The sequence below is a fragment of the Bufo gargarizans genome, chromosome 3 (genome assembly GCF_014858855.1).
Source record: "Bufo gargarizans isolate SCDJY-AF-19 chromosome 3, ASM1485885v1, whole genome shotgun sequence".
NCBI classification, from domain to species: Eukaryota; Metazoa; Chordata; class Amphibia; order Anura; family Bufonidae; genus Bufo; species Bufo gargarizans.
Window position 1 is genome coordinate 204,635,387 of NC_058082.1, and position 285,938 is coordinate 204,921,324.

Here is a 285,938-nt window from a genome sequence, read left to right on the forward strand (position 1 = left end):
GGTTATTGAAGTCAAGCTCACCCTGCCTCCTTCCCGCCCCTTCCCATTTGATTAATGGCCTTTTGGATTCATTCAGGCACAATTTAATCCTGAGATTTCGCGCAAGCGCCATATGATCTTGTTTCAGGCGCCTTTGCATTAATCCCCGCTGTAATGTACTTGGCCTCAGCGAGTCAATGCGCACGCGCAGACTCACATGGGTAAGCACTTCAGAGAACACCACCCTGCAGCATCGTCAGTCACAGGATCAGGAGCGACTGCACATTGACTCGCTGAACTAAGTACACTACAACGGAGATCAATGTGCAGGCATCAGAAAGTCGGTCATATGGCGCATGTGCAAAATCTCAGGATAGAATTCAGAATTCAAAAGGCCATCAATCAAATGCGAAGGGTTGGGAAGAGGCGGGGTGAGCTTGACTTAAAGGGGTTGTCCGAGTTATTTTTTTTGTTCTTTGTATGTTTCAAAATAGGCAAATGTAACAGCTTTACCATGCACTTACTGCATCTGTAGTCGCTCCTTTCTCAGATTTCACTGAGGGTCACATGACCTATGATGTCAGCCTCTCTCCCTGCTCTGATGTTTTGTGCACAACCCTGAGAGATCAGATATGTGACTGCACAAGACATCACTGTGCTGGCCACGCCCCCTGCACTGCCTTCTGCTGCTGTCTGCTCTCTCCCTGGATTCTTAACACCTTCAGCTGCACAGACTCAGGGCTGAAGGCTTTACTGAGTAGCTGCAAGCAGCAAGGAGACAAATGCTGGGCAGTTCTGCAGAGCATTGCAGGTAGGGGGGGAAGATCCTGTGTGTATCAGCAGTGTCATTGTACTGTACAGCTGGGACTTGTAGTCCTACACATACAACATGCTGCTGAGTATCTCAGCAGGCAGACATGTCACTCAGGGCAGCACTTGTATTCACTCCCTTAGCAGTGTCATTATACAGCTGGGACTTGTAGTTCTACACATACAACAAGCTGCTAAGTATCCCAACATGCAGACATGTCACTCAGGGCAGCACTTGTAGTCACTCCCTTAGCAGTGTCATTATACAGCTGGGACTTGTAGTTCTACACATACGACATGCTGCTGAGTATCGCAGCAGGCAGACATGTCACTCAGGGCAGCTCTTGTATCCACTCCCTTAGCAGGGTCATTATACAGCTGGGACTTGTAGTCCTACACATACAACATGCTGCAGAGTCTCCCAGCAGGCAGACATGTCACTCAGGGCAGCTCTTGTATTCAATCCCTTAGCAGTGTCATTATACAGCTGGGGCTTGTAGTCCTACACATACAACATGCTGCAGAGTCTCCCAGCAGGCAGATATGTCACTCAGGGCAGCACTTGTATTTAATCCCTTAGCAATGTCATTATACAGCTGGGACTTGTAGTCCTACACATACAACATGCTGCTAAGTCTCCCAGCACTCAGGGCAGCTCTTGTATTCACTCCCTTAGTAGTGTCATTATACAGCTGGGACTTGTAGTTCTACACATACAACATGCTGCAGAGTCTCCCAGCACTCAGGGCAGCTCTTGTATCCACTCCCTTAGCAGTGTCATTATACAGCTGGGACTTGTAGTCCTACACATACAAGATGCTGCTGAGTCTCCCAGCACTCAGGGCAGCTCTTGCATTCACTCCCTTAGCAGAGCAGGGGGAGGGGCAGAGATTGTTGTTATTGCAGGTAAACAAAGGGCCAGAAGAGAACCAGGGAAATAAAAAAAACTTGCTTAGCTCAGTTATATATCGCTGACCATCAGATTGACAGTGCCATTTTTTTTTCATAACTCAGACAACCCCTTTATTTTAAGTGTGAAAACCACTGCCCCCTTGAATTCAAAAGCGTCATTTGCATACGACCTGCAGGGGAATAAAAGTTGTTTTAGGCCCCCTGCACACAAATGTGTCCTATCCGTTACCGTATTGCGGACCGCAATACACGGGTACCGTTCTGTGGGCATTCCGCATGGCGGATGCGGACCCATTCACTTAATTGGGTCCGCAAATATGGAGATGCGGAATGGGAGCATGGAACGGAACCCTACGGAATGCTTCAGTGGGGTTTCGTCCCGTACTTCTGTTCCGCAAAAAGATAGAGCATGTGTTATCTTTTTGCAGAACGGCCGGATCGCGGACCTATTAAAGTGATCACCTTATGGTGATCATGCGCCTCGGACATCATTAGAAGCCTGACATCATCAGCTTTAGGGAGCATTCACACAACTGTTTTTCTTTCGTGTCTGTTCTGCAATTTTTACGGACAATGCACGGACCCATTCATTTCTATGGGTCCGCAAAAATTACGGAATGCCTTTCATTGTCATCCGTGTGTCCGTTCCTTTTATTTTAGAACATGCCCTATACTTGGCCGCAAATTGCGGTCCGTGGCCCCATGGAAAGTCATTGGGTCCGTAAAAAATGGATAGCACACGAAAGTGCATCCGTATGTCATCCGTTCTTTTGCGGACCCCTGGACTGAAAACATTCTAGGAAACTCCATTTCAGTCCCATTTCCGTTTTTTGCGGACCGTGAAAAACGGATGACACACAGAAGCACCACGTCCGTATTATACGGACTTATGGAACGGAAAGATAACTGAAGACATACGGAACACACGGATCCGTTCTTTGCGGACTGCAAAACCAACACGGTCGTGTGGATGCTCCCTTAAGGTACTGCTGGCAGTTTATGCTACATTTTGGTGCTGGTTCCCTTTAAGTTTGGGCAGTCGACAACTTGCGGTTAGTTCCCAGGTTTGTGGTATCCAAAGTGGGCGACCATGGCGGTTTCTGCGGTATTGATATTCATCTACCACCACGTCTGTGAACCCATCTCCAGTCAACCTACCAAATGCTCCTTTTATAACCAGGATTGCATAATATTTGCATAAATTAAGTGAAGGTGCATTGCACACAGCAGGGGAGCGGGAGGCCCTGTAGTCACAGTTTTGTACCACACATACAAGCGCACGCACTGACTGGAATGTCGCAGCTAGAGGTAACAGTCCGTCCCGCCCCTTATATATAACCACGCCTTCCGCCCCTCAGCCAGGCGTTGGCATCTCCGTCCCGCCCCTTATATATAACCACGCCTCCCGCCCCTCAGCCAGGCGCTGGCATCTTCGTCCCGCCCCTTATATATTACCACGCCTCCCGTCCCTCAGCCAGGCGCTGGCATCTTCGTCCCGCCCCTTATATATAACCACGCCTCCCGCCCCTCAGCCAGGAGCAGTTACACAGGGGAAGGCGCTGGCCTCTGATTGGGCGGAACTTAGCAACCACCGTTTCTATGGTCAACAAATCGGCGCCCCGGCTCCAGAGGGTAGGTGCGTGCAGGTAAGTAGTTTGGGAAAGGAAATGTACAGGTGTACAAAAACCAAAGTCTGTGGCGCTGCACACAATATCAGTGGAGACAGGTCTGCAGAAACGTCTGGAGGTCCTATAGTCCGCAGTCTGCGCTGTAGTGGCTGATTACAGAGAGCACTAGAGCTGGGTTTACTCTCAGAGATCCAGTATGTATGGATTTCTTTTCCTCCCTTATATAGCGCTGACATATTCCGCAGTGCTTTCATCACACTGTCCCCAATGGGGCTCACAATCTAAGTTCCCTGTCATAGAGGATCTCTTATGGTAGGGGCAGGGTGGGACTGGGATCACAAGGCTGGCCTGGCACACAAGCCCCCTTGCCCACATAGAATAACGCCTCCTCCATATTGTGGTGAGATAGCGGCATTACCTATCTTGGTCATCTAACCACAGCATCATCCCAGGAGAGAGAGTAGGAGTGGAACATAAAAAACAACCATTATAACCTATAATACCGCCATATAGTGGTCAGATACCAGAGAATCCAGCACCGAGCAGACACCGTCACAGGCAGGGTACAAGACAGTGAACCTGTCCGCTCTGCCGCCGAGTCTCATTTAGGCATTGAGAAGGATATATTGGCTAAAGCCTCATTCAGTGTGAGGGTTTAGTCAGATGATTGCATTTCCTGCTTTTTGAGACCACGTTACTGTATATTATGTAATTTGAGTCTCATTTAGGCCTCTTGCACACAAACATTTTTTTCTGTTTACGTTCCGTTTTCGTAATCATTCATTTCAATATATCAGCAAAAAAAAGGAAGGTACTCCGTATTCCTTCCGTTTCCGTATTTCTGTTTTTCCATTCCATTCAAAGATAAAACATGTCCTATTGTTGTCCGCATAACAGACAAGGATAGTACTGTTCTATCAGGGGCCAGCTGTTCCGTTCCGCGAAAAACGGAATGCACACGGACGTCATCCTTAATTTTGTGGATCCGTTTTTTGCGGACCGCAAATTACTGAAATACCATACGGTCGTGTGCAAGAGGCCTTAGGCTACAACCACATTCCAGTTGTCTGTTCTGGCATAGGTACAAAAAACGGTATCGCCAGATCCTAATATACCGGGCGCCACTGGCGCCCCACAGGTGACTATAATGAGATCCTATCCAGTTTCCGGTAGGAATGCTACCATTTTGCAGGACAAGATACTTCTGCATGCTGCATGTTGCTCTTTTTTTGCCAACATCTGCTATAGAGGCTTCTGATGGAACTTCGCTGTGTATTTCTTATACAATAATTCGGGAACACCTTTCTTAGAACTCTTCATGGTGCAGTTCCTCTGTTATTCCACCTGGAAATGTATGAATAAAGCAACATGCTGATATAAATATTCCCCTTGCCAAAGGCGATGTCCTTACATGTTCTGATGGTGTCCAGTCATCGCTGAAAGTGTTGCACATCCTATTGACAAGGGAAATGGTGGCACCCAGTTGTCACTTAGGCCCGGGCTACACTGAGGTTTTTTGCAGGATCACACATTCATTTTACCTATCGTGTGGCTTAAAGGGAACCTGTCACCTGGATTTTGGGTATAGAGCTGAGGACATGGGCTGCTAGATGGCCGCTAGCACATCCGCAATACCCAGTCCCCATAGCTCTGTGTGCTTTTATTGTGTATAAAATGCGATTTGATACATATGCAAATTAACCTGAGATGAGTCAGAGCTTGAATATATGACTCTTCTATGGTCACACAAGTAAGATATGACTCTTGTATGTTAATTTGCATATGTATCAAATCATTTTTTTTACACAATAAAAGCACACCGAGCTATGGGGACTGGATATTGCGGATGTGCTATCGGCCATCTAGCAACCCATGTCCTCAGCTCTATACCCAAAATCCCGGTGACAGGTTCCCTTTAATGTATGGCTGAGTACTGGAGCAGTACCACTATTTATATATGATATATTTCCAGGGGGGATAAAAGAAGAATGGCAGAACACAGAATAGATGCCACATAACTGGTGACAGATCCTCTAAATCCAGTACTCACATGTGACATCTATGATTGGGGAGATTTGTGAAAACTGGTGTAAAGTAGAACTGGCTTAGTTTCCCACAGCAACCAATCAGATTCCACCTTTCATTTTTCACAGCCCCTTTGGAAATTAAAAGGTCATCCACAGATCCCCCTACAGTGCCATCCACAGATCCCCCCTCCCCTAAACAGTGCCATCATGGCACTGTTTAGGGGAGGGGGGATCTGTGGATGGCACTGTTTAGGGGGGAGATCTGTGGATGGCACTGTTTAGGGGGGAGATCTGTGGATGGCACTGTTTAGGGGAGGGGGGATCTGTGGATGGCACTGTTTAGGGGAGGGGGGATCTGTGGATGGCACTGTTTAGGGGGGATCTGTGGATGGCACTGTTTAGGGGGGAGATCTGTGGATGGCTCCCTGTATTTAATGCAGAGTGTGTGTGTGTATATAATGCACACACTCTGCATTAAATACAGGGAGTCAGAGTCAGACTCCCATCAATCTGAGTCACCCTCTTGCAGATGTGTGTATATAATGTAGAGTGTGTGCATTATATACACATACACTCTGCATTATAGCTGCATTTCCCACCCTAGTCTTATACTCAAGTCAATAATTTTTCCCATTTTTTAGGGGTAAAATTAGGGGCCTCGGCTTATACTCGGGTCGGCTTATACTCGAGTATATACGGTACATATACTGGATGCAGCATTGACCGATAGCTGTATATACCGCCAGGTTTGTTGTCAGACTAATAATTCAGACCTCAGAACCAGACTCCTCACTCCCAGGCTTCTCTTCAGATCTGGATGCCACCATCACACATCCGATTTTCATGGATGTGTGCTGTGGGTCAGTAAAAAAATCACAGAGATGTGATGTGGACCAAACACGCTCATTGAAGTCTACGGGGTCTGTGAAAATCATGGACATAACATGGATGGCATCCGTGGTGCGTTCTTTTTTCATGGAAGACAGATAGGTAATGCCCTTGAAATTTATTTTCAGCTGAGCAAAGTCCGTGGATTACGGATGACACATGAAGGGTTAAAAACGGATACACATACTATCCACGGAGCCTTCGCGGACATCTACATGGATTACGTACTTTTTTTTACGTACGTAATACTGACACATAAATGTGTATTAAGCCTTAACCCTGGTACTGTCAGTGCAGTAGCTCTTTTGATGAAGTGGAGCCTGAAGTGAGAGGACTAACTATTAGGGCTCATGCACACAAACTTTTTTTGCGTTCCGTATACGGGCCGTATTTTGATTCCATATACGGAACCATTCATTTCAATGGGTCCGCAAAAGATGCGGACAGCACTCTGTGTGCTGTCCACATCCGTTGCTCCGTTCCGTGGCCCCTCAAAAATTATGAGGCATGTCCTATTCTTGTCTGCTTTGCGGACAAGAATAGGCATTTCTACAATGGGCCGCCTGTTCCGTTCCGCTAATTGCGGAAGGCACACAGGCGACTTCCGTGTTTTACGGCTCCGTAGTTTGCGGACCGCAAAAAACGGAACGGTCGTGTGAATGAGGCCTTAGAGAACGACCACACAGCATAGTATAGGTGGTCTGAATTCCTAATGCCCATGTGGTACTGAAGGTGCAGCGCAACCATTAAGAATTCAGACCACCCATACAGTGCAGTCTTCTGTAGTTAAATATCAGGTGCTGTGGCCTAATTGGTGGCATGGTTCGTAACCGCAGCTGGCCTCAACCTGACTGGATCACGACTGCACCGTGTGGTCATACCCTAATTGGCCATTATTAGATAAATCCAAAGATCAGGGCTTTTCAGATATTTTGGCCTTATCAGCTGACACATGGTGGTACTGGTGCCTCACTAGCGAACAAATGCTAATGTGCAGCACCAAATACCTTAGTGGCCCCAGCAATATGAAACAGATACTGCCATGAAGTGCACATAATACCCCCTAGCAGTGTTTACTACCGCAGTGAAGCACAACATTCCCCCCTCTCCCACTGGCAGCAGCATTGTCACTGACAGCAGCATTGTCACTGACAGCGGTCCTGATCAGCTCAGCTAGGGGTTACCCCAAAAAATTTGATCTCCAAGTAATTTACTGACACTGTACAGTAAGTATGGTGCCAGTCGGGCCTCTGGAGATGGACAACTCTTTTGAGAACCAGAACCTACAGAATAACAATTCATATTCACACTACTCCTGATAATAAAATCTTCACAACAAGTATTCTATTAGCAGTTTAGCATGGTCAGTTCTAACAGACTCCTTTTAAAGTATGTTTTTTACACTTTAATGTGGCTGTTTTTTTCTATAGTATTTGCATGCACTAACAAGTAATAGCTATATATGGTGATAGGTGCCATGATTTCACAACATCTTTTAACATCAGTCAATTTTGTGATGAATCAATTAACATCAATTTCTTAAAGGGAGTCTGTCACCACATTTTAGCATGTTAGACCGTTAAAATAGGGTTATGTGATCCAGCCAGAACATAAAAACGGTACCTTTGTGGTAGAAAACGGACTTTTCAATCTGCAGAAAACGAACTTATAAGATTATCTTCTGAGCCCTCTCAAGTGCCCAGGGCGGTCTCTCAATCCTCAGAGCCCCAGGCAGGCACCTCCTAAACGGCTGATAACTCCGCCCTCCGTGCGCCTCTGCCCGCCCGTTTACTCCCCTCCCCTGTCCCTTTCCACTGCGGCTGTGCGGTCCAAATCGTAGCGGGCGCATGCGCAATGCGATGCCCGCTCCTGGCAGGGCATCGCAATACCTATTGCGCATGCGCCCGCTACGATTTGGACCGCACAGCCGCAGTGGAAAGGGACAGGGGAGGGGAGTAAACGGGCGGGCAGAGGCGCACGGAGGGCGGAGTTATCAGCCGTTTAGGAGGTGCCTGCCTGGGGCTCTGAGGATTGAGAGACCGCCCTGGGCACTTGAGAGGGCTCAGAAGATAATCTTATAAGTTCGTTTTCTGCAGATTGAAAAGTCCGTTTTCTACCACAAAGGTACCGTTTTTATGTTCTGGCTGGATCACATAACCCTATTTTAACGGTCTAACATGCTAAAATGTGGTGACAGACTCCCTTTAACTCCAACACTCAGACCTCAGTAATTATTGTTACATATGTCTGCTTTCTTTAGAGGGCATCTGTCAGCAGTTCTGTACCTATGACACTGGCTGACCTGTTTCATGTGCTTTTGGCAGCTGAAGGCGTCTGAGTTGGTCCCATGTTCATAGGTCCCCATATTGCTGAGAAAAATTTTAAAAATGGTAAAATATGCAAATGAAATTCTAGGAGCAACAGGGGAGTTGTCATTAGACCCAGAGGCTCTGCTCTCTGTTGCTGCAACCTCATCACTTTGATTGACAGGGTCAGGCGGTGAAAATGTCATCATGCCTGGCCCTATCAATCAAAGTGCAGAGGGCGTGGCAGTTTAAGAGAGAGCTGAGCCTCTAGGTGTAATAGTAACGCCCCCGTTGCTCCTAGAGGCTCATTTGCATAGATTAAAACATCATTTTTCTCAGCAATGCGGGCACATATGAACATGGGACCAACACAGATGCCTTCAGCTGCCAAGTGCACATGTAACAGGTCAGCCAGTGTCATAGGTACAAATCTGCTGACAGAATCCCTTTAAAAATAATAATGTAAAATTCTTTACTCCATCAGTAAACAATTCTGATAAGATTTGTCAAATGATGAAATGTTTGAGAACATATATGGGCTCATGTAGACGAACGCATTTTATTTGTGTCCGTTCCGTTTTTTTTGCGGACTGTATGCGGAACCATTGACTTCAATGGGTCCGCAAAAAAAACAAAACAGAAGTTACTCCGTGTGCATTCCGTTTCCGTATGTCTGCATTTCCGTTCAGCAAAAAAATAGAACATGTCCTATTATTGTCCGCATTACGGACAAGAACAGTACTGTTCTGTTAGGGGCCAGCTGTTCCGTTCTACAAAATACGGAATGCACATGGACGTCATCTGTATTTTTTGCGGATCCGTTTTTTTTGCGGATCGCAAAATACATACGGTCGTGTGCATGAGCCCTAAGTCTGTATCTGTATTTCAGCTGCCTGGAAAGAAATTGCGCTGAATGCACTTTATTTCTTTATATGTAGATGACGGATGTCCGCAAATATGGAAGCAACAGCGCAAGTTTCATCAGCAGTATGGCTGCAGTCCTATGGGCTCAGTAAGAAGAAACTCACAATGCCCAAAATCCTGGCCCGGCTTGGCTTTCAGCAGAAGGAAGGTTGGACATGAAGTATTACTTCTAGAAAAATAAAATGGACATATGAGCAGTAGTTATGTTCCATTCTGAATGCTGTGTTACTGGAGATACCATACCCAGGTCTACTAGAGTATTGCACCGCCATATTCTCGGTCCACGTCTGATCTGCATTGTTTGTGGGTCACACGCCAACCCATTCATTTCTACAGGACCGCAAAACATGCGGACAGCACATGCATGTCATCCGTGTGCTGTCCGCATCCGTTATAGAACATGTTGTCCATCTTGTGTTTTTACAAGTGGACCCCCAAACAGTGTGGGATGCACACAGACCACATCTGTATTTTAAAAATCCATGATTTGGAGACCACAAAATGGATACGGTCATGTGAGTGTAGCCTAAGAGCTCATACGGAGACTTTATGTATGAATTTTGCCATATGTTGAAGACCACACGGACACTACTTATTGTTTTCAGTGGGCGTCTGGGCTGACCGGGATGTATTTCCATACGTGTCCTTTCTAGATGTCTTTTTTACACAGATACCACGAGAAACCACTGCAGGTGTCTGCTCATGGATTAGCGGCATGAAATAGAGCTAAAAGCCAGAAGTGGGTCCGCCGCATTCAAACTGCAGCAGATTCTGCCATGTGAACTCGGCCTTAAGATGAGTGTCCACATTCCGTTTTTTTTATGCAGCTTTTGAAGCTAAAGCATAAAATCGATCCTAAATGGATTTTGTGGATCGGATGCAAACCAATTCACTTCAATGGGTCCGCGAAAGAAACAGACAACACACCATGTGCTGTCCGCATCATTGTGTGTCCGTTCCACGGCCCACAAAATAACAGACCATGAGGGCAGGACGTTCTGTTCTGCAAAATGCGGAATACACGCAACCAGTATCCATGTTTTGTGGATCCGCAATTTGCGGACTGCAAAAACAGCAATGGCCCTTGGGGTCAAGAGCCCTTGGGGTCCATTCAGATGTCCATAGTGCATTGCGGATCCGCAATACACCCGGCCGGCACCCCCATAGAAATGCCTATTCTTGTCCGCAATTGCGGACAAGAATAGGACATGCTCTATTTTCTCGCAGAGCTGCGGACCGGAAGATCGGGGCTGCGCTCCGTAAATGTGGATGCGGAGAGCACATAGTGTGTTCTCCGCATCCATTCTGTCCCTATAGAGAATGAATGGGTCCGCACCCGTTCTACAGAATTGCAGAACGGATGCGGACCACACTTGCAGACTTCTGAATGGAGCCTTAAGCTGTACCTTTAGATTCATCCACAAATGAAAATCCTTAGTATAGTATTTTAATTGCTTCCTTTATGAGCAAGATGATTATGATCATAAAGCAACAAGGAAGTAGGGATTCCAGATTCCTAAGGCCTCTTTCACACGGGCGAGATTTCCGCACGGGTGCAATGCGTGAGGTGAACGCATTGCACCCGCACTGAATCCGGACCCATTCACTTCTATGGGGCTGTTCACATGAGCAGTGATTTTCACGCATGATTTGTGCGTTGTGTGAAAATCGCAGCATGCTCTATTTTGTGCGTTTTTCACGCAACACAGACCCCATAGAAGTGAATGAAAATCGCAAGCAAGTGCGGATGCGGTGTGATTTTCCCGCACGGTTGCTATGAGACGATCGGGATGGGGACCCAATGATTATTATTTTCCCTTATAACCTGGTTATAAGGGAGAATAATAGCATTCTTTAATACAGAATGCTTAGTAGAAGGTCAATTGATGGTTAAAAAATAAAAAAAAGTATTAACTCACCTCCTCCAATTGATCGCGTAGCTGCCGGTCTCCTGTTCTTTCTTCAGGACCTGTCAAAGACCTGTGGTGACGTCACTGAGCTCATCACATGGTCCAATACCATGGTGTTCCACGTACGTGTTCTGTTCGTGTTCTCCACAGGCAGCACACGTACCCTTTCATTTTAATGTATGTTTCCACACATCCATGTTTTTAGCATGGAAGCATGTTCTATTATGTCAGTGTTCACGGATCCATAACCCCATTATAGTCTATGTTTCATCCATGTTTCACGGATCATCAGAAATAGATGCTTTGAAAATGTATTTTTCAGCTGTGCAGTGTCAGTGAATCATGGATGACACACAGACAGCAAAAAAGCGGACACACGGATCCTTCACGGATGTCTTCACGGAGGCATCACCGAACACCTTTTCACGGATTTGAGAACAGACACGGACGTGTGACGGACTCAGGGGGTCAATTACTAACAGAAATAAGTCTATATTAGGCGTTTTTCTGGCAAAAAATTGTGACACAAAGGTTCTCTGCTCCGCAATCTGCGACTTTTCCCCGCTCACGCTAGGATGCGGACCAAAACTATGTTTGTGTGCATGAGTCCTAAGAATTACACAGGATTCCCACTGTTCTTATGCCGCGTCCAAAGCAGGACAGCTGCGACGTGTGCCAGCAGATGAACATATGTTTACAGCTAGTACCTGCTCAGCATTAGTTTCTCAAATGTGACAACTGAATCTCCCACCATTAGGCTACGACTACGCGGTGCGGTCATGTTGCTGTAGTAGACTCAACTGTCCGCAGCAATAGTTTGCCCTCCTTGCACTCCTACTTATATCATACAGTGTATTATTTTATATATCTGCTCAGGGGAAATCCTGTGTAAGAAATGAGGGCAAGCGTTAGGCTCTGTTCACCCGGTAGATATTGATGGCAAAATTTGGTGTGGATTCCTTGCCAAAAAGCTGCTGTCGGCTACGCGGAATCCCCCTTCCAGTGTTTTGAATAGTAGGCCGTCTGCTGGTCATGTCATTCGTGGCGCAGTCGTGGTTATAAACGGACGCCTACCACTGAAAACAATAGGAGGCGAATTCTGCAAGACCACTGGTGGAATTCATCTGCCAAAAGCTGAGTCCTATGGTGAATTATGTGGCTTTATGCTTGTTGTTATTGTGTGAGGGCATGTTTGAAGAACCCGTCATATAAATGTATTCATTTTTATTTGCGGTTGTTAAACATGAAGGACCTTTTATGAGTCATAGTCATACTACTTTTATGTCCACAGATTATGTAAACAAACTGGGGCGCCCGGTGTCCTCGCGGTACTCTCAAGGTCTTTTCCGACAGTACTCCAGCAATGGTAAAATCTACAACGTAAGTGTGCAGACCATTTCTATTATAACCAATGAAGCGGAGACATGCATAATACATGTCACATATCAATTATTCATTTATCAAGGCTATAGACACATTCTAGCCTTGATAAAGGTAGGCCGCGCGCTCTAGGGTTACCGCCAGCGACTACTAGTATGGGGGAGTCCGCTCTGCCGCACATACGTTTCATCACAAGGCAACTGGCTCGGGATATTTTCAGATTAGATCATGAATTGCATTTCTAAGGGTACGACCACACGTGCAGCTTTTTGTAGGAGTGGATCATGAAGGGAGGAAAAGTATTAAAGGGGTATTCCAGCAGCGGGATCCTGTTGCTGTAAAAATTAAACCATCCCGTGGGGCGCTGCCTCCTGCCGATAAGGGTCCGTATGAATGGGTCCGGATCCGTTCTGCAAAATTGCGGACCCATTCATTTTGAATGGGGACGCGGAACGGAAGTGCGGATGCGGACAGCACAGTGTGCTGTCCACATACGCACTTCCGTTTCGCAGCTCCGCAAAAAATAGATAAGGATAAGGGACTCAGGGTATTTCGTCAACTCCTGCATAATAAAGATCCAAGATATCTGACACTCCCGGAATTACAGGAAAAATTGGGGATATCAAAGGGTCATGAATTGCAGTATATTTAACTCATGCATTTCTGTAAAAACAGATTGCGAGATGTAAGCCGAGAATACACGGCAAATAGCTTTGATGTATTACTTAAAGGGATTCTGTCATCAGATTTGTGCCCTATAAGCTAAACATATGGCCATGTCGGTGCTAATAACATGAATCCTAAACTGCCCTTATTAAACCTGCTTGTGGCTCTATTAGCCCAAAAAACAGGTTTTTATAAGCTGTCACTCGCTTACCTAAGGTGCCCAAGGGGTTTTACATTAATCCATGGTGCCCGCCTGCACCCCTCGCCGTCTGGTGCCCAGCGCCGCCTTCCTCACCTCAGCGCCGCCTCCTCAATCCACCCATCCCTCTGCCAGATCCGACGCCTGCGCACTAGGCTCAGCCTGATGCACCGCGGACTCCTGGCAGCGGCTTCGTTGAGCGAAGGGACGGGTGGATTGAGGAGGCAGCGCTGAGGTGAGGAAGGCGGCGCTGGGCACCAGACGGCGAGGGGTGCAGGCGGGCACCATGGATTAACGTAAAACCCCTTGGGCACCTTAGGTAACCTGTTTTTTGGGCTAATAGAGCCACAAGCAGGTTTAATAAGGGCAGTTTAGGATTCATGTTATTAGCACTGACATGGCCATATGTTTAGCTTATGGGGCACAAATCTGATGACAGAGTCCCTTTAAGCAGTTGGGGACTAGACTAGCGTTGTCAGAAATCTACAGGCACTTGAGGGACAGAGAGAATGATAAAACTTATGCTCAATTATATAAGGGATGGAGACAATTGCTGGGAGAGGGGGATTGGAATGGGGATCATGCATGGTTGGTTGAGAACAAGGAAAGCAGTGGCTTGCGAGGGATGGAGAGAGTCCCAATTTAAGTTGATACATAGGGCAATTTATGCCTTCAATATTCCATCATCAACTAATACTATGACCAGACTGACCAATTGTCCTAAATGTGGTACGCCTAAAGCTGACCTAGACCACTGTATATGGCTCTGCCCAAAGGTCCGATTATACTGGGAATGGGTTTTGTCCTGGATCAAAGACACATGGCAAATAGATCTGCCTTTTGAGCCTGGAGTGTTATTTCATATTTTCCCAGACAGTGTCAGGATCCCTGGGTTAGTGGACGGGGTATTACTTGTAGCTGAGAGAAGTTTACTACGAAATTGGCTGGATTCACGTACGCCGTCTGATGAGGCACTTTCTGCTTATGGACCAGTTAGAGGCAGAGGCACACAAGAATAGAAAGTCTACTAGATTCCTAGATAAATGGAATGTCTTTATGTCCAGACACTTACCTGCAGATGAAGTTAAATCCCTTATGGCAAATCTCCAACATACAGAGTGGTATTTGTTGAGAGATCTGAAAGGAACTTTGGGAAAATTGAAAGTAGGATAGAGACATAAATATATAACAACATCCGCATAGGTATAAATGTCATAGATTGGTGGGTAGTATCCAGATGAAAGAAGTTGGGGGGAGGGGTGGGAAGGATGTTAGAGGGATTATTACAATTGTATTTTCTATTTTTGTCAAATGGATGTCATTTCAGCAGATGTGCAATGTTGATTACTGAACATGTCAAAATTGCATTTTGTATATGACTACTTTCAAATGAAACTTTCAATAAAATGTTGAATATAAAAAATAATAATACGGATGACGTTCGTGTGCTTTCCGTTTTTTGCGGAACGGACAGTTGGCCCCTGATAGAACGGTATTATCCTTGTCCGTTTGCGGACAATAATAGGACATGTTCTATATTTTTTTTAATATTAAGTAGATTTTATTAGCATTTTAATAATACAAACATAAGTCCCCAACACCCACATACGCTCCCCCCACAAACCATCATTATGATGCCCTCCATTTTGCAAAACTTGGCTACACCATCACAACCGCATGATAATTACAAAGGCACATGCCCTTTCCCTACAGCATTCCCCACAGAACTGTGATCTTATAAAGGAATATAACATGTTCTATATGTGAACGGGACGGAAATACGGAAACGGAAGGTATACGGAGTACCTTTGTTTTTGTGGATCCATTGAAATGAATGGTTCCGTGTACAGTCCGTATACGGAACGCAAAAAACAGAACACTAACGGAACAAAAAACGTTTGTGTGCCAGAGGCCGAAGTCAGCAGGAAGTGCAGCACAGCAGAGACCTCCACACCGACAGTACAGCAATGGCAGGGGATTGGAGAAGTGAAGCTGGTTTATTTCTTTACAGCTGAAATTGATCTTTATTTTTTGAGTCCTCGCCTAGTTTTTGGCTTCAAAAACTGTATATAATATGCACATGTGGGAGTACCCCGATACATTCTATGTGGGCAGCACGGTGGCTCAGTGGTTAGCATTGGTGCCTTGCAGCGCTGCGGTCCAGGGTTCAAATCCAACGAAGGAAAACATCAGCGTGGAGTTCGCGTGGGTTTCCTCTGGGTACTCCGGTGTCCTCCCACACTCGAAAGACATACTGATCGGGAACTTAGCTTGTGAGCCCCATTGGGGACAGTGTGATGCCAATGTCTGTAAAGCGCTGCAGAATATGTCAGCGCTATATAAGTGCATAATAAATAAATGTAATAATCTTGTCTGGATCGCTGTATTAATAGCCAGAAAGCGCTGTATTACAGGCCTTATAAAATGATGTGGTTGGGGAGATGTCATGTTTCGGTAGGCTTGTCCCCTATTCTGCGTATAGTCACAAGCAATATCCTTCTCCTAGAGCAGTAGAGGAATACAACTCCATTCACCTGATATAAATATGACTACTATCTTCTTTTCATCCATTAGTTGACAGCTAAAAATGAAGACCTTTTACAGAAGATTGAATCCGTCACAGACGTCATTGCTCTTTACAATCGAAGACTCGAGTGGCTGAAGAGCTCAAGTCGGTCAGTGTTTGGAGTGGTCCAGGAACAATCTGTAGTCCTCGTTCTAGACCTCAGTGCTCCTACCAAAGGACAACACAGATTGTGCCAGGACGTCATAAGTCTCGTCATCAGAGAACAAATTGCGCACATATCCAAGTTCAATCTTATTTGGTAAGTATGTCATTTTTCAATCAAATATCGCATGAAAAATCTTCAGTATATAGAGGGTGAAACTCTGTCTCCTCATGTGAAGGCCTGAAGCCGGTGAGAGAAAAAACATAGATTTCAGACTAGATGCAGTAAATATGTTTGTGTCCCTCTTGATATATTTATAGTCAAATCTCGCCCCAAATAATGTTTGTTAAAGGGGTTAGCCCACAAATTTAAAACAGTTTTTTACTCACTTTACCTGGAGGACTTGCTTCCCTTTCTGTGGGTGGACAGCAGCTCATCAGGCACCTTGATCTCCCAGGATACATTGGGATTAGCTCTTGTTAACCCCTTTCCCTCCCCTGCATAGAAAAAAGTCCCTGACATATAGCCCCAGAGATACATGTGGTATGTAATGCCCCCACAATTTGAAGCCCTTATATGGCTACGGTACATCAATGGAAAAATAAAAAAGTAATCGCTCTTGGAATGCAATGATGAAAAAAAAAAACCACATGTCCACTAAGGGGTTAAAGGGTTTCTGTCAGCAGGAAAATGGGTATGAAGCTGGCTGACATTAGCGATGTACTAATGTCAGCTGAACATAACTACATTAGAGCTATCTCACTATGTGCCGCCGTTATTGAGGAAAAAAAACTTTAATAATATGCTAATTATCCTCTAGGAGGGGGGGGGGGGGCACCTGCTCCTAGAGGCTCCGTTCTCCCACCTCTGGCCACGCCCCGCTACACTTGATTGACAGGGCCAGGCAGCGTTGGTCTCCTACCTCCAGCCTGTCTGCCGTGTAAATCTCGCGCCTGCGCCGTCCTGTTCAGTATTCGGCGCAGTGAGTGAAGCCGGCAGCCGGCGAGCGTCCTTCACTTACTGCCCCTGCGCCAAATACTGAACGGGATGGCGCAGGCGCAAGATTTCCACAGGAGACAGGGTTGGCAAGCGGAGCCCAACGCTGCCTGGCCCTGTCAATCAAGTGTAGCAGGGCGTGGCCAGAGGTGGGAGAACGGAGCCTCTAGGATGAGGAGCAACGCCCCCCCCCTGCTCCTAGAGGCTAGATAGCATATAATAAAAGTTAGTTTTCCTCAATAACAGCGGCAGGCAATGAGATCGCACTATTATAGTTATGCTCAGCTGACATTAGCACATCGCTAATGTCTTCCAGGTTAATAACCATTTTCCTGCTGACAGAAACCCTTTAAAAGCAGCTATTCATTTATATTTTACTGGGGAATAACCCTTTTAACCCTACACAAGCCTTTGGGGACAATACTTCCAGAAGCTTGTGACGATTGCTCGTCTGACCTTGGAATCAGCCTTAATACTTGACAAGTGCTCTGTAATCTGGTATGATATATTGTATATGTATAGGGTTTCAAAAGAGCCAGTGAAGTGGCATCAGAAGGTTATCCGTGTCACTCAGCACGCCATAGAAGAAGCTGTGGAATGGATCGGAAGCCTTGAGCGCTCTCCAGTGGCCAATGTGGATAGCGCAGCTGAAGCGGTGTCGAAAGCCTTGGATGACCAGGTTGTAAAAGAAGCCAAGTGCTACATAATAGCTTATTTTGTCAATGTACGGTGGATAATATATTCTGAGTTTATGCATGACCTCATGTGCGGAGATTGCTAGGCATTATAGACGTATAATAAGCTGTTTGTAGAACTAGTCTATTACAGCACAAAGTCACAAAGAATGCTGCAGATATTCATATTTCTATATTTAAGTGTTCTGTGATTCCTTGTGCTGTAGTATCTGAGGAGTTGTGATGTTTTCTTTAAAAAAATATCTATGACAATGAGAAATAAATCAGACATGTTATGTGGGAGAGCTGCAAAAAGAGCAAGGATTCCTGACGGAGTGAAGCACACAGCACAAACACGTACTTAGGCTACATGCACACGACGTGATGTACATTTTTTTAATGGCCATCACACATCCATTTTAGTCTATGGGGTTATTCACACCGCAGTTTTTTTGACTGTTAGTGAAAAACTGACGTCAAAATATAGAACATATTCTATCTTGTCTGTTTTTCACTTACCGACAGCCCCCATACAATTGCATGGGTCCGTTTTTAATGTCCTTTTCTCAGAAAGGCGTCAGTGAAAAAAACGTCTGTTAAAAATTGACAGTTTATCCATTATTAACGGACGTTTCGTTTCACTGTCGTGTGCGTGAAGCCTAAGTGTTCCCCTGCTAATATTATTTTGGGGAGTGTGAAATGCTCAAGGGGAAATCTAGAGTCACCGAAAGCGGTAACATACCAGTTCAGGGATGGCCAACCTGAGGGTCTCCAGCTGTAGCCAAACTACGACTCCCAGCATGCCCAGACTGCCTACAACTATCAGCCTACAGCAGGGCATGGTTGTAGTTTTACAGCAGCCGGAGAGCCGCAGGTTGGCCATCCCTGTACTAGTTTATAAGGCTAAAAAAACCACATTTGTCCATCCAGTTCGGCCTGTCATCCTGTAAGTCGATCCAGAGGAAGGCAAAAAACCCTGTGAGGTAGAAGCCAATTTTCCTCACTTTATGGGAAAAATTCCTTCCTGACTCCAATCAGGCAATCAGGATAACTCCCTGGATCAACGACCCCTCTCTAGCAGCTATAGCCTGTAATATTATTACACTCCAGAAATACATCCAGGCCCCTCTTGAATTCCTTTATTGTACTCACATCACCACCTCCTCAGGCAGAGAGTTCCATAGTCTCACTGCTCTTACCGTAAAGAATCCTCTTCTATGTTTGTGTACAAACCTTCTTTCCTCCAGACGCAGAGGATGTCCCCTCGTCACAGTCACAGTCCTGGGGATAAATAGCTGATGGGATAGATCTCTGTACTGACCCCTGATATATTTATACATATTAATTAGATCTCCCCTCAGTCGTCTTTTTTCTAAAGTGAATAACCCTAACTTTGATAATCTTTCAGGGTACTGTAGTTGCCCCATTCCAGTTATTTCTTTAGTTGCCCTCCTCTGGACCTTCTCCAGCTCTGCTATGTCTGCCTTGTTCACAGGAGCCCAGAATACAAAGTATCTAAAATTACACAGCATGAGGCGGCGTGAAGAATTTGTGGCATCTATAGTCTATCTAGTCTAAGATGTCTGTATCTAAGACAGTATTAACTCTGCCCAGTATATTCATGCACATTTTAAAACTCTGATCATAGACCCGTACTGCTTTATATGGAGTCTGTACTTTATTCCCCCAGAATCATATTTTTTTCTCACTGATTCATATTAAATTAGTGAGACAAAAAACCTTATGTGTTCCGCCATATAAAATAAGAGGCATGCACAGTTACCCACAGTTATGGGACCATATTGGGGATATGAAAAATTTGCAGACCGCAAAATGGATACGGTCGCCTGAATGAGCCCTAAGTTGGTGTATCCTCTGGTTTAGCGCTTGCTGCTAAGGTGCTTGAAATGCTGATCATAGACAGTTAAACAGCATTTATTCTTCAGACCTTCATGCCCATGGTAGGGTTCAGAAGGTGTTACAGGTTAAAAATTAACATTTTAACATGGCCTCTTTCATCTAATTAGCAATGTGTTTTATATCGCAGGTTGAGGCTATTTACTACTTCACCGTTGCGGATGCACCAGTGGCGAAGATGCAGAAATTGAAGCAAAGCCTAGAAAACAACCCCTGTCCATTGCATGTTGTGTGCTATAATCCACAGGAAACTGAGACTGTAACAACGCTGAGTGAGTTAAGTCGTCAAACATCAGGAAGGTATGTGGTTATAAACTAAAATATTACATATATGGAAGATCATAAAATATACTGTACTACATTAGTTTTCAAATGCATACTATTGTCTAGACCGGGGTGCACAACCAAAGCCAAGAGCCAAGAGACGTCTCGTTCCTATACACTTGAATAGGAACAAGCTGTCCCATTGAAGTGACTGGGATGGCTTGTAATTACACCTTCTCACCACTGAGATGTTGACGGCGAGCAAGTAAACAATGAATGAAAGGCTGCGCTCGCATGGAGCCTTCTCTTCAACCAGCTGATCGGCAGAGGTGCCGGGTGTCGGACCTCCGCTGATCTGATATTGATGACCTACCCTGAGGATAGGTCATCAATATTAAAATCCCAGAAAACCCCTTTAAGCACTATTCTGGTTGTATACCAGAACCATAACAGTAACCTTACCTTCTGTTACAGACAATGGTTGTGGAACCACTGAAGGAACAGGGCCAGGGCAGACGGAACTAGGTCAGGGACACATGCACAGGTTAGGACAGACAGACAAATGGATTATATCTCTACTGCATGCTCCAGTAGGCAGATCTATAGAGATCTTTTACACAGGCAAGAGGTGGAACACATAGCCAAACATATATAGCAGGGCTAATAAGTGCCACACAGCCTAGCACCTGTACACAGAGCAAGAGTGGGTTAACGCCTAGAGTGCCACAGAGTGCTGTGAGTTGCAATGAATAAACCCTAAGACCTTATGCCGAATGCACACGGCCGTGTTCCGCGGCCGAGAGCAGTCCGTGGTATGCCGGGCTGGATTCCTTTTCAGAGCAGGAGCGCACGGCGTCATTGGTTGCTATGACGCCGTGCGCTTCATGTCGCCGCTGCACTACAGTAATACACTATACGTGTGTATTACTGTACAGCAGCGGCTGCATGAAGTGCACGGCGTCATAGCAACCAATGACGCCGTGCGCTCCTGCTCTGAACAGGGATCCAGCCCGGCATACCACGGACCGCTCTCGGCCGCGGAACACGTGCATTTAGCCTTATTCACACGTCAGTGTTTTGGTCCGTGATTTCCATCAGTGATTGTGAGCCAAAACCAGGACAGGAGCCTCCACAGACATAAGATATAAGGGAAAGATCTGCACCTGTTCTGTGTTTTGGACCCGCACTTGGTTTTGGTTCAAAATTACTGATGGAAATCACTGACCAAACACTGACTGTATGAATTAGGCCTCATGCACACGACCGTTGTTCTGGTCCGCATCCAAGCCGCAGTTATTACGGCTCGGGTGCGGACCCATTTACTTCAATAGGGCCGCAAAAGATGCAGACAACACTCTGTGTGCTGTCCGCATCCGTTGCTGCGTTCTGTGGCCCCGCAAAAAGTGGACATGTGTGGTCGCTGGCCTGGTACATGAGTACCTGATTCTCACAGCATTAATTACCGTTAAGAACTCATTATGTACCCAGTTAGCGGCAGAGAGGAGGACTTGGATGGCCCCCAGGGTCATTGGCCCTCCGGGAAATTTCCCTGTAAGGTCTATGGCCAATCCACCCCTGGTTATCAGTAAGTAAAATCTCAGAAAACCCTTTTAATAAAAAGCTCTGATTTTACATTGTGTGAATTGTTTAGGGTTGTTTTCAAAAGATATCTAGATTTTTTACTTCTGTCTCTTTTAGTGATAATGTATTAGAAGCTTGTTTCAACCTATTGTATTATTTCCAACAGGTTCCATGTGTATTTGGAGCAAAATAAAGAGGACATGAAGACAAATCAGTTCAATGGGTATCCAGACATGCCAGAAGCATCCGGAGATCTCCCAGGTAAAGTTTTCCTGGAGGAAACATAACATAAATGTGTTCTGAGAGTGTTATGGCTGACCCTAGCAGCCAGTCAGACCTCTTATATTTCCAAATGTCATAGAAAAACGGTTCTTGCATTTTTCTGTAATTTCTATACTATAAGTAAGTATGTATTAAGCCGAAACACTGGGGGTCATTTCTCAAAGACTGGCTTTCTACCCGGTATTTGATAATTTATGACAAGATGCTGGCCTCATCATATAATAGACGCACCTCCGGCAGTCCAAGTGCCTGGAGTATAAAACCGCTCCACTCCCTGAGTACAGTAGTTTTTTTGCCTGCTTGTAATTTTTTTAGGCGATGCTCTGGCCTCCTTCACACCCCCGCCACTTCCAAGTGGCGAAGACGGCATACAAATGCCTGTGTGACAAAATATTTTTGCACAGGCGTTTAAACAAAAATGTTTTTAAACAAAGTGTGCAAAATGTTTTTAAAAAATTGCACGCTGTATATCATACCATGCACTCCCCTAGACTCACTGTATTCTTTGCTTGTAGAGGATCCCGAATCCCAGAAACAGAGCTTTACTCAGAAGTAAGCCCCCACAATACAATGTGCAGTATGGCTCCACTCACGCACTGTTTTTCTGGCCAAAAAGTGCGTGCTTATGGACTGAAAATGTATATAGGACATGTATTTTTTTTCGAATGATTTGCGTATATTTGCTTTATAACATCAGTATCAAATAAATATCATTTTAGAACTTGACCTGTGGAAGGATGAGCTTTTGATCAGGAATGAACTGGGTGAGGCTCAGGAGAATCTGAGACGACTTGAAGACATATGGAAGACTTTCTACCACTCCGAAGATGGTAAGTCAGGTTTGCACATTTACTTGGTTTATCACAATTCATAGGGAAGTCAATTGCTTGGTCAAGCTTGCTTTACATTTTTAGACCATTTTCCTTTCTTTGTCTTCTGAATGTCCCTTCAAAAAGTTAAGAAAGGATAAAAAAAAAAAACTGTCTTCAAACAAGTACACGTAAGATCTGTTCATTTGTGTATTTCTTTTGCAGGAAAACATACATTTTCCAAGGTTGAAATTCATGTGACTATAAAATAAAAATTAAAAGAGCCTGTCAGCTCTTCTGATGTTTCTGTTCTAGTAAATACTTGTGCAGCCCATGGAAATTCAGTTTGCATTGTGATGTTCCACTGTTATTCCTCTAAGAAATTTATGAATAAATTGACAACTGCTTGTCAAGAAGGTGTCTGATATTATCAGCAGTGATTGGACCATTATAAACTGTGTAGGGACACCCCCCCCCCACTGGAAGCACCTAGCTGTAAGGCCCCTTTCACATGGGCGAGAATTCCGTGCGGGTGCAATGCACGAGGTGAACGCACTGAATCCGGACCCATTCATTCCAGTGGGGCTGTGCACATGAGCAGTGATTTTCACGCATCACTTGTACGTTGTGTGAAAATTGTGGCATGCTCTATATTGTGCGTTTTTCACGCAACGCAGGCCCCATAGAAGTGAATGGGGCTGCGTGAAAATCGCAAGCATCCGCAAGCAAGTGCGGATGCAATGCGATTTTCACGCATGGTTGCTAGGTGACTATTAGGATAGGGACCCAATCTTTATTATTTTCCCTTATAACATGGTTATAAGGGAAAATAATAGAATTCTTAATACAGAATGCTAAGTAAATTAGGGATGGAGGGGTTAAATTATAAAAAAAATTATTAAATTCACCTGATCCACTTGTTCGCTCAGCCCGGCTCGCCTTCTTTCTTCTTCATTGAAGACCTGGGAGGAAAAGGACCTTTGGTGATGTCACTGCGCTCATCACATGGTCCGTCACATGGTCCATCACCATGGTGAGGGACCATGTGATGAGCGCAGTGATGTCACCAAAGGTCCTTGTCCTCCCAGGTCCTGTAAGAAGGACAAATGAAGACCAGCAGGGCTGCGTGAACAAGTGGATGAGGTGAGTTTAATTATAATTTTTTATTTTTTTTTTAACCCCTCCATCCCTAATTTACATAGCATTCTGTATTAAGAATGCTATTATTTTCCCTTATAAACATGTTATAAGGGAAAATATTAAAATCTACACAGCACCGATCCCAAACCCGAACTTCTGTGAAGAAGTCCGGGTTCGGGTCTGGGTACCAAACATGCCGATTTTTCTCACGCATTAAAACGCTGTGCACTCACGTGGAAACATTGCGCATTTTCCCGCAATGCACCCGCATCTTTTCCCGCAACGCCCGTGTGAACCCAGCCCAAAGGTATTTATGATTTACTAGTAGGAATTGCAGAGGTATGGAACAATGCAGAGTTCTAAGAAAATATACTATACTATGAAAAATGCAAGTATTGACTAAAATTGATATGTCCACAATGTTGATATGTCTACTTTAACAAATAGAATAAAACTTTTTACTTAAAGAGGCAGTAACGTTCTCTACTGTGATTGGATCGCACTACAGCCAGGGAGAAGGAGGCGCCCATTGAGAAACGGGGCAGTCTCCTCCTTCCTGTACCGATGATATTCATTTCCATACCAGGCGGGAAAAGTAAAAGGGGGGCACAGCGGGGGAACGGAGCGGCGCCCAGACAAACTAGTAAGCGATATTACATCCCTGCACTATGCCCTACATAACCTGCTAGTTATTTCATAATGTCTGGACCCATGAATGGTCCTATTTAATTCTCTTAAAGGAGAAGCTCTGATGTAAAGGGGTTATCCTATGATTAATGGAAAAAAATGAAAATCAGACATCATATAGTACATGACAATCTCTCTCTAACAAAGTTAGAACCGGCCCTGTACCACACATGGATACAGAGCTCTCCCCATTCATTGCTCAGGGGGGTGTCCTGTCTGCTGCAGCTGGTGGCAGTTAAAGGATGGAGCTGAGCATGTATGTCCATCTCAGTGAGGTGTACAGGTAAATAAGCAAAAGAACAAGCAACAGGTGGAGCTAGACAGATTTTATTGAATAACTCAGTGACTATACTATATTTTTTATCTACATGCTTCTACAATGGCAGTTCAATCCCTTTGCTGTCCTGTGCCCATGGGCAACACCTTCCTGTGTGTGAAATAGGGCTACTGTATATCTGCTCTGTTGCACTACTGCAAGGGTTAGCCTTATCTTGTTCTGATAGCTGCTGTGAGGCTGTGCCCAATTGCTAATCAGCTTCTTCTATATAGCAGTGTTGCTGACCTCACTTCCTTGCCTGGGCAATTTGGTGTCTACAGCTCTTGATAGGTCTCTCTAGCTTGCTAAAGCTTGTAAAGAGCTACAATCTGTTTGTCTGCCTGTATATTGGCTGCTGCCTGTTTCCTAATCCTCTGCCATCTGACCTGCGTCTGTTCTGTATACTGATCCTGTGCTGTCTGCCCTGACCTCTGGACTGTTTCACGGATTTGCACAAACTCTGCCAGCCCTGACCTCTGCCTGTTTCCTGACTTTGTGTATTGCCTGTTCCCTTGGTGCCATGCAACAGTGTCTCTGATCCCCGTGGGTCTGAGGCAGTTTGGCCTCCCCATGGCACTTGCAGAAGCTCATTTGCATGTTTAAAAAGTGTCTTTTTCATGATCTCGACGACGGACACAGAAAAGAAAGGTACCATTGTAATGAGGGTCAAAGAGTCTATAACCTGACCTGAGCGGTCTAAAATGCTCAGATTAGGTGACAGACTCTCTTTATTATTAATATACATAATGCGACTGTTTTAGGGTGGTTTCACACTAGCGTTATGGAGTCCGTTATGGCTTTCCGTTATAACAGGGTTATAACGGAACATAACGGAATCCATAAGACGGAAAGACGGATCCGTTTTGCTGCCCATAGACTTGCATTATGACGGACTGCAAAACGGACGCCTTTAAAAGGCATTCCGTTTGTTCTCAGTCCTAATAGAAGTCTATGGGAATAAAAACGGATCCGTCTGGTTCCTGTTATGCAAGACGGAAAACAAAGTCCTGTCGACAGGACTTTGTTTTCCGTCCCACATAACGGTACCCAGACGGATCCGTTATGTTTTCCCATACACTTCTATTAGGACAGAGCAAAACGGAATGCCTCTTAAAGGCTTCCGTTTTGCATTCCATCCTATGGATTCCGTTATGTTCCATTATAACCCTGTTATAACGGAAAGCCATAACGGACTCCATAACGCTAGTGTGAACCCACCCTTAATAGGAATTACCTAATTGGACCTCGTACTGCATTGTTATGTAATATATATGCAAATCTGAGCGTATGTACTCAGTGCTTTATCTCTATGTTCATAGAAAAGAACCGCATCACTACTGTAGAGGAGACTTCTGAAGACTGTGTTAGCTCAAAGGAATGGCTGAAGAAGTTTGGCCTAAAAGCACAGAAATTGTTGATTTATGATGCCCTTGCTGATTGTGCCTTTCGTCACAGTGATGGAGTAGTTGATATAAAAACCAAACCAGAGGATGAGTCTATACAGACAGATGCGGTATGTACTGGAAAAGTTACAATAATCTGGGCTGGAGTTTTGAGGGTTTACAGTTTTTATAGTTTAAACACAGTGGGGGAGTATAGGATATAAAATATATAGGGGGTCATTTATTATATTGAAATATGCTTTTATTAGGTGTATTTCAAGCAGTTAGTTGCGCCGCAATTTGCAACTTCTCACGGCAGGTCTAAAATTGCATCCGGATGCAAGCTGTTTTTCACTGAAGCCTCATTCGCTTCTATGGAACTAGAGCTGCGAGAAAAATGCAGAATATAGGACATGCTGCGATTTTTCCTGAACGCAGAAATGATGCATGAAAAATTGATTTGATTCACGAATCGCACCCTGACGCAAAACTTGCTCGTGTGAAAGAGGTCTTATGGAAAGACATGCTGAAAAAAACTGCCTACGTTGCGTAATTTTCTGCCACAAAATCTGAAACGTGTGAAGGCACCCTAACGTTTGTGGACTGTTAGGGTGCCTTCACACCAGCAGATTTTGTGGCAGAAAATTCTGCGACTGAAAATCAGTTCTATTCATTTGAATGGGGCAGCAAGCACATGGATTTCTGTAAGCTCCATTAAGGTGAATGGAACAGATTTTCAGTCGCAGAATTTTCTGCCACAAAATCTGCTGGTGTGAAGGCACCCTTAGGCTCCATTCACACGTCTGTGGTGTGTTGCGGATCCGCAACACACCCGACCGGAAACCCTATAGAAATGCCTATTCTTGTCCGCAAGCTGCGGACAAGAATAGGACATGTTCTACCTTTTGCGGAGCTGCGGACCTGAAGATCGGGGACTGCGCTCCGCAAATGCGAATGCTGACACAACACTGTGTGCTGTCCGCATCCATTCCGTCCCCATAGAAAATGAATTGGTCCGCACCCGTTCCGCTAAATTGCGGAACGAATGCGGACCCATTTGCGGACGTGTGAATGGAGCCTTAGGCTACCTGTACATGGGTGCGGCTGTCTTGCAGAAATTCCGCACAGATTTCTGTGGGTTTCCACACCAAGAACTGTGTTACATGCAGTTTTTGGAGCAGATTTGCTGCAGAACTCACCCTTGCATTGAAAAAGGGTTAAATCCGCACAAAAGAACAGCACATAGAATTAACATGCTTAGGAATTCTAAATCCACACAGCAAATCAGTTTCTGCCTGGAATGAAAAAGCAAAGTGTACATGTGATTAGTCTAATCTATACACTTTGCTGATTCTGTACTTTGCTTGTTTTGTTCTGCACTAGAATTTGTGCGGAAAAACTGCACTTAATCTGCAAGGTGTGCATGTAGCCATATTGGTGTGGTAATGCCAAGTATGAGTAAACTTAGTTTTGCATCTGAATATTACAAAGTCTAACTATGATTTGAGAATGTATTTCCAATCTTTTCTATGACCTACAGGAAAACAATATGAAATGGATAAATGCTAAATACTGTGACCGTTTTGTCCATATGCTTTGGGAAGATGGCTCTGTGGTGCATGTGCACATCAGTAAGGAGAAGTGTCGGTGGTATGAGGAGAAAATGAAGACCGCACTAGACAAAATGAATAGAAGGTGATAGGATTTTACACTAGTCACACTGGGCCTTTGTGTGTTTTGTGTATTACCGTATTTTTTACTTTATAAGATGCACCCGATGATAAGATGCACCCCAGGTTTAAAGGGGTTGACCGGGTTCAGAGCTGAACCCGGACATGCCCTTATTTTCACCCCGGCAGCCCCCCTGAGCCTAGCATCGGAGCATCTCATGCTCCGATACGCTCCCGTGCCCTGCTCTAAACCGCGCAGGGCACGGGCTCTTTTGTTTTCAATAACACACTGCCAGGCAGTAACTTCCGCCCGGCAGTGTGTTCGGTGACGTCACCGTCTCTGAGGGGCGGGCTTTAGCTCTGCCCTAGCCGTTTTACTGGCTAGGGGAGAGCTAAATCCCGCCCATCAGTGCCGGTGACGTCACCGGGGTTCCTGTCAGCCCCATGGGGAGCCCCGGTACGTCACCAGAACTCCTAAAAATTTAGCGCAGGGCAAAGGAGAGCATCGGAGCATGAACTGCTCCGATGCTCATGTCAGGGGGGCTGCCGGGGTGAAAATGGAGGTATGTCCAGGTTCAGCTCTGAACCCAGACAACCCCTTTAAGAGGAGGAAAATAAGAAAAAAATAATTTTCATCAGTCCCCCATAAATATCAGGACATCAGATCAGGCTTCCATATAAGGACATCACAGCTGACCCCCTTATCAGGACATCACATCAGCCCTCCATATCAGAACCCCATCAGACCTCAGATCAGCTTACAATGTCAGACCCAAATCAGACCTCAGATCAGCCCACATTGTCAGACCCCCATCAGACCTCAGATCAGCCCTCAATGTTAGACCCTATCAGACCTCAGATCAGATTAAAATAAAAACCTCCTCTTACCTATCCTGCACCGCGGCTCCTCTTCACCTCCGGCAGAAGTTGCACTCCCCTGTCTTCCCGACCTGCGCAGCTCTGTACGCTGTCAGGACAGTGAAGTGCCGGCCCCAGCATGGAAGACCGAGGAGGGTGAGTACTACAAGCGCTTGTGGAGCTTCGCTCCCAACTCCTGACACCTAATTCATACTAGTGAGTGCTTCCATAATGGAAGTGCTTACTAGTATTCGCTTTATAAGACGCATCGGCCATTTCCCCGCACTTTTGGGGGGAAAAGTGCATCTTATAAAGCGAAAAATACAGTATTACTGATTATTTACCAATAGAGACGGTCCGGAAGGATAACATAAGGATGAACCTTGATAATTTAAAGTTTTTAACTATGAGATTTTACTGTTACTAAATATAGGTTGTTTTCCACCTTTCTCAGGATCAGATGGCTCCAGAATGGGAGCAGGGAGCTGTTTGGTACTATCCTTGAAGATCAAGTGTATATTCTCATTGATACATCACATTCCATGAAGGACAAGCTGTTTTTAGTGAAAGAGAAAATATTGCAGCTTATGCAGGTAAAATATTATTCTGCAAAGCAGAAATATTATTGGTGGATTTAATCTACAGAAAAAAATTAGCAGATTTTTTATTTTACTTTTTTTGAAAAATAAACTTATTTTCTCACTCGTATCATTAGAGGACACAGGATCGTGGGTATAGCTGCTACAGGGTAAGGCTAAGCATCCGGGTTGCTCTAGGCCCTCTAACTCCCGTTTTCACTCCTTTCACCTCTTCTCCGGCACACGCCCATCGGCAGGGGCGCCACCGAGGGTTTCCAGTCAGGAGCAGAAGAGAAAACTGTCCTTTAAACCCCTACTGGCTTGCTCCCGCGAGCAAAACCCGCCCGCGCCACTGCCAATAGATAATCTTCAGTATAAAGGGGCCTTTTCGGGTGTTTTTTTTTTTTTTTTCCTTTTCCCAGCCGCCCAGGGACCGAGTTCGGGCCGCCGCCTTTTTTCAGGCATTGCAGTCCCTTCTCACTCGGGGAGTGATCTCTCTTGTTCCACTACCGGAGCAGTTCACAGGTCGTTCCTAAGAGGGATCCGTTCGCCCAGTTCTAGACTTCAAGTTGCTGAACTAGTTTGTCAGGGTCCAGCACTTCAGGATGGAGTCTCTCTGCTCTGTGGTTGCCTCTCTGTAACGGGACGCAGGAGACATTCGGGACGCGTACCTGCACGTTCCCATTGCTCCCGTGCACCAGCGTTTTCTTCGCTTTGCGGTAGAGTCTCACCGCTACCAGTTCTTGGCTCTACTCTTTGGCCTAGTAACAGCACCGCAAGTATTTACGAAAGTGCTCGCTCCTCTCCTTGCCTTTCTCCGTTCCAAGGGCATCACCCTGATCCCCTATCTGGACGGCATCCTCGTCAAGGCTGCGACCTTCGGTCAGAACGAGGACAGTTTACACATCACCCTGGATGCCCTGGCACGTTTTGGCTGGTCAGCTCTGCATCCCAGCAGGTGGATTACTTTCCTCGGCATAATCCTCGACACGACAGCAGCAACAGTCCGCCTCCCCCCGGACAAGTGGTTATCCCATCTTCGGTCCGTTCATCTTCTCCTCTGACGCAGACGTCTATCAAACCGGTTTTGCATGCGTGTGTTGGGAACAATGGTCTCTTCCTTCGAGGCGCTCCCATTTGCACAATTTAACACTCGTCCTTTCCAGCGGGCGTTCTTGTCTTCCTGGGACAAGACATCACCCTTCACCCGCAGGTGCGGTCAGACCTCAGGTGGTGGCTCTCAATTCCAACCCTGGTCTCTGGCAAATCCTTTCTTCCGGTCTTGTGGTCGGTCATCACCACTGATGCCAGCCTCCTCAGATGGGGCGGAATCTTCCCACCTCGGACAGTCCAAGGCAAATGGTCTCTGTTGGAATCCAGACTGCCCATCAACATCCTGGAACTTCGAGCTATCCATTTGTCCCTGCTTCATTGGACTCCTCTCCTGAGGGGACGGCTGGTCTGGATATAGTCAGACAATGCCACAGCAGTGGCATACATCAATTATCAAGGGGGAACCCGCAGTCGGGCGGTGATGGCAGATTCTGCCAAGAGTTTGAAGTGAGCGGAGGAACATGTACTAGCTCTATCGACAGTCTACATTCCAGGAGTGGAAAATTGGATAGCAGACTTCCTCAGGTGAAAGACCGTGGACCCCGGCGAGTGGTCGCTGCACCCAGAGGTGTTCAACTCCATTGGGGCCATCTGGATGTTGATCTGATGGCATCCAGGATCAACCACAAGCTTTCTACCTTCATTTCACGGACAAGAGATTCCCGGGCGTGCGCAGTAGACGCACTGGTAGCCCAATGGGACTGCTTTTCCCTCCTGTAAATCTCCCCTCCTCTCCTACTCCGGGTCATTCGCAGAATCAAGAGGGAGGTCATCCAGACAATTCTCATCGCTCCGGATTGGCCGCACCAAGCCTGTTACACCAATCTTATCCTTCTTCTGGGAGACCCTCCGTGGCTTCTTCTGCGCAGGGATTACCTTCTCTCTCAGGGACCCGTCTTCCACCAGCATTTAGAATCGCTACGTTTGACGGCGTGGCTATTGAGACCGCCATACTGAAGCAGCGGGGTTTCTCCGACTGAGTCATTCACACTATGATTAAGGCCAGGAAGCCAACGTCATCCACGATATCACAGGACTTGGAAATCTTTCCTGTGTTTCTGTGCAGACCGTCGCCTCCCACCGCTCCGTTTTTCCCTTACCACAATTCTGTCCTTTTTGCAAATGGGGCTGGATCTGGGTCTTAGTTCTCTACAGGGGCAGGTGTCAGCGCTTACAATCTTTTTCCTGCGACCTCTGGCGCAAAAGGCCCCAGTTAAGACCTCTCTCCAAGGGGTGGCTCACACTGTCCCTCCTTATCGCCCCCCTTTACCCTCTTGGGATTTGAACCTTGTGCTTGGTTCTCTCCAATCAGCTAATTTCAAGCCTCTTGACCTTCTTTCCTGGAAAGTGGCCTTTCTGGTGGTGGTGACCTCCATTATATGCATGTCGGAATTGGCGGCGCTCTCCTGTAGGGAGCCCTTTCTTTTGCACCAAGAAAGGCGGTGCTTCGCCCTGTGCCTTCCTTACTTCCGAAGGTAGTCTCTGCCTTCCATGTCAACGAGGACATCGTTGTCCCTCGCCTTCACATCCTAGGGAATGGGCCCTCCACCAGCTGGACGTGATTCATGCCCTACGGATTTATCTGCTTCTGAGTCGTTTCGGCGTACCGACTCACTGTTTGTTTTCCTGAGGGTCCTCGCAAGGGTTTGGCAGTCTCCAAAGGACCGATTGCCAGGTGGATCCGCTTGGCCATTGCCGAGGCGTATTGCTACCGGGGCAAGGCTCCGCCCCTCCGTATCACGGCTCATTCGACCAGGGTGGTGGGCGTTTCTTGGGCCCGTTTACACCAGGCTTCCACTTTACAGTTGTGTAAAGCGGCAACCTGGTCTTCCTTGCACGTGTTCACCAAGTTCTACCAGGTGCATACCTTTGCATCTGCAAACGCCGCTGTGGGCCGCAAGGTCTTGCGGGCTACGATGTCTTAGGCTCCCGCAGCTTTGACTTCCATGGGCATGTGGTTTCTCCTTCCCGTGGACTGCTTTGGGATGTCCCACGGTCCCATGTCCCCCAATGAAACGAGCGACAAAACGAGATTTTTGTGGACTCATCTGTAAAATCCTTCTCGCTGAGTTTATTGGGGGACACAGCTCCCACCCTTTGTTCTCTAATTTTGCCACAGGTGACTAGTGGGGTCCTCAATTCTGGGTTCGGACCCACTGGTCATTGTTATGTTATTTCATTTCTGATTTCTTTTCCTCCTATTGCTTGTGCACAAACTGATAGGCTCTCTCCAGGCTGGAGGGGGTATAGCCGGTGGGAGGAGTTAACACTTTTTAGCCTAATGGCGCCTCCTAGCAGCAGCTATACCCACGGTCCTGTGTCCCCCAATGAACTCAGTGAGAGAGATTTTACAGGTGAGTCCACAAAAATCTTGTTATTTACTAAATTTACCATCAGACACAATTGATATTGCTCTGCAGAACAATGCACTATGTTGGACTAGCGTATATTCTAAAGTGTATTAAAGGGGTTGTCCAGGATTAGAGAAAACATGACTGCCCGATTCCAAAAACAGCTCCACACCTGTTAATGGGTTGTTTCTGGGGTCAATGGGGTACTTTATCCTTTTTATTGTCTCTACCTTTTGAGAAATACACATAGAAGAGATTGTTAGTGACACTATCAAGATACGGCTTCAACATTTCTTAAGACCCCTTTACACTGCTCAATTGAGAAGACGATAGTCGGCAAGGAAGCGTTTCTTCCCGACAATCGCCTGCTCTTTTGTGGAGGATACCACTGCTATTACATGCAGTGATCTCCTCCACAGGATGAAGAGGGGTGATCGCTAGTGCCATCCCCATACAGAATCATTGTTTGCAGCAGCAGAGCATGTTTAGATGGCACGATCTGCTGCCGGCAAATTATGATTTTGGTGATCACATAAAATATCATATTACTGGATGAACAAGCATTTTGCTCGTTCATTAAGTGATCGGCAGCACCTTTACAGATTATCACTAATGAGCGTTCCTATAAATGATTGTTAGTGATTATCTGGATGATGTTCGGCCAGTATAAAGGAACCTCAGTCTTCCGATCTGAGCTCTCCATTTGGTTACCATGACATCCTAGAACCTGCTGAAAGTTCCTAGGCCTGGCACAGCTCAGCAAGGCACAGCTCAGCAGGTAGAGCATCAAACTCCCATACACCATAATAGATCAGACCCGCAGAATAAGGATGTCTTGTCATTTTTAGCACACAGTGAAAGCTGTAATATACAAACCCAAAAATTCTTGTCAGAACTTAGTTTTTTTTTTCAGTTTCAATTCACCCCACAAAGAATTTTGTTTCCGGTTTTCGAATACAAGACTTGGTGTCACTAAAAATGGAACGGAAAATTAAAAAAGTTATGGCTATTGGAATGTGGGGAGGAAATAATGAAAATTAACTAAGTCCTTAAAATTAAGGGGTTAAGCTGCCATGCACTGTGTGTTCTGGCACCTTTCTATAATAGCTGACATTTACTTTTTCAGCAGTGTGCACTACAGTAGCTCTTCTGTGGAGTTGGACCAGACAGGCTTGTCCTCACTCTGGCGCTTCCTACCGCAGTGTAGCAGTGATTGGTGGGCATACCCTTTCTTTATCTATGGCCCACTGGTGTCAGATGCTCCACAATTAATAATTGTTGCTATCACGATCGGCGTAACTGTCACATACGTGACACGGAGGGAGGAAAAGAGGGAGGCCCTGCCCTAGTGAGAGGGAAGGTGGTGACCCCTGACTCACCTTGCGGCTGGCGCCTGGCTGCCCTGTCGTCCCTAGACGGGTTCCTCACCCGTACGCCGATCACGTGCCTAAAACCCTGGCTTTCCCTAGGATGAGCCCTAGATAGTGAACAGGGCGGTGGGAACACTAGTCCGCACCACTAGCTCTAAAGGAAAACACCAAGGGGAGGACAGACAATACAAACTAAACATATAATCCCAGGTGGGCAACAACAGGAGACAACAAAAGCCCAACAGGGATCCGGAGGGTAGCACTCTGGAACAACAACCAGATTCTCAGCTCCAGTGGGTCAGCATAGATGTCCAGGCAGGAAGCTCTATAACTGGCAACAAGAGAAGTGTGAGAGGAGAATATAAGGAGTTTGGGAGTGGCAGACAAGAAACAGCTGAGGAGGAGAAGCTACGGATCCCTGAGTGAGACAAAAAGGATAGCAAGGCAAACACAGAAAACAAACACTAAGAAACACTGTGATCTTTAGACATAGAGCGCGCAGCCACCCGCTGCGACTTCCTGACCCCGGGTATAACGGAGTCAGACGTGGCTCTTGACACCCTCGTGACAGTTACCCCCCCTTTCACGAGGGGCCTCCGGACACTCAGGACCAGGTCTCTCCGGATGAGAGACATGGAAAGCCTGAATCAACCTGTTGGCGTTTACCTCTGACGCTGGAACCCACATTCTTTCCTCGGGACCGTAACCCCTCCAATGCACCAGATACTGAAGAGAGCGGCGGACCCGACGAGAATCAACAATTCTGGATATTTGAAACTCCAGATTACCATCCACAACAACAGGAGGAGGTGGCAGCGGTGATGGTTCTAGTGGTGGAACATACTTCTTGAGCAACGACTTATGGAAGACGTTATGGATCTTAAAAGTCTGAGGTAGCTCCAGGCGAAAAGCCACAGGGTTAATGACGGCTACAATTTTATAAGGACCAATGAACCTAGGACCCAGTTTCCAAGAGGGAACCTTCAACTTAATATTCCTAGTAGACAACCACACATAGTCATTCACTCCTAGGTCCGGACCTGGCGACCGTTTCTTATCGGCCATGCATTTGTATTTACCACTCATATTTTTCAAGTTAGCTTGCACCTTCTGCCATACCGATGAAAGCGATGAAGAAAACCGTTCCTCTTCGGGAACCCCAGAAGACCCCCCCTCTTTGAAAGTACAAAATTGGGGATGAAAACCGTATGCACCAAGAAATGGTGACTTGCCAGTGGATTCCTGACGGCGATTATTTATGGCAAACTCGGCTAATGGTAAATATGATGACCACACCTCTTGGTTTTCAGACGCAAAACACCTTAAATATGTTTCTAGGTTTTGGTTGGTACGCTCAGTCTGTCCATTCGACTGAGGATGGAAAGCTGAGGAAAAGGATAAGTGTACCCCTAAACGGGTACAAAAAGCTTTCCAAAACTTAGAAATAAACTGAGTTCCCCGATCCGAAACCACATCGGAAGGGACCCCGTGAAGCTTCACGATTTCACTGATAAACACCTGAGCAAGAGTCTTAGCATTAGGAAGTGCGGGTAGCGCAATAAAGTGTACCATTTTGCTAAACCTGTCTACTACTACCAATATAACTGTTTTACCCGCAGACAAAGGTAAGTCAGTGATGAAATCCATTGATAGATGTGTCCATGGTCTATTGGGGATGAAAAGTGGCAATAAAGACCCTGCTGGACGTGTATGAGAGACTTTCGCGCGTGCACAAGTAGAACAAGTAGACACGAAATCTATTACATCCTGACGCAACCTTGGCCACCAAAAACGACGAGACAATAGCTCCAAGGTTGCTTTACTACCCGGGTGCCCAGCAAGTGCCGAATTATGATGTTCCTTCAATAACTCAAGACGCAGGTTTAACGGTACAAACAATTTCTCTGAGGGGCAAGAGGCCGGGGCGTCCCCCTGGGCCTCTAACACCTTTCCCTCTAGAACAGAGTGTACAGCAGAGACAACCACTCCTCTTTGTAAAATAGGTACCGGATCACTAACATTACCCCCTCCAGGGAAACTACGAGACAATGCGTCTGCCTTGGTATTTTTTGCCCCAGGACGATAGGTGATTACAAAGTTAAATCTGGTAAAGAATAGCGACCACCTAGCTTGTCTAGGGGTGAGACGCTTAGCCGATTCTAGGTACAGAAGGTTTTTGTGATCCGTAATTACCGTGACGGGGTGGATTGCTCCCTCTAAGAAGTGACGCCACTCTTCAAACGCCAGTTTAATCACCAACAGTTCCCTATTTCCAATATCATAGTTCTTTTCTGCTGCAGATAATTTTTTGGAAAAGAAAGCGCAAGGACGCCATTTGCCAGGAGACGGACCCTGAGACAATACAGCCCCCACTCCCACCTCTGACGCATCAACTTCAACAATAAAAGGCTGGGAGACATCAGGTTGAATTAGGACAGGTGCCGAGGTAAATCTCTCTTTTAGAGAGGAAAATGCAATTTTAGCGGCGTCAGACCATTTAGAAAAATCAGTCCCCTTCCTAGTCATGTCAGTAAGGGGTTTAACGATCACTGAATAATTTTTAATAAACTTTCTGTAGAAATTTGCGAAACCCAAAAACCGTTGTAGAGCTTTAAGGTTCTCAGGAAGATCCCAATCTAAAATTGCCTGGACCTTCCCAGGATCCATACGGAAACCTGAAGCAGATAATAGATATCCCAGGAATTGTATTTCCTGAACGGCGAAGACACATTTTTCAATTTTCGCATATAATTTATTCGTCCGTAGGACCTGCAGTACTTGCCTGACATGTACTTCATGTGTTTTCAGATCAGCCGAATAAATTAAGATATCATCTAGGTATATGACTACAAACCTGCCGATGAGATGACTAAAAATATCATTAACGAAATGTTGGAAGACAGCAGGGGCATTGGTCAGACCGAAAGGCATGACTAAATTTTCGTAATGCCCCTCAGGGGTGTTAAAAGCTGTCTTCCACTCATCCCCTTCCTTGATACGAATCAGATTGTAGGCCCCCCTAAGATCAAGTTTGGAGAACCACCTAGCACCCGCAATCTGATTAAAAAGGTCAGGAATGAGAGGAAGAGGGTATGGGTCTCGGACGGTTATCCGGTTTAGCTCACGGAAATCTAGGCAAGGACGCAGGCCCCCATCTTTCTTTTTAACAAAGAAAAACCCTGCAGCCACGGGTGAAGAAGAGGGTCTGATGTGTCCCTTGGCCAGACTCTCGGAGATATAATCTTTCATGGCTTGTCTCTCGGGACCCGAAAGATTATACAACCTGGACTTGGGTAATTTTGCACCGGGAATCAGGTTAACCGGGCAATCATAAGGACGATGAGGTGGTAGCTTCTGACAACCCTTTTCAGAAAAAACGTCCTCAAAGTCCGAAATAAATGTAGGTAGGGAAGCTATGGAGGCGATTAAGCAATTGTTATTTAAGCAATTCTCTCTGCAATGCTCACTCCACTCCAATATCTCCCTGGCCTGCCAATCCACCACTGGATTGTGCGCTACCAACCAGGGAAGACCCAATACCACAGGAGAGGGAAGGCCCTCCAGAACGTAACATGAAAGACGCTCCTTATGGTGGTCCCCTACCCGAAGATGTAAGTTATGGACAACGTGAGTGAGGTTTCTCTGAGACAGAGGAGCAGAGTCAATAGCGAATATGGGAATGGGTCTCTGCAGCGTACAGAGAGACAAACCCATAGTGCGGGCAAAATGGGCATCTATCAAATTTACCCCTGCACCACTGTCTAGAAAAAAACAAATAGACTCCGTCTTAACACCAAAAACAATAACCGCTGGCAACACAAATTGAGATGTTCGTATGGAGGAAACGTATACCCCCCGGCTGACATCCTCCACACAGCCTGGGGTTAGTAGTTTTCCGACGGTCTTTTGTTTTTGGGAAAGGAGGGACAGACATTAATGAAATGACCCTTCCCCCCACAGAAAAAACAAGCCCCCCACCTACGGCGAACCTCAGGAGGACGGACCTGACGAGAAGTTCCTCCTAGCTGCATAGGCTCATCCAAGTCAGTACAGACTAACTGCTGCTTGGGAGAGGTTACCGATTGCTCAGGAATTTTCGATCTCTCCCTAAGACGTCTATCTATCCTGATAGAGAGGGACATAACAGCATCAAGGGAAAGGGGGGTCTCATACAGCGCCAGCGCATCCTTAACCCTTTCAGATAACCCAGAGCAGAACTGACTCCTGAGAGCCGGGTCGTTCCACTGAGTATCCGTAGCCCACCTGCGGAACTCTGAGCAATATTCCTCTGCTGGCCGATCTCCCTGTAGGAGTCTCCGTAACTTCGACTCAGCCAGGGCGACACGGTCAGGGTCATCATATATGAGACCCAAAGCCCCAAAAAATCCCTCCACTGACCGGAGAGCCTGGGAACCAGGGGGTAACGAGAACGCCCAGGATTGCGGGTCCCCCTGAAGCAGGGAAATAACAATCCCCACCCGCTGTTCTTCATTACCTGAGGAGTAAGGGCGCAGCTTAAAATATAATTTGCAGGCCTCACGGAACAACACAAATTTGTCCCTTCCCCCAGAGAATCTGTCAGGAAGAACAACCTTGGGTTCTGTAACAACCTGGTTACCCATAGCAACCGCTGGGCTTACGGTCTGCTGCATTTGCTGCTGCTGTTGGAGGACAGACGCCTTCAATCCTGCCACCTCCAAAGACAGGCCTTGAAGCTGTTTTGCCAAAGCAGCAATAGGATCCATATTGGATTCTAAGTAGAGAAAAAAAAAAATTATATATATATTTTTTTTTTTCTCAAAAAAAAAATAAGGGCCAGTTATAATATCACGATCGGCGTAACTGTCACATACGTGACACGGAGGGAGGAAAAGAGGGAGGCCCTGCCCTAGTGAGAGGGAAGGTGGTGACCCCTGACTCACCCTGCGGCTGGCGCCTGGCTGCCCTGTCGTCCCTAGACGGGTTCCTCACCCGTACGCCGATCACGTGCCTAAAACCCTGGCTTTCCCTAGGATGAGCCCTAGATAGTGAACAGGGCGGTGGGAACACTAGTCCGCACCACTAGCTCTAAAGGAAAACACCAAGGGGAGGACAGACAATACAAACTAAACATATAATCCCAGGTGGGCAACAACAGGAGACAACAAAAGCCCAACAGGGATCCGGAGGGTAGCACTCTGGAACAACAACCAGATTCTCAGCTCCAGTGGGTCAGCATAGATGTCCAGGCAGGAAGCTCTATAACTGGCAACAAGAGAAGTGTGAGAGGAGAATATAAGGAGTTTGGGAGTGGCAGACAAGAAACAGCTGAGGAGGAGAAGCTACGGATCCCTGAGTGAGACAAAAAGGATAGCAAGGCAAACACAGAAAACAAACACTAAGAAACACCGTGATCTTTAGACATAGAGCGCGCAGCCACCCGCTGCGACTTCCTGACCCCGGGTATAACGGAGTCAGACGTGGCTCTTGACACCCTCGTGACAGTTGCACATCTGTGCAGGTCCATGTGCCCAAACGGTTATCTACACCAGCAATGGAGGTGAGGTAGAGTTCCACTATAATCTATGCACGTTTTTAGAGTAGAATTGAATATGAATAAATGTGCGGGGGTTGACCGCTCATTCTCTACCCTGCTCAGCCCACTTTTTCTAAAAGTGGTGATGCTCTAAACCCCCAAAAAGCAGCAACATTTTGTAAAACCATGGTGTGCACCAAACTTCACAACTTTTGATGCCAGTTTTTTGGGCATACGGAGGATGATAAATGTCTCTAATAGTATTAGTGTTCTCTTGAGCAGCAATTTCTATCAAAGCTGAAATCTTTGTTTTTCTTTAAATGATGAATATAAAAGTTGTAGTGGAAGTTTTTAGCCAACTGGTAAAATATGGCTCTTAATACACGACAAGAGAGTTCTACTTAATATCTAGCTTTTGATAAGTAAAGTAACACTGATCTCTACAGGAGCAGCTGAAAGACAAGAAGATGTTTAATTTCGTAAAGTTTGACTGTAAAGTCGAGGCCTGGAAACCAAACCTGGTAGAGGTTAATGAAGAAAACATGAAAGAGGCCTGGTGCTGGATTAAGGAGCTTCAGGTAACATAATCACCTGTATTCACACAATATATACAATATTTCATCTCAAAATGATCATTCTGAACTATAAAAAGGAAAATTTCTTCGGATAACTTCTAGATAAAGATAATGGTGACGTACAGCATCCTGAAGAGGGGTCCGAGTCCTGGCATCCCTGTTAATCAGCTGTGCTCGCCGGAGCTCTGATGAACTCTGTGGGCTCCTAGTAGCTTCACAAGCACAGTGCCGTACATTGTATAGTGGCTGTGCTTGGTATTGCAGCTCAACCCCATTGACTTGAATGGGGCTAAGCTGCAACTAGTGCAACGTCCAATGGCATGGGTCAATGATAGACGGGGTGGACAGTCATGGATTCTGATCTGTCCCTATACCTGGCCCTAGGCTCGGCAACCCTGCCTAGGAACGGAATAGCCGCCCTGATAAGGACGATCCCGTGTTCTGGAACCTCCTAGTGGGTCCTGAATTGACCCTATGGTGTAGGTGAGTCCCTATTCCGGGGCCTACTCTAGGTACACAGAACAAAAAGAAATGAATTACAGTATAAAGAGCAATGGACCACCCACACTCATGGATGCTGCATCTCGTGGGTGGACAAATGCTTGCAAAGATTACGTCATAAAAGGTGCACAGACAACCACATGTGTGATTATCTATGAGTCTACATATCATCAGATAAACAATATCAATGTGTAGCCTTCACACACCATAATTAATGTGTGATGTTCATACACTAAGAATTGCCGTACACATTTGTACATGCCAATGTATAGTTAAGATATATACACACACGCTAGGCACCAGGAGCACTGCCTCCTAAGTTGGTGGCATACAGTCAGGTGCCAAAGTCCAACGCATTTCACCCTAATTGATTGCCGGGTTCCTCAGGGGACATATTTTAGTACAATGCTGTTTTTTGGCATCGGTAAGAGGTAGCGAAGCAGTCAGCAGGGCCCTCAATTATGATGACACAGTTTGACCAGATCATTTACTAGTCTATTAAGTTTAATCATTGAATAGCTTTAAAGGGTCAGATATAACAACCATGTTAGAGAACCTTTGAGAGGCACAAAGTGAGTAAGTCACTCGCCATAGTGGGTATAGAGCATGAGGTACAGACTCCCACAAGGATATACAGGCTCATGCAAACATAAATGGTTCCCACATAGATAATCGGAGTGACGACCTCCTAAGACAATCACATATGTGCGATAACATGTGTGATAGACATAAAGATAGCAAACAAGTAACCAGATACTACTTGCGTGTCCGGATACAGCTAAGGAGGCCCCAGACTGTCCGTGGGGTTAGCAGTATGTCCACTATCACTCCAGCCGTAGCCCGTGTACACACTATTGGGGGCAGAAAAAGTAATCAACATTATAAGCCAGATAAGGCCATAGACACCAACCTGTTACAGGTGAAAAGAACCCCCAATTCTCTGAGGAACTCACGGATAATGGTGCCTCACTGGTCCTGTGTGTGAGGTCGCCATGCAGAGAAACCTATCCTGTTTAAATCGCCCACACTCAGTTAATGGTGGGAGGGGCCGGACATCTACAGCCTATCCCTGTCCAGGCCTTGGTTGGGCGTGGACCTGTGATGTAAAATGCTCAGTAACGCCCATAATGGGTGTGTCTGTCTCACTGAGTAGGTTTCTCTAAAGAGCTTAGACTGAATGCAGCTAGAAATGCTTACAAAACTGCTGCAAATACTGGGGGGCATTTATTAAGGGTCTTACGACTATTTTAGTTGTAAAAATAGTCGCAGGGTCCTTTTTTGATTGGCCGTGCAACAATATTTAGTGGCCTGGCCTTTTTTATGCTATGTTGGCATAAATATTGGTGAAAAACTACTCCAGGGACTGGAGTAGTTTTTACGCCAGGTGCATGGACTAAGTTGATGCGTCTAATTTAGGATGAGGAGTACGCCTCATCATAAACCAGCCAAATCATACAGCAGCGTTGGGAAAATCTGAGACGGGCGTAAAGAGCCAAACTTAGCAAATGACCCCCTCTATGTGTAAATCTATCTTTAGAGCGGATTGATTTGAGGTCGGCTGACATCGCCCTGGATATTTTATTTTACCTTCTACTGGATCATATAGCTTGCTCTGACTGAGATGGAAGGGTTGAGTGTGTCAGTTTAGAAGTGGTTTCACCAACATAGACTTTCACGGCCTAATAACTGGATGGTTTAGGCAATCACCTATTTCTGTATCTCCTAATCAAAGGGGAGCTACCATACAAGCTAGCATTCATTTCACCTGGGTCATTGGAATATGTTCAACAGGCTTTAGGGGTTTATGGCTACACAGTGACATGTGCAACATTTCATGTAATGTATTTCAGTGGTGTCACAATGTAACATGCTACAACTGCAACCCAACAATCGCAAAAAAATCCATCCAAATTGGATTTTTGGTGACTTTCGCTACGTCATTGCAGCATGCAGCGGCATGTACGTCTACATGGCGACACATATCACCATATAGACGTGCCCTAAAGCCTCTGGATGTAAGCAGTGAATGAGTCTATTTACTGACAACAAGCAGAAATCCTATAGTATAAGGAAATAAAATAAAATCTATAAGAAAGTTTGAAAACTTTCAATTATACAATGAAACACAAGCTTTTGCAGAGAATTTATCATTCTTAGTGTGTAACTTTTCTGGTGGGAAATTGTCACATGTTCTAGGACACATCTGTTATGCGCAGAATTCTGCGGCAGTTATCCCCCTATGCCACATTTCTCCACTTTGGTGTTGTATTTTTAAGGACAAGTTTAGTGTTTAGATCTCTTTGATGGCACATTTACTATGTGCGACTTTTGCAAAAATCGCAAAAAGTCGCATCTCCACGCCAAGCAAACCCTGATGTTTTTCCACTGACAGTGGCGAAAACACATCACACTTGCGCCAAATTGAATAAAATCCAGCGTGATTTCATAAATTTGGCACAGCAACACAAACCTAGATAGACTTAAAAGGGTTCTGCAGTTTTTCTTTCTGATGATCTATCTTGTGGCCAAGCCCTCTTCCATTGAATGGAGTTTAGCCGTGCCCAGGCCAGTGATACTAGTAATGACGTCACTGGACCTGTGGTAAACAGAGAGAAGGCCATGGCGCTACTGGAGCGCCACTGCCTTCTCAAACAGCTGATCGGCGGGGGTCCCGGGTGTCGGACCCCAGCCGATCAGATGCTAATGATCTATCCAGAGGATGGATCATCAGAAAGAAAAACTGCAGAACCCCTTTAATAAAACTGACACCAAAATCACCTTTACAATGCAGTAACACTCTTCTAAGTATATTAGTAGTAATTCCTTTTCTTACTAAAGTATGAGATAATGTTGCGATCTATTTCACCTAAAGCAGAATTTCAGTTGATTAGATGGATGTATTTGCTTCAGACATGACAGAGAATACACTTTGCTCATTCACTGATATACAGTCCTGTGCAAAAGTTTTAGGCCGGTATGGAAAAAATGTTCCAAAGTAAGAATGTTTTAAAAAATAAAAGTGTTAATAGTTTTTTTTATTCGTTAACAAAATGCTAAGTGATTGAACAAAAGAGAAATCTAAATCAAATCAATATTTGATAACACTTACATCTTCTAGTTACACTTGCGGATTTTGAGTCTCCACTGCCTGCCCTGACCTCGGCCTGATCCCTCAGTATTCCGTACCGTTGTCTCTTGTCCCCTGTGGATTAGCTGTCAGTTGAACAGAGTCTACTTCAAGAGGTAGTGGTCTTGTGGTTCCCCTGCAGTGAAGCCCAGATCAAAGAGTGAAGACCGGGGGGGCCACTTAGATAACACTCTTGGGAGTAGCCCCAAGCCAGATTTGTTCAAGTGACACAGTGAGTTCACACCCACTGTGTAACAAAGAACAAGGAGTCCTGGAAGTGATCATATGGCCCCCACAGAGCCATGATGGCAATATCATTGAGTCTGTCTGGGATTACATGAAGATATAGAAGAATTTGAGCAAGACTACATCCACAGAAGATCTGTGGCTACTTCTCAAAGATGTTTGGAACAACCTCCCTGCTGAGTTCCTTCAAAAACTGTGTGCAAGTGTACCTAGAAGAAGTGATGCTGTTTTGAAGGCAAAGGGTGGTCACTATAAATATTGATTTGATTTACATTGCTATTTTGTTCTTTGACTGTGCATTTTTGTTAATTAATAAAAAATAAAGTATTTTTAAGGCATTTCTACTTTCAGGCATTTTTCCACATCTGCTTAAAACTGTTACACAATAGTGTACACCAACAGATACCTGATCCTGCATACAGCTAGAATAATAACTATGAAAATATAAACCAGTGTATGTGTTATATCTATTATTCATTCCAAGACTTTTCTAGATTTGTATATGGTGCCAAATTATTTTATTATACTCCATATATTTTCTCCTTTTATAATACACGTATACATGCAGACCCTTTTCCCACGCATATGTACACACAATCGCTATGCATACACATTTTATCCTTTCAGCCTCTCTGAAGGGGTCCATCCGAAACCATAATAAACCAATCTAACCTGACCAATCACATTCTGGCCAAATTTTGATTTCTTGTTAACAAGGAAAGGAGCAGAGTGAAAGGATAACCACCTGCAGGATCAGGCTACACAGGTGTTGATTGTAGTCTGTAACCATGGAGTACCACAGGTACTCTACTGAAGCTAAATTGGTGGGTAATTTTTAATGAAGAACATACTTCATATACTTTTACATACTTCATTATACTTATACTTTATTTTACATACTTTGGAGCAATAAAAATTGTTGCAGTTTGTTCAAAATAATTAATATGCCTGAGAAATACAATTATCTTTATATTATTTTCTGGTTGGTGGACAAAATGTTCAGTTTAATAAGATTGAAAGATGTGACACGTATTTCTTAACTTTTCCATTTAAAGGTTGGCAGTTCAACAAATACCTTGAAGGCTCTCCAGGTTGCCCTCACTGACAGTAATACCCAGGCAGTTTACCTGCTTACTGATGGGAGACCCGATCAGGTACTAACAATGTAGCTAAATGTACCATTATAAATAGTAGATCATAGCGACCAGCTGTGTGTCATGGTCAGTCCAGTAGACAGCCTATTCATTCTGGATCTGTTCTTTAACTTGAAACTTCCTCATGGGTGTATGGACTTCTGGACAATGTGCTGGTTGCTTCCTCAGGTTAGTCTCCATTAGCAATAGATGACTTGGAAATTCCTCCTGGACGATAGGCAGAAGCAAAATCATTCACCAGAGGTCAGGGCTGGTAGAATTCATGCAAGTTGGGTAAACAGGCATGGATAAGGGCAGGCAGTGATCAGATAGTATAGCAAGGAACAATCCAAGTCTTAAGTAAAGGAAAAGACCACCTTAACAAAAACATGGAAGCCAAAAAGACCTTGTTACTGAGACAAAGATGGGATGTCAGAGACAATGTGTAGGGGGAAACTTCTCCAGCTGCATTTCTCTGACTGGGTAGATATTGATATTTAGTTGTTGTCCACTTGCCACTTGCGATAAAGAAGTCTACCATTTCTGGTTCTTCTTCAAATAAACGTCATTTGTCTCACAAACAGCAAAGATTTAAAACAGAGAGGCGCTAGACATTTACAAGGATAGTAAAGGAGATTAAGAGTGGAAAACAGAAATAAGCCTAGGAGACAGAGACTGCCCAACCACAGAGGATGGTCAAGAAAGTCTGGCTTCTTGCCAGAACCAAGGAACTTTTAATCCATTTTGTGGGTATTTGCCACTTGGGCGTTTTGCGTAAAAATTTTGCACATTAGACATATTTCGTACATTAATATCAGGAGTTAAATGCATTATTGACTACAATGGTTTTGTTGTGTATGGTGCTGTCTCTGACCATCCCAACTGCTTTTTCTGAATGAGGCTTCATTTTGCTGCCTCCTTAAAGGGGTTTTCTGAAATTTTTTATTTATTTTTTACTGATAACCTAGCCTCATGATAGGTCATCAGTTTTTGATCGGTGAGGGTTCGACACCTGGGACTCCCGCCGATCAGGTGTTTCGAAAAGACACCGCCGTTCCTGTGAGAGCCGCAGCCTTCTCTCTGCTTTTTCTAGGCCAGTGATGTCACGTTCATTGTTCACGTGGCCTAGGGGCCAGTCTCCTGTCAGTCAGATGGCTCAGTATATTGATCCCAAAAATTAAGAGGCCATGATATCCCCTTCCCAGTTTTACCAGATGCATCAACACTCTTGTTTGTGTGCTGTGTATCATATTGCTGTTCATCTCCGTTAAAGTGCAATTACAAGAACAGGAAGGAGCTGTAGCACTTTTTGTCTCTCATGATTGATGAGGGTCTTTGCCAGGGTCGGACTGGCCCACCAGAGTACCAGAGGCTCCTGCAATGGGCCCAAGCTCTGACAATAATGGACCCCTAGTAAAACAGGACCCATAAGGGCCTATATACACAGAGGGTGGACTCTCAGAATCATTTCCTCTGGTGAGCCCAAGGGACTTCAGTCCAACGCTGGTCTCAGCAGTGGGGCCTGCATGAATCATATATTGATGTTATATCCTAGAGAACCGAACAGACAAGGGATTGTTAAAATGTGGAAACTTTATAGCAGAATAGGAATCTTGTATTATTTATTACCACACTCTAGCACTAACATGGACAGAAATGTTAACCAATAATAATGAATATTTCAATCTTTTACAGCCAACTGAAATAATTCTTGATCAAATTCATTTCCTTAATCATATACCCGTACACACGATTTCCTTTAACTGTGATGACACCGAGGCAAACGCCTTTTTATATGAGCTTTCCAGCAAGTCTGGTGGTCGTTTTCACACTTACGGTAGTCACCTTAAGGATCCTGGTGCTCCTCAGCCTTTTTTGGTAAGTTTCCACATACATATAGAATTCATAGTTAAAGGGGTTGTCGCACTTCAGCAAGTGCAATTATCATGTAATGAAAGTTAATACAAGGCACTTACTAATGTATTGTGATTGTTCATATTGCTTCTTTTGCTGGCTAGATTAATTTTTTATCACATTATTCACTGCTCGCTTCCATGGTTATGACCACCCTGCAGTCCTTCAGCAGTGCCCGTGCTTGCACACTTTAGGAAAAAGTGACGGCCTCTCTGGTGGCCGGGACAGTGGGAGCACACTTTTTATGTTCCCTATCCTCATCAATATCTAATTAGCAGGTGTCCAACCCCTATTAGCAGCTGTTCTGCATTATTGTGTAGAGCAGGGATCACCAACTTGTGGCACTACAACTGCTGTGAAACTACAACTCCCAGCATGCAAACATGCGGTTCTAACTCCCATAGCTGTGAATGGAGCACTCTGGGAGTTGTCGTTTCAGAACATCTGGAGGGCTGGAGGTGGCTGATCCCTGGTGTAGAGGAAGAGCTGGTAATTGCAGTGCTGTTCACATTGAAGTGAATGGTAGCAGCGCTGTCTACCACACAGTGCACAGAGCGGTGCTAGCGTCAACATCTGGCGCCAGAGCTACTTCTCAAACAGCTGATTGGTGGGGGTGCACACATCAAATATTAGGTTATCAATATTAAAATAATGGAATACCTCTTTAATCAAATGAATTGTTGTGAGAACAATGTCCTACCATACAATACCCAACCTGTTATGTTTTCCTTGTTGGTTACTTGCAGGGTATAAATCACATTGTTATATACTTGTTATCTGACATGTTCTGGTTTTCAGAGTGAGGACATACAATTACTTTCAAAGGAGATTGAAGAGGGAAAATCTACACTGAAAAAAATAAAAAAACTCCATACAGAGTGTTTGATGTTAGACTGGTACCATAATGGAGACAGTGATCTTCCGCAAAGGTAACAGTATCTTCATATTGGGTATTATAGCTTGATTATTTAGACTAGTATTTTCACAACTAAAACATGATTATTGCAATGATGCTGCACCAGCTCTGGGATATTCTGGACATTAAACCTCGTTGAACCTCAGGGTTCCATCATGACAGCAAAGTAACATATATAGAGCCTTAAACAGGGAAGGATGACCGAATAAATCAGATGTAAATGTTAGATTATTGTATTGGACTTTGCAGGACATTACAGAAACAAAGCCATACATCCCTGTCAGGGCTGCATTCAGCAGATGAACATAGATCTTCTTCATCGTCATTGCTGCATAGGTCAAGTGTAAGTCCTCCTCGGCTTCTCCAGAGAAAGAAGACACGGCATGCAGGTAATCCCGCTCTGTATCCCGATCTGATGTTGCTGTACAAAAACAGTTCTTTAAATCTGTTTATTAGTGGAGCCAGGGCAGACTCCAGGTTTATGTGGGACTTTGGACTATTGAGTTCACAGTGAACCCCATTATGCCTCAACATCTTCCATCAGGTATACTATACACCACTAATTGCACCAATGACTAATGAACTGTAGATATTTCAGACACCATTTTGTCAAACACTTTAAGACAGGCATCCTCAAACTGCGGCCCTCCAGCTGTTGCAAAACTACAACTCTGAGCATGCCCGGACAGCCTACAGGTATCAGCCTACAGCAGGGCATTGTGGGAGTTGTAGCTTTACAACAGCTGGAGGGCCGCAGTTTGAGGATGCCTGCTTTAAGGAGTTGTGTCCCCATGGGTAATAAGGGTTAGTTATCTGATCAGTGGAGGTCCAACTGCTGCGAACACCACTAACGTCCTGACACGCGGTATGAATGGAACAGCAGGTCATATATGTGTGCTGCTGCTGTTCCATTCATTCTCTAAGGGACTGCCAAAAATAGAGAGTACAGTTCTAGGAGATACATTTGTAACTTGGCACAACCCCTTTAAAAATGCAGTCCCACAAAAAAAAAAATATTCTCTTTCCCATTAGAAGGTACATGATGTCAATTGTAGTAAAGGTAGCTTTCTTACCGGTGACTGCAGTTGTAAGTTATCCACTCACTTCCGGTCCTCTCCTGTGTCATGTGACCAACACTGGTCATGATCCTAGGAATAAATAGAGTACTGACTTCCTGTCTAAACATTAGATGCTGTGTCAGTTGGAGTGCTGGTCACATGACACAGCTAAGGATCAGAAGGGAGGTTATAACTCACAAATACAGTCACTGGTAAGAAGGTTACCTTCACTACAATTCACATCATGTACCTTTATAACAGGTCAGAGAATAAAAAAAATGTTTGGGAGTGCTTCTTTAAGTGGTTCTTTTCCATGACAAAATGGGACTAAACGCTGACCTCCAGTTGCCAGGTTGATGGAAACTGCTGAGCAGGCCTGAACTCCGCTGCTTTTGTAACACCTATTGCAATAACAGAGTTACAGAAGCAGCGCATCAGTTCTTCTAGGTACACTTTCACAGAATTTTTGAAGAAACTTTGTAGGGAGTAAGCTCACTCACAATTGTGCCTAAGAACACTTCCATGACTAAAGAATAGTATCAAGAGCAAGTTATCCCAAAGATCCAGGAGCTATTTGGTGATGAACAGTGCTTTAAAATTTGATGATGGAGCATTATGCCACAAGGCAAAAGTAATAACGAAGGGGCTCGTGAAGAAAACACATTTTGGGTCCCCACTCCCCAGATCTCCATCCCATTGAGAACCTGTGGTCAATCCTAAAAAAGTGGGTGGACAGACAAAAACACTGAAATTATGATAAACTCCAAGCACTTATTAGTCAAGAATGGGTTGCCATCAGTCAAGAAGGGTCAACACTGGAAATATTGAGTCGTTACATAAACTTGATGTATTTGTTGATAAAAGCTTAAAAACGTATGAAATGCTTATAATTGTATTTCAGTATACCATTGAAAAACTTAGCAAAAGAACACTGAATCAGCAAACTGTGAAAAACAAAATGTGTGTCAGTCTCAAAACCTTTCACCACTATTGTATATGTACATATTATAATAGAGAACCTTTTTTCGAATTAAAATGATTTAATTAAGGGGTTCTCAGAGACTTTACTACTGATGACCTGTCCTCTGGATAGGTCATCAGTATCTGATCAGTGGGGGTCTGACACCAGAGACCCCCGCTGATCAGCTGTTTGAGAAGGCTATACCCTACTCTCAGCTTAGTCTAAGTCATGTGAAATCACGTTAATCGTCACATGGCCTAGGCGCAGCTCAGCCCCATTGTAGCAAATTGATGCCAAGCTTTCAAATGGAGAGCGTTGTGCTTGGTGAGGAGACAGAAGGCCATGGTGCTGCTGCGAGTGCCACTGTTTTCTCAAACAGCTGATCCGCCTGGTCCTGGGTGTTGAACCACTACCGATTAGATACTTATAACCCAGTGAAGTCTTGGAAAACCCTTTTAGGCGACTAGTAACATTTTACGTTTTCTTATATTGTCTCCAACTATGTGTATAAAGTATAAACTTCTTTTTTACATTCTCTGTCTTGGGTTCACTAACAGAACATACAAGGTCTAGCCTTCTGAGGGCCCTGAGCCATGGAGTCAGACTATCCGAGAGTATAACAGATTTACATATGCCACCCGAGACTAAAGAGTTGTTTCTCAACATGGACAAGAAAACAGCATCTGTCCTTAAAGGTAATTTTTGCGAAATGAAAGGTAAAATACAGCTTAAGTAGATACATGAAGGTGGCCATACACATTACTTGAGTGTCAAGGGAACTGGATGATTTCTCATTAGGGATTGCCTCAATGATGCCCATAAACAGGGCTTATGAATAAAATTGGTCTTAATTTGGACACCCAACAATACATTATACTTTTGATTACACAGAACAGCAAATTTTTAATTGTTAAATCAAATTCCCTTTTTCTGCACAATATATTCCTCTTGTTACTGAGTATTTTTCTAGTTTTATGAAGTGCCCCATTTATAGTATGAATGGTTTGTCCATATTACCTGCAGTAAAGTAGAATTTTTAGCTATAGCTCACATGGTTGATAGATTCATATACGAACACAGTTTTACGTTTGCATCGCAGAGCTGAAGCTTATAGATGGCAGAAAAGTTCAAGCAAAAGTGAAGAAACTACCTAAAAGGTATGTGTGCACTTTATTGAGCTCCTTTTGTATTCACTTTTTATGTTTTTTTATTTTTTTATTTCAATTGTGTGTACAAGATCCTAAATTAGTGTTCATTGTTGTTAATAATATTTCAGTTCTCTGGACATTTCTTCATCTCGCTGGCTGAAAACCTATGGGCTGGTGCCAAGGAGGCTTACTATAATGGATGCCTTGGCACCAACAACTGTGCCACACTCTGCTAAGTATATTCCAATTCTGGATAAGCATGTTGTTTCTAAAGTATTTGATGAGGTAAGAACACTTGACGTGTGTAGTTTAGGGTGTAAAGTATTCAAGACTAATAATATAATACATATATAAGAGGGGAAGAACACCTTGCGATTTGTACCCTAAGGTGCCAACTCTCAGGGGGCAGTGTTCATGGAGATAACTCCACTTGTGGTCACTACACATATATCATTAAACCTAGCACTTGCTGGAAAAAGTCAGGATATGTTTACACCTGGCAAAATGGTTGCTGATATGTCTGCTACTTAGAATTGGTTACATACATTTGAATGGGCTTGTAATTTTTACTCAGTCATCGCCAGTACCCCCATGTAAATATTAATAAGTGAGGGGTGGACATAGAGGGCAAACTGCAGCAGTAGTTGCTCTTCACATACAGATATATTTCTATGTTATTTAAATATACTGGAACTTCTGTTATCGTATTAATGTATAGAATACAGATTTTCTTTGCACAGATTTTGATGCACGATTGTGGACATTAGATGCTTAAAGTACGTTTCCAAACTTCCACTGAAATCATATATTATATATATATATATATATATATATATATATATATTTAGTGTGTGTGTGTATATATATATATATATATATATATACTGTATGCACACTATATATATACTATGTGACAACAGGGAAGATGTCCAATAATTCTATTTCTTATTTGTAAGCTGGAATTATATTGGCAGAACTATTTAACTGTAGTTGGCCCAAGAAGTATAATTTCATTGTGCTGAAAAGATAAGTCATTATCAGGAATTTGTAGTGATTCATTTAGTTACCACTGAGGGGCAGTGTGGAGCTACTGCTACGATGTTATGTACAGTGGATATAAAAAGTCTACACACCCCTGTTAAAATGTCAGGTTTCTGTGATGTAAAAAAATGAGATAATGATAAATAATTTCAGAACTTTTTCCACTTTTAATGTGACCTAGAAACTGTACAACTCAATAGAAAAACAAACTGAAATCTTTTAGGTGGAGGGAAGAAAACAAAAAAAACTTAAATAATGTGGTTGCATAAGTGTGCACACCCTCTTATAACTGGGGATGTAGCTGTATTCAGAATGAAGCAATCACATTCAAAATAATGTTAAATAGGAGTCAGCATACACCTGCCATCATTTAAAGTGCCCCTGATTAACCCCAAATAAAGTTCAGCTGCTCTAGTTGGTCTTTCCTGAAATTTTCTTAGTCGCATCCCACAGCAAAAGCCATGGTCCACAGAGAGCTTCCAAAACATCAGAGGGATCTCATTGTTAAAATATATCAGTCAGGAGAAGGGTACAAAAGAATTTCCAAGTCATTAGATATACCATGGAACACACTGAAGACAGTCATCATCAAGTGGGGAAAATATGGCACAACAGTGACCTTACCAAGAACTGGACGTCCCTCCGAAATTGATGAAAAGACGAGAAGAAAACTAGTCTGGGAGGCTACCAAGAGGCCTACAGCAACATTAAAGGAGCTGCAGGAATATCTGGCAAGTACTGTCTGTGTGGCACATGTGACAACAATCTCCCATATTCTTTATATGTCTGGGCTATGGGGTAGAGTGGCAAGATGAAAGCCTTTTCTTACAAAGAAAAACATCCAAGCCAGGCTACATTTTGCAAAAACACATCTGAAGTCTCCCAAAAGTATGTGGGAAAAGGTGTTATGGTCTGATGAAACCAAGGTTGAACTTTTTGGCCATAATTCCAAAAGATATGTTTGGTGCAAAAACAACACTGCACATCACCAAAAGAACACCATACCCACAGTGAAGCATGGTGGTGGCAGCATCATGCCAAGGGGCTGTTTTTCTTCAGCTGGAACTGGGGCCCTAGTTAAGCTAGAAGGAATTATGAACAGTTCCAAATACCAGTCAATATTGGCACAAAACCTTCAGGCTTCTGCTAGAAAGCTGAACATGAAGAGGAACTTCATCTTTCAGCATGACAACGACCCAAAGCATACATCCAAATCAACAAAGGAATGGCTTCATCAGAAGAAGATTAAAGTTTTGGAATGGCCCAGCCAGAGCCCAGACCTGAATCCTATTTAAAATCTGTGGGGTGATCTGAAGAGGGCTGTGCACAGGAGATGCCCCCGCAATCTGACAGATTTGGAGAGTTTTTGCAAAGAAGAGTGGGCAAATATTGCCAAGTCAAAATGTACCATGCTGATAGACTCATACCCAAAAAGACTGAGTGCTGTAATAAAATCAAAAGGTGCTTATTTTATTTTTCTATTTTTTCTTCCCTCTACCTAAAAGATTTCAGTTTGTTTTTCAATTGAGTTGTACAGTTTATAGGTCACATTAAAGGTGCAAAAAGTTCTGAAATGATTTATCTTTGTCTCATTTTTTTACATCACAGAAACCTTACATTTTAACAGGGGTGTGTACACTTTTTATATCCACTGTATACTGTAAATTCCCTGTAACATCATGTTTAATTGTGGTGCACAATATACCCATTGCATTGCTAATAGTATTGTGTATAGTTATATTCACTTTTCTTCAGATCATTCATTCAATTTTATGAAACAAAATAACCCCCCAAGAAAAGATAAAAAAAAGTTTTATTTAGTTTGCACATCTATTTTTTGGTATTTTTTTTTTTTTAATGAGTGATTTATTTTCATAATATGTGGTTTATATTTTATTTCAACTGCACAGAGAAAATTAAGGCAACATTAGAGGAAAAATATACTGGTCTTACATATTCCTAAATTCTTTTATACAGACAAGCGTGTTCTTTATTTGTACAGATATAACACTGTAGATCTTTACTTTGCCACAGATATGTATTTTTGTTCCCCCCCCCCCCCACATTATTGCTTACCAGGGCATCATCTTATTGTGTGAAAGATAATGGAATATTATTGTATGTTATGTGTGGTCTAGATCAATGGTCTCCACATGAAGCCTCCAGTACCCCATTTGCTCCTGTTGGTCACTTCAAAGACTGACATGAAGTGAACACGTCATATCTCCGTAATCATGTGTGATCTGTTGTCATTGTGAATGCTCAAGGCCATTCTCTGTCCCCTGTAAGTGGTAATAGGGTTATTAGCTTGCATTCTTCAATTCCATAGGGGAGCTCACTCACATCAGATATGCACCATGGAGTATAGTAATGGTGAGGTCAGCAGGGTAACAGGTTATGTTTGTCTTCATAAGGCTACTTTCACATTAGCGGCAGCCTTCTCCGACAGGATGTTCCGGCGGGTGAACAGCCTGCCGGATCCGTGCTGCCGCTAGTGCATGCATGTCGTAGTTTTATTCTGGCCTCCTCTTGGCATATTTGCCGTGCTACTGCTGGACCCCCTGCAGTACGCGTGCACTAGCGGCAGCACAGATCTGGCAGGCTGTTCACCCGCCGGAACAGCCTGCCGGAGAAGGCTGCCGCTAATGTGAAAGTAGCCTAAGAGTTGAAATTGTGAGTGATAACATTTCAGTGCAGAATCTTAACTTTTTTGCCATATAAGACCCAACTGCCCATAAGACGCATCCAGGTTTTAGAGGAGAAAAATAAGAGAAAAAAATATTTTTCATCAGATGTTACCTCAGAGCCCCAATCAGACCCCCAATCAGACCCCCAATCAGACCCCCAATGTTAATCAGACCTCAGTTCAGAGCCTCAATCAGACCCCCAATGTTAGACCTCAGATCAGACCCCCAATGTTAATAAGACCCCCCAATCAGACCTCAACTCAGGCTCCCAATGTTAATAAGACCCCCAAACAGAACTCAGATCAGACCCCCGTGTAAATCAGACCTCAGATCAGACAAAAAATATATATTTACTCACCTCTCCTGTTCCAGACGCTGCCGCTCCTGAGACTCAGCGTTTTACTGAATCTTTTCCCATAAAATCCACATGAATCTGCTCAGCAAATCCTGCCCTATAACATTTTGCTTGTAGCTTAAATAGCATTTTTATAGTGACAGGTTCCCTTTCACACCATTTGCCGTGAGCCCTGGAGAAGCCAGAGCAGAGGATGGGAGTGGTAGTGGCCCCGATGAAGTGTTGTCACGGTGCCCTCCTTCAGGCTGTTTGTCCCTGGGGATTGGTGCAGTGGAAATGTAGTATTAAAGAATGAGGCCAGAATTAAATATTTAAAAGTCTGTTTTACTAAATGCAATGTAGAACTTCAGGTACATTCAGTAGCAGCTAATTTTAAGTGCAATTTTCTGGCACTAGTAAGTAATATGGAGGCAGGTTATATAGCAGCAGTTCAGAACTGGTATTTTACTGGCCTAGTAGTAGTCTGGGTAATTGGTATTTTAGCCATAGCCCCTCATCTCACAGCAGTGTTAATGCTGGTTGTATCTGTTTACTCAGCTGTTTGTCTTCTCAATGATTTACTTGAGGCTGTTTTATCTTTGATCTCTCTGGAGAACCTCTTTATGAGAAGGAGCTCTGTAGTGTGCTTCCTCTCCATATTGTCTTCTAAGAAACTCTCCCTCCTTGCAGGAAGCAGGACCAGCCCACTCCTACCAAGAGGGGCAGAACAGAGTGATTAGCCCTGTTCCTAGTAGGAATATGGAACTGCAAGATCAGCCTGTCAGAGGAGACCATGTTCCTTGTTCCCCGGTCCAGCTACATGGTTAGCTGTGCTTGAATACCCATATAGGGACTGTGTTTGACCCAGCCTATTTGACCATTCTGTTTGCCTGCCGCCTGCATTGACTACTGGACCTGTCTTACCTTGAGCCTGTCTGATCCACTGTACCACGCTACTATCTGATACTGGCTTCTGACTTCTAGCTTGTCTATGACCATGCTTCAGCTTCTGTCTCTGCAAATCATCATAATCATCATCATCATTTGTTGCCTTTTGTTGTCTTCTCTGCAATACCGCTTCTCACCACCGTGTCTGCTATTGGACTCAGTTCCCACTAACTGCGGTTCTAACCGAAGATTGAGCTATTGGAGCGTTATTTGTTGTCTGACAAAGTTTTATGTGAATCGACTTCAAATGTTTCACCCGAAGCCGATTCGCTCATCCCTATTCATGGTGGCTGTCCTCCCTCTGGTGTTCCCTGGGACCATGCAGCAGTGAATTGACTGTGCAGTGGTGGAGCATTGAAGAAAATGGACATAATGAGGCCTATTTGGTTAAACTGTCCGTTTACTGAGGTCATTTAGGCAGTACATAGACAGCGACACTAGTGGCATTCAGTTCAGACTCTCCAGAGTACATACTTTCAAAGCTGAACATGGGATAACCGTCAGTAAGATTGCTGACTCTGAGTCTCTCTATCAGATCCAAACTACTTTCCAAGTCAACCAACTGGGTGCACAATGCCTCACTATGTACTGCAGTTCCCACAGCAGGGTGTAGATCCTCCAGCAAGTAGCTAATGTTTAGTAAAAATGGTAGAGGCGATATATCATTTTCACCAGCAGCATGGCCTGTTGCTGTATAAATCTGATTGCGCTTACTATCTGTCCTTTGCACAGGTTCATTAAATTGGCCCTCAACAATCTATATATGTTCTTCTTTCTCTCTCAGAAGATAGCAGTAGCAGCTGGGATGCAAGAATGAGGCTTCCTTACAGCAGGTCTCACTTCTGCACAGGCGCATGCAGATACTTCCTCTCTATTAGACAGCTTGAACACAGCTCTCCAAGCTCCTGACCCAGAGTAGAAAAGTCTGCCTCCTGCCACTTAGCAGGGCAAGCTAAACGGTATTCCCATTTCAGCTCTTAGATTATAAACATCACATAAAGTGCATTAACAAAGGACATTAACCCATTAGTAACAAATTAACAATTTTGCAGTAGCCCTCTGGGGTACTGCACTATCTGCAGTACCCCAAACCTGGGGGTATCTGCAAAGTTTGGTTTCTTCTAATAATAAACTGGCGCTCGTTCCCCACCACTATACAATTCCTATGCTTTGCTGTGGTATCGCAGCGGTACCGCCAACTGCTGCAGGTAACGCACTTATATAAATAACTTAATGGATACCGCGCATACACCGCACCTACTCCACCTCTGGTATCACCACTTAAGATCGCTGCAGATTCTCAAACATTATATCCAAGAAAGTATTTACCTTGCTTCCGTTTCTTGATCTATGGCACGTTCCTTTCTCTTTAAATGCAGTGATTAAATCCAGAGTATATTAGATCAGTATCTGTTTCTTGGAGCGTGCCCTGGCCACTCCTCAAGAGCAACAAGTGACGTCACTCTTTGAGCTACGGGTGGCTGTGTATGCCAAACATCCAAAGTTTTTTGGATAGACTGCCATTTTTCATCAGGAATTCTTATGTGTTCTTTGTAGTGCTGATGTGCTATACTGCACACTCAGTTGCTCCAGCATGACCCAGGCATGGCCAGAGGTAACCAACCTTGCCCAATCCTCTCTGGAGCTTATGGTTTGAGCCCCCCCCCCCCCTTCCCCCGTTCCAGAATTTGTCTAGCTGTAGAGAATGAGGTGGTAAGGAGCAGTCTCTGTGTTCCTCTCCTTCATACTCCAGCATCTGGAGCCCTGTCGCCTCCATGAACTGTAGGATAAAAGAGCAAGAACTAAAGGAGGATGATTTGCATGTCTACAGCAAGAGAGATAGACAGCAAGGTAACCCAGCTTATAGAATTCCAGACCCTGTTGCTGCAAAGGGGAAACAAGTTACAACACCCTATGCACCGCAGACTAGTGGACACTGCAGCCACAGTTTCCAGATTGTAGTTGCTAGCCAGAGATTGCAATAAGAGGGACTTTAGCAAGAGAAGGGGTAACTACAGGGCCTAGCTCATGCTTGGACCTCTGGTAGGAATTTGCACTGTGTGCAGATAACTGCTGTATGGACTACAGCTCCTATTGTGCACACAGTAAAGAGAGACTTTTGTTAAGTTCAATCTGACCTGGTCTCTGATTCTCTTCACACCACATGCTGGCCATTGCATTTCCATCATATGTCCTGCCTAGCACCCACATAGACATGAACATTATCGGGCAGGGACCGACCTCAGAGGGCCACTACCACTTCCATCCTCTGCTCTGGCTCCTCAAGGGCGCGCTGCATATCTACAATATGTAGATTAGTCAAGTCAGGCCAAAATGGTCAAGATTAGTTTTTTTGCAGCATTTGACATGATATCTTTTATGTTATATTTATTATTAAAGTCAATAGGTGATAAATTAATAAAAGATTGATGCAGACTAGTGTCAATTTACAATTAAGCATGTCATATTTTCAGTGATCTACATAAATAATATGAATTGCTTCATATTCTAAAACAGCTGCTCATTCCCAATTTGTGACAGGGTTATTTTCTTGGCGACGAAGGAACCCAGCCAGTTCCAATCTCCCTGCCTTCTCATTTCATCTCCCGTTAGCCATATTAAGTTGCTATGGCAGCCCCTCATTAACATCAGGCCAGTGTGTGCGCCCAGGAGCGCCATAGCAGGAGTACATTTCTTGATCCATTTCAGGAGATTAATTCATTATACCCCTCATTAGAATACTCATCTGCGAAACTGCACTGGACATGTTGTTTACAGGTTATTTCTTATTTCATTTTTGTTCATGCCAACAATTATTGACTACGATTTACTGTAAACCGCTTTCAATACTCTTTTTTTTTTTCTAAAACATTATTTGCTTTAATGTAGCATTTGCCCTGCTGTGATATATTTCCATAACAGTGTTTGGTTGCTAGTGACATGATACGATCATAAATGATACTGATTTACATAGCAAGCACAGACCTTTATTTCTTCTTATTAGTTATCCCATGAAAAGCATTACTATGTGATGAAAAGGGCATTTCAAATGAAGACTTACTACAATAAAAATATGTACATTTTTTGTACATTACATTTTCATCTTTGCTAGCTCCCACTGCTGTTTATCCTTGTGGTCCATCTTCTCAATCTAGCCTAACATGCTCACTAGCTTCCCTGCTCCACCACTGCCAGCATATCGATCTCATAGAAAAGCACGTCAAGTGGTCAGACACCTTTCATTCCGACTTAACATAATAGAAATATATTACTATATTAGTGGAAAAGTAAATTTTGGGGACATTACATCCCATGGTGGTCATTTACTATGAATCCTTATGCCAGAACTTGGGGTTAGAAGAGTTGCAATCCCCCGGTTTGAGACATTTAAAACATCATTTCAAATTTAGGGGCAAGTGGGGTTTCTATACTGCCCTTGCCATTTTCCAAAAACGAGGAGCAATGGGGTGGAAGTGTAGAAACCCCACTTGTTCCAGTTTACTGGTGTAAATGACGAATGAAATCTACTCTAGCTATGAGCTAGAGTAGATCTCATTGTAGGCACATTGACACCTGGAGGATGTGCCTAATTTATGTCAAGGCATGTGCCTTTAGGTCTATATATGAGGGACTATTTTCCATGCAGGGGAGGAAAGGTTTAACAAGAATGAATTACCTGGAAGAATCAAATGCTTGATTGTCCCATGTGAGCTGCAGCCTGTCCATAAAAAGGAAAGAAAGTCCTCCAGATAAGCAAGCAAAAAGGTTTTACATTTATATATTGCTAGCCGCAAAAAGATTTTAAAGAATTGTAATTTGTCTTCTAATCTTCACCTAGCAAAAAGGTTGCCTGTTGTCCAGTGAATAGGATAGGTGACATGGAGAATTGGCACATTACCTGGTGTCCATTAGTTAAGTGAAGAATAGGTAGATTACTTGTCTAGTGGTGAGGTGGATGTTACCTGTTGTCCAGTGGTAACAAGGAGAATAGGTAGGCTGTGTTTTGTTCCGTGGTGATGGGGAGAGTAGGTATGTCACCTAATAACCAGTGGTGAAGGAGAACATATGTAGGTCACTACATGATACTTGATGTCCAGTGGTGATGTGTAGAATAGAAAAGTTATCTGGTGTTCTTTGGTGAGGGCAAGAATATGTAGATTACCAGGTGTTTCATAGTGAAGGGGGAGATACATCATGAGGGGAAGTAAATGTAGGTTGCCCAAAAAGTAGGCAGAGCCAATCTTAATGAGAGCATTTTGGGACTTTCCCAGGGTAGTTTTTCAGGATTTAAATGCTGGTAAGTATACAGTGGTACCTCAAGTTACAATATTTATTGGTTCCTGGATGACCATTGTATGTTGAAACCATTGTAACTTGAATAATTGGTTCCAAAGCCCCAAAATGTCATCCAAGATAAGAGAAAATGAAGATTTAAGAAAAATAGGCAGATAACTAAGACAGTAAAACATGTCCTTGCATATAACAGTCAGGAATAGCTGCTAACTAGCAACTAATGCATAAATAAAAAATTTAAAAAACAAACGGGCAGCACAGCAATAAGTTAATGTGCAGGAGTGCCAGCGGCTACAGGGGCCATCCACCAACCTTCTTTTTTTTTATTTTTATTATATCTTTTATTATCTATCGTACAAAAAAACATATACAACATCAGACCATCCAAAAAAGGTCCATATTACAGTAATCAACCTTGTAATAACATTTTTTCCCCAAATACCAACCCCCCCCACCCATTTGGAGAGAGAGAGAGAGAGAGAGAGAGAGAGGAAGAGAGAAAAAAATAAAATAAAATTTATTTTCCTTTTCCTTTCCAAACACCTGGTCCAACCATTTCTTCCATATTTTATCGTTTTTTTCAGCCCTACCATCGTATCTCTCGGACACCTGTTCCAATTTAACCAAACTGAGCACTGCTTCCTGCCACTGTAGGGGGGGTCTTTATTTACCCATTTCCGCAGTAAAAGCAGTCTAGCCTGAAATAGTACTTTGCTCAACACCGATTGTATCTCTTTGTTTAGTTTAAGATGTGCAATGGCCCCCAAAATACAGACTACGGGGTCTTCCAAAACTTGAATACCCCAAAATACTGATGTAATCTCTAGAATCTCTTTCCAATACCTTAAAAGTTTAGGAAATCTCCAAAACCAATGTATAAGATCCGCCTTCTCACGCCTACATTTTGGGCACTTATCCGAGGTTCTAACCCCCATTTTCTTTAACGCCCAGGGGGATCGATGTAACCTATGAACTATAAAAAACTGGGAGATTTTATGTGCGGCCCTTTCCGACACCTTAATATAACTTCTGAGGGCATCATTCTATTTTTCTTCTGTGAAAGATGAGAGCTCTGTTTCCCACTTTCCTCTAGCTAGTATTATAATTCGTTCTTTTTTTGCCTCCATCAAAATCCCATATCTTTTTGCCGTAATTCCGCTTTTTTCTCCGCCGTTAATAAATTTATATATTCTATTTGATTGTTCTTTTCTATATTTATTTAAATTAACTGGTATCTTAACGGTATTTTTAAGCTGGAAATATTTATAGCTATCCTTTTGGGGGATCCCGAACTTCATTGCCAAGGTAGCGAAGTCCTTCAGTTTATCTCCCTCAAATACTTGAGCTAAATATTTTGCTCCCTTTTTAACCCAATCTATATAAGGCCTAATCTTTTGCACTTCCTTTAAATTCATATTTTTCCAAAAAGGTGTGTACTTCAGGTACCCTTTAATATCCAGTGTTTTTTTCACTTCCACCAATATATATTCCATTAAGTTCATTATCCTATTTCCTGTGTGATTTTTTTTTTTTACCCCCTAGTGTTCCTGACTCCAACACCTCCAAGTGATTCGTATACCCAATCCACCCCATTTTTAGTAATTCCTCCCTCCCCACTAATCCTTTTAAACTTCCTTTTATCTGACTATATTGTGTTATTAAATAATAAAAAAACAATTCGGAACTGCTAATCCACCCTCTCTTACTGGGAGCTGAAGCACTTCTCTCCTTAACCTAGGGATATCACCCTTCCAAATAAAATAAATAACTAACGTTCTAATCGATAAAAAGTAAATTCCACGGCACTTCCAAAAATAGTGTAAGTTTATTCACCAAATAAACGCAACGTTTCAATCCTCTCAATGGGACCTTTCTCAAGCAGTGATAACAATATACTGGTGCTCAATACAACTATATATACAGTGCCTTGCAAAAGTATTCACCCCCTTGACTTTTTTCGTATTTTGGTGCCTCACAACCTGGAGTTAACATGGATTGTTTTAGGATTTGCATCATTTCATTTACGGAACATGCCCACAACTTTAAAGATTTTTTTTATTTTTATTTTTTTATTGTGAAGCAAATAGCAAATAGGACAAAATAACTAAAAAAAATCAATGTGCATAACTATCCACCCCCCTAAAGTCAATACTTTTGCGGCAATTACAGCTCCAGGTCTCTTTGGATAAGTCTCTATGAGCTTGCCACATCTTACCACTGGGAATTTTGCCCATTCCTCCTTGCAAAACTGCTCCAGCTCCTTCAAGTTTGATGGTTTGTGCTTGTGAACAGCAATCTTTAAATCTGACCACAGATTTTCTATTGGATTGAGATCTGGGCTTTGACTAGGCCATTCCAACACATTTACATGTTTCCCCTTAAACCACTCAAGTGTTGCTTTAGCAGTGTGTTTGGGGTCATTGTCCTGCTGGAAGGTGAACCTCCGTCCTAGCTTCACATCACGAACAGAGTGGTACAGGTTTTGCCTAATAATATCCCTGTATTTAGCACCATCCATCTTTTCCTCAACTGACCAGTTTCCCAGTCCTATCCCCACAGCATGATGCTGCCACCACCATGTTTCACTGTGGGGATGGTGTTCTTTGGGTGATGTGTTGGGTTTGCACCAGACATAGCGTATTCTTTGATGGCCGAAAAGTTCAATTTTAGTCTCCTCAGACCAGAGCACCTTCCTCCATACATTTTGGTAGTCTCTCACATGCCTTTTCACAAACTCACAACGTGCCTTTTTGTTTTTAGCTGAAAGTAATGGCTTTCTTCTGGCCACTCTGGCATGAAGCCCAACTCTATGGAGCGTACGACTTATTGTCGTCCTATGGACAGATACTCCAGTAATCCTTACTTGTTTGGAGAGTTCCTTGGTCTTCATGGCAGTGTTTGGTTAGTGATGCCTCTTGCTTAGGTGTTGCAGCCTCTGGGGCCTTTCAAAAAAGGTGTGTATATGTAATGACAGATCATGTGACACTTAGATTGCACACAGGTCGACATAATTTGACTAATTATGTGACTTCTGAAGGTAATTGGTTGCACCAGAGCTTTTTATAAGCTTCCTAACAAAGGGGGTGAATACATACGCACATGCCAATTTTCATTTTTCTATTTCTAAACAAGTTTTATTTATATATTTTTCTCATTTCACTTCACCAACTTATACTATTGTGTTCTGATCTATCACATAAAATTCACATTAACAAATCATTGAACAAAAAAGTCAAGGGGGTGAATACTTTTGCAAGGCACTGTACATGCCCACATGATAATTGATTATTAAAGATAATTAGTACAAAAATGTGAATATAAAATACATGATTATACAAATAAAGTGAAAAACATAATTGATAGTGAGTATTAACATGATGGAAAGTTATATGTAAAATTGCAAATAATAAAAACAGATGTGTCCTGTGAAAATAATCTAATAGCTGCAAAAATTCTGTCTTCATTGGCTGGATCTGATGAAAATATTGTATCCTGAGGCCATTGTATCTTGAGAGAGCACTGTATTTAGACCTATTCAGTCAGCCCTTACATACATTAGACAGGGCTGATCTATGATACCAGGAATGGTCAAACTCATGGTCTTCCAGCTGTTTCAAAACTGCAACTCCCAGCATGCCCTGAATGATGTACGCTGTCGGGGCATAATGGAAGTTTTGCAACAGCTGGAGGGACACGGGTTTGACATCCCTGATCTATACCATTCTACTGCGCAGGAAGGTTTCAATTGCTCGGATATAAGAAAAGTAGCAACACAAGGCATATATATATACATTAGAAAACAGTTTCAAGAATTGGACTTTAAAATAAATTAACAGACAAACTAATTAAACTAAGTTATTTTTTGGGGTGTTTTTTCGATGGCTTAAATACCTGATAATTGGTATGCCAAGACTGTCCATATACTTTCAGTGGCACCAGACAAGGGACAAACAATCTTTCTCTTGGAACATTCTTTCATGGAAAGCTTTTTTCATGAAACAGCTAACTGCACCATACACAGTCAAGGACTTGTGACCATCAGATGAAAATTTTGAATATGGCTGACTTCTTTCCAGACGATGGAGTGTAAATTATTAGAAATAGTGATTGTGTGTGTGTATAATATTATATTCTCAATAGTGTGTAATTATACACATTCTCACTTGAGCCTCCTTTGTGTTAATTAGTGCAGGATGGCTCAGTAAGATAACTACTTTATACCTCTAGACTCAATTAACAGAGACAATTAAACGGCATCCTGATGGCTCCACTAAGTGGAAAAAGGTCCACAGAGACTCATGTGTATACATAAATGTTTGTAATATTTTGTCTCAGGTATGTAAGTAAATTCATTTTTTCTACTTAATCACCTTTTTTTATAGATATTCCTTTTAATGCAACCTAATGGGCAACACTGAGCTTTTAGAAGAGGACCCCTGATCTGAAGCTCCATCCATTAACTAGAGTTAAGAGGCATGGATGCCACAAATGTCATCAATGCTCATTTTACACTGATAAAAAAAATTAGCTTTTACAATATTCCTGACAATCAGTTGGAAATGGGTTTATACACCAGCAATTCATACGATTTTTTTTAACTTTACTAGGGCTGAGCTGGCCATGTGACCAATGAACATGATGCCATGTGGTCTAGGCTAAGCTGCAAGCGCTGGTGCCTTCTCAAACAGCTGATAGGTGGAGGTCCTATGTGTGCGACCCTTACCAATCAGATACTGATTATAGGTCATTAGTTAAAAAATCTTTGAAAACCTTTTTAATGCAGCTGTTCTTACAATGTAGTGAGACCCAGACCTCAACTAGTGCTAGACATAGGCACAACAGTTATAAGCAGGCATACAGTAATGCTGGTCAATTCCATCACCAAGCTGCCCTTTACTAGTGCCGGGAGAAGGTGTGCTCGGGTGGGGGTGATCTTACGTTAGTAGTGTGGTGGTCTAAGGCAGTAGGATGATGTTTTTCTGTACTGAACTTTGTTTGGTCCTGCAGGGGGGTGTTGGGACACAACATCACCATCTCTGTTCCCATTGCAGGAGATGACCTTTGAGGTACACTTATCAAACGCTTTACCAGTTTATGTTTTGTAAGGCACTGTGGTATTTGCTTGGTGCTACTGGAGAGGTAATGGAGCATAGTGGTACATGCTATTTGTTTTGTGCTGCTGGATGGTATTTAAATGCAGTTTTTTACATGTTGGAAATGTTTGTGCTGCATAGCAGTATTTTTTTTGCATTGCTAGGAAGGTACAGTGATATGGGTTAGGCATTGCCAGGGTTTAAGTGCCGTTTGAGAAGCAGTGCTTTAACCTATACATTTTATGCTTTTCTATACAGTAGACTGACAAGACGAGCGTCACTTTTGTTGCGCATTTTAACATAAAAGCCTGTGGAATATGTCCCCTGTAGATCTTTGGCATTTTTTTTTATATTTGAGGCAATGCCACCTGTATGGTTGTGGTTTTACTTTATTTTAGTCTGTTAGTAGGCGCTGTTGTGTTTTTTTATTTTGAATGTGGCTCTCAAGATGTAAGGGTTTATTCACATGTTGCTGTCATAGTGAATTTTTTTTTGTAATATGATTGTAAAAACAGGAGATCATTGCAGTGTGTGAATACACTCTTGTGGATTGAGGGTCTCCGTGCTATTGAAGAATTTGTTCCCATGATGTGATCACATCACAGTTGACTTGACCTTACCGAGTGATTGGACCCTGAATGGAGTGCAATATCTAGATCTAACACTTTCTACTATAATTGCATATGATAATATCCTCCTCTGATTTTTTTCAGGTCCTCCCGCTGGCTCACGTAAGTGGAAACAGAAAGCTTATCACATTAATTAATCCCCAAGCTGTGAACCTCTCAGACTACAAGGAAAAGCTGCAGCAAGCAATTAAGTCATATGAAAGGTGCATTTTATAATTAGAATATTTTCTCAACATATAGAACAATTTTTTCCTTATTTTTTTCACAAGACAACTGTGGATACCTTTCCTATGTGTGTGACGGGTCTATGGTTATCCTCACAGCCGGGCAAACTTTGATTTGTATAGATGCTCTGAAAAACTTTGCATAAAAATGTAAAAAAAAATTTCACTTATTTAATGCATCATTTTTTGCTTGCATTGAAAAATGGAGTTTTTTTGTAGCATTTTTTTAAATTGTATATAGATTCCTTAGGCCCTTTAACCCCTTAGGGACACAGCCTTTTTACACCTTAGGACCAGGCCATTTTTTGAAAATCTGACCAGTGTCACTTTAAGTGATGATAACTTTAAAACGCTTTGACTTATCCAGGCCATTCTGAGATTGTTTTTCCGTCACATATTGTACTTCATGACACTGGTAAAATAAAGTTAAAAAAAATATTTTTTTTTGCATAAAAAAATGTCAAATTTACCCAAAATTTGGAAAAATTAGCAAATTTCAAAGTTTCAGTTTCTCTACTTCTGTAATACATAGTAATACCCTTAAAAATTGTGATGACTTTACATTACCCATATGTCTACTTCATGTTTGAATTATTTTGGGAATGATATTTTATTTTTTGGGGATGTTACAAGGCTTAGAAGTTTAGAAGCAAATCTTGAAATTTTTCAGAAATTTACAAAAACCCAATTTTTAGGGACCACTACAGCTCTGAAGTCACTTTGCGAGGCTTACATAATAGAAACCACCCAAAAATGACCCCATTCTATAAACTACACCCCTCAAGGTATTCAAAACTGATTTTACAAACTCCGTTAACCCTTTAGGTGTTGCACAAGAGTTATTGGCAAATGGGGATGAAATTTGGGAATTTCATTTTATTGCCTAATTTTCCATTTTAACCAATTTTTTCCACTAACAAAGCAAGGGTTAACAGCCAAACAAGACTGTATCTTTATTGCCCTGACTCTGCCGTTTACAGAAACACGCCATATGTGGCCGTAAACTACTGTACGGCCACACAGCGGGGCGTAGAGTGAAAGGTGCGCCGTATGGTTTTTGGAAGGCAGGTTTTGCTGGACTGGTTTTTTGACACCATGTCCCATTTGAAGCCCCCTGATGCACCCCTAGAGTAGAAACTCCATAAAAGTGACCCCATCTAAGAAACTACACCCCTCAAGGTATTCAAAACTGATTTTACAAACTTTGTTAACCCTTTAGGTGTTGCACAAGAGTTATTGGCAAATGGGGATGAAATTTGAGAATTTCATTTTTTTGCCTAATTTTCCATTTTAACCCATTTTTTCCACTAACAAAGCAAGGGTTAACAGCCAAACAAGACTGTATCTTTATTGCCCTGACTCTGCCATTTACAGAAACACGCCATATGTGGCCGTAAACTACTGTACGGCCACACAGCGGGGCGTAGAGTGAAAGGTGCGCCGTTTGGTTTTTGGAAGGCATGTTTTGCTGGACAGTTTTTTTGACACCATGTCCCATTTGAAGCCCCCCTGATGCACCCCTAGAGTAGAAACTCCAAAAAAGTGACCCCATCTAAGAAACTACACCCCTCAAGGTATACAAAACTGATTTTACAAACTTTGTTAACCCTTTAGGTGTTGCACAAGATTTAATGGAAAATAGAGATACAATTTCAAAATTTCACTTTTTTGGCAGATTTTCCATTTTAATATTTTTTTTCCAGTTACAAAGCAAGGGTTAACAGCCAAACAAAACTCATTATTCATGGCCCTAATTCTGTAGTTTACAGAAACACCCCATATGTGGTCGTAAACCGCTGTACGGTCACACGGCAGGGCGCAGAAGGAAAGGAATGCCATACGGTTTTTGGAAGGCAGATTTTGCTGGACTGGTTTTTTTGACACCATGTCCCATTTGAAGCCCCCTGATGCACCCCTAGAGTAGAAACTCCAAAAAAGTGACCCCATTTTAGAAACTACGTGATAGGGTGGCAGTTTTGTTGGTACAAGTTTAGGGTACATATGATTTTTGGTTGCTCTATATTACACTTTTTGTGCGGCAAGGTAACAAGAAATAGCTTTTTTGGCACCGTTTTTTTTTTTGTTATTTACACCATTCATCTGACAGGTTAGATCATGTGGTAATTTTATAGAGCAGGTTGTCACGGACGCGGTGATACCCAATATGTATACAATTTTTTTTATTTATGTACGTTTTACACAATAATATTATTTTTAAAACAAAAAAAATGTTTTAGTGTCTCCATAGTCTAAGAGCCATAGTTTTTTAAATTTTTGGGCGATTATCTTATGTAGGGTCTCATTTTTTGTGGGATGAGATGACGGTTTGATTGGCTATTTTGGGGTGCACATGACTTTTTGATTGCTTGCTATTACACTTTTTGTGACGGAAGATGACAAAAAATGGCTTTTTTTACACCGTTTTTATTTTTATTTTTTTACGGTGGTCATCTGAGGGGTTAGGTCATGTGATATTTTTATAGAGCCGGTCAATACGGACGCGGCGATACCTAATATGTATACTTTTTTTTTTATTTATGTAAGTTTTACACAATGATTTCATTTTTGAAACAAAAGAAATCATGTTTTAGTGTTTCCATAGTCTAAGAGCCATAACTTTTTCAGTTTTTGGGCGATTATCATGGGTAGGGTATGATTTTTGCGGGATGAGATAACGGTTTGATTGTTACAATTTTGGCGTAGATGCGACTTTTTTGATCACTTTTATTACCTTTTTTGGGAAGTAAGGTGGGCAAAATTCCAATTTCATCATAGTTTTAAATTTTTTATTTTTATGGCGTTCACCGTTCGGGTAAAGTAACATTACCGTTTTATAGATCAGGTTGTTACGGACGCGGCGATACCAAACATGTGTAGGGAATTTTATTTTTTTCATTTTTAATCAGTGATAAATGTGTTTTTTGATTTTTACTTTATTTTTCACTTTTTTTTTGACCCAGACCCACTTGGTTCTTGAAGATCCAGTGGGTCTGATGTCTGCATAATACAGTACAGTACAATATATATTGTACTGTACTGTATTTTACTTACACTTTGTCTGAACAGATCTATGCTTTCAGCACAGATCTGTTCAGAACCATGGACAGCAGGACGCCTGAGAAGGCGTCCTGTTGCCATGGGAACCTTCCCCGTCTGCTCAGTAGTGGCCAGAACTGCGCAGACGGGGAAGGGTAAGGACGGGGCTTGGGGGGCTCTCTGGGGGCTCTCTCCCTCTCCATTCGGGGGACTGCAAAGGCACAGCAGCCCCCCGATAGGAGAGGGAGGGAGCTCCCTCTTACTGTTAACCTTTTCCATACAGCGGTCCGTACGGACCGCTATATGGAAAGGGTTAAACGGCTGACATCGCATCACCGATGTCAGCCGTTTATACCAGGGTGCCAGCAATGTGCTGGCACCCTGGTATACCCACTAGACGCCAACGATTACGCAATGGGAGGCGGGCGGGGGATCGCGATCCCGCCTACCGCACCGCCCGCCTCCCGCACCGCCCGCAACCCTCCCCCTGCACCTCCCACCGTGCTCGAACAACTCAGGGGTGCAGGGGGGAGGGATACAGGAAACCATTTTTAATCCTAAAGTTTCTGATCCCCGCGGTCAGGGACCGCGGGGATCAGAAACTGCAGAAATCGCAGCAAACCGCAGGTCTGAATTGACCTGCGGTTTGCCGCGATCGCCGACATGGGGGGGTCACGGGACCCCCCCGCGCATTTAGCCTAGGTGCCTGCTCAATGATTTGAGCAGGCGCCGGGTTCCGATCACTGCCAGCCGCACGGCAGTGATCGAAAATGCACAGGGCGTACATGTACGCCCTGTGTCCTTAAGTACCAGGGCACAAGGGCGTACCTGTACGCCCTGTGTCCTTAAGGGGTTAAGGGGGCCACGTTATTTGTCAGTCACCAGGACTATGGGATGAACAACGTCATTCCATTGCTTCATGTCCTGATACAGATGATGGTAAATCTGGCTGGTGAGGGGACTGGAGATGTGGTGCCTTCATCTCACGGCCACATGAGCCTGGAGGAGGAGGACATTGGAGCACAAGCAATGTGTAGCGAAATGGGTGGTTTTTCTACACAGGTGACAGGCGAGGAGGAGCAGGAGGAGCTACAGGGAGATGAGGAAGACGAGGACAGGACCCAGACACACCGTGGCAGTATGCAGTGGAGATGGAGGCATGGAGTCCCTCCGAGTTACTTGCGCAAATGGCCCGCTGCATGCTCATTTGCTTGTGTAGTGATAGCCGAATTGTCACCATTCAGCAGAAGGATGACTTCAGGCTCTCCACCTTGTTGGACCCACACTATAAATAAAAAAATAATGGCTGCACACACATATAAGCAGTAAAGCTGAGAAATGGGGATCATTCTAAATTCAAGTGGTACTATACCTACTATTTGGATCAATGGAAGCTCTTCGCGCACATTTTGATCAAACTTGTGTCGGGCCCATCCACCAGGCGTCAAGGTGGCTTCCGCGGACGGGTCCCTATCACTTATATACCGCCTCTCTTGGACTTATCCAAGTCCACATTATCAGGGCAGTGAAGGAACCAGCTACATTTGTACTTTGTTCAGAAGCCCCAGGCAGATGGGCGTGTGCTCAGTCTAAAAGAGGCGCCACCCTCAGATAAATATTACAAGAAAATTTAGACTGGCATATTCTTATTCATAATCATAGTCATGGGTGCACATCCATAAGGCAAACATAATAAATAAATAAATAATGGCTGCACACACATATAAGCAGTAAAGCTGAGAAATGGGGATCATTCTAAATTCAAGTGGTACTATACCTACTATTTGGATCAATAGAAGCTCTTAGCGCACATTTTGATCAAACTTGTGTTGGGCCCATCCACCAGGCGTCAAGGTGTCTTCCGTGGACGGGTCCCTATCACTAATATACCGCCTCTCTTGGACTTATCCAAGTCCACATTATCAGGGCAGTGAAGGAACCAGCTACATTTGTACTTTGCTCAGAAGCCCCAATTTTCTTGTAATTTTCTTGGACCCACACTATGTCACCTTGCCACTCTGTGGCCTCCTCATGCCGCCGCCACCTCCACACTTCATGACTGGGCCACTATTTAGCCTTTTTGGCTTGACTGACATCATCATTTATTTGACACTTCTTCTGATCTGTCAGTCTGTGTAGCATCTGTAAGGCCTGTATGGTCCCATCAGAATTGTCTTGTGATTTGGTAGCCAAAAACATAAGTGGGTACAAAACACAGAAGACATGCAAATATTCCGTTCATGTTTCATCTCTGTTTTGGATCCACTCCTGTTTTTTTTTTGGCATTAGCAATACTGATGGATTACTGACCATATGCTGACTGAGTGAAGGCGGATGCTCCACAGACAGGATCCATTTTTTTGGGGTTATTGTTCTGACGGATCAGAGGAAGGGCAAAATAATCAGTGACCTCAACACAAACTTACTGCTGACACCCTCTCCACTCTGTCGGGGGGCTCTACTTGTATAAGCGTTTAATGAAACAGGTTCTGTAGACATCTGTGGAATCAGCTGATGACGGTGTAAAAGGAGTGCGCTTCTTCGTGGCGCTAACATCGACCTGTAAAGCTGAGTTCACATTTGAGTTATTTGGTCAGTTTTGGCCCCATGACTGCCCAAATAAGTGAAGTGTGCAGTGATTCTAAGAGCGACGCCTGTCATCTGCATGTCATACTGACTCACATTATTATTTCACTTCCAAAGCAGACTTACTATGCGTGTTACTGCAAGGCACAGTGTTCTATGCCACTATAAAGGCTCTCTGCAGCCAGGAAATAGCAGTTTTTTTAATGAAATTCACCGCAAATATATTCAGATCAAACCAAATTTCTTTCAAAAAAATTGGCGAACCAGCGAATCAAATTTTTGAAAAATGTGCTCATCTCTAGTTACGACCACGCTGCATTCCATCAGTGGTGGTCCTGCTTGCACACTATAGGAAAAAGTACTGGACTATGCACGCGGTCTTGGCCACAAGAGAGGCTGGCGCTTATTCCTATATTGCGCTACCACAGCCACCGCTGCTGGATTACAGGATGGTCGTGACCATGGATATAAACAGTGTATAATGTGATGGAAAAATTAATCCAGCCAGCAAAGGAGGCAATATGGACAATAGTAATACATTAGTAAATGTCCTATATTAACTTTCTCTACATGATAAATGCCATTTACTGAAGTGAGACCCCTTTAAGTCTGTATGGATCCTTTATTAAGGAAACGCATTTCCCCCTTGCCCATCCTTAAAGACTATGGACTCCTTTGGATCATTTTTTTTTCATTGAATTATCATCTATTTCATCTATTATTGGCTAAAATATTTTTTATAATTTTAATAATAAAATGTGAACCCTTTGGCATCTGCAGCTTTCAGGTATTACATTACATAGAAAGCTGCAAATTTCCGTTAACTATGAAATCCATCAGTCAGGTTGTCTGATAGCTTGGTCTGCAGCACACCCTGTTGTTCCTAAGCAATCATCTAAACAAAGTTGATTAATTATGATCATAATTCATCTTAGATGACCATCATAGAGTACATCAGATTTATCACACAACGGCATTCTGCAGCCTGCTATGTACTGTAATGTATGCAAAATATACTCTTAATTGGTCTGTGTGCACGAGCCTTTAAGATGTACATTGAGTTTAGAATTGTGCATGACTAAAGGTAATGAGATATGGTGTGATTTGAAGGTCTCCGTACATAGGGGATGCTATGAGTCCTGGCTAATTTCTGTGTGCCTTGAATCTGCTTGTATCCTGATATTGTGAGACTGATGGAAGATGCTATTTTCTCATATCTTCATGTAGATGATAATTCATAGCTGCGATACGAGATGTGGCCTGATGCTGCCTCATTTGGAATGCAGATCAGATCAGTCATTCGGCCATTCATTTAGCTATCCTTTGAACTGCATAATCTATTTGTTTAACTCATATTATGCTAATCAACTTCACTGTGGATAATCCACCTTTTGTGTCCTTTACCAGGCGCCTTAATCTAATCGTATGGAGGGCTCTATCCCAGGAGGAAAGAGACAAGTAAGTCCTCCCTTAATTTTGATTGCTTGCTCGACTGTAGTAAATTAAAGGTTAATAGTAATTGAATCTATGCGGTTTACAGCTGCTTAAAGGGAATCTGTCACCCTATCTGAGAGACCCTGAGCAAAATGCTGGGTGTCTTACTTGAATTGACCCGGCCGTTTTACTAAAATCAGTATTGAGCAGCTCCAGTGTCGGTCAAGTTCTGGAGGCCCAATATCTATGAGCTCCTGGCCCCTCATGCTCCTAGTCCCCCGCTGCCGATTAACATCCCTCTTCCTACAGCAGTCAGCGGAAAGGGGATGCCTAAGGGCTCATTCGGACAGCCATAGACATTTGCCGGTCGCAAATTGCGGATCCGCAAAGCACGGATAGCGGCCTGTGTACGTTCCACATTTTCCAGACCGCACATGGCTGGCACTGTGATAGAATATGCCTATTCTTCTCCGTAATTGCGGACAAGAATAGTACATGCCCTATCTTTTTTGCGGGGCTGCAGAACGGAAATACGGTTGCCGACATCACACTGTGTGCTGTCCACATAATTTCCGGCTCCATTGAAATGAATGGGTCCGCACCCATTTCGCAAAATTGTGGAACGGATGCTGACCAATTCATATTGTCCCCCTAATACAGATGTTAGCAAAATGGCTGGATCTATTGAAGGAAGTGACCCAGCTTTTTGCTCAGAATCTTTTACCAGTTTATGCTGCGCTCAAAAAACTGGTGACAGATTCTTTGTAAGTAATTTACAGACTTAAAGGTTGTCTCACCTCAGCAAATGGCATTTATCATGTAGAGAAAGGTAATACAAGGCACGTACTAATGTATTGTTATTGTCCATATTGCTTCCTTTGCTGGCTGGATTCATTTTTCCATCACTTTATACACTGCTTGTTTCCATGGTTACAAACAAAGTGGTGGCCAAGCTTGCATACTATAGGAAAAGGCTCCTGTCTCTCTGGTGGACGGGACCATGGGAGTACGCATAGGCCGGGAGTGCTTTTTCCTATGGTGTGCAAGCATGACCGCCACTGATGGACTGCAGGGTGGCCATAACCATGGAAACAAGCAGTGTATAATGTGATGGAAAAATGAATCTAGCAAAGGAGACAATATGGACAATCACAATACATTAGTAAGTTCCTTGTATTAACTTTGTCTACATGATAAATGCCATTTGCTGAAGTGAGACACCCCTTTAAAGCATATATTACAATTATGCAAACATTTCATTCCAATTCCATTGAGTTGTACATGCCTGTGAGAAGTGGCTGGTTTCTTCATATCCATGGGGCCTCTGCTTTGGCACACAGAGTTCCTGCGGTTCTGTACAACAGAGGCATGAACAAGGTACTATATGGGCACTTTCACGTGAATTTGGCTCTGGCATTAGAGGTAACCGCTCCTCAAAAACATACGGTGTCATTTATTAAGACCGCGTTTTAGACACCGGTCTTAATAACCCCTGCTCTAGCGGTGGATCTGCTGAAGTTATGTACAGGCGCTGGCCTCTACATAACTTCAGCGCGTCCACCGCTGGTCTAAACCTACGTCAGCTTCCTTACTGGTGTAGATTTAGAACATTTTCTACGCCCAAAACAGGTGTAGCAAATGATAAATGAGATGGGCCCGGTCGCCTGCCCTCTTCCCCGCCCCACTTTTAGACCTGGCGTGAGCAGGGAAAAATAAAACTGGCGTATATCAGTTCATAAATGACCCCTATAGCTTCTAAGAGAGAGTAACTCCATGATATTACACAAGAAATGATTCCACCGGCCTGACACTAGTCAGGGGACTGAGTTTGCGTCCTTCTAAGTGATGGCTACCACCACCAGCAGTGGACCCCCAGGCAGCAGTAGTGGCTGTACTGCTCTGATAGCAGATGGCCCTAAATCACCAGTGAAAAATTGGGATATCAGCAATTTGGGGCACTTTGGGCCCCCCCTGGAATCTTGGGCCCCAGCCAGCCATCCAAACTGCCCATATGATAATCCGTCAGTAATGAGCAGTCTAAAAAATTGGGGGAGGAGAAGAGGCTCATAAGTGGAGAAAGAGGCATTTTCCTCTAATATGATATATTTGAAAGTTTGCCCTATTCGATGTATGCAGTTTGTTAAAAGCACAGTGCACTGTCAATGTAATTCTTTTGGTTAAAGTTTTAACAGTGACGTTCCAATATCATACTTGGACAATAAAGAAGCCTTCCTACAAGCCTTAGACCGATTAGGATGGCCTGTATCTGCTGAAGATGTAATGTTACTTGAAGAGGAAATACAAGTAGGAAAACAATATCTTCAACAGGCTTTGGATTTGCAGGAGTCCACCAATAATAAACCAGTGACTGAAAAGTCCGATACACAGGTAACACCATTTTGTTCTAAGATATCTTACAGTATAAGGGCTCGTTCACACGAACGTATTTTGCATTCCGTATACGGGCCTTTTTCTGCGTTTCGTATACGGAACCATTCATTTCAATGGGTCTGCAAAAGATGCGGGCAGCACTCTGTGTGCTGTCCGCATCCGTTGCTCCGTTTCGTGGCCCCGCAAAAATTAGGAGTCCTGTCCTATTCTTGTCTGTTTTACGGACAAGAATAGACATTTCTATAATAAGCCTCCTGTTCTATTCCGAAATTGCAGAAGGCACACGGGCGCCATCCGTGTTTTGCGGATCCGCTAATTGCGGACCGCAAAAAACGTCAGTCGTGTGAACGAGTCCTAACAAAGTGAAAATATGAGCAACCAGTGGCTTCTGAGATATAGTATGTCAAATATGTATACAGAGCAAAAAGAAGCCCAAGGCCGCTTTCAGATGAGCGAGTTGTACACTCTGGACTCGCAGCGTGAGTATAATACAGCTCCTGTCCTGAACTCCTCGCACTGCCGGGGTCACATAGCATTATATTGATTTAGGATCAGGGGGAACTAACTCTCCTTAGGGAGAGAGCACCTTAATCAGTGTGAGGAGACTTATAGACCATACATGCTCCTCTGGAATTCTGGGCGGAAAGGGATGCAAATGAGCTCTTAACAAGCTCTGCCTCTAATGCCACCAGATGTAAGGCAGCTATCCTATAAGTCAATGTCCAGCTCTTACAATAAGCCTTAAGACATGACTGATATTAAATAAGCCAGCACCTCATCTGCAGACAGCTGTTTCAGGGTGATTGCCTCTCATCAGTGCAGAGAAGAGAGTACTGGCTTAACTGGGAGGCCTGTGTCCGAGCAAGGGGGGGGACTAACTCTCTTTTGGGAGAGAGCACCTTAATCAGTGTGAGGAGACTTATAGGCTATACATGCTCCTCTGGAATTCTGGCAGGGAAGGGATGCAAATGAGCTTTTAACAAGCTCTGCCTCTAGTTCCCCCTTGACCAAGACACAGGCCTCTCACCCAGTTAAACCAGTACTCTCTGCTCTGCACTGATGAGGGGCAATCACCCTGAAACAGCTGTCTGCAGATGAGGCGCTGGCTTATTTAATATCAGTCATGTCTCAAGTATCAGTCATGTCTCATGTATATATCCAATACATTCCAGAACTGTAAGAGTTACATAGCATCATAAATCCATGTAATGCTCTGAGACCCTGGTAGTGCCAGGAGTTCAGGACGGGGGCTGTATTATACTCGCGCTCCGAGTCCGGAGTGTACAACTCGCTCATCCGAAAGTAGCCTTAGGTTGTTTCACACTAGCGTTAGTGAGATCCGGCAGGATGTTCCAGCAGGGAACAGCCTGATGGGTTTCTCTGGCTCCAGCATTGCCGGAAACGACATGATTGCACCCCCCCCCCCCTGGCCCAATTAACCGCCGGATCTCACTAACGCTAGTGTGAAACTAGCCTTACACTGCCTTTATGGCAATTTGGACTACAGATCCCACCACTTTCAGCAGGATCTGGCAAGAAGCTCAGGTTGATGCAGTCATCCACATAGAGAATGGACATTTTCTACTTGAGACCCATCTGATCCTTCGTTACGTAGATGGCAGAGTTGCCTGGATGAGTTTATGTCTTAATGTTCATTTGGCTGAGTGATGTAAATGGAGGTGTGGGGAGCGATAGGAAAAATCATGACTGATAGGGACACCAGTAAATTCCACTTACTTATAGGACATTAAGGGAATCTACCCTAATACCCTCATAGGTAAAGTTTCGGCCCTATTTTTCCTTACAGCCTTTTCAATTACTGTGTGGCGCTCGCATTTAGAGCACTGGTGCTGATAGAGGGGCACAGGACATTAGAAACTAGTGAATATGCAGTGCTGAGTGCCATATAGTCAATGAAGAGACTGCCCTGAAACACAATGGGGGAGAATTACTAAGCAAAATGCGCCAGAATTCTGGTTCACGTCTCACCAAAAAAACTGGTGTATATGCTTTGCACTACATTTAGTAAGTGTTTTAGACACTTTTAGAGCAATTTTCAGACATGTATGACACAGCGCATGTTGCAATTTTGCGGAACGCAGGGCTGCTGCTTGAGGCGAAAACTGAAATGGCGCCCCAACCCCCATTGCCAATTTCTTAACCTAACCGCTACCCTCCAGCACTACTGTTAAAGACATACTTGGAAAACATTACATACAGAGTTACAGAACATACAGGGTAGTACAGCGCCACATACTGTGCCCATTGTGCTTCCCAATACTATACTGCAGAAACAGATAATCCCCCTTCCGCTGCCCCCCTCTTGACCCTACCTGGTGCTGCCTGAGGCAATCGCCTCACCTCTTCTAGCGGAACGGGTGGGGACCCATTCATTTCAATGGGGCCGCAAATGATGTGGACAGCACACGCTGTTCCGTTCCAAAAATATAAAGCATGTCCTATTCCTGTCCACAGTTGCGTACAAGAATAGGCACTTTCCATATAGCGCCAAATATGTGCGTTCTGCAAAACACTTACGGTTGTGTGACTGTACCCTAAAGGTGCACCAAAGTTATCATCCGGCATCATACAATTGTCCAAAATGTCTTGGTATACTGACGCATTAAGATTTCTCTTTGTGGCTTAGTTGCTGTGGTACAAACATTCATTCCCGATAATCATCCCAATAATAGTCCCTTATAAATCTGTCAGAAGTGATGTCTCAATCCTTTTGTCCCTATTGTGTATGTGCACATTAGGGCAGATTCCCGGGCAGGGGAGCTATAGTGCAGTACTTCCGGAACCGCTGTGATACGGTGGCCATGAGGCTGCCACAGTGATCCCTCTTTAAGATGTTTCATGCCAGTAAGTGAAGAGCGGATGTTGCTGTACACATTTAAGGAAAATTCTGCTTTGTTTCTTTGCAAGGAACACTTGACAGCTTGTCTAGTCATTGATGCAGCTGTATTTCAAGGTCATTGTTCTTATGATAAATGTCTTCTATTTGGGTCCTCTTTGTAGACCTCTATTATTTCAGAACATCTGCCACTTATGTTATTGATGAATGTACTGTGTTTTGTAATATTACATTTTACCTTCCTTTAGAAGCATTTTTCTCATGTGTTACATTGGTCATTACTCATTTAAAGAGGTTTTAGCTTCTTCTTTAGGAGCTGAGCCCCACGGATGTACTGGATGATCCCGTCCCATTGTTTTCAGCATTACTTAGTTTTGCATGATTTCAGTACAGAAGTTAAAGGCCGTCAGCATCATCGGGAGCAAATCTGTTTTACGATTACATTTTACTCATTTTGGGATAAAATAATTTTTTTCAATAGGTCTTTAATAATAATTTCACCCGTTTTTATCCTACAGGGTTACATTTCACTCTATCTGCATATTGTCACTTTCTGTTTTACACTGAGTCCTGTCATTTTGCTGTTCTGATGGCTCATGCCCTTATCTCATAACTCCTGACAGCACATAAACACTTATTATAGCTAAATTCATATAAAACTGATAAGAATTTAGTTTAAAGGGGTTATCCAAGATTTACTTATCCTTTTTATTTAATCTTGCCCCCCCCTTGATGTGAATTGCAACTGTTGCATTGATGACAATTAAAATTTCCCTACCGGGCCAGTGGTGTGCTGCCGGGTCTATTTAGGTTGCGGGCACATCTGGGATCACATGCTGTACATTGTGCACATGATCCTAGCCTCGTTACAACCCACAATGTACATAGGTTGTGCCTGTGCAGTCAGGCAGCCTTGGCAGCACCTGAGGCCTCCTGACTGCCCAGGTGTAACCTGTGTACCTTGTGGGTTGTAACCGGGTTAGGATCATGTGCACAACGTACGGCATGTGATCCTGGAAGTGCATGCAACCTAAATAGACAGAGGAAAGCAGCGCTGGTCTGGTAGGGAAATTGTAATCATTATCAATCCAACAGTTGTAATTCACATCAAGGGGGTGCAAGATGGAGTAAAAAAAAAAATATCTCAGCTAACCTTTAACCTTTAAATGAGTTTTAAAAGAAAAATGATTTTTAGCCTAAAATAAATAAAATGCAGTCATAACAAATTGCCCTGTGTTCATAGATTTTAATGCAGAATTGTGACTATCTCTCCAGTGTAACTGGCACTAGTAATATAGTCTTGTAGATGGCAAGAATGCATATTATAAGATGGAACTGAAAGTCTGTCAAGGAAATCTGGTCTACATAGAGAGGTGGTCTTCTCAGAGGCGGTCTTTTGGAGAGGTTTCACTATAATACTCTATCAATCATATCTATCCAGCAATTACGTACTGTTCATGTGTCATTAGCCTTTTTTGTATATCATTTTACGATTTATTTGTGTCGTAGAATAATCATGACGAGAATGAAAAACAAAAGATGAAGGGGAAGATGAAAAGAACATTTTTGGATCAACTAAAAGGTCAAAAAGTCATTGCAAGATCTGAGATCGATGGATTTTACTATCCAGGTATGCTTTTGTGCTACAGGTTGAGCTCCCAACTTCCCCTGAAAGATAATGTTGGGGGAGAGAAGGATTGGGTGAAGTGAATATTTTCGTCCAATCTTTTTGTTCTCCTGGGAGGTAAGCTGCCACCAGAATGGTCTCTCAGAGGTCTTTTTCCCACTCCCCGCTGAGGGTACAGTACATAGACATTCGGCCACTTGGTATGTGTATGGGAGAGCTGAGAGGATATCAGGAGAGATCGCTGTCGGCCAAACGATTGTGCAGCTGACAACTACTGAATGTGCATGGCCGTCTTTAGACCTGGCTTCATAACAGAAATATTATGGCATCCTGTACAAGAAGTGCGCCTTTCAGTTTCCATGCCCTTGTCTGACTTTATAAGATTGATTTAGGATTCAGATAAAAGTATTGTACCCATGTTCACAGTACACTACGCAATAAGATTTTACCTGTGTTTGAATAAAGTAAGAGCCAAGTTTAGGATCCATATTGGCCAGAACATATATTTCCAGTGCAAGTCAGGAATATTGAGAACTATCACTTGGTTTTTCTGGCAAGCAGCAAAGTGAAATAAATTCAGCATCGTCGGGTCATTTCTCTCACTTATTTTCATTGCAATTTAGGTTTAACTTATTTTAATTCATAATATAATGAAAGTTTTCTTAATTGTAATGAATATGTTTTTCCACACAGGCACCGTTCTGAAAAGTATTAATTCCAGGCGTGCCCTGGTGGATTTCTGGCTAGGAGAAAATGAGGTTGTCCCTGCAAGATTCATAATACAAACTGGAGGAGCACTGCCTTGGCCAACTCTGAAGGTTTTATATTTATTATGTGGTATTATGTTCATTGATAAAATATTTAAAGCGACCCTCCGGTTCAAGAAAAAAATTCACATTAAAGCCTCATGTACATGACCAAAATTACTGTCCAAATCTGATCTGCATTTTGTGGTGGTGGATCGGATGTGGACCCATTCATTTCAATGGGGCGGCAAAAGATGTGGATAGCACACTGTATGCTGTCCGTATCCATATATCTGTTTCACGGCCCTGCAAAAAAGAGAGAGCACGTCCTATTCTTGTCCATTTTGCAGACAAGAATAGGCATTTGTAATATAGGGCGGGACCTGCGAGAGGGAAAAATGCGGGGTGCATACAGCCGGTATCTATGTTTTGCGGATCCGCGATTAGCGGACCGCAAAAATAAATGCTGTTGTTTGTATGAGAACACAGGCTGGTTTCACATTACATTTTTGTCTTACATTTAACTTCCCATACAGTTCCATTGTTAAAAAAAACTGTATATGTTATTGTTAAGACGTTTCTTGCTTATCCAGGCCTGCCCTTGGATCGGCCAGCACTGTTCATGTAAGCATTGCTGGCCAATCCAAGAGCAGCAGGAAGTGTCTTGGGCTACCGAATGCACAGTAGGCATCAAGTAGTCTGACTAGTGGTGTGCCCATCTAGGAAGACAGAAGAGGTCTACAGATGAAAAGATGAAACAGAGGTCATTATGTAAGTGTTCTGCTTGTTCCCAAGTTAATGTGATATATATTTTTTCCCCTTGAACCAGAGGGTCACTTCCTCTTGTATCCTGTTGAAGTATCAGAAATAATGGGAAGTGTAATGTTTTCTTTCTGCATCATCAGTCCAAAACAGTGCAGAACAAAAAACAACATCTGTTGTAGCATACTGGGGCCAAAAATGTTGTATTTGTTCTTTCTTGCAGTGCCTTCAAGTATTGTTGCAGTAATTAAATGCGAACACAAGGTTCTATTTGCAAATATCACACATTTTACCACTCTTGTACATCTTGTGTTTTGCACTGTACATGTGGTGGTGTGGCTTCCTCCATTTGGACTTGTACCCCAGTTACCCTTACGATTTTTTTTTTAAATTAGAGCAGACTATAAATGAATTTATTGACAGTCTAGAAACAAGGAGAGGTGAATCATTTTAGTGTAGGGCCAGAAAATAATGTAGGACCGCGCTGCTTTCTCCACCCTTCAGGAAGCCGATCCTCCCTTGTTTGTTTCACTCGTGTGACTACCGGAGCCGTGCAGTGGACGCTACTGCACAGCAGGAGGCAGCCAACCGGCCACCGAGAAGAAAAAAAGAAACTGGAGGTTTTTGTAGCCAGAAGAGAGGCTGCTCAGAAGTGGAGTGTGCCAGACAAGCGGTCTGAAATCAGGTCCCCATTAATGGAAAGGTCTAACAGGGATCTTCAAAAGAAGTCTGAGCAGGTCAAACCCTTAAAGAAGAAAACGAGTCTTTCATAAAAAGAGGACTGTGGATTGTATAAAGATCGCCATTTTCCTGTGCCCATTATACACCTGTGAAACAAGCAAGGGAGGATCGGCTTTCTGAAGGGTGGAGAAAGCAGCGCGGTCCTACATTATTTTCTGGTTGACTTGTGTGAATAGAACCCACTTCACGTTTGGGACCTGCAGCGCGTTTGTTCACAGGCAATGTATCAGACTTTTTATTTTTGCATTTTAGTGTAGGGTCCTATAAGAGGTCACTTTGTTGTGGTGGATGGGCACATTTATTTTGATTAAAATATTTGCCATGTATCTTATGTTAATGCATGTGAACACAGCTCCTTTTTGTTTTATAGGCCGAGGTGATTAACTTTATTTTGCATTTTGATGTACATGTTCATTATGGTTTTGTTAGCCTTTTAAAGTGACCTTAATGTGTCCTCAGAAAATAACAATTTTTTTAAATCAATTTTTTAGTTCAAAGAATTGTAGTGGTTATTTTTAATTTTCCATCTGTATTTAAAAAAAAATCCTAAAATCCTGCACTTTCTGCACTTGCCTCTAGACCTAATAATAGTCACCACTTCCTGATCTGTCTCCTTATTCATTACAGGCAGGATTAGAATGACAGATATCACCTCGGTAGTATAGATAATTACAGCAGTTTTTCTCATTCACTTAAATGATACAGAGCAGTTGTAGATACACTGCGAAGGAGAGGATGTGCAACTTTGAGGAGGAAGCAGCTCTCGCACAAGTACCCCAACCCATTTCTACAGCTGATCGGCAGGGGTGCCGGGATCAGATCCGTACAGATCTGATATTGATGACTGATCTCGATGACAGGACATTTATATATTAGTCCACTCGGCAACCCCTTTAACACCACTTGAAAAGTTGCTTTATTTCTTAATTCATTTTAGATGCGGTCGGATAATAACAAAATTGCTTACTATGATAGATACAACTTCCCTTTAATAATTAATGTGCAACATGTGATTTCAGGTTGGAGATTGTGTTTTTTCAAAAACTGGGGCAAGAGGAGGAGGAGGCTGCTATGTCCCCGCAGTGGTCATAGCGACACCAAGAAGGGACGCAGCGGACAAACTGTACACCGTTCTGATGTACAACAAGAGAAAGGTACGTGTTCGCACACTCCTCTCTGGATTACACAGCTGCATAATGTACATGACAAAATGTAACCTGCATCATACACAGCTCATTAACCCCTTGGAACGCGTTGCAACATAGCCTGAATCATGTCGGTGGAGTAAAGCTTTTTATACGCAGATAGAGCTCTATTTGATAACTGAAGGGTTAATAAGTCATCATATCTACGGGCACCACAATACAATTTAAAAACCCCTTCACAGGGCTGTACTAGGGGTGTGTTATTAAGGCATGTGTTATGTCACAAGCAGTTCATCTGATCCAGATCACCAACGGGTTTTATGGTAATCTCAGTTTGGGTTAGTTGGCAATGGTGCATTTTTGGCATGTCTTACTTTTGATATAGGAAAGTATATACCCCCTCTGTAGAGCAGCGTGGGGAAAAAAGTATTGTAAAAAATATCATTAAAAAATGCAACATCCATTGGCACTTACATTTTTTCAAATGTCAAACTGTGGATATCTTTGGGGCAAGATCACTAGAAAATGTGGGGAAAAAGCACCACATCCAAAGCATGCTATGCTTTTAAAAGAGGTCATTGTGACAAAAGGGTAAAAAACAAAACAAAAAAACAGCACAGCAAAAGAAATGCACATTTGTGCTGTTTAATAATTCTCAAAAATATCTGGAGCTGGTGATTTTTTAACAAAAAAATTTTTTAAACACCGTTAAAAAAATGATAAAAAAATGCAAAATGTCTAAAAACACCAATTTGTGTGACAATTCTATTTTAACGTGTTTATACTTGAGGTTTATATTCCATTGAATGAAAATGGACTGCTTAAATAGAAATACGGTAATTTCTCATTTATTTATCCACAGCAATCTTCACTTTTATTTCACTGTGTTAATTTGGATGAAGAAGATGACATAATTCTGCACACATTAAACAGAGTTCTGTCTCATTTCAGGAACATTGTTTAAGAAGGGAGCTCATTAAAATCAGTCCATCTCAATTTGCTGTTTCCTGTGGATATATTAGAAAAGCACAGATGATTGATTTTACAATGTGAGTATAATTCTGCACCTTTTTCAGAATTGGAAATATACAACATTTGCCGCACACAGCAGTCCACTTCTTGAGACAGGTGTGGGTCCCAGAGGTGGGACCTGCACCTATGGGACATTTACGGTATATTCGTTTGATATGCCATATATGTCCAAGATAGGAATAACCAATTACATTTTCACCCCTCTAATAATGGGATGGCTCTGCTCGTATTGTCTCGGTCTGCCCGGCAATGCTGACAAGTGAGCTACAGGAAATGTAAAAGTGCCAGGCTATTGGAACTGTTCTAGTGGGCAGTGTGGAAAGTGGAATATATCCACATTTTTTTATTTGGTAGTCACCACTAAAAAGTAAAAAAGAAATGTGTATAATAAAAATCAGATTTAAATAGCATTTTCTGATGATACATTGCCTTTGTCATATTTACAAATTAAAATGAATTGCCAAAATGATTTACAATCTGAAAATGGAAGCTGGCCGCACAAATAAGAAAGCTGTGGGTTAAAGGCTCCTTTTATTTAGTCTTACCTCCTTTCTATAAACATGCAGATTTAAAAGGGTTTTCAGTTCTTAGATATTGATGTCCTATCTTTAGGCTAGGTCATCAATATCAGATTGGAGGGAGTCCGACAAGACGCACCACCATCGATGAGCAGTTTCTAGCAGCCAACGAGCACCAGAAGCTATACAGTAGACGGAGCTTGAAGCAGAAAGTTCTCTCCGCTGTGTAGTGGCCGATACGGCAGCTCAAGTAAATGGGAGCTGAGCTTCATTAGGTTGGCGCTGGAAAGTACACGGCCTCCTGCCCACTGCAGAGTTTTTAGCACTGGTGACTGACCGAAACAGCTGAGGATAGGTCAGCAATATTGAAATATCCCAACACAGCCAAGCTTGCACGTTTGTTCAATAAGGAGATGGGATATGCAGTTGCCAAATGCTTCCGACAGTGGTTTCTCACAGCGCAACAAAGGATTCAGCATGTCCCATACTTGTTTCCCCCACCTCTGTCATTGGGCAACATTAGGAAAAAAATATTTGTATAATTGCCAGAAATGTAAAGTGTATACTCTTCAGCCAATAAAATGGCTTGTATAATTGCCAGAAATGTAAAGTGTATACTCTTCAGCCAATAAAATGGTTAGACAACTCCCATAGATGAAATGCCAGAATGTCAAAACCAGTCACACCTCATCAGTTAAGTAAAATGCAGATGTAGGACATGCTGACATCATTTTGATCTGGTAAACATCTGAACATTTTTGTGTTACTTTATGCAGGCCGTTATGGTGTTCGGTGCTACAATAGGATATATTCTACAGTATATCTTTTTGCAGTATAATGCAGTGGAATGTTGCCTAATTTGTGGGATAAATTTGATGTATGTCTTGTGGCAATGTGACTAGTGCAGTAAAGTTCCGGGGAAGCATGAAAAAGGGGTGTTTGCACCAGGAGCGTGTCACCAAGGGGCCTGGCCTTGGTGGAGTACAGGCCCTAGATATAGGTGGCCACCAAGTTAGTTTGTCGACACCAAGACAGTTAGCTTAGCTGGCTCCAGCTAGTCCGGGGCGGGCTTTTACTGGGAACAGGCAATGTGTTGGGTGGTTGCCTGTTCCCCATGCTCCAGTCCGGGATTTTGGAATATGCCCATGTCCAGGGATGGTCTAAAATCCTGTTGCTGGACGTGGGTGTGGCTTCCAGTCTGGGGAAGGAGACAGAGTCTTTGTGAAACACAGTCCCTGCTGGAGGCTCTGAAAGAGTGGTCTCAGCTGGGCTGGCTGAGGGGGGTCAAGGGGCTAGGTGCTAGCCGGATTGTTGGGGGACGCTGTGACGCTTGGGTGCAAGTGGTCACAAGGCCAGAGTCGGGAGGACTACTGGGCCACACTCCCCTATAAAGGCAGTGGACTTTATACAGTGTGTGAACGGTGCTCTGTACAGCCAGGAGGCTGATGGACATTGGGCTGGGAAAGCTGCATGTTATGACCATGTGTGAACGGTGATTTAGGTAAATTATGTTATGTTAAGTTAGAGCCCAGCCGGGCAGGTGTTTATTTTGTATCATTTTTTTTTTTTTTTTTTGCTGAGGTGCCAAATAAAGTGATTTTTGGACCTGAAACTTGGTGTCTGGCGCAGATACTTGTGTGAATGACCCCCGGAGAAGAGCTAACCCCCCACAGTTTTCAAAGAAAATGTAGGAGTCCTTTGGAGGAATGAGTCCTCAGAACCAGAAAAGAGACCTCTATGGAGAATGTTTGTGGTTAAAAGTTTTGAGACTGACACAAATTTGGGTGGCTAGGGAACAGCAGAGCAGGCCTGTGCATGAGAGCTATGGAAACAGTGTAGCACTATGCTAACCATGTTAGGGAAATAGCATAGCTTTCTGTGCCACACTGTTTCTGTAGCTTCCATGCTTTGCAATGGGAGCCACTGAAATACTGGAGTGGCGGCTCACTCTGCTGTTTCCCAGCCACCTGGTGGTTGGGGCCTAGTCCCATCTCGGCTTAGCAACAGTGAGATTTAACAACCCTGTTAATCACAAAGTCCCAATTTTTTCGTTCACATAGCCATATGAGGACTTGTTTTTTTTCAGGAAAAGTGTGTGTATATATATATATATATAATATTTTTTTATACCTTTTTACAAACATTTTTTTTAAACATTTTTTTTAAACCCCAAGTGGACGCCAACATGCAATCATTCAGTAATGGAATTTTATCCATTGCCGTATACAAAGATCGGATTCGATATACTGTACATAGCACCTGTGTAAAGTACTGTTACATCCCATGTAGTGAAGGGGTTAAAAGAGGGTGTTGCTTGAAATCATTGTCTTCTGTCAACCATGGTTACCTCAAAGGAAACACGTACAGATGACATTGCTTTGCATTAAAAGTGCTTGAGAGGCAAGAACATTGATATTTTTAATGTTGCACCTAAATCAACCATTTATCAGATCATCAAGAACTTCGAGGAGAGAGACTCAGTTGCTATGAAGAAGGCTTCAGAGCACCCAAGCAAGTACAGCAAATTGCAGACCCGTCTCCTGAAGAGGCTTCAGCTACAGCAGGTGTCAGCAACCTCCAGCTGTGGTGAAACTATATCTCCCAGCATGCACTCTTGCTTGGCCTCTCTCTAAACTTCCACACAGGTGGAAAGAGCACGGTGAGAGTTGTAGTTGCACAGCAGCTGGCGTGCCAAAGGTTGCTGGTCCCTGAGTTACAGAATCAGGTCAACACCACTGCATACCTTACTTACGAATAGCAGGAGTCAGATCTGAGTAGATCTGCATGCAGAGTAAGACAAAGGCTTTTGGAGCATGGCTTGGTGTGAAGAAGGGTAGCAAAGAAGCCACTTCTCTCCAAGAAAAACATCAAGGTAAAGTTATTTTCTCTGATGAAAAAATGATTAGAGAAGAAAAAGGTGAGCGCTACGATGAGTCCTGTGTCATGCCAACAGTAAAGCATCCTAAGACCATTCATGTGTTGGCTTGCTTCTCGTCCAGGGGAGAATAGTTTTAGAATGTCCTCCAGAAGATGAACTTTTACCAATGATGCAGGAGCAATTTGGTGATGAAGAATGCTTTTTCCAGCATGAGGGCGCACCATGCCACAAGGCAAAAGTGATAACTAAGTGGCTCGTTGAACAAAACACTGAAATTTTAGGTCCATGGCCAGGAAACTTCCCAGATCTCAATCCCATAGAGAACCTGTGGTCAGTCCTCATAAAACAAACATACAGAAATTGTGATAAACCACAAACACTGATTAGGAAATAATGGGTTGCCATCAGTAAGGATTTGGCTTAGGTGCTGATACCCAGCATGCATTAATAGGGAAGATATTTGAAGACAAGGAAATTCCAGCACTTACGATTTTTGGTAGCTATCTACGCTATACAGGCTCACCAGCCTTTTCCGTGCACGCAGGTGTTTTGGATTGTGGGTGAGTTGGACTTTCTTTGTGCATACTCACATTAATAGGGAAGAGTCTGGAAATATTAAGTCTTTACGTAAACATGATTTTTTTGTCAATAAATTTTTTTAAAAAAAATGTATGAAATGCTTATTATTGTACTTCAGTCTAAAAACACTGAAGCAGCAAACTTTGTAAAAATCAGAAATTTGCATCAGTCTTTTGGCTAACCTGCAGGTTTGCCATAACACCTACTGTGTAGGAAATCTGGGGAAGCCGCATCCCTTATTACGTAGAGTTGTTACGTTATTAGTAATGCATTCTAGAGAGTCCCGTGGTATATTTGAATGGAAAAGGCTGTATCACATGTTTTGAACCACAGGGCACATTGGGTGTGCCTACTCCTACATGAGTCTAGTGTTGCACTTCTGTTTGCCACTTCTGTGGTTCTGTCTTCTGCAGCCAGCATCCTGATTCTGTTTAACCCTGGTCCCTTCCCAGAATCTGGCTCTGAGCTGCTGTCTTCCTCCTGGGACCTTTAGTTATCTGTGCATGCTGATTCCGCTCCCTACAGTAAATGGCCAGTGCACTCCAAAGTCCTCCTGCTTCTACCAATGGCTTTCCACCCCAGGTGTTTTAAGGACCCTTCCCCCAACCACCAGTGCATAAACAATAAGCTCCATAGTTTACCAGTCTCTACTAAGGTGTTCCTCAGTGTAGGCATTTGACCTCTATATGTACCTGTCACGGACGTTCCCGTGGCAGGTACCAGGAGATCGGAGAGACTGGCAACTCGTGGGTTAAATTGACAAGTTCACTGTTTATCTTATTGTGTCTGTATTTTGGTGAATGCCCCACCCTCTTGATTCTGGTGTTGCTTGTTGATAATTTACTTTTCCCATAAGTAGCTGCTTCTCACTCTTGGAGGTGCGGTTTATAGATTTCCTTCCTGCCTTCCAACTAGCTGGTCGGTTGTGCTCTGTGCTGCTTCTGGAGTTGCCAGTTTTCTACTTTCAGATAAGTTGTTTGTTGTCTGTATCAGTTCTGCCATGGATGTTATCGCTGCACTGACCGGACAGCTACAGGGGCAGTCTCCGGAGGTGGATGACCTCTGCACGACGGTCTCACAGATGCAGAGACCACTGTTGGCTGATCCTAGTAGTGGTTACCTGACCTGTCCTGAACCTAAAGTTGCTCTCCTGGATAGATTCTCGGGGGGAGTGATAATTTTAATACCTGTTTTTTGTTTTTTTTTCTGTGGGGGACATTTTGTCAATATATGTCCAAGCATTCAGCGGCAAAAAGAGAAACAAAAAGGGGCGTCTAAATCCCATCTGACAATCGAAGGTGTGAGTGGGGAGTCAGAGAATGTGCATTTGTCCTCTGCTGGTAGTACCCGATTTCTCCTGATTGCCGAGGTGGCGTTAGAGTAAAAAACTGCGGGAATTTAAGTATTTATCGACAGCGGGGCCGGGGTGAACCTGATTGATGCTCAGTTTGTCCGCATGTACGGGTTATCACCAAGTACATTAAAAAAAGACATTCCTGTATTTGCTATTGATTCTGCCCCTCTTACTCAGAGGTGCTTGTCGCAAGTTTTGCATATCAGATTAAGAGTGGGTGACTTTCATCAAGAAGTCATCTCATGTTTTGTCTTGGAAGGTCTCCCTGCACCGATAGTTCTGGGTTTACTGTGGCTTGCCAAGCATAATCCAACTATCCATTGTCAAGCTAGGCAGATTTTGGATTGGGGGACTATTGCATTGATAATTGTCTGAATACATCCTTTTCTGTGGTTACTACTAAGGCTGTACCGTCTTTTAAATCCGAGTTTGCTGATGTGTTTTCTGAGAGTGAATGTCAGGATTTATCTTCCCATCGGGAATATGATTGCCATGTCAATCTTATTCCCGGGGCTAAATTGCCTAAATCTAGGTTGTATAATCTTTCTGAACCTGAAAGGCAGGCCATGAGAGAATATATTGCCGAGAGTTTGAAGAAAGGGCACATAAGACATTCCAAGTCTCCAGTGTCTGCAGAGTTCTTCTTTGTAAAAAAATAAAAGATGGAGGTCTTTGGCCATGTCTGGATTTTCGTGAACTCACGGGAAGACGGGGGAAAGAGAGCAGAACAGCTCAGAGAATCGAGAAGAGGGAAGGGGGGAAAGGTGCAAGTCCGTAGAGAACAAGAAAAACCAAAATTAACCCCGTCGGACCCCACCCGCTGCAGTAAGGCAACTAAAATACCCCCCTCCCCAAAGCAGGGATAGGGGAAGCTGAATAAAGGTACCGGTAACTGGGGAAAAAAGACAGATAAACCTAGATGCCCCAGTAAAGAAACGGGGGAAAAAACACAGACCGAACAAAATAAGGTCAACAAAATATATATATATATATGTACCACACCGTAAATAAAATAAGATATTAGGCTGCTAAACAATAGGTACTTATCTTTGTGGCAGCAGCAAAGAAAGAGGAAGTACTATGGACTGGTGGACATTATATAGGGGACTAAGGTGGGAGGGGATGGTTGCTATGGCAATATATTTTCTTTGCTGCTGTGGCTGTCAGTAAAGAGAGATTACGCAATAGGAGCCTCCGTGTCTTGAAATAAAATCAGATTACTATCCGTGATCCTTACCCTTTTCCTTTGATTCCCGATTTGTTTAACTAGATTATTGGTGCCAAGGTGTTCTCAAAGTTGGACTTAAAGAGGACCTTTCACTAGAATAAAACTTCTAAACTAACTATACAGACATGTAGAGCGGCGCCCAGGGATCCCCCTGCACTTACTGTTATACCCCGTCGGGACTGTTATACCACGTCTCTCAGGCTATGAGCTGAGCGCTGCGATTGGCCAGCGCTACAGCATGGGAGAATGAGGCGCCGGCAGGTTCAACTGGGTGGAGCCTAACTATGAAGATACCGGAGGCTATACCGGGAGAACGGAGCGGAGCCCAGGTATAACAGTAAGTGCAGGGGGATCCCTGGGCGCCGCTCTACATGTCTGTATAGTTAGTTTAGAAGTTTTATTCTAGTGAAAGGTCCTCTTTAATAGGGGAATATAATCTGGTTAGGATCAAGGAAGGGGATGAATGGAATACTCCTGAGGGGCACTTTGAGAACCTGGTCATGCCTTTCGGGTTGACCAATGCCCCGGCAGTCTTCCAACATTTCGTGAATGACCTCTTTCATCACCTGGTGGGGGAGGCTTGTGATCGTGTATTTGGATGACATTCTTATTTATTTTCCTGACATGGAAACTCATCAGAATCATGTGAGACAGGTGTTACAGATTCTAAGGGATAATAAAGTGTTTGCAAAATTAGAGAAATTTGTTTTTGCGGTACACGAGGTGCATTTCTTGGGCTAACTGCTGTCATCTTCGGGTTTTCAAATGGATCCTGAGAGAGTCTGTCCTCTATTAGAAAATCTGAAGGCTCTTATGCGTTTTTTAGGATTCCCCAACTATTACCGAAAATGTATTAAGAATTATTCGACAATAGTAAAACACTTAACGGACATGACTAAGAAAGGGACGGCTATCTCTGTATTGTCTGATTCGGCGTTGCAAGCCTTTTCTGCGATTAAGGAATGCTTCTCTTCTGCTCCCATATTGGTGCAGCCAGATGTGTCACAACCATTTATTGTGGAAGTGGACGCATCCGAGGTGGGGGTAGGAGCAGTTTTGTCACAGAGACCATCACCTGATAAATGGCGATCATGTGTATTTTTATCGAAAAAACTATCCCCCCGCTGAGAAAAATTATGATGTGGGTAACAGAGTTGCTGGCCATTAAATTGGCCTTTGAGAAATGGCGTCATTGGTTGGAAGGGGCGTCACCAGTTTCAATTTCACTGTAACCTATCGTCCTGGGATTAAGAATGTCAAGGCGGACGCCTTGCCACGTAGTTTCCCTGGAGGTGGTGATTTGAGTCCCATACTGTCTAAAAGGGTGGTGAATATCCCCCCTCTACCCTGACCTTGAGGTGAAGGTGTTAGAGGCTCAGGGAGACGTACCGGACTCGGGTCCCTCTGGGAAACTATTTGTGCCACCGGAATTGCGTCACAAGGTGTTGGAGGAACATCATTGTACAGTTCTTACAGGACATTCTGGGAGTAGGTCCACTGCCAACCTCTTATCTCGTAGATTCTGGTGGCCACAGTGGCATAAGTTTGTGAAGGACTATGTGGCAGCCTGTACTACCTGTGCACGTGCCAAGGTGACACATACTCAACCTTCTGGATCTTTACTTCCGTTACCCATTCTGTCCAGACCATGGACTCATGTATCCATGGACTTTATCACTGATCTACCTAACTCTTCAGGAAAGACAGTTATTCTGGTGGTAGTTGATCGCTTTAGTAAAATGGTACAATTTATTGCATTACCAGGCCTACCTAATGCTAAAACCTTTGCACAGATATTTGTTAACATTGTGAAACTTTATGGCATTCCCTCTGACGTGGTCTCAGATCGTGGGACTCAGTTTGTTTCCAGATTCTGGAAGGTGTTCTGTACTTGTCTGGGAATTCAACTGTCCTTTACTTCGGCTTTTCATCCTCGGACAGACTGAGCGCACTAATCAGAGTCTGTAGACTTACTTGAGATATTTTGTATCTGAGAACCAGGAGGAGTGGTCTTTCTTTTTGTCTTTGGCAGAGTTTGTCATAAACAATCGTAGTCAGGAGTCCACTGGTGAGTCGCAATTTTTTGGGGCCTATGGATTTCACCCGCAGTTTGGCACATTTTCTGGTTCTAATACTTCTGGTATCCCTGAGGAATGTTTATTGTCATCGATATGCCGAAAAATTTTTAATAACTTGAAAAATATGGGCAACAAATATAAACGTGTGGCTGACTGGAAATGTATGAATGGTCCGGACCTAAGTGAAAAATTAAGTTGAAGGTACCTTCCTGGAAGTTAGGTCCAAGGTTTATCGGCCCATATAAGATCACGGCCATTATTAATCCTGTAGCTTTTTCGTCTTAAGCGTCTACAGGCCCAGAGAATTCATAATGTGTTCCATAGGTCTTTGTTGAAAAAATATTTGGAACCTTTACAGCCATCTTCCTTGCCACCCGCTCCAGTCATGGTGGACGGTAATTTGGAATTTGAGATCGCGAAAATAGTTGACTTTCGAGTTCTCTGTGGATTCCTTTAATATCTTGTCCACTGGAAAGGTTATGGACCAGAGGAGAGGATGTGGGTGCCGGCATCCGACGTTAATGCCAATCGTTTAGTGAATGCCTTTCATAGATTTCACCCGGATAAGGTCAGTCCTGGGTGCCTGTAGGTCACCCGTAGAAGGGGGGGTACTGTCACGGATGTTCCTGTGGCAGGTACCAGGGGATCGTCAACTCGTGGGTTAAATTGACAAGTTCATTGGGGATCTTACTGTGTCTGTGTTTTGGTGAATGCCACACCCCTTGCTTCAGGTGTTGCTTATTGGTAATTTACTTTTCCCATAAGTAGCTGCTTCTCACTCTCGGAGGTGCAGTTTATAGATTTTCTTCCTGCCTTCTATCTAGCTGGTCGGTTGTACTCTGTGCTGCTTCTGGAGTTGCCAGTTTTCTACTTTCAGATAAGTCTTGTCTTTTCTTATTGTTTTGTGTTTGTTATACTCCCTGTTGTTTGTATCTGGGCCTGAGACAGACTTCCATTCGTCCATCTGGAGAGGAATGGGTTGTCTCTGGTCCTAACCTCATTCCAGGGCCTTATAGGGATATAAGGGCCTAGGTATACGCCATATGAATATTCCTACCTTCAAGGTCTATTCATATTGATAGGTAGTTAGGGCCCGGATTAGGGTTGTTTAGGAGGTGACCTGTTCCTTCCCTAGTTTCCAGGCCCAGTTACTGTTCCCCTTCCCTCCTGTGCTTAGTGTGGCATTTTTCCCTCACACTGATCGTGACAGTACCTGTCTAATGCCTGTCCTGATCTCTTACTTGTCTACCATTGTAGCTCCACTTTGTTAGCCTCAGCCTCTGCCTTTCTGCAGTTGTGAATGAACTCTTAGCCTTTACCTCTGCCTATCTGGAAACTTCTGCTGCTGTTTGCTCCACATGTCTATTGTTGTTAACAGAGACTACTCCCAGGGTAGTGAACTGAGCATTCTCTATGGGAAAGTCCATATCTTCATGCTGGGGTTCTAGATTGTAGAAATCACAATCCCTTAATTAAGGTGCATTTACACATCCCGAGAATCTTCCAGACAATCTGGCCATGTAAATGTGCTGCCGATCCTGTCGTTCATTCAAGCACCATGAATCCTGGCTTCTGGGCAGGAGATCATGCATGCACTGCTTTTTTCAGTGTGGAGGCACGGACAGAAAACCCACGGAAGCACTCAGTAGTGCTTCCATGGGCTTCTGCTCCGTGCCTCTGTTCTGCACCATACCGCATCTCCCAGATTGCAGACCCAATGGGTCCACATCAATGATATGGTGCGCCCACGGCCGGTGCCTGTATACAGGCTGCAGTACGGGCACGGACCGCAGTACGCGCATGGTTGTGTGCATGAGGCCTTAGACTCCCCTCCCTGGTTTATCCCAATGTCCAATCAGTAGCAATCTAGTGGGTTGACCTGCTCTATTAAGGTGCAGACAGGGTGCATCCTCTTGCTGGGCTTCTTCATATTTAGTGGTTGTGTGCTATAATGATGCTGACTGTTATTGCATTGATGCATGAATAATTGTATGGATCTTTATGCATATGAGCTTTACAGTAAATAGCAGACTGCCTGATTGCACATACAACATAATATCTGCTAATAGGTTTGTACTTAGTAACGTAAAAATTGATAGAAATGAATATGCAGGTAGGACCCAAAGCATTTCAGGAGATGAGGTTGGTGTATTTATTTTCTGGAGCTTATGTTCTTCACTACTTAAAGCCAATAATTATTCTTGTGGATAAACAAAAAGGGACTGCCGACAGGTAGTCATTTCATGGAAATCTGCACACATCACTCACAGGATGTTAAACAAGAATTGTAAGGGGAAGAGCATAGTCAGGCCTTATCTGGCTTTTTCTATGGCTTGAAGAAAATGCATATTTCAAGGAGAAAAAGTGAAAAGCTGTGCACTGAAAGCAGAATGACTGTGAAAAGATTATTTTAGATGCCCTGGGCCCTGCCTTCCTCAAAGGCATGCCGTTATTCCCTTGCTGCTGCCTGTATTCATATTGAGGATGTATGTGGATCCTGTTGGGTCTCATCAGCAATGCAGACACCGTCTTACTGTGGCCGGTTAACCTACAGTAAATGCAGTAAACTGTGAAGACGAGAACTGCTTCTTTATGAAATGAATACCATAAAAGAAGCAAAACAGGTCTGCACCGTGTAAATATGAGCCCTGCTGAGCAGATGAGCTATGCCCCACAGACCACAATTCTACTATGACCGCTCATTTATGGCCCTTTTTGTTTTAATTGGATTCAAAACAATCTTTTCGATAGCACTTTTTGTCTCTACTGTATTCACTATAGAGCTCCCACAGCATTGAAGCAATTTATACTTGAAAAGGCAAATACAAATTACCGTATTATTATTATTATTATTATTGTTGTTTAAAGCACCATTAAATCCATGGCGCTATATATCCAGCTGGGGTTACACAAATATAAAAAACACAGTAAACAAGAAACTATTCACAGACTGGTACAGTGAGGTACACAAAAATATACTATATACAGTATATATATATTCTACTTGAGTTGTCTCGTGATTAAATACTTCATTTCCTTGGTAGATTTCGTAATACATGTCCATTTTTTAATTAATATTTAAATAAAATCTTCCTATGTTAGAATATTTCTGTTATGTATTTGTTACAGCACAAACATCTACCTAAAGTGTTGAGTCCAAGGGAGAAGCTGCTATTAGTGCCCTAGTGCCCTGGAGTAAGAGGATCGAGGCAATGCAACTGATCTACTGAGCATGTGTGACCACTGACACTGATCGCATAAGGCTCCATTCACACGTCCGTGGTGTGTTGCGGACCCACAAATTGCGGATCCACAACACACCAGCCCGGCACCCCTATAGAAATGCCTATTCTTGTCCACAGCTGCGGACAAGAATAGGACATGTTCTATCTTTTGCGGAGCTGCGGACCCGAAGATCGGGGCCGCGCTCCGCAATTGCGGATGCAGACAGCACACTGTATGCTGTCCGCATCTATTCCGTCCCCATAGAGAATTAATTGGTCCACACCCGTTCCGCAAAATTGCGGAACGGATGCGGACCCATTTTGCAGACGTGTGAATGGAGCCTTAGATGGAGGTTCTGAGAGGAAGGGAGTGCTATTGCTGCTGTATACATGTCATATCTATACAGGAGACCACGTTTTTACAGTAAATGGTTTGAATACCCAGGATGAACACGCCAAAGCTCACACTTTCTAGTATTTTGACAACGCCTCACATATGAATTTACTAGTATCTATGTAAGACAGAGTCAGTATTTTTGCAATGAGCTACAACTTAGGCTCCATTCAGACTTACGGACATGTGAATGGACCCTAAGGTCCATCCCTTAGGGTCCATTCACACGCCCGTAAGTGTTTTGCGAATCCGCTAATTGCGGATCCTCAAAACACTATAATAGAAAATGCCTATTCTTGTCCGCTATTGCAGACAAGAAACGCATATGTTCTATTTATTTATTTTTTGCGGAGCCGCGAACCGGAAGTTCGGGGCCACGGAAGTGCGGATGCACTCGGACGTCTGAATGGAGCTTAAAGCTGGATGTACACAATAATCATACCTCCGAATTTATGAAAAGCCCTAGGAGGAACAACAGCAGTAGTGCCCATAGCCTAAGCCAGGGTTTAGCAACCTCTGGAACTCCAGCTGTTGTGAAACTACAACTTCCAGAATGCAAATCTGCTTAACTGTTCTCTGAACTTTCATAGAAGGGAAAGCAGCATGCTGGGTGTTGTAGTTTCACAACAGCTGGAGTGCCGAAGGTTGCTGAACCCTGGCCTAGGCAATGCCTCTAACTCCAGTCATTGCCTATTTATACATGCTCAGTCCCCCAGTTCCCTTTAGTAGTCGGCCAGGAGTTATGTCCCCATTACAGCAGAATGCTTCCTTACTGCCCCTTCACAGTAGTGATGCCTTTTTAGTGCCTCACACAGTAGAATACTCCCTTAGTGCCCCTTTAACAGTACTAATTCCCTCTTAGTCCCTCACACAGTAGTTATGCGCCGCCACAAGCCTGTGGTGAAGCAGGGATGTGGTGGCTCCCTGATTCACCATGGTATTCGATTGTATCTGTGTCCTCAGGACACAGATATAGTTGAAATTGGGACTAACTGTCACCGTCCTGGAACCATTGGACAGCTGCCAAAATCTGTGACTGTCCCGCCAAAATCCAGCACTGCCTCGACGAAATATGGACTGTCCCACCAGGTATAGGGTGGTTGGGAGGTAGATATTATTGTCGGACAAACCAACAGATTTTGGAGGGACTGGCCATTCATCTAAAGTGTATGATGGCTTCCCAACTCTCACTGATGGCAAATGTCATGGGATAGAAGAATCAAGCAGTTGGATATCAACATGACTGATCCTCTTCTTCTTAGGGAAGACAGAAGAAGTGTCTGGCAGCAGTTTTCTCCTCATTCGAAACACATGCATGCCCAGCCAACAGCTATCTAAATGGCCTGGTTAGCTTTAAAGGGCTTCTGTCACCCCCCAAAACTCATTTTTCATTTTTGGGCATATTAAAATCCTTATTGGACAACTATTCCCTATATAGGGCTCTTACCTTGTTCTGTGGCTTGGTTTCACTAAAAATCAAGCTTTTAAAATATACAAATGACTTCACTACCAGCAAGTAGGGCGTCTACTTGCTGGTAGCCGCAGCATCCTCCTTTAAAAAAAAACGCTCTGAGAGAAGGACGCTCGCTTCCTCAGTGCGCCTGCGCCGATGATGTCACCTCTAATCCCGAAAGAGAAGACGTCATCGGCGCAGGCGCACTGAGGAAGTGCTGAGGAAGCGAGCGTCCTTCTCTCAGAGCGCCTGCGCCGAATGAAGACACGTAAGGCACAGGCTCGGGATTTGAATTGCAGACAGGGCCAGCCGGAGGAGGAGAGTGCTCCCTGGACCTGTCAATCAACAGGAGGAGGGGGCGTTTTTTTTAAAAGGATGCGGCGGCTACCAGCAAGTAGACGCCCTACTTGCTGGTAGTGAAGTCATTTGCATATTTTAAAAGCTTGATTTATTTATTTATTTATTTTTTTGGTGAAACCAAGCCACAGAACAAGGTAAGAGCCCTATATAGGGAATAGTCGTCCAATAAGGATTTTAATAAATCAAAAATGAAAAATGAGTTTTGGGGGGTGACAGAAGCCCTTTAATGAGTTAATTGTGCAATGATAGTCAACTGTGGGCGATTATAAACAGTTTGCTTGTTATTGTACTGAAGTACGCTGCCATTGAAGACCTCTATGTGAGGAAGTCTGACTTTATGCAACTGGTAACAAAACTACAAAATCAGTAAGCAAAGTTTTATTACTAAAAACTGTCAAGCTGTCCTTAGTTGTGGCGGTGCATGAGTAATACTGATTAAAGGAAATTGCTTGGGGCCCCTGGCAGGCACATATGATGATGCAGTGAAGCGTTTATTAGCATTTTGTATTCTGGTAATCCATTGGTAACGGGTATAGAAGCCACATACAAGACTTGTAGCTATCTGCAATGCACTGTTACATTTTATTAGAAATCAGAGGGAGCCAGTCATGTTGATCAGTTCTGCAAATGTTCCCCAGCCTGTTTACTTCTGGCTGAGATACAGATGGAGCCAATGGCCTCATTAATGACTTCTCCCCAAGGGGGGAAATGGTGCTTGGGGGCACTTCACTGCTGAGACCAGTCATTGGTTGCAGCACATGACTGAAGTAGGCAGGCCAGGGGCTGGTAGATCTCTGGATGGAGCCAGGGTGCCAGAATGAGCAGGTGTAATATTATCACTTAATACCACACATAATCTTGGAAAACTTCTTTAAAGAGGACCTGTCACCGCTCCCGACATGCCTGTTGGAATAGCTTCATGCATCCCCATGTAATAACAGTTCTGGAGCACTTATTCTTATGGCTTTATGTACCTGCACAGACTCGCTTTATCCAATCAGTGCTGCCATTTTCAGACTGTGCAGGTACCCCCCCTCAACTGGTTACTACCCCTCTGTACCCTTACTGCAGACTGCTAGCAATTCATTCATAACTAGCAGTAATAATAGAGGAATGGCACAACATAGAGACATAAGAATAGATGTTCCAGAATTGTTATTACATGGGGGCTGCATACAGCTATTAAACAGGAATGTCAGGAGTGGTGACGGGTTCACTTTAAGGTGGACTTTAAAGGGGTTATCCCATCTTAGACAATGGGGGCATATCACTAGGATATGCCCCCATTCTTTGATAGGGGCGGGTCCCACGGCTGGGACCCGCAGCTACAAGGAGAAAGGAGCAGAGAAAGTTCAGGAGGGCGCACTGCACATGCGCAGCCGCCATCCATTCATTTCTATAGAGCCGCCGAAAATAGGCGAGCGCTGGCTCGGCTATTTCCGTCGGGCCCCATAGAAATAAATGGGAGCGGTGGCCGCGTATGCGCGGTGCGCTCCCATTCACTTCAGTGGTAGAGGCGGGGAGCTGCGCCTGGTGGTGGATGGACCCCAGGAAGCCCGGGGTCCTCCAGCCACAACTCTCCCCGACTCTGTTCTACTTGTAGGTGTGGGACCCGCACTTATCAGACAATGGGGGCATATCCTAGCGATATGCCCCTATTGTCTAAGATGGGATAACCCCTTTAAGGTCCACCTCTACAGTACTTAATATGCAGTAATTTATTTTATTCTTGTCATTCAGCCCAAGTGTTCAACTTGCTAAGCCACTCCTGAAGCCAACCCCACCAAAGGAAGAGAAGAAACATAGATCAGTATCTCGGAGAAGCAGACGGTCAGTGACCCAAGATTTAGTGACCAAAACTCCCAGTGACGGTGACTCCATGGCAAGCACTGATGGCGCAGATCAAGGTAGAGAACACTTAACTTATCGTTAACGTATGGATTCAACCACTGCTAATTTCCTTTCATACTCCATGACATGACAGCCTGAAATCCCATTTATTTCCTATTCATAGACTCTATACACGGTTCTGTTCATTCGTACAAGTACCATGATTGGCTCTGCTTTCTCCTTTCCACATTAGAGTTAAATGTCTCTGAGGCATTCAAAGGATTTTCTAATTTGACAATCATTTTCATTTCCCTCTACTCTGAGGATTTCCAATGTATGCACTGTCAAGTGTTCTCCTGCCTGCAGATGTAAGTGGGTATTGCTCTTTATTTATAAAACTACCATCTCTGTCTGAGCAGTCCCTGACCTTCAAGATGCCCTACGCCAGCTTTGGCTTCTCCACAAGGAGAAACACTACCACCTGAGCCCTACCTCAAAGGCCTTTCACCCAGCCAACCCAGCACCATGCTCTGTACTGCAAAGAATAAAAATGGGTCTATTGTCTTTTTGGAGAAGGCCACTGGTTTGGGTCATTTTCTTAGTCATATTGCAAGGCCTGTTGAAGGGTTGACTATGGCCTAGCTATCTCCAATATGTGAAAGAGACAATTTTATTTCTATTGGAAGAGATCTGCATATGTTTTTTCAAGGGAGCTTTGCCTGGCCTGTAAGAATCCCTACACCAACTCTTCACAAGGAGACCTGAGTCATCTAAAAAGACATATGATTAGCCCTGTGGGGCAACAGAGTTACATTTAAAGTGATGGTCACATCTGTGTGATTGTACTTTGCCATCTACCCCTACATTTGCCTATATTTATACTTGTGCCGCCCACCTCATTCAGTTGCAGAGTGCACTGGATCCCTGTTCTTGTGATTGCTGGGGTTTGCACTGGTCATAACCCCATCCATATACTTTTAAATTTTGGCACAGTCCCTGATCGGAATACCTGTCATATGTGGCAGCCGGAGGTTGCTGGGCATACAGAAGCCAATTGGGCTGTGCTATGCTGTTTCCACAATTCTTATGGAAGTGAATGAGAGCTATGGAAACAATGTAACACATCCCACTCCACTCGCTCATTGGGTATTCCCATCTCAACCATGAATGGCTGGGATGGGAAGAACCCTTTAAGCCCAGGAAAGTTTCAGCTTCTGCTATTTTTGTACTGTCACCCCTGTCAAATTTAGTTCAAGGATATTGGCCCACATATACTAATGGGAGTGCACTTAGATTCTGGCATAAATTGCACTAAAATGTGGTAGAATTTGATGCATCTAGGTTTAGAAAAATGATCTGCGCCTAGCCTATCAAGCGGGTGTGGCTTACAGGAAAGGGGCCTAATATGTGACATTAGCTCCCAGATTGTGCCACAATTCTGGTGAAAAATTTCTGTCTCAACCTAAGCCAACTACTAGCTGTAATAGCAATAGACGAGTGCATCAAATTTATCATCCAACCTGAGCCCCTGTGATAAATCTGGTGCAGGTCTAGACTGTCTGTCTGTTTACTCCATCTATAGGTTTAGAAAATCGGCCCCATTATGTTTATACACAAAGCCGTGAAGCTTCCATGAAACTGAAAATGTCTGCAATTTCACAATATCTATTAAACTATTACTTTTGCATCACATCCATAAAAATGTGTGATTTCAGGAATGGAAAAATGAGTATGCTAGAACTGAGAGAGGGAAAGGACATTATTTTAATTTCATTATCAATTTGGCTTCAAGGGAAGCTGTCCACCAGTTTTCTGCTGCCCTCACTTTTATATGCTAACAGCTCCAGCACACGCCAATGAGTCCTGATATTCATGAGCTCACAGCTCTCCCCGCCCACCTACCTCTGACAGTTTTTTCCAACTGAATCAGCAGCAGGTAACATAGTACATAAGGCCGAAAAAAGACATTTGTCCATCCAGTTCGGCCTGTTATCCTGCAAGTTGATCCAGAGGAAGGCAAAAAAAAAAACCTGTGAGGTAGAAGCCAATTTTCCCCAATTTAGGGGAATAAAAAATTCCTTCCCGACTCCAATCAGGCAATCAGAATAACTCCCTGGATCAACGACCTCTCTCTAGTATCTATAGCTTGTAATATTACGCTCCAGAAACACATCCAGGCCTCTCTTGAATTCAGTTATTGTACTCACCATCACCACCTCCTCAGGCAGAGAGTTCCATAGTCTCACTGCTCTTACCGTAAAGAATCCTCTTCTCTGTTTATGTACAAACCTTCTTTCCTCCAGACACAGAGGATGTCCCCTTGTCACAGTCACCGTCCTGGGAATGAATAGCTGATGGGATAGATCTCTGTACTGACCCCTGATATATTTATACATATTAATTAGATCTCCCCTCAGTCGTCTTTTTTCTAAAGTGAATAACCCTAATTTTGATAATCTAGTTGCCCCATCCCAGTTATTACTTTAGTTGCCCTCCTCTGGACCCTCTCCAGCTCTGCTATGTCTTCCTTGTTTACAGGAGCCCAGAACTGTACACAGTACTCCATGTGTGGTCTGACTAGCGATTTGTAAAGTGGTAGGACTATGTTCTTATCACGGGCATCTATGCCCCTTCTGATGCAACCCATCATCTTATTGGCCTTGGCAGCAGCTGCCTGACACTGTTTTTTGCAGCTTAGTTTGTTGTTTATTAAAATTCCTAGATCCTTTTCTATGTCAGTGAGTGTTTTACCATTTAGTATGTACGGGTGACTTGCATTATTCCTTCCCATGTGCATAACTGGGCAGGGAAAGCCAGGAGCTCATGAATATCAGGACTCATCTTTATCCACTGGAGATGTTCAATACAAGATTTTTAGTAAATTGGATGGGTAAATTAAAGAAAGTGACCCAGCATTTTGATAAGGAGACCTGTCACTAGTTTATGTTGCCCTTAGTTAGGACACCATAAAACTGCAGAACTGTCAGTTTACAAAGTTTTCTAAGGCCGATGGAAAAGGTGACTACTGTACTTCACATAATGCCTCTACATTGCAATAGGAGATGTGTTAGACTAGTTGCACACTAGCGTTCAGAGATCTCTGGATCTGCCGGAATGCCCACTGCTCCCATAAACCCAGCTATATTTGTCCGACAGATTCTCTGCATATTTGCAGGGTTTCGGCAGAATCTCCGCTGATCCCCATTATTGTTAATGGAGCCAGTGGGCACTCAGGTAGTGTCTGGCAATATCGGAGTCGGAGAGCTCCGGCAGGCTGCTTCCCAGTCCGATCTCTGGATGCCAGTGTGAAGCTAGCCATTCTTTATAGGTTTGTTTCATTGCAAAGTCCTTATATATAAAAAATATCCATACTGATTATTTCTATTGTACTTTTTTTTTTTATTGTATTGCATGCCACAGAGGACCGATAAAGGAAGTCATCCTATGTGTACCCTCACCAAAAGGAAGTTATGGGTGATACTTATGTGCTGATAAGAAAGATTCTCTTGTGTTGTCTGAGTGGTTCAGTAAAATGTAGTGAAAACCTGATAGCTGCGATATTCTCAAATTCTTAATTATCAGTCCTATGAAATATTACACGTGACTTTTGTAATATACTGTATCTCTATTCAGTTTGCATTTATTACCCATTGGTCACACCATTTAAATACTTAAAGGGGTTTTCCCAGACCTTAATACTGGTGACCTATCCTCTGGGTGTCGAACCCCGACCGATCAGATACTGATGACCTGTCCAGAAGATAGGTCATCAGTATTAAAGTTATCGGAAAACCCCTTTAACTGTGTTTTTCTTTAGGCTAAAGCTTTTCTTTATACCTGGAGTAATTCCTACCCATTTTTGTTGCTTTACTCACCCCTCTGCAGCTCCGAACTTACTGTGGGTGGCCAGCGGCTGGAGAACCCTGCATAGAAAATGGTCCCTCACAAAAAGCCCCAGTGATTCCACTAATACATAGCACCATGGTATGCCATGCAATATCCTTCTCCACTGTCTGGGCTGTATATACAGTATGTCACAAAAGTGATTACACCCCTCACATTTTTAGAATAAAATATTTACATCTTCATGGGACAGCACTAAAGATATGACACTTTGATACAATGTAAAGTAGTCAGTGTACAGCTTGTATAACAGTCTAAATTTGGTGTACCCTCAAAGTAACTCAACACACAGCCATTAATGTCTAAACCGCTGGCAACAAAAGTGAGTACACCCTTAAGGGAAAATGGCCAAATTGTGCCCAATTAGACATTTTCCCTCCCCAGGGTCATGTGACTCGTTAGTGTTACAATGTTTCAGGTGTGAATGGAGAGCAGGTCACTGGAAGTTCAACATGGCACCTCATGGCAAAGACCTCTCTGAGGATCTGAAAAAAATAATTGTTGCTCTACATAAAGATGTCTTAGGCTATAAGTTGATTGCCAACACCCTGAAACTGAGCTGCAGCACGGTGGCCAAGACCATACAGAGGTTTAACAAGACAGGTTCCAGTCAAAACAGTCCTCACCATGGTTGACCAAAGAAGGTGAGTGCACGTGCTCAACGTCATATCCAGAGGTTGTCTTTTCAAAATAGATGTATGAGTGCTGCCAGCATTGCTGCAGAGATTAAAGAGGTGAGGGGGTCGGCCTGTCAGTGCTCAGACCATATGCCGCACACTACATCAAATTAGTCTTCATGGCTGATGATGCACAAGAAATCCCGCAAACAGTTTGCTGAAGACAATCAAACTAGGTGCATGGATTACTGGAACCATGTCCTGTGGAATGATGAGACCAAAATAAACTTATCTGGTTCAGATGGTGTCAAGCGTCTGTGTTGGCAACTAGATGAGGAGTACAAAGACAAGTGTGTCTTGCCTACAGTCAAGCCTGGTGGTGGGAGTGTATGGTTTGGGGCTGTATGAGTGCTGCCGGCTGTGGGGAGCTACAGTTCATTAAGGGAACAATAAATGCTAACATGTAGTGTTATACATGATCCCTTCCCTTCGGAAACTGGGCGCAGGGAAGTATTCCAACACGATAATGACCCCAAACACACCTCCAAGACCACCACTTCCTTGCTAAAGAAACTGAGGGTAAAGATGCTGGCCTGGCCAAGCATGTACCTAAACCCTGTTGAGCATCTATGGGATATCCTCAAACGGAGGGTGGAGGGGAACAAGGTCTCTAACATCTACCAGCCCCTTGATGTCGTTTTGGAGGAGTGGAAGAGGATTCTAGTGGCAACCTGTGAGGCTCTAGTGAACTACATGCCCAAGAGAGTTAAGGCAGTGCTGGAAACAGTTTGGCCATTTTCACTTAGGGATGTTCTCACTTTTGTTGCCAGCGGTTTAGACATTAATGGCTGTGTGTTGAGTTACTTTGAGGGCTCACCACATTTACACAGTTATACAAGCTGTACACTGACTACTTTACATTGTATCAAAGTGTCATATTTTCAGTGTTGTCCCATGAAAAGACATAATAAAATATTTCCAAAAATGTGAGGGGTGTAACCACTTTTGTGATATACTGTAGCTTTATCTTTTATGAATTTAGAAGTAGGGATTAATGAATGAAAGGTGTCTGGGTCACTTCACCTGCTTCACTATGTAGTACAGCAGAACTAAGTGGAGGAAGAAAGCTGGGACGCATCTTGGTCCATCACCGACAGCAGGGGGTGCTACCAGAGAGGAAAATATATATAAAAACATTACAGTGTTTTTATTGCATGTATATTGCGATAATACTTCATCTGAAATGCCTTATTCATTGCATAGTAATGCTTTTTGTGTGATAACCCCTTTAAGATCACAGTTAGGGAGGCTTTACACTCTACTTTTTTTTTTTGTGCACAATTTGATCAATTTCTAGTACATCTTGTGAAAATTGTGCATTAATGACCCAAAGACATTTTGTCGGGTGAATATAAGCGTTGCCATGCTAAATTTATTCCGAGATGCTAAAATGTGTGCCGTTTCAATTGCCGCTAGTAAACAAGAATCTTTATCAGATGACCTCCCAATGTCATTCTGCGATCAGTAAAGTTCTTCTTCACACCTAATTAAGAATTTGCCACGTCTAATCGTCACAAGAATTGTAGCATGTAAACCCAGCCTTGCTATGACTGTGATTTCATTTCGAGCTTTGCGCATCTCTCTGTCATATAGACACTGAAGCTGCCTCTACTAGAACGGACTAGTGACTCTTTATGAAGTTCCATAGATTTTCTGTTTACGCTCACAATGCAGAATATACAGTAGCCAGGTTCACAAACTGCGCATACTGTTGGGACACAATGCTTATCAAAAAAGGTAAAACAAAAAAAATACCATTTATTCACATTTTCTCCCCATCGATTTTAGCGTTTTGCCACCCTGATCCTCCCTGCCAGGCTGTTTCTCTTGCTGCAGCACTGATGTGCCCGTATACTCCACGTGACTGCTGCAGCCAGTCCGTGGCCTCAGCAGTCATGCACCATATTCTACTTATGCCACTGCTTTGATGCAGTGTTTTCTGGAGTATATGGACTTGTCACTACTGTAGCTAAGAAGATGACATTGAAGTGATAGGGGATGAAATAGGCCAGTGTATGTTTATTTTATGATAAATGCTGCCTTAGCTTAATTTTTGTTAACAACCCCTTAAATTACTAGGCAGGGTTGGACTGGCCCAAGAGACTACCAGAGGATCTTCTTTTGTGGGCCTAGGCTCTGACAATGATAGTTCCCACAGGTCCACCAAAAACACAAACCTTTTAAGAGCTGGATTTAGACCCATAGTTTCATGGCAAAAAACACCACGTGAGCATGCAGATGTTCTGTATACATACAGGGTGGGCTCCTAGACTAATCTCCTCTGCTAGAACCAAGGAACCCCGGTCCGACTGCCATTAGGGACCACACTTATAACTGAATGCTTGACAGATTTTCGATATGGATAGGCATTTTGCTTGTGCCAGGTAAGGAAATACTGTAAAAATGAAATGACCTCTAGTAACATTTTTTTTTTTTTGTAAAACCGAGACATGGAGGAATGGGAGGAGGTATCTGTGTGATTCTGTTCTGCCAAAAACTAATCATTCATGGTTCCACCTGTGTTTCTGCTAGCCCTAGGGTGAGGGTCTGTCAGGATCCATAGACTTGAGATTATTAGTGGGATAAATCTAATGTCTAGGGACAATTTTATCTTCCCCTTTGAGGCTATGCTGCTGAAAATATATAAAGAATTCTACATCTGTCACCCAATTTATTGCCCTCCTTACACATTCTTCTGATCAGACCTTACTTTAGCTGTGAAGGATCTGCCTCTAGGAGCCCACCCCAAACGTTCTACCTATAACAGGAGACTAGGCTCTTTAAATCACATGCCCACCCATTGACTGCCAGATGAAAATGGAAGGTATCGGGAGGAAATTAATACTTGTGTTCTCTCTGCAAGAAAGACTGTTCCAGGAAAATGCAGGAAACCTATGGACTCAACATTGCTACATGGTTTATGTACAATTCAACCATTTCAGATTAACCCTTCCTGCCTCTCTCAATCTTAAAATATAACTAGTTGATGAATTATGAATCTGTGGAATAAATCAGTATTAGAGATCATCTTGTAGTGATAACTTGCTGAATATACAGTCAATCAACTGGTGCTTGGAGACCCTACACCATTCCTACCTTTGTAATAGTAATCTTGGTGTGATATTACTGTTGCTGTTGTTGACTTGCTATGCAAACATTTAAAAAAGGACTCTGGCAAGTTTTATAATGCAGCCTAGGCTAATATTAAAGAATAACGTACAGGCGCATGTGTATGCCTTGTGTATACTTGTTTCAGTTGGTTTCTATGACATCTTGATCCCTCTTCCCTTCTGATGTGATTGCAGTCTCATGTGTAGCCCTGCAGCCTGTATTTCCCAGTATGCATATAGTTTTCCAGAGGCAGAGGGGCAGACTCTATTCCTTAGGCTACTTTCACACTGACGTTTTGGCTTTCCGTTTCTGAGATCCGTTCAGGGCTCTCACAAGCGGTCTAAAACTGATCAGTTTTGCCCTAATGCATTCTGAATGGAAAAGGATCCGATCAGAATGCATCAGTTTGGCTCCGATCAGTCAGCATTCCGCTCTGGAGGTGGACACCAAAACGCTGCCTGCAGCGTTTTGGTGTCCATCTGACAAAACTGAGCCAAACGGATCCATCCTGACACACAATGTAAGTCAATGGTGACGGATCCATTTTCTATGACACAATCTGGCACAATAGAAAACGGTGTTAAAGGGAACCTGTCATGTGGGTATTTGATTATAATCTAACTAATTATATACAATCATTAACTACTAAAAAGTGCCTTAGATGTATTCACTTACTGGTGTGACAGATGGTGACCTCATAATATACCCACAAAGATGCCGCATGCTAATGAGGTGATTTGAGTCCAGCGTGATGTCATTGAGTCCAGCGTTTTTTTAATTCAGAGCTATAGCCACTCCCCTGCCCACCTGCTGCTGATTCATATGGAAAATAACTGTCAATCAGCAGCAGGTAGGCAGGAAGTGTCAGGACTCATAAATATTCATGACTCGTCATTATCAGCTGGAGCTTTCCAATACAAGATGTTGGCAGATTGACCAGGTCAATTAAAGAAAGTGAACCAGCATTTTGCTAAGAGAATCAGTCACTTATTTATGTTGCCCTTAGTTAGGACACCATAAAACTTGTGACAGGTTCCCTTTAAAGATGGATCCGTCTTGGCTATGTTAAAGATAATAGAAACGGATCCATTCTGACCGGATGCAGACGGGTGTATTATCTGAACGGATCCATGACGGATCCGCACCAAACGCGAGTGTGAAAGTAGTCTTAGTTATAAACTTCCCCTGACTAGTACATTGCTCTCCCCTGACTCGTACATTGCTCTCCCCTGCCTCCTGTTTGTAAAGGCCCATTTACACAGGACGATACAGCAGGCAATTGTCAGGAAGGAAGCGTTCCTTCTATGCTATTGCCTGCTCATCAGTGAAGGAGAGTGCTGTATTTACATGCAGAGATCTCCTCCATAGTATGGGTAGGAGCAATCGCTAATGTCATCGCTTGTCCGCATATTGACTCATTGTTTACAACAATTTTTGTGTCCGCACAAACGATCTATTGCCTGATGAATGAGCGTTTTGCTTTTTCATCAGATAATCATTAGCACTTTCGCACTAGCAGATGATCTCTAAGGAGCGTTCCTATGATAGATGATGATGATGTGGTTCACAGGAAGTCAAGCACTAGACTGGTGATCAGACTGGGAATCGCATGACATAGCTGCCCATAAATAAGTGGTTCAAAATGTATAGATGCAACTAAGCTTCAATCAGTCAGTTAACATTATATGCCAAAAAATACTGGAGCGCTTCCTTTAGGCTACTTTCACACTTGCATTTTCAATTCCACTATTGAAATCCGTCATAGGATGAAAACGCTTCAGTTTTGTCCCCATTCATTGTCAATGGGGACAAAACTAAACTGAACAAAACGGAATGCACCAAAATGCATTCTGTTCCGTTTGGTTGCGTTCCCCTCGCGGACAGTGGGTAAGTGGCACCTTGTTCATGTAAATGGTACCTTCTGTAAAGCAAAGACATTTCTAGCAAGAATAAACAGTACCAGCCTTCATAGAATAAAAAATATCCACTGTATACATGTGCTCATATATGTTACATATATGGTAACGTTATTACAAGAATAGGATTTCAAACATAAACATTATAAAACCTACTAATAACACATCAGCTTATGTGTGTGTTTTATTAAAATGTTGTCCAGTTCTCTTTAAAGCCATACTTTTTGTTCTGGATTTAGTATGCCACTATACACAGCAGAAGAAAGGGATTCCAAAGGTTACTTTTGTCATACATTTGGGTAAAGGACATGTTCGTTGTACTGTATATATTGGGAGAATGTCTTGGCATATGTAGAAAAACTGAATGTCGATGCAAGATGTGCTTTACATGTAGCTTTAAACGGCTTGAGGAGGTTTGTATTTAGCCCATTACATATGTTTCTATCATTTTTTGTCTTGATTTAGAAAAAATGATTCTTTGACTAGTTTCAGATGCCAGATGCATTTTACAGCCCCAATACTTGGATCTCCGGGTCCTACTCACCCAAACATAGATAACCATAGAACCCTAAAGTTTGGTAAATTCCTTTCAGCAAACTGCCTGAAGTCCAGATACTGATCATACAATGCAGCTACATTACGCCTATCTGAAAATGGTCTAAGATTTTCTTTGTATTAAAGTGGTATGCCCATCTCAGCCGTTGATGGCATATGGCTAGGATATACCCTCAGTATCAGATAGGTGCGGGTCCCACCTCTGGCTGGCTCAGCTATTTCTCGCAGTCCCATAACAGTGAGCGGAGAGGTGGCTGTGCATGTGCAGCACTCTTTCCATTCACTTGTATGGGACTGCTAGAAATAACTGAGCCGACTCTCGGCTATTTTCAGATCTCCCATATACAACACGCGCTGTGTGCTCTCCTTCACTTCATAGGCCCCTTTCTGCAGATAGGAGCCAGTCCCAGAGGTGGGACTTGTCTGACATTGATGGCATCCTAGCGATATGAGGGTATAATCGTTTAAGACAACAAAATGTTCCAAATTCTTCTGCATTCTGGTTGGAATAAATTGCATCATTCCTACATGAACGTTACATGGCTATGATAATGATAGCATTGTATTGTCAGTATATAGAAGCCTTGCGTGTGCACGCTGGGTACACACCTCTGTGATCCTCAGCTTGGGCACTGCATTACTTTTCTCCATTTTAGAAGCCCATTGTATGCAGAAATCCAGTATTTCCACAGTCGAAGCAGACTACAGACTGATAGCTCTTGTGGTAATATATTCCAATGCAACTCCGACTTCAAGCTCCTTCACATTATTCATGTCATTTAGATAAGGCAAAGAGTCATTATCATCATCAGACGCTGAAGTACTCCTGAATGTCTTCTACAGCTTCTATTGTCACATCTTACAGCTATTATACCATCTGTATTGAACAGTTGTTGGTTCTTGAAGCTATGCATTAATGGAAATGGTTGGAAATAGATTAAGTGCCAGAGTTAGGCTACGTTCACACTCGCGTTTTGGCTGGATCCGTCATGGATCTGCAAAAACGGATCCGTTACAATAATACAACCGCATGCATGGATCCGTTTGTATTATCTGTAACATAGCCAAGACGGATCCGTCATGAGCTCCATCGAAAGCCAATGGGAGTTTTCTATTGTGCCAGATTGTGTCAGAGAAAACGGATCTGTTCCCATTGACTTACATTGTGTGCCAGGACAGATCCGTTTGGCTCAGTTTCGTCAAGCGGACAGCAAAACACTGCAGGCAGCGTTTTGGTGTCCGCCTCCAGAGCAGAGAGGAGACTGATCGGAGGCAAACTGATGCATTCTGAGCGGATCCTTTTCCATTCAGAATGCATTAGGGCAGGCATCCTCAAACTGCGGCCCTCCAGCTGTTGTAAAACTACAACTCCCAGCATGCCCGAAAAGCCTACAGGTATCGGCCTACAGCAGGGCATTGTGGGAGTTGTAGTTTTACAACAGCTGGAGGGCCGCAGTTTGAGGATGCCTGCATTAGGGCAAAACTGATCCGTTTTGGACCGCTTGTGAGAGCCCTGAACGGATCTCACAAACAGAAAGCCAAAACGCCAGTGTGAAAGTAGCCCTACATTATATTCAGAGTAGCTGTTTCTACATAAAATATACAAAATAGTAAAGCATGTAGAGATATTGTAAAATATTTTATTTGAGTATTATGTAGACAAGGGAACTGACAGTGAGAACTGGAGCATATGCAAACACTACAGAAAGGTTTCCGTATGCCGCTCACATGTGACTGCTTACAAGATAGCTGACAGCAAACGCCTATCTCTCCCGTTCCCCCCCCATATGCATTCCTGCTTGGCTTGGCCAAGTATGCATGTTTTCTAAATTTTGAGATGGGAGTAAGCAGCTGCTAGACACTGATGGCCGAGAACAATTATCCAGTCCTTCTCATCTGGGAAGCTCTTCACATTAAATGGTCCTTCTGAAATTGGTGGATCCAGCCAGTGTTACTCAAATATGTATGGCCGGCCTTAAGGTCCATTTACATAGACCAATGTTACAACCAATTATCATAAATGACCCAAACAGAGAGAAAGCTGCTCTTCTGTATGCGGACAAGAGATCAGTACAGGCCGAGCTGCTGCACAGAAACAATGGTTTTTGGTGCCAGCCAAACCTCACGTTTACCCAATGAACAAATATTTGCTCCTTCGTCAGGCAATCACTGGCACCTTTTACACAGGCCAATTATCAGGAACAAGGGTTTCTACAAATGCTCATTCCAGATGATTGGCTAGATTGTCAGTCCATGTAAAAGGACTATTTGCAGATGGATAGGAGGAAACAAGGCATAATATGAGTTTTGCTGGTGAGCCCCTTTCACTAATAAACCTACTATTTGCTTACAGGACCTGGCTCATAAAGATTGGGTATACTTTGCTCACAGTATACCACTGAGTATGTGGCATTAAAGTGAATGTGTTCTATAGAGTCCCAGAGTGTACACCTAACCACTGTATAAATAAAGTGTGTTTTCACACATTGGTTGTTGTGCCACCTTTTTGTGCCAAAGCAGGAAATGGGTTAAATAGAAATGAAAAATATGCAGGAAGAATTTGTACGTCTCCTTCCTGCTGGATCGACTTCTGACTTTAGCTTAAAAAGCTACCACAAAAGCCACCCTAAGGGACATTTCCCACAGGGTAAGGCCACTTTCACGCATCGGTATTTGTAAGCCAAAACTAGGAGTGGGTCCACAAATTTTCCCATTATACTTATTCTCTGTAACTTCCGCTTCTACTTTTGATTTACAAATGTTGATGCAAAATACTGAGCAAATACTGACCATGTGTGAGTTGAGTTGATGGTTGAACAGCAGTTGAACAAGCAATCATCTGGTGAACCTACATTTCACAGATACAGCCATATTCATTTTAGTCCATATATGTTCAATGAAATAGGGAGCTGGACGAAAGAAAGATCTTCATCCACTGAAGATTTTTCTTTGAACTATGAACTTTTGTCCGACTATGGGACAAAAATATCAAAGGGCATCTGTCAGCAGATTTGTGCCTATGAAATGGCTGACCTGTTACATGTGCACTTGGAAGCTGAAGGCATCTGTGTTGGTCCCATTTTCATATGTGCCCATCATTTTTGTTAATGTAATTTTAGAAGGTTTAGAATTTTAGAAGCAATTTTTTTAATTTTTAAGAAAATTCCCAAAGTCAACTTTTTTAAGGACCAGTCCAGTTCTGAAGTCACTTTGTGGGGCTTATATAATAGAACCAACCCATAAATTACCCCATTTTAGAAATGACACCCCTCAAACTATTCAAAACTGGGTTTAGAAATGTTGTTAACCCTTTAGGTATTCCACAGGAATTAAAGCAAAATATAGGTGAAATTTCAAAATGTCACTTTTTTTGGAAGATTATCCATTTTAATCATTTTTTTTCCTGGAACACATCAAGGGTTAACAACAAAACAAACCACAATATTTATTACCCTGATTCATCAATTTACATAAACACCCCATATGTGGTCGTATACTGCTGTTTGGACACACAGCAGGGCACAGAAAGCAAGAAGCGCCATATGGTTTTTGGAGGGCAGATTTTGCTGGAATGGTCTTTGGGCACCATGTTGCATTTGAAGAGGCCCTGAGGTAACCCCACAGTGAAAACCCCCAAAAAGCGACCACATTTTGTAAACTACACCAGCCAAGGATTTTTTGAGGGGTGTAGCGAGCACTTGACTCAGCAGTTTCATTGAATTTTGAATACTTGGGTGTGAAAATTAAAAATTAACTTGCTACCCACTTTCTCCTGAATACAGTAACACCCCAATTGTGGTCGTAAACTGTTATTTGGGGATACGCCAGGGCTTAGAAGGGAGGGAGCGGCATCTGGATTTTCTAACATGGAATTTTCTGTCATGGTTTTTAAGAGCAATACCTTTTTTAATTTTTTGTTGAATGAGCTGCGTGAGGGCTTATTTTGTGCGAGACAAGCTGTATTTTTTTATTGGCACCATTTTGGCGTACATTTGGCTTTCTGGTTGCTTTTTATCTCATTTTTGGGAGGTTAAGTCACAAAAAAAGCTGTTTGGTGTCATTTTTCTATTTGTTTCTTACACCGTTCACTTGATGGGGTAGATCATGTGATATTTTTATAGATCCGGTCATTGCGGACGCAAAGATTCCAAATATATCAATTTTTTTTATTTTTACGTTTTATACAATAAAAACATTTCTAGAAAAAAAATATCATGTTTGTGTTGCCATTTTCTTAGAGCCATATTTTTAGTCATTTTTATGGCTATAGTCTTGTTTTTTGCGGGACGAGGTGCCATTTTTATTGCTACCATTTTGGTGCACATACAACTTTTTTTTTTTTTTGTTTTGTTTTTTACACTGTTCACTTGATGGGGTAGATCATGTGATATTTTTGTAGCCCCAATTGTTACGGACGTGACAATACCAAATATGTTTTTTTTTTTATTAATTTTTTTACATATTACAAAATAAGAGCATTTTTAGAAAAAAAAAATCATGTTTTTGTGTTGCATATTTCATAGAGCCATATATATATTTTTTGGGCTATGATCTTGTGTGGGGGCTCATTTTTTGTGAGATGAGGTGACATTTTTATTGCTACCATTTTGGGGTACATGCAACTTTTGATTAACATTATGTTTTTTGAGAGGTGAGCTGACAAAAAAAATCTGTTTTGGTGCAATGTTTATTTTTGTTGTTTTTTTACGGCGTTCACCTGATGGGGTAGATAATATGATATTATTATAGAGCCAGTCGTTGCAGACACGGTGATACCAAATATGTCTATTTTATTTTCTTCAATTTTTTTAAATAACGGATTTGGGGAGGGATTTTTTTTTTATGTGAAACTTTTTTAATTTTATTTTTACAAACTAAATTTTTTTTTATTTTTTTAATTTTTATTTTACACTTTGTGTCTCCCATAAGGTCATACAAGGCGTCTGGGGGACATTTAACTTATTATTTTTTTTCACTATTGATTTCTCCTGTAACTGGGGCTGACATAGTAGCCCCAGTTACAGGGAAATACGGTACACCCGCCAGAGATTAGCGTGCAGCTGCCATCTCGGAAAGGATGTTCCAGAACGTCCATTCAGAGATAAACCGACCGCCCAAAGACGTTTATAGTCAATTGGCGGTTGGGAAGTGGTTAATAGACAGGGCCAGGCAGTGTAAGGGTCCATTCACACGTCCACAGTGTATTGTGGATCTGCAATACACCTGGCCAGCACCCCCTATAGAAATGCCTATTCTTGTCCGCAAAATAGGACATGTTCTTTTTTTTTTCCGGAGCCGCGGACCTGTAGTTCCTTGAGGCTCATTTATATTAAAACATCATTTTCTCAGCAATGTGAACACATATGAACATGGGACCAACACAGATGCCTTCAGCTGCCAAGTGCACATGTAACAGGTCAGCCAGTGTCATAGGTACAAAACTTCTGACAGATGCCCGTTAAGCCGACTTCTTTTCAGACGATAACGATTGTTGTTAAAGTTCAACAAATGAACATTCATTTTGGTTGAAATCGTCCTCTTTGATCAACTTTAGACTAATATGTACGGCCACCTTAAGTCTGCTGGGCAGTTAAACCACATAAATGGCGTATCCATCATATCTTGGAAGGGAAACTCCAAAAGTAGTAATAGTCTTTGTTTTGAATGTTGGGTAATTATTAAACCGCTTTTTAATATCATAGGGCACAAAGTAAATTAGTTACCTGTTATTGAATAGAGGTTGAAGAACTCCTGGACTGGTTGGTCAGCTCAATAGGTTGCCATCTATATTATGACAGAAAACTTTGCTTGTAGGCAAATCCACTGCTAACACCCCACGTAATGCTAATTTCCTAATCAATTCTAGAAGGAAAATGCTACATGTTGAATGGAAAATCAGTAGTTCACTTGCTTGTGACATCTTTCCATTTGGGAGATGTTCAAGTTGGATCATGGTTGCAGTAGTTTATGTCACCGCAATGCTCAGGTGATGCTGCGTTCCTGTGGGGCACTGGCCTAAAGGTCATTAAATGACTATGAATATGTAATTACATTTTTAGCTGACACTAGTTTAATATGATCTTGTGAGCTGAATGTATTGTTCTTTACACTTTATACCCTCCACTCAACTTCTTTATGACGCTAATAGTAGTTTTCCTACAGAAAGAAATCTTTTAGCTGAACACATCATCAATAAACTGGAGGACCTAGCCTCACAAGTCACCCGATATCAAACTGAGCAAAAAGAGAATCAAAAAGTAAGTGTCTGAATATAGGCCAGGGGACTGCATCATGGTGACTCATAGGATGTTGTTGTTTTTAACCCTTTTTAGAACTTTATTGCATTTACATATTGCAACCATTGAATGAGCTGTTTAAATATGTCCATGCTGTAGTATATTCATTTCATAGTAAACTTAATTGGGAAACTGGTGCCAAAGTGTATAGATATATGGAATAAAAATAGTGGAATTTCTTTGACCTGAAACTGGTTATTGTACATGGTATATACTAGGGCTGTCGAATATAATCGATGCAGCGATGCATCGCGATTCGACCCCCGGCGATTCTGCATCGATGCGGTTGCTTTAAATAATCGATGCATGTTGATGACGTCAGCGTCGCGTCCGCCGTGCAGCCGAGTCGGAAAAAAGTTTTTGGGCGCCTTCTTTCCCGCCTCCCACCTCCCGCTGACGTGTCAGAGGGGGTGGCCACAACATTGAGTGAGCCAGGTCTGACTGAGTGAGGAGGAGCCGGAGGCGTGGTTTCCGCGCATCTCCGGCTCCCAGTCAGACACTCAGAAGCAGGCGGCAGTGCGGACGTGCGGTGGCTGGCGGCGAGGTGAGTTTTGTCACCTATGTAATATCTACCTCCAAAGCGCCTGCCACCTACACAGCATATACACCTACCGCCTGCCACCTACACAGCTCATATTGCCGCTTCTCATACCTTTGCCGCCCGCGCCATGTTTCTTCTTTATTTTTTTCGGTTGTGTCTCTTCTCTTCTTATTCTTCCCCTCCGTCTACAGTGGACGGAACTTTAGGTTCCGGGTCTATGAAAGGCGGTCAAACAGCGGCCCCTAGTGGCCAGTCTGGGAATGTCTACATTTATCTCACACTATTCAGGAGATTGCTCCCAGCAGGAGGTGATCCACACTGACAACTCTCAGCTAAGGGCAGGGATCTGAAACTGCTGGGGTGTCAGATTTACTGACAGTTACTGATCCTGCACCATCAGAGCCCCTTCACACGTGTATCAGACTCAGTCCCTACTGAGAGGATGGTTATTGTGGATACAATGTAGCATACACAGGATCTATCAACCTGAAACCTCCAGGACTAACATACTGATGGTCTCTCAGGTTCTTTCACACTTGCGTTTTTCTTTTCCGGCATAGAGTTCCGTCCTAGGAGCTCAATACCGGAAAAGAACTGACCAGTTTTATCCTAATGCCATCTGAATGGAGAGCAATCCGTTCAGGAGGCATCAGTTCAGTCCCTCTTACGTTTTTTGACCGGAGAGAATACCGCAGCATGCTACAGTTTTCTCTCCTGCCAAAAATCCTGAACACTTGCCGGATCCAGCTTTAAACTTATATTGAAATGTATTAGTGCCAGATCCGGCATTAAAATTGCTGCATTGACGGATCCGTTCTTCCGATCTGTGCAGACCTTTAAATCTGTGAAAAAAATAAACACCGGATCCGTTTTTCCAGATGACACCGGAGAGACAGATCCGGTATTTCAATGCATTTGTCAGACGGATCCGCCTGACAATAGATACAAATAAATATTTTTGTGCAATTTCTGACTGATTGAATTAATTTTTTGATGTAAAATTGAAAAACAAGGGGACTTGGGTAATAATCTTGATGCATCGTGATGCATCGCCGAATCGAATCGAATCGTGGACTTGATAATCGTAATCGCATCGAATCGTGAGACGAGTGAAGATGCGCAGCCCTAGTATATACAGTATATAATGACCATGACGTTCGTAATGTGTATATACACACAGAAATTAAATGTTACCATTTTTATGATTGTTTACTAGGCAATACAGGTATACATTAAAGAACTAAAAGAGCGTGTCTCGCCCGAAGATACAAGTGGCTTACAACAGGAAGAAAAAGACATTGCAAAACATAAAATCAATTTGCTTGAGCAGCTGAAATTGCTGATGCCCATTAAGAACACAGAGAAGGAGAAGGATGGTAAGCATACACTTGTCTTGCTATGTGAGCTGCCTTTTTAACTTTTGTGAATGTCACCATTGATCATGTTGTGGAAGGAAAAGTAGATTTGGAGCAAAAGCTAGAAGCACCGTACTTTGGCACTTCACTGTGTAGGTCAATAGGCACATTACATAGCTTATGCACATTACAACTTATTCACCCATAAGCTGTGATATCTCTTAGTAATTTATCTTCCAGCCTACAGGATGTGTGCAGTTATTAAAGCCCAAACTACTGCATATAAATGCCTTTATAACATTGCTGCAGTTATACCTTTGTGAATAGTTATCAACTTCAGAGGCTCTTCTATGTACAGTATATGTGGATGGGCCTCATGTGACCCCTACTACTATGATGTTGAGGGGAGAAGGTTTTTTGCACCTACCACTGTTTACATGCTCTTCCATCCCACAGCAGCATTGCGGATCAGGAGCATTGGCAATAATGAAAAGGGTTTTCCAAGACTTTTCTACTGATGTCCTATCTTCTGAATGAGTCATCAGTATCTGATCGGTGAGGGTCCAACACCCGGGAACCTCGCCGATCAGCTGTTTGAGAAGGCCCTGGCAGCCTTCTCACTACTCAACCACCACAGCTACATCCATTGTATAGCGCCTGTGCTTGGTATCACAGCATAGCCCCACTCACTTCTATAGGGCTGAGCTGGGCCTTGGCCTGTGATGGCTAACCTCCGGCACTCCAGCTGTGGTAAAACTATGACTCCAAAGATGTAAACTTGCTTGGCTCCACATAAATGAATGGCGCATGATGGGAGTCCTAGTTTCACCACAGCTGGAGTGCCGGAGGTTAGCCATCACTGGCCTAGGCCATTTGACTGATGAACGTGTTGTCACTGGCCTAGGCTAAGCTGCTTCAGCGCTACTGCGAGCACCACTGCCTTCTGAAATAGCTGATCAGCGGGGGACCCCCATCAATTAGATACTGATGACCTATCCACCGGATTGGTCATCAGTAGAAAAGTCTTGGAAAAACCCTTTAAAGCAGAAATGCTAGTAGTAAATGTCATAACTATTTTTAAAGAGAAGTTAAATGATAGTGATACCTCCCCCAGGAGACCACCCATTTGGGGTCCCCATTCCTTTTGGGCAATTTATTTTTTTATACTCCATGGACACTATATCTCTATAAGCAGACTACTCCCCAATCCAACCATAAATCATTTTTAGGAAGTTTTTCAGTGGAAACCCCTTTAATAAGCCAAAACCTTTGACTAGCATGCTGTAAATCATCTGGAATGAGCAGGAGACTTGCCAGAGACATTAGGGGAGAGAAGCTGCCAGTATCATGTTGCATTATTGGCGCTGAAAAAATGGAATGGGAGAAGTATTTCCAGCATCACGAGCATCATAGGAGTAAGATGTAGAAGGAGGGAAGCTGTGCATGATTGCTGAACAAGGAAGCATGCAGACTGCCACTGAGGTGTCAAGATTAGCAGTGAGGGGGAGGATAGAAAGGTGGGCTATGATGGTGACTAGGAATAACAGGGGACCCATGAGAGAGGGAGCCATGCTGGGGATAAAGAATGATGGGGAGCCAGGCTGGGGACTAAAATTCAGATAATTATGCTGGGGACCAAGAATGAAAGGGGAGCCATGCTGGGTGCCAGGAATAAGAAGGGAGCCATGCTGAGGACCAAGAGGGGAACCATGCTGGGGCCCAAGATTTAGAGGAGTCCTGTGCTGGGGACCAGTAATTAAAAATGTACCATGCTGTGGACCAAGAATGATGGGGTTTCTAAAACTGGAAAAGGAAGGGGTCACCATGGGGACTAAGAAAAGAGGGTGGACCACCTACAGTTTATGGACTGGGATGACTTGTGTACAGTACCACACCTGTTTTTAATCATCCTAGTCTTGGCCTGGTTCTACGCGATTTCAAAAAGTTCATATTCTGAACCACTTCTGGCTAACATAGAGATTTGAATTTGTAGGAAAATGTATTGTATATCTTTATAAACCGGTGTGCCAAATTTCAGGCAAGTTAATAGATTTCTTTAAAGGGGTCTCTGGGCATTAAGTCTAATTTGCCCACTGTACTAACCTGTGGAGGGAAGATGTTTTACATAGTACTTACCCTCCCTTGCTCCACGTATAGGCACTGTGTCTGCTGCACTTGCGTGCGAGTGCTACAGGCCCTTTTGCCCAGGTCCCGACCAGATGCATTTGCTTCCTTTCCTGTTCAGCTGCATTATAGTCAGGGCGGAACAGCCCACACAGCGCGCAAGTGAAATCGGAGGAACGGGGAGGGAAAGTACTATGTAAAACATCTTCCCTCCACAGGTTAGTACCGTGCCCTAATTAGACTAAATGCCCAGAGAACCCCTTTAAGTTGAAATTGAAAAATGAAGTGGGACTGGAGGATGAATGTGTGTATCTGAAATCTGGGAATGCAGACTTTTTGAATGACCCTTGTATGGGTAAGGTATGCTACTGCATAGACATAGATTACATTATGAGGAATTACAGGGAAATCATGTTTTAACACTATAAGCATGCGGATTTCATGGAATTAAGGAGCCACAATTATTTGAGCAATAGTTCTGTTGAGTTTTTCATCAAACTGAGAAAGCTGACATAACAGCCAGATGTTGCGTTTGTTCTGCCAGTAAGACGGAGACGCACAACGGATTACAGATAGATTGCATATATTCCTAGAGGAATTAAACATAACTATTAAGCAGTACAACTGACTTTACTGAAAGAAATACACAGTATATAAGACCTGTCTAAGAAGATTCACGCACTTCATCTGTTAAGTCTTCAAGCAAATCCTGTCCTGATAAGAACATTGAGAACTAACTGTACAGTTGGTATAATTGCTTTCCTGGAAATGTCATAAAGATTAAGAGATTCTTTTTTTTACACTGTACAGGGTTAATGAAGGCAGCATTTAAAAAAAACACGGCAGAAGATTTTGTAAAAATTTGCTGTCCGATCTGCAGGCAGCATTCTATGAAGCAGGGGGAGCTGAGCAAATTAATACATAGTTTTGTGGAAAACCATTCAGTATAAAAAGGCTACATGCACACGAATGTTAGTGCTCCGTGCCCGTGCTGTAGACCGCAAATTGCGGTCCATAATGTACGGGCACAGACCGTGGAGCAGCCACATGCGGAACGCGGACCCATTCACTCGAATGGGGTCCACGATCCGCATCCAACGGTCCGCACAGCAAAAAAGTAGTGCACGCGCTACTTTTTGGCAGTGCGGAGGCACGGGCAGAAACACCACGGAAGCACTCCGTGGGGTTCTGATCCGTGCTTCCGTTCCACATCTCTGTGATTTCGGACCCATTCAAGTGAATGGGTCCGCGATCTGTAATGCGGAATTCACACGGCCGGTGCCCGTGTATTGCGGACCCACTTTATGTGGGCCGCAATACGGCAACGGGGCACACGGCCGTGTGCACCATGCATTCACTTGAATGGGTCTGCAATTCCGGAGATGTGGAACGGAGTCAGGGAACACCGGAAGCACTCCACAGTGGTGTTTCTTTCCGTTGTTCCGCACCGCAAATAAATATGACATGTGATATTTTTTTGCGGTGCTGACAGACCACGGACTCATTCAAGTTAAATGGGTCCGGCACGCTGCACGGACCCATGGGGACTGCAATTGCCGCATAAATTGTCATTCATATTCCTGTTCATTCTGATATTAGAAATCCAGCAGGCAGTCTTAACAGTGACATCATTCATTTTTTATTAAAAGGGGTTGTCCGGGTTCAGAGTTGAACGCGGACATATCTCCGTCTTCACTCAGGCAGGCCCTCCGGAGCATGTCATGCTCCAATGCTCTCCTTGGCCATGCTCTGAATCGTGCAGGGCAAAGGCTTTTATTTTTGGGAGATCCGGCCATGTACCAGGCTCTCTATTGGGAAATCAGAAATTAAATTAGTTCTTATTTTGTGCATCAGTTGTGATCAGTTTGTGTCACTTCCATCAGAGATCTGTTATTTTTGAATAGAGAAGCCCGTTTTCACACTTTCACATCAGCTCTTTTTCTGTTCTTCTGCTCCGTTATAGGAGCAGAAGAACGAAAATACAGGGAGTGCAGAATTATTAGGCAAGTTGTATTTTTGAGGATTAATTTTATTATTGAACAACAACCATGTTCTCAATGAACCCAAAAAACTCATTAATATCAAAGCTGAATATTTTTGGAAGTAGTTTTTAGTTTGTTTTTAGTTTTAGCTATTTTAGGGGGATATCTGTGTGTGCAGGTGACTATTACTGTACATAATTATTAGGCAACTTAACAAAAAACAAATATATACCCATTTCAATTATTTATTCTTACCAGTGAAACCAATATAACATCTCAACATTCACAAATATACATTTCTGACATTCAAAAACAAAACAAAAACAAATCAGTGACCAATATAGCCACCTTTCTTTGCAAGGACACTCAAAAGCCTGCCATCCATGGATTCTGTCAGTGTTTTGATCTGTTCACCATCAACATTGCGTGCAGCAGCAACCACAGCCTCCCAGACACTGTTCAGAGAGGTGTACTGTTTTCCCTCCTTGTAAATCTCACATTTGATGATGGACCACAGGTTCTCAATGGGGTTCAGATCAGGTGAACAAGGAGGCCATGTCATTAGATTTTCTTCTTTTATACCCTTTCTTGCCAGCCACGCTGTGGCGTACTTGGACGCGTGTGATGGAGCATTGTCCTGCATGAAAATCATGTTTTTCTTACCTTGCAGACTTCTTCCTGTACCACTGCTTGAAGAAGGTGTCTTCCAGAAACTGGCAGTAGGACTGGGAGTTGAGCTTGACTCCATCCTCAACCCAAAAAGGCCCCACAAGCTCATCTTTGATGATACCAGCCCAAACCAGTACTCCACCTCCACCTTGCTGGCGTCTGAGTCGGACTGGAGCTCTCTGCCCTTTACCAATCCAGCCATCTGGCCCATCAAGACTCACTCTCATTTCATCAGTCCATAAAACCTTAGAAAAATCAGTCTTGAGATATTTCTTGGCCCAGTCTTGACGTTTCAGCTTGTGTGTCTTGTTCAGTGGTGGTCGTCTTTCAGCCTTTCTTACCTTGGCCATGTCTCTGAGTATTGCACACCTTGTGCTTTTGGGCACTCCAGTGATATTGCAGCTCTGAAATATGGCCAAACTGGTGGCAATTGGCATCTTGGCAGCTGCACGCTTGACTTTTCTCAGTTCATGGGCAGTTATTTTGCGCCTTGGTTTTTCCACACGCTTCTTGCGACCCTGTTGACTATTTTGAATGAAACGCTTGATTGTTCGATGATCACGCTTCAGAAGCTTTGCAATTTTAAGAGTGCTGCATCCCTCTGCAAGATATCTCACTATTTTTGACTTTTCTGAGCCTGTCAAGTCCTTCTTTTGACCCATTTTGCCAAAGGAAAGGAAGTTGCCTAATAATTATGCACACCTGATATAGGGTGTTGATGTCATTAGACCACACCCCTTCTCATTACAGAGATGCACATCACCTAATATGCTTAATTGGTAGTAGGCTTTCGAGCCTATACAGCTTGGAGTAAGACAACATGCATAAAGAGGATGATGTGGTCAAAATACTCATTTGCCTAATAATTCTGCACGTAGTGTAACGGACGTGCCGGATCCGGCAAATAACTAGCAGGAACGGAGTCTAACAGATCTTATTGAATATAATGGGATCTGTTAGGTTTCTATTTGGGAGAACTTTTTTAGCGGAGAAAAAAGTCCCGCATGCAGGACCTTTCTCTGCATTATTTTTTACGAACTCTGTGACGGAATCCCCGAACAGAACCTCCAACGAAGATGTGAATCTCTGACAGAAGTGGCACAAACTGATCAGAACTGATGTTCAAAAAACACGGATCAGTTATGTTTCACTTTTAGGTTCTTCTGACGGGTCAGAAGAAGAGAAAGCTGAACACATGTGAACTCAGCCTTATTTGTGCATTACATGAAATCTATTTTCTACAAAATAAAAATGGCATTTTTATTGAACTGGAGATTGTAATTTCAATGAAGTCTCATGCAGCATCCACTACTCTTGTAGCAGCTGCTTTGCCACTTCTCATTTGGCTTTCTTGAGACATCAGGAGATTAGTTTTATCCCCATTACCGGGATTACTCTAAATCTGGCAGTGGAGAAGTAAATATCGCTCTCGATCACGCTGCTGCCATAATTCATATTACATATTACACCTCTATGCGTTTAGCTATCTGTGTATACCACATATGTATACAAGGGTACACTGTATCTCTGTGTTACATGATTAACAACAGAAAAAGAGAAACTCGCCAGTTTAGAATTCATGCTTCCAACTATACATGTGGTTTAGCGATGTCTACATGATGTGACAAGTTTTACAAGGAGCACTGTAAAGTAATAGACTATTAAGATGTATGTTGTGCGCGGCAGGTATTTTTTATACTGTCTCCTAACATAAGCAACATGCAGCCGTATGCTAAGCGTTCTGTGATTAACAGATTGTCCAGTGGATCCCGCAGGATTTGCCTGCAGTTTCAGAAAGTGACTGAAAGATCAAAGATGTCAATGTTCACACTGTGTACAATGTACAGGCCATGTGCCTGGGCAAAAGGCAGTCACACCATGACTACTTGATTTTTCAGCATGAAAAGGGTTTTCTAGCGATGCAAACTCCTTTCCATATTTACAGGCAGGGGATAAAATAAAGACTCACTGTGCCTGGTGCTCCGGTTCCTCAGCTTCCAGTCCCTGCTGGACCAGAAGTGTGTGTGCTGTCTCAGCGGTGATGTACAGGCACGGCATGTGACCGCTACCATTGCTGAGGCTACTGATTGGCCATGAACTGATATCTCTGTGTAGCTCATCGCACTACAGGCCAATGGGCAATGGAAACTGAGAAGAAGGGAGCTCTTGGTCTTGGAGAACCCCTTTAACTCTATTTTGTGTCTATACTTTGATGGAAATAATAGCCATACACTTTGGCAAAATAGATATTAGCCAGTTTTTGTTAGCCCTTGTGACAGTACCTACACCTGCTGCAACCTTATATACAAATATCAGGAGGAGGACTGGAGTTTTGGTGCAGATAATAGTGGGGGATAGCTCGGATAAATGAGACAACCCCTTTAATTTCCAATTTCACACATAATCTAGGGCTAGTTTCATAGGAAGCTACTCTAGCTATAACATTTTTATACCTGGTATATTGTAGGATAAAGGTGGCCAAATACACAGGATGTGCTCCAGTTAACATGGCTGTTAGGTCCGGTCAGATAAGCACTGTATTTTCAGTAGCACAAAGGAAGAATAATAAGTAGTTGTAAGCTACCACTTTTCCCCAGTGGAAACCTATGGATTCTACTGAAATCCTATTACAAACTGAAGGCACTGCTGTCTTTGCTCCCATTAAGATCACTGGGGTTCCGTCAAGCAAATGTTAACTGGATCTCTGTTTTCTGCAGATCTTATCTAAAACACTAAGCAGTCATAATTTTTGTACTAGAATTAAAAGAATTTTCCCTGTTTAGAATTATTCATATACAGTAGCAGTGCTGAGACCATTTAGCGTAGACTAAAGTCTCTGTTCTACAAACTGCAAAATTCCCTTTAAGAATTTCAATTTGTCACAGCTTTTCTGAGGCTCAATTTACGCTACATTTTGCATACTCTTGGAAATTATTCCCACGTTTACCCATAGACTTTAATGTGAAAACCTGTGCCAAAAAGTTGTCCTAGCGTGAGATACGTTGAGACCCCGAGGCCCCACTTGTAATTAAAATTAAGTTGCAGCGTGAGTTTAGCCTAAGAAGACCAAAAGGCCTAAAATGATGATGAGCTAACACATTTCATTGTTTTAGACAGCTAAAACTTATAAGCCTAAAAAAAAATAAAAAAAAGCATAATGTTGAAAGAAACCAGAATTATTCCTGAATAAATGCAAAAAGAATGGCATTAATAGCCAAACAAATAATAAACTTCTACATGTCAAACTACTGTATGTGACTTAATTATGTCTGGTCGTGATAACCGAAATTACCCTGATCCCAAAGCGGTTAAAGGGATCTGCAGACAGTATGTTATAGAGCAGGAGGAGCTGAGCAGATATATATATGTATATATATATATATCTATCTATATCAATCTGCTCAGCTCCTTCTGCTCTAGAATGTGGTGCTTTCAGATTATATTGCATTTTGTGGTGACAGGTCCTCCTTAAGGCTGCAGGATACCACACTTGGCTGCTGTTTGTAATATGAGGAAATGTGCCAGTGACTGTTCAGCAGAACATCACTGAATTGTACATATTGTTCCTGTGTTTGCCATGTGTCGACCCTCAGAAGAGTAGAAAGTGGCACACTTCTCATCATCTAGCAGGAGAAATGACTTCCTTTCATCGCCGCTGATAAGACCACTCATCCAATCACTCACATGTGCTAATGATACAGAGGATAAAGTAGGAAAACAGAAACCTTTGAAATGCCTTCGCCTTCCAAATCTGCATCCTGAGCAGTAATGAGGGACTGTTGCAGTGAAAGCAGACCTGTACTGATGAGGGGACACTACATCTATTGCATCTTCATGTGAAATGTGCCGGCGTCACTGGTCAGTTTCTCTACAGTTGTCGTAGTCCAGAGAGAAGTATTGTTTAGCACCGTAGAACTACATGTTCCTTCACTCTGTATACATGCTGTAGCACGTGTACTCTATATGGTATGGTCCTATTGCTAAATTGCCTGTACATAATAGGTGTAGGGAACACAAAAGGTGAGGCGGGCATCTGGGGCCCAGCGGAAAAAAACACATAGCCATGCAAGCCACAGTGGTTTTCCAATAGATTGCTTAAAATCGATTGTCAATGTATCGCTTTTTGGTAATGACCTCACAGTTTGTGGGTAAACCTGCAAAATCATTTGACCCTTAACAATAATCAATAAACAGATCTTGATCATAAGCAATTTTTGACGATCTATTCGAGAACCATGGGCCCTGAGTGCCCGCTGGCCGCTACATGTGTTCTACTCTCACAAAGACATTAAGTTGACAATAAGTGTAGATTCCCTGTAGAGCAGGAATCAGCAACCCACGGCACTCTTGCTGTGGGGAAACTGCAACTCCCAGCAGGCACATTTGTTTGGCTGATCTTGGAATTCCTATTGAAGTAAATGAAGCATGCAGGGAGTTGTAGTTTCAGCACAGCTGGAGTGCCAGAGGTTACTGAGTCCTGCTTTAGACGGTTAGTTTCCATCTACATCATTTGCATTATATTGCTGCTAGCTTGTTAAGGCAGTTTTCACACTTTGTTTTGCAGCGTCCATTTGCCATATGTGCTAGGAAAGCTCTGAGCACATAAGTCAAATGTATCCATAGGTCCCCATTCACATGACGGAGTCAGAGTGCAAAAGAGTAAAAAAAACATGGAAACATGTGGGCGAGCAAATTCTCCCAAAGTATACCAAAGATAGTCACTACAAAATGCGAAAGTGTGAAAGCTGCCTAGTGTATCATTTTTATGTTGTAAATACATTGCCTGTATATGAAACTAGTTTATATTGTACTCTTACACCTTTGACTATTATACATATGTATTTTTACTTATTCTAGAGGCACCAGTTCTACATAACGATCAATCGCTTCCTCCAGGGAAAAAGGTGCTGTCTATCTGCTCTCACAATGGATGGTATGAAGAAGGTATGATTCGATTGTCAGAATATAGTTGCTAACAAGAATTTAAAGCGGCTCTAGTAAAAAACTAAAACCCACTTTTTAAGGATCAGTTCAGGTCTTAAGTCACTTTGTGGGGCTTACATAGTGGATACCCCCCAAAAATGATCCCATTGTAGAAACTACACCCCTCAAGTTACTTAAAACTGATTTTACAAACTATGTTAACCCTTTAGGTGTACCACTAGAATTGAAAGAAAATGGAGATCACATTTTTAAATTTAACTTTTTGGGCAGATTTTCCATTTTAATCAATTTTTTTCCTTTAACACATTGAGGGTTAACAGCCAAACAAAACTCAATATTTATTTTCCTGATTCTTCGGTTTCCAGAAACACCCCACATATGGTTGTAAACTGATGTAAGGGCGTAGAAGAAAAGGAGCACCATATGGTTTTTGGAAGGAAGATTTTGCTGAACTGGTTTTTAGATGCCATGTCCCATTTGAAGCCCCCCTGATGCACCCTTACAGTAGAAACTCCCAAAAAGTGACCCCATTTTGGAAACTAGGGGATAAGGTGCCAGTTGTATTGGTACTATTTTGGGTTGCATATGATTTTTAATTGCTCTATAGTAAGTTTTTTGTGAGACAAGGTACCCAAAAAATCGCTGTTTTGGCACTGTTTTTATTTAAAAAAATTTACAACATTCATCTGACAGGGTAGATCATGTGCTATTTTTATAGAACAGGTTGTTATGGACACAATGATATCAAATATGTCAACTTTCTTTGTTTGTTTCAGTTTTACATAAAGCATTTTCGAAAAAAAAAATTGTTTTTGTGTCTCCATTTTCTGAATTGTCTTGTACAGGGACTCGTTTTTTGTAGGAAGAGTTGAAGTTTTTATTGGTACCATTTTTGTGTACATATGATTTTTTTTAATCATTCATTATAATACTTTATGGGGCAAGGTGACCAAAATTTGGTTGTTTTAGCACAGTTTTTATTTATTTATTTTTACAGCGTTCACCTGAGGGGTTAGGTGACATGTGACATTTTTATAGAGCAGATCGTTACGGACATGGCGATACCTAATATGTAAACTTTTTCTTATTTATTTAATTTTTACACAATAATAGCATTTTTTTAAACAAAAAAAATGATGTTTTAGTGTCTCCACAGTCTGAGCCATAGCTTTTTTATTTTTTTACCGATCTTAGTTAGGGTCTTAATTTTAGAGCTGGTTGTTACAGACGCGGCGATACCTAATATGTATACTTTTTTTTATTTATTTCATTTTCACACAATAATATCATTTTTTAAACAAAAAAATGTTTTAATGTGTCCATGTTCTGAGAGCTATAGTTTTTATATTTTTTGAGCGATTTTCTTATATAGGGGCTAATTTTTTGCGGGAAGACGTGACTGTTTTGTTGGTACCATTTTGTGGGACATAAGCCTTTTTGATCACTTGGTGTTGCACTTTTTGTGATGTAAGGTGACAAAAATGGCTTTTTTTTTAATTTTTATTTAATTTCTTTTATTGTGTTTATCGGATTGTGTTTATAGAGCCGACCGTCACGGACGTGGCAATACCAAATATGTCTATTTTATTTTAAAAAATATTTTTTTAACATTTTATTTTAATTCTTCACTTGGGGAATTTCTTATTTCTTTTTTACATGTGAAACCTTTTTTTATTTTAACACTTTATTTTTTTATTTTTTTATTTTACACTTTGCGTCCCCCATAAGGTCATATGAGACCTCTGGGGGACATTTAACTTCACTTATCTATTTTTTCCCACTATTGATTTCTCCTGTAACTGGGGGAAATATAGTAGCCCCAGTTACAGGGTAAATACACCCCCCAGAGAGGCTGTACAGCACTATACAACTCTGTACAGCCTCAGTGCAGGGCTGATCGAGATCTGTAGAAGACCCGACAGCTCCTGCACTCTCCCGGCCCTGGCGGTCATAGCGCTTCCTGTTCTGTATACACAGCGCTCGTTGAGCGCTGTGTACACAACGATCTAGAAGGCAGTGACACCTGGGCACTGTCGCTGCCTTCTCTCTGGGTTGCCCTGCTGTCACTGACAGTGGGCAACCCGCTCTGCAGCTGCACAATTAGCATGCAGCTGCCATCTCTGAATGGACGTTCAGAGATAGAGATCCACCTCCCGGACGTTTATTGTCAATGGGCAGACGGGAGGTGGTTAAAGAAGATCTCCCACAAAAAATATATTCTCTGACCTGTTAGAAAGGTACATGATGTAATTTGTAGTGAATGTAATTTTCTTACCAGTGTCTGTATTTGTGAATTATCCCCTCCCGTCTGCTTCTCAGCTGTGTCATGTGACCAGCAATCAGACTCTCCAACTGACACAGCATCTTATGTGTGGACAGGAAGTCAGTTTCTCTATGTATTCCTATGGGAGCCTTAATGTCAGTCTCATAGGAATGACTAGAGAAGTAACTGACTTCCTGTCCCGTGTCAGTTGGAGATCAGAGAGTTGGTCACATGACACAGTTAAGGATTAGAAGGGAGGTTATAACTCACAAATACAGTCACTGATGAGGAGATTACATTCACTACAGATTACATCTGCAACTGACGCCTCCCCCCAGGGCCCTCTATATCGCGTCTCTGGTTTGGTAGGAATGCAGAGTGGTGTAGTGCGGCCTAAATGTCTCGTTGGGGAGTTCCATTCTGTCTAATATAGCTCTGCCAGAAACGCTGCCACCTGCTGATGAACCAGGCATATTTCGTATTTATGTATTTCCGTTATTATGTATGTCAGTTGCATAACAATATTATAGATGCACATTGTGGTGAACCTGGAACAGAATACATAGATGACATTTATGATAGACCATTAAAGACAGTAGCAGGGTGTAGGAGTGGTAACACTACTCTGGGGTGTTACACATCATGCACGTTTCTAATTGGTCAGAGAATACATTTTTTCGCGAGAGTTCTACTTTAATAAGCTGCCACATTAAAGGTTTAGTGTTCTTTTAAGACATTTTGCACCTTACTTTATTAGAGAAATAATATTGCCCCTTGTAAGCAATAATTTCATTAATAATTCTGCATGAGCTAAAGTAATCCAACCTGTCCACCTCATAGAAAAGATTGTGGTTGTTTGACAATGTCTCTTAAGCAACTACACTGGCCAATATGACACCCATGGCTAACTTGGAAAATTAACCCAGTGCCTCCAAAGTATCAGCAACAGTTACCATAGGTAGCCGCCTATACTTACTATCAGTAGTGCTGCTTGCCCAGTGGTCAGCTACCAGTCTGTGTACTGTATACCTTCTGAAAGGAATGACGTGCCCTACTGGAAAGCCAGCTATGGTGTGTACCTTTGTATTAACATTTCATTTCACCATGGAGCTTGATCAGCCATTTTTATTTTGTATATTACATAAAATGACCACCAATGTTGTTACCAGTAGAGGAAAGCATCTGCATCAAGTGTAAAAATGAAGATCACCCCCAACCATGGAAGTTCTGGTTTGATGTGGATGAACAAGCTTTCTGATGTGAGGAATAAGAAGTCAGATAGGCGTTTCATTTATTCTAATTTCTTTTTAGGATTCATTATCCATGACTGTGGAGATCACACGTATTTTGTGGAGAAACCTTCTGGTGAAGTGGTAAGGATACATAGAGATGACCTACTGACTGATACTGAGGACAACAAGAATGAGATAAAGGTAAGTGATAACACTGAAGATAAAGTCACACTGTGTTTGTGATGGACTGTCAGCGTTTATATCATGAAAATGTACCTATGTATTTGCTGTTGTCCCTATAGACTTTAATGTGCAAAAAGTTGGCCATGTGACATATTGTATGTCTAGAAGGAATTAGCACAGATCTTATAGGACCCCTTTGCAAAACTGAAGGGTGCATTAGACAGGCAGATTACCTGCCAGATCATCGCATACGTAGTAACGCTCGTTAGCGATGATCTGGCAGTGTAATACTGCCGCCGATTACCAGATGAACGAACAAATGCTTGTTCATCAGACAATTGGAATCTTTCAACAGGTTTGAAAATCATCACGATCTGCTGCCAGCAAATAATGATTCATTATGGCACTAGCGATCACTCCTATCATACTGAGGAGGAAATCGCTTTATGTAATAGCAGCAGTCTCCTGCGCTGACAAGCAGGCGATTGCCGGTAAGAAACACTTCCTTCCCGACAATCACCAGCATAATCTTTAGTTTCACAGTGCACATCAAGCACTCCCAGGCAACGTGAAACATAAAACACAACTCCTCAGATTACTGACGAATTTACAGGTTTTTTATTTTATTTTTAAAATCCTTTTTTCATTTCTTTTTTATTAAAAATGTAACAAAAGCTTCATGAATATGGTGCCTTTGGGAACATAGTGGGGGACCATAATTTGCGACTTTTTGTGGTTTTCGGCATTTTTCCTAAGTGTCGAGAAAAGCGGCATGGCTAAGCAGAAGAGGGGTGGCTTAGCGCCACCCGACTCATTTACTATAAATTTCTGGCGCACAGCAGGGCAGAGATTTATTAAGAGGCTTCTGCCTAACAAATCAGGCACATCTCACGCCAGTGCAGGGAGATCAAGATAGGCGGATGGATCCGCCAGCCTTGCTATATCTCCCCCAGTATTTCATAATGTATTTACATCAGACAACTAGTATAATACATACATAAATCACCTGCTTTCCTTCACAGAGAACGTTATAAAACTGGCTAACTGCAGCCATGGCTAGGGGGAGCTCAGTACGTAGGAATTTATACATTTACTATTGAAATCAATGTAAACTGTAAAATCTCTATGCACTGAGATCCCCCTAGTGCTGGTGATATGGCTCTGATTCTGGATCTGACCCAATTAGTCAGGGAAGGTTGATGTACTGCTCCGAATGGTATGAAATGATTGGCATACGTACGCCATGAGAGATCACACACAGACTGTCACAGAGAAGTCAATGCTAGATGTTCCGTTTATTCAGATTACATGATTTTTTATAGCAGAAAAAGGGGAACTTTATGACTCGGCTAATTTGATGATCTAATTGTCACATTACTAAGTCCCATGATAACGTATCACATTATCACTCCATACTTTAGCAAAAGTCAGCATTATGTCAGCAATTTCAATATCATAAAGTGATTAGTAAGGGATTATTAAGGGAGCTGGCTGCTGCTTCAGGGGCCATTTTGTTAAGCAAACTGTTAGATATAATACAAGCAAGTATACATTTGATACTAGATATATGATTCCACAACAGTCCCCCCTTGTAGACTTGATTGTAGACTTTCCCTAAACCTAGCGAATCCCCTGGCATACCATTCGTATCCTCTTCACCCACAGTGGCGACAACTTATCCCTTGTGAATAAGTTCCCGATTGAGCGGACTTCTGGTAATACCCTGGGATTCATTTGTCCCTAATTCTCATCATCTCTTGGATCTTCAGGCCTGGGTAGAGGAGCTTCATCAGCGGGAGTTGGAGAAGGCGGGGGTGTCGGGAATGCAGGGATCACATCCACATCTATTGCGGTGCTAGCCATTTGTTCATAGAGAAGTAGTATGGTTTCCTCAGCAGGCTTCTTTCTGTTGGTGATGCGGTTAATGCAGGAAACAACAACTTTGATAAATATGTAGATTACCATCAATATTAGGGCTATCTGTAATATTCCCTGAATTATTCCCATCGTCCATCCACTAATTCCCTTGAACCAGTTACTGGGATTAAGGAATGAGAAAGTGTCAGACCACCATGTTGACTCATCTGCACTGTGAGCCTCTAGCCATTCATCACGTATCTCACTCATCTTTTCCAAACCAGCTTTTACTTGTAGATTACCTTGTGGATCGATATAATGGCAGCATGCAGTACCTACTACCTGACACATACCTCCATCCTTTGCAGTCAAATAGTCTAATACTAAAGTGTGTTGATTAGTGACTATGATGAGCTGATTCTGGACAACATTAGATGTATTCATCAGTTTCATAATTTCCCAAATCTGATCATCCAAGTAGTCGGTAGCCATTACTAGCTTGTCATATGTTTGTGTAAGCATAGGATAGATTAATAGAGTACTAAAGAACTTGTTGGCACCACTCATTTCTACAAGATGGGGTTTTCCATTTGGTCTAGGAATGTTATCTGCGGCTCTTTTATATAAGGTGTGTTTGGGGATAGCATTGACATTTAATTTTCCATGAGGCAGTGTAAAAGTGGCTGGTGTGAGCCTAGCAATTGTACATAAACCTTTGAAATCCGAAGGGAGCCATTTATATGCCCTGTGTCCACATACTAGGTATATATTTTTTGGGACCGAAACCACTGTACTATTGAACAAACGAGTGATTAAGTGGGCTAATATGATACCTTCTGCTAGTTTTTGACCCTTTTCTTGACCCTCTGTGGTTTTACTAGTTATCCCTATTGTCAAGTCCCTTACACTGCGCCGGGCGCAGGCCAGATCACCACTTGCTTCAGCATATATACCAATGCACTGTACTGGACTGTCTGGGTGTTGGAATCATTACAGCCTGATCTGTTATGGGAACTGAAAACCATACCATGGGTTTGTACCTGTAGGCAGTAACAGTGGGTCCAATTTGGGAAGCAGGATACATTGCTCCACATATAGTCATTCCAGGGCATATTGCTATTCTGAGCTGAGGGTCCTGTTCTGTTTATCATTAGCCATGGGGACCCATCCCATGCTGCTACTATTAGGGAAGCTTTTCTGTTGCCATTTTTGGTATCAACCTCATTTATGCTAGAAAGGAAAACAGCTGATCCTGCCAAATCTTTTATCTCTTGGAAGGTTAGGGGCACAGCTAAATAAGGCATAGCTCTAGCATTTACTGGGCCATGTGTACATATCCAACAATCTTTTAGTGAAGAGGTGGTGGTGTCAGAATCACCTTCCTTCAGGCTTTTATACAACACTTGATGATGTTTGACAAACTTATTGTCCCACCCGTCATCATCCATTTCTGCCGGGGGAGGAATGTATGCACTGGTGAGTGTCACCAGTGCTAGCAGATAAAAGAAAATCATTGTGTTATTTCTGAATCTGGCGGGTTCCTTATCCTTTTGCAGTGAGAGGCGTGGATCCAGGTGGGTCTCCCTTCGAGCTTTACAGAAGTTGGAGTGGTCAGTAGTACTTGGTAAGGCCCCTCGAAGCGTGGTTCTAGGGTACTTCTGACGTGTTTCTTGACCACTACCCACTCTCCTGGTTTCAGAGTGTGGCTGCCTTCTAGGGAGTCAGGATCTGGAATGGAAGAAAAGACTTGTACATGGATGTTAGACAACTGTTTGCTCAAAGCTATCACATACTTTGCAACAGATTCATAATGCATTTGCAACTGTTGAGGGAAGTACAGCCCCATCCGGGGTCCCGACCCAAACAATATCTCATGTGGAGTCAGCTTATGGGGAGGTTTGGGAGTGTGTCTGACTGCAAAGAGTGCTATTGGTAAACACTGAACCCAATTGAGCCCTGTCTCCCTAGTCATTTTCAGCATTTTTGACTTTAATACCCCATTCAGTCTCTCGACTTTGCCGCTACTTTGGGGTCTGTAAGGGGTGTGGAATGCCAGGTGTGACCCTACCATCTTCCAGACCTCTTGGGTTAGGTTAGCAGTGAATGCTGGGCCCTGATCACTCTCAATGACCTCAGGTACCCCGTACCTACAGACAGTTTCCTGTATCAATTTTTTAGCAGTAGTTGTTGCTGTCTGATTCCTGACGGGGTAGGCTTCTGGCCACCCAGAGAACATGTCTACCACTACTAACACGTATTGAAACCCTTGGCACATTGGCATCTGGATATGATCAATCTGGATCCTCTGGAAGGGGTATAAGGCTTTTGGGAGACATTTTTTGGGCGTGGGCTCAGTCCTACCTGGATTGCATTGGGCACAGATTAAACATGACTGGACATATTTCACTAGTACAGGAGTGATTCCTGGGGCTACCCATATTTTATCGATGAGTTCTTTCATTATTGTCTTAGATTGATGAGTGGGCCCATGGGCCACAGAGGCTATTACAGGATAGAGTGCTCTAGGCAAGCACACTTTCTTCCCTTGTGTCCAAAGTCCGGATTCTTCTTCCAGGGCTGACTCCTTTAGCCAGGTTTCCTTTTCTGAGCGGGTGGCTTGCTTCTGCATCTGTTTCAGTAGATCCCATGATACTTCTTGTTGCTTGACATCCGGTTGTGCTAACATGATTTTATCTGGCTGTGCTCTTTCCTCTTCCATTGCTGCCTGTTTGGCTGCTTGGTCAGCCAATGCATTTCCTTTGGCTTCTGGTGTGTCAGCACGGGTATGTGCCTTTACTTTGATTACTGCTACTTTGGTGGGCAGGAGTACTGCAGTCATCAAAGCCTCCACTGCTAAAGCATGTTTAATTGGGGTTCCTGCTGCTGTAATGTAATCTCTGGCCTTCCATATTATTCCGAAATCATGAACTACTCCAAAAGCATATCTGGAGTCTGTGTAGATGTTAGCAGTGGAGTCTTTTGCTATGAGGCAGGCCTCAGTAAGGGCTATGAGTTCAGCCTCTTGTGCTGACTGGTCTGGGCGCAATTGCCTTGCACACAGTACTTCATACTCACTAGTAACTGCCATGCCTGTATGGAATTTCCCTTTGTCATCGGCATACCTTGAACCGTCTACAAAGAGTGTCCAGTGTGGGTTTTGCAAAGGAGTATCCTGTATTGATGGTGGAGTTCCTACTTCAGCTTCCATCATTGTAATGCAATCATGTTCTTGTTCTTTGTAAAGAGAGTCGGTTGAGGCCCATAGTTCTTCTTCCTGAAGATCTTCTTCAGCACGTAGATCAATAAAATCTTCAGAATCTCCATCTGCAGTATACTCCCCCCTTGGGAGAGGAAGGAGTGCAGCAGGATTGAGGATGTGGCATCTCTGGATGGTGACATTATCTGGCAGAAGCAGACTACACTGGAGCCTGAGGTGGCGTTGTGCAGTGAGGTGTTTAGGTTGTGTTTGTTGCAGGATAGCTGAGATGTCATGGGGAGCCATGATGGTGAGTGGGTGTCCCAGGACGATGTCAGCGGTAGCGTTCAGGAGAGAACTAGCAGCATGAACGGCCCTGACACAGGAAGGGGTGGCTCTGGCTACAGGGTCTAGACGTTTTGAGAAGTAGCCTAGAGGTCTACTACGACCCCCATGGCTCTGGGTGAGAACTCCAGTGGCATGGCCCTGACGTTCCATGACATAAAGGCGAAAGGGAAGCTGATAGTTAGGGATGCCAAGAGCTGGGGCAGTGACAATGATTTGTTTGAGAGATTGGAATGCTTTTATGGCTTCTGCAGTCATTTGGAAAGGGACAGTAGCAATACGGGGTATGCAATCAAACAGTGGCTGCATCAGAACGGATGCATCAGGGATCCATGGTCTACAGTATGAAATTAGTCCCAGAAAGGTTTGCAGTTGGTGAGGGGTATCTGGCAGTGGGATGTCTGAGACTGCTATCTTTCTGGCATCCGTAAGATGCTTACTGCCTTGTGAGATGCAGTGACCTAGGAAAACAACTTTTGGAAGACACAACTGTAATTTAGAACGTGAGACTCTGCACCCAGCATCCGCCAGGTAGGCAAGAAGTGAGGCAGATGAGTTCAGGCAGACGGGGTGTGAGTCAGCACAGAGGAGTAAATCATCGACATATTGTAAGAGTTCCACCTCTGGGTGATCTGCTTGCCATGGTTGTAAGATGGATGCCATTGCTTTGCTAAAGCAGGAAGGACTATTATGAGCTCCTTGAGGCAACACCGTCCAGGTGTATTGTTTTCCATCATGTGTAAAAGCAAAGAGAAATTGGGAGTCTTCATGTAATGGGACAGAAAAAAGGCATTTGCTAGATCAATGACAGTAAAGATAGCAGCCACAGGAGGAATGCTAGCAAGCAAAGTGTGGGGATTTGGTACAATGGGGGTTTCAAAGACCGTAGCCTCATTAATTGCTCTGAGGTCTTGTACCATGCGATATACAGGAGGCTGTCCCTTCACACTCTTCTTTTTAATTGGGTATAAGGGAGTGTTACATGGTGAGGTGGTAATTTTAATAGCTCCATTTGCAAGAAGAGCCTGTATCTGGAGGGTGATAGCATCTCTCTGGGAAATGGAGAGAGGGTATTGTGCTTTATATGGCAGTAAGTTAGGATTCTTCAAGGTTACAGTGACTGGCGGGACTTTGAGACGCCCAATGTCTTGGGGACCTTTGGTCCAAAGGGTATCAGGGATGAGGTGCAAAATGCTTTGCAGCGAATCCCCTTGTTCATGTGATTCAAGTGACTGGGATTTTAATGCCATTAGGAGGCAGGTTTCTTCTGGACTCAATGCCGTACCTAAAACAACTGTACCATTTTCCTTGAACTGGATGTTGGCCCGTATTTTCTGAAGAAAATCTGAGCCTAATAGGTTATAAGGACATGTCTGGCCTACAACAAATTGTGACATTACTCCAGTGGGCAGATGTAACTGTGGAGATTGGCTTTGGGACTTAGTGGAGGGAGTAATCAAGAGAGGCTTAGTAACAGGGTTGTGCTGGGTGACCCCTTCTAAACCAGAGCAGGGTAAATGCATATCTGTGAGCCAGGACGGGAGTATGGCGGTCTCACATAACACACTGCGGGCTGCACCAGTGTCTACAAGGAATGAGAGTTCCTTCCCTGCCACATCGAGGGTGATTCGAGGGGCGGGGCCTGCAGGAGGGGCAGAGACTGCCATACACGGGGTGTCCCCTCCCAGCAACACTGGTTTGCCAACGTCCTAGTGGGATGGAGCTGGCCATGGAGGAGGAGTTCCTCTTTGGCTCTGATCTGCTGGCCACAGATGTTTGGAGCGACAGTTTCTCTTAATGTGCCCTGGTTTGCCGCACCCATAACAGACACGGGGCGGGGGTCTTTCCTCTCCTCCTTCTCCCGTCATGACTGCCATGACTGATATGCGGGATTTCTTTGTACTACTCTCCAGCCCTTTTGCAACTTGCTCTAAGATTTCCAATGTTAATGATTTCCATTCTGGGCGACAGGTTACAAGAGCTTTGTTCAGATCTGGCCTAAGGCCATCTACAAATGACCGTGCTAGGAGTCTTAGGTGCACAGGTTCATTTGGACTGAATCCCATATCTTTATAGTTTTGTTTAACTCTTTGCACAAACTTTTCTACTGACTCTGCTTTATCCTGTACCATGTCCTGCAGGGTTGTGGACTGCTCTGCTAGTCTGTCTTTCGCCCACTTATATAATTGCTGAATGAAATCACGGCCAGATTCTGAATCACGAGTGTCATAATTTGCTCCAGGGAGTTCTGGTTGGCGTATGTGATCCATTATAAGTGAAGAAAATTCACCAGTTTTATTTTGTACAATACTTTGCAAGTCTGACCAAGTACACCCGTAGGTTTGATATACTTGTGCCAATTTTCTGTAAAAGGGCATAGGGTGAGTATCTGGGTCAGGCATGAGGTTCACTATGGTGAACAACTGCTGGGGGGTAAAGGACACATACTTAGGTGGCCCGACTGGGCGAGTGTTCAAGTATATTTCCCTTAAGGCTTCAAGATTTCCTTGTCCTATGTTATGGATCTCTCTTTGCAGCTCTGTAATTTGGTTTTGGAAAGACTCATTCACTGCTCTTGCTGCACCCTGCTGGCTACTTAGGGTAATATCAGAAAATCGTCCAAGGTGCGGTGGGCTGCGATATCCCGGGGTTTGTGCTGCAGCACCAGGTGCATAGTCCACTGTCTGCTGTGAGTCTTCCCCTGCATCTTCCTTTTGTTTCTCCCCATCCTCATCTTCCTGATCTACAGCACCACTACCTCCTACCATTATATGAGCTGGAGCTATGGGCTGACTGGGTAGCATGTAGGTGCCGTCAGGATTTACAAGTGGGTATATAGTAGTGACTTGTGGCATGACAGAAAGAGCAGGGTTTGGGGAGATTACAAGTCCAGCCTTGGGCGTTGGCTGAGGACAAGATGGCGTCATTGCTGGGACTGGTGAGACGTGCTGGGGGGCTAAAAGAGCATGATTATGTGGGCGTGGAGCACCACAGGCTAAGCACGTATCACGGGGGGCAGGGTTCTGCTGACCACAATGTGTACAAGTCCAACTTCCCCTTTTTCTTTCAGCTGCGCCATTATAGGGCGGTGGCTGTTCCTGTACTAAGACTGGGCCAGGCCGATAGTAATGGAGTCCTGATTTTTCATCAAACATTGCTTCTCCTTTTGTCTGTTCAAATTCTTTGCTACAGTCCAGCCATACCCTAACTGTATCTATCAACTTATCATCATTCAATTTGCCTCTCTTCTCAGTCAACAATGTCTGCCATATAGCAGAACACAATACACCTCCTTTTGCAATATCATAACTCTTTTCTAACTTGCTTAGTCCTTTAACATAACCTTTTCCTCTCCGGTCCGCCACGTACTGTTCAGGTGAACAATAGCCCTTCGGGACACTATTTCGGTTACCCATTTTTTTTCAAAACACCACGTTCTGGAGCCTTCAACACGTTCTGGAGCCTTCACTTACTGTCTCTGATAGTTGGATTAGCACAGACACTGACAAACAAACACCTTGAGCTTGAGATTAACACACCACTGGGTTATCAGCAAGCTGTCTCCTTCCCTTCTACTATTTCTTGGGGTCACACACCGGGGTTACCCCTCAATGTAGGCACTTTAGGAGACTTCTATTGTTCTGTCAGTCTATGCCTCTCCTTTCTCCCAGAGAAACCAACCATACACAAAAAAATAATAAAACACAATACATCAAGCTTATCAATACAATGGGGTTCTTACTTTCATGCCCCTGAGGATGCCTCACTGTCGGTGCACCCCTCCCTAGAACAAATATGGATAGACTAAGCCAAGGGACACAGAATAGGTAAGATGAATATATTTTCTCACCTCTTATTACGGGCCGCGGTCCCGGTGTCCGTTGGCTTGTCTCTCTGGGTCCAGTCTCTGGGGGTACGCCAGCAGGAGGTCCAATCCTCAGGCCCCACGTCGTTTGGCGCCAACTGATATGGCTCTGATTCTGGATCTGACCCAATTAGTCAGGGAAGGTTGATGTACTGCTCCGAATGGTATGAAATGATTGGCATACGTACGCCATGAGAGATCACACACAGACTGTCACAGAGAAGTCAATGCTAGATGTTCCGTTTATTCAGATTACTTGATTTTTTATAGCAGAAAAAGGGGAACTTTATGACTCGGCTAATTTGATGATCTAATTGTCACATTACTAAGTCCCATGATAACGTATCACATTATCACTCCATACTTTAGCAAAAGTCAGCATTATGTCAGCAATTTCAATATCATAAAGTGATTAGTAAGGGATTATTAAGGGAGCTGGCTGCTGCTTCAGGGGCCATTTTGTTAAGCAAACTGTTAGATATAATACAAGCAAGTATACATTTGATACTAGATATATGATTCCACAACACTGGATGATGGAAAATGCTGTGATTTCGTCACAGGAATAGCAATTCCTAGCTGGGTCCCCTCTCCCTGGGCCTCCTAGCATTTGTGGTCTGCCTCTATGGTAGGTAGTCATATATGTTTGTGAAGGTTTTTTCTGAGTTAAATAAAAAGTTAGACACCCCTGTAAATGTACTAAAATAACAATAGAACATATAATAACCCCCATCTCTGCTGACACTCTGGTTCTTCCCGCGGCTGTTTGTTTTCCTGGCTGCAAAAGTGACGTTCTGTGCAGACAGGTCGCAGTTGCAGCCAGTCACTGGCCTCAGCAGTCCCATGAACTGCTGATGCCAATGATTGGGTGCAGTGGTGACCCGTGTGTACAGAACGTCACTGCTGGGTCCAGTAAGATGACATAAGTGGCGGGAAACAAGGGAGGAAAGGGTTAAAGAGGTTTTCCAGGTTTTTTATATTGATAATATCAGATCGGCGGAGATCCGACACCCCAACAGATCAGCTGTATGAAGAGATGCCATGCGTGCGTGACGACTCCTGTCTCTTTCTTCTCGCCATAGACATAGCAGCAGCGAGCAGGAAGAGAGACAAGAGACGGCACATACATGCCTTCCCTTCATACAACTGATCGGCGGGAGTGCCGGGTGTCAGACCCCCGCCGACCTGATATTGATGTCCTATCTTGAGGATAGGTCATCAATATTAATAGCCCGAAGAACCCCTTTAATTATCTCTTCTTTTGTTATTTTACCACGTTTAAGGGTCTGAGTTCTTTTTTAACTTGGACAAACCCTTTAAAGGTTATCTATGGCAAAAGTAAGTAACTGTATATATTCAGTGGGTCTATTTAATCCAACACAGTTACTAAAGAGCAGTAAATTTAGACAACAATTAAAGAGGACCCGTCACCACTCCTGACATGTCTGCTGTAATAGCGTCATGCATTCTCCATGTAATAACAATTCTGGAGCCTCTATCCTTATGGCTCTATGTTGTGCCATTCCTTTATTATTTCTACTAGAAGTTATGAATGAAATGCTAGCAGTCTGCAGTAAGGGTACAGAGGGGTGGTAACAAGTTGGGGATGTGTACCTGCAGTCTGACAATGGCAGCACTGATTGGATAGAATGAGACTGTGCAGGTACACCCCCTCTCCTCTGTACCCTTACTGCAGACTGCTAGCAATTCATTCATAACTTCTAGTGCAAATAATAAAGGAATGGCAGAACATAGAGACATAATAATAGATGCTCCAAAATTGTTATTACATGGGGAATGCATGAAGCTATTGAAACAGGCATGTCAGGAGCGGTGACAGGTCCTCTTTAAAGATGTAAAGTATATTAGATTAATGGTCTTCGTATGACCTATTGTTTACTTCTCAGATTTGTCATTTAGTTACATCCTTTTAGAGAATATACCAATGTCACAATTCCTTAGTCTTGTTACACACACATATACACTGCCTGTCCAAAGAAAAAGTTGCCACCTGGTTTTAACTAAGCAAATATTTATGAGCCTCCTATTGGATAATTACTGCATGGGCGATTATCTTTCAGCTGGCAATAGTTTATTTAACCCCAACTGGTACAATGAGTTGCTTCTCATTTCTTAAACAACCATGTTGAAAGACACATCTCGTGGTCGTGGAAAAGATGTTAGTCTGTTTGAGAGGGGTCAGATCATTGGCATGCATCAAGCAGAGAAAACATCTAAGGAGATTGCAGAAACTACTAAAATTGGGTTAAGAACTGTCCAGCGCATTATTAAAAACTGGAAGGATAGTGGGGACCCATCATGTCCGAGGAAGAAATGTGGCCAGTAAAAATCCTGAATGATCGTGATCGGCGATCACTTAAACGTTTGGTGAAATCAAATCGAAGAAAAACAACAGTAGAACTCAGGGCTATGTTTAATAGATAAAGTAAGATGATTTCCACACGCACAATGCAAAGGGAACTCAAAGGATTGGGACTGAACAGCTGTGTAGCCGTAAGAAAACCACTAATCAGTGAGGCAAACAAGAAAAAAAAGGCTTCAATTTGCTAGGGAGCAATGGAAGAAGGTCATGTGGTCTGATGAGTCAAGATTTACCCTGTTTCAGAGTGGTGGGCACATCAGGGTAAGAAGAGAGTGCCTACTGTACAAGCCTGTGGGGGCAGTGCTATGATCTGGGGTTGCTGCAGTTGGTCAGGTCTAGAGGTCTAGGTTCAGCAACAGTATGTGCTCCAAGAATCAGCTGACTACCTGAACATACTGAATGACCAGGTTATTCCATCAATGGATTTGTTCTTCCCTTCCAAGATGGCAATGCCAGGATTCATCGGGCTCAAACTGTGAAAGAGTGGTTCAGGGAGCATGAGACATCATTTTCACACATGGAACTTAACCCCATTGAGAATCTTTTTTTTTTTTTTTGTGACAGGCAGGATATATAAATATATATATATATATATATATATATATATATACACAGACCAAAAGTTTGGACACACCTTCTCATTCAAAGAGTTTTCTTTATTTTCATGACTATGAAAATTGTAGATTCACACTGAAGGCAAACTGAAAATATGTCATATTCTAGGCTCTTCAAAGTAGCCACCTTTTGCTTTGATTACTGCTTTGCACACTCTTGGCATTCTCTTGATGAGCTTCAAGAGGTAGTCACCTGAAATGGTCTTCCAATAGTCTTGAAGGAGTTCCCAGAGATGCTTAGCACTTGTTGGCCCTTTTGCCTTCACTCTGCGGTCCAGCTCACCCCAAACCATCTCGATTGGGTTCAGGTCCGGTGACTGTGGAGGCCAGGTCATCTGGCGCAGCACCCCATCACTCTCCTTCATGGTCAAATAGCCCTTACACAGCCTGAAGGTGTGTTTGGGGTCATTGTCCTGTTGAAAAATAAATGATGGTCCAACTAAACACAAACCGGATGGAATAGCATGCCGCTGCAAGATGCTGTGGTAGCCATGCTGGTTCAGTATGCCTTTGAATAAATTCCCAACAGTGTCACCAGCAAAGCGCCCCCACGCCATCACACCTCCTCCTCCATGCTTCACGGTGGGAACCAGGCATGTAGAGTCCATCCGTTCACCTTTTCTGCGTCGCACAAAGACACGGTGGTTGGAACCAAAGATCTCAAATTTGGACTCATCAGACCAAAGCACAGATTTCCACTGGTCTAATGTCCATTCCTTGTGTTCTTTAGCCCAAACAAGTCTCTTGTGCTTGTTGCCTGTCCTTAGCAGTGGTTTCCTAGCAGATATTCTACCATGAAGGCCTGATTCACACAGTCTCCTCTTAACAGTTGTTCTAGAGATGTGTCTGCTGCTAGAACTCTGTGTGGCATTGACCTGGTCTCTAATCTGAGCTGCTGTTAACCTGCGATTTCTGAGGCTGGTGACTCGGATGAACTTATCCTCCGCAGCAGAGGTGACTCTTGGTCTTCCTTTCCTGGGGCGGTCCGCATGTGAGCCAGTTTTTTTGTAGCGTTTGATGGTTTTTGTGACTGCACTTGGGGACACTTTCAAAGTTTTCCCAATTTTTCGGACTGACTGACCTTCATTTCTTAAAGTAATGATGGCCACTCGTTTTTCTTTACTTAGCTGCTTTTTTCTTGCCATAATACAAATTCTAACAGTCTATTCAGTAGGACTATCAGCTGTGTATCCACCTGACTTCTCCACAACGCAACTGATGGTCCCAACCCCATTTATAAGGCAAGAAATCCCACTTATTAAACCTGACAGGGCACACCTGTGAAGTGAAAACCATTTCAGGTGACTACCTCTTGAAGCTCATCAAGAGAATGCCGAGAGTGTGCAAAGCAGTAATCAAAGCAAAATGTGGCTACTTTGAAGAACCTAGAATATGACATATTTCCAGTTGTTTCACACTTTTTTGTTATGTATATAATTCCACATGTGTTAATTCATAGTTTTGATGCCTTCAGTGTGAATCTACAATTTTCATAGTCATGAAAATAAAGAAAACTCTTTGAATAAGAAGGTGTGTCCAAACTTTTGGTCTGTACTGTATATCCTATAAGCACATCCATGCATCCAATGAAATATCTCTTGAAACCAGCAACAAGTGGTTTATAACAGGGAGGCTCAACCTGCGGCCCTCCAGCTCTTGTAAAACTACAACTCCCATGATGCCCTTCTGTAGGATGATAGTTGTAGGCTGTCAGGGAATGATGGGCGTTGTCGTTTTGCAACAGCTGGAGGGCCGCAGATTGAGCATGCCTGGTTTGTAACATCTTGATGAAATCAGCCCACTGCACATAAGTATGCAATACTGTAGGGTTATAGAAAGCCAGGAGTGCTTAGTATGAATTCACAAAGGGCATTTGCTGCAGATTTTACCAATGGATTTGCGCAGGTAAAATGGCCAGCGGATAACAGTACAATTTTTTTTACAAATTACGACATGCTGCAAATATTCAAATCCATAGCATGCTCATTTTGTCATAGATTGTAACTGCTGATCTCACCACTTTCAATTTAGCAGGGGTAAATCCACATTAAAATCTACCTGCAACACGTGGATTTGCGGTGAGATCCATGGTGATAGTGTTGGAAGTGTGGACTTAGGACTACCATCATTTTTTAAGTGTGAATTTACCCTTATAGTTGAAGAATTAAAATTTTGGCTAGCTCCAGGGGACACTGCATGTAGTGCGGGACAATATTTAAAAACTGTAGCTCGGAACTTAACTCACCGTTTTGGGAAGATCGAGTAGGACAGCGATCTACGTGTACAGATACAGTAATACAGCGCCCAGCAGCACACAAATTGCAGGTCACACATAAGATGTAATTTATAAAGCTGGAACAATTTCCTTCTTTTTTTTTTAGCAACATCTTACATGTTCCCTTCATTCTTTATTGACCTCACATAACAATTTAGAAAGAACATTTTCTGTCACCTAATAATGAGTCTCACTGCTGTCTCTCCGAAGGAAAATGACCCTGTGATTGGACCTCATCCACTTCATCCTGGGAGTTATTGTCCGGGCGTTGTATTAAACTGTAATCCTGATCTCAACGTGACGGTAAGGAAAGCAATTATCTGTCTTTATGTCATCAATGCCTCATAGCGGAAACATTTATCCCATACTCACTGCTCATCAGTGTGATTGCTTAGATGATTGCCATCAAATTCATTTCTAGCTTGTATTTTATGTGCAAAACTATATTGCAGTAGTGATAAAAAAGTAAGCAAACTATTGCTTTATATTTCACTGCCACAATATTAAAGTGAAATAACTTTTTATAGGCTATCGACACATTTTAATGTATTTTTAATATTGCTTTGCATTTAGTTTGAGTTTCAAACTATTTTTCCAGTAGGAATTTAATAAAAAATGTGTAACTGTTTGTCTCCTGCAGCCTGCACCTTTTGACATAGAAACGGAGGAGCCTGCATTATATCAGTGTGAAATCCATCAGAGAAGCTGTCTGATGGCTCAATCTGTAACCCTTATCTCTGCACTCCTGAGAGCTTAGAAAACATCCTTTTAAAGGGGTCTTCCAGGACTAACGTATTATTGACTTAAGCCTCTTGCACACGACTGTGTCTGTCCCGTGGCCGTATTGCGGCCCGCATACGTGGGCATTCCATATCAGGGATGCGGACCCTTTCACTTGAATGGGTCCGCAAATCCGGAGATGCGGAACGGAACCCTACGGAAGCACTACGGAGTGCTTTCCTGGGGTTCCGTTCCATGCTTCCTTTCAAGTGAATGGGGTTTCCGATCTGCATGCGACATCCCCACGGTCTGTGCCCGTGTATTGCAATTTAAGGTCCACAGCACGGGCACGACCAGCACACGTTCGTGTGCAAGAGGCCTTACCTGTAGGATACACCATCAATATTAGATCAGCGGGGCCTGAATGTGTAGTTCCGATGCTTGTTTTTAGTGAAGTAGATATTGGAAACAGCTGATTGTTGGGGATGCTGTGAGTCAGACCCTCTACTGATCTGATATAGTAAGTTAGTAAGGTCATGATTAAGTTAGTCCTGAAAAAAAAACTTTAAGCTGAATTCTTATCAGATTGATACACGTGTATTTAACGCATTAAGTTTACTACTGTAAATCTGTACTTCTCCCATCCATTTCAGCTGATTAACAGGTTTTCAGAAACCAATCCCTATTGAGTGGATATAATTCAAGATTTTCCTAAAACATGACGTAAAGTCATGATTTTATGAAAGACACGGAGGCGAATATTTGCTTAACTCTTTCTTTACTGAACATTAGCAGCAAAGATAACTGAAGAAAATGACATCAGTGTAACCATGGTAATAACTCCACCCCCATAGCCCCTATATAAGGCGCATCACCACATGGACACTTCCTCTTTCTTTGTGGTCTTCAACTGACGAGAACCTGGAACCTTGAACGGTCAACCGACAGCCCGAACTGCAGCCGGGAACAACCAAACTGGAATGCAGGAAAGGCGAAAACCTGGAAACAGTTGACGAGGGTGATCAACCTGAAGAGAGAACATAAGATCATGGTAATATGGACACCAACGAACCGAGTATGGAAATCACACCCGGACTCATTCCCTGCGGAGGCAATAAGATATTAAATAACACATATATACGTAACAGTCCAAGAAGGTCACGAGATACTCCAGACCAGATGGGTGGGCATAAAAACAAAGGGAGGGAAATATTCGCCTCCGTGTCTTTCATAAAATCATGACTTTACGTCATGTTTTAGGAAAATCTTGAATTTTATTTCAAGACACGGAGGCTCATATTTGCTAGTTTAAAGCTGAGCAATCACGGAGGAAAAAGCGTGAGGAACAGGTCTAAAATAGAACTCCCGAAAGGTAGCAACTCGGGACCAATCTGCCAACCGTAATACATCCTCTAAACGAGCACCAGCCACGGACATAGAGGTAGCCGCTGCCCCGCGCACCGAATGCGCGGTAAAGATGGACGTGTCGATACCCGACAGGGATAGGATCCATTTAACCCATCGGGACAGAGTGACGCTTGAAACCGGCGCAAAGGGGCGGCGGAAGGAAATGAATAGCTGAGGATCAGTCCCCGAGCGAAAAGCCAGAGTGCGAGCCTCGTACTCCCTGAGACAAGCCACCGGACACAACTGCAGAGAGGACGGGAAGGATGGATAAGCAACGGACTTAATGCCCGTCTTAGTGCGTCGAGAAATATTGAACAAGACTCCCTCCGGTGTAAAATAGCGAGCGTCAATATCCAGAGCTCGGACATCAGAGACGCGTTTACAAGAAATCAAACACAACAGGGTCACTAATTTGGCTGAAAGCTGCCGAAGAGACAACATGGAGTTGGAAGGCCAATCCTCCAAAAACCTGAGAACTGACGCCACGTCCCAAGTGGAAGAAAAACGAGGTCGCGGAGGCCGCGCTAGACGACAGCCGCGCAATAACCTGCACACCAAAGCATGTTGGCCGGCAGGAGCACCGTCAAAACCTGAATGCCTGGAGGAAATGGCAGACCGGTACACATTAAGAGTACGGTAAGCCTTCCCCGCCTCAAACAGAGAAGTGAGGAACTGAAGAATGTCCGTCACAGGGGCAAGTACGGGATCCAAGTCCCGAGAATCGCACCAACGACCCCAGACGTCCCACGCAGCATGATAGGCTCGTCTAGTGCCTGGGGCCCATGCAGACTCCAACAGACGTCTAGTCTCCGCCGAAAGGCCGAAGGAGTCCCAGGAACCCCTGAAATTCGACAGGCGAGAAGATGAAGTGACCTGTCCAGAAGTAGAGGGTGAGGACGGCCGTAAGGGTCGAGCAGGAGTAGCGGGAAGGATGGCAAGAGCCGAGGTTCTTCCGACAGCAGGTAAAGTAGCTGAGGAAACCAAGACTGCGTTCTCCAGTAAGGCACTATGAGCACCAACTGGGCCTGCTGGCGACACACCTGAGCGAGCACCCGTGGGATGAGCGCGAACGGAGGGAAGGCGTAAGGTAGAGACCCGCCCCAGGACTGGAGGAAGGCATCCACTGCCTCGGCCTCCGGGTCCGGACGCCAGCTGAAGAACCTGGGGAGTTGTGCGTTCAAACGCGACGCAAATAAATCGATGGACAACGGGCCCCAAAGAGATACAATATCCTGGAACACCCCCGAATCCAACTTCCAATCGCTGGAATCTGAAAGACAACGAGAACTCCAGTCGGCCAACGTGTTGTGCAACCCCGGAAGGTACTCGGCCACCACCGATAGCCCCCTGGACAGGCAGAACTCCCAAAAATCTTTGGCCAGAGAAGACAGGACTCTGGAGCGCGTCCCTCCCAGGCAGTTCACGTAACGGACAGCCGAGACATTGTCCATCCGCAACCGCACACACGCCCGAGCCGACCCGTGGGCAAAGCTGCGGATCGCAAAAGATCCCGCTAAAAGCTCGAGAGCGTTGATATGCAGGTGCGATTCGTCCGGGGACCACGCTCCTCCCGTGGACACCCCTTGACAATGGGCCCCCCATCCCATGAGGCTGGCATCCGACTCGATGACAAGGTCGGGACTGGGACCAAAAATGGCTCGGCCATTCCACACCGATAAATTGTGGATCCACCACACGAGTTCGTGCCTGGTTTCCGTGTCCAAGATCAGAGTGTCCGAGAATGAGGCCCCCGCCCTGAGGTGAGCAATTTTGAGCCTCTGAAGGGCTCGATAGTGGAGAGGGGCTGGGAAAATCGCCTGAATGGAAGAAGTTAGAAGACCAATCAGACGAGCCAGTTGACGGAGAGACACCTGCGGGAGAGTGAGAGAATGGCGGATCTCCTTGCGGATCGCCTTGACCTTGGACGCAGGTAAACTGAGTGTTTGACTCCCTGAATCTATGGTGAACCCCAGGAACTCTATGGACGTGGCCGGCAAAAGACAAGACTTCTCCAGGTTGAGAATGAACCCCAAGCCCTGAAGGAGATCTTGAGTCAACCTCAGATGACCCAGTAAAAGGGCTGGATCCTGAGCCATAATCAGGATGTCGTCCAAATAAATGATCAGACGAATTCCTCTCCCTCTGAGCCAGGCCACTGCCGGCTTCATGAGCTTCGTAAAACACCACGGGGCAGATGACAGACCAAACGGGAGGCAGGTAAAACGCCAGATGCGGTCTCCCCAAGGGAACTGGAGAAGACCTCGGGATGCAGGGGCCACTGGAACTGTGAGATATGCATCCTTTAGATCCAACTTGACGAACCAGTCTCCTGGCTGAAGCAGATCTCTTAACAGATGGATGCCCTCCATTTTGAAATGTCTGTAACGAACGAAGACATTCAAGTTCTTTAGGTTTATGACTGGACGGAATTGGCCGCCCTTCTTCTGCACTAGAAACATACTGCTCAGTATTCCCGTGTGAGGATCGGGGGACAGCTCTATAGCCTCCTTCCGGAGGAGGGAAGAAAGTTCTGTATCTAAAAGTGTCTGTATCTGGTTTGAACAAGACACTCTCGGGATGGGAGGAAGGTTCGTTGGGGTGGACACCAACTCGATGGTGAACCCCTGGACTGTGGAGATAACCCACTGGTCTGAGGTGATCCTTGACCACGCATGGAAAAAGAAACGGAGCCTTCCCCCAACCTGTAGCGAAATCGGATAAGACACACAAAGACGGCTTACCATATGGGCGTCTGGATCCTGGAGCGCCTCGGAACCCTCTGGAACGGAAGGAACCTCCACGAGACGGGAAGAAAGTTGGCTGGTACTTGGGATCCTGAAGGGACTGACGATAATTAAAGGAGCCTCTGCCCGTGCCTCTGGGCTGGAAATTGGAGCGGCCGGACAGTCGGCCCCTGAGACTGCCGGCCCTGGATGAAAAACGAGACTGGAAAACGCGGCGCATAGAACTCTGCGCCTTATCAAGGGCCGTAAAGGCCCCCACATATTTCCCTAACTCTTTAATAAAGGGATCTCCGAAAAGGAGGCCTTGCGCCTCCTTACCAGACTCAGATAGAGACAGATTCGCTAATTTGGGCTCAATCTTCATTAAGATGGCCTTACGTCTCTCGATGGCAATGGAGGTGTTTACATTGCCCACTAAACATATAGCCCTTTGGGCCCAGCCGCTAAGATCTTCTGGGTCGACCTGCGTGCCCGCTACTCTAGCGGCCTCGGCTAAATCGAAGATTTTAGCCAGTGGGCCGGTTAGATCAAGCAATTTGTCCTGGCAAGCTTTGAGCGCAGAATCAAGCCCCTTGCGGGGGTTGAAACCGGTATTTGCCAGAAACTGGACCACTTTAGGGTCCACGGTCGGGGTCTCACATATCCTGTTAGGGATTAAGGGACGGGGGCATTCCGCGCGCAGCTTGCTGCGCGCCTCCTTGGAAAGAGGCGTGCGGATCCTAGCCTCAAGATACTGGGTCACATGGGTGGCCGGAAGCCACTCAGAGGACCTTGGGTGGTGAAGTTGGTCAGGGTTAAATAGAGGATCCCCCAAGGGGTCCATAATTGCGTCTTTGACGCTATCAAGCGGCTCAGTAACGACACCCGTTGTCAGAGACGGGTCATCCAAGGCAGTGTCAACTGCGATATCAGCTAACTCGTCCCCTGAGTGAGTAAACCACTCCTCCCCTGCCTCCTCAACAGACTCTGCGTCTGAATCCGATACCGTATCCGGGAGAGCCCGGGCGGTTTTCCAAGATCGCACCCTTTCTGCCGGGCGCGGGTTAGCTCTTTTGCGTGACTTGTTCAGGCATTCAGTGGATGGGCCAGAGCCATCATTCAGAAGTGTTCTGGAGGCAGGAGGGGGCATATCCGAAACTGGATGTGACTTAAGGGCCTGTGATATGGACTGTGTCAGAGAAGCTGACATGGTCCCCATTGCCGCCACAATTGCATCGGATATAGACTGCTGTAACTGGGCAGCCTGCACTGCAGTAGAGGGGGCTTCATTAACCCTGAGGGGTGTGGAGGGAGCTACCTGACTAGTGTGTCGGTCCTGGGCAGGAGCGGCAGGGGAAGCTGGCACCAAGGACATGATGAAAAGATCCTGCAGGAGTGAGTCACCCCAACAGAACCAACAGGGGCAGGTACAGGACAATACCGGACAGAAATGCGCGGCGCTGAAGATACAGACTAACCGTAACAGAAGCCGGAAGGCACACAAGAAAAAAGCCGGGAATCGGAGAAGGAGTGGAAACCCGAAGTCTCCCCCTCCCAGGGATGAGAGCCAATGAGCGAACGCTAGCCGGGTGACGTCAGCAATCCCGCGAGATCACGGCGTCCGGAATCCAAGATGGCACCCGCGAATCTCGCACCTCGCGAGATTACGAGCGCGCGCAGCCCGGGAAGAAGCGGCGAAAAAGGTAAGGCCTAGAGGAGAAAGGGGGGGGGGGGGGGAATGGCCGAGCAAGGCACAGAATAAGGGAAAAATAATATCAAAGCGCCGGGCACCAGAACCGGAGAAACCCAGCGGCACCAATCGGCCGAATGAAAAAGAGCCGAAACGAAAGAAATAGAGAACTACAAGGAGAGCCCAGACAGGGGGAAAGACAAAAGGAGGACAAATGAGTCCTTTCAAACTAACGGACGCCACGGATGACGTCCGCAAGCAAAAACCCTATCTTATAATGGGTTAATAGTAAAACACAGGGTAAAGACGCTATACAGATTAAACCAACATAGATTAAAATTATAACCATGTACTTATCTGTGAAGCAGCAAAGAAAGAGGAAGTGTCCATGTGGTGATGCGCCTTATATAGGGGCTATGGGGGTGGAGTTATTACCATGGTTACACTGATGTCATTTTCTTCAGTTATCTTTGCTGCTAATGTTCAGTAAAGAAAGAGTTAAGCAAATATGAGCCTCCGTGTCTTGAAATAAAATTAAAGATTATGGACACCTTCAGGGTCATATTTTAAATTATTGATTTAGGTGTACAGGGAGTGCAGAATTATTAGGCAAGTTGTATTTTTGAGGATTAATTTTATTATTGAACAACAACCATGTTCTCAATGAACCCAAAAAACTCATTAATATCAAAGCTGAATATTTTTGGAAGTAGTTTTTAGTTTGTTTTTAGTTTTAGCTATTTTAGGGGGATATCTGTGTGTGCAGGTGACTATTACTGTACATAATTATTAGGCAACTTAACAAAAAATAAATATATACCCATTTCAATTATTTATTTTTACCAGTGAAACCAATATAACATCTCAACATTCACAAATATACATTTCTGACATTCAAAAACAAAACAAAAACAAATCAGTGACCAATATAGCCACCTTTCTTTGCAAGGACACTCAAAAGCCTGCCATCCATGGATTCTGTCAGTGTTTTGATCTGTTCACCATCAACATTGCGTGCAGCAGCAACCACAACCTCCCAGACACTGTTCAGAGAGGTGTACTGTTTTCCCTCCTTGTAAATCTCACATTTGATGATGGACCACAGGTTCTCAATGGGGTTCAGATCAGGTGAACAAGGAGGCCATGTCATTAGATTTTCTTCTTTTATACCCTTTCTTGCCAGCCACGTTGTGGAGTACTTGGACGCGTGTGATGGAGCATTGTCCTGCATGAAAATCATGTTTTTCTTACCTTGCAGACTTCTTCCTGTACCACTGCTTGAAGAAGGTGTCTTCCAGAAACTGGCAGTAGGACTGGGAGTTGAGCTTGACTCCATCCTCAACCCAAAAAGGCCCCACAAGCTCATCTTTGATGATACCAGCCCAAACCAGTACTCTACCTCCACCTTGCTGGCGTCTGAGTCGGACTGGAGCTCTCTGCCCTTTACCAATCCAGCCATCTGGCCCATCAAGACTCACTCTCATTTCATCAGTCTATAAAACCTTAGAAAAATCAGTCTTGAGATATTTCTTGGCCCAGTCTTGACGTTTCAGCTTGTGTGTCTTGTTCAGTGGTGGTCGTCTTTCAGCCTTTCTTACCTTGGCCATGTCTCTGAGTATTGCACACCTTGTGCTTTTGGGCACTCCAGTGATGTTGCAGCTCTGAAATATGGCCAAACTGGTGGCATCTTGGCAGCTGCACGCTTGACTTTTCTCAGTTCATGGGCGGTTATTTTGCGCCTTGGTTTTTCCACACTCTTCTTGCGACCCTGTTGACTATTTTGAATGAAATGCTTGATTGTTCGATGATCACGCTTTAGAAGCTTTGCAATTTTAAGAGTGCTGCATCCCTCTGCAAGATATCTCACTATTTTTGACTTTTCTGAGCCTGTCAAGTCCTTCTTTTGACCCATTTTGCCAAAGGAAAGGAAGTTGCCTAATAATTATGCACACCTGATATAGGGTGTTGATGTCATTAGACCACACCCCTTCTCATTACAGAGATGCACATCACCTAATATGCTTAATTGGTAGTAGGCTTTCGAGCCTATACAGCTTGGAGTAAGACAACATGCATAAAGAGGATGATGTGGTCAAAATACTCATTTGCCTAATAATTCTGCACGTAGTGTATTTTGAACTAAAACATATTTGTAATAATCTTTTTTTTTTTATATAGTACAAAGCATAGCAGCTAAAGAACGCTATTCTGTGATATATCTGCTGGTCATCTAACAGCTTGTTCTCCTGCCTCTGACTGACCTTTCCTGAATGGCCTTCTAAGGTTATTTATGATAAAATCAAAGTTAAACTTAGATGTGGTCATAAATCAGCTTAGAAGAAATTGCAGCAGTGGTCAAAGAGGAAGAGCTGGGCCAGTCTGACAGGTTTATCACAGAACGGCTTTCTGCAGCTGCTATGTAAGGTGAAAAGTAGGAGCTAAGAAGCCAAACTGTGCAAAATATATATATTTTTTTTTTTTTTTTGCTTAAAATACAAAAAATGGCTCTGAAGGTTTCTACAGCCTTTGAGTTATAATTATGTTTTAACTTAGGAAAAGATCAATATCAAATTGGTGGGGTCCAACACCTAGCACCCCCACAAACAGCTATTTTAACAGCTGCTGTCTCCAGAAACAAACCAGTGGATAGAACGAGAAGCAGAAAGCTCCATCTACTGTGTAATGGTGGGTCTGGCAGCTGAGCTCCCATTCATTTGAGGGAAGATCATCAATAGTTACAAGCTGAAAAACCTGTTTACTATAAAACCTGTGTAATCTCAGACTGAATGCTTAAAGAGGTTCTCCAACAATTAAGAAAATGAAAATGCTTAAATATTACTTTGTTATAAATATATTCCCAAATACCTTTTATTAGTTATAATGGCTCGTTTTGTCTGGGGAGCAATCATCAGGAGAAATAAAATGGCCGCTGTCCTATTAGTGCGCACAAAACCTGTCCTAATCACACAGCAGCACAAGTTACTTCACAACACTGAGCTAAAAAGAAGCCTCATCCTCCTCTCTGCTCTGCTTGTCAGGGATTATGATTCTGAATACAGCTAATAAGATCTCCAGCTGAATCTCTGTAGGAATGGAGTTAATGAGGAGACATGAAGTACAGAGAAGATGGACAGGACAGACTGTGGTAATGTGGGGCTGTGGTAATCGAGACTGCATACAACTGCTGCTGCCCATTAGCCCACTCTCCTCTCTGTACTTCATGTCTCCTCATGAAAGCCATTCCTACTGAGATTCAGCTGAAGATCATATTAAACTATATTCAGGATCATAATCCTTGACACATAGAGCAGAGAGGAGGATGAGGCAGCTCTTTAGCTCAGTGTTATGAAGTAACTTGTCTTCCTGTGTGATTAGGACAGGATTTGTGTATACTAATAGGACGGCGGCCATATTTTTAAAAATAATTGCTCCCTAGACAAAACGAGCCATTATAACTATGTGGGAATATATTTATAATATAGTAATATATAAGTATCTTCATTGATTTTTATTTTCTTAATTCACGGAAAACCCCTTTTAAAGGGTTTGTCTCACATTTCTATGGGAGGAGGTGGGTGTTCACTCCTGGTAATTGACCCTTCAGATGCCATGGTCACATCCAATCACAGACATGAGCAATGGGTGTCTGCAATGGTGCCTGCTCAGCTCTTGAGCATGCCACGTACATATATGCAGGGGATGTTGAAAACTGACAATTTAGGGCCGGTTCTCATTGCCTTTAGGGAATTCCGTTATAGGTTTCCGTTATACCAGAGTTCTAACGGAATATAATGGAATTCTAGGAAGGAATACAAAATGGAAGCCTTTAAGAGGTTTAATGTTTTGCTCCACCCTAATACATGTCTATGGGGGCAAATAACGGTTTTGTTTGTTATCATTATACATGATGGAAAAAAAAGTCCTGGAACTGTTCAATTTATGGGGAAAAAGCTGAATTACATGGAATAGTTACCTCACATTCTTCTCATTGTATATTTCTGAATTCCTTGGACACGTGTGATGTAATATAATGTCACCTAGTTAAAATGTGAAAATTACATAATTTCTGCTGTATTATGCAGAAACCCAATTTCTGTGTATATACATAATTACATTTATAAGTAAAACATTTATTCGGGACTGTTTGCATCTTACAATATATTGAAGTATAGTAGTAACAAATGTCTCTATTTCCGTTTTAGGTGCGGTACTATGACAATGCTGAAGGTCTTGCTCCAAGGGAACAAATTTACTCAATAAGCCCTGAAAAATATACTAGAGATACGTCATACATCTTGGAATGTGAAAAGAGATGGGTTGGGCAGCCTGTTGTTGTTAGGAATGATGAAACTGGAACATTTCATTTAGGTATTGTATGGACACATATTTTTATGCTAACATTTTTGCACTGCCACTAAGCCTTAAAATATGTTGATTCTTCCTGTTCTGCAAAGATCACTTTTCAGCAGTCACATCATTATCAGCATAGGCAAGATTAGAATGACAGCTATCACCTATGTATAAATCCCAACATGTTCACCATTCACAATAGGTGATGGTCACTTCTTATCTAAAATGACCTCTGCACGGGTCACACAGCATGCCCAGAGAATTGTACCATATAAGTCAATAAGGTGCCTTCCTGTCTATCGTGTCTATGGCCCCTGGTGGCTGCTGTAAATCATATCCCTAGGTGCTATTATTAGCATTAGCGATGGCAAGCCCCGTAATCATGTTCAGGAAATACATTTAAAAAAATCTTCAATCAGAAAATAAAAACAGATTAGAAAAACGTTACAGGTCACTATCTGGTTTCATTTGGCAGAAAAAAGTTGTAGATGATACATTCCCCTCATTTTTTAGATATTTTTACACTACCAAGAGGCCAATAAAAATACAATTAAACATCCGAAATGATAGAATCCCTCAAAAATCATAATGGCCACTAATCTCTCGCAAAAGACTGACAGTTTCTACTTCATAGAGGTCACATAGTTTGTAAAACCTCAGCATCATCGGAGGGTATGATTACAATGAAAAGTTAAACCTACATTTTGCCTACATTCTCATTGTTTTCAATATGATTACTTTTATCTTAAATATGGACCATGGAGGAAGCCCAGTATATATATGCTGTGCTTTTCTATGACCTAATAATAATATACTGTTAAATCTGCAGCATGTCCTGAATTCAGTTGTAGATTTGTTTCTGCTAGATGCAGATTTCAGAACCCACCCATTTACATCCAGGGCCGCTTCTTGGGGCGCCGGCGAGGCACAGCAGGAGATGAGCGCTGCGCTTTCATTATGGAAGCGCTCACTCATCTCTATAGTCATCTGTATCGCCGGCCTCAGCACTAGGCCGGCAGCCTATCAGAGGCCGATGCAGGCGGCGCGATGACGTCATCGCGCCGCCTGAGCCAGCGAGGGACACAGGCTGGAAGAGGCCTGCATCGCATCCTGGAGGAGGTAAGTATAAGTTTTTTTTTTTAAATATATATATGTACAAATTACAATACTGGCACATAAGGGGGGCTGATGGCAAATAAGGGGGGCTGCTGGCACATAATGGGGCTTGCTGGTACATAAGGGGGTCTGCTGGCACATAAGGGGGGCTACTGGAACAGACATAAGGGGGGCTACTGGCACATAAGGGGGACTACTGGCACATAAGGGGGACTACTGGCACATAAAGGGGGCTGCTGGCACATAAAGGGGACTACTGGCACATAAGGGGGGCTACTGGCACATAAGGGGGCTGCTGGCACATAAGGGGGCTGCTGGCACATAAGGGGGCTGCTGGCACATAAGGGGGTCTGCTGGCACATAAGGGGGTCTGCTGGCACATAAGGGGGGCTACTGGAACAGACATAAGGGGGGCTACTGGCACATAAGGGGGACTACTAGCACATAAAGGGGCTGATGGCACATAAAGGGGACTACTGGCACATAAGGGGGATACTGGTTCATAATGGGGGCTACTGGCGCATTATAGGGGGGACTACTGGTACATAAGGGGGTCTACTGGCACATAAGGGGGCGAATGGCACATAAGGGGGACTACTGGCACATTATAGGGGGCTACTGGCACATGAGAGGGACTACTGGCATATAAGGGGGGCTACTGGCACATAAGGGGGACTACTGGAACATTAGGGGGTCTACTGACACATGAGGGGGACTACTTGCACATAAGGGGGGCTGCTGGCACATGGGGAGGGCTATTGGCACATAAGGGGGCTGCTGGCACATGATAGGGGGGACTACTGGTATATAAGGGGGCTACTGGCACATGATAGGAGGCTACTGGCACATAAGGGGGGCCACTGGCACATAAGGGGGCTACTGGCACATAAGGGGGCTACTGGCACATGATAGGAGGCTACTGGCACATGATAGGAGGCTACTGGCACATGATAGGAGGCTACTGACACATAAGGGGGGCTACTGGTACTTGATAGGTGGGCTACTGGCACATTATAAGGGGGGCTGCTGGTACATAGGGAGGGCTACTGGCACATAAGGGGGGCTACTGGCACATGATAGGAGGCTACTGGCACATAAGGGGGGCTAATGGCACATGATAGGAGGCTACTGGCACATGATAGGAAGCTACTGACACATAAGGGGGGCTACTGGTACTTGATAGGTGGGCTACTGGCACATTATAAGGGGGGGCGACTGGCACATAAGGGGGGTACTGGCACATGATAGGGGGCACTCTGGCTACTGGCACATGATGGTGGGGGGGCTCTTATTACTGGCACATAATTGGGGGGCATCTATGGGGGCTCTTATTACTGGCACATGAATAGGGGGCATCTATGGGGGCACATCTTACTGGCACATTATTGGTTGGCACTATAGGGGCATCTACTGAGGCTAAAATGAAGGGGTATTTTATATGGGGGGCTCTGTATAGGGGCATTTTATACTGGGACACATTATAGTGGGTACTATGGGGAAGGGGGGAGAGGAGCACTATGGTGTCATCTACGGGGGCACTAAGAAGGGGTATTTTATATTGGCACATTATGGTTTCCGAGATCCCCAAGGGCCAAGCCAAGTAATTGTACGTTTTCATGTGGAATATGTTTATGTTATACACATATAGCATACACTGTGCCACACAATATACAGTATACCTCTACACTGTGTAGGGGTTATACTGTTTATTGTACAGCATGGCACAGAGGTTATATTGTCCGGCATGGTGTAACCTCCATACATTTTATGTACAGTATACAGTAATCCGCCTTGCCATCTATGCTTTGAATCTGGTTTTATATGTTACTTGGTTTTTGTACATTTTTTTGCGTGTGCTAGTTGAGACCTGCTGTGATTGGGTTTTAGTTAGCTATTGAATGCTAACATGACAGTCTTTTGGTTTTGCACATTATTGATGATTGTATTTCATGACTACTCTTCTAAGGGTATTGCCTTCCTTTATACTGCAGTTCTCCTGTACCACTCTGCCTGCAACTTTTAGCAGTTTAAGCAGTAATTTATGATTTTCTTTTGCTCTCAATAAATCTTGTGTTAAGCATTAAAAAAAATATATATGGCGAGACAGTTGCAAGTACTCTTCTGATATGATTTCATCGAGCAGTTTTGATGGGGGGCGGGAAAGTTTTTTTGACACTCGCACTGAGAGAAATTTTACCTAGAAACTGCACTGTTTACATCGAACAGTAAATTGTCACTGAATTTTAATTGAGGAATCTTCACCAAAATATATGATAAAATCTAGACGGTATGAATTCAGCCTAAGCTTTAAAGGGTATGGACACCTTTGGGGCATTTTTATTATTATTATTATTATTATTACATTGTACTCAATTTGAGCTAAAAAAATCTTTTTTTCAATAGGTCTTTTATTAAAAAATGTCTGCCTTCCTCTGTACATGGTTGAAATTCTCTAATAGCAGGCTCTGTATACACTGTGTCCAGTCAGCTGACGGCTCATGTGAACTTATCTCTGGTCTCCTGAGAGCTCATAAACACTCATTATAGCTCAATTCTTATTTTTCTGGTAAGAATAAATATGGCTTAAGTGTTTATGACCCGATAGTAGGTCAGAGGACTATACATAGCTGTCAGATGACAGGTCAAAGTAAGATACTCACAGCTAGTCTAAAACTTAATTTAAAAAAAACTGCTGAAATATATTTATAAAGACCTGCTGAAAAAATGATTTTAGCCCAAAATTAGTAAAATACAATTTAACCACTTCACATCCGGGCCATTTGCCCCCTTCCGGACCAGGCCTAATTTAGCAAATCTGACATTTCTCACTTTATGTGGTTTACTTATCCAAGCCATTCAGAGATTGTTTTCTCGTGACGCATTGTACTTCATAATAGTCATAAATTTGAGTCAATATATTTCACCTTTATTTATGAAAAAATCCCCAATTTACCCAAAATTTTTAAAAATTTGCAATTTCTATTTCTCTGCTTTTAAAACAGAAAGTGATACCTCATAAAATATTTATTACGTAATATTTCCCATATGTCTACTTTATGTTGGCATTATTTTGGAAATGTCATTTTATTTTTTTAGGACGTTAGAAGGCTTAGAATTTTAGAAGCAATTCTTAAAATTTTTAAGAAAATTGCCAAAACCCACTTTTTAAGGACCAGTTCAGGTCTGAAGTCACTTTGTGGGGCTTATATAGTGGATGCCCCCATAAATGACCCTATTGTGGAAACTACACCCCTCAAGTTACTTAAAACTGATTTTACAAACTTTGTTAACCCTTTAGGCGTTCCACAAGAATTAAAGGAAATTGGAGATAAAATTTTAAAATTTCACATTTTCCATTTTAAGCCATTTTTTTCTTTAACACATCGAGGGTTAATAGCCAAACAAAACTCAGTATTTATTACCTGATTCTGCGGTTTACAGAAACACCCTACATGTGGTCATAAACTGATGTAAGGGCGCACGGCAGGGAGCAGAAGAAAAGGAGCACCATATGGTTTTTGGAAGGCAGATTTTGCTGAACTGGTTTTTAGATGCCATGTCCCATTTGAAGCCCCCCTGATGCACCCTTACAGTAGAAACTCCCAAAAAGTGAATCCATTTTGGAAACTAGGGGATAAGGTGCCAGTTTTATTGGTACTATTTTTGGGTACATATGATTTTTTGATCATTCATTATAAAACTTTATTGGTTAAGGTGACCAAAAAATTGGTTGTTTTAGCACAGTTTTTATTTATTTATTTTTACAGCGTTCACCTGAGGGGTTAGGTCATGTGACATTTTTATAGAGCAGATCGTTACGGACGTGGCGATACCTAATATATATACTTTTTCTTATTTATTTAAGTTTTACACAATAATAGCATTTTTTAAACAAAAAAATTATGTTTTAATGTGTCCATGTTCTGAGAGCTATATATTTTTTTTTTTTTGCGATTTTCTTATGTTGGGGCTCATTTTTTGCAGAATGAGGTGACGGTTTTATTGGTACCATTTTATGGGACATACACCTTTTTGATCACTTGGTGTTGCACTTTTTGTGATGTAAGGTGACAAAAATAGCTTTTTTAGACAGAGTTTTTATTTTTTTATTTTTTACGGTGTTCACCCGAGGGGTTTGGTCATGTGATATTTTTATAGAGCTGGTTGTTACGGACGCGGCGATACCTAATATGTATACTTTTTTTTATTCATCTGAGACATCTGAGGATCTGTGTTACACACTGTGTAAAAACTGTGGCTATTGGAGAAGCTATTTAAATCCTTTAGACATAATTCAGCAACCACTGTCGGTATTTTATTTAAACATGATTTTCTCTTGACTTTTTTTTACAGCTAAAGTCAAGAAGCTTACTGACAACTGCAAGTATGTCATTTCTTGGGCAGATGGTACAACAGCAATACAAGACAAGGAATGGATTTTTGGAAAGTTCAGCCAGCCACATGTACTAAATGTTGGTGATCACATCTTGACTTTAGCATACCCATCTTCTCTGACGTTCTTACCTGGTATCATAACTGCCATTAATGGGAAAAATTTGCAGATACATTTCTGTAATGGAAAGAGGTAGGTCAATTTTCATACAGCATTTGTTGATTATAAGATTCTAGATTTGATTTGATTTCTCAAAATTATTTGAATTCTCTATGGGGAATTTTTTTAAACTTGCTTTTCATATTCCAGTCTTAATAAGAAGTAAGGTAGAGTGAACTGATCTGAGCTGGAGTAGATATGTGCACTAATTTATACCATATTGTGGGGTAAATTACAGTAAATGTGCCCGGCCACAGGAGGACACGCCCCTCCCACTAAGCCCCACCCACTATCTTGATATCTAATCCATATATCCAATCCACCTCAATATGATGTTATTAGCTTTGATTTGAAAAAAAATCTAATTGATGGTTCATGACATATCAGTTTGCAAAACTGGGATCAATCAGGTTATTGTACTCATTTCTGTGATGTAACAAGGTATCCTTTTCCTGTCTACCTTCTAGTGTAAACTTTAAGACAACCTCTGTCCAAATGCCCTGTTGAGGCATATAACTTCATAGAGGGAAGAGCCTTTGTAAAAGGGGTTGTTTTCATGAGAACTCCCCTTTAATATATGTAGTTGCTGTACTTTAGATCTATCTCCATTGTGCAGTTGCATATACTGCTGCATGTAACCGTCTTAATGGTTTTTGTCTTTAAGGTGTCAGGATATGAAAGCTCACCATTGTTTCGGCATCTCGGAGAAGACATATGACAATGCTGTACTATTCTACTGTGAAAAAAATCAGACAATAGATTGTGATGGAGATGTCCTCAGCTCAGAGAATGAAGATTCACTTTCAGATATTTCGTCTTTTACAATATCTTCAATTAACTCAGAAAATAAAACATTTAGGGGTGTGTGATTCATGTTACAGCCGAACGTTTTACATCTTTGGATGTTTTTACTGATGAGAATAACTACTGAACTTATTATAACGAATAAAACTCTAAAGGCACATTTATATGCACCGACCAGGCAGGCAATTATTGGGAAGGAAGCGTTCATTCCCATTAATTGCCTGCTCGTCAGTGGAGGTGACGGGCTGCATTTCCATGCAGCTCCTCACCTCCACGGTATGAGAGCGAACGATGGCTACTGCAGGATCGTTCACACAGCACGATCTGCTACCCAGAAACCATGATTTAATGTGCTGCATGAAAGATAATTTCACCCAATGAATGTGCTTTGCTTGTTCATTGGGTGATCGGCGGCAGGGCCGGCTCCAGGTTCATGTGGGCCCTTGGGCGATAAATCCCAGTGGGCCCCCATGAGGCATTTTTTTTACATTGACATGTCCCCCTGTGTCTCCCACATGGTATAATGACTACTAGTGGCCCCTATACAGTATAATGACTACTAGTGGCCCTTCACACAGTATAATGACTACTAGTGGCCCTTCACACAGTATAATGAACCCCCAATTCCGCCCCCCCCCCCCCACTGTATAATGACCACCTGTGGCCCTGCATTCAGAATAATAACCCCCAGTCGCCCCCATTCAGAATAATGACCCCCAGTAGCCCCCACACTGGGGGAATACTGTATGGAGGGGGCTCTGGGGGTCATTATACTGAATGGAGGGTCATTGGTGATCATTATACTAAATGGGGGACACTGGGGGTCATTATACTATGTAAAGGACCCTCACAGTATAATGACCCCACAGTAACCCTCCATTCAGAATAATGACCCCCAGTCGCCCCCACACTGGGGGTTATACTGTATGGAGGGGGCACGAGGGGTTATTATATTTAATGGGGGCTCTGGTGGTCATTATGCTAAATGGAGGGTCAATGGGGATCATTATACTAAATGGGGGGCACTGGGAGTCATTATACTGTGTAAGGGGCCCTCACAGTGTGATGAATGACCCCCCAGTGGCCCCCTCACATACCTATCATTGCTGGAGAGCTGGCGGTCCTGTCATTCACTAACCGCAGCTCCCTGCGCTCCTTCTCTCCGGCGGCCCGCTGAAGCAGTGAGCCAGGCCTGGAGGAGAGAAGGAGATGTGCAGTGATGTAGCTAGAACTGACTGGGCCCCACAGCAAATTTTAGTACGCCCCCCTCCCCCCAATGTGTGTTCACATCACGTTTTTCCTATCGGTTTGATGTATACAAATGTGCAGCACTCCACGTTTTTGTATCCTGCAGAGTCAAGTAAAAAATGCATACGTTAACGTATATTTTTTTTTACAATGGAACTGTATGGTGAACGGACGCCACTGTACGGCATCAGTCTGAGGCATCTGTTAACGCATACATTTTTGGTATACATTAAATGGATGGCACAAATGGGATGTGAACCCAGCCCCAGTGTCAGAATAAGCACCAGTACACAGCGGAGCAGCGTGGCGGAGAGGGGAGGCCGCCATGTACTGACAGAGCGCTACCTGGTCCTGGTGGTCAGGGGTGAGGACTGTGCTTCCCAAGGATCATTTTCTACTGGGAAATACAGGGCACAGTATAATACACTAGAATCTATATACTATAAAGATATTAGCTCTACCCCCGAATAATAATACAATTAGGGGGTCATTTATTATATAGAAATACGTCTATGTTAGGCGTATTTCTGACACAGATTGTGGCGCAAAGGTCCTTAACACCACAATCTGTATCTTTTCCCGCTCATGCCAGGTCTAAAAAAAGTGGTGTGGGCATGGAAGGGGATACAGTTATGGCCATGCAGTTATTGGATACCACCGCCATATAGTGATAACACCGCCATACAATGATAAAACCACCATACAGTGACTGGATAAAAGGGTATAAGAGGGCACAGTACAGGGAATGACTATGGGCACTGCACAGGGTGTGGTAAGAGGGCACAATACAGGGTATAAAGAGGCACAGTACGGGGTGGGGGGCACAGTCACATGACCCTGTGACGTTAGAAGGTCCTTATGGTGAATGCTGTTCAGATGCCACCATAATGAGAGGCAGAGGAGTGAGACAGGGGCCCTGGATGGACAGGAGGGGTGGACACAGCAAGTAGGTTGAAGGGGCTCTGAGGGGGATTCATACAAGAAGTAGGGGCAGGAGGTCTGTGCAGGGCAGCAATAGGAGATAGGAGGGTGAAACAGGAGCTCTGGATACATGAGGGAGGAAAGAAGACAGCAGGGGCCCCATGAGGATGAGATAGGACAGGATATGGGGGGGGGGGGCAGGTGTCATGGAGAAAAAATGCTTAATGAAACAGTAACACAACTAAATAGAATGAAGCAGCAGCAGATCGAAGAGTCCCCCCCCTTCTGTCCCACAGACAAGAGACAGTCACAGTGCAGACTCACTCACAGACTGTCTTCACACTTCTCTGCTCCAGCCCTGTGGTCTCTCTCCTCAGGCAGCATGTGTCCTGTGTAGAGGGGGCGTGTTCTGAGTCTCTGCAGCTCAGAGGGCCCACCAGGGGGGTACTGCGTAAGTGAAATGACAGCAGTGAGAGCTCCCATCTGTATTGATGGAAGTGCTCATAGCAGCTCAGTGGGCCCCCCCAGGAGCATTGGGCCCCGGCACTTGCCCGGGGATGCCGGGTTATGACGCCGGCCCTGATCGGCGGCACATTTACACGGGCAGATCATTGGGAACGAGCATTTGTAGTAACATTTATTTCCAATAATCTACCCAAAAATTGTGTGGTGTAAATCAGCAGATGTGTACCTATGAAACTGGCTGACCTGTAAGGGTCAATTCACACGTCCCCAAAATGGGTCCGCATCCGTTCCGAAGTTTTGCGGAACGGCTGCAGACCCATTAATTCTCAATGGGGCCGGAATGTGCTGTCCGCATCCACGGATCCGCACCTCCACATCCGTGCTTCCGTTTCCGCAAAAAATAGAACATGTCCTTTTCTTGTCCGCAATTGCGGACAAGATTAGGCATTTTCTATTATAGTGCCGGCGATGTGCGGACCGCAAAATGCGGAATGCACATTGCCGGTGTCCGTGTTTTGCGGATCCACAAAACACTTACGGACGTGTGAATGGACCCTTACAGTTTCACACTGTAGGTACAAATCTGCTGACAGATGCTTTTTAAAGCAGATTTACACCACACAATTTTTGGGTAGATTATACTACAAATGCTCGTTCCCAATGATCTGCCCGTGTAAATGTGCCACCGATCACCCAATGAACAAGCAAAGCACATTCATTGGGTGAAATTATCTTTCATGCAGGACATTAAACAAGGGCATTACCATTACACCTAGAGACTCAGCTCACTTTGCAACTGCTGCGCCCTCTGTAATTTGATTGACAGGGCCAAGCAAGCTTGATCAATTTTACGCTGCTTGGTCCTGTCAATCAAAGTGGAGAGGGTGTGGCTTTTGCCGAGAGAGCTGAGCCTCTAGGTGTAATGTCAACGCCCACATTGCTCCTAGAGGCTCATTTGCATATAATAAAACATAATTTTTCTCAGCAATGTGGGCACATATGAACATGGGACCAACACAGATGCCTTCAGCTCCCAAGCGCACATGTAACAGGTCAGCCAGTTACATAGGTACAAATTTGCTCACAGATGTCCTTTTTAATGGGGTTCTCTGGGAATAATGAGTTTTTCAAAAGCGCTAATAACCTGCCTCTTTAAACAGATTCATACTTAGCTGCTTTCCGTCACTCCGGTCCACCGCACTAGCTCTGGTTTCTCCATGTTCCAGTCCCCGCAGTATTTACAACCAGCGCAGCATGGCCATGGTCACACGCTCGACTGCAGCCAATGTCTGGCTTCAGAGGGTGATGTGGCCACAAGCAACACGTTACCTCTGAAGCCTGTTATTGGCTGCAGCCGAACATGTGACCATGGGCATGCAGCACCGGATGTCAACAGGGACAGGAACTAGGACACAGAGACAGTGCGGTGGACTGGAGCGGCAGGAAGCAGGTAAGTATGGATCTTCTTATAGAGGCAGGCTGATGGCACTTTTGAAAAACTCATTATTCCTGGAGAACCCCTTAAAGGCTAGGTTTGATATGCAGTGACTTCCAGTTTTCTGTTCTGGTATAAGAACAGAAAAATGTAATCACTAGATCCAGCATATATCACCTGACCGATCCCATTAACTATGGTGAGATCTGTCAGGTTTCCTGTACGGATTCCGGCATTGTGCAGTATTTTTGCCTTTTTTATTTTTTTTATGGAATCTCGAATAGAGCCATCTACCAAATCCCCTACCACATATGTGAAACTAGCCTGAGAAATAACTGCTTAGCTCATCTTACACATATATCTCACTAGCTGTATGAAGAAAGTTTGGTTATAAGCGCTCTTTTACACATGCCTAGGTTCGGAGCAATTATTGGGGATGAGTGGTCTTACGATAATTGCCCCATGTAAACGTGCTGGCTGTGTAAAAAGGAATCTGCTGTGTGCAATGAATCGGTACAGGAATGAATGACTGCAATAGCGATCGCTCGTCCCCGCTCGTCAGAGGGGATGACTGCTGCAAATGCAGCTCTTCTCTCTGATCAACAATAGGCAATTATCGGAAGTGAAGTCAATCGGCCTTTCCAAACAGGCCTTTAGGGTGACCAGTCAATGTCTTGCAACCACTAGGAAGAACTGGGCAAAAGTAAAGAGAACTATGATAGGCTAAATTATAGGCTAAGCTCACAAAGAACCATGTGATGCACATTCCAGGGCGACCCCATCCCCTTTGGGGCGCTGTTTGGCTGGTGTAATTGTAGATGACCTATTCAGTGCTGTTTTCTATATGATGACACAAGGAGATTATTGTACGAGCCAAGCACTGGCTACAAAGCAGATGTCCATATTTAACAACCCTTTCGGCTTTTCTTATATTTTAAGCATATCTTTACTGTGTTTACTGTGGCTGCAGTGTATTACATTCAGTAATGGGAACACATGCCAATTTTAATTCATTCTGCTGCTGTGCCAAGATGCATATGGTGCCAGTCATTAAATTTTTCATGAATGTTTACTCTGCTTTGCTCATTTGCAGCTTAGTATTTTTTTCATAACAAATGGACCCTTTCTGCCCTTTCTGTCTGGGTCTTACATATTGTTCTCTGCTCATTTTTTTATTAGGACATATATCATGTATGTCGGTTTTATACGGACACAGCAGTATGTAGCTTTTGTGTGTGCTGTACTTTCTGAAAAGCTTTAGGTACTGGTTAGGATACGAATGATAAGAGCTATATGCTGTCTATAAAAGGCAGACAGATACATCACTAAGCAATTGGGCTGCACAAATGTCAAAACCTGTGGGATATCAAGCTGAGCATCTCAGATCCATATTAGAACCTGACAACCCAAGTCATTGGATTCCTTATGTAATATCTCATAAGGATGCTGCCACATGTATTTTCCTCGGTTATCTTTGGCTTTAAAAAAAAAAAAAAGGAATGGAATTCAGGATTTTTTAGGTGGCTAGGTGACTTTTTGCCACTTTTTTTTTCAGTCTATGGGAAACATCTGGTAAAATGCAACACAGAGCATGCTGCATTTAAAAAAAATGTCAAGGGATCAAAAAACACCAGGAAACTGTCTTGAAGGGAACCTGTCACCAGTTTTATGGTGTCCTAACTAAGGGCAACATAAATAAGTGACTGATTCTCTTAGCAAAATGCTGGGTCACTTTCTTTAATTGACCCAGTCACTCTGCCAACATCTTGTATTGAAAAGCTCCAGCTGATAATGATGAGTCATGAATATTCATGAGCTCCTGACTCTCCCTGCCCACCTGCTGCTGAGTGACAGTTTGTTTCCATATGAATCAGCAGCAGGTGGGCAGGGGAGTGGCTATAGCTCTGAATTAAATATACGCTGGACTCAATGACATCACGCTGGACTCAAATCAGCTCAATAGCATGCGGCATCTTTGTGTGTATATTATGAGGTAACCATCTGTCACACCAGTAAGTGAATACATCTAAGGTACTTTTTAGTAGTTAATGATTGTATATAATTAGTTAGATTATAATCAAATATCCACATGACAGGTTCCCTTTAAAACATCACTTAAAAAAAACAGTGTTTGTACGGTATTTTATAATTTCCTATTGCCCAGCATGTAACTTACAGTATGATTGCGGCCTTTTTTGCTAAGAAAAAAAAAAGCCCTAAAAAAAAAAAATCAGCATTTTAAAAAAAATACTACTTATGCCTCATTCACACGTTCGTGTCCGTAATGGAATCTCTGAAAACATCGTCAGTGATGCATCCGTGGAAATGTCCGTGAAGGATCCCTGTTTGGTCCGTGTTTCATGGACATTGCACAGCTGAAAATTAATATTCATAGCATCTCCTCCTAAGGCCTCATGCACACGACCGTTGTTGTGTTCCGTGTCTGTTGTTCCGTTTTCCGTGATTTTCTGCGGACCCATTGACTTTGAATGGGTCCGTTGAAAACTCGGATAATGCACCGTTTGTCATCCGCGTCCGTGATCCGTGTTTCCAGTCCGTCAAAAAAATATGACCTGTCCTATTTTTTTTCACGGACAACGGTTCGCCGACCCATTCAAGTCAATGGGTCCGTGAAAAACCACGGAGGCACACAAGATTGTCATCCGCGTCTGTCTGGTGATCCTCCAAAAATCAAGGAACCACGGAAACAAAAAAGGATCACGGAACAACGGAACCCCGTTTTGCGGACCGTTAAAAAAATACTGTCGTGTGCATGAGGCCTAATGGTCAGTGAAACACTGATGAAACATGGATGGCATCCGTGTTGCATCCGTTTCTTTTCACGGACCCATAGACTATAATGGGCATGATGGATCTGTGAACACACACAAAATAGAGCATGCTTCCATTCTAAAACCATGGACCAACGGACTGTAATAAAACACGGATGTGTGAGTACACATATTAAAATGAATGGTTACATGATCTGTCCGTGGAGAACATGTACAGCACACATCCGTGTTACGTGTTAATGCGGCATTAGAGGAAGACTTCCAAGTACAGACATCATTAGTCTCCGCTTTGCAGAGCACAGTCCGCTTTGATTTCAAGTGTCTCCTCTCATGACTCAATCAGATGACGCTGACCTACTTCAGGTAATAGTGGGCTGCCTGGATGATACACTGACCGGTGGCTTATGAGTCAAAAAATGAATCAAATGTATAGTTTATAGTATAATTTTACATAAGGTTAAGATAAGAGAACATACTGGACAAATATGGCATTTTGTCTTCATATGAAGAGTTAAAGGAGCATTCCTTTCTGATGCCGCAAAGAAAGAGTCATGTACAAGGCCTGACTAGAGATGCCGCTAACCTCCAGTTCAGGATATCATACCCAGTGTCTTCTTTGCTTTTTTTTTCCTTTGTTCCCATCATAATAAAAAAAAAAGTTTACATGTGACATTTATTATTATGTTTGCCCTTTTTTGAAGACATGGTTAAATGTTATCCTGCGATGAATGAGGATGGGAAGTCATGCTTCTCGTGTATCTTATTTCTTTTCTTCATGCAGCACCTATGGGATTTTCTTTACAACTATCACATCAAAGGTCATCCTTATAGAGTTATATATTTTTATATAAATTCTAATAAATGTTGCTAAATATACAGAACAAATGTAGTTGTAATGACACTGGTTGTTCACAAGACCGCAGAACTGGACTGTACCTATAGCAGTGTCTTCCAGTACTCAGATACCCCCAGGACTTACAGTAGGGCCGAACTGTATAACAACCGGAGAGTTGCAAGAATATTATGAAGTGTATATCAGCAATGGTGGGTAACAAATATTTAAAGGGAGTCTGTCACCTCCATATGGCCATATACAGTGCTTACATGGCTCTGTAGCACACCTATACAGGATTGTAACGGTACCTTTGTCTCTGTCTTTGTCTCTGCACCAGCAGGAAAAACTAAGTTTAATTCATATGCAAATGAGCACCCGCAAGTGCCCAGGGGCGGCGTTCAGTGTGTAGGTAACCAGGCTGCCCTGCCTTCTTTTCACTTTACTCCTCCCCAGCCTTTTCCTTTGCCCGCCCTCCAAGTCTCTTGCCTCATCGATAGGTGAGGCCTTGTCGGGTGGGCAAAGGCAGAGACTGGGGAGGAGTAAAGTGAAAAGAAGGCAGAGCAGCCTGGGCACCTACACACTGAACGCCGCCCCTGGGCACTTGCGGGTGCTCATTGCATATGAATTAAACTCCGTTTTTCCTGCTGGTGCAAGTCTAAAGACAGAGACAAAGGTACTGTTACAATCCTGTGTAGGTGTGCTACAGGACAATGTAAGCACTGTATATGGCCATATGGAGGTGACAGACTCCCTTTAAAGTATAAACTCACAGACCGAAGCAAGAGCTGAATGATGTCAAACAGATAACAGCACAAGCAGATAAGGAGCTAGCAGTCAGGCAATGAAGCAAATGGAACAGGGTGATGTGTACAGAAGCTGACCTTAAAGGGAGTCTGTCACCACATTTTAACATTATAGACCGCTTACATAGTGCTGTAGCATAACTGTAGATGATTCAAATGGTACCTTTGTTGTGTTCTTGGCAAAAATGGACTTTTATTCGTATGTAAATGAGGGCTCGCAAGTGCCCAGGGGCAGTGTTCACTTCGTTGGAGCCCAGGCTGCTCTGCCTCTTTTGCTCATATCCCCGCCCCAGCCTCTGCCCGCCCTTCTCTTCCCTTGCGTCTTCCTTCTCTTCCAGCGAGATCCCGCACCTGCGCTCTCCCTCGCTGGGCCGGGGCATGCGCACTGCAATGCCCATTGTGGGCAAGACATCAGTGCAGCTACTGCGCATGCGCTGGCCAACGGCGTGAAACCAGCAACAAGGTGGCGGACCAGAGGCATGCAGGAGAAGAGGAGGAAAGCCGAGCTGCTGGAGAGCATGACACTAGTCAAGGCTAAGAGCAGGAAAAAAGGAATAATAGAATTCTAGCTACAAATGCATAGAGCTCATGCTATACCCAAGCAACAGGGATTTCCTTATTGTCTTCTCTTCTATTTACTAACATTGGGGCAGTTGCTGTTTGTTGTGTTCTTGTGAAGTTCACCTGAGGCAAAAACTAATTTTTTTCCGTATGTAAATGAGGGCTCACAAGTGCCCAGGGGCAGTGTTCACTTCGTTGGAGCCCAGGCTGCTCTGCCTCTTTTGCTCATATCCCCATCCCAGCCTCTGCCCGCCCTTCTCTTCCCTTGCGTCCTCCTTCTCTCCCAGCGAGATCTGTCGCCTGCGCTCTCCCTCACTGGGCCGGGGCATGCGCACTGCGATGCCTATTGTGAGCAAGGCATCAGTGTAGCTACTGCGCATGCGCTGGCCAATGGCGTGAAACCAGCGGCAAGGAGGTGGACCAGAGGTGCGCAGGAGAAGAGGGGGAAAGCCGAGCTGCTGGAGAGCGCAGGTCACGGGATCTCACTGGGAGAGAAGGAGGGCGCAAGGGAAGAGAATGGCAGGCAGAGGCTGGGGTCAGGGATATGAGCAAAAGAGGCAGAGCAGCCTGGGCTCCAACGAAGTGAACGCCGCCCCTGGGCACTTGCGAGCCCTCATTTACAGTACAGACCAAAAGTTTGGACACACCTTCTCATTCAAAGAGTTTTCTTTATTTTCATGACTATGAAAATTGTAGATTCACACTGAAGGCATAAAAACTATGAATTAACACATGTGGAATTATATACATAACAAAAAAGTGTGAAACAACTGAAAATATGTCATATTCTAGGTTCTTCAAAGTAGCCACCTTTTGCTTTGATTACTGCTTTGCACGCTCTTGGCATTCGCTTGATGAGCTTCAAGAGGTAGTCACCTGAAATGGTTTTCACTTCACAGGTGTGCCCTGTCAGGTTTAATAAGTGGGATTTCTTGCCTTATAAATGGGGTTGGGACCATCAGTTGCGTTGTGGAGAAGTTAGGTGGATACACAGCTGATAGTCCTACTGAATAGACTGTTAGAATTTGTATTATGGCAAGAAAAAAGCAGCTAAGTAAAGAAAAACGAGTGGCCATCATTACTTTAAGAAATGAAGGTCAGTCAGTCTGAAAAATTGGGAAAACTTTGAAAGTGTCCCCAAGTGCAGTCACAAAAACCATCAAGTGCTACAAAGAAACTGGCTCACATGCGGACCGCCCCAGGAAAGGAAGACCAAGAGTCACCTCTGCTGCGGAGGATAAGTTCATCCGAGTCACCAGCCTCAGAAATCGCAGGTTAACAGCAGCTCAGATTAGAGACCAGGTCAATGCCACACAGAGTTCTAGCAGCAGACACATCTCTAGAACAACTGTTAAGAGGAGACTGTGTGAATCAGGCCTTCATGGTAGAATATCTGCTAGGAAACCACTGCTAAGGACAGGCAACAAGCAGAAGAGACTTGTTTGTGCTAAAGAACACAAGGAATGGACATTAGACCAGTGGAAATCTGTGCTTTGGTCTGATGAGTCCAAATTTGAGATCTTTGGTTCCAACCACCGTGTCTTTGTGCGACGCAGAAAAGGTGAACGGATGGACTCTACATGCCTGGTTCCCACCGTGAAGCATGGAGGATGAGGTGTGATGGTGTGGGGGTGCTTTGCTGGTGACACTGTTGGGGATTTATTCATAATTGAAGGCATACTGAACCAGCATGGCTACCACAGCATCTTGCAGCGGCATGCTATTCCATCCGGTTTGCGTTTAGTTGGACCATCATTTATTTTTCAACAGGACAATGACCCCAAACACACCTCCAGGCTGTGTAAGGGCTATTTGACCATGAAGGAGAGTGATGGGGTGCTGCGCCAGATGACCTGGCCTCCACAGTCACCGGACCTGAACCCAATCGAGATGGTTTGGGGTGAGCTGGACCGCAGAGTGAAGGCAAAAGGGCCAACAAGTGCTAAGCATCTCTGGGAACTCCTTCAAGACTGTTGGAAGACTATTTCAGGTGACTACCTCTTGAAGCTCATCAAGAGAATGCCAAGAGTGTGTAAAGCAGTAATCAAAGCAAAAGGTGGCTACTTTGAAGAACCTAGAATATTACATTTTCAGTTGTTTCACACTTTTTTGTTATGTATATAATTCCACGTGTTAATTCATAGTTTTGATGCCTTCAGTGTGAATCTACAATTTTCATAGTCATGAAAATAAAGAAAACTCTTTGAATGAGAAGGTGTGTCCAAACTTTTGGTCTGTACTGTACATACGAATAAAAGTCAGTTTTTGCCTCGGGTGAACTTCACAAGAACACAACAAAGGTACCATTTGAATCATCTACAGTTATGCTACAGCGCTAAGTAAGCGGTCTATAATGTCAAAATGTGGTGACAGACTCCCTTTGATCTACAGTACTACCCCAGTAAAACTGCAAAAAGGATCTAAGGCTCAGAGACAAATCAAAATCCAAACTCAACAGACAATTAACAGACTTAATAGCAGTCCAGTTTAGGACAGATTATTAAAATCAGCATATCTGATACTACTGTATGCTGACATTAGTGAGGGCAGCATTAGGGTCCTTTCACACGGATCCGGAAAAACACGGGTATCGGCTGTGTGCGTTTCACATTTTGCGGAATGCACACAGCCAGTGCTATGATAGAAATGCCTATTCTTGTCTGCGAATGCAGACAAGAATAGGACATGCTGTATCTTTTTTGCAGGGCCACAGAACGGAACTACACATGCGGACAGCACATGGTGTGCTGTCTGCATCTTTTGCGGCCCCATTGAAATGAATGGGTCCACACATGTTCCGCAAAATTGCAGAATGGATGCAGACTCATTCATATGGTCATGTGAATGGACCCTTAAGTTGATGACAGGTTGCCTTTAAAGTTAATCTACATGGTGAAAACTTTTCAAAAGACTCCTTTGAGAAGATTGCTCCTTTTAGATGAGATTTCTACAGACAGATTTTCAGTTTCATCACACACTATGCATACTGGATATCTTCTTTGAGAGGACCTCGCTTCTAGACAGTGGTTCTCCTCCTTGAGGAGTACATAGCACAGGTCCAGAGGGCACATGATAGAAATCTAGTGTTGCGTCAGGATGTCACAGTTGCATTGTGGTTTTGTAGTGATTCTCTGAAAATCAGACATCCATAGTATGTAGCAATTAATGCTTTACCTCCTTCCCATGCAATGCAAGTAGGATGAAGAAAATTGCTAAATTTTCATGCTCTGAGATGTTGTCCCACAGGAGAAGCATGAAATGTCTATGTTTGCCTATGTGTTTTATATGTGTCTGTATGGATGTTGTAGACAGGGCACAAGGGATCATCATTGATGGAAGATATGTTTCACCGAGGTTCCTGGCCTCGGTGAAGTAGGAGCCAGTAATGCATATGTCCGCAGCAGTTGCTGATGGACACTTTGGTAGCTAGCATAGATGTGAAAAGCTAATCCGGGACGGCTGTTACTGGGAGTAGCCATAGTGCTGGGCGGGTGTCTACTCCCCACGGTCCAGGCCAGGTTTTGACTGGCTTACAAAAAGTCAGCCAGCAGGGTCAGGTGGGGTGTGTGTGATTACCTGGCTAACGGTGGAGTTCTGGATAGTTGGGTGTTTTTTTAGCTAAGGGAAAGCCGGAGGGTCTCTGCCGAGAGACGGAGGACAAAGCAAGACCCCCCTCCACTCTGTGAGGATTACGGTACTGTGCCTTAATAATACCTGTGTGATGTCACCAGACACGGGACTGAATAGTTTTTTCTTTAAGTGTCAGCTGGAGTAAACCGATCACTGCCACCTGTTGCCTTGTTGTGTGCCAACAATAAAAGACATTTATTACTTTAATTTTCACCGAATAAAGGATGCTGTGTATTTATCCGAAGCTACCATTTGGGAAATCCCTACAATGTGTACAAAGCAAGATACAGAGCCACGGACACTGCATATCTATGGCATGTGTGACTGGCTGGAAGATCCAAATAATCAGCATGGTCATTTCACTGGTAAAACGTCTGTATTAATGAAATGCATGCACTGATTGGCTGTATACTGGCACCTTTCTGCAGTAGGTACGGCTTGTACTGCTCTTTACCTGTGCCAGGATATGCAGCTTTTTTAGACACCTCAGTTTTATATTTCTGGCACCATGTGTACTGTACAGGACCCTGAAAATAATCCTGTCCTCGACGTGGACTTTTATATGGACTGCTTTACCGGGATTACTTATCTGCTTATTTTTTTTCCCTTTAGAGTTCCCATTTTGGAGGCATCAAATCTAATTACTAATTTTTCATAGAGTTATGGTCTTGATTTGAAATGTTTTCAACTTACAATAATCATCCTGGAACAAAATAACCACTGTACTGTTTACCCCTGGTATTGAAAATCATAGTCGACTGTGCTTTTCATTGCAGTTAAAAAGAAAAGGTATACTGCCCAAAAATATACCAAAAGGATACTTTCTTTACAGTCAAGTTCTTTCAGACAGGCCAAACAAACTGGAAACAATCAGACATCATCACAATATATATATATTTATAAATACGGTACACATTATCCAGTTATTTTGTATTAATAATATATTTTTAAGCTTATACTATAGTACAGTATCCCCGGATGAAGGCACGCCGAAACGCGCGTTGGGGTAGCGCCATCCTGGCTGACATAGCACACGGTCTTTTTTGGTGAGTCTTTTTTACCTATACGGCATTTGATTCAGGTTATTTCATACGTAGTCACTACTGAGGTTTGCTCTTATTTCATTTATGCTGCACTCGCAACGCAAACCCTGTTCCAGTTTTTGCCGTGTAGGTTTTCTTTTGATTGCTGACTCAACTGTTATTTATGCTGCATTTATTGGTCACTGGTTGGTCATTGTACCGTATATAATCTATTCCATTGATCATTATTTTTTACATTTGACACGTGTGCTATCCCATGGTGGCGTTCTTTTTCTGCTTCCATTCACTTTTTTACGGCATATCACTTATTGCTTTATACTTTTTAATCATGTTACAATAAAATTATATTTTTACTTTTGGTGCCATGAGCTCTGTTTTCTTGTTTTTTCACTTATACTATAGTATGGTATATATAGTATTTCAGTATTAATCCACGGTTAGAGCCGAGTAGCCTTGGTAAATGCATATTATCACTGTATAGAAATGCTCAGAAATCACACCCACCCAGTTCGGGTATAATACATTCAGCTCATGTTTGATACTACATTAAACAGTGAAGCCTTTATATCCTTTCTCATGTGAATTATTCTACTGTAATTAGCCTTATAGTGAAATCAATATGGTTCTCCTTGTTACGAATGTACCCAGTTGCTAACATTACATATTCTACACGTTCGTCATGTAGAATCAGAGAGAGGCTAGGGATGATACCAGAAGTATTGTCCTCACATAGAAAAGCTTGATATTTGACGTCTGCCTCTGGAGATATGCTCTGTACATAGTCTCAGTTTGGATAACTGTGTGTAAAGCTGCTTTACTCTCACTCTGCTGAGGACATTTCCCAGGCGGATGTTTCAAAGCTTTGCCTGGCGGATTCTCTCTTTTCTGTTCATGAATAAATATTGAATCAGCCTTTGGATGAGTAAGACTGGAGGATGTAGGGGAGCAGAATTAACATTTCTGCTGCTGTATTCTTCTTCTTATCATTTTACATAACAGTGACCAGTTTTACGTTATCAGACCAGACACTGACACTAGATCCCTGGATAGTGACAAATAACCCGGATATTACCGGTATATAAGATATAAACTATGGAGGAGTTAAAAATTACAGAGCGTGTAGAATATTAAAGCTGATATTATGCACATTAGGCTGGGTTCGCATTGGCATTATGGAATTCCGTTATAGGTTCCGTTATAATAGAATATATAACGGAATTCTAGGACGGAATGCAAAACGGAAGCCTTTAAGAGGCATTCGGTTTTGCTCCGTCCAAATACATGTCTATGGGGGCACATAACAGTTCAGTTTCCGTTATACAGAAAAAATAGTCCTGTCCTCTGTTATAATGGAACGTATAATTGAATTCTATAACGTCGATATGAACCCGGCCTTAACCATATTAGAAAATAGTTTAAACTCTTTCCTTTTTATAATAGACAGCTTGAAGGGAATACTGGCGTGTAGTGAGAGCAGGGGAACTCCTTATTACTGGTGAACCATTTCTATTCTCCCTCCCAGGGCAGCATGTGTCAGAAAATGACAATGAATCCACATCTTTGCACAGATTTGGCCTTTTAAAGGCATGTGGTCCTAAACTTTTGATTTGCTGAAAAAGGCCTCTTTCACACGGGCGTTGCGGGAAAATGTGCAAAACATTGTAATATGTTTTGCACTCGCGTGAGAAAAATCGCGCATGTTTGGTACCCAAACCCGAACTTCTTCACAGAAGTTCGGGCTTGGGATCGGTGTTCTGTAGATTGTATTATTTTCCCTTATAACATGGTTATAAGGGAAAATAGTAGCATTCTGAATACAGAATGCATAGTAAAATAGCGCTGGAGGGGTTAAAAAAATAATAAAATTTAACTCACCTTAGTCAACTTGATCGCGAAGCCGGCATCTCCTTCTGTCTTCATCTTAGCTGTGTGCAGTAACAGGACCTGTGGTGACGTCACTTTGGTCATCACATGATCCATCACATGATCTTTTACCATGGTGATGGATCATGTCATGACCGGAGTGATGTCACCACAGGTCCTGTTCCTCCACACAGCTAAGATGAAGACATAAGGAGATGCCGGGCTGTGCGAACAAGTGGATTAAGGTGAGTTAAATTATTATTATTATTATGATGTTTTTAACCCCTCCAGCGCTATTTTACTATGCATTCTGAATTCAGAATGCTATTATTATATTATATAATGCTGTTTTAAGGCAAAATAATAATGATCGGGTCTCTATCCCAATCGTCTCCTAGCAACCGCGTGTGAAAATCGCACCGCATCCGCACTTGCTTGCGGATGCTTGCGATTTTCACGCAACCCTATTCATTTCTATGGGGCCTGTGTTACGTGAAAAGCGCACAAAATAGAGCATGCTGCGATTTTCACGCAACGCATAAGTGATGCGTGAAAATCACCGCTCATGTGAACAGCCCCATAGAAATGAATGGGTCAGGATTCAGTGCGGACGCAATGCGTTCAACTCACGCATCGCATCCACGCGGAATATTCGCCTGTGTGAAAGGGGCCAAACAGCCTGTTTTAGTTTATTCGTTGTTTTCATAAAATTGAATGCTCAAAAAATGTTTTGTTTCACTCCCATTTCTTCTTGTTGCATGTTGAAGCTCTACTTGTTAAGATCCAGCCATGCTAAATATGATTTTTTGCCATTTTTCAAGTGGTCTTAAACTTTTGATCAGGACTGTATTTGTGAAAAGGGCTTGTGCATATTGAATATAGTCTGAAAGTTTAGTTTATGGCCACACAAGGAAAAAGTTCTGCATTTCCGGAGGAAAATATGCCATAAAATTGAATTGTTGCCGATTTTGCTGCAGATTTGTGGCGGTTTTCGTCTTATGCATTTAAATGGGTGAAATCCTTAGTGGAAATCTGCAGCATAAATTGACATCCTGTAGATCTAATATCCACAGCTCAATATACATTGTCGATTTTTTTTTTTACACAGAATGTGGATGAGATTTGTACTTTCTTGGCAGAAAATCTGCAGCATGTCTGCCATTGAAGTGAATGGGAGAAGCACTGTAGTTACCAGCACCGTCCACTGCACAATGGATGGAGCTGTGTAGTTCTGGCACCAGAGCTACAGCAAAACAGCTGATTGGCAAGGGTGTTGGACCCCCGCAAACTCCTTCAGCTCCTTAAAGGGGTTCTGCACTTTCAATTAACTGATGATCTATCCTCTGGATAGATCATCAGCTTCTGATCGGCCGGGGTCCGACACCCAGGACCCCCGCCGATCAGCTGTTTGAGAAGGCAGCGGCGCTCCAGCAGCGCCGCGGCCTTCTCACTGTTTACCGCCGGGCCGTCCGCCCACTGACGTCACGACTTGTATCAACTAGAGTGGGCGCGGCTAAGCTCTGTTCACTTGAATGGAGCTTAGCCGCGCCCACTCTAGTTGATACAAGTCGTGACGTCAGTGGGCGGGCGGCCCGGCAGTGAACAGTGAGAAGGCCGCGGCGCTGCTGGAGCGCCGCTGCCTTCTCAAACAGCTGATCGGCGGGGGTCCCGGGTGTCGGACCCCGGCCGATCAGAAGCTGATGATCTATCCAGAGGATAGATCATCAGTTAATTGAAAGTGCAGAACCCCTTTAAGCTACCAGGACGTACCTGTATGTCATGGACTGCACTGCACTGCATTAAGCCTCCATGACATATAGGTTCATCATGGCTGCAAACTGTCACCATGTCTATGTACATGGTAACAGTGCTGAGATCCCGGCTGTTACACACAGCCAGGGATCTCAGCTAACCAGCCAGGGACGAATGAGAGCAGTCCTGGGCAGGTGATCGCTCTGATTGGCTAGTCTGTACAGACTAGCTAATCAGAGGATCGAATCGCCGGCTAAAGGTTCTGATCCCTGGGGCCTGGCCTGACCGGGGATGTGAGCGGCTGCATTGTGTGTCGGCTCCCGCTAATACTGCTTAAATAGCCTGCTCCGTGAGCTTTATTGGCGGCACAAACTTATTAAAAGTTATCCCTCGCAAGAATACTTACTCCGGTCCACATCTGAAAGAAGCCCCATGGCTGGAGGAACCGGCAAGAAGCAGAAGGAGGTGGCTGGTGGTGCCGAACGGGAGACACCAGATGGCGCCGGCACGCTTACAGTGAAGAGGCATGGCAGGGCGGGAGGTACTCCGGCTGCAGCACAGAGTGTAATGATCTCCAGGGCTCCACATCAAATGCCGGAGCTGAAGGGGCCGTATGTGGAGGAGGAGGAGAGGATCCCTGAACTGGAGCCAGCTTCTACAGGAGGAGATCACTCTGATATGGAGGTTGGTGAAGCGGGGGTTGTGACGGCTGAGGAGGAAGGGGACATGTCTACCCACAGTGCAGATCCCACATTAAAAGATGTTCTCCAGGCTGTTACTAGATGTGGAGTGACCCTGACTGCACTACAACAGCAAGTGGGGTCCCTAAAGCAAGAACCGTCCTTTATACGCCATGACCTACAAAAAGTTAATGAAAGAATGGGGGAGGTGGAGGGTCGTGTCAGCGAGGTGGAGGATAAGCTACCCCCTCTATCCAGGGCGTCCCGCATCCATGATCTGCAAATTTCAGCACTAATCGCCAAGTCTGATGACTTAGAGAACCGTCTTAGACACAATAATGTGCGACTTCTGGGGATCCCTGAAAAAGTTGAGGGGCAAGACCCTACGTCATACTTTGAAAATTGGCTTAAAGAAGTATTTGGCACTGAGGTGCTTTCACCGTTGTATGCGGTAGAGCGGGCGCATCGAGTTCCCACCAGACCGCTGCGCTGTGTTGATGCTCTGTATCTGTGATATCATGCTTGCTTGTCGGTGCACTACTGCCATAGTATTGTTTGTACCTACAACACTCACGTTACATTATGTTATTAGCTGGGTCATGTTCCCAGTATTTAAATATGGCTAATGTATTTAATATTGTTAGTTGGAATGTGCGCGGCCTGGGTGATCCGTCAAAGCGATTTGCCGTGCTGGATTATCTACGCCCGTACTTTCCCGCTATTATATGTTTGCAGGAAACCCATTTTCTGCAGGAAGGGGCACAGGCATTCAATAGGTCATGGATAAGCCATACATTTCACTCAGTGTTCTCTACCTATTCCTGCGGGGTTAGCATCCTGGTTCATAAGTCAACCCCTTTCCAGGTTCAGTCGTCTAGGGTCGACCCTGATGGCTGCTTTGTATGTATACACTGCACTATCTACACGCAGGACTACCTGCTGGTATCATTATGTATACCTCCACCGTATAGTGGTGTGGCGTTGAGAGGCGCCCTGACATTTATTAATAGTAACCCTGACATTCCAGTTATTACGGTGGGGGACTTCAATAACGCTATACGCCCCTACTGGGATAGACATGGGGGGGACGCAGGTGGACGCTGAGGGTCCTGTTTCATCCTTTGGTAGATTGCTGGAGGAAGTGGCCCTGATAGATTTGTGGCGTGTCCGTCATCCCAAGGTGCGTCAGTTTTCTTGCTATACCAGATCACATGAGGCCTTGTCACGCATTGATCTGGCGCTGGGATCTGAGTTGGTGTGTAGGCAGGTGGAGGAGGTGAAATGCCTGACTAGGGCTCTGTCTGACCATTCCCCTCTGCTTTTGCGGCTGTCCACCGCACCCGTGGTTCCGGTCTCTCAACGGTTGTGGACATTTAACTCTTTTTGGCTGCAGGTGATTGATTGTTCCCATGTTAGCTCCACTATACAGCAATATTTTACTTTAAATGTAGGCTCAGCTGCAAGCGGGGTGGTGTGGGACGCCATGAAGGCCTGTCTAAGGGGTACGCTTGTTCAAGGGATTAGTAGGGCCAAACTTAAAAGCAGACAATTTGGAGAGTTTTTGAGGGATCGGGTGGGGGTAACGGAGGTGCAGTATGTGGAGAAGGGTGATCAGTTATCTCTATCCGTCTGGAAGGAGGCACAGGATGCATATAACTCGCACGTTGTGGAACTTGCACTTACAAAACAATCTTTTCAGCGACAGAAGTATTATTATGAGGGAAAGAAGGTGGGCCACCTACTGGCTATTGTGGCTAGGGCGCAGTCCGCGTCAACATATGTTACAGCTTTACAGGGGGAGGATGGAGGGGAAATAGTGGATAGCCAGGCCATAGTGTCGGTGTTTCGTGCCTTTTATGCTGATCTGTACCAATCACGTCTAGATTATACTAGGGAAGATATATCAATGTATTTGCAGGGGGTATCCCTGCCTAAGTTGTCAGACTCAGATAGTGCATATCTAAATGGCCCGCTACAATTACTGGAAATCGAGGAGGCAATGGCTTCTATGGCAAATAATAAATCACCAGGTACTGATGGATTGCCGGTGGAAATCTATAAGAAGTTTGGAGACATCTTACTGCCCCAGCTGCTGAAGGTTTACCAGGAGGCCTCAGAGACTGGGTCGCTTCCTGCATCAATGCAAGAGGCTATTATTGTGGTTCTTCCTAAACCTGGGAAGAATCCACTTCTCCTGGATTCCTACCAGCCAATCTCATTGTTACCCACAGATATAAAGATACTGGCCAAGGTGCTAGCTTTGCGCCTTTCTAAGGTTATCTCTTCCATTGTACATATGGATGAGTCAGGATTTTTACCGAACAGATCTACAGCGATTAACATCCGACGCCTTTACCTTAATATGCAGATCCCGATAGATAACCCAGGGGATAGGGTCATCTGTTCCTTAGATGCCGCTAAGGCGTTCGATAGTATAGAGTGGGAGTATTTGTGGGAGGTACTAGAGAGGTTTTGGTTTGGGGGATAACTTCATAGCATGGGTACGGTTGTTATATGGTGGGCCTACAGCTCGAGTACGGGTGAATGGATGTCTATCAGAAGGATTTCGGCTTTATAGGGGAACTAAGCAGGGCTGCCCCCTATCTCCATTGCTATTTGCCCTAGCTATCGAGCCATTAGCGGCTATGGTTCGGAGTCATGTTGGCATCATAGGGTTTAATCGAGGCGGGTCTCAGGAGAAAATAGCATTGTATGCGGACGATGCCTTACTGTTCTTGGCTCAGGCTAGAGAATCCCTTCCAGTAGTTATGGATGTGATTGGCACATTTGGGCGGTACTCTGGACTGGTTATCAATTGGAGTAAATCGTCCCTCCTTCCTATAGATCAGGTAGATCACCCTGCGTATTATGCTCAGTCAGGATTACAGGTGTTGAGTGAATTCAAGTATCTGGGGGTGGTGGTGTCTAGGACGCTTACTGATTATGAGAAACTAAATTTGTCTCCCCTCATGGGCAGATTCAAACAAAAACTCCATGTCTGGTCTAAGCTGCCGCTGTCAGTAGTAGGATGGATTAATCTTATCAAGATGATCTGGATGCCGCAGCTGCTTTACTTATTACATAATTCCCCCATATGGTTACCGCTCAGTTTTTTTAACTCAATTAATAGGCTGTTTAGGGAGCTTATATGGAGGGGGGGGGGGGGGGGGGCTCAGCACGACTGTGGCTAGAAACACTGCAGAGAGGTAAAACTGAGGGGGGATTGGCTCTTCCAAACCCGTGGGTGTATTTCCTAGCATCCCAACTTCAGCATATGAGGGGCTGGGAAAGGGGAGCGTGAGATACCCAACATAGGCTACTGAGAGACTTTTTGGTGGTAGGGCAGATAAGCTAAAGCTGTCGGGTGTGGTGTTCCCTACGCTGCGCCTCTTGCATAAAACATGGTGGAAAGTGAGGGACATGCAGGGCATTGAAGGCGTCACGCAGTATACTTCTATATGGGACACTCCGTGGTTGCCTCATTTAGGCTCTTTGCAGGAAATGGGGGGTTGGCGTAACAGGGGCATTATTAGAATCCACCAACTTGTTGATAATACTGGTCTCAAATCTTATGAGCAACTTCAGACGAAAACTGGATTACCGTCCTCCGATTTCTATAGGTACCTGCAGCTGCGCTATGCCTTCCGGGCTGACCATGACGGCGGTAGGTTGAGCACGGTACTCCAAAACAAGGTTATTGCGTTTATAGAGAGGAGGGATTCCTCCTGTGGAGTTATTTCTCTGCTCTATCAGACCTTGCTGGATCTATTTCTGCAAGACCACCCGATAAATAGTAGGACAAAATGGGAAGCGGAGATGGGGGCGTTAGAGGAAACCCAGTGGCAGGAGATATTGGAGAGGATTCCGCCGCTCTCTCTCAGCGAGGCCCATAGGCTGTCGCACCTATATCTAATACACAGGGTTTATAGAAGTCCTCAGTTTCGGTTGGATTCCAAATGCCCGCGATGTGGGGAGGAGGATGTGGGTCATGCTGTGGTCATGCTCGGCACTGGAAGGTTTTTGGCGCGCGGTGCTGCATCTCATTAATTCTCTGTATGAAGTTATGCTGGATGTGACTCCATTTGTCTGTATATTGGGGTATGTAAAGGACTTGCCAAGCACTGAACCCAGGAAGATAGCAGTGGCCAGAATGTTGTATATGGCTCGTAAGCTGATTGCTCAACACTGGCTGGACGAGGGTAGTCCTAGTAAAACCGAATTTATAGCCAAGATTAATTGGTTACTTAATTTGGAACGAGAGGTCTATAGGAAGAGGGGTGCCATTACAATTTTTAAAAGCTCTGGACTCCTTGGATTGATGCCCCTGGGCTGACGTCCAGGGAACTTTAGAGATACCGTCTGGGATTAGTGTGAGGGTACTATTGCTTATTGTACATATATGGCTCGGTGATTGGCGATTTCTTACAGGAGACATGGAATGTTTCTACTCTATGTAATGTAAAGTGGGGAGGTTATGGCCGATAGCAAATGTATATTCCAATTATAAGATCACAGCTTTTCTATCAATATTTTGTGGGATTGTTATAGGGAAGGGGCTTGTGCCTGTGTAATTAACATGCGGTTGTGATGGTGTAACCGAATGTTGAAGCTATGGAAGATGGAGGGCATCATAATGATGGTTTGTGGGGGGAGGGTATGTGGGGGTTATGGCCTTATGTTTGTATGATTAAAATGCTAATACAAATTACTTAATAAAAAAAAATAAAAAAAGGTTCTGATCCCTGGATCAGAACCTGTTGAAATGTATATATAAACTGTATATAAAAACTGTCCCCGATAGCGCCCCACCCACACTTTCAGAATGGCCGGTGGCCCAAAAGCAAACAACCCCCTTCCCCCTGCCGCAATCATTTACAGGAGAGCTGAGCAGCGGTAGCAGCAAGTGTCTGCTGTAACATAGCTGACACTCTGCTGCAACTGCCGACATCAGTGCTGGCACCGATGTCAGCCGTTTAACCCCTTCCATGCCGTAGTATGTAGAGACCGCTGTATGGAAGGGGTTAACAGAGGGAGGGATCTAACTTATTCCTATATTTGCGCATTTATAATTGGTAAAAAATGAGAAAAAATTTAATACATTACACACGTTTAGTATCCCTGCTTCCGTAACGTCCTGATCTATAAAAGGATCATGTCACTTTTCTCGCATGGTGAACACCATAAAAAAAATAGAAAAACTATGATGAAATTGCAATTTTTACCACCTTACTTCCCCAAAAATTTTCAAAAAAAGTCATATGTATCCCAAATAGTACCGTCACCTCATCCCGCAAAAAATGAGCTCTTACCTAAGACAATCACTCAAAAAATAAAAAAAATACGGCTTTCAGAAAATTGAGACACAAATTTATTTATTTTTTTCAAGAATGCTTTTATTGTATAAAACCGAAATTAATAAGAAAAATAGACATATTAGGTATCACGGCATCTATAACAACCTGCTATATAAAAATATCACATGAACTTTTTTTTATAAATAAAAGTAAAACATATTGACTCAAATTTACCATTAACATGAAGTACAATGTGTCACGAGAAAGCAATCTGAATGGCTTGAATAAGTAAAAGCGTTCCAAATTTATTACCACATAAAGTGAGATATGTCAGATTTGCTAAATTAGGCATGGTCAGTAAGGGGGTAAATGGCCCGGTCTGAAAGTGGTTAAGGATGCTCCACCTACCTCTAAGTTTGTCATTGGTTCCAATGTGGACCATGACCACTGGGTCTTCACCAGCACCTACCAGTAATCTATTAACCCGATCTGTGATGTGTCGAACTCGAGCGCCAGGAGAGCACACCATTCGATGATCCTGGTCTTTGTGACAGATCGCCCTATCTGTACCCCTAATGATGGAGTGAAACATGAAAAAAAAATATATAAAGTTGGTAGCGCCATAATTGTACCAACCCACAGAATAACATTATCATATCATATATACTGTGTGATACCGTATACAATGCTGACAGAATTTACATTTTTACCCACCTCCCAATAAATGAAATAAAAAGCTTTCAAAAAGTCATATATACCCTAAATGGTATCAATAAACTACAGCTTAGGCTACTTTCACACTAGCGTTTCTATTTTTGGTATTGAGATCCGTCATACGGTGTCAATACCGGAGAAACATGTTTCCGTTTTGTCCCCATTCATTGTCAATGGGGACAAAACATAACTGAACAGAATGGAATGCTCCAAAATGCATTCCGTTCCGTTTGGTTGCGTTCTCCTGACATGGGATGCGGAGCAAGACAAATCCGTCATGACCCATAATGCAAGTCAATGGGGACTTGCATTGTTTAACTCTGACACAATCTGACACAATAGAAAACTGATCCGTCCCCCATTGACTTTCAATGGAGTTCATGACGGATCCGTCATTGCTATGTTAAAGATAATACAACCGGATCTGTTCATAACGGATGCAGATGGTTGTATTATCAGTAACGGAACCGATTTTGCTGAGCCCTGCGGATCCAGAAAAAACGCTAGTGTGAAAGAAGCCTCATTTTGGCCAAATAAAAAAAAAAAGCCCTCACACAGCTCAGTCAACAAAAATATAAAAACGTGATGGTTCTCAAGAACCATGTAAGTGAATCCCATGTTATGGCTGCCATATCCCCAAACAGCTGTTTATGACCGCATTTGGGGTATTTCCATACTCAGGAGAAATTGGGTAACAGATTATTTGGTGCTTTTTCTCTTTTTAACCTTATAAAATAAAAAATTTGGGCTAAAGCAACATACTGTTGGAAAAAATTGCATTTTTTTTTCATAGTCCAGTGTTAATAAAGTCTATGAAACAACTGTGGAGTTAAAACTATCACTAAATCCCTAGCAGAATTCCTTGGGGGTGGGGTGCAGGTTCAAAAATGGGGTTATTACTTGAGGTCTCCACTGTACTGGTATACCTTAAAGGGGTTGTCTCACTTCAGTTAATGGCATTTATTATGTAGAGAAAGTTAATACAAGTCACTTACTAATGTATTGTGATTGCCATATTGCCGCCTTTGTTGGCTGGATTAATTTTTCCATCAATTCTTCAATTCAGAGGTTGTTATAGTCAAGTAGCACTCTAGGGTCACATATGGGATATTTTCAAAAACAGCAGAATCTGGGTAATAGATTTTTAAAATGGGGTGATTTATTGGGGGGGGGGGGGGGGGGGGGTTCTAATATATAGGCCTCTCAAAGCCACTTCAGAACTGAATTGGTCCCTAAACTTAGGATATGGAAATTTTCTTGAAAATGTATGAAATTGCTGCTAAACTTATAAATAAGCCCTTTAAAGGGAATCGGGCACATAGCTGTAGTTCACCTGATTAAAATACTGTCTTTCTTTTGTTGATCCGACGCTCCATTCCTGAGTTATGATACTTTTTCTAAATACACAAACTGGCCTTTGGTGCAATGAGAGGATCACCGTTGCTCCTGTTGCACACAAGCTCCACTTTTTTCTGTGGCCAGCCGTTCCCCTCACTGCTTTGACATTGTCTGGCCCTGTCAATCAAAGCAGTCAGGGAGGAGTGGACCACAGAAAGGAGTGGAGCTTGAATGCAACAAGAGCAATGGATATGCCCTTATTGCACCAAAGACCTAATTTGCATATTAAGAAAGGCATCATAACTCGGATCAACATAAGAAAAACATCATTTTAACCAGGTGAACCACAGCTAACACATTTAAAAAATTCAACCTTCAAGGGTTTGCATTTGTGAACCCTTCAGAATTTTTTTTATATTTCTGCATACTTTTGATCTAAAACTGCATCAGATTTTCACACAAGTCCTAAAAGTAGATAAAGATAATCTAATATCACATCTTTCAGTGGAAAAAATATGTGAACCTTTAGGATTACCAGATAAGCTGAAGTTAAAGTCAGGTGTTTTCAATTAATGGGTTGAGTGGGTGACCGGTTTTATTAAAAAAATAGGGATCTATCAAAGTCTAATCTTCACAACATGTTTGTGGAAGTGTATCATGGCATGAACAAAGAAGATTACTGAGGACTTCAGAAGAAGAGTTCTTAATGCTCAGCTGGAAAAGGCTATACAACCATCTCTAAAGAGTTTGGACTCCACCAATCCACAGTCAGATTGTGTACAAGTGGAGGAAATTCAAGACCATTATTACCCTCCCCAGGAGGGGTTGGCCAACAAAGATCATGCCAAAAGCAAAGCGTTTATTAGTCCGTGAGATCATAAATGAACCCAAGGTAACCTCTAAGTAACTGAAGGCCTTTCTTACATTACCTAATATTAAATGGTACACAAGGCAGGATTGCAAAGAGAAAGCTGCTGCGCTTTAAGAAGAACATTACTGGCCGTCTGCAGTTTGCTAAAAGTCACCTGAACAAGCCAGAAGGCTACTGGAACAATGCTTTGTGGACAGATGGAGGCCAAAATTGAACTTTTGTAGTTAAATGAGAAGCGTTATGTTTGGAGAAAGGAAAACACTGCAGTCCAGTATAAAAACCTCATCCCATCTATAAAGCACGATGGTGGTAGAATCATGATTAAGCCTTGTTTGCTACATCTTGGCCAGGATGGCTTGCCATCATTGATGTAACAATGAATTCTGAATTATACCAACAAATTCTATAGGAAAATGCGAGGACATATGTCCATTAGCTGAATCTCAAGAGAATATGGGTCGTGTAGCAAGACAACGACCCTAAGAACGCAAGTCGTTCTACTAAAAATTGGTTTAAGAAGAATAAAGCTGTAATTTTGGAATGGCCAAAGTCACGACCTTAATCCAATAGAAATGTTCTGGAAGGACCTTAAGCAGTTCTCGGAGGAAACTACCGACTGTAAGACACTCTCCTGTTCCGCGATAGACTAGGGCGCCTCAGGGGTCCTCGTGGGGCTCGGCCTGCAGGGGACCCCGTTGGAGTAGCGGGACAGGTCACACATGTGCCTGGGGAGTCTTCGGTTCTGACTCCTTTGCAGGCAGATGCGGTAGTGCGTCCGCATGGTCGCTGGAGGGGAAGTCTGCCTGGGTCTCGGAGGCAGATTGACCGGACTGGTGGCGGCACGCAGTGGCCGGTCCTGTCTCCTGTATCACCTGTGGGTTTTGTTCCGGCGTCCATGCCGACGAGATCGTGTATTCATGCTGGGGCTGAGGATACTTGGCCGAATGTACACGCATCTTATTCGCTACGCCGGAAAATACCTGTACGTAAATTCTAGTATATTAGAGGGCAGGCATGGGTTAGGTAACTAAGGACCAGCGTAGGCCGCACAAGTGTCAGGGATTAGGATCATTATATGACCTATGAGGAATAGACACATGGCACTTTGTGATTGGCTAGCAGGTACTTAAAAGGTGATCTCCCTGGCTGGTCAGTGCCCACTGTGTTTTTGACAACCCGGGTGTATGTTGCAGTTCATATTCTCCCAGACTTACCTGTGCATGACCTCTGCCTTCCTCGATTTATCTCTGGAGACTGCCTCTGGATTCCTCATCTATGCTGAACAGTTTGTCTCGTGTATGACCTTGGATTGGACCCTGGAAATCCTGACGTCTCATCCCTAGGTACCACGTTACACGGACTAATACGTTTAGTTGGTCACACCAGATACTAAAGGTATCACATACTTTTGCCACTCACAGACATGTTATATGGGATAGTTTTAGTCAATTAATAACTGACAAAGTCTAATATTTCCGACTTGTTTGATCTGACTATCTTCACTGTACTTTTAGGACTTGTGTGAAAATCTGATGTAGTTTTAGGTCTAATTTATGCAGAAGTACAGAAAATTCTGAAGGGTTCGCAAACTTTCAAGCACCACTATAGCTCCTGACCTTTAGTGCCTGATTCCTGTCGGTCCTATGGTCATTTTGCACTGGGCAATTTCAGACCCAAAATAGTGCCTATCAATGATATACAAGATGATTGGCGCTCAATTTACATGTCCTAATGCAAATTAAATGAGAGATGAGCGAAGAAACATCAGATGCTACATCCAATGTCGCTTCGCTAAAAAATTGGTTAAAATACTGTACGGAGATTCGTCTCTGTACAGTATTAGAATGTATGGGCTCTGATGAGCCGAAGTAAGTTATTCACCAAGTCGTGCGAGACTTCGTTGAATAACTTCGATAATTGATTATTACAGTGAAAAACCTTAGAACTGAATTGGGCCTTGGTTCCAAGGTACCACTCAGAACCGAAGCCGAGTTCGGTTCCAAGTTTTGAAGTAGTTTTTTACTGTAATAATAAACTAACGAAGTTATTCAACAAAGTCTTGCTCGACTTTGTGAATAACTTATTTCAGCTCATCAGAGCCCATATATTCAAATACTATACTGAGACGAATCTCCGTACAGTATTATAATGAATTTTTTAGCGAAGCAGCTTCGGATGTAGCTAGGGATGAGCGGGGTACCACTTGGAACCGAACCCAAGTTTGAGAAAGGGTTTTTTACATTAGAAATCAATTTATGAAGTTATTACGCTATTACAAGACTTCGCAAAGTAATAACTTCGGCTTATCGGAGCCAATACATTGTAATACTGCATGGAGCGCTCACTTCGTACAGTATTGAAACAAAGTTTTATGTAAATCGACTTTGGATGTTTCATTTGCTCATCCCTAGATGTAGTGTCCGAAGTTCGCTTCGCTCATCTCTGATTGCTATGGCTATTCACCCACTCCCCCTTTCACTTTGCATATTGTTGACTGCACAGGATGACGTGCTGCAGTCAAATGCTGATTTTTGGTGCAGAAAGAAAGATCTGCGACAAACAAGCAATTGACGTCACATTTACATGAGGCAGTTACTGAGAATGAATTTTTTTCATTTTCACTCATTGGCCCCTGTAAAAGGGCCCTAACCCTGAATTAAAGGCTAATAATGCCTTAAAGGGGTTGTCCTGGTTCAGAACTGAACCCGCACATATTCCCTTCTTCACCCAGGCAGCCCCTCTGATATGAGCATTGGAACATGTCATGCTCCGATTCTCTCCTTTGCCCTGTGCTCAATTGCGCAGGGCAAAAGCTTTCTCATTACATCTGGTGACGTACTGGGTCTCTGCTAGGTGGAGGTTTCTGCCTAGCAGTGAGCCCGGAGAAGTCACCAGCCCTAATGGGCGGGCTTTAGCTCTGCCCTAGCCTGTAAAACAGCCTAGGGGCAGCACTAAAGCCCATTTATCAGTGACATCACTGGCAACACTGTTAGGAGGAAGCCTTCGCCAACAGTGACATCACTGACAACACTGCTAGGAGGAAGCCTTCGCCAACAGTGACATCACTGGTAACACTGCTAGGAGGAAGCCTTCGCCAACAGTCACATCACTGACAACACTGCTAGGAGGAAGCCTTCGCCAACAGTGACATCACTGACAACACTGCTAGGAGGAAGCCTTCGCCAACAGTGACATCACTGACAACACTGCTAGGAGGAAGCCTTCGCCAACAGTGACATCACTGACAACACTGCTAGGAGGAAGCCTTCGCCAACAGTGTAAAAAATATAAACAAACAGCCCTTGCCCTGTGCGATTCAGCACAGGCCAACGGAGAGCATCCAACCAGAAAATGCTCCGATGCTAATATCAGGGGGGCTGCCTGGGTGAAGAAGGGGATATGTCCAGGTTCTGAACCCGGACAACCCCTTTATGTTTTCAAGATTAGAATATTGATGACTACCCAGCACCAGATAGTTGATCAATATCTGTTCCATCTTCTGACATCCCAGCTGTTCCTGAGTTTGAAGATGCCACGGTGCTCCAGAGAGCACTGCTGCCGGTGACATTATGTTCATTGGTCACATGGTCTATTAAAGTGAATGATGTTCACTAGATCGCAGCGACCTCGTCAAACAGTTGATTGTTGGAGGTTCTGGGAAATCACATACAGATGACCTGTCCTGAGGATAATTCATCAATATTCTCTTTGCAGGAAAACTCCTTAACAAAGGGGTTAAATGACAAATTCAGCCTTACTACTTGATAATAAATGTCAACTACTGCATATATATAGTGTATAATATAGTGTATATAATATATACTCATTGCTATATAAGTGATTTAAATTACACTTGTAGATGGAGAATATTACAGCATTTTCAGTGTGAGGGTGGTCAGCATGGGGCACACAGGAGCAGTGCCAGGCTGAGGACCTGTGGTGGTGGCAGCAGCAGCAGCAGCAGCAGCAGGGGTAGGGGAGGGGGAGCAGCAAGGCTGGATCTGTGTGATCGGAGCTCAGTGCAGGGACAGTCCCAGAGCTGGGAGGCAGGAGCTGTCCACACACCTAGTGCTGAAGCCTGTCACTGCCAGCCATTACCAACTGCTGAGGGCGCCACTCTCATCACATTATCTCACCTGGGAAGACATAGGATGATCCATCACCAGCTCTGGAGACATCTCACTATGCCAAAGAGTCCCTCCACCAGCTCCCTTCTGAATCTACAGGAATAAAACTTCTCACTATGCTGACTACCTGGATATAAGGTGGGTGCTCAGGGGTCTACATGTACGGGGTCTAGGAGTTAGATTACCTAAGCTTAGGGTCAGTTGCCATGGCAATCAGAATTAACAAAGCACTTAACAAGATAGCAGTCCTAGATCTTCTCTGGGTTCTGGGGAATTAGGCTTTCACTTTAATTGCTCCTGGATCAGAGAGGTTTCTGTCCAGTGACCAGATAATCATAACTTAAGATGATTGTTGCCATAGAGGAGCTCAGACTGTAACAATGCATTATATGAAATCTACAGGAGAGGTGGAAATAGTGACATTGCTAAATTACTGGATAAAATATATTTTCTGGAAGGAAAACTGCTTCCATTCACTTCACCTTCCACCCATGTCAGCAGAACACATAAGTACATGTAGTACTACAGTATATAGGTATAGGGATTAATCTATATACATGCTGTAAAGTAGGATAAGGGCAGTATAAGGATGGTGTAAAAGGTGCCTGGTCTGAGAAGAAAGTATATTCCAGCAATTTAATGCTTGCGTAGACAGCAGCGGCTTATGGCTACACAGTGATTTTCCTGTGAATTGGCCACCTCCTCTGTATTCCTGTCATAGTGGGGCATACGTGGATTATACTAAATGGCTTTTCCGAAATTTCTACAAATAAAATGACTTCTTCCGCAAAGACTACTGCCCTTACACCTTGGCTCCTCTATTAAGATGCAGTCATGAAGATATATTCAGAATGGCATTGCAATTCTCAGTAGTCAGTAAATAAGGCTTCTGTCCTTGCTGTTGTTTCCACTGCTTTTGTCACCACTCATCACATCAGGACAAAGAGGGAAGGTTGCCCACTGTGTCTCTTATGGGGAAGGAAGGGGAAGATCAAGATCCGTAACCAAAAGCTGTCAAAAAATATGGAAATGGTTGAGATCTAGAATATCGAGATTGTTATGGTAACAGAATTGTTGACTTGATGCTAGATTGTATCTTCAGTGAATCAGAACTTCTGCATGAGACTTATTAGATATCTCCGTGTGGTGTTTCTGTTCTGCCAGATCCGATAAATTCTGCCTCAATATATGAGACCTGGTCCGATGGATGAACCATGTATACTGGTGAAGCCGTGTGTACTGGGTACTGGGTAACCAGCCGAGGTTTTATATAATCTGTCTAGATATCATGTTCTTGGGGGCTTTCGTGTGAGAGTTGAGAGACTCCAAGTGCACGTGAACGAGGAGAAAACACATCTGTGTCTAAAGACAGCGGCCAACAAAACACCTTTCTACATGGCACGTAATACTGCAATATCTCACTCCCCCCACATAGCAATCAAAGAGGAATCCTTTCAGGTTAAAGGTGGATTGACAGATTTAGATTAACAGTCTAGAGCTACTTGACCTCGTGTACTTTCACATGTGTAGTAGTGTGCTAATCCTGGACACACGTAGGATTAGCTTTTTGGACATCATGATTTAAATACATTATTTACAGGCCCACAAGTCTGTCTTAAAGGGGGTGTCTGCTTTAACCAAAACAAAACACTTTTTAAAACTTTGTTAGGCCATTCGGCGATAATTCTGCAGGTAGTTGAACATTTACAGATACACGTGTGTCCACTACTCCATTCATCTGTACAAGAAAGGACAAGTGCTGAGCTATCTCTGGCAGCCCCATAGAATTAAAGTGGTGGTCCAGGTGTTTAATATTGATGCCAATGCCTGACTCCTGGCACCCCGCCAGTCAGCTGCTTGATAAGACCAGACATGTCATCGTTCACATGGCCTAGGCGCAGCTCAGTTCCATTCAAGTGACTGGGGCTGAGCTGCAATAGCAAGCACAGTCACTATCCAATGAATGGCACTGTGTGTGTTTGATGGGTAAGAGCCGCTACCACTTCAAATAGCTGAGGCAGATAGTTCATCAATGTAAAATACCGGAAAAATACATTTTAATGGAATGTTGGACATGCATGCCCCCATACTGGTCATACCCCCGCTGATCAGACATTTTAGTTGGCTAAGTTCTTGTCATAAAGACATGGGAAAAAGTTATGAAAATGAGTTTCCAATAGCAGCCAGTCTGATCATGTCTGTTATTTCCTCCCCTAGTTTTTAGAGGTCCACTATACCATACAGGTTGTGATATGGTTAATGGGGGCACACATTTTACTGACCTATTTAACCATACCATGCCTAAACCACTATGATTTTAACATGCCAAAGGAATACAAAATTAAATAGGAAAGTTGAGGAAAACTCCAGACTGCACTAAAAACCATAACCAGACATACTAGACAAATAGCATCCCTAATATAAACCAGAAATATGCAGGTGCCTGGAAATGAAGGAGATGTTCTGGGGAATAGACCTATGTGCAGTCTTGCCCAGCTCAGCGGGCACAATGATGTCACTGCATCGTACCCGCTGCTGGGGAGAGCTAGATAGGCTCACTTCCTCGGGTTACGGGGCTAGGAGAGTATTTGTTTTTTATATCATTAACATTAAGGGTGTAACATTCTTGTAAAGGGTCACTACGGGGCATTTTGCAGTGTGGGGGCCTTTTTATTGTGTAGGGGCACTAAGGGGGCGTTTTACTGTGGGGTTACTATGGGGACATTTTACTGTATGGATGTACTATGGGGGTATTTTACTGTGTGGGGGCACTAAGGTGCATATCTGCTGTGTGGGGGCACTAAGGGGGCATAACTACTGTGTGGAGACACAAAACGGGCATTCTACTGTGTGGGGGCACTAAGGGGGTAGTCTACTTTGAAGGAGGCAGTAAGGGGGCATAACTGTGGGGGCATTATCAGGACATTCTTACTGTGAGGGGTTATTAAGGGGACAAAACTACTGTGAAGGGATGGTAATGGGGAATAATTACTGTGTGAGGGCACAGAAGGGACTTGGCAGGATTGGGTGTGTATAGATGGGCATTGTGTGGAGTTAGAGGCATAGTGTAAAAAACTTGCATATAGGTGCTGCTGTCCCTTCTTGGACTTTTCAAAAGTTGGCAGGTATAAAGTAATGATACCTTTCACTTAAAGGGTTATTCCCATCACAGACAATGAGGGCATATCGCTAGGACCTCTGGGACCCGCACCTACGGAGCGGGGAGAGATTGGTGACTGGATGACCCCGGGAAATACAAGTGAATGGGAGTGCACTGCGCTTGCATATCCACCACTCACATTCATTTCTATGGAGCCAACAGAAATAGCCGAGCCAGCCCATAGAAATGAATGGAGGGTGGCTTCGCATGTGCAGTGCGCCCTCCGCCACTCTCCCCGCTCCATTCTCGTGTAGGTGCAGGTCCTAGAGGTGGGACCCGCACCTATTAGACAATGGGGGCATATCCTAGCGATATGCCCCCATTGTCTGTGATGGGAATACCCCTTTAATGATCTGTTGCCTATTTTAATATATATGCAAATTTTTATCATATAGAGAACCTGCCTTTTTTCTCTGTTAATTTAATGAGAAAGTAATGAGACACCTTCTATGCTTTTCCCATGTGGCCCAAAGATTCACAGCTTGTATTATCAGGCCTCTAGGGGGGGAATCACTGGAAAAAGTCATCACTTCTTTATTCTCTTATCCTTTCTAAGCACCAATTATATGATCCACACTATTTCATACACTATTCACAAGTATCACACCATGTAGACGATAAAAGCAACCAAATCCAACTTCCCTGTCCAATACTGTAACTGAGTTTCATCAGGAAGTCATTGTCCATGGGTAATGTTTAGTCACACTTGTGTATCCCATGATATCCCACAATCAGTGCAAACAATGAAAATCAGACAGCATACAATATATATATGTATACATAAAAAATAAATATATATATATATACTGTATATATTAAACTAGGCTAGAACCAGCCTTGTACCTCACATGGATCTAGAACTGCCATTCATTAGTCCAGTTGCTTTTCTAGATTTAATTCAAGCTGGCAGCTAAGGGAGCGTGCCCTTTCAACTGTAGCTCAGGGACGTGGCCTTTCTGCTGAAGCTCTCCCTATCACAGCTCAGGGGGTATGTCCTTTCCGCTGCAGCTCTCTCCTTGTATCACAGCTTCTAACAGTAGATATAGCTGGTGGAAGTTGATGGAAGAGACTGAGTCTATGGGCCAGATTTATCATTACTCTGACAGCTCACTCCACTTTCACATATGGCTAAAGTCAGTTTTAGCCAAGTCAGATTTATGAACGGCCCTTTAAGACTGTAATAAATGTGGTTTGACGGTAGCAGTTTATCCGTCAGTAAGCAGCTTTACAAAAGTTGCACATCTTTACGAAAAAGTCGCACGTCTTTACGAAAAAGTCGCATGTTCTATTAAAAAGTCTCATAAGATAAGCATGGTCCTCACTGGAGTGAAATTGCGCAATTGTTTGCGACTTTTTAAATAGTCGCAATAGTAAATCTGTCTAGAGATTAATTTACATAAGAAAACACGCCCACTTTCAGAAAACTGGCGAGCATAGTGCAGAGCAGAAAAAAGTCGCAAATTTTTGCGCAGTTTTAGTGATTGCGCAAAAATTTGCAACTTTTTCACTCCATTATTCTGACTTGAGCTAATGATAAATCTGGCCCTATGTGTCCACCTCAGCAAGATGAACAGAGAAATAAGGAAAAGAACAAACAGCAGGTGGCGCTATACAGATCCACTTTATGGAATAATTCTGCGGCTGTGCTAAATTTTTAATTCCATGCAATTACAAAAGTATTCAGAAAAAGGTGCTGGTTTGAAAAATGTACAACATTTATGGGACAACCCATTTAAGGTATTGAAGTTCTATGGTCCCCTGATGAATAGGCTTACAGCTTAAGAAACGCGTTGGGACGTAACTTGTTCATTGTTTAGTGTACCTGAGCGTCAAGGCTTTGACGGCTCAGTGTTGTTACCATCTTTTTGTCCCTCTTTTTGCTTTGGGCGAATGATTGGGGAGTCCACCTTGGCGCCGCAGTCAGGGACAGTCTGAGGGAGAGATTGAGGGGGTTGTTTATGAGGTGGATGCAGGGAAACTACTGGTCTGAGAGACCCGATCCTGTATCCTTTCCATTTTCACCTCTTATGCCTCCCTTGGTCTCTAATTAACAGTGTATACGCACCTTGTATGCTGATGGTATTCATATTCACCATTCACAGTGGTGGGGCTTATTTTATTGATTGATTTAATAAACGTGATGTTTTAATGGGTTACCACACATATATTTTTTTATCTATCTCAGGTACCTCGCTTTGCAAGGTTAGATCCCCTTACACGGGGTCAATTCTTTTCCTTGCGCGCTATACATATATTTTCTTGAAGTTTGAACAAATAAATAAAAAATAAAGCCATTCTTTGTGTAATTATATATATTTTTTTCAGTTTTGCCCTATACTTTCTGTATATCTCTGCTTGCTGTCATTCAATACTGCCTTGTGGATAAAATTCTCTCCTGGTCATGTAATGGGGACTCAGGTGCAGGAACAATTACTGTTACAGCGCACAAGCCAAGTACCTGAGTGATCACCACAAGACAGACAGATTTTTAATCCCTAGGCATAAGCAGTGAATAACAGCAAGCAGAGATCTTGAAAAATTGTAGAACTGGTATTGCCGGTAGAAATTATTATACAAAGAATAACAAAACAAACAAAAGCAGAAGAGACAATTTTTAGCCCAACTGATGCCAAGAATTCAGGGGCGTAACTACCATAGCGGCAGACCATGCGACTGCTATGGAGCTCAGGGCATGAGGGGGCCCAGTCTTAGTTGGAATTATCTCCTCTTCTACTGGGGGTGAAAACTTGGTCAAGACTCTACCCTCTAAATGAACAATTTTCAGCAAATGAGGCAGTGGAAAAAATGGCCCAAGAGTCATTGAAAGGGTCTAGTCGGAAACCCTTCTGCCCTGTGTGGGGGGCCTGGTTTGATCCTTGCTATGGGGCCCTTACTTCTCTATGTACACCACTGCAAGAAGTGTATGCAGTCACGTGCACAAATAAATGCACTGACCTTTTGGAATCCCCCAAGAAGACACACAAGCAATGTCATTATGATAAAATCCATATCAGCTTGTACTAACACTACGGAAAATGAGTAAAAACTAGTAATGATTGAATACGGATTTCATCCACAATCATTTTTGTATATACAGGTCTTTAGATGTAAAAAAAAAACCTCAAACTAAATGAGAACAGAACATGATACTAAGGGGTAAATCTATCATTCCCACTATGCCTCTTGTTGGCATTAAAAAGTTGCAAAAAAAAACACCATTGCAACTTTTTTAGTCACAAATGGCATTTTTATGTGGCAGGGCCATTGCCACCTTCAAATTCACCATTATTTACACCAGAAACTGGCGTAAATTTCAGTCTGCAGTACGGCATGTCATTTATATAGGCCTGCATTACATGCCTCCTCCAGCAGCGTAACACATGATAAATCAGGACCTAAGTGTATTATAGAAAAGAGTCTTCTGGATTTAAGCAAATAAAGCGTACTCGCTGTGTAATGTAAAGGCTCTAGCATGCAGGTCCTTCCGCTGTGACATCCAGAGACACTAGGCCTTACTCCAGACCAGTTCAGTAATCCCAAGGACGGCTAACCAAGCTTTCCAATGTGATCATTCTGCATAGAGCAGCCTATGTCTCAGCTTCCTAACGTTTTTATAGCTGTTGTAATGCTACCAATGGTTTTGTCTGTTTTTTTAGCCATTTCCTACACTGTGAAGACCAACTGGCTGTGATTCAAGATGGCTGCCATAGTGACTACACAATCATCATATCCAGTGCTGCACAGACTATCAGTCAGAACTACTGACGATGATATAGAAAGAATTGAAAATGGAAACAGCAGGTACAGTACTGTCACATTTCATATATCATGTACAAAAAGTTCAATGCGTCATCTGCCATACATACCATCAAAAAGTCAAAAAGTTATTTTACGGGCAAGTTACACAAATGAGAAACTGCACCTCCAACACAAAGCGACAAAACCACAGCAAGCACAGCGCACACTGCTCCTGGCATTATTAGCTGCGACTGTGGAGGGTGTACTGTGTTAATGGAAGCTATGTTCTTATCTACACTGGAGGATCCATTAGGGACCTTCATCAATGATTCCATCAAAAATGCTGGGTTGCATGACAGAAACCCGACGGACCGCCATTTGGGCATCGCCCTTTAAGTATGTTCTTTGTGCTCTAAAATAACAAAATAATGTTGCCATTTTTAACATTAAAAACTCCCTATGTGAATGTGGCTTATTATTGTGTTTTTCGCTTTAGCAGGGACCATCCAGGTTTAGAGGTTATGTATGGAAACTAGTGTCGTGAAAAACAAGCAGACAGATGTTTTCTTCCACTTCACATTTAGGCCTCATGCACACGACCGTTGTGTGCATCCGTGGCCGTTGTGCCGTTTTCAGTTTTTTTTCACGGACCCATTGACTTTCAATGGGTCCGTGGAAAAATCGGAAAAGGCACCGTTTGGCAGCCGCATCCGTGATTCGTGTTTCCTGGCCGTGAAAAAAATAGGACCTGTCCTATTTTTTTCACGGCCAACGGTTTACGGACCCATTCAAGTCAATGGGTCCGTGAAAAATCACGGATGCACACAAGATTGTCATCCGTGTCCGTGATCCGTGTCCGTTTTTTCCTATCATTTCAATGGCAAACTTGACTTAGATTTTTTTTTCTTCATTTTTCATGTCCGTGGATCCTCCAAAAAACAAGGAAGACCCACGGACGAAAAAACGGTCACGGATCACGGACCTACGGGCCTGGTTTTTGCGGACCTTAAAAAAAAACGGTCGTGTGCATGAGGCCTTAGAAACATTCACTTCTTTATTAGACTAGTCATTTTTTGCTTTCACACTGGTTAGTTTGATATTATTTCTGAAAAACAAAGAGAAGATGGTTGAAATGTGGCAATTTCTAAAGCTCATTAAATGAATACATGCCAAGTACAGCATCTGAATAGTAGGGATCAGGTCTTCCAGGTGAAAGGGAAAAGCAATCTTTATTACTTAGCGTATTGTCGTTAGCACATCTCCGGTTTATCTGTGGCGGTGTGCTGCTGACAAACAAGGATTTCTGGTGCTGCAGGAAAGATGCCATCATGCAACATATGAGCTTGTTTATTGGGTGATCAGCGGCCAGTCATCAGGAATAAGGATTCATATGAATGTTTATTCCCCATAATTGGCCCAGTCCGATGGCAAATTATACTTTGACAAGCTGTAGAGAAAAAGGCACGGATCACACATGCACATACTATGCATTGATCTATCACTGCTAAGCATAATTTATGAATATGAACACAAGGCTCTTAGTCAGTGTCGGACTGGGGTACCTAGGGCCCACCAGTAAAATTTATTTTGGGAGCCCACCGTACGGATACATTCAAATGTAATAAATAATTTACCACATTTTTTATATGAACATAGGCTGGTTGAGGTGCTGTACATTCAATATATGTATGTAGTACAGTAAGTCTAATGTGTTATGTGCCAATTATGCAGGGGGTGGGAGACTAGGGGCCCACCTTGCTCAGGGGCCCACCGGGGAATTCCCCTGTGGACCAGTTCGAGCCTGCTCTTAGTATACGTTTTGCTCAAAATGCATAGACTCACTCACCGTCCCTACACTAATTTGGTGCTGTACCACATGGCCACCAACGCCGCAACACATCACCTGCCACCGGCAAGACCCAACAGCCCAAAAACACCCCTGCTGTTAGACTAAGCCCCCTTGGCTCTTGGTCACACCAACCCACATGCACAGCACTACAGCACCAACAGCTGTAGGGATCCACTCAAAAGAAGCCACCTTGATGTATGCAAAGAGCTTTGTGTTCATACTAATAAATGATGCTGAAAAGCAATAGATCAATACATGGCACCTGGAGGTGTAATCCATGTCATTTTCCACAGTTGGCATGGAAATACAGGATCCTCTACCCATTGCAGGTGGCAGGGTGTTGTGGTATGATGTGAAGGTGGCAATGTTAATTTTTTTTATTGGTTTGATGCATAGTTGATGCATATGGTTGTTTCTGGGAGACCTGAATACTTTGTAGAGAGTTAAATGTTAAAATGAAGCTTCGCTTTTGGACAAATTTAATCCTAAATATGTAGCATTTAGTAAGATATCTGTTGTTTTATGCAGCATTCATTAGGGCTCATGCACATGACCGTATTTCCTTTTCATGTCCGTTCAGTTTTTTTTGCAGCCTGTATGTGGGCAGACAAGGGCAGGCATCGTTACAATGGATCAGAAAAAAAAATTGATGCAACACAGACCTCACACAGATGTCATCCGTTTTCTTTGTGAGAGCTTCTCTCTCCTCGTTCTAGTGATCTTTGGGGTCTCAGCACTCAGACCCCCACCGATCAAAACGTTGGATACGTCTCAATGACATATCACCACTCAGACTGAGTCAAAGATTTCCATGACTAGAATCACTAAATCAGTTTGCGCGCTGCCATACAATAGTGGCCCCCAGCAGTATTAATGTCTCCCATAGTGGCCCCCAGCAGTAATAATGTCCCCCATAGTGGGGTTAAATGGCTGTGATCAGCATTATTGCCGGTCGCAGACATTAGCCCTGGGTCTCTACTGTTTGAAATAGCAGAGAATCAGCGGCTATAGAGCCCACTGCACTCGCGAACAGATACCATATTTAAAACTTCTTCTTCTGCCGTACAGGTACGGCGCTGGGACAGAAGGGGTTAAAGAGCCTCTGTCAGCGTGATCAACCTTATGAAACCAGGCATATTGCTTGGTAGGGTTGATCATGCTGATTGAGGAGTTTTATCTTTATGCAAATTAGGCAACTTTGAGCATCGTTAAAAAATGGTATGGTACATGTACTGTATGTGATAATGTCCAAGTCGTTGTATGGAGCGGCTTCTGTGCTAAGGCTGCTCCATACATGGCAGGTGCTGGCTATAAAATACAGCAGGCACCTGGCCACAATAACGTGGAACCTGGCCATTTAACCCCTTAAATGCAACAGCCAATAGCGATTGCAGCATCTGTGGAAATGGGCAGAGGGAAGGGGCTCCCTCTGCCTTCCGATATTATCACAGTTATCATGACAGCCTGGGGCCTGCTGAATGGGTCTGGATCCATCACGGCAGCCTCACGGATGGTGCCTGTGCATTGGGGACCACAGTCCCCCAATGCAAGGAATGGCCGAACAACGGCCGCGTGCAAGAGGCCTAAAGCTGAGTATGAACCCAGCTCAGCATGCGGAGTGTCATAATGCCATAGACCATTCTAGTTCTCTATTATGGTCCATGGGACAAGTAATCAAAAGATGCTGGGTTCTGGCCCCCTAAGGGGGCTAAAAGTTTTAAAAAGACTATTAAAAATTCAAATCACCCCCCTTTACCAATTTTACATATAAAAATAAACTATAAAAAATAAACATAACAAGTATCGCTGCATATGAAATTGTCTGAACTATTAAAATATTTTTAAAAAACCCACTTGATTTGCAATTTTTTTAATTTTGTCCTCCTAAAAAAAAAAAAAGTTATCAAAAAGTTGTACATACCCCAAAAGTGGTATCAATAAAAACTACAGTTTTGCAAGCTCTCATATTACTCTGTGGACGGACCCTAAAAAAGTTATGATTTTGGGGGTCATTTATCAAACTGGTGTAAAGTAGAACTGGCTTAGTTGCCCATAGCAACCCATCATATTCCTCCTTTCATTTTCCAAAGGAGCTGTCCAAAATGAACAGTGGAATCTGATTGGTTACTGTAGACAACTAAGCCACTGACTTTACATCAGTTTGATAAATGACCCCCAATTTATTGTTTTAAAAGTGCTAAAACAAAATACAAACTCTACAAATCTGGTATTGATGTAATCGTATCGACCCACAGAATAAGGATCTTATGTGCACAGTGAATGTCGTAATATCAAAACCTGAAAAACCTTGGCAGCATTGTGGATTTCTTTCAATTTTACCATTCAACATTGAATTTTACCATTCAATGTTCCCATTTTCCAACACAAGACATAGTAAATTAAATGATAAGTCCTCATATGACTACTTGAACAGAAAATTGAAAAAAATTATGGCTCCTGGAATGTGGGGAGGAATTTAAATTAAATCCTAATATTCCCAACCTCTGCAGTATACATAATGTCCCCCATAGGCCTCTTTCACACGGGCGAGTTTTCCACGCGCGTGCAATGCGTGAGTTGAACGCATTGCACCCGCACTGAATCCGGACCCATTCATTTCTATGGGGCTGTGCACATGAGCTGTGATTTTCACGCATCACTTGTGCGTTGCGTGTAAATCGCAGCAAGTTCTATTTTGTGCGTTTTTCACGCAACGCAGGCCCCATAGAAGTGAATGGGGCTGCGTGAAAATCGCAAGTGCAGATGGGGTGCGATTTTCACGCACGGTTTCTAGGAGACGATTGGGATGGGGACCCGATCATTATTATTTTCCCTTATAACATGGTTATAAGGGAAAATAATAGCATTCTGAATATAGAATGCTAAGTAAAATAGAGCTGGAGGGGTTAAAAATAAATAAATAATTTAACTCACCTTAATCCACTTGTTCGCGCAGCCGGCATCTCTTTTGTCTTTATCTGTGAGGAAAAGGACCTTTGATGACGTCACTACGCTCATCACATGGTCCATCACATGATCCATGGTGATGAATCATGTGATGGACCATGTGATGAACGCAGTGACGTCATCAAAGGTCCTATTCCTCACAGATGAAGACTGAAGAGATGCCGGCTGCACGAACAAGTGGATTGAGGTGAGTTAAATTTTTTTTTATTTTATTTTTAACCCCTCCAGCCCTATTTTACTTAGCATTCTGTATTCAGAATGCTATTATTTTCCCTTATAACCATGTTATAAGGGAAAATAATACAATCTACACAACCTTGTACCCAAACCTGAACTTTTGTGAAGAAGTTCGGGTCTGGGTACCACAGTCAGTTTTTTATCACGTGCGTGCAAAACGCATTGCACCTGCGCGATAAAAACTGAACAACGGAACGCAATCGCAGTCAAAACTGACTTGGGTACCTACTTGCGCGGGTTTGCTGAAACGAATCCAGACCTTATCCGGACACGCTCGTGTGAAAGAGGCCATAGTGTCCCCCAGCTTTAATAATATTCCCAATAGTGGCCCACAGCAGTAATAATGTCCCCCATAGGGGCCCACCGCAGTGATGATGTCCCCCGTAGGGGCCCACCGCGGTAATAATGTCCCCCATAGTTGCTCCCAACAGTAATAATATCCACCATAGTGTCCCACAGCGGTAATAATGTAAATGTGAATTTTTTCAATTAAATTCCTGCTGACTCTGGGCTTTGAAGTCAAGGACAGAGCCGGCTCCAGGTGTATGTGGGCCCTTGGGCGATAAATCTCAGTGGGCCACCATGTGGCATTTAACCCCTTTCAGCACCTGAGGGGTTAATAGATGTGGCTCGGCGGATCGCAACGCCCTGTCATTGAAGGTTGGTGACGGCTGTGTCATAGAGCCGGAACCCGGCGTGTACATTTAAATAAGTGGTTAATTATATTCATTGGTGGTGCAGTGGACCCACCCCAGTGTTATAATCATTGGTGGCGCAGCAGCCTCCCCCACCCTCCCCTTAATTCCTTCATTGGTGGCGCAGTGTTAACAGCCCCCCATCCTCTCCTCAGTTATCTTCTCATTGGTAGCAGTGGTGACTCTCTTCTTTTCCACTGTGCCGGCTCAGGAGAACATGGTGCACGCTGAGGGCAGCGCGTGCCATGTTCTCAGCACAGTGGGCCCCCCCAGGAGCAGTGAGCCCCTGCACTTGCCCAAGTATGCAGGGTGCTGAGGCCGGCCCTGGTCAAGGAGGAGATTCTATCAGTAATTGACAGCTATCCCTGTGTACACAGTCATAGAGGATGGCTGTCAATCACTGATAGGACCGCCTCCTTGACTTTTATACCCCGATCGGATCGGATGTGGACCCATTCTGTTCAATGGGTCTGCCAAAAATGCGGACAGCACACCATGTGCTGTCCGCATCCATATTTCCATTCCGCAGTCCCGTTACAATGGGTCGGCAAAAAAGACAAAACGGATCCAACACTGACGTCGTGATCGTAAAATGGATACGGTTACATGAATTCATCCTTAGGCCTCATGCACACGACCGTTTTTTTTTAAGGTCCGCAAAAACGGGGTCCGTAGGTCCGTGATCCGTGACAGTTTTTTCGTCCGTGGGTCTTCCTTGTTTTTTGGAGGATCCACGGACATGAAAAATGAAAAAGAAATCTAAGTCAAGTTTGCCATTGAAATGATAGGAAAAAACGGACACGGATCACGGACACGGATCACGGACACGGATGCCAATCTTGTGTGCATCCGTGATTTTTCACGGACCCATTGACTTGAATGGGTCCGTGAACCGTTGGCCGTGAAAAAAATAGGACAGGTCATATTTTTTTCACGGCCAGGAAACACGGATCACGGATGCGGCTGCCAAACGGTGCATTTTCCGATTTTTCCACGGACCCATTGAAAGTCAATGGGTCCGTGAAAAAAAACGGAAAACGGCACAACGGCCACGGATGCACACAACGGTCGTGTGCATGAGGCCTTATACTGAGTCTTTTTCTATAAATGATATATCAATCTTCTCAGCTCCTCCTGCTCTATAACAGGCTGCCTTCAGCTCAGATACTATGCTGAACGTGACAGGCTCCCTTTATACTAGTGGGCTATAGGGGCATCTTCTGTACAGATCTTAACCTGGAGTTCAGGAGTGCTAATGAACATGTCAATAATATGTATTCTCACTGCTTATCACTAACATGTATTATTTTATCACTTCCATGCAAATAATCTTATAAACATCCACAGATGGCTGATGTGAATTAGCTTCTAGGCGTTTCTGGTGATTTCTATGCTCGGAGACTTGGATTTGATAGTTTGGTCTCCTTCATTATAGGTGTCAATGTGTGAAAACAAATTTATTTTACAATCAGAAACAAAGTCACATCAGACATGTTTCCATTAGCTGCTTCCCGGCTGGGACTCTTATATAACACTGCCCCCTACAGCCATCTTTATATCACAACTCTGACAAGCCACTGATTAGTCATCAGAATCCGTCTCTGAAGTTCTACTCTTAATAAAAAATAATGTTAATTTATTTATTCATCTACAATTAATAACTGATGTATCTTTAGAATAATGGACATTTTACTAACAATGTAATATCACAAAAGCTCATGTGTGTCAAATTCACAAAAATATTTTAGAAATACCTTTTAATTCAAATAATATATATTTGTTTGCCAAAAATATATTGCAAGCCCTGATGTCTTAAAGGGGTTTACCAGTTTTAAAACAATTATCTGCTGCCCTCCAAGGTGATGTGGAGGGAAGCCCCACTGTTTGCTTAAGGCTCCTTCGGTTAGCTGCTCGTCAGCTTCTGGCGTGGGTGGGGGCCACGTGTGCTGACTGGTCACAGCTACCAGGTTACACGTCACTGCTGTAGCTGTGGTCTGCAGCGGTATCTGTGATCACGTCCATTCTGGAAGTGGACAAGCAGAGAACCTGAGCTAGGCGAGCCCAAGGAGCGGGAACAGAGCAGCAGGGAGCATGAAAGTATGCCTACCTACATAGGTCCAGTGGGGAGGGCGGGCTGGACAACCCCTTTAAGGGGGGCTCAGGGGCCTGTATTACAAATGATACATGGTAGGTGAGAGTCCTGTTACAGTTGGGGCCCATTGGGCTTCATGTCATGCCTCTAAACAGTATTATGTTTCTTTAATATAGTTGTATTTTCATTGTAACATGTTCTTTATCCATACTATTGTATCTGCCTTTTCTTACAACTTACACTCAAGATGCAACTTTGTTTTTTTTCCCTCTGAAGGGCTCATTCTCTGTGTGAGGACACCTCATCAGAGCTCCAACGGGTCATTGCATTGGATCCCAGAGGCCTTACTGAGTCCCGCAGAAGTTCATTCACAGGAAGGGGAGGCATGGCCAGGTAATGCGAAACTGAAGATAAGACAATTCATTATCGAGCATATTATATAGTGTCTAGTTCATAACAATTTTGAATTAACTGGGAATGTGAGTTTTTTCTGGCGTCTGCATTGCTGTAATTTGCACCAAATTTATCAAACGTCACACATTGATAAATTTGGGGTATCTTTAAAGTGAATCTGTCACCACAATCATTATTATCTGTAGTACTGCAGATAAGGAGTCCAGATCACCATTTCTTATTTTACTAATTTCCCCCTCTTCCCCTGCTATCAGCATTTAAAGCTGTGCTCAATAAATAAATAGCAGGATCATGGTGACAGATTCCCTTTAAACACTTTTTTTATGGATGTTTTTTTTTTTTGCAAACCCTACTGAAGTTAATTTTTACAACATTTGATAAACATGGTTTCCACTTATATGACAGGCGAACCACACCCACTATTCATAAGTGTCGAGAGCTGCGTTGTCACTAAGGCTAGGTCTACACGACGACATTTGTCGCGCAACATTTTGTTGCACCAATGTCGCGCAACAATTTTTATAATGGCAGTCTATGGTGTCGCACTGCAACATGCGACATGCTGCGACTGCGACGCGACAGTCGCAGAAAATCCATTCAAGATGGATTTTTCTGCGACTGTCGCGTCGCAGTCGCAACATGTCGCATGTTGCAGTGCGACACCATAGACTGCCATTATAAAAATTGTCGCGCGACATTGGTGCAACAAAATGTCGCGCGACAACTGTTGCGCCCTATCTGTCGCGCGACTTTTTGTCGCGCGACAAATGTCGTCGTGTAGACCTAGCCTAAAAGTCACAAATTTTTGTGCAAAATTTGCATCACCAAAATGTTCAACCTTTTTAAACTAGGAAACCATCATACAGGCTAAAAAAAAATCCCCCTTATGTATTTTATTTTAAAAAAAAATTTTTTATGTACTATACAAACCATTTAATATGTGCCTCTGAGGTTAGTACATAGGTTATTGTATTTTAGTGTAAATATCATGCTTTAATGATATTTTATATTTTCCTTGTGTTTTAGTGTAGTAGTATATGAAATATGCATGTGTTTAGTGATAAGCTTTGTGTATCAGGTTACCTTTCAGTGTAGAGCTGGACTTTACAGTGTCAGTTCATTGCAGTGTAGTTGTATGAATCTAAAGTAGAGTGAGAAATGTTGTAACCTTTTAGAATTTTGTGGATTGCATGCATTTAACCAAAACTTTCTTAGATCATAATAGTAAAAATAGATTATGAAAACCCAATAAAATATTAAAGACATATTATCTTCATAGTGGTCACAGCTTTTCATTCTGATGCATATCGTCAAATCCCCTACATAGTCATAAATGAAATGGGTTCTGGAATATTTATTAAAGGTATTTTTCAGGGCTTACGCTGGGTTCACACCTGAGCGTACTCTGTATGCGCGATTTTATCGGGCATTTACATGCGCGGCTCCGGAAACAAGCAAACGCCCATTGTCGCGCGTTCCCGGAACGCGTGACATTACGCCCCAAAGAAGCTCCTGTACTTCTTGGAGCATAGGGCGTTTTTTTTTCAGCGCGTTCGTACGCGCTGTAAAACGCTCAGGTGAGAACCATGCCCATAGGGAATCATTGGTTCTTGCCTGTTGAGCGTTTTACAGCACGTAGTAAAACGCTCAGGTGTGAACCCTGCCCTTGATCAGGGCTGGCCAACCTGCGGCTCTCCAGCTGTTGTAAAACTACAATTCCCACCATGCCCTGCTGTAGGCTGATACTGTAGGCTGTCTGGGTATGCTGGGAGTTGGAGTTTTGCAACAGCTGGAGAGCCGCAGGTTGGCCAGCCCTGACTTAGATAATAATAGCCTATCCTCAGAATAGTTCATGAATATCAGATTCGTGGGGGTCCAACACTTTGCATCCTGATCAGCTGTTTTCAGCAGGTGCTGACACCAGGAACTAAACAGCATATTGAGCTGGGAGCGGAAGACTCTATATACTCTGAAGTGATTGTGCCAGGGTAATGTAGCTCAGCTCCAATTCAAGTGAAAACTACAGTTTAAGGAGCTGTCCATAGACTATAAAGTTCCTGCTGCTGGTGGCTGGCCGAAAAAGCTGATCAGTAGGGGTGCAGGACATCGGACTTCCACAGATCTAATATTGATGTCCTATCCTGAGAATACGTCATCAATATATAAGTCCTGGAAAACCCCTTTAAAAATTGGTGGGGACCGGTATTAAAAAAAAACAAAAAAAAAAGTATTTACCTTTGTCCCACTAGTCCCAGCAAGGATCAAAGTGGGAGAGACCAGAGTGGCAGCATAGGAGGGGCAGGGTTTTAAAGGTGAGTAAAGGGGTTTATAAAATTTTACACAGCCTCCTGCTCCCTATTAGATAAAAAAAAAATCCTTAACCTTAGGTAACAATTAGGAAATTACTGCATACTTTATTATTGAGTTCAGTGTACGGCGTTTGGAGATCTATGTGTAAAAAACTGTGTACCAATCATTATAAAAACACATATATTAAAGAAGCACTCCCACAAAATTGGTATTCTCTGACCTGTTAGAAAGGTACATGATGTAAACTGTAGTAAATGTAATCTTCTCACCAGTGACTGTATTTGTGAGCTATCCCCTCCCTTCTGATCCTCAGCTGTGTCATGTGACCAGCAATCAGACTTTCCAAATAACGCAGCATCTTATGTGCGGACAGGAAGCCATTTTCTCTATGTATTCTGATGGGAGCCTCAAAGTTAGTCTCATAGGAATGAATAGAGAAGTAACAAATTTTATGTCTGGTGTCAGTTGGAGATCAGAGAGCTGGTCACATGACACAGCTGAGGATCAGAAGGGAGGTTATAACTCACACATACAGACACTGGTAAGAAGATTACCTTCACTACAGTTTACATCATGTACCTTTCTAACAGGTCAGAAAATACATTTTTTGTGGGAGTTCTATAGAATATATGTTGCTTATTTCGAACAAGATGCTACCATATATCTTTGCTCAGTAGTCTTCTGTCATATTGCCATCTTCTTTATCACACTTTAAATGTTTTCCTCAATAGTAGTGTTCTCCACCTTGCTATCCTCTTATTAGCAAGTACACCATTCTTAGTCAGTGTTACCTAATGGCAGACTTTGAGATATACTCCTGGAGATTAAGCTTACTGTTTAGATTGTACTCTCACATTGACAGGGATTCCATGATACTGTTTTACATTGATAACTGTACTTGTATTCTACGTTACAAAGAAATAGTAACATTATTAATTCCTTGCAGGTTGTCGAGATTTCTTTTAACAATGCGGAACTGGGCAGTGAGACACTTAAATCAAGAAGATCAGCGTCCAGACTCTTTCCTGGAGAGATTCCGAGGCCCGGAGCTTAAAGAGGTGTCCAGCAGGAACAGCTTCATACATTCTGTAATAGACAACCAAAACCCAGATAAGCTGGAGAGGTCAAATAGGTACTGTTATAATGATGTTGTGTGCCTATTATCATCAGTCTTATGCACTTTGTGCATCATTGTGCGACTGTTGTGAGATCCTTGGTATCAGTGTATGACTGTTGTGAAATTTTTGGTATCAGTGTGTGATTGTTGTATGATCCTTGGGGTTAGTGTATGATTCTTAAAGTATGGAAGGCTGGACAGCATACCGAGTAAACCAGCAGTGGGTGCATGTCTCCAGGGAAAGTAGTAAGCTTCCCCCGTACTTGATAGGGTAATCCACATAAAAATGGGATGGAGACAGCACGTCCTTTTATTTACATTTATTGCAGATGCAACGTTTCGTCTAAGGAGCCTTTTTCAAGCATGTATGATTGCTGTGAGATTTTTGGTATCAGTGTATGAGATTCTTTTGTGTCAGTGTGTGAGATCCTATGTGTCAGTGTTTGATTGTTGTGAGATCCTATGTGTCAGTGTGTGATTGTTGTGAGATCCTATGTGTCAGTGCGTGATTGTTGTGGGATCCTTGGTGTCAGTGTGTGATTGTTGTGAGATCCTAGGTGTCAGTGTGTGATTGTTGTGAGATCCTAGGTGTCAGTGTGTGATTGTTGTGAGATCCTAGGTGTCAGTGTGTGATTGTTGTGAGATCCTATGTGTCAGTGCGTGATTGTTGTGGGATCCTTGGTGTCAGTGTGTGATTGTTGTGAGATCCTAGGTGTCAGTGTGTGATTGTTGTGAGATCCTAGGTGTCAGTGTGTGATTGTTGTGAGATCCTAGGTGTCAGTGTGTGATTGTTGTGAGATCCTAGGTATCAGTGTGTGATTGTTGTGAGATCCTAGGGGTCAGTGTGTGATTGTTGTGAGATCCTAGGTGTCAGTGTGTGATTGTTGTGAGATCCTAGGTGTCAGTGTGTGATTGTTGTGAGATCCTTGGTATCAGTGTGTGATTGTTGTGAGATCCTTGGTATCAGTGTGTGATTGTTGTGAGATCCTAGGTGTCAGTGTGTGATTTTTGTGAGATCCTTGGTGTCAGTGTGTGATTGTTGTGAGATCCTTGGGGTTGGTGCAAGATTGTTGTGAGATACTAGGTATCAGTGTATGCTTGTTCTGAGTTCCTTGGTATCAGTGTGTGATTGTTGTGTGATCCTTGGTATCAGTGTGTGATTGTTGTGAGATCCTAGGTGTCAGTGTGTGATTGTTGTGAGATCCTTGGTGTCAGTGTGTGATTGTTGTGAGATCATTGGTGTCAGTGTGTGATTGTTGTGAGATCCTTGGTGTCAGTGTGTGATTGTTCTGAGATCCTTGGTGTCAGTGTGTGATTGTTCTGAGATCCTTGGTGTCAGTGTGTGATTGTTGTGTGATCCTTGGTATCAGTGTGTGATTGTTGTGAGATCCTTGGTGTCAGTGTGTGATTGTTCTGAGATCCTTGGTGTCAGTGTGTGATTGTTCTGAGATCCTTGGTGTCAGTGTGTGATTGTTGTGTGATCCTTGGTATCAGTGTGTGATTGTTGTGAGATCCTTGGTAATCATTGTGTGATTATTGTAAAGAAGAATATAGCATGTTGAAGTATAAAAGCACCATAAAAACATATTGACACTAATGGTACAACTTCAAGTAAGCTTTTGTTCAATCCTTCCTGTCAACCTTGCTGCAGTATTAGTGGTACTATGTGTTGTTATTATTGCCATTGCTTCTGAAGTTTTTGGCAATTGGTGTCCATTGAACACAGACTAAAGCTGTGTTTCCATGTTTAGCTTTTTTGAAGCCAAAGCCAAGGGATCATATACAGATAACACATATAAGGCTACTTTTACATTAGCATTTTCAATTCTGCTATTGAGATCTGTCATAGGATCTCAATAGCGGAAGAAAACACTTTTGTTTTGTCCCCATTCATTGTCAAATGGGACATTACGGAACTGAACGAAATGGAATGCACCAAAATGCATTCCGTTCCAATTGGTTGCATCCCCATCGTGGACAGAAAAACGCTGCAAGCAGCGTTTTTCTGTCCGCAATGTGGTGCGGAGCAAGACGGATCCATCCTGACACACCATGGAAGTCAATGGGGATGGATCCGTTTTCTCTGACACAATACATAACGGATCCATCCCCCATTGACTTTCAATGGTGTTCAAGACCGATCCGTCATGGCTATAGAAGACATAATACAAGCGGATCCGTTCATGACGGATGCATGCGGTCGTATTATTGTAACGGAAGCATTTTTGCATATCCATGACGGATCCGCAAAAAACGCTAATGTGAAAGTAGCCTAACAAAAAGAGTGAGACGTCTACTCTTTTGGAATCCAATCCTGGCTTTGGGTTCAAAATCCACTCACTCATCTAATTAGAATGGAATGGAAACAGAAATAACTGACTCATCTTGGTCTATTTTGACTTAAAGGGAACCTGTCACCGGTTTTATGGTGTCCTAACTAAGGGCAACATAAATAAGTGACTGATTCGCTTAGCAAAATGCTGGGTCACTTTCTTTAATTGACCCAGTCAATCTGCCAACATCTTGTATTGAAAAGCTCAAGCTGATAATGATGAGTCATGAATATTCATGAGCTCCTGACTCTCCCCGCCCACCTGCTGCTGAATGACAGTTTGTTTCCATATGAATCAGCAGCATGTGGGCAGGGGAGTGGCTATAGCTCTGAATTAAATATACGCTGGACTCACTGACATCACGCTGGACTCGAATCAGCTCATTAGCATGCGGCATGCAGCATCTTTGTGTGTATATTATGAGGTAACCATCTGTCACACCAGTAAGTGAATACATCTAAGGTACTTTTTAGTAGTTAATGATTGTATATAATTAGTTAGATTGTAATCAAATATCCACATGACAGGTTCCCTTTAAGACAAAAGTAATGTGCACATTATGTCCAAACCAGACAGCCAGACACATTAACTGTTTTGGCTGCTGCTGTCTTGATGGTATGCGGACAGGTACATGCATAGTACAAACTACATGTAATAAGTATCAACTAGAGAACCTTTACCTCTAATATAAGCTTTTCTTAGCTACACACAGGAGTGGATACAAAGTGGAGGAGAAATATAAGCCATTCCTTTATTTTGTTTTCCTTCTAGATCCACTTCTGGTTTGGCTAGAAAAAAACGGTTGTACCTGTGATTCCAGTCTAAGATTTACTAGACTATAAAAGGCACCGAAAGCAGAAAATAAAGAAAGGAAATGTTGAAACTAACTCTGATGGTCTAGGGTAGTGGAGGGATTAATAACAGTTTCCCTAATGGTCTAGGGTAGTAAAGGGGTTAATTCCCTGCTTCAAATGTGGTCTAGGGTAATAGAGGGTAATACCTGCATCTGTGATGATCTAGGGCAGCGATGGCGAACCTTTTAGAGACCGAGTGCCCAAACTGCGACCCAAAACCCACTTATTTATGGCAAAGTGCCAACACAGCAATTTAACCTGCATACTACAGTCCAGTCCAGTATATCTTCTTTGTACTTTATCATTTACCAATAATACCTGCCTACATTCAGTGCACTGCCTGTGCGTTCATAGCTCACCCTGTGCTGATGAATGGCATGAAAAGTCTAAGGCATATTGATGCACCATAGACTTTTTCCAGGGTGCGGGTGCCCAAAGAGAGGGCTCTGAGTGCCACCTCTGGCACCCGTGCCATAGGTTCGCCACCACTGATCTAGGGAAACAGGTGTTAAAGCCTGCTCCCCAACTGTCTAAAATAATGAAGGGCTTAAAGGGCTTCTGTCACCCCACTAAAGTCTTTTTTTTTTTTTGGGGCTAGTTAAATTCCTTATACTGCGATATATGAAAATATAATGGTGTTACTTACTTTCCTTCAGCAGTTTCTTCTAAAAACTAACTTTTATAATATGTAAATGAGGTCTCTACCAGCAAGTAGGGCGTCTACTTGCTGGTAGCCGCCGCAAAAAAACACCCCCTCGTCCTGTTGATTGACAGGGCCAGCCGCGATCTCCTCCTCCGGCCGGCCCTGTCAGCATTTCAAAAATCGCGCGCCTGTGTTCATTCGGCGCAGGTGCTCTGAGATGAGGAGGCTCACCTCCTCAGCACTCCCTCTGTGCGCCTGCACTGATTACATCTTCTCTTTCGGTGATGTCATTGGCGCAGGCGCACTGAGGGAGTTCTGAGGAGGGCGAGCCTCCTCATCTCAGAGCGCCTGCGCCGAAAGAACACAGGCGCACGATTTTTGAAATGCTGACAGGGCCGGCCGGAGGAGGAGATCACGGCTGGCCCTGTCAATCAACAGGACGAGGGGGTGTTTTTTTGCGGCGGCTACCAGCAAGTAGACACCCTATTTGCTGGTAGAGACCTCATTTACATATTATAAAAGTTAGTTTTTAGAAGAAACTGCTGAAGGAAAGTAAGTAAGAGCATTATATTTTCATATATCGCAGTATAAGGAATTTAACTAGCCCCCCCAAAAAATGACTTTAGTGGGGTGACAGAAGCCCTTTAATGTCTCCTGTAATGGAAGGGTAGTGTCTGCTGCCCTGGTGGTCTGGGGTAATGGAGGGGGTTAATGCTTACTCCTCTAATGGTCCAGGATGGCGGTAATGATCAGGTCTGTGATGGATTTGGCTAGTGGAAGAGTTCATACCTTGAGTCCAGTGGTTTACTCACCTGCTCAGGCTTCGGTTATGCTTCCTGTGCCCTGATGCGCTCAGCTTCCCCTTACTGCGCTGCAGTGAGGCTTTTGGTTATGATGGCTATACATGCAATATATTGCCTCTATGACACAGGGCAATACAACTATTATCTACACATGTTGCAGACACCAGTCTTAGGAAATGATAAGGCTAAAGAAAGAACAATAACAAGTAAACATTGATTCATATCCATGCTGATGAGGTGGGCGCATGACAACTCCACTCGCTGTGTGTCCATTAGAGATCATCATTTTGCATATCCATAAAACCTTGCTTGGACATGACACTTCTTCTGTTGTCTTTTGCTTATTAAATGCTTGTATTCCCCATAATATAACACTTCTAGAGCATCGTTCCTTACAAATCTGTGTTGTGCTGCTTCTTCTATTACTCCAAGAAATGCATGACTAAATTGAGAACTGGGTTTTACTAGTGACAGACCCCTTTGACAATGAAAATGGTAATACCTAGTTGTCACTCTATTCATGAATTTCTAGTAGGAACAACAGTGGAACACCACAACGGTGAGATCTAAGAAAAGATGCCTCTGACTCATGATTTCATGGGGTACAGAAGTAGTCACTGAAACTGACATGTTTTCTTGTAAGACTATAACACTTACAGAATGGGTAATGTGTAGGGTAACAGTTCAGATGTTCTGAGAATACTCTATGGACTGCCAGGCTGCATGAGACATTAGCATGTAGTCTAATAAAAAATACCCATGTGACATGGATCTAAAGCTGACGATATCTGTGTCAGTTTTCCCCAATTCATTTGCTGGTTAGTAAAAGACACACAATGTGAAATATCTGCAACAATCACAAGGTTTTTGGAATCATTGCACATATAATTCATGTGGATTGCTGCAGTGTATTTTTCATTTAATAGCTTATTAAATGCTTATTCACAGGGGTTACTCATTGGTTACCCAGGTCCAAGTTTGGGTTGACCATTAGAATGAATTTCCATTGGCATGGACTGTTTTTCACCATAATACACCCCAAATAAAAATAACTATTATTGTGTAGAGGTATACTAGGGCCTGAGAGGTTCATGTCAGTAGCTAAAAACCTTCCTAGTGGGAAGTAGTAGTTTAAACCGCCTCCTCTAAGAAGGTTGCGAATTTCTTAAAAGTTTGATTAGACTGATTCACTGAATTAAAAAAAAAAAAAAATTGCTTTGTGAAGAATTACTTCGTCACGAAGCGCATTTTTTTTAGCGGGTGCAATGACAGGGAGCTGCAATAGCGCCGCCCCCGTCATTGTACCCCTCAGCCTCAGATGCTGCATTCATACATGATCGCGGCCTCTAAAATGTAAAATTAGCATATATTTTTTTTTAAATCAAACTTACCTCCTCCATTTGCTCGCAATGGGCCGGCCGACGCCATCTTGCTTGAAGATCTCGGCCGAAATCCTGTGCGGCGCGAGATTACGTAATCACGCCGGCTGGCGTGATTATGTAATCTCACACGGGATTTTGGCCTAAGCTCTTCAAGCAAGATGGAGGCTGGCGGCCCATCGCAAACAAATGGAGGAGGTAAGTTTGATTTTTTGTTTTTTTATACTATTTCAGGTTTAATAGATTCGCTGACACGAAGCACGAGGAAATTTGGTTTCTAGGCAAATAGAATTTATCCTGAAATTCGGATCGAATTCTACTTCGTGGGATTCAATTCGCTCATCTCTAGTTGCTAGCATCTTATCCTAGATGTCAGGAAAATCTCTTGGCACAAATGATCAGAGCTGGTGACATCATTCACCCGTGTTGGCCCTTCCACTTCAGTCTACAAACCCAAATCACAAAGACCCAATGACCAGTCACTCTAGCAATAAATATTAAATGTACTATTTTATTTTGTACTAAGTAACTTGTTTATGAGTATTTTATGATTTAATGTTATTTCAGTCATTGGGCTCTTGCCGAGTTTAATGTCAACAACAGCAACAATACTGATGAGTAAGTTATCCGTAGAAGAGAATCCCTTAGAGTCCTTAGTTGTGGTGAAATGTGATTTTATTCTGACAGCTTTTATGTAGAAAATGGTAGTGTAGAATCCCAAAGTTACCACTTCCATGATCATTCAATGTTGTGTTCCCAACCTCCCTGTATCATGACCCTTGTGTCATCCTCTCTATTTTATTGTATTCTTTTGCTTGTATGAATTGTGCCATCATCCAGTCATTCAGGTAAACCTGCAATCCACATACTTAACCATAATCTTTTTAAGAATACAATTATCATCAGTCCACATTAACCACCAGGGTCACCATTAAAATCCATAGATTACAACCCCAACTATCAGCCTAATCTCTGTGGCAGATATAAGACCAGGAATTTCAGCATACTCGGCTTGTCTAATAAAAGTAGGCACAGATTTCACAGACAACATACATTGACTCCTACTGACTGATTTAAGTTGGAAGCTCTGGTAAGAACAGGAGTTCTCCGTGGTAAGCATTCATTAGATAGTTCCTTAGAGTCTCCATAATAACTTTACATTTTCCTATGCTCTGTATACCAGGCAGTACCTACATGTTTCTCTCTAGAAGGTGTCTCATCAGGTTTTATATGTCACACGTGGTAGATATTTGTTCTAAACATTTGAATGGGGTAATTTCACGGTCAAACAACAATATGACTGTGACAGCCTCTGACAATATCCTTATTTATTTGCTAGTTTATTGGAGCCAGGCATGTATACCTGAGTTAGTGTGTCAATGATTGTCAAAAGATCTGTAATTACCTTATAATAACAGCTTTCATTAATGTCCCCTGTCCCTTTCCACTGCTCCCTTAAAAGACAGTTGCTAGGGCTTGTTTGTCTTCCTTTTAGTTTAAACAGAAGACAGAGGGGCGGTCTTCTACACTGTATGCCTGCATTAGGTTTCAGAGTGAGGAGGCGTGTCTCTCAGTAACCCAATCTGATTGGCTGGCAGGGAGCTGCTGGCTACAGCATGTGTGTATGGGAAGTGAGGGAAAGCAGTTTTGGCCTCAGAGAACTGTCAGAGGAGCCATCTTGAGAAGGTCCTCATATTGTAAATGTTAAAACAGCCGTAACTAAGGGAAAAACTGAAGGAAAACAGTGGTATGTGAAGAAACTAAAGATTGCTTTATGCATAATGCTGCTGCAGCAGTAACATATGCTAAAATAGATTTTTTTTTTTTTTTTAAAACATCACGGTTACACTTTAAAGTTGTTCTCCAGGATTAGAAAAAAAAAAAAAGGTTAGCATTTTGGCCACTAGCAGCACCACTCTTCTGCATGGGCTTTGTCTGGTATTGCAGCACATTCCTATTAAAGTGAAAAAAACTTATTTGTAATATCATAAACAGTCCTTGGTCAAGAGTGGCACTATTTCTAAAAAAAAAAAAAAAAAAAAAAAAAGAACACTTTAAGGGTCCATTCACACGTCCGTTGTTTCTTTCCTGATCTGTTCCGTTTTTTGCGGAACAGATCTGGACCAGATCTGGACCCATTCATTTTCAATGGGTCCTGAAAAAAAATCAGACATTGTGCTGTCCGATTTTTTTCAGGACCCATTGAAAATGAATGGGTCCAGATCTGGTCCAGATCTGTTCCGCAAAAAACGGAACAGATCAGGAAAGAAACAACGAACGTGTGAATGGACCCTAAAGGTATTTTCCAGGTCTACTATACTGATGACCTACCATCCGATAGGTAATTAATATCAGATCAGTGAGGGACCGACTCCTGGCTCCCAGTCCAATCAGCTATTTAAGGAGATTGCGATGCTCCTATGAGCGTCGCTGCCTCCTCCTTTTAATGCAGACAATGGAACATTGGTAAACTGTATAGAATGTCTTTTTGGAGATTTTTGTTAAAAATTCCTCTGCATTCAGTAAATATTTATGACAGGTGGAGGATCACTTTAATAGGAGGAGTCAAGTATTAGAGCATAAGACGGGACATACATATTATTATGACATATGAAAAGATGTCGGTATTGCAATAATTATGACACAAAGAACATTGGTTTATCTGCAAATTCTAGGCCTCACTTCTGTGCTCCGATATGATGAAATTGATCCTCTATTCTGTATGAGTGCCAGGTACATAGAACAAGTTAGGTCTAAGGGGAACATCAAATCAGTTACATCAGTTTTGTGGTCTAAAAAAGTCACAAGTCATAGGAACTGCAACATTTTCTGCAACATTTGGTTAAATTTGCAACATTGTGTGATCCTTGCCACTTTTCACAGAGCTAAAAGTGAGATTACACCTGGATTATGGCACATTTACTATGTGCGACTTTTTCACAATTTACACCAGACAACCCCCTGTACTTTTACACCTGAAGGTGTAAACCACATTGCACTCACACCAGATATATTACTAAGCTGCACCATTTCATAAATTTGGAGCAGTAACACAAACAGGGGTGCACCACCAATGAGGCCAGGTGAGGAGATCAGGCAGCACCAGGTACGGGCAAGGTGGGGGGGGGGGGGGGTGGGGGGCGGAAGACCATGGACAATGAGCGCTTACTCTCATGTCAAGCTATCATATAATTTCAAGCAGCATAATAATGTAATTTCCCTCCATTACTGAATGTGCAATATTTCTGCATCACACGAGTCACTTACATAATCCAGTTATTTAAAATTTACAATCTGAATAATGTCTGGAAAATGGTCACAAATTCATTCATCAGCAATTAGGCTGCTTGCTCTTGTGGCTGCTCTGTTCTATTCTCTGAAAAGCCTCTTTCCACTCTCCATGTGAATGCATTAAACAGCAAAAAGAACGACCAGAATGCTGCCAATGAGAACAAAGAGCAAAAAAAGGAGGACAAAAAGGATGCAAAAAATGATGATAAAAAGGATGATAAAAAAGATGATAAAAAGGATGATAAAAAGGAAAATGAGTAAGTACTGAGAGCTGTGCTGCTGCAGATTTATTTGCTGGCCGTGTTTGTTGGGAATTGGATATAGACAAATGATTGTCATGGATTTTAAATTTGCCTGGTTGTTTCTCAAGGGACAAACATTGACACAATATTTACCCTTTATGCATAAAACCCCCCCAGTATTTTTCAGAATGAATGTTTTAAAATATTACATAAATTTTGTTATTCTAAAAAATACACATACAAATATGATTGCGCTTGCATTGTATAGCAAATAAACTGAAAACAATGTATATGCTACATTGTAGTGGCTTAAAGAGGTCGTCCGGTCGCAAAATCAAAATTCTTTTTATGTGCTCCTAACACCATGCATACATATGCCCCCAATACCTGTTTTTCATGTCCGAGCTTGTTACACCCAGACATGAATCTACTTCCCACTCAGTATCTAACTCCCATCACTGACCGTCCACAGGCTCTTCCCTCACCATCTCCAGAGTGTAATAAACAGCTGGAATCAGCAAGCACACCCAAACACATCTGTATCTAATCCTATCCTGTGTGATACAGCCTGCTGAGCTGTGTATCTAAACTCATCGCTGACCGTCCACAGGCTCTTCCCTCACCATCTCCAGAGTGTAATAAACAGCTGGAAGCAGCAAGCACTCCCAAACACATCTGTATCTAATCCTATCCTATGTGATACAGCCTGCTGAGCTGTGTATCTAAACTCATCACTGACCGTCCACAGGCTCTTCCCTCACCATCTCCAGAGTGTAATAAACAGCTGGAATCGGCAAGCACATCCAGATACATCTGTATCTAATCTTATCCTGTGTGATACAGCCTGCTGAGCTGTGTATCTAAACTCATCACTGACCGTCCACTGGCTCTTCCCTCACCATCTCCAGAGGGTAATAAACAGCTGGAAGCAGCAAACACACCCAAACACATCTGTATCTAATCCTATCCTGCGTGATACAGCCTGCTGAGCTGTGTATCTAAACTCATCACTGACCGTCCACAGGCTCTTCCCTCACCATCTCCAGAGGGTAATAAACAGCTGGAATCAGCAAGCACACCCAAACACATCTGTATCTAATCCTAACATGTATGTGTGTCTGATACACAGCCTGTTGTGTGCGATACTACCTGCTGAAGTGTGTATCTAATCCCATCTTCTATGATACAGCCTGCTGAGCTGTGTATCTATTTCCATTTTGTATCCTAAAACCTGCTGAGCTGTGTATCTAAACCTTTATGCACACAACCGTATCTATTTTGCAATCCACATTTTTTACAGTCCCATTGAGTTCTATGGATTTGAGGTCCTCATTTTCAAGACCAGAATAGGAAATGTTCTGTCTTTACTGGAACTGACATACGGATGTAAAAAACACATCGCTGACGTCCATGTGCTTTCCACATCTGTATGTCAGTTCGGCGAAAGATAGAAAATGTCCTATTCTGGTCCTCATAATGCAGATCTAAAACCCATAGAACTCAATGGGACTGAAAAAAAAATGGTAATCGCACATGGACAGTAACCTTATTTAGTGGATCCGCAAAATTGCAGACCGCAAAACCGAAACGGTTCTGTGCACGAGCCCTATCACTTATACTGAGCGCCCATAACAGTGACGTCCACGGTGCCTCCATAACAGTGCCATCCACTGTGCCCCCATAACAATGACATCCGTAGTGCCCCATAACAATGACATCCACAGTGCCCCCATAACAATGACATCTACAGTGCCCCCATAACAGTGACATCCACAGTGCCCCAGTACAGTGACATCCACAGTGCCCCCGTAACAGTGACATCCACAGTGCCCCCATAACAGTGCCATTCACAGTGCCCCATAACAATGACATCTACAGCGCCCCCATCTACAGTGCCCTCATTGTGCCATCCAGTGCCCCTTGTGCCATCCAGTGCCCCCTTTGTGCCATCCATTGCCCCCTTGTGCCATCCATTGCCCCCTTGTGACATCCACAGTGCCCCCATGTGCCTTACACAGTGCCCCCAAAGTGCCCATGTGCCATCCATAGTGCCCCTAATGACATCCACAGTGCCCCCAAAGTGCCATCCAAAGTGCCCCCCATGTGCCATCCACAGTTCCCCCAATGACGTCCACAACATAGCGATCAGCCTCTGTTGCTGATCGCTATGCTGTCACTCATGTACAGCGCTTACATTGCGCTGTACAAGAGTCAGTACAGGCTTCACATAGAAGTCTATACACTCAGAAGACGGCCGGCGGTCCCGACGCATGCGCAGTAGTGTGCAAGCGATGGGACCGAGGGAGGCCGGTGAGGCGGTGACGTCAGTGATGACGTTCCATCTCCTGCCTCAGGCAGGAAAAGAAGAAGACGGCGCTGGACTGGAAGACGTGAAAATGCTTCAGGAGTGGTCACGTGACAGTGAAGAGAATCATAGGAAGGGCTGCGCTGTGGAGGGTAAGTATTGGTGTAATAACCTTCCTTCCACAGGTAATGAAGATGGGCAATTTTCAAGTAGGGGCCAGAGAACCCCTTTAATCTGAAATGTAAAGAAAACAACATTTTTGAAATTTTTGCTAATTTATTAAAAAGGAAAAACTAAAATTTCACATGGACATTAGTATTCAGACCCTTTTGCTATGACGTTTAAATGTATTTCTGGGGCCCTCCTATTTCTCGATTATCTTTGAGATGTTTCTACACCTTGATTCAAGTTCACCTGTGGTATATTCATTTCACTAGGCATGATTTGGAAAGATAAACCCCTAAGATCTCATAGCTGACAATTCATATCAAAGCAAAACCCAAACCATGAGCATGAAAGAACTGCCTGTAGAGCTCAGAGACAGGATTGTGTGGAGGCCCAGATTCAGAGAAGAGTTCAAAAAAAATCTGCTGCACTGAAAGTTCCCAAAAGCACAGTGGCCTCCATAATTCTTAAATAAAAGAAGTTTGGAACAACCAGGACTCTTCCTAGAGCTGGCCTCCCCACCAAACTAATTAATCGGGGGAGAAGGGCCTTAGCAAGAGAAGTGACCAAGAACCTGATGGTCACTCTAGCTTAGCTCCAAAGGTCCGGTGTGCAGATGGAAGAAACTTTCAATAGCTCAACCAACCCAACACTGCAGCACTCTATCAATCTGGGCTTTATGGCAGAGTGGCCAGAATGAAGCCTCTCCTCAGTAACAGACACATGGAAGGCTGTCTGGAGTTTGCAAAAAAAAAAAAAAAGACTGTGAGAAACAAGATTTTCTGGTCTTATGAAACCAAGATTAAACTTTTTGGCCTCAATTCTAAGTGTCATGTCTGGAGAAAACCAGGCACTGCCAAATGGTATCCCTACAGTGAAACATGGTGGTGACAGAATTATGCTGTGGGGGTATATTTCAGTGGCTGGAATAGGGAAAGCTGAATGGAGCAAAGTACAGAGAGCTTCTTAATTAAAATCTGATCCTGTGTGCTCAGGACCTTAGACTGTGCTGAAGGTTTACCTTCCAACAAGACAATGACCCTAAGCAAACAAGCAAGACAACACAGGAATAACTTTGGAAAATGTTGTGAATGTCCCTGAGTGGCCCAGGCAGTCCTGACTTGACCCCAATCAAACATCTCTGGAGATGAAAATCACCTGAAAATGGGTGTCCACCAATGGTCCCCATGTAATGAATGCCAAAGGTGCTTCAACAAAGTATTGAGTAAAAGGTCTGAATATTTAGGTAAATGCAATAGTTTTCCTTCTAAATAAATTAGTAAATATTTTGAACTTTCTCTTTTCACTTTGCCATTATGGGGTATTGAGTGTAGAACGATGGGGAAAAAAAAACTTACATTTTTCATTTTAGCACAAAGCCGCAATATAACAAAATGTGGGAAAAAAAGTGAAATGGTCTGAAGACTTTCTGAATGCACTGTAATGTTTTAATTGCTCTTATATAATATTCTAATTTTCTGAGATACTGACTTTTGGGTTTTCATTAGATATAAACCATAATCATCTACATTAAAAAAATAAACGCTTGAATTAGATCACTCTGTGTCTAATAAATCTATATATGAGTTTCACTTTTTGAAGTGGATTGCTAAATAAATTTACTTTTGGATGGTATTCTAATTTATTGAGGTTCACCTGTACATGGGGAATGCAAGCAGTTGAGAGGTTACAGGTCCTCCTTAAGAAAGCTGTATTAATTTTATGCATTAGGTTTTATAGGTTAAAGGGAGACATGAAAATGCTGGAATATCCCTTTGAGGCTGCTTTCCCATTTAGTCAGAAGAATTACCTACTATGTATTTCAACAGATCCCATAAAGGGAAGAGAAGAAGAAATGCAGAAGCAAGGACAAGGACAGCTGACTTCCTTTAAAAAATACTTGCTATGTGGAATACTGGCTTCTTTGTTTCATTTTAATCAGATTTCTGACAGTTATTTGTTTGTTTGTTTTTTAGGGAAAAAAAATCACTGCAGTTGTCCCATTGCTAATGCTTGGTGGCAGAGCTTTCTTCTTCATGTAGTCATGATACATATATTTTTTTATTCTAGAAAGAAAAAAGAAATATTTGTGATTGATCCAGCCAGTAACTTCTACTACAGATGGCTATCAATCATCTCTGTACCTGTGCTGTATAACTGGTGCTTTCTGGTGTGCAGGTAAGGAGAGCAGACACCCTCTCTGTCATCGATATCAACCCCATTAAATTGTCCAGGTATACAGAATAACAATTGGATTTGTTTGTGTTTCAAAGAGCCTGTTTTGATGAACTGCAGAACAATAACATTATCCTGTGGATGGTCCTGGATTACAGTGCGGATTTTTTATACATCATGGATATAGTTGTCAGGTTTAGAACAGGTAAGTTATTCCAAGATCAGCAATGCCAGTGTCTGTCTTTCGAGGTTTCTTTTAGACTGTTCAATGATAAATAGATTAAAGAGATCAAATATACCAATTCTTGATGATTTCAGGAGAGCGACATAAGTGAGTGATCCACTGTCTTCCTCTCTTAGAGTACTTAATGACTTCTACAAGTGTTTCCCCTTTTTGTATGCCATCCTATTACTCTGTCATTACATCAGCCAGATGCCCTATATAGCCAGATATAAATGTTTCTAGAATTCTACGTATATGATCTCTGTTAAAATCCTTAAAGGGACACTGACAGGCCCAATAACCATAATTAGCTGTACATATGCATGCACAGGTCTTCTAATGTGCATTAAAAACATATAATTATAACCCTTGTCCACATTATGTATACAGTAAACTGAAGTTTTATAACCTGAAGTAATCGCTGTTCTTTCTGCCCAAGGGGCGGGGTTTCAGCTTCACTTGCGCCCAGCCAGCATCAGCCCAACCGCCGTTCTGAAGCGCCGCCCAGCTCATCAATATTCACTTCGCTGGGCGGCCTCTGCTGTCCCCGAGATCCGGCGCATGCTCAATAGAAAGCTATGGGTGCCGGGCGCATGCGCAGAAGCTGAAAGCGAGTCCGATGCCCATAGCTTTCTATTGGGCATGCGCCGGTCTCGGAAGGTCAGGGACAGCAGAAGCCACCCAGCAAAGCGAATATTGATGAGCTGGGCGGCGCTTCAGAACGGCGGTTGGGCTGATGCTGGCTGGGCGCAAGTGGAGCTGAAACCCCGCCCCTTGGGCAGAAAGAACAGCGATTACTAGGTTATAAAACATGAGTTTACTGTATTCATAATGTGGACAGGGGTTATACTTATATGTTTTTAATGCACATTAGAAGACCTGTGCATGCATATGTACAGCTAATTATGGTTATTGGGCCTGTCAGTGTCCCTTTAAAGGGACACCTCTAAATTGTATCACATATTAATAACTTATATGTGAATATTTTAGGTAATTCTTTTGTAAAACACGAGTGGATGGTTTTCTGCATCACATTTTTAAAGTCACTCTATGTATTCTACTTCCTGTTCTGGCTTTTTAAAGGGAGTCTATCACCAGGGAATTCACTGTTAAACTGGGCACAATGGGGGAGATTTCTAAAGACTGGCGCTTTCTGCCCCTGTCTTGAAATCCCCAGCGCTACCAGAGGATGTGCCCAATTTATGACGAGGGGCATGCCTTGTCATAAATTAGGCACATCCCCCTGCAGTCCATGCGGCTAACCAGAAATATCAGAGTTGCTGTAGATTTCTGTCTTCGTTTATGCCGTAAAACTAATGTAAATGAAGGTAAATTTGTCACTGCGGCTGGCCACGCCACCTTACCCACCCTTGCCACATCTCGTTTTAGAAAGGCTGTGAGGATGGCGAAAAAAGGGAGCTGCGACAATTTTTTTTAAAGGTCGCATCTGCAACTTTTTAACGCCATTTTTCAGGCATAAAGGGACTGATAAATCTCCCCCACTGTCTTGTGGAGCTAGCTCCACTGAATATAATGATAATTTTCATTTCGCAATCTGTTACTTTATTCTGGATGAAAAGTACTTTTAATTCATATACAGATGAGTAGTTAAGTACACTGGTAAAGAAGGTGGAACAAAGGGTCTTTACACACCTTTTTAACACACCCTTTTCACACCTTTCACGCCTCTAATAACACCTCGTTCATCCCTCAATCGCATCAATTATCTATTCCGGGTTAAGACGTCTTTAGAGCATTAGGCTAATCAATAAAATGCTCTTCTGTGAACATCTTTATCTAGGCCTATTAAGAGAACGATAGAGCTGTCATACTGTCATCCCAAATCTACATCTACTATTATCACATAGATTACTCTTCAGATAACATTTCAATGGCATATTCCTTCCAAAATTAAGAAAACCAGACATAAGATCTAAAAACAATGTTTTCTATGAAAACTGAGTTTTAAAAATACTCCATTCTGATGGAAGTATCCATTTTGAGTACACCTTTTATTAAGACCTAAAAATTCAGGTTTTGTGTATTATAAACCTAATCCTCTCTCCATCAGACCATACTATGGGGGTCCTGGAAGCTAAGATGCAGGCTACCATATGTAAGGTCCTTACACTAAAAGCTTCTTAAAAACTGATATAATTTAGTACCAGTAAAACCTTTTTATTAGATTTGTGTACTATAAACGTTTTAAAACTAAATATCTATTAAGGCTACTTTCACACTAGCGTTCGGGTGTCCGCTTGTGAGCTCCGTTTGAAGGGGCTCACAAGCGGCCCCGAACGCATCCGTCCAGCACTAATGCATTCTGAGTGGACGCGGATCCGCTCAGAATGCATCAGTCTGGCCGCGTTCAGCCTCCGCTCCGCTCAGCAGGCGGACACCTGAACGCTGCTTGCAGCGTCCGGATGTCCGCCTGGCCGTGCGGAGGCGTGCGGATCCATCCAGTCTTACAATGTAAGTCAATGGGGACGGATCCGTTTGAAGATGACACACTATGGCTCAAACGGATCAGTCCCCCATTGACTTTCAATGTAAATGTCTGGACGGATCCGTTCAGGCTACTTTGACACTTAGAAATTTTTTAACAATATAATGCAGACGGATCCGTTCTGAACGGAGCCACCGTCTGCATTATATGAGCGGATCCGTCTCAGACGGATCCGCTCTGAACGCAAGTGTGAAAGTAGCCTAACAATGTAAAGGCCCGTTCACATCACATTTTGCATCCTTTTAAAAAGATCCTATTTTCACACAATACAAGTTAATGGCAGTAGTTTGCCATCATGTTGCATGCTGCAATAGATAGTATCTTTTTTTTTAATCTTGAAAAAAGTACCTTTCAACAGGATACAAAAATGTGTACACTGAGCCTAAAAGTTTAAGCATAATGTTTCTGCAGTTTGACAGGCTTCATTCTCATGAATATTGCATCATGTGACAAACTGGTCCCCTCTACTGTGTATGCAGTAGCTGTCAGGCCTTCGAATACATGAAACGTAAAATAAATACTTACGTACACTTCACATATTTTTCAGGTTTCCTTGAGCAAGGCTTGCTTGTGAAAGATGCTAAGAAGTTAAAAGAATATTACATGAAGACTTTGCAGTTTAAGCTTGATATGTTTTCACTGTTGCCAACTGACTTGGCCTACTTCAAAGTAGGTTTTAATTACCCAGAACTACGTTTTAACCGCCTATTACGCTTTGCTAGAATGTTTGAGTTCTTCGATCGCACTGAAACTAGAACCAACTATCCTAATATGTTCCGCATAGGAAACCTTGTTCTTTATATTTTGATTATTATACACTGGAATGCATGCATTTACTTTGCAATTTCTAAAGCCATTGGGTTTGGAACAGACACCTGGGTCTACCCTAATAATTCTCATCCAGAATATGGCCGCCTTGAACGGAAATATATTTACAGTCTTTACTGGTCAACCCTCACTCTTACCACTATTGGTGAGACACCACCTCCAGTCAAGGATATAGAATTCCTCTTTGTAGTGTTTGACTTCTTAATTGGTGTGCTGATATTTGCCACCATTGTTGGTAATGTGGGATCTATGATTTCAAATATGAATGCATCAAGAGCAGATTTTCAATCCAAAATTGACTCTATAAAGCAATATATGCAATTTCGTAATGTATCAAAAGATTTAGAAGCCAGGGTAATAAAGTGGTTTGATTATCTGTGGACAAACAAGAAAACAATGGATGAAAAAGAAGTCCTAAAGAGCCTACCAGACAAATTGAAAGCAGAGATTGCAATTAATGTCCATTTGGACACTTTAAAGAAAGTTAGAATCTTTCAAGACTGTGAAGCTGGATTACTAGTGGAATTAGTTCTTAAACTAAGGCCTCAAGTGTTTAGCCCTGGTGATTATATATGTCGAAAAGGAGATATTGGACGTGAAATGTATATAATTAAAGAAGGTAAGCTGGCTGTGGTGGCAGATGATGGTGTGACACAGTTTGTAGTCCTTAGCGATGGAAGTTATTTTGGAGAAATCAGCATACTGAATATCAAAGGAAGCAAATCAGGGAACAGAAGGACAGCTAACATTCGAAGCATTGGTTATTCTGATTTGTTCTGTTTATCCAAGGATGATTTAATGGAGGCTCTCACAGAGTACCCAGAGGCTAAAACAGTGCTTGAAGAAAAAGGTAGACAGATCTTAATGAAGGATGGCCTAATTGATGAGGAAGCAGCAAAGGCTGGGGCAGATCCTAAAGACATAGAAGAAAAAGTGGAGAAGTTGGAAACTGCTTTTGACAGTTTACAGACAAGGTTTGCCAGACTACTAGCTGATTACAATTCCACACAACTAAAACTTAAACAAAGAATCACTAAAGTTGAGAAGAGGATACAAGAAAAGAATTTACTAAATGACAACGTGTCTGAAGGAGCAGACAGTGGACCAGAAACAGGCAAGGCCGAGGACACAGACAATGATAAATAGACTAGTGTATTGAGCTTTTTTTGTATTGTCAAGTGAATATTGTTTTATACATTCTTTATATTTGTACTGCATAGATTTTCTTATTTTGGCAATCTTAGTTACTTTCAAGCTTATACAATGTAAAACATTTTTGGCATATTTTCTTCAATGAGATATTTTTGTACTGTAAGAGCTTTTTAGTCTTCTATAGTAACACAGTACACGGGTTTTTCAGTATTGCTTCACTGGTATTTGTTGTAAGAGAAAAACTACTACTTTTTTACATTTTTATAAATTGATATTATTGTTTGTACATTAAATATGATAATCCAGAAACTTTTTGTTACCTACAGTACGTCTGCCATTTTACCCAACCATGTAGATAAAATTAGATACATTTTAAGGAACATTATAAAGGTTCCCTTGAAACCAGAAGCAAGATTTACACCAGACTGTTTAACAAAGAAAAAAATGACCTTTGCACCAATTTCCCAAACTTTGTCGCTGCAGCTCTCCTTTATCATGGCATAGGTGAGATCAAATTACAAGTAATCCGTTCATACTGGTGTCATGGATTCCAAATTTCCATGATAAATACAATAGATCTGTTATAATTTGTTATGATCCATAACAACTCATTAGACTATTTAATAACTTTTAATTGCTGTGCTAAATCTCAGTTTTCTTACTGGAGAGAATAACATGCTACATTATTCTGACCATCACCAAGCAGGGGAAACCTGGCAGAACAGGCCTAATGCAAGTGGTTACTGTTAAAAGCAAGCCTTGGGAATTAGTCCTATGCTCAATATATCTAAGAAACACTTGGGAATACAGCCAGAAACACTCTCAAACACATCAGCCTTTCTAGTAAATGTCAGCATTGACAAGTTGATCTGAGGTAATATATAATAATGATAATGTGATTCATTGAATGTTATAAGAACATGCGGTGTAAGTTGGCAAATTAGGGTGTTACTGAAGTAGGTGGAATATAATATGAACAAATCACTGTCCATTGTCATAGCCACAGATACAAAGAGCCATAAATCAAATAAAATCACTGAAATATAATGTCCTATTAAAACTTAAAGAAGCACCTCAGGTTTTTTTCAATAGAATGTTAACTCACCAGCAATATCCCATAAATGTTAAAACCTTTTATGGGCAACTTTGATCCCAGTCTAACTACGTGTGCAGAGCTAACTTTCCTAGTCAACATTGTGTGTGTGGAGGACTTTCTGTAAACTACAGGATTTCATCAGCATCTATCAAATGCCTACCAGCAGCTCTCAGATATCTCCTCTCCCACCCAATTGTCTTTGAATCTATAGAGTGTTGATGAAACTGATGAATTCTGCATTATGTAATGGAGCAGGAGTGCTGTAATGTCATAAAGACGACCATACAATAATTAGCTGAGAGTTATAAAACTTCCCTGACTCAGATTGTCAATATTATCTGTGTGTGCTGTGTGCAGAATCTCCTGTGTATTCTATGTACCTCCATACTGCTCTCCACTGCCTCCTGCTTGTAAGAGCTGACAGGGAGAAACCTATCCCAAGCAGGAGGCAGGGTAGAGGATTGTGAAGAGGCATCACAGAGGATGTACTGTGCAGTGTGTTATGGGATGCGTAAGGGGGTTGAACGATCGATTTTAAATTGTTTTATATGTGGTTTAGCAAAGGAAATAGTAAAAGAAAGTTGTGAGAAAGGTGACAGTTTGGAAGTAGGGAGTGTGACTGATAGAGTGGCTTTACCAAGAGAGCACTGATCCACGTGTCCCACTACATCTTGATAGCGTCAGTTGTCAGACTGTGGACGGTGTGTTGAGTGCCCTAAGGGAGACATTTATAACCAAAGAGCTGTGTATTCTCAGTGTAAGACTGCAAACATTTAACTGTCTACCCACATAAAGAGACTGTTCAGAGACTGTTCAGTTGCCCATAGTAATTGCCAAGCCTATAATAACATCTGTAACCATTTAACATTGTGCCTAAATCAAATTGCAAAATCAGCTAAAGTGTCTGCTTTACTGTTGCGCTATCCTCAGGTGGGGCCCTAGAATAGGTCAAGGGTCACACAAAGAACTGACCTCTTACAGTAACCTATGAGATGTTTTTCCACACTGCTGTCCACTGCCTCCTGCTTGTAAGAGTCAGGGAGATACCTATCAAAGGCAGGAGGCAGGGGAGAGCAGTGTGAAGCAGCGTCACAGAGGATACACTGAGACTGTGGACTGTGCAGACTGTTAGAGGACAGAAGTTGGATGTCACTGATCCATCACTTGCGTCCTTAAGATAGAACGTAGATCAAGTGCAGTGTAATGAGACTGTACACTCTCTGTCTATGTAAACTGGAATACATCGCTATGCTATTAGGGTTCAGTAGGGCATAGCTCTATAGGTTCGATCCCTTTCGGGATGAGTGCTTTGAGGGGCAGTATAAGGAAAGATTATATGGAGAATTATCCCAACAATATGACATTAAAACTGCTTCTTGAAAGCATATCTTTGGACTAACCCAGCTCCATAACTTAGACAACCTCTGAGTGTCACTTGATTACACACTGATGAACACTGCTTCATGGAAGGATAAAGTAATCCACCATTTTGTGTGGTATTGGTGACTATAAATTGATCTGTCCAAATGTTCCTGACATTTGCCCTACTGCTCATTATTATTTGTTATTGGTAACCATGCCTGGCTACTGATTAACTGGATATTAGACTAAGTATTTACCAAATTTATTACTAATAAAAATTACATTTTATTGGGACAATGGCCCTACTTTATCATAGACCACCCTTTTCTATGATCTCTCCTGCGCAGCCAGAAGACTTGCGTAATGTATGATGAAAAGCACACTTTGTCATAAATTAGTTGCATCTCCGGCAGTCCATGCACTGTAACAGATTTCAGTCTTCTTTTACGCCAAAAAACTGGCGTAAAAGAAGATAGAAGTGCTCGGCCCGTGGCCCACCCCTTTCTTGCCCTCATCACGCCCCCTTTAGAGGAAAGTGGCAAAAGTAGTGGAGAAATGCCACTTGCACAAATATTTAGCGTTTAAAAACTCACAAACACGCAGTTTACCACTTTTTACTGCCTGAAAACTGGAGTGGAGAGGGAATGATAAATTTCCCCATTGTCTTTTGGCAATTTGACATACAATGGGGATTGATTAATGTCGTTTTTTTTGTTTATGTTCGTTTTTGTTTATTATATAAAAACGTGTATATTTATGTATATGAATTTGCAATAATACTAAAATATTAAAGGGCTTCAAACACATGAAATTATGCTCATTTGATTATTAAAATGTTTTTGGCTAAGAAACATTAATGTATTTTGCAGAACTAATATATTCTCAGGTTGCATTTCAGATTTCTCTCTAATGGGTTTGTTTGAGCAACTGCTGCTTATAAATAAATTATGATTAAACACATGAATTTTTTTCCTACTTTTCTATTTCTAAAAGTACATATTTATTTCTTATAAATCACCCTTAAAGGGGTTGTGCGGGATTCTAAAAAATGCCATTTCACTGTGGAAACTTAAAGGGCTTCTGTCATCCCCCAAAACTCATTTTTGGGCATATTAAAATCCTTATTGGACGACTATTCCCTATATAGGGCTCTTACTTTGTTCTGTGGCTTGGTTTCACTAAAAATCGTGCTTTTAAAATATGCAAATGACTTCACTACCAGCAAGTAGGGCGTCTACTTGCTGGTAGCCGCAGCATCCTCCTTTCAAAAAAACGCCCCCTCCTTCAGTTGATTGACAGGTCCAGGGAGCACTCTCCTCCTCCGGCTGGCCCTGTCAGTATTTCAAATCCCGCGCCTGCACCTTACGTGTCTTTATTCGGCGCAGGCGCTCTGAGAGAAGGACGCTCGCTTCCTCAGCACTTCCTCAGTGCGCCTGCGCCGATGACTTCTTCTCTTAGAAGACGTCATCGGCGCAGGCGCACTGAGGAAGTGCTGAGGAAGTGCTGAGGAAGCGAGCGTCCTTCTCTCAGAGCGCCTGCGCCGAATGAAGACACGTAAGACACAGGCGCGGGATTTGAAATGCTGACAGGGCCAGCCGAAGGAGGAGAGTGCTCCCTGGACCTGTCAATCAACTGAAGGAGGGGGCGTTTTTTTGAAAGGAGGATGCTGCGGCTACCAGCAAGTAGACGCCCTACTTGCTGGTAGTGAAGTCATTTGCATATTTTAAAAGCATGATTTTTAGTGAAACCAATCCACAGAACAAGGTAAGAGCCCTATATAGGGAATAGTCGCCCAATAAGGATTTTAATATGCCCAAAAATGAAAAATGAGTTTTGGGGGATAACAGAAGCCCTTTAATCTAGCCTTCTACAGAGCATACTTGTGTACCTGTCACTTCAGTCTCCATGGTCCTCCATGGTGCTTCATTACTTACAACCTGAACTTCTGGGTTGTAGACGTAGATGAGCAGCAGCCACAACACCCATAGTGCTGTGTGCTGATGATTAGGCAGAAATGTAAATACCTACTACACCCCTCCCTAGACCAAAAACTCTGCTCACTACACCCTCCATTATTCACTTGCTGACTCCTCCTAATGTTTCCTCTCACACAGCTTTGATATGACAAGCGGTGGACTCGGCATACACTGCTTGTGGATTGATGGCAACAACCACCCCATTCCAAGATCACATGTGTCTGACATCACAACTATTAGGGTTGGGATTCTGACAGAGGGGATCATGGGAGGCCTGGTCATGATGTAGGAGGAAATCCAGTCTCGACAAAGGGTGCAGTCACGTGATCAGTCTCCCGATCTCCAGAGTAAGACATTAGTAAGTTGCAGGTCATGGCAGTGCAAGCACAGGGAAAGAGAAAAACGTACACCCGGATACCCACTTTAGAGGAGTTGTTCAACCCATGGACCTTTTCTGCAACTGGATGTTGATGTGGGAAGACCTAAGACCTGTGGTGCCCAAACCCAGCAGCGGGCATCAGGTAATTCCGTGTGCTTCCAACAACGATTCCCACAATGGGTCTGGCCTCGATGGTCTGCAGAAAGGTCTGGAGGGTTTGCAGAAAAGGTCCTCAGTGGTGAACAACCCCTTTAACATTCATTTTAATGAAGCAGTTAGGATCATTTATAAAATCTAGCACAATAAAATTAGGAGGTAGGCCCTTTTCACACATCAGTGAATCACGTACATGTGCTGTCCGTGGCCTTCACAGACTGCTTATGAATCCATTGACTTTAATGTATATTTACACATCAGTGGTTTTCCACGGACCATAGGTCTATGGTGACACCACAGAAGCGTGCCCTATTTTTGTTCATTATTATGGATCCCTCATGCACATTATAGTGTATGGTCAGTGAAAGCCACAGACACATCACAGATGTCATCCGTGTTTGGTCTGTGGTTTTCACGAACCATTGGTAGGAGATACTGTGGAAATTAATTTTCAGTCTAGCAGTGTAGGTGGAATACTGATAACACATGGAGGGCAAAAAACACAAGACATGGATCTTTCAAGATCAAATCCACAGGATTTACTTTATGCTGTTAAAGACAAAACAGGGTGCACCATAGGGTAATACCGTTTGTAAACAGGTAAAACAGATGGTTCCAGTGCAAGGCTCACCTTTGACGGTTGGGCTACCTTTAGGCACAACTCTAGTGTAAGCTTGTCAGGACGTGTACTGGAGTCACGGTTTGATGGTGGATCCGCAGCCGCGGAGGGAGGTCTTCTTATCGGAGATACCTGGGGTCTCCAATAAGTGGTAAGATTCCAAAGGTAAATAAATAAAATATCCCAGGGCGCAAGAAAGCCAACCACAATCCAGTCCAGATGATAATAGTAAAGATGATACTTTATTGCAGAAGTACAACGCATTCACAACGCATTTCGGGTAGTGGCTCCCCTTCATCAGGTACAAAACACTGCATACAAACTGAACATACACACAGCATATATATACACTGTGGCAGTGGAGCTGCCAGAGGGCCATATGAAGGCCATTGAAATGGTGTATCTCACTCAGAGGAGCCTTGGTGAGAACAGGAAAGGCTGGGAGAATAGGTTTTTCCCACTGTCTGCAGCAGCCAGGCTGGTAATGAAGGTAATTAGCAGCCAGCTGAGGAGCTCAGGTAAATGTGGGCTGAGCTCCTCAATCAGGGCTCCCAGTCTGAGGAAGGAACAGGCTGTGGCAAGGCCTGTGGGAGCCAGGACCCTCTAACCCTGTGTGAGGTAAGCACCATGTTGTGTTTTGGGGAGTTGGGTGGAAGACCCAGATCCCGATAGAGAGGGAGGACTTCTGTTTAGTCAGTGGCCAGACGGCTGAGGATTTTTGTTTATGCTTTATGTTTTTGGACTGCTGTAAAAGTGATAATAAAGCTGGCCGTGGCCAGTTTACACCCAAATCTGCAGTGTTGGAGTAGCTTCTTGAGGTGTGCCAACCATCTAAGTAGAGAAGACGGCAATCCTGGAAAGCTAAATGACCCCCGAGTTGTCACAACACATAAAAAAACGCCAAAAAGCAAAGGGGGCGTCCCCCTCTAGTCCCTAGCGGGGGAATGGTTTATGGAGATGGGGCCCCAAAAGATGTTTGCTAGTATAGTGAATAAATAAATAAAGTAGGTTTAATTACAAAGGTAGTGCCATTGGTGGCGTGGTGAGGCCAGAGTAATGTTATTAATGAAAGATGATCATGAATAAGTTGCCGTGCTCAAAGCATGGAGCGCTCGCACTGAAGGGAAGGTCACGTGATCGTGTTCCGATCACGTGAGCGCGGCTCGCCGGCACCAGACAGCCGCCCGGTTGCTGCGCAACCAGGACGCTTGCAGCCGCACCGTTGTGCTGTGGAGACTCGCGCAGGCTGAGAAGGGATACAAAAATTTATATATATTAAAGAAAAGTACAAAGGACAAAATACAATGATAAAAAATAATAAATGATAATAAATTCAAAAATAATAAATAGTAGGGAATAAATATACCATACAATATGTAATAAATAGTTATCAATTATTAATTAATCAGTTAATAACCAATAATTAACAATTCATGATCAAAAATTAGGTGGGAGGCTGTAAAGGAATACAAAAATGTATATATATTCAAGAAAATAAGTACAAAGAACAAAATTACAGTAAAATCTATATTAAAAATCTATAATAAATAATAGATATAACGATAATAAATCGTGGGGATAAATATATATCAGCCTCACACCCAGTTGCACCAGCTAGGTCCCCTTCCTTGTATTATACATTAGATATGATGCACCTTTACATCTCCGATGAATCCTTTATTCGGACGGACTTTACAGAAAGTGTGCCATAAAATTAAGCAGCAACGTTTCGGCTGTATCCCAGCCTTTGTAAAGCCTCTTCTCATGGATGTCATCAAGCAACATTTTTAATCTCGACTAGAACAAATACTACTAGAATCTATCTGTTTGCACTTAGTATTGCTTCTAAGAAGTTTTCTCCAATCAGATTTAAACCTCTATACTTCTTTTACTGTATTTCAATAGCTTGACATTTGCTGGCTTCAGTACTGAGCACAGGGAACTGAAAAGGGTCTTTCTACACAGATCAGGCATTGCATTAAAAGGAGTCTGCCACCTCCAAAATCAAAGTAAGCTGACTGCCATGTAGGATGAGTGCCCCAAAACATAACCAGAGCTGGTAGCAATGACAAAAGGGAAGCAAGGTTCTGCAAAAGGAGTGGCACTGCCCACAGTGCACCAAAAACCTTATTTGTATTTGCATAAAAATTAGAAGATGCATTTTTCAGGAATAGGGACTGGATTTTTACAAGAATGGCGTGGTTATGTTTCCCTACATGACGGTATGCCTAATTTGAAATTGCCCAAGCTATCTACAGACATTGTCAGCTATAACACCCAGCTGACACGCTGCTCCAACAACCAGGATCAAAGTTAAAGGGGTTATCAAAATTTAAACTAATGTGTCCCCCTTCATGTGGCTTACAACTATCACATTGATAGGGATGACAATGTACCTACCGGGCCAGCGCTGCACTTCCCAGTGTAATTAGGCTCCGGGCACTCCCTAGATCACATGCCATCAGAGGCTGCTCTTCCATTAGGCCACTTAGGCCACCGCCTAAGGCCTCGCGCTGGTGGGGGCTTCGCTCTGGCTCCCACCCGACACCGCTGCAAGTACAATTATTGGCTTCCGAGCGGTCTGCAAGGGGGCCCCCGGCAGGTCAAAGGTCCATTGTGGAAGCGTTCATCTCCATAATCATCTGTATTGCCGTCCTTAGGACAGCGATACAGATGGCTGTGCTGTGGGGCAGGGGAGGGAGAGGCGTCTACATTCACTGTTCCTCTGATAGGCTGCCTGCACAAGGCCCGCAGCCTATCGGAGGCCTGTTCATGCGGCGTGATGATGTCATCGCGCCGCCTGAGCCGTACAGCTCGGGACACAGGCTGGAGGGGGCCTGCATTGCAACGGAGGTAAGTAAAAGTGTTACTGGCACATGGGGGGGAAGGAGAGAGGCACTTGATACTGGCACATGGGGGGGAAGGAAGGAGAGAGGCACTTGATACTGGCACATGTGGGGGGAGCAGAGAGGCACATGATACTGGCACATGGAGAGTGGGGAAGGAGAGAGGCACTTGATACTGGCACATGGGGTGGGGGGAAGGAGAGAGGCACTTGATACAGGCACATAGGGGGCACTTGATACTGGCACATGGGGGGGCACTTGATACTGGCATATGGGGGGGGGAGAGAGGCACTTGATACTGGCACATGGGGGGGCACTTGATACTGGCATATGGGGGGGGGGCACTTGATACTGGCACATGGGGGGGAGAGAGGCACTTGTTACCAGCACATGATTGGGGGATATCTATGGGGGGCACTTGTTACTGGCACAATATTATGGGGCACTATTGGGGCTTCTACTGAGGCCACAAAGAAGGGGTATTTTTGAGGGGGCTCTGTGTGGTACTAGTATTATCAGGGCTGTTATCTGTTTCTGCAGTATAGTATTGGGGAGCACAGTGGCACAGTATTGGGGGTAGTAGGATGATTTGTCCAGAAGATGGGAGGATGATAGAAAAGTAATAAACTAAGATTTTCTTTTTTGTCAAACTGCAAAGATTGAAAATGGCAACAAAATGGTGGTCTGGTCTGGAAGGAGAAGATGAGGACAGAGACCATCCACATCAAAGGAGATGTCACTGGATGTTAGATGTATGGGGTGCTGTATTTCTGTAGTGATGGAATCAGGGGCGTAACGATCGCGGTGCGACCGCGGGGTGGAGGCGGGATATGAGCGTGGCTGGAGGCGGAACATGGGTGGGGCCTGGAAGGGGGCCCTTGATCTATTTTGCCCGGGGGCCCTGAGGGTTCTCAGTCTGCCCCTACGCACAGGCACATCTTCTGAACGTTGCCAGCCCCGCCCCCAGAGCACTGCGCATCCACGCAGGGGAGAAGAAGAAGGAGCCAGGGCCCTCACCACAGTCCGTGTCTGGCTGCCGCCAGTGATGCCCGACCAGTGAATATAAGCCCAAGGTGTGTGTGTGTGTCTCACTGCTGCCGCCCTGCCCAGTGCCTACTCCAGTATACCCTGTACTGTCATGTCACTCACTGTTACAGGGTTAATATGCACAGTGATGTCACATACAGTACAGCCAGCCCAGGGTTAATATGCAATGTGACATCACAATACAGGGTTAATATGCACTGTGACATCTCAGTGTAACCAAGGTTAATGCAAAGTGTTAATATGCACTGTGAATATAAGCTATGTTGAACACAAGCCCCCTCCATGTATCTCTTTGGGAGAGTCGGAGAAACACAAACGCTGTATCTCTGTCTCTCCCATAGTGATAAATGAAGGGCGCATGCCGCTCTGAAGCCTAGCAGAGCCGGCGTTCTGGGCGCTGGGCAGCAGATCGGGGCGCACCCCCCACGATCAGACATCTCATCTCCTATCCTGTGGATAGACGGATAGAGAATATCTTGTGTTCGTGGGGGCCTCATGTTCGAGTTTTGCCTAAGGCCTCACAAAGTCTAGAGCCGCCTCTGGATGCCAAACATTGTACATGGGATCCAGGCCTGACTACAATCCACAGTAAACATGGGTTGCGCCTGTGCAGTCAGGCAGCTTCGGGTGCTGACTGCTCACATGGGTCTTGAAATAGGAGACAAAATAAATGTTTTAAGTGTGCAAAAGGAGTAAAGCATAACAAAAACAATTTGGTACTGCACAGTAAAAACAAACCCAAAAAAAGAAATGGTTGTGAGATTGCTCTTTTTATCCCCCCACCCCGAAAAACTGCTAAAAACTGCTAAGATATGCCAGTGCATTATGATCAGTGAAGTGTTGCATCTCCCACAGTGCATCCAGCCACCTGTGCAGGGAACTACAGCTGGTTCTTTTGACTTGAATGGGGCTATGCTGCAATTCCCTGCACAGAGAATAGCCAGGAACGGCTGTGCAGGAAAAAAACTGTGAAGGGACCACAGTTAGTGCAGATCTGGTTTAACAAAACAAATTACAGGCACATACATCAATGTATGCTGTATTCTCTTTTTACCTTTCACAACTTTTGTCTTTTTTTTGTGTGAAAATTACTGTAAATATTTGTCCTGTAAGTTTTTACAAAAATTAAACAGAAAGCCTGCATACATTGTATATGTGAATGCAGCCTGTCTCCGTATTATCAGATCCAGGAACTTTAGTTATGGCCCACTGTGATTTTCTGGAAAATTTACTGCTGTTTTCACACACAGTGATGGCCAGTTCGCCGTGTTCGCCCGCGAACACATGCGGGCTGCCATCTTAAATCACAAGTCCGGCGAGGCACAGGTAAGTCCTTACCTGTGCCTGCACCGCGAGCCGGTCTGAAACAAATGCAGTCACCGGGAGCAGGAAGTTCCAAGAACAGCCCGTTGAAGGCCCCCGGTGGCTGTTCTCGGAACTGCCGGCTCCCGGTAACCACATTTGTTTCAGACCGGCTCGCGGCGCAGGCACAGGTAAGGACTGGCGATCACTGTTCACACATGCACTCACTCGGACAAAACCCGGAGTCAGTACTAGAACTCTGGGGAGAAAAAGTGCAGGATGGATATTGCGAATGTGTGTGTTTACACATACAGCCCCGCCGGGTAAACTCCAGAAAATGCTTAAAATGGTGGAAAATCGCTTAAAATGGTGGAAAAAAGTTAAATCTGTAGAGAGGAGAGAAAATGTAATCTTAAACCATGAAGGAATCAAGACATTTATTTTCGAATACCTTGATAAAGTTATACAATAAAAGTATATGCAATATATTTAGAATAATTGTAAACTCCTGTTTTATATCTGGATAGTACTATGCAGAATTTAGCTGACGCTGCAGGAATATCATCCCTCCTTGATCAATTACTTTCTATAGTATATATCCAGTAATGTAAAGCTAAATGTTCCCCCTATATACTTGCGGACCTACCCACCATGTGCTGCCAGGAGCAGTTATGAAGAAAAGTACTTACTATTATAGATCTGCATACCTATCCTCCTATAAAATGATGCATTTGGGTTCTCTTGTCGGCATGCAGCCATATCAACTGCAGTTAAGGCCACATCAGGTTATTGAGTACAGGTTTTTTACATCTAGGAACTTCTGAAATATACCAGTGTACATGGAAAGCAATTAAAAAACACTTACTTTACCTACAAAGCTGTCTCTCCACTCAGGGGGGATAACATCAACAGTGCCGTACCATCAATGGAGGAAGACCACCCAACTGCTATGGGGCCCAGTGCTGAAGTCCTTCTTTTTTTTCTGATGTGGAAACATTGCATTTTAATGCAGCCACCACTAGGGGAAGCTCAGTGCAAACTGCTGATTACAGTTTCCATTTCAGTCAATTGTAACTGGATCAATTGCTATACACTTGGTGAATATATTGAGGTGGTCCGACATCAGAATGAGTGCCATATTTATGAAGCACCTGTTCCACTTTACTGACATAGGATAAAGTCAGTGAGGCTGAGGATGACTTTTCTTTTTTAATTAAAATTTCATCCGCTAAATAAAAAAGTAAAATAAAATGTAGATTCATTAGAAAACTGGGGCTTTGCTCCTTGCATTCTGCATTTGCTGGGAGTGATTGGCACGTGTACTGGGAAACTGGATGTGGCAGGCAGGCCTATACTAAGTTTTCTCCTGCATATCTCCCAACTTTTAAAAATCTTGAGGAGGGACAACTGCTCCCGCCTTCATGGTAGTTATGCCCCTTAGAGCCCCACACAGTAGTTATGCCCCCTTCTCAGCAGTTATGCTCCCTTAGTGCCCCACTCTGTAGGTATTCCCCCTTAATGCCCCCAAACAGCAGAAAAGCCCTTAAGTGCCCCCACACAGTAGTTATGCCTCCTTAGTGTCTCCAGACAGTAGTTATGTCCTTAGTACACCTTCAGAGTAATTGTGCTCCATTAGTGCCCCACACAGTAGTTATGGCCATTAGTGCCCTCACAAGTAGTTATTCTCACATATTGCCCTCACACAGTAGTTATGCCCACTTAGTGCCCTCACACAGTAGTTATACCCCCTTAGTGCCCCCACACAGTAGTTATGCCCCCTTAGTGCCCCCACACAGTATTTATGCCCCCTTAGTGCCCCCACACAGTAGTTATGCCCCTTAGTGCCCCCACACAGTAGTTATGTCCTTAGTACCCCTCCCCTTTACAGTAGTTATGCCCCTTTAGTGCCCCCACACAGTAGTTATTTCCCCATAATGCCCCCTTAGTGTCCCCCATCCAGTAGGTATTCCCCCTTAGTACCCCCACACAGTAGTTATTCTACCATATTGCCCCCACACAGTAGAAAAACCTCTTAGTGCCCTCAGAGAGTAATCCCCCTTAGTGCCCCCACACAATATAATGCCCCCTTAGTGCCACACACAGTAGTTATTCCCTCATATTGCCCCCACACAGTAGTTATGCCCCTTAGTGCCCCACATAGTAATTATGTCCTTAGTACCCCTTGACAGTAGTTATGCCCCTTTAGTACCCAGACACAGTAGTTATGCCCCTTAGTGCCCCCACACAGTAGAATGCCCCTTAGTGTCCCCATACAGAAGTTATTGCCCCTTAGTGCCCCCAGACAGCAGTTATTCTCCCATATTACCCCCAGACAGTAGAATGCCCCTTTAGTGCCACCAGACAGTAGTTATCCCCCCTTAGTGCCCCCAAACTGTAGTTATGTCCTTAGTGGAATGTCCCTTTAGTGCCCCCAGACAGTAGTTATGCTCCCTTAATGTCAATACACAGTAGTTATGTCCTTTGTACACCTTCACAGTAATGATGCCCCTTTAGTGCCCCAACACAGCATTTCTTCCCCCTTTCTGCCCACACACAGTAGTTATGAGCAAATCAGGAATGCTGAGCCATGTGTACAAAATCTCAATAAGTAAAAAAAAAATCTTCAAGTGGCATCCTTATGTTTTAATGTGACTATAGAAACAGACGTCTAGCTAATGTAAGTGATGTGTGTTAAACAAACATACTGGTAATGTAAATTCAATTCCTGACAACACATTTTATAGCTTGACAATGCAGGCATATCAACGGTCAGGTTACCAACAACATTTCTAGCTGGACAGCATGTCTGGCATTGTTCAGAAAGGTGTTACAAAAGTAGCAGCTGAATTGCAAGCTCTGCCTTATTGTGGATATGAGTCCTGGAAATTCTGGTGCCAAACAATAACCTGTAGCTTGTTCAGCTACCTCCGTAACTTCCCTAACAACATTTCCAGCAACAAAGCTCAACAGTGCTGCAGGTTCTCAGAGGAAAATCACCTGGTGAATAAACATCTCCTTCAGTCACCGATTAAAAATGACGGAGAAGAAATTAAAGGAAGCTGAGAAATCTTCCTTCACCATATCCTTCAATTCAAAAGAAGAAAACCTACTGAAGAAGAAAATTCTCTTGTTGGATTTAATGAAAAAACAAGCAGCTGATTCATTCACACTTGACCAGAAACTTTTATATAACCACTTCACGCTGAAGCTCAGACGATCTGAGTTGGCACATGCCAGGCTCATGGGAAACCGAGAACTTATGAAACACCTGGAACATACAATGTTTTCCAGTTTTAATACTACAGTTAATGATGGCACAGAAAAAGCTGTGAAGGCTATAGTACAAAACGGGAAGCCACCAAGAGCAGTTTCTGCACCATGCAGACCAAATTTGTGGATGTCAGAGAATGGTAAAAGCGACAGAACTGATGCCAACCATGGTCAGAACATTCGGAAATTTTCAGCTAGGAAAAACTATCCAAATACTCCCCAGAGATTCTATTCTGCACCAGGAAGGCGCCAATCTCTGAGCCGACAGGCACAAGTCAAATTTTTTGAACCAAGTGAATCTATATCCGAGAATCCAGATTTAGCAGTTCAGTCTAAAATTTTAGACAACAAAAACATGAAAGTCCACGAGTTCTTCAAATCTAGAGCTGAGAAACAAGACTCTGACTTGAAATTTTCACAAAGTAATGAAAGTCTAGTTAGAAAAAGACCCAAATCTACAGGTTTCTTGTTGGATAAAAGTGGAATCAAATTGTATAGTTCCTCATCCACCATGGAGAACATAACAGATGATGGAGAAGGAATGTTTTCTAGTAAAGTAAAAACATTTATCGAGAAAGTTAAATCTCTGCAGCAGAATGACCCCACTGTAAAAGATTACTACTCACAGAGAATGTTACATGGGTCAGCGAAAAAAGAGATTTCCAGTCTCACATGCAAGGATGATGAAAGGGAGCAGAACCAATGGCTGCCAACTGGAGAAGAGCTTCATTACCGGAGTGTTACCATGAAGAAACTCGACACAAATTTTACTCGAAAAGATGTACCTACAGATATTCTATTCATGGAACAGTATAATGTAGTTCTTACTAAAGAAAATTATTCTGTAAGGAACTGGATTGATAACAACCCCTATATTTCCACTAAATAGTCACTGGTAAGCTGTTTTAGGGGAGTCTTGAAGCAATGGCATAATGTAAGGTATTGCATTTGCATTCATATGTTGATTTACAGCTTGAATATCACAACACACAGTTGTTTATAAAAGAGTTTATCTTATAGGTATTTAAAGAACTGTGCTATACAAACTGAGCAGCAGTGAATGCACCCTTACTTGCAGTTCTTATTGGTACCATTTTTGGGTACATACAACTTTTTGATAACTTTTTATTCCAGAGTTTGGGAGTTAGAATCAACAAAAAAAGATTCTCATGGCATTGTTATAATGGCTTTCCCTATACAGAATAAATAAAGTGTTAATTATATAGCACATGTTATTACAGACGCAGCGATACCAATGACTAATTGTTTTGCTCATTCATTGGGTGATCAATGGTACATTTACATGGGTCTGTTATCAGGAATGAGGATTCCTAGTAACGCTCGTTCCCAATATTCGGCCGACAATTGTGAATGCGCCTTTAAAGAGGTTGTGCCACTAATAACGTATTCCTTGTTGACAGGATAGGGAATGATAACTGGAGATCCAACTACTGGGACCCCCAGCATTCATGATAACAGTTATCTGCAAGTGCTGCATCCACAGCTCCATTCACTTCTATGGGACTTAAAGCAGTGCTGTACTCGGAGGTCTGGTAAGAATTAATGAAACAGTGGACATAGCACCACTGCATTCTCATGGGACAGTTGCAGACCCCCTGTTTTTGTGATCGCAAGGGGTAACAACGGTCAGACCACCAGTGATCATACAGTTGTTATAGCTTTCACTATGCAGGGTAAATAATGTGTTAATTATATACAGTAGTACATGTTATTACAGGTGCAGCGATATCAATTATGTATACATTTTGTAGTCTTTATTTTGTTCCATAATAAAACATTTCAGAACTGATTTATTTTTTTGTCCCACTGTGGAACTTTTAAATGCAATCCTTTGCTTACGTAATATACTGCATTGCAATGTATTATGTCTGTCAGTGTAAAACTGACAGGCAGCCAATTAGGAGCTGACATATATGGCAGACTCGTGATTAGGCCATCAATATTAAAATCACAATCTAATCCTTCAATTAAAAATGAAGATTACACATCTACAGTAGATCCATTCAGTTGGGAGGTACAGAAACTAATTTACAAACAATAATCAGGATAAAAATTCACTCCTATTATACTGTGGAGGAGATCGCTGTATGTAAATGTTCCTTCACTGACGAGCAAGCGATTCTCAGAAAGCAGCGCTTCCTTTCCGACAATTGCTTGCTACAACAGGCCATGTAAGGGGTCTTTAGTTCCTGATAATTGCCTGCATGGCCAGAAACAATTATTTAGGGGACCATACCAGCAAAGCTTCCACCTGCATTCTCATGGAGCTATATAGTTGACGAAAGGTCGGCCTCAACAGAAGCAAAAAAAAATTCCAGAAAAGAAGAGGGTTTTTGTCAGAATTATTATTATTATTTTTTTTACATAGGGCAACAATTGGGAACGATCGTTAGCAGGAAATAGCCCAATCATTGATCTGTGTAAAAAGGACCTTTTATTTACCCCCTAATCAGTGTATAGGGGATAAACAAGGATTAGATATGTTGGATTGAACATACTCAATTCTTTGTACTGCCAGGAGTCAAGCTGCTGCCATAACCACCCAGTCAGCTGTTTATCCAGCATATGGGCATTTTTATTTTCACAAGAACTCTACTGCCAGAAATGACAGAAATAATAGCAGATCTCATAAAAAAAAGGTTCCTATTACTGTGGTTGAATTTGGAAAAAATGCGTGGTCTGTCTGTACATGGTCTGAAAAAACCCTTTCCGATATAAACCTTCTTCTTTTCTGGAAATGTATTTTTGCTTCTACTGATGAGGTCCACCTCTTGACAACCACATGGCCTTCATGAGGAATGAAAAACTCACAATAAATGTACAGTTGAAGTCCTAAGTTTACATACACCAAAGGCTACTTTCACACTAGCGCTTGATCGGATCCGTTCTGAACGGATCCGATCATATTAATGCAGACGGAGGCTCCGTTCAGTACGGATCCGTCTGCATTAATAACTTAGAAAAATTTCTAAGTGCGCAAGATGCCTGAGCGGATCCGTTCAGACTTTCAATGTAAAGTCAATGGGGGACGGATCCGCTTGAAGATTGAGCCATATGGTGTCATCTTCAAGCGGATCCGTTCCCATTGACTTACATTGTAAGTCTGAACGGATCCGCTCGCCTCCGCACGGCCAGGCGGACAGCTGAACGAACGGAGCGGAGACTGAACGCCGCCAGACTGATGCAGTCTGAGCGGATCCGCTCCATTCAGACTGCATCAGGGCTGGACGGAGGCGTTCGGGTCCGCTCGTGAGCCCCTTCAAACGGAGCTCACGAGCGGACCGACGAACGCTAGTGTGAAAGGAGCCTTAGCCACATTCATGAAAATTCAGGGGGTCATTTAATAACTGATATACGCCAGTTTTCTTGTGTACATCTCATTTATCATTTTCTACGCCTGTTTTAGGTTTAGAAAATGAAAGGATGTGGACGACACGTGGACAGCATCCGCATTTTGCAAATACACAATTTGGGGACCACAAAACAAATATGGTCTTGTGCATAAGGCCTTAACATTGATATAAATAATTGTGTACCTGATTCCAGTATCTTCAAAAAGTCATTTGCTGCCTCCCTTGAATTGAAATGCTGTTAGTTAGTGTTGACCGAACCCAAACTGTAAACAATTTTGGGTACCCAGACCCGAACCCGAACTTTGACGGAAAAGTTTGGGTTCGAGCATTTAATAAAGCTTGTTAAAAGGCTGCAGGGCAGCCAATCAACAAGCTTTTAAGTTGTGGGCACTTAGAAGCCATCACAGCCATGCCTAGTAATGACATGGCTGTGATTGGCCGGTGCATCATGTGACCCAGCCTCTATAAAAGTTTGATTCCGTGTAGCACCCCCCATTAGCTCTGAGTAGTGCAGGGACAGCTGAAGTGAGGAACAGTGTTAGGAATCTCATCTGGCTATTTGTTCTGTTGGTGACCTATAGTGAATTTTTTGTGGGTGCTATACACCAGCTTTGCACCTCTGACAAAGAAATATACCGTATTTTTCGCCCTATAAGATGCACCTGCCCATAAGACACACCTAGGTTTTTGAGGAGGAAAATAAGAAAAAAAATATTTTGAACCAAAAGGTGTGGTTTTGGTGGGTTTTGAACTAATGGTGGTATGTGGATGACACTATTATGGGGGATCTGTTGAGGACACTGTTATGGGGGATCTGTGGATGGCTCTTATTGGGGTCTCTGGATGACACTGTTATGGGGGGATCTGTGGATGACACATATATAGCATCTTATGCTATGTGTCATCTACAGATCCCCTCCATAACAGTCTCCCTCTAGTGTGAATGACCCCCAATACAGGGGGTGGGGGTCGCATCTGGTTTTATAATGACAGCGGGGCCCGTGCAGTGACTGTATTCTCCTACACGGCCCCGCTCACTGTATATAATCGTATCTGCAATTGTAGACATCTCAGCGCCTGTATTACGGTACTTACAAGCGCTCAGTAGCAGAGAGGAGGGAGGAGGCAGGTCGGGAGGACGGGTGCTGACAGCGTGAGTCACTACGTCATGCGCCTACGCTGCCTGCTTCATTCATAAAGTGGGCGGCGCAGGCGCGTGACGTAGTAACTCACGCTGCCAGCGCCCGTCCTTCCAGCCTGCCTCCTCCCTCCTACCGAGCGCTTGTAAGTACCATAATACAGGCGCTGATACCAAGAATTTGTATACATTAACAATGCCTACAATTACAGATACGATTATATACAGTGAGCGGGGCCCGTGTAGTAGAATACAGTCACTGCACGGGCCCCGCTGTCATTATAAAAGCAGATGCCGGCCCCCAGCCCCTCCTCCCTCTCAGCTGATACACCCGCCGTGCTGCATTGCGGCATTGGGGCGTATCATTGAAAATTGGGCAAAATGCAGCATTCGCCCCATAAGACGCACTGCTATTTTTCCACTACCGGTGTACGAATGGTGAGGTCAGAACAAGGAGAGGCGGTAGTAGATTGGGTGGCTAACAGTTCCTCCAGTTCTTTCACATTGTCTCCCACCTGGTCCCCTGCTGAAAGCGCAGAGTTGGCCCCTGCAGCCCACGGGCATCTGTCTTTCACCTCACCCCCTTGCAAATCAGCCAAGCAGTCTGAGCCGCAAGTCATGCAGCAGTCTCTTCTGCTTTTTGATGACTCTGCTGGCAGAGTTTCAGTGGACCTTCCACATAGCCCTGCCCCAGAAGTGGAAGAGATTGAGTGCACTGATGCCCAACGACTTATGTTTCAGGATGTGGACATGGGAGGACCACCGCAGCACGTCTCTGATGATGACGAAACACAGGTGCCCAACTGCTACGGCTTTCTGCAGTGTGCAGACCGACAAGGAGGGCAGGGGTGGAGAGTGGGTGGAAGATGATGTGGAGGATGATGAGGTCCTAGACCCCACATGGAATCAAGTCATGCGAGTGACGTGTGCAATTCGGAGTAAGAGGTGGTGGTCACACAGCGCCAGCCGCACAGCAAAAAAGGGAGCAGGGAGCAGGGTGCAAAAGCAGAGTGGCCGTCCCCTAGCCAGTATGCCTGCTACTACCCAGGGACTGAGCACACCAAAGCCAGCTCCAAGGAGTTCCCTTGCATGGCAGTTCTTCAGACAATGTACTGACGACAAGACGCGAGTGGTTTGCACGCTGTACAATCAGAGCCTGAAGCGAGGCATAAATGTTCTAAACCTGAGCACCACCTGCATGACCAGGCATCTAAATATAAAGCATGAGCTGTAGTGGAGTAAACACTTCAAAAACAATGAAAGATCTCAGGCTCCTCCTGCTCCCTCTTCTGTTGCAGTCTCTGACTTTTCCTCCCCCTCTGGAGTGACAGTGGCACCTGCAACCCCGCAAACAGAGGAGGTGGCAGCAACACCACCACCTCCGTCACCGTCATCAAGCATCTCCACCTTGGCTGTCCCACAGTATGTGGTTCCTAGCCGCCACTACTTTTCCAGGCTCAACCAAGTGGCGGACAAAATTAGGTGTGCACTGCGCAACGCCGTATGTGGCAAGGTCCACATAACCACCGATACGTGGACCAGTAAGCACGGTCATGGACGTTATATCTCCCTAACTGCACACTGGGTAACTGCAGTGGCGGCTAGGCCTGAGGCAAATAGCAGTTTGGCACATGTCCTTCTCCGTTTCTCATTGCCTCCTGTTGCCTCCTCCTTCTACTCCACTTCTCCCTCTACCACCTCCTCATCCGGTCAGCGTAACACCTTCACCACCAACTTCAGCACAGCCAGGGGGAAACGACAGCAGGCTGTTTTGAAACTCATCTGTTTGGGGGGAAAAAACCCACACAACGCAGGAGCTGTGGACGGGCATGGAACAACAGACCAATGAGTGGTTGGTGCCACTGAGCCTCAAGCCCGGCCTGGTGGTGTGCGATAACAGGCAAAATCTCGTAGCAGCTCTGGGCCTAGCCAGTTTGACACACATTCCTTGCCTGGCGCATGTGCTGAATTTGGTGGTGCAGAAGTTCCTGAAAAATTACCCCAAAATGTCAGAGCTGCTGCAAAAAGTGTGGGCCATCTGTGCGCGCTTTTGGAGTTCTCACCCTGCTGCTGCTCGCCTGTCTGCGGTGCAGCGTAACTTCGGCCTTCCCGCTCACCGCCTCATATGCGATGTACCCACAAGGTGGAACTCCACCTTGCACATGCTGGAGAGACTGTGCGAGCAGCAGCAGGCAATAGTGAAGTTGTCTTGTTTCCTGTACACCTTCCGTGACAGTCGTGTTGCGCTGTTTCGAGTACTCCGCCAACATGGCCAGTGCTGATGACGCCGAAAATACAATCCTAATCTGGAGGTGCTTCCAAACAGAACCTCAAATGAGGATAACCCTGTATTTCTGTTTCGGGTGGTCCTGACTGAGTATAAGGCTAAAGGCACTCTGGCCAAGGCCGCTGAGTTTCTTGCATGGCTTTCTGAATTTTCAATTTGAGCATGCCATTCAGGCGCTTGACGCGGACGCTGCTTTGGAGGTGGTATGCTATATGGAAAGCTTGGGTGACCCCCAAAGCCTGCATCACTTCCCTCATTACTTCTCCTGTGAAGTGGGAACCCCTGTCTGATTCAATAACTTTAGGGACACTATACCTGCACTCCAGTTCACTGACCAGCTTCTTTGCTGTGTTCTTTGCATTTGCTTTTGCTACTGGGAAGGCTTCCGGCCACCCTGAAAAGAGATTAACACACACAAGGACAAATTCCTATACTCCTACCTTAGGCAGTTGTATATATCTCGATTTGCAGTCTCTGGACTGCGTAAAGTGGCCTGGGGGTGTGCATGCTTGGAGTCTTCACCACTTGACCAGGATTGTTCAATGCACAGACCATACATCCTTGTAAAAACCGAGCGGCTACTGTAGAAAATCCTGGAGCAATCCACCCTGCATTAACCACACTTACCATGGCAACTTTGGATAGGTGAGTGGGCCTGTGGGCCTCCTGACCCATAGCTGGGTGTAGAGGGTGTGCGAGACAAATTTTGTCCTTGTTTCTCCAAATTCCATGTTCATCAGGTTTAGTCCCTTGTTTTGCCCAAAGTTATTTTTCCTCAGAAGGGGCTTGTTTGAGTATTCATTGAAATGTGCTTACTGAAATGTCCTCAGGTCTCAAGGCCATCACCGGGGTGGCATCAGCATTTAGTGGCTGGAGTGCAGCTCGTTTGACAGCCTTGTCTGCTCGATCATTGCCTTTTGCTTCCACCATGGTACTTCTCGTGTGAGCCTTTACCTTAATAATAACAACCTTCTCTGGAAATAACAGAGAGTTCATAAGTTCAAATATAGAATCTTCATTTTTAATTGGCTGGCCTGCTGATGTGAGAAAGCCTCTAGGCTGCCCTATAAGTCTATAGTCATGTGCAATACCAAAAGCATACCTTGAGTCTGTGTAGATGCTCACCTTCTTCCCCTTGGCCAATTTACATGCCTCAGCAAGTGCCTTCAGCTCTGCCTCTTGCGCTGACATGTGAGGTAGTTCAGCTATCCCTACCTCATGCTGTGTGACCACTGCATATCCAGTGTGGAACTGGCCGTCCTCTCCTATGAACCTGCTTCCTTCTGCAAAATACTCAAAATCAGGGTTATCAAGGGGGTTTTCATGTACATGATTAATTCCTGACGTTTCTTGTTGCATTAATTGTACACAGTCATGTGGGTCATGCTCCATCATGTCATTTAGGAGGCTGCCTGTGCCTTCTATGCCCCCTTCCCCCATTTCTGAAAGTAACAGGATTCAGAGTAGTTCACCTTTTGATTATTTTTTTTTAGCGGGCATGAGGAGTGCACACTGGAGTCTAAGTTGCCTAGCCATAGAAATATACTTAGGTTTAACCTCTGTTAATGTGCCATGTATGTCATGAGGTGTTTGTACAATCACGGGGTAGTCTAACACAATTTCAGAAGCTTTTTCTATCATTGCCTGCACTGCTGCTACCGCCCTGACACAGGAGGGGGGCGCCTCTGGCAACATGTTCTAATCTGGCTGAAAAGTAAGCCACTGGCCGCTGGCGGTCACCATGTTTCTGAGTCAGTACAGCCATGCTGGGGGGACCTTGCATTTCTGAACAGAACAGGTGAAATTCCTCGCCATATTTTGGAATACCCAGGGCTGGGGCCGAGGTTACGCACAGTATTCACTGCTTCTTCTGTGAGGTGAAATGGGTGAAATGGGTCAGATGACAGACAATCATACAGAGGCTGCATTAACATGGAGGCATGTCTAATCCAGGGGCGACAGTATGACACCAGCCCCAAAAACACCCTTAGGCTTTGTGCTCCTTTGGGCACTTGTATCCTTTCAACAGCCTCCTTTCTTTCTGGGGTTAGGTGGTGGTCTCTATGGGAGAGACAGTGTCCCAGAAATAGAACCTTGTTTTTACAAAACTGCAGCTTCTGTTTTGAGGCTTTACACCCGTTCTGGTGCAGGAAAATTAAAAGAGATATAGTTGCTTTAGAGCAAATTTCATTGGTTTCAGCACACAGGAGCAAATCATCCACGTATTGTAACAGGACCACTGAGCCGGGCAGTGCCCAGTTTGTAAGGACAGATTGCAGAGCCTGCGTATACATGGTTGGGGAGTTCTGAGCTCCCTGAGGAAGGACGGTCCAAGTATACAGTTTACCCTTAAATGTAAAGGCAAACAGATACTGACAGTCAGGATGCAGCGGGACACTAAAGCAAGCATTTCCAGGTCTATCACTGTGAAACACGTACCAGTGGATGGAACTTACGACAGTAAGGTATGTGGATTTGGCATTATTGTAGTTTGTAAAACTGTCACCTTGTTAACTTCTCTAAGATCATTAACCATCCTGTAACTGGTTTCATCTTTATTGAGAACAGCAGGATATTAGCAGGAGATACTGTTTTTATCAATAAAACTGGAGGAAAGCATCAATTTGACTGGCCACTGTTATCTCCTGGGCATGACTAAGGGGGTATTGCTTCACTTGAGGGGGCTGACATTCTGGCCTGAGATGCACCATAGCCAGAGACACAGGAAGTCTTCCCATATCTGTTAGATGTTGCCCACAAATCCTTCAGTACCACCTCAACAACAGCATGGTCTACAATAGTTAATTCTGACGGTTTAGTCTCAGGCAGGGCCAGTGTCGCTATTAAGGCACATAATACTTCCTCTGGGGCCCCAGAATCTACATTGGGAGTGCCATCGGGATCAAAGTGTATGTGGGCTCCCAGTGCTTGCAAAACATCAGTCCCTAAAAGAGGTTCTGGCAGGTTTTCTTTAACTAACAATTACATGATTTTCTTAGTTTATGACGTAAAGTCATGATTTTATGAACGACACGGAGGCGAGTATTGCCTTTCTCAATCTTTACTGAATGCATAGCAGCAAAGAGAAAAAATACACCAAATCCAGTAAACCATCCCACAAGGATAACCCCTCCCATAGTCCAGTCCATAAATAGAACCTCCCACCGGAAATCTTCCTCTTTCTTTGTCATGAAGAACTCCCAAACAGAATAACCGGACCGGAACAACCTTTAACTCTGGTCCAACAGGAAACTCAACCGAGCGAGGCAGGAACGAAACAGGATCCATCCGGAACACCGCCAGAATCGACAATCCTCGGAGGCTGCAGAAAAAACCGCCACAGGAAAAACACTTGGCAACAGCAAGGCAGGACCTCAACCTAAAAGGAAGAAATATAAAGGCACATGGTAATCCTCCAGAAACCAAAAAGACACCGGTATCATAGAATGACTGTAACAAATAAATATACAATAAATGAGTAAACATAAATCAGAGCACGTAACAGAACCCAGAATAATGCTAAAACATAAAAACAACAAACAATAAAATGATGATAATAATAATAATAATAATAATAATAACCACCGAACACCATCAGGGAGGGAACAAACTTTATTAATGGAAGCAGTAATAAAAATAAGCCAAATCGGGAGGGGCAATACTCGCCTCCGTGTCGTTCATAAAATCATGACTTTACCTCATAAACTAGGAAAATCATGTAATTTTATGTCACGACCCGGAGGCTCCTATTGCAAGTTTAAAGTGTAGAGATAACAGACTCAAAAGCGTGAGGAGCTGGTCGAAAATAAAACTCCCGGAATGTGGAAGATCTAGACCAGTCCGCCAACCTCATGATATCCTCTAAGCGAGCCCCCGCCACCGCCATAGAAGTAGCAGAGGCTCCTCGGACCGAATGGGCAGAGAACACAGCCGTGTCCACCCCGGATAAGGTAAGGATCCATTTCACCAATGGGACAGGGTGACACTAGTTACCGGGCGGAACGGTTTACGAAAAAAAATGAATAATTGTGGAGAAGAAGAAGAACGGAGGGACGAAGTGCGAGATAAGTATTCCTTCAGGCAACCCACCGGGCAAAGGGCCGGAGAATTGGGGAACTCCGGATAAGACACTGACTTTATGTTAGTTTTAGTACGGCGGGAAATGTTGAAGGAAACTCCATGCGGGGAAAAAGAGAGAGCATTAAAGTCTAGCGCCCTGACATCCGAAACTCTCTTGCAAGAAACAAGACAGAGTAACGACACTAGCTTGGCAGATAGCTGTCTGAGCGAAAGATCCGAATTGGTAGGCCACTGCGAAAAGAAATCCAGAACCAAGCGGACATCCCAAGAAGAGGAGAAACGGGGCTGAGGAGGACAAGAAAGGCGAGAGCCCTTGAGGAGACGACAAACCAGAGGATGCTGGCCAATTGGACAACCAGCAATACCCTGGTGACGGGAAGAGATCGCCGACCTGAAGACATTCATTGTCCTGTAAGCTTTACCCTCGTCAAAGAGAGAGGACAAGAACAGAAGAACCTCGATCACAGGGGCCGAAACGGGATCCAAACTCCGTCCAGTGCACCAACGAGACCAGATGCCCCAAGCTGATCGATATGCTCTCCTGGTACCGGGAGCCCAAGCACTCTCCAAGAGGAACTTAGCCGTACCCGATACTCCAGCGACCTCCCATTGCAGACGGAAGGAGCCGTCCAACAGGAGAGGATGATGCTGGCCAGTCGGGTCGAGGAGAAGACTCCGAGAAAACGGGAGGAGGCGAGGATCCTCTGTCAGGAGTTCCAGGAGCTGAGGAAACCATACCTGAGCCCGCCAGAAGGGAACTATCAGGACCACCTCCGCAGACTGGCCACGAATCTGTGACAGCACCCGAGGGATCAGCATGAAAGGAGGAAAGGCATACGAAAGGCTCCCCGACCAGTCCTGAAGTAGGGCGTCCATGGCCTCCGACAGCGGGTCTGGTCTCCAGCTGTAGAACCTGGGGAGCTGGGAATCCCAAAGCGACGTGAAGAGGTCTAGGGTAAACGGGCCCCAAAGAGAAACGATAGAGGCAAACACCGCCGGATCCAACCTCCAATCGCTGAAGTCCGAATTGTACCGAGAACTCCAATCCGCGAAGGTATTGTGAAGACCCGGGATATATTCCGCGACCACCTTGAATCCATTGTCCAGGCAATACGTCCAGAACTCTTTTGCCAAATGAGTCAAAACCGCCGAGTGAGTACCTCCCATGGCGTTGACGTATCGGACCGCCGACACGTTGTCCCTCCTGAGCTTGATACAAGCCGAGATCTTGTTGCTGGCAAAGCTGCGAATGGCAAACGACCCTGCCAAGAGTTCCAGAGCATTTATGTGAAGAAAGGACTCGTCCGCCGCCCACGGACCCCCCGTGGAGACTCCCTCGCAATGGGCACCCCAGCCGAGAAGGCTGGCATCCGCTTCTATGACGAGATCCGGTTGAGGGACCACGATGGCTCTGCCGTTCCATGCATCGAGGTTGGAAATCCACCACACCAGCTCGTCTCTCGTTTCCTGATCCAGGGTCACCAAGTCCGCATACGCCGCTCCTGACTGAAGGTGAGCGGTTAAGGGCCCGATAGTGCAACGGAGCCGGGAAAATCGCCTGGATGGAGGAAGACAAAAGGCCTATAACTCGAGCCAAATGACGGAGCGAGACCTGGGGAAGCCGCAGAGTATGACGTAACTCCTTGCGGATAGACCTGACTTTCGAACCCGGAAGACAAAGACTCTGAGTGGATGAATCCACCACAAACCCCAAAAATTCCATGGATCTGGAAGGCTGAAGGGATGACTTCTCGGTGTTGATGATAAACCCGGCCCCAAGTGAAGTCGGCCGGAGGGAGGCGCAAGATGGCTCCCGAGAATCTCGGGGACGCCGGGACAAGTAACAGATGCCGAGATCTCGTTATCGCGAGATCTCAGGAGAAGAAGCACACAGCCCAGGAAATGGCGCAGGCGCAAACAAGGTATGAGAGAAAGGGGGGGGGAAGGAGGGGGAGAGAGAAAAGGCGCAGCAGACCGCACAGACGTAGCGGCGCACAGCCCAGGCAACACCAGAGTCACTCCAGCACAAAATGAAGGAGGACAGGCAGTGGAATCAGATACACCCAGGGAATAAAGAGGGGGAACCGCAGAATTATCACAATAACCCCCCCAAACGGTAGTAGCCGAGAAGCAGTAACTAAATATATATATATATATATGTATATAACCCAGAATACCTCAGAAATCAGGAAAATAAAATACAAGGGGAGAAAATCCTAAAACCTAAGCTATGAAAAACTAATAATATCAGTCACAAAAAATACACTTATCTTGCCATGGAAGCAGCAAAGAAAGAGGAAGATTTCCGGTGGGAGGTTCTATTTATGGACTGGACTATGGGAGGGGTTATCCTTGTGGGATGGTTTACTGGATTTGGTGTATTTTTTCTCTTTGCTGCTATGGATTCAGTAAAGATTGAGAAAGGCAATAGGAGCCTCCGGGTCGTGACATAAAATTGGGTAACAGCCGTACTGTGTTTTATCTTTAGTTTAACTGGCTCAGATTCACGGACAAACTGTTTCTCCTGTAAATCCCACAGCCGGTACATGCCAAAGTGTTGACTTATGTGGCTGTAAGAAACTCTAGTCTACTACTGTTTTGGCTGCCCCCATGTAAACCAGGAATGGTACTGCCTTTCTGTTGCCTATAGATACGGGTACATGAAGTTGAGCGCCCTTTTCTTCAGTTTTTGCGAGCAGTACCGGCACGGGGTTGCCTATTTCCTAGCAGGCAGTATAAATGGCAGTGGAGGTCTGTTGATCTCCACTGTCAGTATAATTGGGTGCATCCTGTTCCCGGCGCAGAGTGTGGCAATCTCGTTTTAGGCTACTTTAACACTAGTGTTTTTTTGCGGATCCGTCATGGATCTGCAAAACCGCTTCCTTTAACATATTACAACCGCATGCATGGATCTGGTGGTATTATGTCTTCTATAGCCAAGACGGATCCGTCATTAACACTATTGAAAGTCAATGGGGGACGGATCTGTTTTCTATTGTGTCAGAGAAAACGGATCCGTCCCCATTGGCTTACATTGTGTGCCAGAACAGATCCTTCTTGCTCCTCAACACATCGCGGACAGAAAAAAGCTGCTTGCAGCGTTATTCTGGTACGTTTTTCAGGTGGACCGCGCTGCTCCAGAGCGTACAGAAAACCCTCCTTTCCGAATCAAGCAAATATCACTGGATATGGGAAAGCATTCAGGTCACATAGATCCAATTTCTCCTTCCTTTGTGCACTCCTATGGAGGATCAAGGTGGCCGCAGATAGTGAAGTACAATCACAGAATTTAAACTGCAAAGGTTTTATTGTACTTACAAGATAAAAGCGGGTTACAAGCAGTGTACAAGATATCAATCACCCCAGGGATATCTTGTACACTGCTTGTAACCCGCTTTTATCTTGTAAGTACAATAAAACCTTTGCAGTTTAAATTCTGTGATTGTACTTCACTATCTGCGGCCACCTTGATCCTCCATAGGAGTGCACAAAGGAAGGAGAAATTGGATCTATGTGACCTGAATGCTTTCCCATATCCAGTGATATTTGCTTGATTCGGAAAGGAGGGTTTTCTGTACGCTCTGGAGCAGCGCAGTCCACCTGAAAAAACGTACCTGTATATGTGAACTGTACCCACTTCACAACTGGAATCCGCAAAGCACCGTAAAAAGGCAACGTATTAAAGGCTGTTTTATATATTTTTATTTGCAGCGTTATTCTGTCCGCGAAGGGAGCGCAACCAAACGGAACGGAATGCATTTTGGTGCATTCCATTTCGTTCAGTTTTGTCCCCATTGACAATGAATGGGGACAAAACTGAAGCGTTTTCTTCCGCTATTGAGATCCTATGACGGATCTCAATAGCGGAATTGAAAACGCTAAGGTGAAAGTAGCCGTATATGTCCAGATTTCCCACAGTTATAACATCTGAAATCTCTATGGGATGTTTGTTGCTGTCCTTGAGCCTGATTGACATATTTGACTGCAGTCCCTGAATTCTTTTTCATGTCCAGTTCTAAACGTTTTCCAGCAGCAATCAATTGTGGCAGTGGAGTAACTCGCTATTCAGGTTTACAGGCATTTAACTTGGCTTGCAGAGCAGGTCTCAAGCCTTCCCTAAATGCTGATATCAACAATTTCTCATCCATTGGTCCAGTCTAATCACACCCCATGTCAGTCCAAATCGTCCACAGTCCAGATGCATACGTCTCTACTGTCACTTGAGCAGTGGCGTTGCTAGGGCTGGTGTCACCCGGTGCGGTAGAAAATGGTGTCACAGCCAAATATAAATAATTTTTTTGCCATATATGGGGGCTATGGTGGTGCTACTGCCATAGGGGGCATCCGTTAGCTCAGCAGACCCCCCCTAGCAGTCAGAGCCTTGTCTCGGGAGGGGTACTTCCAGATTATTTTCTGTCTGCCGCCACAAAACAATGGTGCTTATAGAACAGACTACACAGTGTAGAGGTATACTGTATATTGTGTGGCACAGTGTACAGGTATACTGTATATTGTGGGGGACAGTGTAGAGGTATACTGTATATTGTGTGTCACGGTGTAGAGCTATACTGTATATTGTGGGGCACTGTGTAGAGCTATACTGTATATTGTGTGGCACAGTGTAGCGGTATAATGTATATTGTGGGGCACAGTGTAGAGGTATACTGTATATTTTGTGGCACAGTGTAGCAGTATACTGTATATTGTATGGCACAGTGTAGCGGTATACTGTATATTGTGTGGCACAGTGTAGCGGTATACTGTATATTGTGTGGCACAGTGTAGAGGTATACTGTATATTGTGTGGCACAGTGTAGAGGTATACTGTATATTGTGAGGCACAGTGTAGAGGTATACTGTATATTGTGGGGCACAGTTAGAGGTATACTGTATATTGTGGGGCACAGTGTAGAGGTATACTGTATATTGTGTGGCACAGTGTAGCGGTATACTGTATATTGTGGGGCACAGTGTAGCGGTAGACTGTATATTGTGGGGCACAGCGTAGCGCTAGACTGTATATTGTGGGGCACAGTGTAGAGGTATACTGTATATTGTGGGGCACAGTGTAGAAGTATGCTGTATATTGTGTGGCACAGTGTAGAGGTATGCTGTATATTGTGTGGCACAGTGTAGCGGTATACTGTATATTGTGTGGCACAGGGTATAGGTATACTGTATATTGTGTGGCACAGTGTAGCGGTATACTGTATATTGTGGGGCACAGTGTATGTTATATGTGTATAACAAACATATTCCACATGAAAACTTACAGTTAATTGGCTTGACCATTGGGGATCTTGGACACCACTTCAACACTTTGGCCGGGGGCTCGGCGGAGCTAATGTTGTGTTTTATCCTAATGAGAAAGATTTCATAATAAGGATTTGGAGAAAGGGCAGAGGGATAGCAGAGCAGGGAGAGGCTGGTGCTGCTACTAGGGGGTCATACCATGGGGGAGTAATAAAGCCCACCATAATGCCCCCCCCCCCCCAGTAAAAATAATTCTCCTTATGTTTCAATGGTGTTTATTACGTTTTCACAATAATAAGATACACATTACAATGTGCATAAAATAAGAGACAAGGAGTCCAATCAATTGGACCTTCCAAACAAATAAAATAATGAACAAAAAAACATACAGAAAATTAAGCATAAATAATAAAAGAGAAAGAAAAAAAAATAAAAGTAAATAAATAAAATAGAATCAAAAACATCAAAAAAAATCAGGGGTAATAGACATACCGCCTCAGGGGACATAATTTAGGTGACAGGAGGCGACCAGAAAGTTGAGGGTTAAACCTCACATCCATCTCTCAGGGCACAACATATCTAGGATGACATTATCAGAGTTCATGATAGAGGGAGAGATCAGTCGAGTGGGGAGAGGACTCCCAGGGCTCCCAGACTCCTTCAAACAAAGCAAACGTGTCCGAATGGATAGCCGACAGCCTTTAATAATTCTCCTTATAATGCAGACAGTGTGACAGTGCAAAAAATAACCCTTGAGCTAATGTCCCCATAGTGATCCCATAATGTGCCAGTATAAAATACCCCTATATAGTGCCCCCAGTAAATTCCCCCATAGTGCTTCTCTCCCCCCTTCCTGCTAGTGCCCCCCATAATGTACCAGTATAAAATGCCACATATATAGTGCCCCAGTAGATGCCCTCAGTGTCCGGCCTCTGATAGGCTGCCGGCCTAGTGTCCCCTATAATGCCCCCCAATAATGTGCCAGTAAGTGTCCCCATAGATGCCCCCCATCATGTGCCAGTATCAAGTGCCTCCCTCCCCCCCCCCACATGTCCCAGTATCATAGTGCCATCTCCCCCAGCCCAAAAAAGTGCCAGTATCAAGTGCCTCTATCCTTCCCACCCCCCATGTGCCAGTATCATAGTACCAAACCCCCCCATGTGCCAGTATCAAGTGCCAAACCCCCCCATGTGCCAGTATCATAGTACCACCCCCCATGTGCCAGTATTAAGTGCCTCTCTCCTCCCCCCATGTGCCAGTATCATAGTGCCAACCCCCCCCATGTGCCAATATCAGGTGCCTCTCTCCTTCCCCCCATGTGCCAGTATCATAGTGCCAACACCCCCCCATGTGCCAGTAGCCAGTATCAGGTGCCAACCCCCCTCCCCCCATGTGCCAGTATCATAGTGCCATCCCCCCCAAAAAAGTGCCAGTATCAAGTGCCTCTCTCCTTCCCACCCCCCATGTGCCAGTATCATATTGCCACCCCCCAAAAAGTGCCAGTATCAAGTGCCTCTCTCCTCCCCCCATGTGCCAGTATCATAGTGCCAACCCCCCCATGTGCCAATATCAGGTGCCTCTCTCCTTCCCCACATGTGCCAGTATCAAGTGCCTCTCTCCCCCCCCCCATGTGCCAGTATCATAGTGCCAACCCCCCTATGTGCCAATATCAGGTGCCTCTCTCCTTCCTCCATGTGCCAGTATCATAGTGCCAAACCCCCCCCATGTGCCAGTATCAAGTGACTCTCTGCTCCCCCCTCCCATGTCCCAGTATCATAGTGCCACCCCCCAAAAAAGTGCCAGTATCAAGTGCCTCTCTCCTCCCCCCATGTGCCAGTATCAAGTGCCTCTCTCCTCCCCCCATGTGCCAGTATCATAGTACCAACCCCCCCATGTGCCAATATCAGGTGCCTCTCTCCTTCCCCCATGTGCCAGTATCATAGTGCCAACCCCCCCATGTGCCAGTAGCCAGTATCAGGTGCCAACCCCCCTCCCTCCCATGTGCCAGCATCAGGTGGTGCCAACCCCCCCCATGTGCCAGTATCAAGTGCCAAACCCCCATATGTGCCAGTATAAAGTGCCTCTCTCCTCCCCCCATGTCCCAATATTATAGTGTCACCCCCCAAAAGTGCCAGTATCAAGTGCCTCTCTCCTCCCCCATGTGCCAGTATCATAGTGCCAACACCCCCCCCATGTGCCAGTAGCCAGTATCAGGTGCCAACCCCCCTCCCCCCATGTGCCAGCATCAGGTGCCAACCCCCCATGTGCCAGTATCAGGTGCCTCTCTCCTTCCCCCCATGTGCCAGTATCAGTGCCATCTCCCCCCCCAAAAAGTGCCAGTATCAAGTGTCTCTCTCCTTCCCACCCCCCATGTGCCAGTATCAAGTGCCAAACCCCCCCATGTGCCAGTATCATAGTGCCAACCCCCCCATGTGCCAGTATCAAGTGACTCTCTCCTTCCCTTCCCATGTCCCAGTATCATAGTGCCACCCCCCAAATAAGGGCCAGTATCAAGTGCCTCTCTCCTCCCACCCATGTGCCAGTATCAAGTGCCTCTCTCCTCCCACCCATGTGCCAGTATCAAGTGCCTCTCTCCCCCCCATGTGCCAGTATCATAGTGCCAACCTCCCCCATGTGCCAGTAGCATCAGGTGCCAACCCCCCTCCCCCCATGTGCCAGCATCAGGTGGTGCCAACCCCCCATGTGCCAGTATCATAGTGCCAACCCCCCACCCCCATGTGCCAGTATCATAGTGCCAACCCCCCTCCCCCATGTGCCAGTATCATAGTGCCAAACCCCCCCCATGTGCCAGTATCAGATGCCAACCCCCCTCCCCATGTGCCAGTATCAAGTGCCTCCCGCTCCCCCCATAGCAGCAACAGTCGGGTATTAAAAAAAAAAAAAAAAAAAAAATAAACACTTCTACTTACCTCCATGTCAGCAATGCAGTCCGTGGCATCTGTTTTAGGTGTCTGAGCAGGTAGGATTCTAGTCTTAGTCAATACTGGATAAATGCCTGCTGGTTTCTGGGGTTGACGTGCCCCACAAACCTTACAAGTGTCAGTCCAGTCTGGGTTCTGATTTCCACAGACGTTACACGTCCATCCCTCTCGCTCTGGTCCACTCCTGGACTCTCTAAGGCCCCTTTCACACAGGTGAAAATTCCATGCGGGTGCAATGCGTGAGGTGAACGCATTGCACCTGCACTGAATCCAGACCTATTCACTTCAATAGGGCTGTTCAGATGAGCAGTGATTTTTTACGCATCACTTGTGCATTGCATGAAAATCGCAGCATGTTCTATATTCTGCGTTTTTCACGCAACGCAGGCCCCATAGAAATGAATGGGTCTGCGTGAAAATTGCAAGCATCCTCAAGCAAGTGCGGATGCGGTGTGATTTTGACACATGGTTGCTAGGAGATGATGTAAGTAAAATGATAAAAGTCAATTTATTTAATTATTGGTCTGTTTGTTAAAAGTATAACATTGGCGTTTTGTCATAAGTAACTTTAAGTTGCACTGTGCTGGTGAGATAGTGGTGTGTTAGCACCACCGTGTGGCATATTTTGGATATTATTTTACAGCTTCATTGTTTGTCTTTGCAATTGTATTGATTTTATATTCTTGGTTATAATATAATAAATTGCATATATATTTTTGCATAGACGATTGTCCCTTTGTTTCACTGCTTGCACAAATCAAATTAAGATACTCGATAAAATAACCTAGAGGTGACTATGTCCGCCTGAAGGATCATATAATTTTTATGATCTTCTCTTTTATATGATTCTTTTTATATAGAAGATATTCGACAATACGTCATCCCTGCCTTCTCTAACACTCTGTCCACAATCTTCAGACCCTCTTTACCTCCCCTTTCCTTCACCAATGTTTTGGCTTCCTTATAACCTTCGGGTATACTGTACTTAGATTATTCCCCATTGCTCTAACTGTACCAGAACAACTATAGAATGTAACAAAATTGTGACGTGTATTTCCTCAGAGCTTCATCACTATATTCAGTGTACTCTGTTTCTGAGCCTCATTTTCCTCACTATATTCACCTAGTGTACTCTGTTTCTGAGTTTTATTATACAAATCAAATGTCTACAAACCGGACATCAGAGTCCAAATACTTTGATTTCCCTTTCTATAATGTTCTGCAATTTCCCAAACACAGTAAAGAACAAACAAAACATATACAGTGATTCTAAAAACATCCCAACCAAAGTTCCTTATGTTCAGAAACTAAACCGAACAATCATCGGCATTTTAAACTTTCAAGGTTCTTTATCAATATGGACTCGACTGTAAAAGGACTTTATACGTACGGTTCTTCAACAATCCCTCGAACCAGACAACCGGTCAGGGAGGCAAAGATACAGTTGTGTTCAAAATAATAGCAGTCAGACATCACTAACCTGATAAATCACTGTTTTTGGTAGAAATGATATTTCTACATGGCAAATAATTTACTAGCAAGTGTAGCAGAGTAATAGAAATCCAACAGACATGACATGCATTCTGCTGATTCTGTGTAACTGAATCACTAATTGTAAGGGGCATGTTCAAAATAATAGCAGTGTGGAGTTCAATGAGTGAGGTCATTCATTCTTTGAAAGGTGGCAATTATTGCCCTTATTTAAGCAAGAAAGGCAGCAAATGTTGTACATGCTGGTTACAGTGCATTTCTCTCTGAAATTCTGAGGAAACTGGGTCGTTCCAGACATTGTTCAGAAGAACAGCGTACCTTGATTAAAACGTTGATTGGAGAGGGGGAAAACATAAAGAAGTGCAGAAAATGATAGGCTGCTCAGCTAAAATGATCGCAAATGCTTTAAAATGGCAACCAAAACCTGAAAGACATGGAAGAAAGTGAAAAACTACTATTCGAATGGATAGAAGAATAGCCAAAATGGCAAGGACTCAGCCAACAATCAGCTCCAGGAAGATCAAAGAAGGTCTAAAGTTACCTGTGAGTACTGTTACAATTAGAAGACGCCTATGTAAAGCCAAGCTATCTGCAAGAAGCCTCCACAAAGTCCCACTGTTGAAAAAGATACATGTGCTGAAGAGGTTACAATTAGCACATTTACTGGCCTAGAGAGACATTTTGTGGACTGATGAAAGTAAGATTGTTCTTTTTGGGTCTAGTGGCCGGAGACCGTTTGTCAGATGACCCAAAACACTGAATTCAAGCCACAGTACATTGTAAAGCATGGTGGCACAAGCATCATGATATGGATGTTTCTCATACTACGGTGTTGGCCCTATTTATCGCATACCAGGGATCATGGATCAGTTTGAATACATCAGGATACTTGAAGAGGTCATGCTGCCTTATGCTGAAGAGGAAATGCCCTTGAAATGGGTGTTCCAACTAGACAACGACCCCAAACACACCAAAAAACGTGCAACATCTTGGTTCCAGACCAACAAGATTGACGTTATGGAGTGGTCAGCCCAATCCCCGGATCTTAATCCAATAGAAAACTTGTGGGGTGACATAAAAAATGCAGTTTCTGAGGCAAAACCAAGAAATAGCGAAGAACTGTGGAATGTAGTCCAATCATCCTGGGCTGGAATACCTGTTCACAGGTGCCAGGAGTTGGTTGACTCCATGCAACACAGATGTACAGCAGTTCTCAGAAAAAGTAGTTATACAACTAAAAATTAGTTATGTGATTCAAAGGAAAGAAAAATCTTCAAGCATTTTTCATTTTTAATAGTAAATGTTTCAGTTTGTAAAGAAGAATACAAACACTGCTATTTTTTTGAACAGTCTAATATTCGCTTTTTTCATTTTTTTTTTTAGAGGAACAACACAAATTTGATATATTATTATTCATGTTTTGGTTTGAAATAGAATGTGTAGTGTTCCCAATGCATTTGTGTGTATGGAAATAAAAGCTATTAGAAGGATTTTGAGCTTTATTAACTTTTTCAAACACACTGCTATTATTTTGAACACAACTGTATAATGTAAGATAAAGTCTCTTATCTTTCAGCGCTGTCTTTTATATCTGTCCATCCCAGTCCGGACTATCCAAGTTGTCGGAGATCAATGAAGTGTCCTTTAGTCGAGCCCCATGTTGGGCGCCCAGTTTTTTGGGGGCAAAACCCCCTATCTCTATGATTGTCGGGGTCCCAATTAATGTGGATGTATGATCGCTTTGAAAACTGACACAGACACAAGCTGAATCAGATTCTCTCTACTTCAAGTTTAGCATTCTTTAGCAGAGCATCCTGAAACACAGAGAGAACATAACTCTCTTGCATGTCAAACTCTGATAAAAGAGTAGCTACCTTGGCCTTGTAGATAGAACTCCCCACATCCTTCCAGCTGGCTCATTAATTTTCCACTTATGTACAAGATGGAGGAAATACTTGTACAAAATGTATTCTCATCCCTCACACAGGGCATGCCCCCTAAATTGCCAGCTTGAAATAAATCCAGCAGAGCAATTACAGCAACGAATGGGAGAATCTCTAAATCCAAATGAGGTACAAGGCTGGTCTAAAGGGGTTGGATGACGTTAAAAATAAGTCAACACCCTCTTCTCAGACACAGCATTGTTTCTAGGGAGAGGGAATATATATTTTTTTTGTTTAAAATATCATACAACTCCTGTAGTACTTCCTATTTCACTGTAGGAGTCCATGTTTGCATCTCCATGTTCCATCAAGAGTCTCTGATGTACAGTCGTGACCAAAAGTTTTGAGAATTACATAAATATTGGAAAAGTTGCTGCTTAAGTTTTTATAATAGCAATTTGCATATACTCCAGAATGTTATGAAGAGTGATCAGATGAATTCCATAGTCCTTCTTTGCCATGAAAATTAACTTAATCCCCAAAAAACCTTTCCACTGCATATCATTGCTGTCATTAAAGGACCTGCTGAGATCATTTCAGTAATCGTCTTGTTAACTCAGGTGAGAATGTTGACGAGCACAAGGCTGGAGATCATTATGTCAGGCTGATTGGGTTAAAATGGCAGACTTGACCTGTTAAAAGGAGAGTGATGCTTGAAATGATTGTTTTTCCATTGTTAACCATGGTGACATACAAAGAAACGCGTGCAGCCATCATTGCGTTGCATAAAAATGGCTTCACGGGCAAGGATATTGTGGCTACTAAGATTGCACCTCAATCAACAATTTATAGGATCATCAAGAACTTCAAGGAAAGAGGTTCAATTCTTGTTAAGAAGGCTTCAGGGCGCCCAAGAAAGTCCAGCAAGTGCCAGGATCGTCTCCTAAAGAGGATTCAGCAGCGGGATTGGAGTGCCACCAGTGCAGAGCTTGCTCAGGAATGGCAGCAGGCAGGTGTGAGCGCATCTGCACGCACAGTGAGGCGAAGACTTTTGGAAGATGGCCTGGTGTCAAGAAGGGCGGCAAAGAAGCCACTTCTGTACTAAGATTATTCCCCATTGCCCTAACTGTACCAGAACAACTATAGAATGTAACAAAATTCTGACGTGTATTTCCTCAGAGCTTTCTCACTATATTCAGTGTACTGAGCCTCATTTTCCTCACTATATTCACCTAGTGTACTCTGTTTCTGAGATTTATTATACAAATCAAATGTCTACAAACCGGACATCAGAGTCCAAAGACTTTGATTTCCCTTTGGCCTCATGCACACGACCATTGTGTGCATCCGTGGCCGTTGTGCCGTTTTCCATTTTTTTTCGCTGACCCATTGACTTTCAATGGGTTCGTGGAAAAATCGGAAAATGCACCGTTTGGCAGCCGCATCCGTGATCCGTGTTTCCTGGCCGTGAAAAAAATAGGACCTGTCCTATTTTTTTCACGGCCAACGGTTCACGGACCCATTCAAGTCAATGGGTCCGTGAAAAATCACGAATGCACACAAGATTGTCATCCGCGTCTGTGATCCGTGTCCATGATCCGTGTCCGTTTTTTCCTATCATTTCAATGGCAAACTTGACTTAGATTTTTTTTTTCATTTTTCATGTCCGTGGATCGTCCAAAAATCAAGGAAGACCCACTGATGAAAAAACGGTCACGGACCTACGGACCCCGTTTTTGCGGACCTTAAAAAGAAAAACGGTCGTGTGCATGAGGCCTTTCTATAATGTTCTGCAATTTCCCAAACACAGTAAAGAACAAACAAAACATATACAGTGATTCTATAAACATCCCAACCAAAGTTCCTCATGATCTGAAACTAAACCGAACAGTCATAGGTATTTTCAACTTTCAAGGTTCTTTATCAATATGGACTCGACTGTAAAAGGACTTTATACGTACGGTTCTTCAACAATCCCTCGAACCAGACAACCGGTCAGGGAGGCAAAGATTTCAAAATAATAGCAGTCAGACATCACTAACCTGATAAATCACTGTTTTTGGTAGAAATGATATTTCTACATTGCAAATGATTTATTAGCAAGTGTAGCAGAGTAATAGAAATGCAACCGACATGACATGCATTCTGCTGATTCTGTGTAATTGAATCACTAATTGTAAGGGGCATGTTCAAAATAATAGCAGTGTGGAGTTCAATGAGTGAGGTCATTCATTATTTGAAAGGTGGCAATTATTGCCCTTATTTAAGGAAGGAAGGCAGCATGCTGGTTACAGTGAATTTCTCTGAAACTCTGAGGAATATGGGTTGTTCCAGACATTGTTCAATAGAATAGCGTACCTTGATTAAAAAGTTGATTGCAGAGGGATAAACATACAATGAAGTGCAGAAAATGATAGGCTGCTCAGCTAAAATGATCGCAAATGCTTTAAAATGGCAACCAAAACCTGAAAGACGTGGAAGAAAGCGAAAAACTACTATTCGAATGGATAGAAGAATAGCCAAAATGGAAAGGACTCAGCCAACAATCAGCTCCAGGAAGATAAAATGTCTAAAGTCACCTGTGAGTACTGTTACAATTAGAAGACACCTATGTAAAGCCAAGCTATCTGTAAGAAGCCTCCACAAAGTTCCACTGTTGAAAAAAAGACATGTGCTGAAGAGGTTACAATTTGCCAAAGAGCACATTGACTGGCCTAAAGAGACATTTTGTGGACTGATGAAAGTAAGATTGTTCTTTGTGGGTCTAGTGGCCGGAGACCGTTTGTCAGATGACCCAAAACACTGTACACTGTGAAGACAGTGAAGCATGGTGGCGCAAGCATCATGATATGGGGATGTTTCTCATACTAAGGTGTTGGGCCTATTTATTGCATACCAGGGAGGCGAAGACTTTTGGAAGATGGCCTGGTGTCAAGAAGGGAAGCAAAGAAGCCACTTCACTCCAAAAAAACCCATCAGGGACAGATTGATCTTCTGCAGAAAATATGGTGAATGGACTGCCGAGGACTGGGGCAAAGTCATATTCTCTGATGAAGCCTCTTTCCGATTGTTTGGGGCATCAGGAAAAAGGCTTGTCCGGAGAAGAAAAGGTGAGTGCTATCATCAGTCCTGTGTCATGCCAACAGTAAAGCATCCTGAGACCATTCATGTGTGGGGTTGCTTCTCATCACTCACAATTTTGCCCAAAAACACAGCCATGAATAAAGAATGGTACCAAAACACCCTCCAACAGCAACTTCTTCCAACAATCCAACAACAGTGTGGTGAAGAACAATGCATTTTCCAGCACGATGGAGCACCGTGCCATAAGGCTGGAAGTGGCTCGGGGACCAAAGCGTTGACATTTTGGGTCCATGGCCTGGAAACTCCCCAGATCTTAATCCCATTGAGAACTTGTGGTCAATCCTCAAGAGGCGGGTGGACAAACAAAAACCCACTAATTCTGACAAACTCCAAGAAATGATTATAAAAGAATGGGTTGCTAGCAGTCAGGAATTGACCCAGAAGTTGATTGAGAGCATGCCCAGTCGAATTACAGAGGTCCTGAAAAAGAAGGGCCAACACTGCAAATACCGACTCTTTCCATAAATGTCATGTAATTGTCGATAAAAGCCTTTGAAACGTATGACGTGCGTGTAATTATATTTCACTACATCACAGAAACAACTGAAACAAAGATCTAAAAGCAGTTTAAGCAGCAAACTTTGTGAAAACTAATATTTATGTCATTCTCAAAACTTTTGGCCACGACTGTAGATTCTGTCACATTTGAGGAAAAAAAAAACCTGTGCTATGGCCACCTCGGTGGAACCCTACAGACTGAATTATATGTTAATGGAGTACATATGGTGGCATTGGTAGCCATTAGAGATAAGCCAGGGGGCATGGCCAACTGCCGTTATGGCCGGACGCATCTAAGAGCAGCTCCGGCTTCTGACCAGGCAAGTGCACCTGGGTCTGTAGAAAGTGCCCCAGCAAAGCGCAGATGGCGGCGGAGCGACTTAAGGAGTTCGCTAGACAGGATGCCCAACATGGCGCCGTGGCTCCTTCACCGGCATGTGCGGCCAGCACCAGGAGCCAAACGTCGCAGCATCCACACTCTGATGCAGAGTCTGAACCGGAATTTACCCTGCAAACCTTCCATCAGCAACTAATGGCGGCCATAACCGGGTGGCAGGTCTCCCTGACAGGGAAGATTGAGGAGGTTAGGGTGGACTTGGGCCTACTGCGCCAGGACGTGCACCAGCTGCGTGAAAGGGTTTGACTCACCGAGACTTGGGTGTCTGACCAACCCCTTACCGGCAAGGATCACCGCCGTGGAGGCATCCATGGAGTTATACTGTCAAAAATGCGATGATCTTGAAAACCGCTCGCGGCGCAACAATGTGCGCATCATCGGCATGCCAGAGCGGGCGGAGGGCCCAGATCCAGCAGCTTTCCTGGAAGGATGGTTTAAGATGGGGTTCCCCAACGCTGTTTGTTCATCCGCATATACAGTTGAAAGGGCACACCGAGTTCCAGCCAGACAACTTCCTCCTGGTGCCCCCCCAAGACCCCTGCTAGCCCGCATGTTAAACTGGCGTGACAGAGATCTTATTTTCCGCTGACCTGCAGAAGAAACGAGCTACCTTCGTCTCCATTAAAAGGCGCCTTCGGGAGCTGAACTTCAAGTATTCGATGGCGTATCCAGCACGTTTGAGGGTAGTGGACGGCAAATTGCTTTTTTTCTCCAACCCTGCTGAGGCGGAGGACTGGTTATCCGGGAGACCCCGCCGTTCCTCTCCCAAATGATACGGCTTGAAGATGAGGCCTCTATTGGTATACGTAAGGGAGTCGATAAGGTTCCTGCAAGGACTACACTATGAACACCCTTTTTTCCACTCCTCAAAGTTACCCTGGTTCATGGTTTGGTAATGTATTGCCTCATTTGTATTTGGACTCAGGGACACTGAGGGTTATTTATGTGCAGTTTTACTTAGAAGACACCCTTGCAACCGGCAAGTATTACTGTGAATGGTGGGAGCCAGCTACTCCACCTGCACTGGGTTTCCATCTATATACACCGTGCAGGTCCCCCATGCACATCGCCACTTGTTATTCTGGACGTGTTTATGTTCTAACAGTTCACCCACTGTTTGGGTGGTTAAGAGAATGCCTAATGTTATACGCTATTACTGAAATGTTTAATAGTCAGTGTTGTGAACAATGTACACCATCCTCGCCATAGTGAACCCCAGGAGCTGGGTGTTTATCCTTAATTCTATGACTGGTGTTCACTATGGCGGATCTTAGAGTAATGTCCTGGAATGTCAGAGGTTTAGGTGGGCCTAGAAAACGAATGGCTGTGTTCTCACATATCCGTAGTTATGCTCCACATATTCTAGGGCTGCAGGAAAAACACCTTACCACAGAAATGGGAGGGAGAGTTAGGAAACCCTGGGCTCAGTGGGTGGAAAGTGCATATGGTAACTCTTACTCCAAAGGGGTGTCATTGCTGATCCACGGGGCGGTTCGATGGGAACCACACCACACAAATATTGACCCAGAGGGGAAATATGTTTTTGTATATGCTCATATTAATGGAATGCCTTATGTGATACTGAATATGTACAACCCTACTCCGGCCAGTCTCTCACTGCTTCAGGCAGTGGCGGGTTTTGCGGCACAATTTCCATCAGCCGGGATTCTCGGCATGGGAGATCTTAATCTGCTCCTGGACGACTCAAAAGATAGATTCCGCAACCCGTCCAATAGTTCTTACGGGCGGCCATCAAATAAAACGGCCCTGGTGCGCCTAGTGTCTGAGCTGGGATGGATTGACATATGGAGGGAGAGGTACCCAGATAGAATAGAATTTTCTTGCTTCACTCCCTCTAGGGGAACTTTATCTAGGATTGACTACCTCCTGGGCACCCCTGGCACCTTTATGGCAACGCGAGAGATACGTTATGGGCCCCAGGGTCCGTCTGACCATGCACCCATAATGGCATCGATCACTGACCCTTATAATGCTGCTCGCACACCCAAGCAACGCATACACCCGTTCTGGCTGTCTTTAATGTCCCTAAATGATAGGATACCTGACCAGCTTTACACATTTCTTGCTGTTAACTTAGCTGACACAGACCCGGCCCTGCTGTGGGAGACTTTGGAGGCCTTCCTGCACGGGTGCCTCAAGTCGTCCATTTCTTATATTAAGAAATGTACTCGTCGTAAGGAGGAGGAACGCAGTGCAGGAATGCAGAACTTGCATACGTCTCTGACCCTACTGAGGAGAACAGGAGAGACTGGATGCTGAAAGGCAGAAATTACATGAACCACCTGCAGGAGAAAAGTGATCGCAAGATTTTTGTTTTGCAGCACCAAACCTTTGAACAAGGTAGCAGAGTAGGCAAAGTGTAGTAAGGAGGAACAACATGTCTCCACCAATACTACGTATTGCAGACAATGGCGGGATAGTGGTATCTGAACCTGAGGGTATACTAGACCGATTCAGGGAATTCTATTAGGACCTATTCTGTTCTCGTGCTCAGTATTCTACTCGGACACTGGAGGACTGCATCCAGGAGGTTTCCTACCCGCAGTTGTCTGCATCGGATAGGGAAATGTTGGATGGGGAGTTTACCTTGGAGGAAGTGAGTGAGGCGATCTCAGGGTTAAATTTAGGCAAAGCCCCTGGACCGGATGGGATGCCACTAGAGGTGTATTCTAGATATGTGGATATCCTGGCGCCGCAGCTTCTGCGCATGTACAAAGCGTCCCTGAATAGTGAAGCACTATCGGAGTTGCTGTATGAGGCCTCTATTGTAGTCCTGTTAAAGCCCGATAAAGACCCCTTAGAGTGTGGGTCATACCGTCCTATTTCACTGTTAAACCTAGACTACAAAATTCTCACCAAATTATTAGCGAACAGACTGAACAGAGCTATATCATCTATTATACACGAAAATCAGTCTGGCTTTATTCCTGGCAGATCCACCTCTAGCAACATACGAAGGGCACAGGTTATTGCTCAGCTGGGATGTGCGGACCGTAAATTATGGGCTTTGGCCGCGTTAGACACTGAATGGCCATATTTGGTGCATGTCCTTAGGCTTTTTGGCTTTGGTCCTACGTTCATCAGATTGGTCAATATCCTATATAGTTCCCCATCCGCGAATATTATGATTAATGGATCCCTGTCATCAGCATTTAAACTATATAGAGGAACCAGGCAGGGATGTCCTCTATCTCCCCTGTTGTTTGCAGTAGCTATTGAACATTTGGCATTGAGGATCCGTCAGGATAATATTTTGTAAAGGTATAGCTCTGGGAAATAGGGAAGATCATCTGGGTCTGTATGCTGATGATCTCATTTTATACATGGACTCAGTAGAATATACCTTACCTAGAGCAATAACCCTAAATGAGCAGTTTGGTGCCTTCTCTGGACTATGTATAAATTGGGCAAAGTCGGCCATTATGCCTTTATGGGCCTCGGACTGGCCATCAGTGTATCAGAATCTGATGGTAGTAGATAGATTTAAATATTTAGGTGTCATTATCACAAAAGACCCAGCTATTTCACATGTACTGAACACAAGCCCCTTGGTGTCATACTTTATGGATAAGTTTAAATCTTGGAATACCTTACCGCTGTCCACCATGGGCCGCATAAAAATAATCAAAATGATTCTCCAACCCAAAGCTTTATACCTGCTGGAACATGCCTGTGTACCTATCCCATGCACATTCTTTGATAGATTGCAGTCACTCATGGCGACATTCATATGGGGTAGGAATAGGCGGAAATTAGCCATTAGATCCCTACAGAGGAGCTAGAATAAAGGTGGGGCGGCTTTACCAGACCTGTACTTGTATTTTCTTGCTGGTCAGTTGCAGTATTTGGTGCCATGGGTGACCTGGGATGCACTTCCTAATTCAGAATATTACCTGCAGGAATACTTGCAACTCTCCACTCTATGGCCCGTCGTTGAAGGCCTGACATATGTATCAGGTTCGCTCCTACCGATTCATAAACTTGCACATCAGGTGTGGAGGGCTGCAAAGATGCAGCAATACAGTGATTTACTAGATGATATTCCGCTGTGGAACAATCCACTATTTCCACATCTGATACATTGTGAAGGGGAGATGGTAAGGAAAGGATACGGTATATGCTATTTGAAAGATCTGTATGAAAATGGCATCCTGTTCTCCTGCTCTCAGCTACAGACCAGAGTGGAAATTTTGAGGCCACACTTCTTTAGATATCTGCAGTTAAGGCATGCCCTCCAGGCTCAGGTACGGGCTCTCAAAGGGCCAGTGTCTGCGTATCAACTCATTGGGGTTTTTAGAACTCAGGGACCGAGGGGACTGATATCCGCCATTTACACACATCTGCTCAATCTCAAAATCTCAGCTTCTCCATTGGGAGCGGAAAGTAAATGTAGAGGGAACATACCTACTTTAACGGATGTAGAATGGAGCGAGGCCCTGGAAGCCCCAGTCGCTGTATCTCCATCTCTCACCAACAGATTGATACAACTTTTTATATTGCATAGGTGTTACCTCACCCCGACTAGGCTTTTCAAAATGGGTGCACAGTTAAATGCGGATTTCTGGCACCTAATGTGAGACTGTAGTTACATTCAACCATACTGGAGGGAGGTAGTAGATGTTATTTCCTCCCTGATGCCGGATAACTTAGTGGTTTGCCCAAAAGCTTGCCTCCTGGGAATTATCAAAGATGATTCACATTCACGCTATACAATCACCTTCATCAGAGAGGCCCTTTTCCTATTGCTGTCAGATAGGTTGCGGACAGGCCCCCTATGGTTGGCCAATGGAAAGTCCTTGTCAATAATATTATTCCCTTTGAGAGGATTATCTATTCCCGTAGGGGATGCCCTCAGAAATTCCAAAAGATATGGGGACCGTGGTGCGCTTCGCCTCTGACTGCCACGGCAGCCCACTCACACTCTATGGTCTAACCACCCTGCTTTGTTCACCACATGGTTTACAGGGATTTAGGATGGTGCTTACTTAAAGGAGTCATAACACAATGTAATACTGTTAAAATGGATGTTTATTGGCATGTTGTACTCTTGATATGTCTTGACTATTTATCATAATGATGAAGAATTCTCTTATGTATTGTGAGGTGTAACTCACTGTGTTCATCTTTGATTGAGCTATGGTATTTCTTGCTTGTTTTTCTCCAATAAAGCGAGTTTAAAAAGAGATAAGCCGAAGTTCTTCAAGAAATTCAATTTGGTCCAAATAAATTTTCCACAAAATCTAGTATACCCAGGCCACACTGCCTAATCATATGCATCCCACTTGGTGGCCCAATCTTGTGGTGGCTCAAGGCTTGGAACTTAACCACCTAACTGTCCAGCTTTGGCAGTGGGAAAGGTAGCTAACTGGAGGGGGAGGACTGCTTTAGATGTTGCTATCTCCTGAATGGTAGCAGCTAAAAACATGCAACTGTTTTGTCTTGTTTGAAGGCGGACAAGATTTCCGACAATATCAGAATGACAGCAATATGTTCAGCACATGGGAAGTTATCACTGTTAGAAATCGGAATGCTATGAATGGAGTTGAAAGTGAAAGTAAAAGCAGGTTTTACTTGCGATTATTCCCGACTCGATTTCTAACAGTGATTTCTCCTATGTTGCTTGGTCAGCTTTCAAACAAGACCAGATGCATGTTTCCAGCTGCTAGCATTCAGGAGATATCTGCATCTAAAGCAGCCCCCCTCCTCCGGTTAGCTACTCTTCCCACTGCCCGAGGTGGTTAAACTGCAGGTAGAGTGCAAGTGCAGGGAGAGGGTATCACCATGTGCATTACGTTCTAGTGCACCCACATTCATAGTTAATCCATTCTGTAGGTACTGTGCTGTCAGTATTATAGGCAGTTGTAATTTATCACCATCTACATCATTGTGCAGGGCACCAAAATTCATAGCTAATCCCTTCTGTAAACTGCGCAATTACTGTGCGTCAGCATTACAGGTGAATTAAGTTGTCAGGTCTAATTTATCGCTGTGGACTTAACCGTGCATTGCCCCAAGATTCAAGTAGTGGCGCCATGACAGAGTGGGGACGGTGGCAGCAGCAGTAATCATGACAAATATGGCCCCATGACAGAGTGGGGGAGGGGTAGCAGCAGTGGCAGTAAGGCTAGGCTAACATCACTGTTTAGGTTTCCGTTCTTCTGATCTGTCAGAACATAAAACAAAAACAATCCTGTACTTTGAGCATCCATAAAGACTCTTTCAGAGGGTTAGCATTTTGTCAGTGTTTTGCATCACTTTTGGATAAGTAATTGTAAGCCAAAAACAGGAGTGGGTCAGAAATAGAGATAAAATGTAATGGAATTATTTGCATCTCATCTGTGTTTTGGATCCACTACGGCTTACAAATTCTGATGCAAAACACTGACTAAAAGAACATATTAGCTACAATGAGTTTGGCTCGAGTTGGTGGAGTAATTTGTGTGGTTCATTCCAATAACCCACAACATTTCTTCCATATGACAATAATCTAGTTGCCAGGTTTGATCCATCCAGCAACTTTGGCTCATCTGGTGTTAACCCTAATACATGTTGAAAGCAAAATACCATTAACTTCATAGTTTGGAGAGTTCCTGGACCCTATAGAGGGATGCACATAGAATAAAATGTTGTTGCACTGCACAAGGACATACAATTTGTTTAAAATTTGTCGTGGCTGTCAGTGATAAAGAATAAAATTTTCCATAACAGAATGTAGTAGCTAGGAATGGAACTGGATTTTGGGTCCAGTTGGTGTAGCAACTTGTCTGGTAACACCAACGTAGTGCTGACCATAAACGAACATAACAACGATGCAGACTAATTTTTTTCGATTCCGATAACCAGCACTCCTTCCGTATGGCAATAATCCAGCTGCCAGGTTTGATCCATCCAGCAAATACAAAGAGTTATTTTACCCCAGGCGTTTCATGTCTAACTTCCGGGAGGGCCAAGCAGTGTTCAGCATTAACTGTTCTGTGACGCCCTTACATGTCCACGGCTGCACACGCACTGCACTGAAAGGATCGCTGTGTCTCTACCCTTTGCTGACAGGTGTGGGTTACACGCTCAACAACGCTCATCATAGGGTTTGGGGATTGTAATACTGGAGAAGACTAATTTATTTGGTAAAAGACAAATTTTTTCACTACAAGACTCATTTTTCAGATGAAAAATTATTCTACGAAAAAATAAAAATAAAAATTATATCAACTTGTGGGCAACACTCCTGTGCGAAGAATCAATTTATTTGCACTGCCCACAGGGTGTTAAATAAGATCGCTCTGTAACACTAAATCACAGTAACTGTTTGGCCAACAGAAACAGTTAGATATCAATGTGTACACGCCACAAACAGTAGAATGAGACCGGTGTATCACCCAAATTTGTGAATCAGGGCCTAATAGACACATTGATTAATAGATAATCTGTTCTGTTATAGATAGAATTGCTTAAGTATTACTGGTGTGGCAAGTGAACTAGATAAACGTGCCTGTTGACAATGAGTCTGATGCACAGTAAGTCCATGTACAACAGAACAGATTAAAAATGAATGATGCAGGGGGCGGAGGCAGCACCGGAGATAGATGGACGTGTGAAGTGTGGCTCTCCTGCTAGCATATCCCTCACAATCGATGGCCCAAAGCCCACAGACCCGACGGGACACAATCGTTCCTCGAGCCAGCCAGGTGAAATTCATTTAAAAGGCAGCTGCAGCAGCGGTGAACAAAGACTCCAAGATGGCGCCCGGAACTCCAGGCGCAGCAAGCCACAAACAGGCAGCAGCGGCAAGAGCTGACAAGGTAGGGGAAGATCCCACTGAGACTGCCTTCCTATCTCTCGGGCTAACCTGAAGGAAGCCCTGGTAGACGCCCTGGGACCCCTTAGTCAATATCTCTCCTCTATTAAAGAGGATGTGTGCCACATAGGCCGGAGGGTGGAATCTCTAGAAGAAACCCAGGCTGTAATCATAAACCATCAAACGGAGGTGTCTTCCAGCCTGACAATATGCCAAAACCACACCTGTATAACGCCATAGAAGACCAAGAAAACAGGAGTAGAGGTAATAGCCTGCGTTTCCGAGGCATTCCTGAAACAATATCTCCGGTCGATATTCCTTAAACAGTGATTCAGGTCTGTCTAAAATTACTGGGGCCAGACTCTGCTCATGAAGTAATAAATCGAGAGAGCACATAGGGCTCTCTGCCCAAAGCCACAACTCACAGAACCCCCCAGAGATGCGATCTGTAAATTCCTACATTTTCCTGTTAAAGAAGCTATACTGGCCAGTGCCAGAAACACCAACACATTAGAATGGGAGGACAATGTTATCACTTAGGAAACGTAGAGCCCAATCAACACTTCGAAAACGAAGAGCAATAAAACCGCTTACAGATTGGTTACATGATCGCAAGATCATCTACAGTTGGACCTTCCCATTTGGTCTTTCATTCCTCCATGATGGTCGCCGCATCACTATCTCCTCTTACAGCGACCTGGATAAAGCCTCTGACCACCTCCAGATTTCACCATTACCTATTGACAACTGGGAAGTGGTACAAAACCTGTCTGCGTTACCTGACCTGCCTAAAGTTGCGCCATGGGAACTTCCTCGCACTCCAAAGAACCAGAAGAGGGAACTTTCCATGTACCCCAAAGACTTATGGATAAGTAATCTGTTCACAATCACTCATCTAGCTTAAAAAGAGAGTTTATGGACTTACTATATGAGAGTAGTTGTTAATGTAACAGCATTATGTATTCAGCCTCATATTGCCCTCCCTATTGCGCAGAGATAATGGAGTACTCATCTCTACACTATCTAGTCCAGATATGATCTGTTCAATATGGGACAGTAGAAGTCCTCCCTTCATGTCTCCTGCCTAAGGCAAACTTTCAAAAAGTGAATTGTTCTCAGGGTTAACATCCCTTTGCATTTAGCATTATAGCATATACCCTTTTGTATAAAGCTGGGGGAGCATTCACTCCCATATCATCAGTACCTCACTAGACTCTCTACCCCAGTCGGGCCAGGGGGTTTTATCCCCTTTTCAATTAATTAGGGAAACCTTAATATTTGCAATCTTCCACAAATAGAAGATTGCTTCAGATTCCTGTTATTGCAACTCTCCAGTACTAATGGTTTCAAAGAGGGAAATGCCTCATGGTATTTTACGATGTTGCCTGAGCAGAAATGCTCTACTACTCTATCCTCACCTGATTTACAAAACTGCTGTTTGTTTTGTTTTTTATTTTATGTTCTAAGTTATTGTTATTACGACAGGTACCACAGACTAGCTTTGCTAAATACCCGTAGGAAGGAGAGACATCTTTTTTTAACTCTGCAGCTCCGTCTTGGAACGCTGTGCCTCTACCCACAACGTTTATTTACACATTACTAAATCAACCAGCAGCTGTACTCAGTCACCTTTCTAAAAGATGGCTGACCTGGGCATTCATTCAATGTCAAAGGTTTTCACGCCCCATCTAAACGTTGCCAAATTTTCACTTATGCGAAAAAAGAAAAATGCTCTGTCCTGATGCTACAGGAGACACCTTCACTTTAACAAATACCCAGATCTTACTCGCTCAACATAACCACATTGGTATCACTGGCTCTAATTCTTCTTCTAGAGGAGTAAGCATTGGGTTCCAGAGAGGTCTCCTTTTCATAACCCTTCATAAAAAAATCCCTGTTGGACTCACATCTTGCAGAGCTAACTGAAATAAGAACAACCTTAAAAAAACCTCCTTAATACTACATCAGCTAAATACTATCTTCACTCGCAGTTTAAATATTACGTTCTGATAAAGCTTCTAAGTTCATGATGCACAGCATCAAACAGAGGCAATCCCATAATTATATTCATAGGATCAAGACCCCGGGAGGGAGGGAGGGAGGTATTTCGCTACTTCAGAAATAGATAAACAATTTCAAAGCTTCTATTATTCCATATAGAACATACATAAGGCTGAAACAGAAACACATGCCCCCTCCCCCGAAAGAATCGGTGTCATCCTTTCTCAATTCCCTTTCCTTACTGACCTGATCAGACACCCAAACCCATGCTCTTTCAACACCTTTCAATTTAGACGAACTCATGACAGCAATTAAACTCCCAAATGGGAAGAGCCCAGGTCCTTTTCCAATACACTAGGACCATATTTACACTCAATATGCAATAGCTCCTCGTCAGGCGTCCCGCTATCTACTGACATGACCAGAGCTCACATAATGCTGATACCAAAGGAGGGGAAACATTGCTCTGATTGCGCTAATTACCACCCACCCTGCTAAATTTAGACTTAAAACTACTAGCTAAAATGCTAGCCACTCGCCTTTCCAGATTTCTCCCCAGTTTGATTAAAGGAGATCAAGTTGGCTTTGTCCGTGGTAGGGAGGGAAGAGAAAATACCACTAAAGTCTACTTTGCAAAAAAGACTAAGCGCCCATTGGTCCTCCCTAGCACGGATGCTGAGAAAGCCTTTGATAGGGTGAGTTGGGAATATATGAGAGAAGTACTTATAGCTTTTAAATTCCCCGATCAGTATATCAAGGCTATCTTCTCCCTATATACACATGCCTCGGCTTCTATTATTATAAATTACACTTTGTCCCCATCCTTTATAATCCAAAATGGCACTGGACAGGGCTGTCCATTATCACCATTATTATTTGTCCTAGTCATGGAATCCCTTTTGCAAACAATCAGGAGAGAGGGAAAGATTGAGGGCATTAAAGTAGGTCAGTGCGAATACAAAAGTAGCTGCCTTCGCAGATCTACTTATATTGAACACCAACCCAGTAACGGCTCTCCCACTAATATATCAGATATTAGAACAATTTAGCTTTTATTCCAATTTCAAAATTAACATAAATAAATCCCATATCCTTAGTATAGACCTCCCAACCCCAATCAAAAACACATTGAAAGCCAACTCCCCTTTTGACTGTGACACCTCTCATATTACTTACTTAGGAGTCAAGATAGGACCCGACCCTTCATCACTTTTCCCATTGAACTATACTCCTCTCCTCCAAAATCGATAAAAGACCAACTCAACATGCTAAAAACTCAAATGTTGTCATGGTTTAGTAATAAATATATGGTTACTTCCCTAGTACTGCCCTGACTGACATATCTCCAACAGGTTTTACCTATTCCAGTACCAAAGATATATTATACTAAAATAAAAAGGCAAATCAGCTCTTTTTTATGGACTGGGAAAAGGGCCCGACTGGCTCGCTCTGTTCTCTGCAGACCCAAGCAATGTGGGGGAACAGGCCTTCCTGACCCCGAGTTATATGGGAGATCTGTTCTACTTTCAAGGTTAGTCGATTGGCTAGCTAGGCCATCAGAGAAGCCATGGGTTTGCATGGAGCAGTGCGATCTAGGTGCTTATCCTTCAGGTCTTCTAGTTTGACAGGGAAGTTTCCCAACCCATGGCAGACCTCTAAACCCAATTTTCTCTCAACATGCCATACCGCTACCATCACCACTGATCCAAATACACAACGTTTTGGCTCATGTACCCACAACTCTGCGGGAATGCCTACCACACGCCATTCTGAACTCTACACTTCCGATACTTTCTTTGTATGGAGAAGATGGAGTAAATTTGAACAACGGTAACATTTTACAAATCTTCCCAGACTGCAGGCCCTTTCCCCCTCTATTATCATTTCTACGCTCATTTGTTTCCAAAAACATCCCCATGGGGGCATTAAATGTGCCCTCTGACATAGCTCAAAGGGTTAATCGACCATTCAAAACATACTAGATTAATATCCCAGCTTTATAAGAAACTAAGTAACCCAGTTTGTTTGATTAAACCGGCATTTGTGGGCCTCAGAGAGAGATCTAGGTTCTTCTTTTTTTCAGGCCAACGTCTCGAGACTCTTATTACTTCCACAAAAATCATCCAGATGTGTCCGAAAACAGGAGAATGGATACAAGATTTTAACCCGATGGTATAGGACCCCTGATATAACGTGCAGATATATAACCCAGATGGCTCAGATACCTGCTGGATGTGTAAAGAATAAAAAGGCTCATTTTTTCATATATGGTGGTTATGTCTCCTTATCCAGACTTGGTGGTCTGAGATCTTTAACATGGATAACAAAATATGCAAATTAAAAATACCAGTTTCACCTCAATTGTCTTTGTTGGGTCTCTCACTATCCAACTCTACTTTAGCCCCTCCCCAGCTTTTCCACATTATGTTAAGTGCTGCTCACCTCTTAATCCCAAGATTTTGGTTATCCATGGAACTCCCCTCCATATCCCAATGGATAGGGAAAATTGATCAGATATACAGATTTGAAGAGCTAGCAGCATGGGATAGCCGCAAGATACATCTTTTTAGCTCCAAATGGAAAATATGGATCTCCTATAGGAACTTCTTGTGAACTCCTTTGCATTGATATGTCTGACCTCCCGAGATTGTTTCTGCTTTGAATAGTATCCAAAGATGAGCATTTGTATTGCCTTCTTCTCGAAACATGCATTGTACCTGTTATTTCAACACTTACATTTGTACAATGTTTACAATATGTGTAAGTTTACACTTAAAATTTAAAAAATTGTAGCGCTATATTAGCTAAAAAAAAATAAAAAAAAAATGAATGATGCAGCAGGTGAACAAGATGCACAGGGCGATGACACTGAGCCTGCACTGTCCCTTCAGTCTACATATGCTCTCCCTACAGTGTCTAAAAACTCTCCCTACGATCTCCCTACACTATCCCTATCCAAAATTCTACAATTAAAAGTTTTCTAACACACTGTCCCTAGCGCTTGCCACGCGGGATGAGGCTTTTATAGGGCTGTGGCATTACAGAGGATGGTTATCTGCTTATTGGCTGGCGGCACGGCATTATGGGTCATATCACGTTCCTGGGCTTCTTACTTTGTAACACGTGTAGCTGCCATTTTAGGAACAAAAAGAATTGTTACCTCGAAGCAGAAGGAAATTCGGATCAAAGTCAATTGTTTCA

The 285,938-nt window shown here is 43.5% G+C and overlaps 2 protein-coding genes across 3 annotated transcripts; both read left to right on the top strand.

Moving 5' to 3' along the window:
• The first annotated feature begins 3,232 nt into the window (after positions 1 to 3,232).
• VWA3B (von Willebrand factor A domain containing 3B) lies at positions 3,233 to 164,759 on the top strand. Of its 2 annotated transcripts, none has more exons than XM_044286819.1 (35): positions 3,233 to 3,333; positions 9,489 to 9,622; positions 12,676 to 12,764; positions 16,204 to 16,454; positions 17,817 to 17,973; positions 20,016 to 20,185; positions 21,897 to 21,991; positions 22,732 to 22,842; positions 26,284 to 26,477; positions 27,887 to 28,041; positions 29,329 to 29,467; positions 40,248 to 40,379; positions 45,306 to 45,404; positions 47,079 to 47,261; positions 48,096 to 48,226; positions 48,463 to 48,602; positions 50,790 to 50,927; positions 51,332 to 51,389; positions 51,509 to 51,665; positions 66,490 to 66,608; positions 73,659 to 73,709; positions 75,869 to 76,073; positions 80,443 to 80,563; positions 81,254 to 81,378; positions 83,829 to 83,963; positions 84,906 to 85,003; positions 100,793 to 100,959; positions 117,207 to 117,301; positions 119,098 to 119,257; positions 128,869 to 128,955; positions 132,530 to 132,651; positions 147,379 to 147,471; positions 157,911 to 158,076; positions 163,528 to 163,759; positions 164,391 to 164,759. In XM_044286819.1, exons 2-35 carry the CDS (start codon positions 9,496 to 9,498, stop codon positions 164,593 to 164,595), a joined length of 4,707 nt encoding a protein of 1,568 aa, XP_044142754.1. In that variant the 5' UTR covers positions 3,233 to 3,333; positions 9,489 to 9,495; the 3' UTR covers positions 164,596 to 164,759. The 2 variants fall into 2 exon arrangements, with proteins under 2 accessions (XP_044142754.1, XP_044142755.1); XM_044286820.1 differs by having other exon boundaries at positions 3,261 to 3,347.
• A 37,000-nt stretch (positions 164,760 to 201,759) lies between these two features.
• Positions 201,760 to 232,374, top strand: CNGA3 (cyclic nucleotide gated channel subunit alpha 3). Its single transcript, XM_044285546.1, has 8 exons — positions 201,760 to 201,863; positions 209,917 to 210,033; positions 213,311 to 213,496; positions 220,061 to 220,111; positions 222,913 to 223,041; positions 227,567 to 227,674; positions 227,770 to 227,876; positions 230,948 to 232,374. The coding sequence occupies exons 1-8, from the start codon at positions 201,760 to 201,762 to the stop codon at positions 232,372 to 232,374; spliced, it is 2,229 nt and encodes a 742-aa protein (XP_044141481.1).
• Positions 232,375 to 285,938: the final 53,564 nt, after the last annotated feature.

Coding starts and splice junctions, on each gene's coding strand:
- CNGA3 (XM_044285546.1), top strand. CDS start 201,760: ATGGCTGCCATAGTGACTACACAATCATCATATCCAGTGCTGCACAGA. Junction 213,497..220,060: donor AAGCTGGAGAGGTCAAATAG/GTACTGTTATAA, acceptor ATGTTATTTCAG/TCATTGGGCTCTTGCCGAGT. Junction 220,112..222,912: donor AACAGCAACAATACTGATGA/GTAAGTTATCCG, acceptor TGCATTAAACAG/CAAAAAGAACGACCAGAATG.
- VWA3B (XM_044286819.1), top strand. CDS start 9,496: ATGTCCGCAAATATGGAAGCAACAGCGCAAGTTTCATCAGCAGTATGG. Junction 66,609..73,658: donor GCAATTAAGTCATATGAAAG/GTGCATTTTATA, acceptor GTCCTTTACCAG/GCGCCTTAATCTAATCGTAT. Junction 83,964..84,905: donor TGATGTACAACAAGAGAAAG/GTACGTGTTCGC, acceptor GTCTCATTTCAG/GAACATTGTTTAAGAAGGGA.